The 253,621-nt window shown below is 44.1% G+C and overlaps 3 protein-coding genes across 6 annotated transcripts; 1 reads left to right on the forward strand and 2 right to left on the reverse strand.

Annotated features, from left to right (window-relative positions):
- Positions 1 to 24,024: 24,024 nt before the first annotated feature.
- MTUS1 (microtubule associated scaffold protein 1) lies at positions 24,025 to 118,428 on the forward strand (the record flags this gene model as incomplete). Of its 3 annotated transcripts, XM_081084728.1 has the most annotated exons (12): positions 24,025 to 26,156; positions 29,815 to 30,010; positions 49,386 to 49,547; positions 84,828 to 85,042; positions 93,528 to 93,594; positions 108,870 to 109,084; positions 110,074 to 110,179; positions 111,444 to 111,517; positions 111,672 to 111,767; positions 113,515 to 113,631; positions 115,320 to 115,417; positions 116,138 to 118,428. In XM_081084728.1, 12 exons carry the CDS (start codon positions 24,168 to 24,170, stop codon positions 116,349 to 116,351), a joined length of 3,549 nt encoding a protein of 1,182 aa, XP_080940854.1. In that variant the 3' UTR covers positions 116,352 to 118,428. The 3 variants fall into 3 exon arrangements, with proteins under 3 accessions (XP_080940854.1, XP_080940855.1, XP_080940856.1); XM_081084729.1 differs by lacking the exons at positions 24,025 to 26,156; positions 29,815 to 30,010; positions 49,386 to 49,547 and adding an exon at positions 72,504 to 72,950; XM_081084730.1 differs by lacking the exons at positions 24,025 to 26,156; positions 29,815 to 30,010; positions 49,386 to 49,547; positions 84,828 to 85,042 and adding an exon at positions 92,463 to 92,516 and having other exon boundaries at positions 116,138 to 118,423.
- Positions 118,429 to 119,027: 599 nt separating this feature from the next.
- On the reverse strand, positions 119,028 to 160,891 carry PDGFRL (platelet derived growth factor receptor like). The gene is made up of 6 exons (XM_081084731.1): positions 160,834 to 160,891; positions 151,389 to 151,689; positions 126,820 to 126,971; positions 122,065 to 122,358; positions 121,465 to 121,604; positions 119,028 to 119,548 (listed from the first exon to the last, which is right to left on the reverse strand). The coding sequence occupies exons 1-6, from the start codon at positions 160,886 to 160,888 to the stop codon at positions 119,360 to 119,362; spliced, it is 1,131 nt and encodes a 376-aa protein (XP_080940857.1). The 5' UTR covers positions 160,889 to 160,891; the 3' UTR covers positions 119,028 to 119,359.
- Positions 160,892 to 172,534: 11,643 nt separating this feature from the next.
- On the reverse strand, positions 172,535 to 189,106 carry SLC7A2 (solute carrier family 7 member 2; the record flags this gene model as incomplete). Of its 2 annotated transcripts, none has more annotated exons than XM_081084959.1 (11): positions 172,535 to 172,731; positions 174,158 to 174,266; positions 174,990 to 175,156; positions 176,761 to 176,966; positions 177,779 to 177,881; positions 180,065 to 180,204; positions 181,974 to 182,196; positions 183,171 to 183,304; positions 184,505 to 184,670; positions 188,094 to 188,249; positions 188,728 to 189,106. In XM_081084959.1, 11 exons carry the CDS (start codon positions 189,101 to 189,103, stop codon positions 172,535 to 172,537), a joined length of 1,977 nt encoding a protein of 658 aa, XP_080941085.1. The 2 variants fall into 2 exon arrangements, with proteins under 2 accessions (XP_080941085.1, XP_080941084.1); XM_081084958.1 differs by lacking the exon at positions 180,065 to 180,204 and adding an exon at positions 179,666 to 179,802 and having other exon boundaries at positions 188,728 to 189,103.
- Between the last annotated feature and the right edge of the window lie 64,515 nt (positions 189,107 to 253,621).

Raw genomic sequence — 253,621 nt, forward strand, 5'->3', positions numbered from 1 at the left:
CCTGAACACTGTTAACACAGCTTTTTTGCTCACAAGTCCTTCCAACATTCAAAAGCCTCAGATAGTGTTTCAGCTGTTAGATCAGCCTCACTCTACAATACTTGTTGACTTTATTAGGAAAGAGTATATATGATTTAAATTCTATTTTGATTTTTCTTTCTGAAACAGTATGAGTTGGTGTGAGGTGGGTGAGTTCCTAAGTTAGCAGTTCTCAACCTGTGGGTTGCAACCCCTTTGGGGGTCGAATGACCCTTTCACAGGGGTCGCCTAAGACCATCGAAAAACACATATATAATTACATATTGTTTTTGTGATTAATTACTATGCTTTAATTATGTTCAATTTGTAACAATGAAATTGGGGGTCACCACAACATGAGGAACTGTATTAAAGGGTCGCAGCATTAGGAAGGTTGAGAACCACTGTCCTAAGTGATCCAAAGAACTGCAGTGATGTTCTGGCCTGACCGGAATTATTTTGTGCCTGCTTCCTCTATTCCTGAAAGTGAACTAATTCCCCAGGATGTTTGGGTGCCAGTTACTAGACATACTACCTAACTTCAGGATTTAAATTTGGTCAATTCAAACTTCCTTTCCAAGGCTGTTCTCTCCTCTCAAGGGTTGTTTTCCTCCCTCCCCAGGACACCCACATCTGGGATGGTACCTGGGACCTGGAGGAGCTTTATAGCACCAGGATCTCAGGAAATGGGTGAGGTTGTCTGGTCCAGATGCTGCCTTCTGATGTTGTGGCCTCTGTGGAATCATTCCTCATGGTTGGTTTGTAGATGGCTGTGTGTGCATGTGTGTGTGTGTGTGTGTGTGTGTGTGTGTGTGTGTGTCCTGGTTGGTCTGTAGATGGCTCTGTCCAGGTGTAATCTGGTTGGTCTGTAGATGGCTCTGTCCAGGTGTAATCTGGTTGGTCTGTAGATGGCTCTGTCCAGGTGTGTCCTGGTTGGTCTGTAGGTGGCTCTGTGTGTGTGTGTGTGTGTATGTGTGTGTGCCCTGGTTGGTCTGTAGATGGCTCTGTCCAGGTGTGTCCTGGTTGGTCTGTAGGTGGCTCTGTGTGTGTGTGTGTGTATGTGTGTGTGCCCTGGTTGGTCTGTAGATGGCTCTGTCCAGGTGTGTCCTGGTTGGTCTGTAGGTGGCTGTGTGTGTGTGTGTGTGTGTGTGTGTGTGTGTGTGTCCTGGTTGGTCTGTAGATGGCTCTGTCCAGGTGTGTCCTGGTTGGCCAATAAATGGCTCTGTGTGTGTGTGTGTGTCCTGTTTGGTCTGTAGATGGCTCTGTCCAGGTGTGTCCTGGTTGGCCAATAAATGGCTCTGTGTGTGTGTGTGTGTCCTGGTTGGTCTGTAGATGGCTCTGTCCAGGTGTGTCCTGGTTGGCCAATAAATGGCTCTGTGTGTGTGTGTGTGTCCTGGTTGGTCTGTAGATGGCTCTGTCCAGGTGTGTCCTGTTTGGTCTGTAGATGGCTCTGTCCAGGTGTGTCCTGGTTTCTGTGGTCTCTGTTGTGACTTCCAGTGGAGGGATCAGGACACAGTGACTCTTGCTTGATCTGTCCTGACCTTTCTGGGCCCTGGCCCTCTCAGCACTTTTATGTGTGTCTCTCTCTGGTCCTCCTCTTTGATCTTCCTGGAGAATTGGAAACTGCCATTCATATCCCATCTGGCAGCCTCTGGCAGCCTCCCTTCTCCAGCCTCCCACCCTCCTCTCCCTGCTGCCCTTTGCACCCAGCCCAGCGGTTCCGCGTGAGGATCTGTGAAAGGAAATGGTGGAGGGGCTTGGAAACAAAGTGTCTACCATATACAGTGAAGTGGAAAAAAAAGGGGTCACAGCAGCGGAGTTCCCGTAGGCTCTGGCCGCTTTTTCTTGCGCAGTATTTGGAATTATGACCCTGGACTGTCTTGTCTTCTCAGTTGCACTGAAGGCTCTTTGAAGGCTCCCTGCAGACAGGGGCTGTCTTGTGCTCCTAGCAGCTCAGCTGGCACGTGGTAGGCGACTGAGGAATGTTTGTAGAATGAATGTGAGCTTCGGTAGTAAAAGGTCACTTTAAAGCAGAGATAAGGGAACTGGCGGGATGGTGCACGAGGTAACTGACCCCCTTCTGTAGCTACTAAGTTTCACGGGACTAGTGGTATTGTACGGGTTCCTCCTTTTGTAGTTAATTGGAGGCTGTGAATGTAATAAAAGTCACATAAGGATTATTTCTTTTTTTGAAAGTTTCTGGTGTAAAGAGAACAGTTGTAAGGAAATTGGTGAGGTTGATGTTGTTAAGTAAAATGTCCAGCGTTCATTGAATGGTGGGGAAATAGAAGTTTTCTCAGTTGTGAATGTGGATTAAATTAAACCACACAAGCCATCTTGCCTTTACTGCTAAACTGGGAGCTTAGTATCCAAGAAGAGAAATGTTATTTCATTTAACTTCTGGTTAAAATACTTTATACAGGGGGTTGAAGCCATTTGGAGGAAGGCCTGAGTGGATACTGGAATTGTTCACTTTGACGAGCTGGGCTACTGAACTCCACAGATATTTACTGAGTGAGCACAAGTGGAACATCTCTTTCCCATTTTTTTTTTTTCTAGCCAGGATCTCCAGCCAGGTTCTGTCTTTTATTGTCTTGTTACATCTGTATTTATACCAGTTGATTTTTTTAAATTGTTTTATTGCTTAAAGTATTACAAAGGGTATTACATATGTCTCCTTTTTCCCCCCACCCTTGACATCCTTCCCATTTTTAAGTGCACGTCTCCATTGCATCCATCTCGGCCTTAAACCCCGAGCCAGCCTGGCATGCTGTGGGGGCCCACAGATCTGTGAGAATGGGAGCAATGATTCCGGCCTCAGCCTGGGATTTGTTGGCCACAACTGAGCTGCAGATTCCTATGAAGGAGCCAGCATGTTCCTGAATTGTTGCTGTTGAGAGTTTATTGCTGAGGGTAATTGTTTAGAGGTGTCCGTCTGTTTTTGTTGTTAATCCTCACCTAAGGATATTTTTTTCCATTGATTTTTAGGGAGAGTGGCAGGGAGGGGGGAAGGGAAGAGAGAGAGAAAAGGGGAAGAGAGAGAGAGAGAGAGACATTGATTGGTTGCCGCCCGCCCCCCCCCCCCCCCCCGCACATGCCCAATCAGAGTGGGGATCAAATCTTCAAGCCAGGTACATGGCCTTGACCAGAAATTGAACTCCTGCAGGCAGACACTCTAACCACTTAGTAGCACTGGCCAGGCCTAGAGGTGTCTATGTTGATTGACTTTCACCCACCAGTGATTTTAAATGCTGTCATAGGCCATCGTACAATTGGGAGCCAGACTCGGGTCATTTTCATGGACCTAAAGCCTTTGCATTAAACATGTTAGCCTTAGGAATATAAAGCTAAATAAACACAGCCGAGTTTGTGAATTTCCACTTCTTCTATAGCACAATGTGCATATTCAATGTCCTTTTTTATTTAAAAAAAAATTACGTCATCGATTCCTCTGAGTCTATTAAGATTCTGAGATCCCATAGGCTCCCTCTTCTTTCACTCCCATCTGAGAAATACACAAAGTAGCCAGTTTGAGAGCAGTGAGATTCTGTTCTGGGCATGAGGGCAAGGGAGGGAGGGGACTTGCCTGGGTTTCTTGCTTTTGAGGTCCATGCTGTGTTATTTTGTTCTTTCGGCAAACTCCAACCCCCCCCCCCCCCCCTCCCGCCTGCCGACCCCCCTGCAGCCATCCTGGAGCTCCACAGGGGAAGGAGGGGAGGGTACCTGACAGGTAGAGATGTGCTTACTCACCTTCTGGGCCAGAGACTCCCGATAAACACGTGCACTGCCATGCCAGGACCAGTGAGTGAGTCTTCAGCATTCCTCGGATCCGCAGTTCTGAGTCAGCCAGCTTGTCTTCTCAAATCCTGGAACCAGTGTGTTATCCCAATGCTTTCATGAGTCTTCATTTAGTGTTACCCATAAGGATCTGGAGAGCAGATACTTTTGGCATGAAGCTTGTGGGTTCAGAAAAGATACAATTTTTAAAGTACATATTTTTTGTTGATTTCAGAGAGGGAGAGAGAGAGGGAAACTTCAGTGATAAGAGAGAATCATTGATCGGCTGCCTCCTGCAGGTCCCACACTGGGGATCGAGCCCACTACACGGGCATGTGCCCTTGACTGGAATCGAATTTGGGACCCTTCAGTCCCCAGTCCGAGGCTCTCTCCACTGAGCCAAGCCGGCTAGGCAAAGATTCTTTATGAAAGGTAAGGTGAGGATGAATGAAAGAGATCAATTTTGGTCTGCTGTGGTATCCTCGGAGGAAAGGCACCAGATGAAATGCATAAATGTACTTTCCCCTCTTATTTCTTAGATGCGCTCTCCCATGAAGTTTCAGTTGTTAAAACATTCAAACCTAGTTTGAGGTTCTCAGGCTTCATTTTAGTGATGAGATGGGAAAACCAACCAAACGTTGAAATTGAAGTGCATGTTACTATAGCTGTCTTTTATAGAAATGTAGGAGTAGGTGATGTAAGGTTTAACATCAGACATAGTTAGTGCTTCTGGTAGGCCTGTTCCAGTTTACAGATGTTATAGTATATGGTTATATTTTTAAATAGCACAAGGGGATAGTTAACATACTACACTGTCTTGCTGCACTCTTCCTTCTTTGAAAGATGACTAAAATTTTCTTTGAATACTTTTATCAATAGCGACCTCTTTCCAAGGCTGTTACATAAACCTTAATTTTTTTTAATTTATTGATTTTTAGAGAGAAAGAAAGATTGATTTGTTGTTCCACTTATTTATGCATTTGTTGGTTGCTTCTTGTATGTCCCCTGACCAGGAATCGAACCCACTGCCTTAGTATATTGGGACAACACTCTAACCAACTGAGCTACCTGGCCAGGGCTATTTTATAAATCTCAATGTTGCTGTTGGACATGATATTGTAGGAAAAAGAAATCTTACCACTGAGTTGTTTCACATTTTCTGGTACATGGATTAAAATTCTCCTAAGATTAGGAGCTCTTTCATCTTTGATTCTTTTTTTTTTTTCTAACCTGATGGAATCACAGGCAGGATCGGCTGGCACATTTGCAGTGGGAGCCTGGTGTTGGTCTGGCCAGAGGAGGGCTATGAAGGTCATGACCTGCTGTCCCTGGAGGGCATTCTCCTATGGAGCTCAGGGGCTTCTTGCTGTGTCAGCAGAGGAGAGTTGCTAATCCTACTGGGACTTGCCTGGCTTCTGAGGGTTTCTTTCCAAAGATTGCCTCATGGATGTCCAGGGCCAAGTTAGAAATCAGAGAGAGGCCACAGGCCTAAAAATAGTCCCCGTCCAGGAGGAGGGCCGCGTGGCCCAGAGCGCCTGCTGCTTCGGGCTGCCAGCAGAGGAGGCGGGGCAGCAGGGGGGCGCCGTCTGCAGGCCGGTGGGAAAGTGGGACACAGTCACTGTCCTTCCTGGTATGTGGAGGGGGATGTGAACGTTCCCGTGATTGACTGACTTAGAAACTTAAATTAAAATATATATTATATCTTTATTGATTTCAGAGAGGAAGGGAGAGGAAGAGATAGAAACATCAATGATGAGAGAGAATCATTTATCGGCTGCCTCTTGCACACCCCCAGCTGGGGATCGAGCCTGCAACCTGGGCATGTGTCCTTGATCGGGAATCGAACCCGGGACCCTTCAGTCCACAGGCCGACACACAATCCACTGAGCCAAACCAGCCAAGGCTGACTTAGAAACATTGACTCAAGTAAATATTGGCGGTGATTCTTTTTATTTTTTATTTATTATTATTGTTATTTTAATCCTCACTTGAGGATATTTGTTCCATTGATTTTTAGAGAGAGTGGGAAGGAGAGGAAGAGATAGAAAGAAACACCGACGTGAGCGAGATACATAGATTGGTTGCCTCCCACATGCCCCCGACCAGGGCCGGTAGCCTGCAACCGAGGTACATGCCCTTGACCGGCATTGAACTCAGCACGCTTCAGTCCACAGGACGACGCTCTATCCACTGAGCTAAACCTGCTAGGGCAGGTGATTCTTTTTAGGAGGCTGGGTGTAGTGGGCTATAGTTCTCGATGTTTCTAACTTGCAAGAAAATATTTTGTATTTAATGTTGGTCACAGCACGCTGGAAGAGTGGAAACAGTAACGTGCCTCGTCTCCTGTACCAGTACTGCCTGAAAACACAGAGTGGAGCATTGTTCGGAAACTTGCAGACAGCAGGTCCTTTAAACAAAGACCCATACACTTAGAATGGGAATGTATGGGAGAATTATGTGACACACATCCTAATCACGCTCTGGATATATTGAATTTTGACAAAGTGGAGTTGTGTAATCACCAACCACAATAAAAATAAATAGAATTTTTCATCATCTCAAAGTGTCCTCATGTCCCCTTCAGCCTCCCCCTCCTCTCCTCCTCACCTGGACAGACACTGGTGTGAGTCCTGTCCTCATGGTCTTGCCTTTCCAGGTGGTATGTAAATATCTCCCTAGATAGCGTGATTGCCGATTGTGTCTGGCTTCTTTCACTTCACGTGTGTGTTTGCGGTCCCTTTCTCTTGTCGTCTCAGTGATCTGCCTGTTTAATGCTGAGTGGTATTTCATTATATGGATGTACTACGATTTTAAAATTCATCCACCAGTGATGGACATTTTTGTTATTTTTCACTTGGGCAATGATTAGATTTTTCTTCCCGGTTTTAATGAATAACAAAGACAGGATGAAAATAGCATCAGTAACCCACAGCCCCCTACCCCATTCACGTCTACTGTTTTCATTTTCTCATGTTCTATTCCTGTGTATTTTATAGTGTTTCATTGGCTTACGATACTGTAAATTTCAGAGCAGTCCCCGGCTAACATTTGGATTGTTTCTAATCATCATAGTTGTAGAAAATAAGCTGAAAATCCTCTCTTTAAAGTCTTTCCTATGGTAAATTCTTAGCAATGGTTTACTTAAGACTCTTAATTAAAGGTAATGGAAATCCAAGCTACCTTGGGGGAAAAATGGATCAATGTTATTAATGCACGGAATATTTCTCAGAATTCGGCGTGAAGGAAGTTGTAGAGAATCAAGTCAGGTCGATCAATCTCCGCATTGTTTTTTGTTTCTGAGTCTCTTGGGACGTTGGTAGCAATCTTTTCTCTTCCTGTGCTGCTGGGTGCATGGAGGAAGGAGGCTAACCCCAGAGCTTGCATTTATGTGCTTTTCAGTCCCAGGGAGTTCCATGGACACACTGTGCCTAGCTAGCTGCTTCATATTCCAGATGTTGGGGAGGGAGACTCCGGCCCCATTTGAGGCAGGTGCCTATCCCAGGGCTAGCTCATCCAGTGGAGCCCATGCCAGTGAGTGAAAGGGGCTGGTCTCAGAGCGGGGGGCTGCTGTGACCTGAACTCAGGCTCAGAGGTTTTCACTTAAAGTAAGATGACATCAAACCCTTTTTTATGACTGTTGACATTGCTTTCCAAAAGGACAATGACCATTAGGTCTTTAAAGAGGAAGAGTATTATACATATTGATTTTTAAAAAATATGTATTTTTATTGATTTCAGAGAGGAAGGGAGAAGGAGAGAGAGATAGAAACACAATGATGAGAGAGAATCATTGATTGGCTGCCTCCTGCACACCCCCTACTGGGGATTGAGCCTACAATTGGTCATATGACCCGACCTTGAATAGAACCGTGACCTCCTTGTTCATAGGTTGATGCTCAACCACTGAGCCACACCAGCTGGGCTACTTTTTTATGTTTGTGTTTTAATATTAAAAATAGTTGTCTTTAGTCATATGTGGAATCTAATGAATAAAATTAACTAATAAACAAAATAGAGACAGACTCATAGAGAGCAGACTGACAGCTGTGTGTGTGTGTGGGGGGTGGTGGGGGCGTGAAGGGATTGAGCAAAAAAGAAAAAAAGAGAAAGAACCCATGGACACCGACAAGAGTGTGGTGATTGCAGCGGGGGGCGGGGTGGGGGGGGCACAGCTGGAGATGCGTATGGGGGGAGAATGGTGATGGATGTCGACTTTATTTGGGGTGGTGAACACAATGTGGTGTACAGATGATGTGTTATGGGATTGTGCACTTGAAACCTGAATAATTTTGTTAATCAGTGGCACCACAATAGATTCAATAAAAAGGGAAAAAAATATAAAAAATATGTAAGTTTGAAAAACATAGTTGTTTACCACTTCTTTATTTTATTTTATTTTAATTTATTTTATTGATTTCAGAGAGGAAGGGAGAGGGAGAGAGAGATAGAAACATCAATGATGAGAGAGAATCATTGATTGGCTGCCACTTGCACGCCCCCTACTGGGGATCAAGCCCGCAACCCAGGCATGTGCCCTTGACCGGAAGTGAACCTGGGACCTTCCAGTCTGCAGTCCAATGCTCTATCCACTGAGCCAAACCAGCTAAGGCTGTTTACCACTTTTTAGTTTCGATCCATCATCTGTGAGTGATGTTTAATGGATCGCTAAGAAAATCTGATTATAGTCAACATTCATTGAGTGCTAACATAAAGTAAGACTTCGTGCCTGAGACTTCTGCCAATACACAGATGTTTGTCAGACAGCTCTTATCCTCGGAACCATGCAATCAATTTGAGATGCATTTAACCCTGAAGAAGGAGCTTCCTATTACATGGGCCTGGAGTGGGAGTGTTCCATGTAGAGGTAGTTGCATCAACTTTTCTCTGGGAATGATAGCAACACTATTAAAGAGTGGTTTTGGGGGTCTAAGCACCTCGATTTAACTCTGAAACCCCTGCTTAGAAACCTGTTCCTAAGTTGTGGGACTGGTTGGATTTGCCCTGGTTACTATCGCAGTTTTACTCTCCTCTGAAATCATTTATCTGTTTGATGACTCATATTGGTAGAGTGAGAATTTAAATGAAGGTTTTTAACAACACAACAAGCAAACTTAAGGTATGTGTTCCCGTGTACAAGTGGGTTCTTTTCTCTGTGACTGTGGTTCCACCTGGCAGCTGTGCGGAGCCACAGTGGTTAGTGTGGTGACAAGTGCTATGGTGCAGACCTTTCCATTCATGGCTTTAGCGTATGCGATCTCAAATGCTCAGGAGGCAGCCCCAAGTTCTAAGATACGGGCTGTAACGTTTTTCTCCTATTCTATAGATTGGCGAAGTTGAGGTAGCAATGAAGTTAGACCATTAGCTCTGGCACTTCTAGTTTGTGGTGTTGCCTTCCTTTTTCTTTTTTTTTAAATTGTGGTAAAATATACATAACATAAAATTATCATTTTAACCATTTTTGAATATACAATTCAGTGGTATATAGTACATTCGCAGTGCTGTATAGGCATCACCACTATCTAGTTCCAGAGTTTTCCATCATCTCAAACAGAAACTTTGAACTCATTAAAGAAGAATTTCCCATTCATCTTTCCCACTAGCCCTGGTAACTTATTCTACTTTCCATGAATTTACCTGTTCTAGGTACTTCATGTAAGAAGAATCATACCATTTCTGTCCTTTTTTATCTGGTTTATTTCATTTAGTGTGTTTTCAAGGTTCATCTGTTTGCAGCATGTATCAGAATGTCCTTGTTGTCACTGAATCATACTCCATGGCATCTGGTGGTAGCCAGAGTCAATTAGAAAAAGTAACTTCTTCGCTTCTCTTTTCTGACTTGGAATGCTTTTTCCATTGAAGTACTACTGTAACTTGCATTCAGCTCCTTGGTCCTTATACATATACCAGAGGCCCGGTGCACAAAAATTTGTGCACTCAGGGGCGTCCCTCAGCCCGGCCTGTGCCCTCGAAGTCTGGGACCCCTCGGGAGATGACCACCTGCTGGCTTAGGCCTGCTCCCTGGGAGATTCGGGCCTAAGCTGGCAGTTAGACATCCCTCAGGCAGCCCGGGAGCCCTCAGGGGATGTCCACTTGCCAGCAGGGAGCAGGCCTAAACTGCAGTTGGACATCCTTAGCACTGCTGAGGAGGTGGGAGAGGCTCCTGTCATCACTGGCTTGTGGCTGAACAGAGCTCCCCCTGTGGGAGCGCACTGACCACCAGGTGGCAGCTCCTGCATTGAGCATCTGCCCCCTGGTGGTCAGTGTGTGTCATAGTGCCATTCCCAGTTGTTCTGCTGTTAGGGTCAATTTGCATATTACCCTTTTATTATATAGGATAGAGGCCTGGTGCATGGGTGGAGGCCAGCTGGTTTGCCCTGAAGGGTGTCCTGGATCAGGGTGGAGGACCCTACGGGGGTGCCTGGCCAGCCTTGGTAAGGGGCTGAGGGCCGTTTTCAGGCTGGCCATAGCCCCTTCAGGGTGGGGGTCCCTGCTGGGGTGCCTGGCCAGCTTGGATGAGGGGCTGATGGCCATTTTCAGGCTGGCCACGGCTGCGGGCTGGAAGCAGGTATCTGGGATTTATTTATCTTCTATAATTGAAACTTTGTAGCCTTGAGCGGAGCTCAGGGCCGCAGGGCGGGAGGGAAGCTTGGCTTCCTCCATTGCTGGGGGCAACCCAAGCCTCCTGCACACTCCAGCTCTGTGTCCGCTGCCATCTTAGTTGGGTTAATTTGCATATTTGCTCCTGATAGGCTGGTGGGTGTGGCTTGTGGGTGTAGCAGTGGTACAGTCAATTTGCATGTTTTGCTTTTATTAGATTAGATTAAGCGCTTACAAGGATGTTTGTAGGTCTTTATGAAGCTGGTAATACATCCTGGATTCAATGGGTTTCTGTTTGGGAGCCAGCCTGGGAACCTAGTCATCATTAATAGTGTGGCGCTAGGAAAATTAGTTTTGGCTTATAATACATTTTCCCGTGAACTTTGGAAGAGAACCTGCTTGTTAGGTGGGGACTGCCTGTCAGTCAGCATGGAGGTGAAGGAGGAAGTAAATGTGTGCTTTGAATGAGCAGCTGTGCATCTGAGGCCCACGTACCAATTGGGTGCTTTGAACTCGAGTTTCCACTCGGACGCACTAGCTGTTGGTACCGTGAGTGGAGCTGTGATGTCTGTAGGCTGGTGGACAGAAACGGAAGCGATGAGGGAGACGTGAGAGACCTCTTCCTGGGAAGCCCCTGCTGGGTTTAGGTGCTACATCCAGGTGCAGCGTCTTACCCTACGTTTGCCTTTGTGCACGCAGGCCACCGATGTCAACACTGGGCTTTCTGAGTTGCTTCCAGCCCCTCCAGGCAGCCTTGAGTTTCTGCAGCTAATCCTACACTCTTCCCTCGCTGCTGCACTTGGGTTTGGTGACCGGAGGCATCACAAAATGTTTTAAAAGTTTGGTTCAGAGCCATTAATTTCCAGTGATGAATAATTCATTATTTCTCTCCTTGGGATCTGATTTCTCGTCTTTCTATTTACTTTACTGTTGACTTTTATTTCTCTTGGATCCTCACTGGTGTCCCAGGGAATAAAGACTCATAATTTCTCAGCCTAAGTTAACTTTCAAATCAAGCAGAGAAAAGAGGGAAAGTTGTGTGTGGGTGTTGGTCGCACGTGCTTAGGAAGCTGAGGGCTGATTTAGTTCATAGAAGCTCTTGTCTTTGGAGGACTAATCTCTTTTCAGTTCTCTTACCTGGATGACAATAGTCTTGCTCTGTAATCTTCCCTCGGTTCCTAAGACACTGCTTCTTCAAAGACCTTGCCCGTTTAGTTTCTCCCTACCTCCTACCCCCCTGTTTCTTTGTGACAAATCACAGGTGGTTGTGCAGTTTCAGAAAACTAAAGAACGACACTCTACCTGTTTACTGAGTAATGTTCTCAGACCCTTTTACTCACTTAGTGCCTTCTGAATCACTGAGTGATACTGGGTTACGAAAAGGGTTGAACATATGGCGGTATTTAGTTTTTGGCCTAGTTTCTCCCTTGTAGAAAAATTTAATCTCTTGTGAGACCCAGTAGGGAACTGAATGTACTGGTTTCTTATCTTAATTGGCATCAGGGATTGTAGCCAGAAGTGCTTCCTTGGTATGACATCAATAGGGATGAAGTTGGACCAGATCATTTTGTTTTAGCAGATGCACATGACAGTTGTAATTATGAATCTCTTGATTTATCTCCTCTGTGGTGAGAGATTGAGACCAATAGGGATGCAGGATAATACAAGGGTAGTATTTACTCCTGTTCTCACCTGTAGCTTTGGGACACAGACTGTTTAATACGTTACATTGGGGTAGGGCATCTTTATATTTTTTTAAAAGTTTTTCTGTTCTGTAGGCCCATCTCTACTTTCTATAGGCTTTCATTTTAGTACATTTAATGTTCTTAATGTTCAAATTAGTCTGTGGTATTCCTGCCATTTAAGTTACATGCATAGTGTTCAAGAGGGTTAAAAATTGGGGTGTTATCTTAAGTGCACCATTACCTTTTGCCCCCTCATCCCCAATATTTGTATGTGGCAAGATGGTGGTGAGCCAAAGGGGCTGGAGGTAAGAGTTCCTAATCCTGGTTCTGTCTCTAAATAAAATAGTTGTATGAATTTGGAACTCATAGGGCTCCTACATTGCATGATTCTAGGAGCACCATTACCGTCACCTTTAATGTAAATGGTACCGCTGGGGTTTCTTTTCCATGAGATGTGTGTGAATGGTGACTCCTGGAGTTATACAATGGAGGCAGAACCAGAAATGAACTGTTTCTCTTTAGGCCACAGGTTTCTCACAGACAGAGCCAGTAGGTTGGATTGAATGAACTCCAATACTCTCCGCACTGGAAGATGAATCAGTCATTAGTGTTGGTCAACCCCTCTTCCATTAATGGGCCCTCTTTACAGGACAAGAGAAAAATTACTTTTGTGAACAAGAGCCATGTTTTATTTCAGGAGCAGTTTATCTGTTGTGTGTTTGACTTTGTGTGTAGACTGCCTGCATGTAAGACTTCTTGGCATGTATCTGTCTGAACTGGACCATCTGCTGTTCAAATTTGAAAGTCCCATTTATTCAGGAGCTATGTACATTGGCTATTTTATAAAGTAACAGTGTTGATGATGACACTGGTTATTCATGTTGTAAAGAGCAGATAGCTGGCCCAAGATCCTGAATAAATGATTTCCAGATCTTTTCATTTCAGTTTCTGTGAGAGAAATTTTGATCAAAAAAGGACAGCCCAGAAACATGTGTCTTTTTTTTCCATGGGCGCATAAATATATTTTTTTATAAGTACCGTGTGCTAACCGATTGCGCCACTGGAGCTCCTATATTTTTAATATTTTGGTACTTGCATAAGATTCCAAAAGTAATTATAAATATTTAGATAATAGTAGAAATGTATGAAGCAGATTTATAATGTGGATGCCCCCTTCCACCTGAGGGAGTGGTGGTGAACCATTATCATGGTATGGTACTTATCTTTCTAGAACTTTCTCTTACACATAAAATATATTACTTATTAATTTGAGAATTTCTTGAGTATGTAGAACTTCCTAAGTTTAAAGGATATGAAACTCCTCTAAGAATTTATTAGTATAGGAAATAGAAGTAAAATTGTAGATAGATTAATAAAAGAATATACCTTAAAAAATATTATACCTTAAATCGAGTTCCTGTTGTGATATAGTTGCATACTTAACATCCTTCCTTTAAAACTCCCCCCCCCCTATTTTTATTGTCCAAATCACAGGCTGTTCTGGGCCCTTTAATCCAGAAGCAGTCACCAGTCACAGTGAATGCTGATCTAATCTGACAAGCAGAAGTCCCTCTGGTTTTCAGGGATGATCTGGGCAGACCAGTAAGTTGCTTACTTTACAGAACTCTCTGTTTTTGTTTTATTTTGGGTTTTACTGTAAGTGGTGTAAAGTATGACCAAGAAACATCTGCGTACGAGTTTTCCGCCTCTGAGCCTCAGAAAAGTCTGTGATGTTTTGTTGGCAGAGACTCCAAGGGAAATTCTTTGGTTCAGGGAAAAAAGTCATTACACTCAGCCGTGTTGCTGCTGCAAGGCCGAGCTGTCTGAATAACCGTGGTCTCAGGAGAGGATTCCTTTTATGTCTGGTGTTCCGATTTCTTTTAGTCTGGCCGTGGCTTCTGCATTGCTGTCTGAGAAGACAGTCTCTTAGGTGCAACCAAAAGTGATTTTCTTTTTTTGATAAATCACTTACTTTCTTTTGCTTACTTTCATAGCTGTCGATTTTGATATTCTGAGGAATGTACGTAAGTTACCTTGATGTACTTGATTTGGACTTAAGCAAAAGCACTAGAGTTGACTAGGTTTTAGGAGTGATACTTTTGAAAATCGGCTGCTTTTAAAATCTCAAATGCTTTTCATCTCTTTACATTTTGTAATATTTATCATATTGAAGCACTCCTTCAGGATAAATTCTAGAATGTGTGAAAATGCAAGGATTACGATGAACAAATGTGAATACACTTTCACCTACTTTTTGGAGAGGAAAAGAATAAAATGTGGTGCTTTGTTTTGAGCTTAAGTTGCCAAGTACAAAAACTTTCATTAGGCAACATGTAAAAATTTAATATATTGTTACTACTGACCGTGGTCGCTTAATGGTCACATTTGCAATAGCATGGAGTGTGCAGGAAATTACTCCATATAAATTTTAGTTTACTATGTCATCTGAAATGCCTGGATCCTTGCTTTTCTTTTTGGTTATAGCTCTGAGTGCACACGTGGTGTGTGTGTGTGTGTGTGTGTGTGTGTGTGTGTGAGTGAGTGTACTTATATACTTGAACAAAGAATAAATGAATGAGGCCAGTTTCAAACTAGAACTGTTTGAATATTTATGATTTAAAATGCTCTGAGCATGTTTAACCTGCCAGTTTGGCTTTCACACTATCTTAGCAACAAGATATGAGGATTAAGGGAACACAACCTTGTTATTGCTGCTGTTTTATGATATGTTTAAAGAATATAGGCTATCCTGAAATGTACTCATTTGTAAAGGAAAAAATGTGAAACTATGTAGTAAAATTACTAAGTTTTTAGGAATGCAGTTTTAAGAATTTGTGATGTGTGGGTTTTTCCATATGGTTTTGAGGTTTTAGGAAATTCTTTAGCCAGAAAATCTTGGAATAAAAGTATATTTTTGGAATGAAGTCCAGGAATAAGAATTCTTGAATTTCAGTAGGCCAGTTAATTGGCTTTGTGTTGGTTCTTCTAGCAGAGTTTAGCGAGGCGCTGGTGTCCTTACAGGTCAGCCCAGGGCCCACCTTCATATCCCCAGAAGGCTTTAAATGGTCTTGTATGTGAGTTATCCAGGAAAGACCCACTGTGCTGTATTAGCAACAGATTAAGTTAGTTTTCAGATGCCCATCCTCATTAAAATGCAACCATAGCTTAAAAAATGTTATTTATCCATGAAGTTTAAATAAAATATAGGTTAATTATTTAATCTTCATTAGTATAAAAATAGATATTTTCCTTTGGATGATTTAAAAAGTTTTTCTGGTGTTTTAGATCAGTTTGGGATACATTTTCTGTTCTCTGCTGATAGTCTTGTAGTAACTAGGGTTGGTTTGTTTTTGTTTTGGAGGGGAGGGGCTTCTACTACTTTTAGGAAACTTGGGAATACTTGGTTATTCCTAGAAAAATATTCTAATTAGTGAAGTGCTGGGTCTTAAAGATACTTTAAATATACAAACCTCATGTGGTTTTAGGGGTGGATGGGGAACGGTGGTGATATATTTTTGTTGAGGTATTTGTTTTTGTTGTTTTACCATGGCATAAGCAAAGTTTCTCTAAAAGGGTTCATTATTGAGTAGTATCTTCACTTAAAAACTCTTAAGTTTGTATGTTTTAGAAACAAATGAGTTATTTTTCCTTAGATGATCAAACTAAACTATTTGTTTCTTTGCTTAATACATTATTTATTTTAACCCAGATCTCTTATTCATCCTCTGAACATCTCCTTTATATTTTGTTGTTTTAGCACCTAGTGCACTCAGAATTAGTATCCTTCTCCTGTTAGTTTATTTAAAACAGAGAAAATATAGTAGAACTCTTAAAATTTATGCTAAAAGCTTAATTCCTTTTTGTATTTTCCTAGTATGTGATTATTTATGCATCTTTCCTATGTACTACCTGCTGCACTTCCTCCTGAGAATGTCAATATAAGCAAAATAGTCTCTTAAAATGAAGTTTAATTCAATAGTCATGTCTCCAGCACTCACCGTGGGGCAAGCTCTCCACTGTGCTGTGCAGATGACACAGAGCTGAGGTGTGTGTGTGTGTGTGTGTACGCCGTGTGCGTGCGTGCGTGCGTGTGTGTGTGTGTGTGTGTGTGTGATTTTGTTGTTGTTACTTCTCACCAGAGGATATTTTTCCATTGATTTTTAGACAGAGTGGAAGGGAAGGGAAGAGACAGAGAGAGAGAGAGAGAGAGACATTGATCGATGTGAGAGAGAGAGAGAGACATCAATTGGTTGTTTCCTGCACTTGCTCCGACCAGGGCAGGAGGGTTGAGCCTGCAACCAATGCTCCAACCACTGAGCAAACTGGTAGGCAGGGCTGAGCCTTTGAGTTTTGCCTGGCTTCGTCTTCCTTCCCTCTCATCACCGCTGGGTCAGTTCAGATCCATCTGCACCGTTTCCTGCCGTCGGTCCTTCCTCACCGGGACATCTGCCACATTCAGCCACACCAGAGTGTTATATCCATCCTCTCAGCTTTGGCAGGCTCGCATCGGCCCCAGAATAGAAGACCAACTCTTGAGCCTACTGACTGCTGCCCTTCATACCACCCGCCGCCACTCTGTGCTTCTTAACTGTCTCCATCCACCCCAGTCCCTTCACACTTAGGAGCCGTAGTGACTGCTTCTGGCTACACTGCCTGTCCTTTTTTGGCTCTTTAACAAATAAAAGATTTTTATTGATTTCAGAGAGGAAGGGAGAGGGAGAGAGAGATAGACACATCAATGATGAGAGAGAATCATTGATTGACTTCCTTCTGTCCCCCACCCCCACCCCCCTGGGGATCGAGCCCACAACCTGGCCATATGTCCTGACTGGGAATCAAACCGTGACCTGTTGCTTCATAGGTTGATGCTCTACCACTGAACCATGCTGGCCAGATGCCTGTCCTTCCATTTCGACTTGATTTACCCCCTGACTCCCCTAAGCAATTGTAAATCTTCTCTCAGGTATGGTCTGCTCATTCCTTCAGCTCTCATAGTCCAGCCCTTATCTCATTGCTAGTCATACGTTCTGCACGACTGATTCTCATCCAGTCTGCAGCAGCCCCAGAACCTACCTGTGCCCAGCACATGATGGACACCACGTACTCGTTTCAAAGAGTATCTCAGATTGTCTTTATTTTGAGATTTTATCAGTCTGCAGTTTTGGATTGTATTACAAATTTTATTCCAAGATCCGCAAGCATAGCTGCCATTAATCACACGTGAGGGAACCATTCAAGGACTTGTATTCACTGAAGAGCAAAACCAGACTGGAAATCAGCTTGATGGACTATCTTTATGAAAAGAAACTAAAATTTTCTGTTATGTTAAAATGTTTAAAGGGATCCAGATCCCTCTTGAGGGCCTATAGGCCCACTGCTAGAATTGTCATAACTGTGACATCTATGTGCAAACTGTGAAAGGACCTTCTCTCTTAAAGATCTTTTCCCCCGAGTCTAGCAAGGCACCTTCAGAGTGAATTTGAGTTTAAAGCGGATTTCTAGAAAAATCTCCATTGAAATGTAATAGATAACCATGGAGTCTAAGCACAAACCTAGACTCTTATTAGTAAGAGCAATGCCCTGTAGCGTAGGGCATTGGGTCTGCGGTAAGTGTGGGAGAGATGGCTACTTGTCCTTCAGGCTCTATTGTCCGCTTCTATATGGTTATAGAGATTTTAGCTGGGTACAGGAGCCTGTATTGGTTTCCATTTCCCAGCATGCTGTGTAGGGAGGTATGGCCATGTGATTGAGCTGTAGCCATTGGTGTGTGGTGTTATGTGGAGGTAGCTTCCACACTTGTTGCCTCCTCACCCTTCTTCTACCCCTTAAATGAAACACAGATAGATCTGTTTTGGGCCATAGGTTGAGGTCATGCAGAGCAGAGGAATGAGAAAGGTGGAGCCTGGGTCCCTTGGGACCTTTGGGAGTGATTGGGTCAGGAGGGCAGAGCCTGTTCTAAAGGAGACCCTGAGGGATCCTGGACAACCTTTCCTGGACAACCTTTCCCATGAGACAGAACTAAACCTTTGTCTTGTTTTTTGCCACTCATCTGAGGTTTTCTGTCTCCTGTGGCTAGACTTGGAATTCCCAATACTGTAGTATGCTTTATGACTTTGGATAGGGAATGTCTAGACAAGGGAAGTCGGAATTGCCTAGAACCATGCTACTTTCTCTGGGTTGGGCAGACATTTGACTAATTATAGTCTAAGAAGATTTAAGTGTCAGATTAGTGTTAAGATTCCATTGATTATTTTTAAGGCTACTTCTAACTCTGAGAGTCCATAACTTTGAAGTGTTGAGCTCTGTTTTAATAAATTGCTATACTTCATAATTTCTAAAATACACCTATTTTCATATTATAATGTTTCTGATATTAGAATGTATTTTACAAGACAGCCTCTTAGCTTTGACATATAATAAGAGCAGAATTTGACAATTGACCTTGATGGTCCATAGGTAGCCCTGAAAGTGGCTAGAGGTAATAGCAGAAAAATGTGGAGGCATGAAGACTGGCTTAAAATGAGCAGGTTCCAGTAGCCAATCAGGATGCACGGGGCAGAGCAGCCACTGAATAATTCACTAGTCTCAGGTTCAGAAAAAGGCCACTGGCAGCTCAAGTCTGCCAGTTGGTTTGTGGAGTCTGTAGTTTCACTCTGAGCTTTTCCTAAAGCTCAGAGGAGAGCTAAGCTGTTGGGAATTTCAAAAGGAACTAGGGGGATTCATATTGAAGGAGCAAACTGGGTAGATGATGAAGATTCAAAATAATCCTTTTACATAATTCTTTAATTCTTATCATGTGCTCAGAGTTTAAGAAGACAAATAATGGCTAACACAGTAAAAGGATTATATAACAGAACAGCCCACTGTCTGTTCTCCGAGGCAACCCCATTTCCTCTCTTCATTATTTTTTTTATTTACATCCATATTTTAAACAAAATATGGGTATGTGGATACTGTCTCTGTGCCCGAGTGTGCTAGGATGCTGTTTCCCTTCTTGTGCAACTACACCCCTACTCTCCCCCACCCTTTCACTTTGTTTTCTTTGAATATCTGGCAGAAACAGCTCCGATTCTCCAAAAGCATTCTCAATTTTCCCTCCGTTCAATTTCTCAGTTGGTTAAAGCTTTTCAGTGTTTGTTAGTTCTTGTGTTTTTCCTGGAGACATCCTTACTGGCCCTCTGCCTTTCTGCTGCCATATGGGCTGCTTGCCATGCAGATGTAGGGCACAGCAGTCACTAGAATAGCCTGTTGTGCAGAACAGTCATGTTTAGGCCGCTGTTGGTTGTTATAATATGGCTATTCTAAAATATCGCAGTGACACTCAGCGGGCAGGTCATTTTCATTTATTAGGGAGGGGGAACAGGAAGAGATCTGGAGGAAGGGGACTTGTCTGTGGCTCTTGGGATGGGGGAGGGAAACAGTTTCCCATTTCTTCAGTGTCTCATCAAGGGTGCTGACTACCTGTGCACTGGGCGTACTGCATGTGGTACTCTGCGGGCATTCAGTTATCTATTAGCTGCCAAGTTTCTGATCTTGTTCTTAAAATTGCACTGATACTGATTTGTTTTTGTTAATAGAATGTGCTTTCAGTTTTATTTAAAAAAGAAAGAAAAAGGAAATGAGTTTGGTGACCAGTGAGTCTCTGCCACAGTTACTGATCATTAAAAGCACTTCACGTTTGAAGAACAATGAGATAGTGGTGACAGGCAGAAGCCTTCACTATGCCTCACCTTTTTTCCCTTTTTTCTTTCCTGAAAGCTGGGACTCGCTGATAAATGATATCGACTGAAATGGTATAATTTGGACAGAGGAGCTATAGTGTCAGGCATGCCAATGTCGGTGAAGGTGCATAATTTGATGCAATGCACTTTATACTGAATGTTGGTATAATTAATGCAAAATAAACTCTCCCCTGACTACCTTCATGCTTTGCACAGATATTTCAGGTTCTCTCACTTTTGGGTAAACGGTAGCCTGCCTTGTGGAATGTGAGCAGAAGACGTGTGTCGCTTCTAGGCAGGAATGCTAAGAGCGAGCAGTGGTTCTCAACCTTCCTAAAGCCGCGACCCTTAACACAGTTCCTCATGTTGTGGTGACCCCCAACCATAAAATTATTTTCCCTGCTACTTCATAACTGTAATTTTGCTACTGTTATGAATCGTAATGTAAATATCTGATATGCAGGATGTATTTTCATTGTTTGCGACCCACAGGTTGAGAACCGCTGGAAGCTTTGCTGTGGTCCTGTCCTAATGTCTGCTGACTGGACATTTTTGTTGCGATGAAGCCTCAGTCAACCTAGGTACCTGGTTGACCAGGAATATGAGCCAAGTTCCCTGCCAACACCCATGGAGGTGTTTATTTTATTTTTTAATTCTCACTGATGATATACTTTTCACTGATCCAGAGAGAGAGAGTAAGGGAGAGGGAGAGAGGGAAACATTGGTGTGAGAGAGAAACATCGATTGGTTGCCTCCCATACATGCCCCGACCTAGATATGTGTCCTGACCAGGAATGGAACCTGTGATCCTTCGGTGCCCTGGATGGTGCTCTTACCAATTGAGCCACCCTAGCCAGGGCTTGGGGCTGTTCATTATTGCAGCAAAACTGACCCTATCCTGAGGGGTTGATAGCAAGTGCTCATGCTATGCCCCAGTGTCTTTACCTCTGTAGAGTTTAAGATTCCAGACTCGCATGAGATTAATAATAAGAGGCAAACCTCTTTTCCATTGTTTCCAGTACTGCTGAGCATTTGAACTGTTAGTTGCTACCTATGTAGGCTTCTCCCCAGGTAAAGATACTTTTGTATTTATACCAAGATCTTCACCTCAAATAATTTTTTCCACTGCGGCTCATTCTTGAAATGAAGGACTATTTTAACTTCTGCTGTCTCTGCAAGTAGGGAGCAGAAATCTGGAGGGAATGTGATTTCTCTTGCCACTGCGCACACAACTGGGCTGCAGGTGTGGGCCGGCGGAGCGAGGGTACAGACGCTCTCGCCATCTGGGAAACATAGAGCAAGACATCACTCTCTTTGCGTGGTCGGGTGAAGAGTCATTACTGTCTGCACTCTGCCCATTAGAGGGAAGAGAGAGATTTACTTATGTAGAGGCTGTGCCTATGGCGGGGGACATGCGTTTCAGACATCTAGGGCCCCGTGTGTGACGCTGGCTGTATTTGGCATAATTCTGGGGGAGATAGCAGTATCATTGGGTGACAGTTGGGCTCTATTACGGGTTCATATGCCATCGGTTGGCTGTCTGGGGACCTAACAATTGTTTATGTGTTGTTTTGTTGTTGTTTTTTCAATAATGGAAACTGTGTCCTGGATTCCAGACTGCCAATCCATACAGGGACTTGAAGAATGCACTCATTTTCTACGAATGCAGCTGTAGGGTAGTCCCTCTTCATTTGAAGTTTTGGTTTCCGTGGTCTGTTACCTGTGCTTAACCACAGTCTGAAAATATTATATTAGAAAATTCCAGAACAAAACACAATTCACGACTTTAAAATTTTATGGCATTCTGAGTAGCATGATGAAATATTGCGCCATCCTGCTCTGCCCACCCGAGACTGAGTCATGCCTTTGTCCAGTGTCTCCACGCTGTAGACGTTTCAGTCATCGGAGAGAGACCACATTCACATAACTCTTATTATAGTGTCTTGTTATAATCATTCTGTTTTATTAGTTATTGTCGCTAACCTCTTACTGTGCCTAAATGGTTATGTATGTATGTATAGGAAAATGCATAATATGTACAGGACTTGGTGCTATTCATGGTTTCAGCATCCCTGGGGGTCTTGGAACATACCCCCCCCCCCCCCGCCCTGGATAAAGGGGAGGGAAGAGAAGGCTGGAGTTACTGCCAATTCTTAGTTCAGCTGTGCTACTTCAGCACCCAGTGTGTGCAGAGGCCACAGATGATCACAGAAACTGCCTCTTCCCCCCTCCCTGCAACCACCGCAGTTTGAAAACAAGCCAGTCCCTTAATCCTGAAATACTAATGCAAGGAAAATTACATTCTTAGAACCCAGTTCCTGGAACAGTGTTTAGTGTTTCTGAAGCCCGTCCTGCTGCACCAGGTGGGCCCCTGCCTAGGACACACCTTTGCGCCTCTCTCTCTCTCTCTCTCTCTCTCTCTCTCTCTCTCTCTCTCTCTCTGGCATTTTCAGGGGTGTGCACCTACAGCTGCTGCTCCTGCCTCTCGCTCTGCAATTACTTAAGTCTAAGAAACCTGCCTCCTGGGGAAGATTTATCCTTAATATTTAATTATCCAATCAAACCCTAATTGGAAACCATAGAGGGAGAGAGTGTGCGTGTGTGTGTGTGTGTGTGTGTGTGTGTGCGCGCACACATGTGTGTGAGGGGGGTTGACTCTTGAGACTGGAAAAACCACATGGGTTCCAGCCTACCCCACCCATCATTTCCTCCTTGTCTTCTAATGTGTGATGGAATTGTGGGTATCCCATGCAGCATAGCCCACCGGACCTATTATTAACAGTTTAGAGCTGGAAATACTCTAGTTTTCCACAAGACACACAGAAGCCTTCTGCGTGGCCACTTTAAAGCAGTAAATATTATGTTGCTCACCACTGAGCAAAGGGCCTGAGTCCACTCTGTTCCCTGAGGCTGCAGCTGTGCTCACTGGCGCCTGCTGCCCTTCTCTGCGGCCTTGCTGGTGCCTGGGTGCAACTGCCAGCGCCGTTCAAGGTCTAGCCATGTGGCCTGCACCTGGAGGCTGCCTGCTCAAAGCCTGTCCACTGCCACGGCCCAAATGGCTGTGTTTCAGGAGTGCAGCACAGGCCTGGTTTCCTTGAAGTTACCTGTGCAGTCCTCCTCCTGTGGAAACACTTACCCTGTGGACAAAGCAGTGTTCCACTCAGGTTAAAAGAATGAATGCTTTTAGGCCTAACGTCTCTTGCCCAGTCTGTGCTATTTTAACACCAACATCCCAGCTGGAAAAGTGAGCTGGATTGCAGGATTTAGGCTGCAAACCACTGATGTGAGGAAAACATTTGGCTCGTACCCTGAACCGAAGTGCCATCCACCTTGCCCCCAGGACAGAAGCCCTAGTTACCCCACGTGTGGTTTGCTCCCATAAACTTGACTCCTTGTTTATGTCTCATGGCTCATTGCCTAGGTAACATATTTACAGTTTGGAGAGGGCTCAATCAATAATATCCCCTTTCCAAGACTGCTATTCCGAGTGGCTGATTGTTAAAGTAGAGATGGTCTCCTGCAGTGGTAGGTGAATGGCTGTTGCCCGAAGCCCTGTGTGCTTCTTCGGGTTCATCAGCCACCGCAGCCTTTTCTGGGTGAGTCCTTGGGCCTCTTCAGCATCCAGGAACCGAAGGGGACATGCCTGGCTCCCCAGGGGCTGGCCTCCCGGGCCCTGCTCCAGGGCTGCGGCCAGGACACGGTCAGGATTGCTCGTTCACTCTTTTGAATATCATTCCTACCTTCTTCTCTCTCTGATTATGAACCATTTGAGAAATAAGAAAAAGAGTAAGGTGGGCAGGTTGTCATAGATGAAATTATAGATGAATTGTGATGACAGGACTTCATCTATAATGATAGGTGAATTTTAGATGAGAGCTAGTTTGAGGGACAGAGACTTTCTGACCCACTTTGTCACTGTAGTGCAGAACAGCACCTCCAGGCCAACCCCCCTTCCCCTGTGGGAACAGGGCCTGCTCCTGGGGGGCAGCGGGGAGCTTGTGCCCTATGTGGGCAGGGCTGGGACTAGGGTAGGAGAGTGAGGCACTCGCCTCAAGATATGAAAGCATTTTGAAAAGGGGTGATACTTTAGCTAATGATACCTGAATTACCCGCATCCGTAATCGTAGGTCCTAAACGTAAAAAAAACAAAGTGACGGAAATGAGTCAAGTGGTGACTTGTTCATTTTTCTAACATTTCCATGAGTTAAATATTTTATTTCTTCCAGGGAACAGCTTCAAAACATCTCAGACTAAGAAACCCTCAACTGTGCTGAGAAGAACATCGAAGATGGACAGTTTTTCCTTCCCTCTCATTGGAAAGGATTTAAAAAAGAACTAAAGTGGCAGAGGTTTTGAGTTCATCTTCAGGATGAATGAATTTAGTTCAGGAGACAAACCAGAAGACGACCTGCAGCCCTTATTTGTCAGCGACAAAAAAGGAAACACTTATGCATATCACCCCAAACCACCACCTCCGCCGAGCTGCTCAGCAGGCTGTTGGCATGCTGCCAACCCAGACGACATGGTGGTGGATTATGAGGCCAACGCTGCTGTGGACGGTGGTGAAAACGTGGCCTTAAACGCCCAGTGTGTCGAAGAACTTGATCACCAAAAGGCTCCAACTGATTTCTCTGGTCCCGCACACGCTGTAGTCACAGGGGAGCCCAGGTGCCCGTGTAGCAGCTGTCATTCCCTACGGTCCCCTCAGGGCCAGAGTGAGGAGACATCTCCGCCTTTTGTGTGGAAACCCCAAGAGGGCGACTGGAGCTGTGCAGACTGCCCAGATGCCTTGCAGCTAAACCAGACCTTTGACATGAGAGTGGATAACGCTACCCGCGCCTTTGCAGAACACCACGCCGTGGGAAAGAGCCAGTCTCTGCACGCCTCTGGGAGCCTGCAACCAACTGGCATGAGAAGTGGAAATACATCTCTATCCTGTTCCGTTCGCCCATCTTCCCATTCTGATAAGACACACGTGACAGGGACGAGTTATGATAGAGGCGTCTTTAAAAGCCCTGCGGCCACAGCCTCAGAGGCCCAGGGCACAATGTACACAGCGTTTTCTGAGGTGCTGATGCAAACTGAGGCTTTTGTTCCAGATGCTGGAAATGCCTGTCCGTATTCTTCAGGAAATGTCACCAGTGAGTACACAGATGGGCCACAGCAAAGACTAGTTGGAGAGAAAGAGGCACACGCTCTGACACCAGTTTCTGATGGCATGGATGTTCCCGGCGGGCCTGCAGTAAAGGAGTTCTTTTGTTTATCTAACGATGAACTGCATTCAGCGAGCTCATATGGGCCAACGGAAATGGGCCAAAATCTAGGAGAAACAGTGTCTGGTTGTCTTATCGATGACAAACGCCCTTGCCTGGTGCCAGCTTTTGATAACAGCACAGCCCCAGTGCTGTGCCCGGAACCCAAAGTCACCGGGGCCGAACACACACAGATTGCCCCCCATGAAGAGGACCTGGAAATCCAAAGTCATACCGTAGAACTGGTCCCAGGTAGCCCCCCTGGACATTCACTTGAACTGACTTGGGATGAAAACGATATGGTCATTAGTGCAAATGACACCGTTTGCATGTCCACGCCAATCCCCAACCCCCTGAATGCAACCTTTTTTGTTTCCCCCGTCGAGGCGACGGAGAAATGTAGCAACCTGGAGAAGGGTCACCGAGAGCTTTCTAAACCGAACCTAGGAAAGCCAACGACCAAAGCAAATACCCCGATAGGCAGCAAAGTCAGAAAGAACAAAATCATAAGTTACCCAAGACCGAACTTCAAGAATGTCAAAGCAAAAGTGATGTCGAGGCCTGCATTGCAGCCCCACGACCCTGCTTTGTCAAAGGTCACACCCAGACCTCAGCTGGCCAGTGCCTCCTCGTCCCCCTCGTCGGTGTCTTCCTCGAGACAGTTGACAGTCCTGAGCAAACCACGGAGATCCGACTTGAACGCAGACACAAAAACAGAAACCCCAATTAACAAGACGCAGAAGCAGCAGTTGAATAAACTCATCACGAGCCAGGCTGAGCGTGTTGCAACTCATTCTAAAAATGCTTCCCACAAGGTTTCAAGAACAACACCTGCCCTGAAATCGAATCGGGAAGATGTTGACAAAGCCAGTTCTTCTAATTCGGCTTGCGAGCCTGGGTCCGTGGCTTCGTTTCTCCAGAAGTGCAGGGGCCTGTTCTCGGTGACCATGGAAAGCCCGGAGTGCTTGGAAATGACGTACGTGTCCAACATCCAGAGGATTAGCCCTGAAGAGAAGGGCGAACGGGAAAATGGGGACCTTCTGGAAAAACAAGACCTAAAGAAGGACATTTTGAATGAGACCTTTGAGTATGGGTCTCTGTTTTTGGTAAGTAAGATTTTTGCCTGCTTCAGGGAGTGGTGGGGGAGACTTGGGCTATATTAGCAGCTGGTTACCCACTAATTGTCAATCACATTGCAGAGCTAGGTGTACATTTGCTTTCAGTTGTTAATACACTAGCCAGTCATCCTTTCTCTTGCCGGTGCATTTGTGAGGGTTAATTGGAAACCTGCACGTTGGGGAAAAGAAATTCCTGAAGCTTAGTATTTTGTATTGAGTATTAATGTTCCTTTGGGTATAATAGTAAGCTAGAAGAACCGGCTACTTTGCTGTTTTAGTGTAATTCGTTATTTGAAGTGACACATCTGATTGTTTTCTATCTATAGGGAAAAAAGGCTTTTTTATGAACTTTAAAGTGTACTGGACCACAGTTTAGGAAGGGCTGGGGATGCTGGCACAGTATCAACATAGAAATAGTACCTGGTCTCTTGGTGAGGAAGTAGCTCTAGGGAGTGGGGTCCTCTCCAGTGAGCAGGAGGACTCTGGACCCTGCCTCTGATCACTCATGTGACTTGGGGTCAGCCATCTTTTGAGGGCTCCCTCCTCCCTCCTCTCTCCTCCCCCCTCCCCCTGCCCCCCCCCCCCCCCCCCCCCGCAAGGTGATGACTGAGGTCTCTTGCAGCCCGAACATACTTGATTTCTGGTACATTAAATAAACCCATTTTCTTCTTATAGTAAAAAACTGTGTTTTTTCTATAGCAATTCTCAGATATTTGCGGGGAGGGGAGAGGACTTTATAGTCCCATTTTAAACAACAACAAAAAAGAATTCACATGCAGTTCAAGGATTCCGGAGTTAGACATGGTTTCAAGTTGTAGCTCCCTCATTCACTGGCAGAGGGACCTCAGGCGGTTACTTAGTCTCCACAAGGCTCCGTTTTTCCTGATGGAAAGGGAGGATACAGGTGACAGCTTATGTTGTGGGAATTTGCTCTTGGAGGAAGGCCTAGGCGCTCATCTCCTGTATGTAGAACGGGAACATTTGGGGGGTACCTGCTGCATGCTACATGGGATGGTGACTGTTGGGATGTAGAAAAGAGAGACACAGCCCCTGGCCAATTGCATAGTGTTTAGTGCAGTGGGTAATTTTTACTTATTTATTATTTATTTTTAATCCTCACCCGAGGATATTTTTCCATTGATTTTTAGAGTGAGTGGAAGAGAGAGAAATATCTGTGTGAGAGAAGCACATCGATTGGTTGCCTCCTGCACGCACCCCGACCAGGGCCCAGGCCGGGGAGGAGCCTGCAACGGAGGTGCGTGCCCTTGACCAGAATCAAACCCGGGACCCTTGGGTCCACAGGCTGATGCTCTGTCCACTGGTAATACCCAAACCAGCTAGGGCTGCAGTGGGTAATTTTAGAAGATAAACCAAAAGGGTATTAAGTACTGAGGGTATTACATATATATGGGCTGCTGTGCCGCAGGGGTCAGAATGGGGTGGTGGTGAGGGGGAGAGTAGTCATGGAAGGCTTCTTGGGGGGGATACTGTGTTAGTCGCCAGCTGGAACTTAAAGGGCAAGCATGCGTTGGAAGGGCGCTCTGGGTGTAGGGAATAGCATGCACAAAGATGAAGAAACAGGGTATCCCCATGCAGGGGACTCCAGGCAGTGAGTGTGGCGGGAGCCAGGAGTGCAGAGCCATAAGCAGTAAGCTGGAGAAGACGGCAGGGGCCAACACGTCTGAAAGGACTTGGCCTGCCTTGTTCGGAGGCTGACTGTACCTGGAAGACAGAGGGAAGCCGCTCTGAACCTAATTTGGACTCTAGAGAGACTGCCTTCGCGGTGGAGTGCAAGATGAATTGGGGGCTGGTGAGACCAGAAAGATCCTGAGGATGTGTTTTCAGTAATCCTGCCAAGGAATGATGTAGGCCTGCCCCGAGGTGGGTGCCATAGAGAAGGCCTACAAGGTCATTGGAGAAGGAAGAGGATGCCATGGAGAGTGGTTTAAGAAAGAAGCACCCACAAGAAGCTTTTATTGTTTAAGTTGGGTGTCTGGGAATGTTGTGGTGCCTATGGGAAGAGTGATGTTCTGAGATGGATGGGTGAAGTGAGTTTACTTTTAGAAACTGCTTTCTGTTCTTCTTTTGTAAAATAGAATGTGATGAACGCATCCACCTTTGTAGGGTTATGAGGATTAAATGGGTTGAGACATGCATTTCAAACTTAAAATGGTAGTTTTCATCCTGTAAGGACTCATGTGGATCAGTAAACCACAGCCACATGATCATTGGCCACATTGTTGGGTAGCGGTGCCTGGAGGATGCCAAGTGGGCAGGTGCAGATAGAAGCTAGCTCTCTGGGAAACTCCAGAGAGACTGCTCGCTTGGGCATGTGGACTTTGGACATGACAATGTATAGGAGGTTGAAACAGTGCACACAGTCATCTAGGGAGAGTACATGGTGAGAGAAGAGAATAGGACCAACTTAGGACCCTCATGTTGGCTAGCCTTGAAAGGCTTAGAACAGAGGTCCTCAAACTTTTTAAACAGGGGGCCAGTTCACTGTCCCTCAGACCATTAGAGGGCCGGACTATAGTTTTAAAAAAAAACTATGAACAAATTCCTATGCACACTGCACACATCTTATTTTGAAGTAAAAAAACAAAACAGGAACAAATACAATATTTGTATTTGCATGTGGCCCGCGGGCCATAGTTTGAGGACCCCTGGCTTAGAAGAACAGAATCCAGAGAAGGAATAACCAGACAGGTGGAAAGAAAACCAGGAAGAACCGTGTCGAGAAATTTAGGAAAGTTAAACTCATCGTCATCAGATGCCACAGAAAAGGCCTACAGGTTCATCGGTCACCTTGGGAACAGTTTCGCTGATGGGGACAGAAGGCAGATAATGATGATTTTAAGAGTAGACCATGAAGAGCTTTAATTTCTTCATGGGAAAAATGAAAATTAAATATTCATCTGGCATCTCTGCTTAACCAAATTGTTCTTTTTAAAAAGATGGATGACCAACATTTATTTCTCACCATTCTGGAGGCTGGGATGGCGTAGATGAAGGCACCGGCAGATGCAGTGTCTAGAGAGAGCCCGCTTCCCTCCTGTAGCCTCACGTGGCAGGAGGTGGCAAGAGAGCACTTAGGGGTCTCTTTTGGGCATGAATCCCATTCTTAAGGGTTCCCCCTTCAAGACTTAATCAACTTTCAAAGGCCCCACGTCCAAATACTCTCACATTGCAGATTTATGAATTCAATTTATGATTTTTTTGGGGGGGGGGTGACTGCAAACATTCAGTCTATAGCAATATGTATATGTGTATAGCTAGACATATGTGTGTATGAATACATAAAGATGCATGTATATGTGTGTGTATATGTATGTATAGAAAGATATATAATGTTGATTTTAAGGAACTGGCTTATGCCACATGATGGTGGGGGCTGACAAGTCTGAAACATGTAGAGAAGGTTGGGAGGATGGAAATGGAGAGAAGAGTTGATGTTGTCGTCTTGAGTCTGAAATCTGCAGCCTAAAAACTCAATTTTATTAACCAATATCCTCTCAATAAATTAAATTTTTTTTTTTAAAAAGACAGCGCCATAGAAACGAATTGTTTCGTTCACGTAGCTAACACCACAGGGAGTAGCGTGGGGACGGTGTGATCTGAACTCCCATTTTAATTTTCTTCGCAGGGTTCTGCTTCAAAAACTGCCACCCCCGCAGGGAGGAGTACACCCAAGCCCGAAGCCTCCAGTTTGCGGATAGCACCTGGTCCGAAAGCCAAAGTGGGCCCTTCTGCTTCCTGCTTGAGGTGCACCAGCAACAGCAGAACGCTCAGTGCCGATCGGACCTTATCTTACCAGAGGATCAGGCGCGCGGCCGGTTCTGGTGAGCCTACAGTACTGCAGCGTGCCTTCTAGCAGTGTTTGAATTATTCCCACTGAAAGTTAGGCGTGTCGGAAAGCGGAAGGGCAGGTTTTGGCTTTAGAACAGATGCGTTCTGTCATGAAGCCTTTACCTTTGTGGGCTAGCGTCGTACCAGGGAAGGTAGGAGAAGCCGGGGACATAGCCATCCATGTACAGGCTCAGCGGGGAGAGATCTATGTGTACGAAACTCACTCACAAGCCATTCAGAAGCATTCGTATAGAGATATATAGCCAGCTACCTGCTATAGATGAATTATTAAAATTTTTTTAAATGGTTACGTGCTTAATAACACTTAAGTGTTATACACTAAACTTATAATGTACCCTCACCACATGTGAAAAGATTAGCCTTTAAAAAAATTTTTACTATAAGATGTTTTAGAAATTTTCAGGGACATAAGAGCAACTAAAAAGTTAAGCTTTTCTAATAGGAACTTTTATTTCTGTTGGTTTGTATTTTAGAAGTAGTAGTTTTAAAATCATATTCGGTTTATGAAATTTGAGAGCTTCAAGAGTAGCTAGCTGTGAAGTGTCTTACTAAATTTGGCATATGCACAGATTTCTCTGAATGGAAGGCTACTCCTACAAATCAGACCAGGAGTTGCCTCTGTTGTAGGGACGGAGACAGAAAGCCATGGAAAATGCCCTGCAGGGAACACCCCTATTTTAACAGGTAGAACCTAGAGCAAATGAAAGGCATGTCAGAGAGATTTAGAGGTTTCCTTATAAAAAGAGTGACTATAATTGAATGGTGTAAAAAAAAAAAAGTGCCTCTAGCATTGTGTGTTCACACATGTGAGAACATTTTACAGAAACTAACAAACCAGCCAAAACCCAGAGCATCTCTGGACATCTCCACACCTTGGCATCTATTTTCCAATCCTGATATGAAGCAGCCTGGGTGGAATCCTGTAACGTGCACAAGGGTTTTAAGGATGACTTACTTAGAGGCAGGCCTGGCACCAGGGTGCTGAGGTTCTGAGGCACAGACCCAAGAAGAGGGATGGGTGGAGGAAGAAAAATTAGCAGCGCCTTCATCCTTTGGGAGAAAAGCAGAAGAGAAGTGACCAAAATTCGGAGAAGCACCGATCTTTATTTTGTTTTTTGTTTCTTTATTTTTGTTTTTTAAAATATATTTTTATTGATTTCAGAGAGGAAGGGAGAGGGAGAGAGAGAAACATCAATAATGAGAGAGAATCATTGGTCAGCTGCCTCCTGCACACCCCCTACTGGGGATGGAGCCTGCATCCCAGGCATGTGCCCTGACCAGAATCTAACGGAGACCTCCTGGTTCCTAGGTCACTTTGCAACCACTGAGCCACACAGGCTGGGCGTGATCCTTATTTTGGATATTGCCACGGACGGGGAGTTCAGGCATCAGTGAGATGAAAGCCTTGGTTCTTACTGTTGTTGCTGCCAGACAAGGCTCATGGAGTTTGCCGGAGGATGGGGAGACCTCTTCCTGCTTGGATGTCAGGAGCGCCTGTGGGTTGGTGGCCTGGAGGTGCCACGACATGGCAGCCTGGCTTGTGGTTAGGAGCCCTGGGTTCCAGGATCACTCTTGCACCAAAAACTGCCTGGGCAAGTCCATTACCCTCCCTGGCCTTCAGCCTTTGTATCTGTGACGTGTGAGGGTTTAAGAACGTGCGGCCCTGTCAACTTTTGTAGTCATCTTTCTAGGGGCAATGTGGAGCTCACCCAATTTTCCGAGTAGTGGCTACTGCTGGACCACACGATGCTCAAATCCCAGAAAACCTGAAGTGCGCATGCTTTTAAGAGATGTGGCCAATACCCGGGATATACAGGGGTGGGCAAAAATAGGTTTACAGTTGTGAGTATGCAAAACAGAGTTTATTCTCACATTATTATTTATTATTATTAACCTACTTTTGCCCACCTCCATGTTTTACAAGATGAGATTCTTTTATGTAGATGATTGGTCCCGTCAAAGAGTGAATCATTTTTAAGTCCCTTTACTGTATACTGTATCATGGCAATGCTGTAAAGAGAGAAAAATAGGTCTGTTTGGTTTTGATAAAAAGACGGGGAACTTTATTAAGCTTTTATTAACCTGTATAAACAAGCATGATAACTAAGTTGTACATTCAGAGTTTTCAACCTGAGTTAAACACGAAATTATATTTTACTTGGTGGTTTCCCATATATAAATGGGGAAAAAAATTTAATGTAACCAGATGCTGTATGGGTTTTCAGTGAAAGACTTGATTATGCTGTGTTATGTTTTTAAAAAGTTCACAGCAGCTCACTTGTTTGGATGCTCACAGTACATGGAGCGGTGTTTGCTGTAGGGACAGGAAACTTAATCACCGCAGAGTGAAAAGTAGAACAGAACCCAGGAGCAGAAACAATGTGCCCTCAGATCACCGAGAGCATGTTGCCATTCGCTGTACAATGACGTGTTTGTGTATTAGAAAATCGAAACCAAATGGACATCCTCTGTACTCATACAAAGTTACTGCACTGAAAGGTAAGCGGCAGGAATGTTCCAGCTGACCTGGGGTTTCAATGACTCCTTTCAGAGGACGAAGCCGAAAACCAGGCCTGGAGTTCAAATAGCCACTTTCTCGAAGCGGTAAAGTGAGTATGAGAAAGAATTGGAATTAAGCACCATGAAGCTCTTCCGTTGGGGAAAACCAGGGCATTTATACGAAAGCAGATTATAAGGGATTATAACAAAGCAAATCACAAGTGCCTGTTGCTTCTTTGGAAGTATGTGTGTGTTTTAACCACTCAAATAGGATGAGATAGTGGGGGAAACTATTTTTAATAATAATTATAATGCCAATGATAGCAGCTCACGCTTCTTAAATGCTTACCAAGTTCCAGGCTCTGTCTTAATCATCTCACCTACAAATTCATTTAATCCTCACCACAGTTTTGTGAGGCTTATCCCCATTTTACAGATGAGGAAACCATCACAGAGAAGTTAAACAATTTGTCCAAGTTATGCAGCTAGAAAGTGGCAGAGGTGGGATTCAGCTCAGGCCATGGGCTCTGCATCCATACTCTTAACCCTCACGGTGTAGCCTAAGAAACTCTGTTATGCCCGGCCGGCATGGCTCAGTGGTTGAGCATTGACCTATGAACCAGGAGGTCACAGTTTGATTCCTGGTCAGGGCACATGCCCTGGTTGCAGGCTCGATCCCCAATGTGGGGTGTGCAGGAGGCAGCTTGATCAATGATTCTCTCTCTCATTGATGTTTCTGTCTCTCTTTCCCCCTCCCTTCCTCTCTGAAATCAATAAAAATATATTTTAAGAAAACAAAAAAGAAACACCATTAGGATGGCCATGAGTTTCGGTCAATTAGAATTCTTCTGCCCAGCTGAATGGTTTAGATCCTGTGGCGTTTCTCTTTTCAGGCCTTTGGCTTAAAATCTAAATCCGTTTATCATGATGTAAATGATTTTACACGGTTATTGCACATTAATGCCACACGGTAGGCACTTCATGATCGATTCAGGCATTTTTCAGAGACACGTCTGCCAGCACTTTCAGGGGTGATCCCAGGTTGTAGATGATAAATGTGTATGTTCCTTCTGATAGACCTGCAGCTCCCCTCCCAGGGACCAGCCTGAGCCAGGCAGGACGAGGGAAATTGTACGGAATGCACTCCCTTCCCTGTGGGTCCTTTACCCTGCCCGGGAGGGCTGATGCATGCGGATGCAGCAAGCACAGAGGATGCAGCAACCACAGAGCGCCACAGGGCTGGGTGGGTGTGGAAGAGGCCCCTGTGTCCTCTAGGATTCTGGGGAAAAGAAGAATGAATGTTCAGGGACCCGCCTTATTATGCCAGAGTCTAAAGAAAGGCCTCAGGAAAGAGCTGGTCTTTAGTTTTGTTCTAGAGAAAGAGAAATAACATTTCAAAAGAATATACCTTTGTTTTAATTCAGTCTCTTGTGGGTTAATAGGATAAATTCCTCTCAAACAGGAGTACATCCCACCTGTAATGACTTGCCTGTCCTGTAGGTTTCTCTTCTTTCACACTAAGTGGTTTCCTTCTTAGCTGCTTTTCTGTATGTAAACTGATTTCTGTGTATTTAGTGTTAAAGGGAATTGAAATCGTTTCCATTTATTGTATATCATTTTAGCCTTTTCTAGGCAAGAGTTTGAGAGACAGAGAACAAGCAAAATTACGAGGAATGGATTCACATGCTCACATAAATTCATTATTAAAAACCAGGAATGATCACCTCATACTTATTCTAAATGCTAACTTTAATGTGTTGCTCCTAGATGTTTCTATATTTGTATGCAATTAAAACACTTATTTTTTAAAAAAATATATATTTTATTGATTTTTACAGAGAGGAAGGGAGAGGGATAGAGAGTTTGAAACATCGATCAGCTGCCTCCTGCACACCCCCCACTGGGGATGTGCCCGCAACCAAGGTACATGCCCTTGACCAGAATCGAACCCGGGACCCCTCAGTCCGTAGGCCGACGCTGTATCCACAGAGCCAAACCGGTCAGGGCTAAAACACTTCTTAAAGAATATATCTCAAGGTTTCTTGCCATAAAAAATAACCGTGGTGATGTGTTTTGAGTGCTAATGAGGTGCCAAGCCCTGTGCTAAGCTTTCCAAATGCATCATTTTATTTAATTCTTACCGCTCAGGAGGTGCGGATACTATGATTACCCCCTCTCTACAAATGAAGGCCTTGAGGTTTCGGAAGCTTATGTAACTTGCCCCAAGGTGCCTAGTTGTAATTGGTGGGGAAAGAGACAGACCAGGCAGTCTGTCCTGAGGTCTCTGCTCTTCACCTCAATTGTGCACATGCAGAGGGAGGGCCCTTCCACACCCTCATTCCTTTAACAAGCAGCAGCCGAGCCTGCTGTGCTGGGAGCCGCTGGAGGTGCTGGGAAGGAGGCAAATTCTTGCCCTTGCAGAGCTTGAATTCTAGTAAGGTGAGTCAGAACACCAACCAAAACGATGTTTAGTGTGTAAGGTGGTGGTAAGTGATGAGGAGAAAGACAGCAGTGACGGGCGTTAGATGTTTAAATAGGGTCGTCAAGGAAGTCCTCACTGAGCAGGTGACATTGGAGCCAACCCCCAAAGGAGGAGGAGGAGGGACACACTTGGGTGTCAGATGGAAGGACTTTGCCGGCAGAGGGAACAGCAAGTGCAAAGTCGAGGTGAGGCAGTATGGGTGGTGCTTGCGGATGCTGAGCTGAGCTGACCAGCATGTGAGGTGGGGGCTGGGGAGTGGGGAGGAGGCCTACCAAGCAGCACCCTGTAGGCACGTGGCAGACAGGCGTGTTCTCTTCCTTACTGACGTGATCACTGGAATTCTTTATGGTTTTGCAAGCATTCTTACAATTCTTCTCACTTGGCAAGTACTTCTGGGGAAGATTGCTTTATGGAGTGACTCAAACTGTGCTTACTATGTCATCACATAGTCTTATTTTTCTGCACCCATGCTCTTAACTTTCACGCTGTAGTCTTATTTTTCCATTCAAGAAACGTTTTGGGTGTCTGTTATGTGCTGGACAGTCAACTGGATTCTGAGGGTACAAACACAGTTAATGCCCTTTTAATGAGCTCACTAGTTGGAGGGTGAGGTGAAAGAGATATTTAAGCCAATCATTTGAATTCAGACTCTTCAGTCTTCAAAACCCAGCTGAACTCCTGGCCTCTGTGGTACTTTGCATTTATCATTCTCTACTGTAATTATTTTCTTACATGTCTGCCCTCTACAAAACTGTGAGCTCCATGAGGATGGAGTCCAGGTCTTAGTTATTTTTATATTTCCCAGTGCTCAGCGCAGCAGGTGTTTACAAATGTTGACGGGCTTGATCGGAGTGGAGACTTGTATAAAGTTCTGTGTGTTCACAGTAAAGGGAAGCCCAGTAACTCAGCCTCAGGGAAGACTGGAGAAGAGCCGTGACGTTCGAACTGGCCTTGGAATGTTCCTGCAGGAGTTGGCGAGGCATAAAAGGTTGCTGGCATTCCCAGGGGTGCAAATTAGATTTATGAAAGAATATGGTGTGTCTGGGGAGTCATCATGCCTTGAGCAAACCGTGTGTTGGGATAAATGATAGGTGAGCCCCAAGGGAGGTGAAGGCAGAGTGGTTCTAATAGTCTGGACACAAGCTTGTAAGAATCATACCAGTATTTGGGAATCGAAAGCAGATGAAAATATTAGAAGATGTTTTGGAGAAAGAGGGCCCGTGAGTGGTGAATCACCCTAAGTGTTTCCTCAGTTTGCTCGTTCCTGTGACCATGAAGTGAAATAGGTTTCCCCTAATAGAGTAGCAAGAAGAGGCGACCAGGAGAAGGATGGTTTAGTTTGAGTCATGTTACATTGCAGAGACTGAAGACTGCGAAGCACCTCAAAGACTGTGTTCACGTTGGAGGTTTAAGACAGTAAGACTGTGTGCAGTGGTTCCCAGCCTTCTGGCCCTTTAAATACAGTTCCTCATGCTGTGACCCAACCATAAAATTATTTTCGTTGCTACTTCATAAATGTTGCTACTCTTATGAATCGTAATGTAAATATCTGATATGCAGGATGGTCTTAGGCGACCCCTGTGACCCACAGCTTGAGAACTGCTGGTGTAGAGGGTCAGGAAGCCTCTGGGGAAAGAGCTGATGAAGATAGGAGCTGGGATGACTGACAGCCAGGCCACGGGACGGTCAGAATGTGTCCAGTGCACCGGTAAGCGAAGAAGGGAAGGCAGCAGTGTGTAGACACACTAGTGACTAGTAGATCCACTTGGAGATGAAGCAGCGGTTTTAAGAGTGAAGATTCAGAGTAGCAGCTGTGGATAATGGGCTGGGCAGGTTCTTCTTTCTCGTGTTTTGCAACATGCTTCTATGAGGTTAGGTGATTCTTTCAAGTGAATTTGTGCAAATTTTATGGATTTGCTTACTTTTGTAAGCTTCTAAAAGGAAATAAACTTAAGATGATGATCCACTTGGAATCTCAATGACCTCATTGTTCAAAGCTCGTGAACCTGGGCTTCTAATGAGCCAGGAGGCTCCTCACGTGCCTTCCTTGTTTTTGTTAGGAATTCTCCGGGCGAGTGCCAGGTGAGCTCATTCCCTACCGGGCAAAAACATGTGCTGATGAACAAACATCTGAAGACCCATGTTCATCTTCTTTGTATGGTGGCTCCAGACAGGATGCAGCCCCTCTAAATCTTAGCTGTGTTGCACCCGTAGTTGCAGGACCCATGTTCCCAGGCCTGTGACTAACGAAGTTATTTTTGCTTAATCTCCACCCGAAGCAGCAGACTCTTGTGAACACGCTTGCAGAGGCAGGTCCTGACAGTGTCGCCGTGAACGCTATGCTGCCAGCAATGGAAGGCATCATGAGAACCTGGCTTTATGGGATGCTCTTGTTTCTCTGTCAAATCACGGCCCTCTTTAGACTTGCTATGTTTTGTTGTGACTCACTTGTACTAACTGTTGTGACTTTGTCTTTTGAGTTTACTCTTGAATTTAGGCCAATGGTGATGGCAATGCAGAGTGCGGTTTCTTGCACCCTACTTCCAGAGTATTGCCTTGGAGTGTGGAATATTGAAGTCACATTTTGCAATATGTAAATGTGGGGTGTTACTGAAATGTTATGTTCTTGAAGATAATTCATTCAACAGTTTGATAGTGTATACTGTACAAGTCTTACTACAGACCCTGAGGAATCGTGAGATGGGTAAGATATGGGTCCTGCCCTCAAGATCATATCAGTAAATAGGGGAAATGACAAGTTTGTCCCTCATTACATATTTCCCTATAATACTAAAAAAAAAAAAAAAAAAAAAGCTATAGGATTTCAGAAGAAAGTAGATTCCCAATACCAAAGTTTGCTTAAATTCTTTCTTGTTATAATATAAGCAATTCTATACCATAAATAAAGGCACACCCTTACAGATGTAAGCACCAGTCTTGGTTTAGTGTTGATGCTCTCTGCTGTTTAATTTTTGCCACTGAGACCCCAGGAATAAAAATAAGAAGGATACATATGGATCTGGGTATTTTTTAGGACTTGGCTGGTGCACTGGGGAGTAGAAATGAAGGGGCAGTTGGGGTTCAGAATATAGAAAATGAAGTTTGAGGAAGTCAGTACAGATGCGTGGAAATAGGGAGGAGGGCAGGTGGGCAATTAGGACCCAGTGCATTGGTGTTCTGGCGGTCAACATAAAGAAGAAAGCGGTCCAGGTGGAGCTCAGGCTGGTCCATGGCAAGAAGGGAGCATGGCGCATTGTCCCCAGCAAGGTGAATCTTATTCTACCCCTCTTGTATCTTGGATTTAGCTAGTCAATTTGGATAGCTCATCAGGTTTCCACTGCCCTCTTTCCAGTAGGTGATTTAAAAAGTATACTAGGAGTACTTTAAGTGACTAGTAGGAAGAAGAAAAATCACCCTCGGTCTCATCTTATCATAATCTATGGCTATTCAGTGCTTTTCTTTTTGCATATTCCCATGCACACATGCTTACATATATTTAATGGGGATAAACAGTTCCTGGTATTTTTGAGTGCTCTTATCTAATAGACAGTAGGCACCTGATTAGTTGATTGAATTTACCTTTTTTCCTCAATTCTTAAATCCTTGTATATTCTTGGTAACATGATTTTAAATGGCTGTATAATATTTCATCTTGTGAACGTGCTATGATTTATTTCTTCAGACTTCTTTACACATTGGGTTGTTTCCAGTATTTTTCAGTGTATTCAACAGCTCTACCAGGAAGAACTTTGTAATAAGTAGATAAGCAGGTCAGGTAAATACCTTCCTTTTGGTAGAATCAGAGGGTTAGCATTTTAAAGCTCTTGATACAAGTCGCCAAATGAACCTTTGGAAGCAGCATGCAAGTCTGTGCTCCTGCTCTGAGCATGTGAGGATTTCCCAACACCTACATACAGATTTTGACATTTCTAACACCCTTGTCAAATATTCCCTCTTTAGGAAAAGTGTAAACTGGTATCTTATTTTAATTGGAATATGCTAGGTACTCAAATATTTATTGAATAAATGCAGATCCTATGGTCAGAGTGCTGAGGTACAGAAGTGAATATAAGATCAAAACATGCCCTTCTTGGAGGTACATTCTGGTAGGAGTGACAGACCATGTACACACAATGAAGTATATAGGATGTTTGATAGTGTAAAGTTCTAAAGAGAGATGAAAAATACTAACATCAAGAAAGGGAATGTGCTGTGTTGGGGTGTGTAGGAGAAGAGAGGAGGGAAGGGGGAGAAATGTTGGTTAGTGTGGCCAGGGAAAGGTGGCTTTTGAGTAAAGGCTCGAGGGAGCCACCCATATGAGTGTCGGGGTAAAGAGATACCAGTCTCAGAGGAAAGACCCTGAGGTGGAGTTTGACTCATGTGCACTGGGAACAGCAGGGAATGAAGGGAGGAAAAGTGAGGTAGGGGATGAGGGTGGATAAGCAGTGGAGAGCTAGAACAGCTAGAGTTTTGAAAATCATGAGGACTTGGGCTTTTAACCAAATTGACTTACATTTTCACCAGATCACTCTGATAGCTGTGTTGAGAGGACATTGAATTGGGGTGAGGACTGGATCAGTGCAATCAGAGAGGAGGTGTTGCTATAATCATGGTAGGAAATTGTGGCTTCTTTGACCAGGGTTGTGGTGTGTGTGTGTGTGTGGGTGGGTGGCGGGGGGGGGGGGCTGGTCAGGTTCTAGATACGAGTGTTGAAAGTAAGGCCAACAGAGATTTGCTAAGATGAAATTCGAGGGTGAGAGCAAAGGAGAGGAGTCAGAGATGACGACACACATTTTGGTGTGAACAGTGGGAGGATGCTGTTGCCATTTACTGAGAAGGGGGTGGATGATGGAGACATAGATGTTGGAAGGTAGATATCAGGAACTCGGTTATAGAGAAACTAAGTTGAGATGAGTAATAGATTATAGGAGTGAAGGTGTAGAGTAGAAAGTGGATATAGAAGTACACAGAAGAAATCCGGCCTTAGGGATATAAATTTGGGATCCATTAACATTTAGATGTTATTTAAAGCCACTGGGTTGGATGAAATCGCCAAGAGAGTAAATATAGAAAGAACGTATCAAAAGCACCCCTGGGGACCTCCCTGGAGTACTACAAAGTCTCCCTGGAGTACTCCCAAGCTTTAAAGGGCTAGGGAAATGAGGAAGAATTAATTACAAAGGAGTCCAAGAAGGAACAGCGGGGAAGGTAGGCAGGACGTTCATCATGAGTGGTGTTCTGGAAGCCAAGTAAGGGAAGTGTGTTTGAAGGAGAAAGAAGAAATTGACAGCATCGAATGCTGTTGACAGGGGAATGTGGTCATTAAGAACACAATTTGTCTTTTCAAAAATTTTATTGTTCAATTACAGTTGACTTTCATAGTTTCAGGTGTGCAGCATAGTGGTTAGATAATTATATGTTTTATTTTACAAAGTGATCTTGATATTTTCAGTACCTACCTGGCACCATACTTCGTTATTACAATATTGTTGACTACATTCCCCTTGACTATTCTGTAACTACCAATCTGTACTTCTTAATCCCCTCACCCTTTTCACCCAGCAACCAACCCCCCTCCCCTCTGGCAACCATCAGTCTGTTCTCTGTATCCATGAGTCTGTTTTGTTTCTGTTTTGTTTCTCCATTTATTTTGCTCTTTAGATGCCACATATAAACGAAATCATATGGTATTTGTCTTTCCATGTCTGACTTATTTCACCGAGCATAATACCCTCTCGGTTCATCCAGGCTCTCGCAAATGGGAAGATTTCATGAAGAACACAATTTGGGTTAAACCAGAAGGTTGTGTGTGTCGAGAGGCAGGCAGTTCCAGACTTGGTGATTCAATCATGTCATCTTTCTGTCCTTCCACTCCTTCTGCCTCAGCATGTTGCTTTCGTCGGTGACTTTTCAGTTAAAGTATGGTCGCTAAGAGTTCCACGTGTTAAGTGCTCCTGCTACCGTGTCCAGAGGCTGAGAGCAAAGGACGAGAGCTCCCTCCTGACATGCTCGGCTCCATATATCAGGGAGGAAAGACCTTACTCAGCACCTCATCCCCTAGTGCTCGTAGCTTGAAGTCTTATTGGCACAGGTCGGATCACATGGTCACCCCTAACTTGAAGAAAGGTGGGGGACACAAGTATTTGGCTTTTTAGACCTTTCTATAGAATGTGAGCAATGGAAATGGGGATTAGGAATGACAGTTGGGGAGTCAGGAAAGATGTTAGATACAATCAGATTAACTTAAAAGTATAATGTATTGACTATTTTTATCTACCCTTTAGCTTAGAGCTTTTGCTCACTTATATTTTGGGGCAGATGATTCTTTTTTGTTGGTTTGATCTCATCTGTTGTCCTTTGTCCTGTATTTTACTCTATGCCCTTTTATTTCGCATATGGTGGTGGTGTTTTTGTAAATTTCCCATTTTTATAGTGTCAAATGCATCTTTTCCTTTAATACTTCCTTTGTTTTTATGCTTAACAAGACCTTTACTGAAAAGGAAGACTGGTCTATACTTAATTACTATGCTTAATTTTTATGTTTTAAACCCAATTCAAATGTTTTTTTTGATAGTGAGCACTAGTAGTTAATAGTCATACACTACTTACTTTGGACCAGGGGCTGTTTTAAGCATTTAAAAAATATGAACTCATTTAACTCTCACAAGAACCTATGAAGTACCAGTATAGTTACCCCCACACCCCTCACTGGGGATCAAGCCTGAAACCCAGGCATGTGCCCTGACCAGGAATCGAACTGTGACCTCCTGGTTCATAGGTTGATGCTCAACCACGGTGGCTCTAGATTTTTGACTTTTAATCCCTATACCACACTGCTTCTCCAATTTTAACCTTTTAAAATGCAAATATCTTAATACCACAAATGTCTTCACTGATTTGAAATACCCCCCCTTATCCTTTTCTGAATTTTTATATTTCTGGGACTTATACACCAGTTTATTAATCTGTCAGTATAGTTTTATGCCAATAGTACACTTTTACTAGTTTATATTCTATAATAACTAATAGCACAAGTTCTTTCACCTAATTTTTAAACTTTTTTTTATTGTGGTAAGATATATATTACATAACACTTGCCATTTTAACCATTTTTAAGTGTACAGTGCAGTGGTATTTAAGTACATTCACATTGTTGTACAGCCATCACCACCATCCCATCTCCAAAACTTCATCTTCCCCAACTGAAACTCTGTCCGTCAAACACCGCCTCCCCATTCTCCCTTTCTTTCAGCCCCTGACAACCACAGTTCTGTTTTCTGGCTCTATGAATTTGACTACTCTGGGTACATCATATAAGAGGAATCATACAATATTTGTTCTTTTGTGTCTGGCTTATTTCACTAACCATAGTATCTTCAAGGATCTTCCATATTGTAGCATGTGTCAGAATTTCCTTTTCTTTTAAGGCTGATCAAAATTTCATTGTATGTATGTGCTTCTCCATTCATCTGTCAGTGGACACTTGGGTTGCTTGCACATTTTGGCTATTGTGAATAATCCTATGAGACATAGGTAAACAAATATCTCTTGAAGATGCTGCTTCCGGTTATTTTGGGTCTATACCCAGAGGTGGAATTGCTGGGTCATATGGTAGCTCTATTTTAATTTTTTGAGAAACCACCCTACTATTTTCCACAGCAACTGTACCATTTTACTCTTCTACCAGCAAAGCACAGAGTTCCAATTTCTCCAAATCCTCACCGACACTTGTTATTTCCTGTTTTGTTTTTATACTGGCCATCCTAATAGGTGTGAGGTGGCATCTTCTTGTGGTTTTGATTTATATTTCATTAAGAATGACTAATGACATTGAACATCTTTTCACGTGCTTGTTGGCCATTGTATACCTTCTTTGGAGAAAGGTCCATTCAAGTCTTTGGCCCATTCTTAAAATCAGATTGTTTAATTGTTGAGTTATAGTCCTTGCCATTACTTTTATGTTCCAGAAATTTTTGGCCATCCGTAACTTATTGTAGACTAATTTAAATTGTCTTAAAAAATTCTCATTACGTCTAATCTATAAATAAGAAATGCTTTTACAGAAAAAGGGAGCTTTTGTAAAAGGGCCAAATGTTGTTTTTTAAAATGTTCTAAGAAATACCTTTCTCTGGGTAATTTATGAAGATTTTCATGTGCGATTTTTATCAAATGATTCTTTTTTTGAAAAAAAATTTTGCCCAATTCCTCCTTTAAAAGCAATCACATGTAAATTTAGATTGGAATGGCATTCAATTAATATCTTAATTCAGGGAAGAATTAACATGTATTTTCACTAACACAAATCTTTTATGCTCCTCAGTTTTGTAATTTCTCATAATACTAGCACTTTTTGATGATTTATTTATAGAAATAAGATCTTTTCTAATTTTTTTCTGGTATATTGGAAAACTGTTGTATAGTATTTATTTTGTAAGCATAATATCAGGTTTATTTAAACAGTTTTTTGACAATGCTCTACCACTGAAGATAAATTTTTAACATATACGTTAGTGTTAATAAGAGAATTTGGTCCTTTTGGCTTGAGAGTAAACTTGGAGCCACAGTTTTGAGTTGGTATAAATTATTTATCCCATATATTATTGTTATTTTTTTATCCCTTCGGGCAGGCTTAGTTTAATCCAGGGGTCCTCAAACTACGGCCCGCGGGCCACATGCAAATACAAATATTGTATTTGTTCCCGTTTTGTTTTTTTACTTCAAAATAAGATATGTGCAGTGTGCATAGGAATTTGTTCATAGTCTTTTTAAAAACTATAGTCTGGCCCTCCAATGGTCTGAGGGACAGTGAACTGGCCCCCTGTTTAAAAAGTTTGAGGACCCCTGGTTTAATCTATATATATAAAAGCCTAAGCAACCGGCCGACTGACTGACCGGCTTACAGGCCAGTAGCTATGATCCACACTGACCACCAGGGGGCAGATGCTCAACACAGGAGCTGCCCAATAGCAACTTTGCAGAGTGCCCTCTTGCACTCTGGGACCCCTCGAGGGATGTCAGACTGCTGGTTTTGGCCCGATCCCCGCAGACCAGGATGAGGGACCCCACCTGTGCATGGATCTGTACATCAGGCCTCTAGTTTATAATAATAATTTCTAGTTACTGTAGATAATTACACCCAAGGTCCCTTTCTCTATAGAGTTGTGTTTAAAGAAGCCAATTTTCATTATCGCTATAAACAGATTCTCTCTTTTTCTGTTGTTGGTATTTTAACTACTTTTGTTTGTTTATTTGGCATTTTCTGGTTCTGACTCTAGTAGTTAATGGCCCTGCTACTTGCTTTCCTTATTGCTATTCATTATATTTTACATAACAATACAATAATTTGTATTTTAATATATACATATACACATATGTATTTTTTAATAGGTCGTTCATATAGTACTGACCTCGGCAGTCTCCTTTTCGCTGTCTAGTTAAAATTTGCATGGCCCAAGCCCTGGCAGTGCATTGGCCTCCTAAGCTGTCTCCTTGATTTCCCATGCTTCCCTGCAGTCAGTTCTGCACAGTGCTATCACGTGACCAAGTTCAGAAGCAAATGCTAAGAAAGCTGCAGTGCCCCTGCCTCTCCATCTTCCCTCCAGTCCCCACCGCCAGCCATTAAGGTCTGAAGTTTTTAGCCTGCAAACTGTCCTCCTCTCCAGCCCATTTCCTTTTTCTTCCCCAAGATACCTGTGCTCCTACTAAGCAATGCAAGTCACAGAACAAAATATTTTAATGTGATGCGATACAGTGTATTCTCTAGTATGTAATTTTTGTGGAAAACATTTGGTAGTGATTTCTATAGTAAGATGTCAGGCGTTCCTAGCATCCTCCCTATACATTCGTGCTTTGCCATTACATACAGTTACCATACTATGTAAGCAAGTAATACCTGTGTAACACAACTCCATATATGAATCCGTTGTCCAGATTTTTATTAAGATGATCTGTGTCTTCTAACATAGGGAATATAGTAGTCAAGTTTTTTTTTTAATTAAAACTCATGAATTTTATCAAATGTAAAAAGCAGCCAGCCATTCTTTTTAGTGCCGAATGGCCTCGTGAAAAACGTACTCGTGCTGACTTCCTTCCTGTCTCGCTGGGAGTGCAGAGATGAGGACTTGCTTTGACTGGTCGGTGTTTCTGTGGCTTTGGAAACCTCTCAGGGTAGTGTGTTTTGTGAGGAGTGTGGGACCCACCTTCTTTCCCAGGCCTTTCCTTAAAGAATGGAGGAGGGCAAACGGGGCTGAGCGATTCCGGTGCGAACCTGTGCAGGCCCTGGGAGCCTTCCCCGAGAGCATGAGTCATTTGTAAGTGTCGGAACAAAGGAGGACCATTTAGAAGTTTATTCTTTAGCTTTAATTTCTAGTCCCAGGAAACACATCATTATGGTATCATAAAGAATTTTCCATCATAGCCATAGAAAAACATCAATTTTAGGTGCTGGTTTCTTCAATTTGTTTCTTTTTCTTAGTAAAATTAAAAGAATTAAAGAATACATAAAGCTTACAGATGTGTAGGAATAAAAATAATTATAGAGTCTACTTTATATTAAGCATTTATCCATTTTAAGCTTTCTTGGTTTCGTTGTTTTGTCTCAAGCATCTTTTAAAAGGGGGGTAGGGCAGGTCAGAGGAACGATAACTGGGGAGTACGCTTGCTTCTGGTGCCAGGCTGTGTGTTGGAATCACGGTACACTGAGGAATGTATGTGAACCTCAATCCTTTGGGAACAATGCTGTGAAACATTCCTTTCTGAAAAATAAGTTGATTTTTCTAAACTTGTTGAGTCTTGATTGCATGTGGCTGCGGCCCAAGAGTTTTCATATGTAGCTTGCCCAGCCTTGTTCATTGGTTTCGATGATATGACTCATCAGAATGATTTTGCTTAAAGGGCAGCGATTTGATGAATTTATATTCTAAAAACCTGTTTTTCTATACCTCCAATATCAAGTCAAACTTGTGGCTAGCTGCAAATGTAAAAATCAAATGGACATTTGAATATCTGTTACTTGCTAATCATCATAAGGAATGTAAAGAAAAATGTCTCCTTTTATTTAGCTAATAGGCTGTAGTCTCTTAACAAAGGACAAATAAATTTGGTTAAGTGTTTAATGCTTCAGTGTAGATGATGAGATTACTAAAATTTATTTACTCTTGCCTTTAAAGGAAATTTTAATAGTTTTATTACTATCACCATTGTAATTCTATATTTATAATTATAAATGCCTGATTTAGGTATAATTGACAAAGTTGTAAGATATGTAAAGTGTACATTGTGGTGATTGTATGTATGTATACATTATGGAAGGGTTCCCACCATCAAATTAACACATCCACCTCATATATTTATCTTTTGTGTGTGTGTGTGTGTGTGAACATTGAAGTTCTGCTCTCTTAGCAGTTTTTTAAAACTTATCTTTATTGTGGAAAGTATTGCAGATGTCTCCTCCTTATTTTCCCCATTGACCCCCTCCACCCCACACTCATCCCTCCCAGGCCTTCACTGCACAATTGTCTGTGTTACATGGGCTGTGCATATATGCATATAAGTTCCCTGGTTAATCTCTTCCCCATCCAACCTTCCTTCTGAGATTCGACAATTCTCTGCTTCTATGTCTCTGGATCTATTTTGTTCATTGTTTATTTTGTTCATTAGATTCCACATATGAGTGAGATCATTTGATACTTTTCTTTCTCTTACTGGGTTATCTTGCTTAGCATAATACTCTCCAGGTCCCTCCATGCTGTCTTAAAAAGTAAGAGATCCTTTTTTGTTTTGTTTTGTTGTTTTTTTTGCAGCTGCATAGTATTCCATGGTGTAAATGTACCGTAGCTTTTTTGGTATACTCATCTACTGATGTGCACTTGGGCTGTTTCCAGCTCTTACCTATAGCAAATCTCAATTATCAACCTTAGGTGTTATCAGCCTTAGTCACCATGTTTTACATTAGCACCTCAGACATTACTCAATCGATAACTGAAAGTTTGTCCCCTTTACGCACCTCTCCCTACTTCCCATACCTAACTCTTGGCCTGAAAAAAAAAATTAATTCAACAAACATATATTAAGTCCCACTCTATGCTATCCATTTTGCTGGGCCCTGAGGGACAGAATGGAGTAAGATGCTCTTCCCATTCTCAGGGAAACTAGTCCAGAGACATAGTAAATAGACGCTGTGATAGAAGCAACATAAAGGGAGGTGTGGCCCACTGCACACACAAAGAGGTCCTGATTCTTCCCAGTGCTTCTCACACATCATGTGTATTTGAATCGCCTGGGGATCTTGTTAAAATGGAGATGGTGATTCACAGATCTGGGGTGGCGCTGCCAAGGATTTAAAAGCACCGTCTCTTGGCTTTGTATTCAGCAGACAAGATAGAGGACTAGATGGAAAGGAGGCCATTTCGTTCACAAATATGGTCTTACACAGAAGAATAGAGTGGCCCAGGGAGGTAGAAATGAGGGTGGAAGCACGGCAAAGCATAAGGGGGAAGAAGTTGGTAGGAATCAACCTGATTCAGCCTCTAAAATGAAATATTCATTGAGAGGATTGAAAATAATATCCCGTAGCTAATGGGGAAATGGAGCTTTTTAAATTGGGTCATGAGCATAGTTCTCATGTTCAGGAGGTCCATGTTATGGGCTTGGGAAGGATAGGAGGACAGGACGTGTGGTGCCTAACACAGTTGTTTAGGCAAAATATCAGGTTAGTAAGGATTGTAGGACTTGGATGGAGAGGACGAAGACTGTTTTGAAAAGAAAGGATGTTCCTAGTGAATTAGAATAGTAAAATCCTGGTGTCGAGAGAAGAGTAGGTTGGTTGCCCGTACAGAGAACAGTGCAGGGGTGAGGCTGGAGGCAGGGAGAACTTTAATTTGGGCGACTTCAAACGCCAGACCTAAGGAGAGTCAGCTCCTTTTCCTCCATTAAGATGAGATTTGGCAGGCAAACGCACAGGGACAAAGCAGTGAGCGTTACTTTTCAGACGAAGTTCTTTTCTCTCTGTTGGCACCATCAGTAATATGTGACTATCATTTTCCTCCAAGGCAGCGGTTCTCAACCTGTGGGTCGCGACCCCTTTGGCGGTCGAACGACCCTTTCACAGGGGTCGCCTAAGACCATCCTGCATATCAGATATTTACATTACGATTCATAACAGTAGCAACATTACAGTTATGGAGTAGCAACGAAAATAATTTTATGGTTGGGTCACAACAGGAGGAACTGTATTTAAAGGGCCAGGAGGTTGAGAACCACTGCTCTAAGGTCTTTTCATTTTCTTGGCATTCTTCAGGATGTGATACTTTTAGCATTGAGAGACTTGGTGCTAGAATATATGGTAATCTGGGGGAGGGAGGGGAGGTGATTCCAACGTTTTGAGGCCGGGGGGGAAAAAGGAGAACTAGACTTAAATGAGCATAAGTAGGTAGGAGGTTATCTGTCCAAATGGAATCATTCAGCAAGGAATTGGAAATGTGAGAGGCATTGGGGTTCAGGAGGAGGTTAGGGCTGCAAGTGCGCATTTGGGGTTCATTCGTACAGGGCAGGGTTAGAGTAAAGTGAATAAAATAGACTCTGCAAGAGAGATGGGTAGGAAGAAAGCCGTGAGCGAAGGCTTGAACTTGGGAAATGCCGACCTTCAGACAGCCACTGTGAGACAATGTGATTTCAAAGATGCCAGAGAATTTGAGGCATATATATTTTGTTGATAAATGGAAACAATTTGCTGCAAGAAAGAGAAGTTTGAGTGGAGATCATTTAAGTTGGCAAATCAGGAGTAAAGGTGAAAAGTTAAGAGGAAAAAAGAATACTGCTGGTAATATAGCACCACCTGGTGTTAGACATTAGGTATTTTTTAAGTGAAGTTTTTTTTTTCTTCATCAGATGCATTTATTTTCCCCTTTCTGTTTGGTTGTTCTAAATTTTTCATGTGTTTTTTGTTTTTTTGTTTTTTAATATGGAAGCCTCGTGCATGAATGGGCTAATTTGTTTATTTTTCAGTTAACAGCATGGGGGGGGGGAGCCATATCAATTTGTTTATTCTTTGATTTTAATTTTGCCAAAAGCTTCTATCTCACATGGCTCTTTCTGATCTACCACTGTGTCACAGAACACATGAGTTAATTTCATGAGGTTCCCTGGTTACAGCCAGCCTGCTTGCCTCACCATCATCTCTGCTCGTCTGCTTCTAATAAATCAGCAATACATAAGTCTAGGTGAAGACTTCACCTAAAGTTACATGATTAGGAATAGTCATTTTACGTTGTCAGTCAGTTGTTAGTGCAGGAGGTTGCGTTTATAAGCTTAAAACTTTCAAAATGAGTAGCAGTAGAAACTTTTTTCTTTTTTTCTTACCCCTCAAGGAAAACCTACATCTTTGAAAACTGCACAGCCGTCTTGGGTGAATTTGCCTCGACCGCTTCCGAAGTCCAACGCATCCCTGAAAAGCTCTGCGCTCCGTCGGACAGGCAGCCCCTCCTCCATCGCCAGCACCCACAGCGACCTGAACGCTTACAGCAGCAATTGTGAGTCGGTCATATGTCAATCATCCTTTGGGGGTTGTTGAAACGGACGTTATATGAAAAACCAGTGCCCTGCAAATCATCATTAGGCTTTTGGTCTCTGTGATTTACGAGAACATATGCTTGCTGCTTCTTCCTCTCTCAATTTTTCCCCCCTTTTTTTTGCTCTGAAAGTTTGGCAGGGAAAATGTTCTTTCAACAACATACTCTTTTGATGAATGTGCTATGAACCATTGAAATATTGGTGTTAATGGGACCTGGTATTTTTTATAATAGGGATTCTAAAGTGTGTCATTTGAAGTGATAGTGTTTTTTGGTTTGTTTAAGGAAAGAAAGCAAGCTAGGGGGCCATTGGAACCCAACTGGGAACCAGGAAAAAGAAAACTTCAGCTCCATTTATTTTGTAAAAGACCACATTTTGTGGATGTGTGCTTTAGAATCTTTGGATGCTGGATTCAGTGCAATATGACTAGTATATTAGAATTTCAAGCCTACTTTTACGTAATTTAAATTCAGGAGGATATGTTTAATGTTGCTAATGTGAATTCTGCTTTCTGTGTATAAAAAGGGTGAATTAATTGAGTGCTCCCTTTCATTCAAAAGGTGTGTTTGGTCTTGGTACTTCTTTGCTCGTTTAAATTTTCTCACAAAGTTAGTTAATTTGAACAATTTAGGAGTGCCTGGCTGTGCGCAGGCATCATGACAGATGCAATGAGAGGTACAGGTTATAAAAGAATGGCACTTCTCTAAAAGGAGATGAGAAGAAGGAAGATATGTACATGGATAACTAGAATAGCAGATGAAACCAGATGTCTGGTTGTGGGGGGAGGAGGGGCGTTCTTTAAGGAGGGATCAATTTCTTCTTTCTGGTGAGGGGTCAGGGACAAAGCAGAGTCATGGGTAGCGGAGCATATTACAGGGTTACCATACACTAGTTCATTTTTTCTCTCTCAAATAATTTCTATTGTAATTGATTATATATATAAGGTAATTCAGGCTCGGAGAGGTTGTCACCGGGCCAGGGGCACTCAGCCAGCATGTGAACAGAGTGAGGACGCGCTCGTGGAGGATGTGGCATTGAATTAATGAGCGCGTTTCCGAGAGCTCGCTTCGCAGCAGTAGCTCGTCTGGTGTTAGGAAGGAGCGGGATACCAGAACTCTAGGAACGCCGGAACGTGTTACTTACACTGGAACGGGATTCCTCTCTGCTTATTGTCTGGACTTGACGTTGTAGCATGGAATCAGAGGGGCTCGCACGGAGCAGGGAATTAGGCATTTGGAAAGGTGATTCGCACATGTGTTATGTCAAGGCCATTGCGCTTGCCACTTCCTCTGTGTGCAACGCGAATGTTAACAATCAGCAGCATCAGCAGCGTGCTCCCGGGGGACCCCGCGACGCCGGAATCTGTGACACTGGAGGCAGACGCTCTGTCGTGTCACCACCCAGCCTTTCCCATTGACAGCCATGTTGACATGGCCACCGGTTCCGTGGCGAGTCTGACACTCCTGAGGAGGGTGTACAATGCTTTTGTCCTCTCCTTTTTGTCTTGTAACAAAGGGCTTTTCCCTCCACCCACCGAGCCTGCCGAGCGGCGATGTGTCCCTGCTGCAGAGTAAGCGTCCAGATCACTGAGTCTCTTTCTCAGTGGGATTTGCTGGCTGGTCTGATCTGTTCTGTGCGGTGCCCTGCAGCTCACAGATACCGCCCCCCAATTCCAATTCACTAAGAGCAGGCATGAAGGATACGGGAGCGAACATGGCTGCAGCTTTTCCTGCCTGAGCTTGCTCTGACCCATTTAAATGACTGTACCAGGAGGATTTCGCAGTTGCACAGAAACGGATATCTCTTCCAACATCTTTATCAATTCGACACTCACCCCGCCGGCCGGCTCAGAGAGGCACTACGATGCGACGCTACTGGCACTGCTGGTGCTGGGATCCTACAGCCTTTGTGTGGCTCCTTTGTTAGCCTCGCTCACGGGGCACAGAAGTACGTCGGTGATTTCTGGTTTGATTCTTCTCTTTGTAAGCATGCTTTCAGTTTTATTCAGTACATCGATCTAGCACCTCTCGCTGTTTTTGTAACTTGTATCTTAGTTGCAGTGTTTCTCGGACATATTTTAAGTTGTCATTGATTCCGTCCAGAACCAATTTTATTGTATATTGTGTGTGTTTCCGAACTCCATATAAATCAGCAGCACCGTCGATGTTCTTGGCACACGGAATTACTTCATTTTCAAAGGTTATCTGATGGTCTCCTTTCCAGTTAAATAGCTAGCGGATTTTGGGTGTGTAGCTGATAGTTGTATGAGTATAAAAATATGTTTGTACAATTAAAATGAAAACACATCTTTATGTTACTCATTATATTTAAAAAATACTAAAGCTGTGCACTTTTTGAAGATTACCTTAAAACATAAATCATTTTGAGCTGAGGTTTTCCTATTCTGATGGTGATGGGTCATGTTGGGAAGTCAGCTACTGGCCAGTGTTTGGTTCGTATTGGGCGGAGTATTGGAACCCCTTTAAAGAACACTTCCTTGGCTTTGTCTGCTCATTTCTTTGTGATGTGACAATGTCAGTGGCATCATTTAAGAACTCCTGAGACCACAGTGCTGTTGTAAAATTAGCCTCTGGTTCTGGCTACGTTGAAATCCTATGGAAATAGCATTGCCAAGTTTTAAAGTGACTGTGTCAAGATATCTAAGATAGTAAAGCTCTGTTATTTGAGGGTTTTAGCAGGGTTGTTTTTTTAAAATATTCTTTTAAGCATAGAAAAGATTAAAGTTATGATATACAGTTTTCTTTTGGATATTAGCATAAAACATTGCATGGTAGCTTCTAGGTCAGATGTGCTCACTTATAGAGATTAAACACCTTAAGCTCTTCCAGAACCAGATAGCTGAAGTCCAGTTTTTTAAAAAAATATATATATTTTTTTGTTGATTTCAGAGAGCAAGGGAGAGGAAGAGAGAGATAGAAACATCAATGATGACAGAGAATCACTGATTGGCTGCCTCCTGCACGCCCCCTCGTGAGGATCGAGCCCACAGCCAGGCATGTGCCCTGGTTCATAGGTAGACACTCAACCACTGAGCCACGCCGGCCGGGCTAACGTCCAGTTTTTGAGATCACTGAATAAAAATAAACGATCTCTGCAGGTCTTGACAGAGGGGAAGGTTTGGGGACCACGGTGCCAAAGCAGAAGGGAGTCTTTGGAAGGTCTAATTTCACCACATTAGCCAATATGAAGTCCCAGGGCTTCTCTCTCCTTCCATTTTGGCCACAAAAAACATGTGTATTTTTGAGAGGCAGATGGTGAGAGGAAACATAAGAGACGCACACCAAAGCTATTTTCACTCTCTTGGAAAGAGGAGAACAGGAGGAGGCTGACGAAAGAAATGGAACCTTTTCCTTCACCTGCATGGCCAGCCCCGGCCCAGGCGCTGTGATGCGCAGAAAAGGTTCATTCAGCTCAGGCTCCTCTTAGTTCTCCTGTGAACTGGTGTGAGGCTGGACAGCCTTCCACTGTCTGAGCCCCAGCGTTCTCACCTGGTGAGTGGGCGGGGAGGGCCCGGCACCGGCATTTTCTTCATTACAATATGCCCCTCAGGCTCTGTGCCCTCTCGCGGTCCGGGAGCCCTCAGGGGATGTCTGGCTGAGAGTGTCTAATCTTTTTTTTTTTTAAATATATTTTATTGATTTTTTACAGAGAGGAAGGGAGAGAGATAGAGAGTTAGAAACATCAATGAGAGAGAAACATCGATCAGCTGCCTCCTGCACACTCCCTACTGGGGAAGTGCCCGCAACCCAGGTACATGCCCTTGACCGGAATCGAACCTGGGACCCTTCAGTCCGCAGGCCGACGCTCTATCCACTGAGCCAAACCGGTTATGGCAAGAGAGTGTCTAATCTTTTGGAAGGAGGTGCTTGCAGTTGCTGAAGCGAGGAAGCTGGCAGAGAGGAGGAGGGGTCTGGTTTGCCCTCAGTCGCTTCCTCATTGCAGGGTGACAAGTGGGAGGTGGCTCACGGCCAGCCCTGGTCAGTTGGAAAGAATCAGCTGAAGAAACAGTGTTGACAGTTTTTCAGGCTGCTTCCAGGTTCAGAGCACAAGTCTGTGTTTGACTAGTGATGTCTGCCAAGGGGCAGGAAGGGCTGACAGGCTGAATATGTGTGTGTGTGTGTGTGTGTGTGTGTATTCTGGTCCTATATTACAGGTATGCTTAATCCTTAATGTGTGTCTAAATGGACTATTAAGTAAGAAAACACTATTATCCCGACTGCTGTTAATTTCGTTTTTTGTTCTTTTAACGATTTTCCAGGGTGTATCTGAGACATTCTTGCTGTCACAGAGTGGAGTGGTTTTGCTTTTGGGATCTGAAAGCTTAGACTTCAGTAGTGATTTGATTTCAAGCCAGGTGAGCAGATGATCTGGCGCAGTGGGGCGTGTTAAGCGGATTCCCCCCCAAAATTCAAGAAACGAACAGAATGTTGGCTCTTGTGTGTCTACACATACTTTAACAAGCAAAACCCATACTAATTTTGGCTAGATGCTAAACGGAGCATGAAATGCAGTTTGCAAATACAAGTCTGGAGCCGTGAGAAGCCCCCGTCTCGCCCAGGAAAGCCACCGCCTCTGCCTGGGCTTCTCCGAGAATCTCTCCTCATTGTCTCCTTAGCTCTGCCATCTCTCTCCCTCTCTCCTTGCCCCTCTTCCTTCTTCCCTCCCTGCCTTCCTCCTCCCTTCCTATCCCCAATCCCCCTCCCTCCTCCCTCCCTCCATCCCTCTCCCTTTTCACTTGAACTGCATTTTGACCTTGAGGAAATGAATACTAAGGATTTCAGAGAATCTATTATCCTGGCATAATTGATACAGCTAAGACCAAGGATAGAAACAGGACAGGGGCAATTTTAAGCTGCATCCTAGGGGAGCACAGGTGGACTTTCACATAGGGATTCTACAGGCCAGCTGTCATTATGTGGTCATGGCCGGGGCCCCTGGAGCACCATGTTTAGAATTCTGAGGAGGGGTTTGGTCTCAGTGGGACTGAGCACCATGACCAGTTAGTGGGGGCCCATGACAGCTTAAGGACTGACTGTTTCCACACCTGATAGTCAGTCCCACTCATTAGACATAGAGAGGTGGAGTGATTCAGGGCAGCCAGGTAATGGCCAAGTCAGGACCGGAACTCGCTTCTTATAGACTAGAGGCCTGGTGCATGAGATTTGTGCACTCAGGGAGAGGGGGTCCCTCAGTCCCTGTGCCCTCTCACAGTCTGGGAGCCCTTAGGGGCTGTCTGAATGCCAGCTTAGGCCCGCTCCCCATGACAGACATCCTCAATGCTGCCTTGGAGGTGGGAGAGGCTCCCGCCACCACCGCCGCTGCTCTTGCCAGCCATGAGCCCGGCTTCTGACCCCTGTAGGAGAGCACTGACCACCAGGGGGCAGCTCCTGCATTGAGCGTCTGCCCCCTGGTGGTTAGTGCACGTCATAGCAACCGGTCGTTCCATCGTTCAGTCGATTTGCATATTAGCCTTTTATTATATAGGATTCCACCATTCATTGAAACCATTATGCTTCTCGTATTACATTGGAACTTTTGGTGCTGAAGGATGTATGATTTGGATATAATAACACTGGACAAGAGACAATTTAGCTATCACCCGGATACCAACTAGCTGCGGGGTAGGACCGCCAGAGGGCAGGAGAAATACTTACATGGCACCATGCCTCCTAGTGAAGTGTGTCCTTCAAGTTGAAGTTTATTAACAGTGGGCCAGCTTAAAGGAGAGTTTGGAGAGAATTGAGGGTCAGATGTGTCAGTGTTGGCCATAAAAGTATGTGCAACTCAGCACAGTTTGTCCCCCATTAGTAAAGTGGGGAAGAGGCAAGGTGGGAAGTGTGTGCAATAGATGATCTTAGAGTGTGTGTGTTTGTGTGTATCTATATATGTATGTATGTTACAGATAAGTGTAAACGTGTGTGTTTGTATCTGGATCAGAAATGTTGTCCTTGAAATGTGGATTTTGACTCTCACGTGTTAACAAAGTTGCTGATAGATCTGGACTGGATCCAGTGATCATTATAACAATGCTGAACCCGAAGAGTGGCAGTGAGCTTGTTTTCAGGGGAACACCTCCTGTTCTGTGTGACAGAGAGCCAAGCGACACGGGGATTTTTCCTCAGGAGAAATGTGTCTTGTGCTGTAGTGAGAAATCCTTTTATTGAGTTCTTTGGAAACTAAAGATCTTTGTGCTTAAAGCCTAGTAATGCAAAGTGTGAATTTAGGACCATATGAATTTATATTCAGTATGTAAACTCAGTTCAACGTTTCAAAATCTGAATAGGTGTTTTTTTGCTGCTGAATATATTTGAGAAATGTTTCAAGAGAAGTAAGACTAGGTGGGCACACAGTGCAATGTACAGATTGTATCATAGAAATCTGCACCTGAAACATACGTGATCCTATTAACCAATGTCACCCCAAAAAATTTAATTAAAAAAAAAGAAAGACTAAAATGCAGATTGTTGTAATACATGTCTAAGACTGTAATAACATCATTTATTTCCTTTCTTGGATTTTGATTTAGCAAAGGCTGAAATGCTCATTGAAACCCAGTTCCCATTTTGTATGGAAATCTATAAAATATGCTCCGGGAAACTTTGGTTGTGTTGTTTTACATTTATGAACTTATTCCCCATCCATCCTTTAAGAAGTTGTATTGAATTTTGTAGTAGTAGCCTCTTCAGTATTATCACTTACATGAGCTCCCTGTCAGCTTTTGGAAAAACCAGGTCTGTAGGTTTTGGGGGAAGGAGAGAATTGGAAAGAAGGATAGGAAATGGACAGAAACCTGACAGTAGGTGGGACGGCTCTGTGTTGATTTGACCCAACACTGCCAATGTTTCTGGGCACAGGAAGAACGAACAGATGGCTCACTGTAGAGGGACTTGACATAGATCACGAGAGAAAATAGGATGTTTCTACAGGATTCCAAGGTGACATCTGTCAGCACTGCGGTAGGGTCGGGATGGGTTAGCCCAGGGAACAGCTTCTGGCTGTTTCAAATTTATAAGATATCAGTAAACAAGGCTCACATCTAACCTTTTTCTAGAAATGTGAGGTACAAAGATTAACATTGGCAAAGACACTTGTGATGGTAAGTGTTGAATATCAGCATAGAATTGGATGCTTAGAATTGGGTATCAAAGATTATTTGGAAATGGTAAAGTAAAAATAAAAAAAAATCCCATGTGGGTTGGTGACAGGGAAATTAAGCTTGGAAACCAGGTGGTGAGTGACTGAATCTCCAGACTTTCCCTCTGGCTCAGTGAGTACGCGGTGGTAAACATGCCAGTGGTTTGAATGGTTAACAAGGGAGATGGACTAAAAGGTTAATGTTTATGGGAAGAGAGAACCATAAAACTTTTCAAGTATTTTTTGCATGGATTTTTTTTTCTTGGGTAGGAAGAGAAAGGACGGTGTGCTGTTTACTCTCTCGAATGAATATGTCTCAGGAAGAGCAAAGCATTACTGCCAAAATTCCTCTGGGAGCTAAGTTTTTGGACAGTGTCCTTTTTCAAAGGTTATTCAGTTATGGAGACTCAAAAGTGAAAGTGTGAATTTAGAGTGATCTCTAAAGATATATAAGCCCTGTGTTCATCGCAGCATTATTTACAATAGTCAAGATATAGAAGCAACCCAAGTGCCCATCAATAGACAAGTGGATACAAAAGCTGTGGTACATACGTATACAATAGATTATTACTCGGCCCTAAAAAATAATGAAATATTACCATTTGCGACAGTATGGATGGGTATAGGGGATATTTTGCTAAGTAAAATAAGTCAGACAGAAAAAGACAAACACTATATGATTTCACTCATATGTGGAATCTAATGAACAAAAACGAACCAAACAGAAACAGGCTCATAGATACAGAAAACAGACTGATGGTTGCCAGACAAGGGTGGTGGTTAGAGGGCTGGGTGAAAAAATGTGAACGGATTAAAAAGTACAAGTTGGAAGTCATCAGGATGTAAAGTTCAACATAGGCAATATAGTCCATAATGTTATAATAATTATGTGTGGTATCAGGTGGGTACTTGAATTATTAGGGAGATCGCTTTGTAAATTATGTAATTATCTAACTACTGGGCTATATACCTGCAACTAATGTAAAATAATATTGAATGAAAAAAAAATATGGAAAAAAAAAGAATCACATGACTTCAATGTGCCTCATTCCTGGTGACTTTAAGTCTAATTATTTGGTTAAGGAGGTGCTTGCCAGTTTTCTCCACTATAAAGTTGCTATTTTTCCTTTTTAATTAGCAAATGTCTTATCCTATCTAATAAAAGAGAAACATGGTAATTGGCGTATGACCGCTACCCTTCCCATTGATTAATCAGTGAGATATGCAAATTAACTGCCAGCCAAGATGGCGGCCGGCAGCCAGGCAGCTTGAAACTAACATGAGGCTTGCTTGCTTCAGTGACGGAGGACTCCAACATTCCCTGCTTGCCTTGCCGGCCTCTGAGCTGCAACTCTAAGCAACTATGTAACAAATATAGAAGCTAAACAAAACCCCAGAAACCTGCTTTCAGCGAGCCAGGATCTCAGAGCTGGAGTTGATACAGAGTTTCGATTATAGAACCTAAACAAACCAGATACCTTCTTTTAGCAGCAGAGGCCTCAGAGCTGGAGCCAGAGCTAAAGCTGGCCCAGAATAAAAAAAAGAAAGAAAAAAAGGAGCAGTTGGGAGCTTCAGTCCCAGCCTGAAAACAGCCCTCAGCCCCTCACCCAGACTGGCCGGGCACCCCAGTGGGGACCCCCACCCTGAAGGGTGTGTGACCAGCTGCAAACAGCCATCATCCCCTCATCCAGGCTGGCCAGGCACCCCAATGGGGACCCCCACCCTGATCCAGGACACCCTTCAGGGCAAACCAGCTGGCCCACCCATGCACCAGGCCTCTATCCTATATAGTAAAAGGGTAACATGCCTCCCAGGACCGGGATCAGCGGAGCCCCGAGGCCTCCAGGCACCGGGATCAGCATGACAGGGGGCAGCGCCCAAACCCCCTGATCGCCCTGCGGCTCTGTGTGTGACAGGGGGCGGGGCCACAACCTCCCTATCAGCCCTGCTCTGTTCCTGACAGGGGAAGGCGCGCCAACCCCCTGATCGGCCCTGCTCTGTGCCTGATAGGGGGGAGCTCCCCAACCCCCTGATTGCCCTGTGGCTCTGTGTGTGACAGGGTGCGGTGCCCCAACCCACCCTTCCTCCCCTACGGGCCCTGCTCTGTGTGTGACGGGGTAGAGCCATAACCTCCCCATTAGCCCTGCCCTGAGTGTGAGAGTGGCGGCGCCCCAACCCCCTGATCGGTCCTGCTCTGTGTGACAGGGGGCGGTGCCCCAACTCCCCTATTGGCCCTACTCTGTGAGTGACAGGGGGGAGCTCCTCAACCCCCTGATGGCCCTGCTCTGTGAGTGACAGGGGAGAGCTCCCCAACCCCTTGATGGGCCCTGCTCTGTGCGGGACAGGGGGCAGCGCCCCAACCCCCTGATTGGCCCTGCTCTGTGCGTGACGGGGTGGCGCCGCAACCTCCCCATCGACCCTGCCTTGAGTGTGACAGGGGGCGGTGCCCCAAACCCCCAATCGGCCCTACCCTGAGCGTGACTGAGGGTGGCATCGCAACCTCCCAATCCGCCCTGCTCTGTGCATGCCAGGGGGCGGCGCCCCAACTCCCCAATCGGCCCTGCTCTAAGCCCGACCAGGGGCTGCACCTAGGGATTAGGCCTGCCCTCTGCCATCCGGGAGCAAGCCTAAGCCCGCAGGTCGTTATCTCCCAAGGGGTCCCAGACTGCGAGAGGGCACAGGCCGGGCTGAGGGACCCCCTCCCTCCCCCCCGAGTGCACAAATTTTTGTGCACTGGGCCTCTAGGAGAGTAATATTTTGCTATCTTTAGAAATATTTGATATGTAATGTATCATGTTTTTCCTCAGAATTATACACTAATGTTAGCATCCACTGACATTCCTGGTCTGAATCAAGTATTTCTGTAACAGTTGCCAAATGATGATTTTCTGATTTCATTATTTCTTCTACACTTATCAGTTGGCATTTACATTTCTAATATTTTTATGTACATGTATGAGATATATAATCAGAAAAAATAATAAATGCTGTTAAAATGTTAAAGGAAATACCAATTTAAAAAAATTAAATTAGGCTCTACCTGCTGCTTTCTTTTGTTTTGTTTTGTTTTTAATCTTTACCCAAGGATATGTTTTTATTGATTTTTTTAGAGAGTGGAAGGTTGAGAGAGAAACATCAATTGGTTGCCTCCCACCTGTGCTCCGACCCGGGGTCGAACCTGCAACCGCTTGATGCACAGGATGACGCTCCAGCCAGCTGAGCCACTGAGCCAGGGCTCCTTTGTCTATTTTTAATTACTACGCAATAAGATTTGACATTGTTTTATATGCTTTTATCTCTACACGCTGGTACTATTTTTCAAACCTTTATTCTAATGTTTCTGATATTTATGAGATTTTAAAATGTAGATTCTCCCTGCCCCAAACGGTGCATTAAGTGATGGTAATGGTGGGTATAGTCCTAAAGTAGCCACAAAGGCCACTTCCCCATAGCACAGCAGAGGAACACAGCTTCATAGGACCTCATTATGGACCCAGCACAAGGTCAGCAAAAATAGGATGTGAAAATGCATCCTCATCTGGGATTCAGAATGCAGGAAACAAGTCCCAGTTTGCTTACTTTTTTCTTTTCCCGGCCCCCAATGCAAATACAATTCTTGAGGATGCTACAGCAGATTTGGGTTCCCTTTGTAATCCAATGGGAAGCCATAAAGATGAAGAGGAAATTCACAACTTAGGAAGAACCTGTATCAACATGCTGTGCCCACTTGTCCTATGTGACTGAAAGATATTTAGTTGTTTGATGTTCAGGGCTCCAGTTAATACTGGGCAAAAGAAGAAATAAGAGTAAGACATCTACCTGAAGCTTTGCCATGATGGTTTTAAATGTTAGTTCTGATAGAAAATCAACAAGTTACAGATTATGACTGTTGCTTTGCTCTTTGTCCCGGTATCACGGACCCTTAATATGCTAAGATTGTCTTTAGAATTCCAACAAAGAAAGAGAAGCAAAATCAGAGACTGGAGCAAAATAGAGAAGATGCTCCTTCCTGAACTCGTTGACATAGTCTACTTAGAGTAGTTGCTCACTAAATTCTTCTCTCTTACTTTCACCCTGATGTTTTCTCTTGGAAGTAAAGTAGGTCCCTTTATATTAACAGTGTAGGAGCCCCCTTTGCCTAACTAACCAGTGGACTCACCAGAGTTCCACCACAGACCAAGCAAAGTTGGTTACTATTCAAAAGTCCTTTCTTTAGCATTTCTTTTAGTGCCTGGAAAGTCTCTCTCTCTCCCCCCTTATTTTTTTTTTTTTTCATCTCAGAGAGGATTCCTGTGTGAGTGAGAGAGGAAAGGTTTACCGATAAGATAGAGGATGGTTTTTATTATTTAGGCCTGACCCTTTTATGTTTTAGCATTGGGACTTGGGCTTCTTGGTTCCAGGACAGATTTGGGTCCCCAGCTCCTAGCTGGAGCAGAGGAGGAGTGGAAAGAGATCGCATCCTGTGGCAGCCAGGGAGTGTGCACAGTATTGTTCTCGCATGATTGACACAGATGGACAGCCTACACGCTGCCTCGTCCTCGGCCACGTGGATGCTCCTCCTCGCTGCACCGTGCGTGTTCTTGTTGCACAGCATGGATGGCCACATAAATCATCTCCCGATTTTTATTGGGGATGAAAACTGAGCTGAACACTATGCATAAACTAGATGAATCTTTTATAGCCTTTTTTTTTTTTTTTAAGTCTCATCGGAGGATTTTTCCATTGATTTTAGAGAGAGTGGAAGAGAGAGGGAAGGACAGAGAGAAATATCAATGTGAGAGAAACACATAGATTGGTTACCTCCTGCAGGAGCCCTGACCAGGGCCCGGGGCCAGGGAGAAGCCTGCAACCGAGGTACGTGCCCTTGACCGGAATCTAATCTGGGCCTTGGGTCCACAGGCCAAACCAGCTAGGGCTAGATGAATCTTTTTGAAATTCCTAATATATGTTAGTAAATAACTTTCCAGAAAGGTGTTAGTCTCTCAGAGCTGTGTGAGCGTCTGTTTGCTCTGCATCTTCTCTGTGTGTGTGTGCGTGCGTGCACATGTGTGTACAGCAAGCATGTCAAACTCGTGGCCTGTGGGCCGCATGCCTTGTTTATTTGGCCCATGTTAGCCTTTGAGTTTGACATGCTTGGGGTACAGGATCATGTGGTAACTTCATGTTAATTACCTAGTGAATGTTTATCAACACTTTTGCCTTTCAACTGAATTGAAGAGAAAATAGGCAAACGTACTGGGGAAGATTCTTTAGCATGCCAGCATGTTCTCATCTGTCCCGGGCCTTACTACATTTCCGGGGCATCAATTGACTCCCTGCTGGGCTGACAGGAATCTGTGGTTTTTATTTATCATAAAGCCCCATAATCTACACCTACACCAGTAACTGAAAATTCAGAGCTCTCCAACTTTGATACTAAGACAGCTTTCAGATCATTAGAACTTCGTGATTCCACTAATAACTGTATAGGACAAGGCATTCCAGTATGTTTCCCTATTGAATTTGTGAGCTTTTGTATCTCACAGGTTGTATGCGAGTGGGAATCAATGCTTTCCATTTATAGCAGTCACACATTTTCAGATATTATCGTTTTAGCTGCCTGTTTTCATCTGAATTAAATATGGAACTAGGAAAGGCAGTCTTAATGTCTCAAGACTAGGATCGTGAACTATTAAAAAGGATATTTCTTCTGATGGGCATAGTACATAATAATCCCCAACGTATAGCTTCTCTCTCCTGGAGAGAAAAAGTATTATTAGCACTAGGCATTTTCCCTTGGCACATGGTTGGACTGACATTATGCCTGCCTTATTTCCAAAGTATATAATTGACCCTTCACAGGTTATCAGAATGGAAAATTGACTCCTGATTAAGTAAGAAAAGAAATGGACAGTATGAATTATGATGTGGTTTTATTTGGCAAAACATTTAATCCTTGGAGTTAAATGGGGTGTATGATAGGGTTCAAAATGCCTATCTCCAATTAGTAATCAATGCTATAATAATTTCAGTGAAAAAAAAAAAGATGTATTTTAAGGGTTCACCATTGCAATTTAACCTAGACTGTGGTATGAACATGTATTTTCCCAAAAATCAGAAACATGGCCTTTCCAGGTTTTCCTAGTTGGTTAGTTATTAATTATTATGACTTAAGCCTAGCTTGCATTATGATCAGCCTGCTGAGGAAAAGTCACAGTGTGTTGGTTTTTGGAAGGATAGCCTTGATGCTAAGAAGTGGTGTCCAAACAGTGGATCATGTAACCTCTTTAATAGCATATATTCTGCATAATTGAAATGACTGATCGCTAAGGTGTTTCCCTACTGTCATATTCAATGTCTACAAATCACCTTGACTTTCTTCATAGTCTGCTTGCCAATGGCCATCTTTTGGATGCTATAGAGGACATCGCCTCCACATACAAACATGTTCCTCTGAGGATTAAATTCTAAATAATTGTACCATGGCTTTAAGATATATATATTTTTAAAGCAACAAACTGGTGAAAATTAAGTTGACCAACTTCATATCCTTCTGTTTTGGTAAAATAATAATTTAATTTTAATTATGGCAGTTTGCTAAAGTTTAGCATGTAGAGTTTTAGAAATCACCATTTAATTTTTTTAAATTTGAGTTTAAATAAAATTCAGATAACTTTAGTGCTGTTTTGTCACGTTCATAAGTTACATTTAGCCTAGGCAACATAATTTAACTACTCTTTAACGTAATGTAAGTAAATCAAGACATACACATACTTGTACGCCCTTCCCTCAGGTAACCAGACTGCTTTCTAAAAGCTTCTTGCCCACCCCCTAAAAATAAATAAAAGCTTCTTTCCCACATATACCATGAATGACAACATAAAATAGTGCTGCTTTCACCGTATTCTGGTCAACATTGGGTATTATTTTTTTAAATTGTTGGCTAATGCAACCATTGAAAATTGTGTATGCTGTTGTTTTAGTTTAACCTTAAATCAGTTATTGCAGAGACAATCCTGTTATCTCATAAGACAAGAAAGAGAATGATCTTCAGAGACATTGAGTGTTGGTTTAAATCTTGGTCTTGCCACATTTTACTTTTGTGCTGACCTTGAGCTAGTTGCTAAGCCTCCCTAACTCTCAACTTCCTCACTTGGGAATGTGAAAACATTTGGGTCAACTTCCTCACTTGGGAATGTGAAAACATTTGGGGACGAATTCCCAGTATAGGAGTAATTCTGACCCCATGGAATTGTTGTGTAAAGTTCTCAGATGTGTCTTCTGTTAGGGATGGTGATGATGAGAATCCTCTCCATTCATCTTATGATCCTAGTGGCTTACTTTCAGAGTTCTTTTCCAGGAAGTTGAGTTATTTTAACTCCTGAAAGCAAGCAGGAAAACCCACTGGAAGTCAAGAACCATCTCGTGGAGTCTAGCTGTTGTAATTTATTTAAAGAGGATGATGTTATAAGTTCTAGCCAACACTGGCTCTAAATAAAACTCAGTTTATTCTTTATAAGGAAGCTGTCACACAAGCCACGCACTATTATTACCTTGCTTCTTCCACACGGTAAGACCGTCTGGGAAACCAAAGCACCAGGGCTGCATTCGTCCAGGCCCCTGATTATTTTACACAAGCTCACCAGTCCCAGGTGCCATGGTGTCTGCCCTGGGGAGCAGAAAATGCACGGCTCCTTCCAAATCCGTTTACTAACATGGCACACGGTGCGGGGCTGCTCTCCGTCCCCTTTCCCAAGGGTTGGGGAATGGATGCAAGTTGCAAACCTGCTCGGATGAGGTAACACGGGGGGGCCTGGGTTTCCCCCAGCGAGAGGAAGGACGAGGCTGTCAGTCAGGGTCGGTTTATGATTAGAACTCTCCTCTCATACTGCCGATGTGGTTATGATGTCTACTAAATTTGGTGTTTCAAATCAGGGAAAAGTAGGGATTATTTAATAAAATTCTTGTTGGTACAAAGGCCTTTTTTTTTTTTTTTTTTTGTAGGAGCTGAGTGTCTGCTTCACATACGACATAAATACAGGGTAGGGCAAAAGGAGGTTTACAGTTGTTTGGATGGAAAAGAATACAACAATTCATAAATAACAATAGAAAAATAAACTGTTTTTGCATACTCACAACTATAAACCTACCTTTCCCCCACCCTGTATATCCTAGACTGACTGAAGTTTTACCCAAAAATTGGAATGATAAGAACACTAGGAATATAGACTTGGATAGAAAAGACCTTTCCAGGAACAACTGTATCAAAGAAAAGATGAATAATTATGACAGCAAAAGTTTTAGGCAGGAGTTCTCCTCTGTCAAAAACATTACAAACGCGGTGAAGGGTGTTAGCTATAACTATACGTATTGTGATCATTTCACAGTGCTTACAAATATCGAACCATTATGTTGTACACTTGAAACTCATACAATGCTATTTGTCAATTATATTTCAAATTAAAACCATGATAAACAATATTAAAAAGCAAACGACAAAATGGGACAACAGAGGCTACAGGCTTCCTCGTAACATAGAGGCTTCGTCAAGGCCGCAAGAGAAAGGCGTCTCCACAGAAGAAAAATAGATGGAGCGGCACGAAAGAAGGAATATGGAGGGGGACGAAACGTGTGAAAAAAGTTTGCAAAATTCTAATTAAAGTAATGTGCTGCCAGTTCTTGTCTCTTGTTAGTGAGTGAGTGAGGTGCCTCAGACATACTACGAAGGGGAGTATACATTACAACAGCCTTTCCGAGGCACCTTGGTGACAAAAGCTTTCTACCCAGGAACCCCATTGATCAGAACGGATTCTAGGAAAATAGTGGACTTATTTATTGCTTTCAAAATTATTTAAGAGGGGGAAAAATTGGAAACAACCTGAGTGATAGAAATAACAGATGCTGTTTAAATGACCTTCATTGACATTTAGTAACATTTTGAAGCCATTAAATAACAATAGGGAGGATTATTTAATGCTATGAAAGATAAGTGAAATTTTTAGTTTAATAAGCTTATTAAGCTTCCATTAAGTTTAGAAACTTGTTGCAGAGCACTGTAATGTGCATGTAATTTAATTTTTATTTTTTTAAAAATCTACAATGAACACATGTTTTTAAAATTTGTTTTTAAAACAAACATTGTGCATGGGTAAGATGTCACTGCTCTTATGTTGGGAGAACAAAGAAGTAAAAGGCAATGGTGCTGGTATTGGAGAACTCACAGTCTTATGGGCGGATGGGGGCTGAAATTTTTTCTAATTGTTTTGTGTTATTTTTTAAATCGTTATTTACAATATATCTTATAGGCATTCTTCCTCCTCTTCTAGGATACTGGAAAAAAATAGGGCTTTGAGTTGAACTTTCTACAGTTGGAATAAAGATAAGAAAATAAGACCATAAAGATTATTAAGTCATAAAAGTGAAGAAAATGTAGCTATTAGCGTGCTTTTAGGGAAAGTAAGGAGATAAATGTTAGAGTTCGGGGGAAGATGGGTTGGACATAGAGGCTTGAATCTCTGATATAAATATCAATTTGCTCCAGATTCTTCGTGATCATTAACAACAGCCAAAAACATCAGACAGTATTTGTATGCACTTCTTCACATCTAAGCATCCCTGCATAGCACATGCCATAATCATGTCTAGAATCATAACATCATTGTTTTCTACAGTCAAGTCTCTAAACACACACACACACACACACACACACACACATACACACACTACTCAGACTGCAGTGGAGTCTGTGATTCTGCTTTGAATATACTGTGATATCATAACACACTGATCTGCCAAATACTTATAGCATCCCTAGAATATCTTCTTTTGTTTCTTAAGCCTTACTAAAGACTTATACAATTTTTTCTTTGTTTCTCTTTATCTGTGTCATTAACTGAGACTCAGCTTATTTCATAGGCTTTTCATAAAGCTATTATGTCACACTTTTTAAAAAGTTTCTTTTTCTGCCTCTGATGCTTGTTAAAAATAATGGGGAAACACAGAAATGTATGGCCAAGAAATTAAAAATCACGTCCACTCCAACTTCCAGAGCATTGCCAACATTTTGCTATGTTTGCTTTAATATTCTTTATTCTTTTTGTTTAAAGTTGAGATCCTACTATCCATACGATTTTAAATCTGAGTTTTGTTTTTCCACTTGACATCCTAACACAAGCTCTGCTGAACTTCCCAAAACCCAGTCCTAATTTTTATAGCAGTATCCACATTGTTTTATCTTAGGTACCCAAAGTTCCTTAGATTTTTTTCCCTTGGCGATCCTTATTATGTTCTCTTAAATCAAATTAAGACTTTGTATGATAATGAGGGTGGATAATTTCTTATCTTTAGGTACGTCTCATATTTAGTATAAGTTCAGAAACTACAGGTAGGGCACAAGTGATAAACAGCTGATCAAAAAGTAATCAAAGAATATTTTTGAGCCAATTTAAAAATCTGTGCTTCTCTAATGCCCCGAAGTAAAATATTTACAAATTGGTGTTCCTGTACAATAACTGCTTATTCAGTTACTTAAATGAGTGAATATATATGAAGTATTTGGGTGAGTGCCCAGCACATAGCAGATTGTCTTACATAACAGCTGGCTGTGAATAGATTGTCAAGGCCGCCCCTTCACGTTGGCGCACTTGTGCTAAATTGCCACCAGGGGGCAGACTATGTTTGGGGAAGGAATTGAAACCTAGTTTAAGCTGTTCTTAGTCTTTGGTATACCTTACTTGTGAGCATGTACTTTGCTGTAAAAAAAAACAAAACCAAGAACTATTTCCTCTGACTTTTTAAAAAATATTTTTTTATTGATTTTAGAGAGGAAGGGAGAGAAAGAGATAGAAACATCTATGATGAAAGAGAATCATTGATTGGCTGCCTCCTGCACTCCCCCTACTAGGGATCAAACCCATAACACAGGCATGTGCCCTTGACTGGAATTGAATCTCAGACCCTTCAGTCCACAGCCCAACGCTCTATCCACTGGGCCAAACCAGCTAGGGCCCTTCTGACTTTTAACTTTTTCTTTTCATTGGTGCTACTTCTCTTTTTAGTTATTATAACACTAGAGGCCCAGTGCACAAAATTCATGCACTCAGGGAGGGGAGTCCCTCAGCCTGGCCTGTGCCCTCTCACAATCCAGGAGCCCTGAGATTGATCACCCCAAAGAGGTAGGCCCTGCCCACCTGGCCAGGGCTCCATGATGGATTGCCCCTGCAGAGGGAAGTCCCGCCCACTCACTGCAGCCCGCAGATCGGTGGCCTGGGCCTCCCTCTTTGGGGCTGTTGTGGAGCCACCCAATTGATTGCCCCACTGGCTGGTGGCCTGGGCCTCCCTCTGCGGGGTGATCATGGGGCTTTGGCCAGGCCCCTGACCAATCGCATCACACCTGCCTTGGCTGGCCTGGCGCCAGTGGCCGTCTGGTCATTCTGCTGTTTGGTCGATTTGCATGCTTTTATTATTATAGATTATTTACTATACTCACAATGTTGTACTATACATGCCCATGACTGTTCTCTACCATTTTGTACTTCTTAACCCCTTCACATTTTCCCTACATCCTCCCAGTCTCCCTCCCACCTGGCAACTGTCAAAATTGTCTCTGTATCTGTGAGTCTGCTTGTGTGCTGCTTGTTTATTTGTTCTTTAGATTCTGCAGATAACTGAAATCTTTTGGCATTTGTCATTCTCTGTCGACTTATTTTACTCTGCACAGTACCCTCTAGGTCCATCCGTGTTGCTGCAGGTGGTAAGATTTTATTCTTTTTTATGGCTGAGTCATATTCCATTGTATGTATGCACCACTTCTTCTTTATCCATTCATCTACTGACGGAAACTTGGGTCATTTCCATATGTTGGCTATTGTAGATAATTTGCAATAAACATATGATACATGTCTTTTCAATTGAGTGTTTAGGTTTCTTCAGATAAATACCCAGAAGTGGAATTGCTGGGTCCTTGTCTCTTGTTATAGCCTTTGCTTTAAAGCAGCGGTTCTCAACCTGTGGGTCGCGACCCCTTTGGGGGTCGAGTGACCCTTTCACAGGGGTCACCTAAGACCATCAGAAAACACATATATAATTACATATTGTTTTTGTGATTAATCACTATGCTTTAATTATGTTCAATTTGTAACAATGAAATTGGGGGTCACCACAACATGAGGAACTGTATTAAAGGGTCGCAGCATTAGGAAGGTTGAGAACCACTGCTTTAAAGTCTATTTTGTCTGGTATAAGTATTGCTACCCCAGCTTTTTGTTGTTGTTGTTTGTTTCCATTTTTATGAAATATCCTTTTCCATCTCTTTACTTTCAGTCTGTGTTTGTGTCTTTTGATCTGAAGTTTCAGTCTGTGTTTGTGTCTTTTGATCTGAAGTGAATCATCTTGACCAGAAGCCCTCTTCTCTTTATTCTTGCAATTCTTTGCTCTGATGTTAAAAATGGGTTATTGGCAACATTTTCTTTCATTGATTTTGAGAGAGAGAGAGAGAGAGAGAGAGAGAGAGAGAGAGAGAGAGAGAGAGGAAGGGCAGGGAAGAGAGAGAAAGAGGGGGAGGGGAATTGTTGTTCCACTTATTTATGCATTCATTGGTTGATTCTTATCTGTGCCCTGACTGGAGAACCTGCAACTTTTGTGTATGGGGATGATGCTATAACCAACGGAGCTACACGGCCAGGTCCAGCAACGTTTACTTTTAATATACACTGAGTGGCCAGATTATTATGACCACCCCATCAGTACTTCGTTGGGCCACCTTTTGCCTTCAATACTGTGGCGATTCTTCTTGGCATTAACTCCACGAGATGTTGAAAGGTGATGCGAGGAATCTGACACCATGCCTGATGAATAGCACTGTCCAGTTCTGTGAGATTTGATGGTTGTAGAGAGCTGCCTGATGGCTTTTAACTTCGTCCCACAAATGCTCCATTGGATTGAGATCTGGTGATTGTGGGGGCCACCTAAGCAAGGCAAGGTCTCCCTCATGTTCTTGAAACCACTCCTGCACAGTACAAGCACCATGGCATGGCGCATTGTCTTGTTGGAAGAAGCCATCTCGATTGGGATACGCCATCAACATGATAGGATGAACTTGATCAGCAACGATACTTAGGTATGTTGTGCTATTCAGACGTGTTCCACACGAATTAAAGGGCCCAGATCATTCCAGGAAAACATGCCCCAAACCATAACACTGCCCCCCACCAGCTTGAAGGATTGTACTCATGCATGTGGGGTGCATGCTTTCATGCTGTTTCTGCCAAATTCTCACTCTGCCATCTGCATGATGCAAATGGAAACGTGATTCATCGGACCACATGACTTTTTTCCAATGCTCGACTGTCCAATCCTTGCGTTCCTGTGCGAATTGGAGATGTTTTATCTTGGTAACTGCAGACAGCAAAGGTGTTTGAAGAGGCCTTCAGCTTCCATATCCCATACAATGTAGTGTACGGCTGATTTGCCTACAAATGTCAGGTGGTCATAATAATCTGGCCACTCAGATTTATATATATCCCACGTTCAAAGGCTGTTAAATCGCGTTGTTTACTCATATCTTCAGGAAAAAAAAATAACTTCTACTGTCATGGTAAACCTGCTTCCCTATTTATAATGGTCCGGCCTTCTAGCAACTTCAGCACGAAATTATAGCTAATTTGCCTACAAACGTCAGGTGGTCATAATAATCTGGCTACTCGGTGTATGTGGTAGCTTAGTGTGGTACAAGTAAAAGCTTTAATTAGTAGGATGGATAGCTGACATGTTGCTAATTTTTTTTATTTGAGTGGTCTACCCGTGGTCAGCAAACCGCGGCTCGCGAGCCACATGCAGCTCTTCGGCCCCTTCAGTATGGCTTTTCCACAAAATACCACATGAGGCCACGCACGTACAGTGTGATTGAAACTTCGTGGCTCATGCGCAGAAGTCGTTATTTTGTGGAAGAGCCACACTGAAGGGGCCAAAGAGCCACATGTGGCTCGTGAGCCGCAGTTTGCCGACCACTGGTAAAAGATTTCTTTTCTAACCAGGGCATTTTGGAGTTTACTATTTCTTAACAACCCCACCCTTCCAAAAACAACAATAACCAAAAAAACCAAATTCCATATGGAGTGGTGTCATGGCTATTTTTAATGATGTTTAATATTTAACCTTATTCTTTACAATTTTAATGCTGATTGGCATCTTGGTTTTTACACATTTCTGGGGGGGGGGCGGTGGAGGAGAGGTGGTTATAGCATACTATTAATATTGAGAAACCGAGTAAAAGGCGGGTTTTATAAAATAACAATAAACTGGGAAAAATGGTAAATCAACACTTAAATATAGCTGTTTTGACTTTATGTCCATGGTTATTTGTGTTCAGTTGCCATGGTGCAGTGTGTTTCCCAGGTCCATTGTCTGTGTGTGAACAAGTTGTATCTTTCCCACAGTGAACCCTGGACAAGGGATTAGTGTGTCTCTAAAATGACAGGCTGAGTGAAGAGGGAGAAGAAATTATTCAAAATTTCCTTTCCTGCCTATCAGCTTCCCCCGTCACACCCTGAATGCTCCATACAATTCCTGAAAGAGTGCTTCCTGCACATTAAATAGCGACTCCTAGGATTATTCATAGTTAACAATCTCTACATTTATTCTGATACCAAGTCTTTTTTTAAAGAAATCTTTGGAACAAGCATAGATCATTTTTTTACACATTGTTTTCTTGTGTTTTTTTTTAGAATAAAAAAGGAGTTAGGATTTGGGGCTGTTCCAGCTTTAATATTTGCTTTATTTAAGTAGCATATTGCCGCTGCAATTTTCTTATACCCATACCTTTACCTTTTGACTTCCTTGTTGTTGTTGTTTTTTGCCATCATATTTTAATGTGCTTTCATAAACCACTATACTACAAAAATACATTGAATAAATCCCGGTAAAAAAATACAAATAACTGCCCTGGTCGGTTTGGCTCAGTGCATAGAGCGTTGGCCTACGAACTGAAAAGTCCCGTGTTTGATTCCGGTCAAGGGCACACGCCCGGGTTGTGGGCTCGATCCCCAGTGGGGGCCTTGCAGGAGGCAGCCGATCCAGGATTCTCTCTCATCATGGATGTTTCTATCTCTCTCTCCCTCTTCCTTCCTCTCTGAAATCAATAAAAATATATTTTAAAAAAATATAACCACGCCCCTCCCGCATTTCTAGCCTCAGCACCTTACTGTGAGAGGTACCTGGTTTTCTACACCTGGGATGAGTCGAGCAGTAAGTGCAGCCCTTAGAATACTGCCTGTGTGAATAACTAATTTTTTATTTTTCTGGAACTATTACCCCTGCTAGAGAAATTGCATGAACCTTTTATTGTTGGTTATGCGTGAGGTCCTCAGAACGTGATGTGAAAGTTGACACTTGAACCTCTTATCAACCAGCCATTGCTATAATAGACATTTTATTAAAAATTATAATAGGGAACATTTATTGCTTAGAGCCATTTTTTAAAAATTTTATCCAGGGTGTCAGGTTTATACATAGGTTTGCATAGAAACAATCTGCAAACATCCCCAGTGTTATCAGTGTGAATGTAATAGAAAATATTAAAAACAGGACACAGATTACTTTAATGAAATCTTAACTTTTTCCCCTCATTACTAAATAAGCAGGCGGCACTGTAAGTAGTTAATTTCCCTGAACAATCGTCCAAGTGGTTCCAGACTCTGCGGCGTTATTGGCTGTTCTGTAAAGCTCCTGAGACCACCCACTTCCCCCCCCCTTTGCCATCTCTGATGAGAACCATAACAACCCACAGGCATGTGCAGTGTGATGTAACTCACAGGCTGCTTCGCGCGGGGGCCGCCAAGAGGAGATTTTATTCCGAGGAAGAGCATTGTTTTGGCAACATCTGGGAGAGCAAAGGGAAGCCGGAAACAGTGGGACCGCTCTGGGGTTTTTTCTCTCTCTGTGTGTGTGTGTGTGTGTGTGTGTGTGTGCTGGAATGACATTTGCTATGTAGGCATGTTTTCTCGCGCTGTGTTTCTTGGCCCCGAGGAGGGCTGAGTTTGAAAGGCAGTATGTGACTATCCATCCGCGGGAGCTGTTTCCTGTGCGAACTCTTCCCACCTGCTCCGAAGACATGCTGTTGTCTCCCAAGTTCTCCTTATCCACCATCCACGTCCGCCTGACTGCCAAGGGGCTGCTGCGGAATCTGCGCCTGCCTTCGGGGTTTCGGAGGAGCTCTGTGGTTTTCCACGCAGGTTTGTCTGGCACTGACTGCTCACATGGTGCCTGGTGCATGGGGGGCACATGGATGGGCGTGCAGACGTCTGCAGACATTTCTTAATGAGACAGATGAGTGGGGAAAGGAAGCTCTTTCTTAGCAAGCACTAGCCTTAATTTGTAAAAAAAAAACCCCAAAACCCACAGAAAACAAAAAAGCAGTTTTCTGATGTTTCAACACAGGAGTAGACGGCGCTGTTACTGTTTGCAAGCAGATGTTTGCTCGGTTTGTTTATAGAAAATGGAGTTGTTGCCTTGGAGCTCCCTAGCTTTTTTCTCGGATGCCAACCAAAGCTGTGAAAATCAACACCTGTCAACTGGCATTTTACTTCCAATGATTTTGGAAATAGGATGTGGGTATATCGAGAATAATATTTTTCTTTCCCTTAAAGCCGTGGTCAGCAAACTGCGGCTCGCGAGCCACATGCGGCTCTTTGGCCCCTGGAGTGTGGCTCTTCCTAAGCCTTAGGAGTATCCTAATTAAGTTAATAACAGTGTACCTACCTATATAGTTTAAGTTTAAAAAATTTGGCTCTCAAAAGAAATTTCAGTTGTTGTACTGTTGATATTTGGCTCTGTTGACTAATGAGTTTGCCGACCACTGCCTTAAAGGATGAGATGAGATGAGAGGCTTTCTGTGGTTTTCATTATGTAATTTCTCACTGAGATTGTGATGTTTCGTAGACTACAAGATTTCCACATTATCTAAATGTTTGTCTGAATTTAAACGTCCCGATGGTTGAGGAGAGGCAGGTAACCAGTGAACCACAAATGAAGCCCTCTGAGGTTCATAGTGAGTTATTTGCAGCTGCAGAAGACTGCCTCTGATGTGTATGCTGGTAGCTGCCTTTTATTTTCCGTGCCTAAGATAGAAATCAGTGCTGTGTGTATTTCAGGCATGTGGGAGCCTGTGTGTCCCTCTGAGAGGATTCAGGAGCCTGACATCGCGGCCTCTTGTTCTAGAGCGGTGGTTCTCAACCTTCCTAATGCCGCGGCCCTTTCATACAGTTCCTCATGTTGTGGTGACCCCCAACCATAAAATTATCTTCGTTGCTACTGCATAACTGTAATTTTGCCACTGTTATGAATCGTAATGTAAATATCTGATATGCAGGATGTATTTAGGCGACCCCTGTGAAAGGGTTGTTCGGCCCCCAGAGGGGTCGCGACCCACAGGTTGAGAACCGCTGTTCTAGAGGATAATCGCAGCTATGGTAAATGAAGTTGATTTTAGGCTGTAAAAACTAGAGGGCCGTACATTGGATTTGGGCTGGTTAGTGTTAACTGTAAGGGGATTATTTGGAGGATGTAAATAGAAGCTATTTCCTTGTTTCATAAGCCGGGCAGCCCTATGCGTCTTGTTTTTCCTCTCTGTCCGTAGAGATTTTATTCAGCATTGGTTTTTAGTTCTCCCTGAGGCATCTCCCTTCTCTGTGGGATAATTCTCATTTTTCCAGCACCTCTTCCTCATGTTTCATAACTCCCCTTGACCTGCCACCTGAGTCAGCTCGCCTTTCCCTCTCCATCTGGCCTGACAGCTAGAGGCGCCCGAGGCAGGTTAGCAGGTAAGCAGTGGCTGTGTCCCTCCCAGCCTATATGCCACTGCAGTTTTTCTAGCATTAGGAAACAAAAAGAGTGCCCTGTATTTGTAATAATTTGGGTGATCTAAAGTAGCTCCAAAAGCTTCTAATTTTAACTTAAAAATAGAACTCATACTCCAAGTTAAAAAGGAAAACCTCACAGTATAGAAGGTTGTTCAGTTTTCACCCAGCCCTGCCCCCTCCAGCAGGCAGCCACTCTCAGGGGATGTCTTACAGCCCCTGGTAGTTTCTGATCACGTGGAAGCCTGGGTGGCCCTTTTACATCCTTCTTGGTTATGCTGGAATGGACGCGTACTATATACACTCATCTATAGCTTGCTTTTAAAAGTTAATATGTCTTAGATTTTCACATCCACGCCTTTATTTATCTCACTCATTCTTCTTAATGGTCACATGACATCCCATTGTTGGGCGAGCCGTGATTTATTTCATCAGTCTTCCGTTAGTGAACATTTTCGGCCGCGTGTGTATTTTTGTGAAGCAGTTAGCTTTCCAAGGCAGCTTAAGCGAAGGAGACCAGGCTTTGATCACCAGAGCTTAACTAAGAGGGCTCTTTTCGTTACATTTTATTCTCGGAACTTATAGAAACCTGTTTCGCAACCTCCATTTGATTGCAGTTTTCAGAGCTGGAGTGCACTGAGAGGGCATCTGGCTGGTCTTATTTGCCGCCAAGAAGTCGGAGGCCCAGAGAGGTGAACACAGCCTGTGGCAGAGATGGGACTAAAACCCGGGGCCTCTGTTTAAAATTTCTGGGTTACAGATTTTCCTGGCTGTGAATTTTGCTCTAATTCTGTTAGATCCAGCAGATAGTAGGGATGGAAAAAAGGGTTTTGTGCGTGGAGAGGATTTTAAAATTATGTCAAGTATTTAATTCTACTCACCCCCAGTAAGAATCTTTTGTGAGCTTTATCCATATGATATACCTTTAAGGACGGAGAAGTCTCCCAGTAGAATGGATGACGAAGACCCTGTGTCTTTTCTTCTCCGTGTGGCTGCAGGCAGTAGCAGTGTCTGTATTCTTACTAAGGGAGGTTGTGTTGGTTGCCCTAGTGGCAGTGGTGGTGACCAGGTTTCCAGGAGCCCGGGGTTTGTTGCCTTGGTTTTGCTGGTCATCACGTCAGAGACCTTGATCACATACTAGTAACCATACAGGCTACAACAGAAAGGAATCCGATGAGATGATTTCCGAAACCCCTTTAACCTGAAATTCCGAGGATTTTCTGGCTATAGGTTTAAAACTCTCTGGATGTATTACTGACACCTAAAAATTCATCGTATCGAAACGAATTCTCTCCTTCTCTCTCAAACTCAGTTAATATGCCGGATTTATTTATTTCTTTTTGTGACACCATGTTGTTCCCTTGTCCTGTCATTAAACCTGTCACCTTGGAATCCTTGCTCTTGGTCATTTGGCCGTAACTAACTGGTTGCAAAAATCTAAGACTCTGTCATAGGAAATCTCTATTTGTTTTTATCCTCTGCCACTCCTCTATCTCAGGCTTTGCTATTAGGCTGGAGCATTGGAAATTACTCTTTTTACAAGTAAAAAATATGGACAGTTTCATATCCCCTAACCTAATACTTCAGGCTATTTGAATGATTTTATATTTTTGGTTTTGGGCACCAGCCTTTCCCCTGTTTCTAAACCTTTTCACATTGCAGGATCCATTCATTCATTCATTTCATAAATAAATACTTATTAGACGTGTGTATGTGTCAGGTACAATGCTAGATGCTGCAGATAGAGCCAGGACTGTGTCACACGTGGCCCCTGTCTCCACACAGCCCACAATTTAATGGAGGGAGACAGACACAGAACATCAAGTAGTCATGACGGGGCATGGGTGAGGCGCCCGTGGGTGAGGGTGTCTTTATCCAGGTGGTCCACACTGTGGGCATGGACTGTGGAGAGAGAGGTGCCAGCGGTAAGGATGGTGTTCAGAGGGACCCAGCGGGAACAGGCTCTGTCACCGAACCCTCACATGACATTGTGTGCCGGGCGTGTCTGTGTATTGTTACTGTGTGGCACCGTCGACAAGAGTGTGTTGTTGGAGCCAGCATGTAATTTCCTCTATGAACAAGGGCCAAGAAAGAAAGAGAGAATTTCTCGGGAGTTCTGAGTGATGTCAGGGTACCGGGCATGGCTGAAGGTGTCAGCGGGAGGTAAAGGCTGGCATCGCCTGAGGCCCAGGAGTGGCTTCACTGACCACCCGAGTGCTGGCCATGGTCTCCTGCCAAAGTGCTCAGCTCAGTCTGTTTCAGAATCTTGCCTGAAGGTATCAGTTCAAATTTTATAATGAGTCAGTGAAGGGGAACGAATCTTCTAAGGAGATATAGTTCTTGCCACCAGTTGGATTAGAATTCAGGCTTTCTGTGAAGCTGGAGAGAGCGATATTAATTATTCTGAAAAGTGCCATTTTGAGGAAATGCTCTCATTGATTCAAGTGAAGTTACTTGCACTGAAAAATAGAGTTGGTTTTGCTGAGCTAGTGACCTTAAAAGCACATCGATAGCCCAGCCGGTGTGGCTTAGTGTCAACTTATGAACCAGGAGGTCACGGTTCGATTCCCAGTCAGGGCATATGCCCAGGTTGTGGGATTGATCCCCAGTAGGGGATGTGCAGGAGACAGCCAATTAATGATTCTCTCTCATCAGTGGTGTTTCTCTCTCTTCCTCTCCCTTATTTGAAATCAATTAACATATATGTAAATTAATATATATATAAATTAATAATATATAAATACATATATATTTAAAAAGCACATTGAGGATTCTTCCCCCCCCCCCTTCTTCTTCTCTAAAGTCAATGAGGACATATCCTTTGGTGAAGATTTTAAAAAGGCAATTATTATAGCAAAAAGGAGAGATGTATATGCAAATACATTGAGGAAAGGGCATGAGAACTATTAACAGAAAATATTTTCATTTACCTAAAGCTGCACTTAAGAGGACTATTTTTTTTTTTTTGTTATCCTCACCTGGGGGTAATTAAAAAAAATTGATTTTAGAAAGAGAGAGAAAGGGAGAGGGAGAGAGAGAGAGAGAAAAACATCAATCAGGTACCTCCCCTATGTCCCCAACAGGCTATGGAACCTGCACCCTAGGTATATGCCCTGATCAGGAATTGAACCCGAAACCTTTTGGTGTACAGGATGCGCCAACCAACTGAGCCACCGGCCAGAGCGAAGAGAACTATTCTGACTGACCTGATATTCTGTCAGAGTGAGGCAGAATGTGACGACATGTGCTTAATTAGAATGAAAGTCATCCAGTTATGTTCTTTTGTTTGGTATTCATTTTTGAGACTGTCAAGCAGAATTGCTTTTAGCTGCAGTTTGTTAAGACAACGAAGAAGGCGCTTGTGTCTCGCCTACAAAGCAGCTCCGACGTCGTTCAGTAGCTCAGCAACGTCAGGGTCAGCTTCCCTGCTGCTTCTCAGCACTTTCCTCATGATTGTTGCCTCATGATCTCACAATGGCTGCTCCAGGCAGGAAAAAATAGGGAAGGGGTGGTGCCAAATCACTAAAGCTTACATCTCATTGGCTAAGTCTTGTCATATGGCTGTCTCTACCCACAAGGGACTCTGGGATATTGAGTGTCTGACTTCTCCACTCTCTATAGTACATGCAGGTATGAGAGGGTTAAAGCCTTATTGTAGTTTCTGCCACAGAGGAGGCAAAACAGTGATTTCTCAAAAGCTGACTCTTAGCTGCTTATACGTAAGGGGAGTACATCATTTAATAGGCTGAATTTCGCAATAGACCTTATTGTTTTTTCCCTTTTACGACACGGAAGTTTTTTGGTAATGATTACCTATTTTGTAGTTATGTCAATTAAATACTTTCAAGTCACTTTGTTGTTTGAACATAGAGATTAATATTTTGATCCCTTAAATGAATTAATTTTCAGGTTTAAAATAATACATTGAGAGAAAATGTTCTCAACTTTAGGTGTGGTTTTTATATACTTAAAATGGGTTAAAAAAAATTAATGGTTTATCAGTAGAGCATTTGCAGTGGGTATTCTATTCCTACATTGTTAAGTTTTATACAAACTTAAACCAATAATTGATGACGTGAACAATTATTTCTTAACTATCTTGGTAAGGTCCAGGTTACTGTGGGTCACTGTTCATAGAGACCACTAGACAGTCTATTAATAGTGTGTGTTAGGAGCAATATGCAGGTCAGTGGGAAATAAAGAGCTGGTTGCTCCTCAGGAAAATGAGATGGCGGATGACTGAATTTGGAAAGTTCTGTGGAGCAGGTGAGTTTAGAATAGACTCTCTTTGGAGAACAAAGAGCAGTGTTAGCGCATGACCCACACCTTCCTCACCCTGACCCACACCTTCCCCTCTCCCTGCCCTCACATTCCCAAGCGATAATCTACTCCTCTTCGTGTTATTTCCTAGCTGGAAACGTGTGACTCACCCCGGGTTCCCTTGGTCCAGCTGGTCACTAATCCTCCTGTTTTGCCTCATGGACACATTTATGTTTTGCTGCCTGTTCTTACTGCCGCTGACCCCTGAGTGTCTCCTGCTGGGCTCCCTCCTGACCATCCCCCCTCAGAGTTTCTCCCACACGCCTCCAGCCTCCGGCTCAGCGTTGTTCTGTGCCTCCTACCAGATGAAACCCTGAATGGCACGCATGTTCTCGCCCCCATGCATGCTGCCCGCCACTTCATCTTGCTGTAACACCAGGAGCACTGGCTCCCAGGGCCTCCAGGGCCTCCTGTACCTCTCTATGCCTTTGTATTTTCTGGCCTTCTCTGTCTGCCAAGTGTGCAAATGTCTATCCTGTCTGTAGAACCCCTTCTTGACAACCCCAGATCATCTGCGCCCTCCCCAGTCTGTGTACTCATTCTGCTCTCTCATTATCAAATCATATTGCCATTGTCGATGACCTATTTCTGTCTCTGCTGCCAAGAAGTTCCTTAAAAGCAAGGGCCACTTTGTTGAGGAAGACATCAGGTAGACACTCACTGGATGGAGTGTCATTTGGGCCATCGATTCTTAACTGGGCACTCCCTCTTACCAGAACACACATTGCCCAATAATTTGCACTTCAGAGCTTTGCTTTCGTGGAATATCCCAGAGTACACACCCACCGTCTAAGGCTGAGGAAATACTGACCGGAAGGACTTGTGTAGAGATAGGTATTTCTACTAAGGTTTTAAGATATATCGGTTCAAATTAAGGTAGAGAGAAGGGAAGCGGTTGTCTCTCCAGGGTGCGGGTAGAAAGAGAATGCTCGCTCGCCCATTAGTTCATTACCTACATCTTATTCACCCACAAACATTCGTTTTCAAGGCGGTATCTCATAAAAAGCACAGACCACCTAATGACTCCCTCGCATTCAGATAGGTAGATGTGTGCGAGTCCAACAGGAAGAGATTAATACTAGGGAAAATCAATTCAGCAGAGACCCCCTTGGCGTCTTCAGGCCTCCCTGTATACTACCAACCTCTTCTACATGCCTCCCTTGCTCCCCAGGACCCCAGGGAAGGTCTGGCGACCACAGAAAACCATCATGGTAGATTCTGATAAAGATTTGGTGAGTGAATGAGTAGATCAATGAGTCTACAAGACACCAGGCAACATTATGACTACATTCTGTGTTTAGTTGTGTGTTTCATGGAAACCAAGGCGCTCTCCTGGTAGGTCTTGTCTCCAAGTCGATTTTAATATTTAGAAATCCAGGATATTCAGTAAATGGCTTGTTTGGCCTTAGGATGGATGTGGCCTCAGCAGCTAGTATGTGACGATGGTTAGTCCATGTCTCTCAAAAATGGTGTTGAGTCTTGAGATGGGGATCTATATGCTTGAGTGACTTGAGCCTGAAAAAAGTGGTTCTGTTCCTCATTGTCTGCTACTTTAAGAAGATGACAAATAAGATCATTAGGCTAGTTTTTAACTTTTATTAAATTGGAGGTTTCTGAGGAGAAAGAACCAAGATAGCAAGCAATGTTATCCTGCTATTTTTCAAGTAAATATCTTTGATGCAGGACTTTTGTTTTCCTGTTGGAGGTTTCAGTTTCATTAGAATGAATCCTGGGAAGGTTGGCTCTGGACATGATAGTGGTAATTAGATAATTACCTTGTTGAGAGACATCTGAATCTATGTAGAAGTTAGCGTTTAATTTAAAAGCTTCGGGTTAAATTGATCCTTTGAAATCAGAACATATCCTGTTAATAGGTATAATAGAATATTTTATGCCTTTAAATACAGCTTTTATTATCAAAGAGGTAATATGCTAATAAATGGAATGTAAAGGCAAAGTTTGGTTCACATTATGCTCATTTCCTATTCATAATGAATCCTGTGGGATTTAAGGGAAACTGTTGTGTTTAGTAGTATGAAATACCCTATGTTTGAGCACTGGGGCTTTGAGCATCACCGGAGACTTTTGCATCATCTCTGATCTTCAGTTGAGTCAGGAGTGAGGAGGGTGAGAAGGATGCTCAGATTGGGTCATCTGCTACCATGTGGTACAATTTTGTCCTCAGGGAGCTCAGTGTTTGGAGCGGAAGATTGAGGTCACAACTTGCTTTTCCAGCTCTAGGTAGAGTGCAGCTTGTTAGCGTATTGGCTCTTTTGTTACCATTTGAAGACATGTTCTCTTAGAAGGATAATATGTCTGTTTTCTTTTCTCCTTAAATGTAAATCTATTCTGAGTATTCACATACAATAAAACTCATGTTATTTAGAATCTTGTCTAGATCCCCCAAGGAAGAAACACAGATGGACTATGTTTTCTCCATAGCTAAGTGTTAAATAAAGATTTTAAGTGCTCAGAATTCATTTTAACCATCTTTAAAAAAAAATAATACTACTTTTTCATTTTGAATAGGTAATATTTACGATGTGGTTAAAAAGTATGAAAAATGCGTTAGAATGTCTTGTATCTGTCTTGTTCCCGTTCTCTTCTCTGGAAAAGCAAACATTGTTAGTACTTTTATGTGTATTATGCAATAGCTTTGTTATGCCTTTAAGAGAAGAAAATAAAATGTGGTCTTATATTCCCATCTTTATACAATAGGGCATATTATCTACATTGTTCCTTAGTATGCTTTTTTTCATTTACCACAAGAGTTCTTAGTTCTGCCACAGCTGTGGTGTTCCACTATATAAACGTACTGTGATTTTTAAACCAGTCCTCTACTTATGGACATTCGGGTTGTTTCTTCAACCTTTTCTTTGCCAACAAGTCTGCAGTGAAAACCGCTCTATAGATGTCATTTTTCTCCCTTGTAGGATTCATAAGTGGATAAATTCTGGCTTCCCAGCTGTGAATCCAATAGTTTGTGCTAGGGTGTGTCAGAGAAGGATTCTCACCCAGCTTTTATGTCTTCAAACATCAACTTGCGTAAATGAAATTATGCAGACAGACACGACCAGAATCGTTTTAAATGCTTGAAATGAGGTTCTCAGGTAGCATTTAGCGCTGCAGCGTGATGGACAGATCTGAGGATTTTGATCACTTCCCAAGACAGAGCAGTGTCGCGGGTTTTCAGGGCTGGACACTCAGGAGCAGATGCTGATGAATGGGCTTCCCCCGCTCTTGAAATTCCAGTTCTCAGGCCACTCAGAAAGCCTGAGGGAAAAAGAGGCTGGTGTAAGGACAGCTTGGGTTTTACTGAAGCAGCCTCGTTCCCTCCCTTACTTCTCTAGCAAATACTTTCAATACAGTTGTAAGTTAAAATTTTAAAAAAATCTTGATAATACAGTGGGGAAAAAAGTAGTTCACCAAGGAGCCAAACGTAAATACTTAACTATGGCCTGACTTTGGTATAGGAGGTAATTTGCAGGAAAATATAAAATTTGGTGCTATAAAGGTAGTCCCTGTATTCTGAACCTCAGTGCGAAAAACAATGTTTAATATGCTAACTTGCATTTAATTAAATATATTTTCTTATGAAAAACTTACTAAAACTTACCGTTGAATACTAAAATTCATCTGAAAGAGTAAGTAGATGAGAATACTAAAGAATGTTTTCTCTAAAACTGTTAATATGAAAGATTTGCCACTCAGATTTTGTAAATAATTATAACCTTACAGTTTTTAAACTTTGATATTGTGTTAAAGTATAAAAAATTATTAGCATATAAAATTGTAGAAAGAAAATCAAACATTGTTAAGGATTCCAGAAATGATGAATTTAAAAGCAATGTACAATAAGTAAATGAATATTTTAATAAGTATTGGTAGGACATACAGCAGTGATACCAACCAGGAGCATGGGCGTGGGCATCTATCTACCTATGTTGCAGTACATTCTGGGTGGTCAAAGACTTAAAAGTGTTTATTGCTGTCCCGGTTTTTTTGTTGTTGTTTTGTTTTTGGTTTTGTGTAAAATATAAAAAACACTGTATGAAATCGATGCTTATATGTAAGTTTATTGAAATGAAGAGTTCTCAGATAATGGGCTTGAATGTATTAAAGTAACATCTTATCAAGGTTAATGCATACATATTTGTTTTAGTGATGAAATATATTACATTTCCACCCCATATTCCCTTTCCAAAATGTATGGGAATAGCAGAGACTTGACTTCGGAGACCTAGGTCCGGACCTTGAATCTGTCCCATAGAAGCTGCCTGTCTACACCTGGGCAAGGCCTTCATCTCTGAATACCACCTTCCCTACCAAGGGTGACGGGGAGAATGGAAAGAGAGGAAAGTGAGACCCTCTGTGAACAGTAACACATTATGTAATTATTCTTATATGTATGGGAAAAAGAAGAGTTCTAAGAACATTTTAGGAAACGATGAAATAAAGGAATACAAAGCTCAGATACTTTGACATAATTTAAAAATATTTAGATCTTTTTTCATTAATATAGTGACTGGATAAAGTTGTTCTTCCTTCAGGACTTTCATATTACGACTGTTAACTCAGTTACTTTCTCCATCTGGGGAATTGGCAATTATTGACAGACAATGACTAATGATGACTAATAAAGAATCCTGGAGAAACACTTTCCCCCTCTTTTCTAGTAATTTGAAAACACAACAGATATTTCAGTCATTTTAGAACTGAGAATTATCAAGCATGAGTACAGATACGAGTTGTTTAACTATGGAAAGCAGCCATAGAAAATGAATGCCTTTTTTTTTTTTTTTTTCTGTTTTTGGCCATTGGTTCTTGGATCATGAATACTGAGGTTTCTTTGTTTATTTTCCTTCAAGAAATCACTGTAGTTTTCCTTTCCCTGAAAAATTAGAGAAAATAATTAGTTTATAAAATTGCCTTGGTTACCACAGAATGTGGATGCCACAGCAAATGCCTGTGAGAACAAGGAAACATGTGGGTTTTTTTTTACATTTTCTGGTAGCTTTTTATTTTTTTAGATTTAGATTTGTTTTGAGTATTTGGCCTACTTGTCTCAATAAGCTAAACAGCTTGTCTCCTGCTTTCCCAATCTGTTTGACACTTAAAGTGACTGAGACATTTGGAATGGCTCCTAAACTGAACAGGTTTTCATTTAAAATAGAGAAGAGTAATTCCCAGGGCACCCTGGCACAGAAAGTGAGTAATCACTCGTCATGGAGAGTATTATTAACATGCGCTTTAAACAGGGTATTTATAGCTATTACTACTAGTTGGAAGGGGAAAACCCAGCAAAGCTTGTATTTGATAGAAAATGAAATAGTATAGTCAAGAGTCTGGTGCTCTTAACAGTGAATTTAAAGATAAGGGACAAAATGTGAGTGGATTTTAAATGTACACGATGATTCTTTAGAGACGAGGAAGTGACTCGTCGGCGGTATAAATCTTTGTACTGACCAGGCCAGCGGCAGGGAAAGGGTGGGAAGATCATAAACAATGTGTAGGGGGAGGGAAAGGCATTTAAAGTCCAATAATTTGTGTTTTTCTTTCAGCGTATGTGACCAGAATATAGAGTCAGACTAACAGCGATAGTCAGGTTTCGGTACCAGTGTACCTAGGAAATTAGAAGCTATGAAATCAACATGATTTTGCACACAGTTTTTCTGTTTCTGGGTTGCTTCATGTAGATAACTTCTCTGCCCCATAGAGAGCTTTTAAAGTCACAATGAAAGCCATTGTCTGTGTTCATGAATTCCGAACATCTAGATATGCGATTCATTCCAGTTCTCATTCACATGCTTTCCTTATGTAAACACAACTTACATGCATTTCTGTGGCTTCTCTCGTTGTATGTGAATGCATATGGTGCTTATTCTAGAAACCACAATCATATATGTCACTGCCTCTTATTAATTCCTTTTGCAGTTGAAAGCGGCAGACAAAAGACTCCCAGGAGTTTATGCATCCAAACTCAGACGTCTCCAGATGTGCTCTCCTCTGAGAAAACACTCGAGTTGGCTCAGTATAAAACCAAATCGGAGAAGCAGGGTCGGTTTATCCTGCACCTTAAGCAGCTTGTTTCCTGCGGGAACGCCAAGTTTGAAGCATTAACCGTTGTGATTCAGCACCTACTGTCTGAGGTAAGGATATGTGCCCCCCCCCTCCACCGGCAGTCTTTTCCCCTGAAGTGGGGGACCAGGATGGCAGGGGGATGTGGGGGGAGAAGGGGAGCAGTGTTCGTGGGTTGTTTTGTGAATATCTTTCCATTGATGATTGGTAAAACCCGATATAATTCATCCAGTTATGCTTTTGCCACTCACTTGATGCCCGAGTCACTCTTCAGGAATTGGGGGGGAAACATTTCTTGTCTAGATAGTCTCGTAGACCAACAATCGATCGTGAAAAGACATTTGCCTGTGATACGCTGGTGCACCTCCAGACTATACAGTAAACCCTTGACTTTGTGACCTTGATTTAACAGACTTTGGATCGAACAGACAAAATTTCCAGCCCGCATGTCATATGTGAAAATTAATACCGTGTTAATTTTTTGAAAATGTATCTTTATTTTTGAAGTATTAGAGATGTCCTTCCTTTTTCCCCACATTGACCTGCTGCACCCTGCATCCAACTTCACCACGTTATTTTCTGTGTCCATAGGTTATGCATATGTGCATGTAAGTTCTCTGGTTAATCACTCCCTACCCACACACCCATCCTTGCCTTCCCTCTGAGATTCAACCTGTTAATTTTAAAATGCTTTTAACCAAGATTTGCTTATAATTAAATTAACAGGTTTTTTTTATTGTTATTAATTCACTGTTGTTATTACTTTTTAAATATATTTTTATTGATATCAGAGAGGAAGGGAAAGGGAGAGAGAGATAGAAACATCAGTGTTGAGAGAGAATCATCAATCAGCTGCCTCGTGCACGCCCCACACTGGGATCAAGCCCACAACCCAGGCATGTGTCCTGACCTGGAATAGAACCGTGACTGGTTCATAGGTCGATGCTCAACCACTGAGCAACACTGTCGGGCAATTCACTGTTATTTTTAAAAAACTTTAGCAAATAGGTCATATGTTGAAAAAAATACTGTAGTAATTTCACCAACGTAAGTAAATATTACATATCTACAACTATAGTGTACATACTTAACTCCAGCAGTCACCACTCGAAAACAGTGTTCCGTGAGTGATTAGCACATGATCACACCCCATCTGGAGGTAATTGGTTCTGTTGTCTCGTGGCTTGACTTTCTGCAGCAGTTTTTTTTTTTAATTTTTAATTTTTAAAAATTGATTTCAGAGAGGAAGGAAGCGGGGGATAAAGAGATAGAAACATCAATGATAAGAGAGAATCATCAATCAGCTGCCTCGTGCACACCTCCTACTAGGAATGGAGCCTGAAACCCAGGCATATGCCCTACCAGGAATCAAACCATGGCCTCCTGGCTCAACCCACCCCCCTCTCTTTATTAAGGTATTACATATGTGTCCTTACCCCCCCATTGCCCCCACACCCCACTACTCATGTCCTCAAGCCAGTTTTCACACAGGCCGGCTGAAGGTTCCCACATGGGCCAAGTTGTGCCCCAGCTATATACGTTTGTTTACTCTCCATGACTGGTGAATGTACACATTTACTAGACTTAATTCAATATAAATTTAAAAGTACCGTCTGGCCAGTGTGGCTAACTGGTTGAGCATTGACCTATGTGCTGGTTCAATTCCCAGTTAGGACACATGCCTGGGTTGCAGGTTCCATTCCCAGGCCAGTCTGGGCGAGTGCAGGAGGCAATCAGTCAATGTGTCTCTCCCACATCGATGTTTCCCTTTCTCTCTCTCTCCTTCTCCCTCCCTTCCACTCTCTCTAAAAAATCAATGGGGAAAAAATATCCTCCAGTGAGGATTAACAAAAGAAAGAAAGAAAGGAAGAGAGAGAGAGAGAGAGAGAGAGAGAGAGAAAGGAAGAGAGAGAGAGAGAAAGAAAGGAAGAGAGAGAGGGATAGGAGGGAGGGAGGGAGGGAGGGAGGAAGGAAGGAAGGAAGGAAGGAAGGAAGGAAGGAAGGAAAGAAGGAAGGAAGGAAGGAAGGAAATTGATGCTAGAGCTGTTAAGAAATTTGATGATCATCAGATGGCTAGTAAGAGGAGGATCAAGACTTGAACTCACATCTAGGACACTTTGAACTGAAAATGCCCCATGAATATCCCTATGTGCCTTTCCATCCTTTGTTCAAATGCCATTACTGGGCTACTACTGCCTTTCCCGCTAACAAACACATGTTCAGATCTTTCTTATAGTGGCATCCCATCACCACCTGCATTTAACTTACATTACATTTGGCATGTTCCTTAGGCAGACAGCCGGAGTTAAAAATGCAAATTAAACAGGTCAGGCAGTTCTGCATTCCATGCCCCTCAGGAAGCAGGGGACCAGGAGTCAGCTCTTCCTTCAGCTGTGTTCTCAGTCCCTAAACACCCGTGGGCATGAACCTTCCACACTCTGTGTGATCCTGGTACTTAAAGATACTTTCTTCCCAGCCATGGCCGCCGGTGTGGCTCAGTGGATTGGGAATCATTCTGTGCACCGAAAGGTTGCCGGTTCAATTCCTGGTCAGGGCACATGCCCGGGTAGTAGGCTCAATTCCCAGTGGAGAGGGGGTGCAGGAGGCAGCTGACTGATGTTTTGCTCTCACATTGATGTTTCTCCCTCTCTCCCCCTCTACCTTCCTTCCTCTCTCTCTCAAAACCCATTTAAAAATCTTAAAAAACAAACAAACGTACTTTCTTCCCATATGACCTGGCTCCTAAACACAAGCCAAAGACACAGTATTGGGTGTCCAGTGGGAGAAAGCAATTCCCACCTGGAGGATCACCCCACAGGACGGGCACACTGACAGATGCTTTGCCAGTCAAAGCAGGGCAAAATCTTACTGCGTTTTAGGGATACTTTACTGTGTGTGAATGTCATCGTATACCTAATGTAGGTCCTAGTGCCTATGTAATTGTGACTCCACCAAATTTCTAAAAATTCAGTCAAAACTCCCTCTTTTATGAAGACTTTCCTGATCCTTCTAGTTCTATGTCTACCTACTGTCTGGCTTCCAGGTGCACTTACATTTCTGTAGCTCTCTACCTTATAGGTAACCAGCTAGCACTTGTTTTTGCTTCTTTTTAAAAAAAAATATATTTTATTGATTTTAGAGAGGAAGGGAGAGGGAGAGAGAGAGAGAAGCATCAATGATGAGAGAGAATCATTGATTGGCTGCCTCCTGCATGCCCCCTACTGGGAGTTGAGCCCGCAACCCAGGCATGTGCCCTTGGCCAGAATCGAACCTGGGACCCTTCAGTCCGCAGGCCGACGCTCTATGCACTGAGCCAAACCAGCTAGGGCTTGTTTTTGCTTTTTAAGACAGGAAGCTCACTGGGAGCAGATCTGTGTCTAGCTCTTTCTTAGACCATCCAGCAGCCATGGTAGTGCCTTATGTTTAATAGACATACAATGTATATCCGAATGCACAAACGGATGAGTAGAGAGGAGGGAATCCAAGATGCGAGTTGAACATATGAAGTCTTAATGTGTATGTTCTTTGCTAGCTCTTTATAATCAACTGGAGGCCTGGTGCACAAATTCGTTCATGGGTGGGGTCCCTTGGCCTGGCCGGCGATGGGGGCAGATCAGGGCCCTCTCACCCAGTCTCGATTGGGCGGATTGGGGCCGGCCAGGGGGGAAGGACTGCGGGAGGTTGACTGGCCCTGGGAGGTTGGCTGGCCGTGGGAGGTTGGCTGTGGGAGCACACTGACCACCAGAAGGCAGCTCCTGCATTGAGCGTCTGCACCCTGATGGTCAGTGCATGTCATAGCTTAGGCTTTTATATGTATAGGTTAGCAAATATTTACTGATTGCCTAATGTGTGCAGGGCACTGTCATAAAACAGTTGGGAAGGAAAGACATAACCAGGGGGAAAGTGAAGCAATTTCTTCAAAAACGATTTTCTCTTAACCCTCTATTACAGAAGTGATTGATTGATTGATTGATTGATATTTCGACCTGTAAATATAGAACTTGTAGATGTAGATTGATCTGTATATGCATATATATCTTGTTATTGCTAATTTTTTCTAATTGGTTTTGGAGCTTTAGATTATGGGTAAAAATTGTTGATTATAGGGCATACTGGAACATTAACTTTATCCTTTTGTTGCAAGTCTATTTAATAACTGTAACTTTCCCACTTTAGGGGCAGACACAATTCAATACATACTGGAAGTTCTATGAAATGTTTCATGTATCTGGAAAACTAATACCACATTTTCTATTCCTCAAAAGGACACAGTAGGGTTTTAGTTCTAATTCTCGCTTTGCCCTTGCATAGTTGTACAGCATTCTGTGAAGACTGCCCCAGGGGAGAACAGGGTTGGTAGCAATCCCAATTTCTTCATAAAAGGGTCTGTGGATGAGTTTCTAGGTAAGCCTGAACAGGATCGAGGTCACCCCCCAAACCTCTCACTGATCATCCAGTGTGCCTCCAATTCTATTTTTGCAGGAGGAATCTAACATAAAGTAGCACCTAAACAATGGTGAATTTTGAGTGACACCAGCAGTCTCCTATAAGTAAAATAGTCTTGAACAAAAAATATAGTGGACACGATTGTGTGGGCACTGGGAAGGAGGTGGGGCGTTGCCCACATCTCAGCCGTCTGACGTGGCTCTTTCCTGCAAACCCCTAAGCTGCGCATGCTCTTCGACAGCCAGCAAATTCAGGCCCGCTGATGGGATGCCGGCCAGACGCTAGCTAAGTGCCTGTGGCCCAGGACGTCCTAATTAAATTGTGGTGAATCCATTTTTTTCTTGGAGCACTTCATATCTTTATGAGTATAAAAGCATTTTTCTATCTGGAGTCCCACCTCCCTCTTGGAATTCTGCATGTTATATGCTACAAAGGGAACGAAATAAACTTGTTATCTGGACTGTAATGACTTTATGATCTAAGACAGGAACACTGATATGGGAGCAGCTGAATGAAAAGAAATAGGCAATCCGTATCTTAGTGTCAAAATACATTTTGTCATCTAGAAGTAAAGGGTAAAGTGTCTTAAAGGGCAAGCTACCAGAAAGAGTTGGGCAGAAACTAACAGTATGGGACTGTTACGGTCAGGGCTCTGTGGCCAGCATTTCCCAGAGGATCATAGTTAAAGCCCTTGGATTTTCCGTTGTCCGGTACTGCTTCCCCTCCGATGAGGTCATCTGCTTTGAGACATGATAAGAGAATTGGGCCTGGACATTTCAGTTCTATCTATGTGCCAACCTTCTCGAAGGCAGGGACCATGTCTTAAATTTCTCTCATATTTTTCCCCAGCATCTGGACTGGTGTTTGGTCAGTTGATATTGAGTAATAATTTTCGAACCAACCCAGAAGGATAAATATGCTGTCTAGGCATTTGGAGAAGAGGGAAGGGTATCTGTGATTGACATGTAGCCTTCCCCAAAGGTTTGCATAAGGGCCCAGGTGAAGCAGACCAGGCATTGCCGAGTGCGTAGGTGGGACATGCATGACGAGCATGCCTTGGACAGGGGAGTCAGGAATCTAAAGAGCAGTTGCGTGATTGAGGTTCATGGAATCGGGGTGATGTTTATTTTTGTGTGTGTGTGTAAATCAGTGGAAGACTCGGGTGTTTAGATGTGCAAGGAATATGGGATGATGTGGCAGCCCTCTGACAGGTAGTGTGGAGGGATGCTTCCCACAGCCCAGGGAGGGTTGGCGAGGATCAGGACGAGGGTGGAGGTAGTTCGAATAGGAAAGAGCAATTCAAGACACACCAGGAAGGAAAAACTGACTCGGGCACACCCAGGTAGACAAAGAAGAGTCAAGATGACCTCACGGTGTTCCTGTTCCTGTTCCTGGGCTTGACAGAGGTTGGAAGGTGTCCATGGCTCTGGGCACGGAGGGCAGGAGGGTAGGGTGCGGTAGAGTTGGGAGAAATGGCAGATGCTACTGAAACTCCTTGTCCCCAAAGGCCCTTTAATCAGCAAAACCATCACCTGGTAGAGATCTGTGATAGGATGTACAAGTTTTCACAAAGTGACTCCTGGAAATTATATACCAACTTAATTTTTTATGGAAGTTTGAAAAGTGGTAGAACTTCTGGCCAGCTCTTCTTTCTGTTGGCAATCATGGCACCGTTGGAAGAAGTGAATTAGAAGCCAGTTGACTGAAAGTGTTGCAGGATTGCTTGCATCTAGTGAAGCTGTCTTCTGATTTTCTTGTCGCTTGAGTGACAAAACTTGCCGATACTTGAACTAGATTACTAAGCATACAAAACTAAAGCTTCATTAGAATGTACAAGATTAAGAGAAGTATGTAGTGTATGTATTTTTCAATTTTCTTCTAATTTTCTTCTAATTTTATTCAGGTTGGTTTTCCACAGACTTTTAATTTCTACATTAGAAAACCCATTACTTGTTGATTTTTAAAATATATATAATTGTTTTGATTTCAGAGAGGAAGGGAGAGGGAGAGAGAGAGATAGAAACACCAATGATGAGAGAGAGAATCATTGATTGGCTGCTCCTGCATGCCCCCTGGGGATTGAGCCTATAAAGTGGGCATGTGCCCTTGACCAGAATTGAACCCGGGACCCTTTAGTCCACAGACTGACACTCTGTCCACTGAGCCAAACCAGCTAGGGCTACTTGTTGATTTTTAAAACCTGGACTAACTGATCTGTGATTTCAGAACAGCTCAGTGCTGCATTTTAAAAATCAAGCATTCGGCATACCATCGAGGCCAAAATGACTCAGTGAGAAAGTGTTTCTTAAATTTCCGTCACTGTTAAATATCCAAATGACAGTGCGGGTGTGTTGGATGCTCTCAAATCAGAATTTCACACGTTTTCTTAAAACACCAGAGGACCGTATTCTAAGCATTCAAATGAAATCTTGCAGAAAACACCATTAGTTATAGAAAGGCATTTTATATTCCAAGTCACAACACACACACACACACACACACACACACACACACACACGCTTTTGTGGCTGTTCACCAAGTTCATAGGCTCGTCCACATACAGGTGTCAGAGATCAAGTTTCCCTTTCCTGTTAGTAAGTGTGATCATCTAGTGACCTCAATTAGGGGGAGCATCACAGCGCTCACAAATCTAAGAATCACTCCATTATCCACGCAGAGCAGGTCAGTCCTCCTTTCCCCTGCACCAGCTGAGATTTAAGTAAGTGCCCATCGATCAGCCTGACGTCTGGCTCTCGTTTTCCATAAATGAAGGGCTGTGGCTTTAAGTGATCGCAGGCTGCCTGTGCCAAAGGCACTCGCTGCAGCATCAGCCTGTGTGCGGAGAGGTGAGGCGCGGCGGCAGAGGCAGACGCTAACCTGCAGGACCAGAAGTAAGGCTAACCCAGGACCAAAGGCCCGCCTCCCGGCAGAGCTGCCTCCCGGTGGAGCTTCGGATGTAGACACACCGGCTGGTGGGTGGCGTGGCCACCTGTGCGCTTTGCGGGCAGTGCAGGGGGTGGGGGGATCGGAGACAGAAGCTGGAAAATGGGCTGCTCCGGCAGCAAAATGTGCCTCTATTCTCCATGTGCGGCGACAAGGGTAATTAGTATTTGTTTCTAGTGCTTTTCTGGAGGAATGTCAGGGACGGAGGCAGAGGTCTGTGGAATGAGGGGAAATGCTCAGTGACAAGTGACTCCCGGCTGCAAAGGCCGGTCTCGGGATCTCTGCAACACTGTGATCGAGATGTGGTGGGGGCTCCTCTGGGCTGCTCCGAGGGGGGCATTTTCAGGGAGCTGTGACTCCCGCCTTTTCCTCCCTCCCCCCCTGGGTTGGGGGCTCTGCCTGGTGAGGAATGGTATCTAATTGCTGTGTCTGTGTGAGCGTGTGAGCATGTGTGATGGCTGTGAGTTGCTGGTCACTGGGAAATTCTTTCTGGCGAGATTGAAAACTGCTTTGTTACTACTGAGACAGCTGCCTGCTTTTCTTCGATTCACTTCTCTAGCATCTACTCAAGAATTGTAGCGGATTCCGAATGTTATCATCTTCAGAAAACCGTGTGTCTAGCTGAGTCAAGTCAGTTTAGTTTTGTCTTTATTAAAGGGTTATTTTTTTCGCCTCCGCTTTATAACAAACTTCGTGTCTTCCTTTTAGAAGTAAAGGACTGTGACAACTTTTTTTTATGAGTATTTGCAAATACAGGACAAAGTGCGCACAGGCGCAGATGCCCGGAACATTAAATATTTATCTAGGACTGATTAGGCCTGGCTTGCCCTTGGAGGAGGAGACTGCATCACGTCTTCAGCGCAGCGCGCGTCCGCATCCGCGGCAAGGCTTTGCCCGGAGCGCGGCTCAGAGTAAACATTTCTCAGTGCCTTCCGTGGAAGTGTCATGAGGCCCTGAGAAAATACAGATATTTTTGGGGGGAACTCGGATTTCCTTCACGGAGGGACAGCTGTGTTTTCGAACAACACACGCTGTCAGCCTAAACGATTCACATCTCAGCCTCTCAGTGCCGAGTCTCGTCTTTCGGGCGATAACAAATGTGCGCCTCGCTGAAGCTGAAAGGGACCCCCCTGACAGCCGGAGTAACCTGATGTTTGTCTTCCGCAGCGGGAGGAAGCCCTGCAACAGCACAAAGCCCTATCTCAAGAGCTCCTGAGCCTCCGGGGAGAGCTGGGTAAGAGCTTTTCTTCTTGGGGAGGGTTACGGGGCGAGGGGCAGACCGGCCAGTGTGGTCTGCCCATCCGTCTGCGTTGTGGCTGGAGGTGCCCCCTCTGGCATCACCGTGCAAACACTTGCCACCGGCATTTCTTTTGAATCTTGGCGGCCTGACCTGCAGTTCACAGAATTCCTGGCACTGCTCTGATGAAGCCTAGCAGAGCTGCTGATGGCCAAAGCATTCCTCTCCCCAAAGACAGGGACAGGCGCCTTCTTGTAATCGTGAGGGTTCCTGTGCAATCATTCCGTCATATTATTTCCCGAACCACTTTTCCCACTGAAGGGTGGTGAGACCGTCCCCTCATAAAAGGGATTGCGGCACGCTTCCTGGGGAATGGGTGTGGGGGGTGAGTGTAAAGTGTCTGGAGAAGGCTCGTTTCTGTGCTGATCTTCCTATTTGATGGGGCTGATGGTGAATCAGGACCCAGTTCCACGGGCAGCCATGTGCCTCTGAGGTCTGGCGCGCTCGCCACCCAGGTCCGCTGTTCCAGGCCGGCCTCTGTTTCAGTTCGGGTCCCTCCTGGGAGAGTCCTCAGGGTTGGGGTGCGTGCAGCAGACAGTACTGCCTTCCCCTACCCCAGCCACCGGGTGGGAGTGAGCTGCTGCCTCTGGGTCCCCCGTGTGCTGTGGGCACCTCAGCCCCAGAGAATCCGCTTTCGCTGTAGCTTCAGCCAGGCCTGGGGATGTTCACTGAAAGGCGAATTCCTTGCCCTTTGCAGTTTTCTGCGTATGCTGACGTCGCCACACAAAGTGTGTGTAGGTGTATGTACAAATAATGCAAAGGCAGCAGCCAGAGACAAAACTGTGTTCACCCAGTTCTAGGAGAAACTGCTCATTTTGCTTGGGGTGAGACCAGAGTTGAAACACCGTCAGCCTAATGTGCTGGACTCGGACACTCCGTTCTCCCCAGGCGAAGCCCAAATGGCCCGTAGCGTGGGCTCAAGGCCTCTCTGTGCGCCTCTTCCCTCTTCACTTCTCCCTGCGCGGCAGCGCCAAGCTCCTGATTCTGATAGCTGGCGGGGCGCCCTCGCTCCCGCCCTCATTCCGGGCTGTGGAAATGAAGGGCTCTGTATGGGAAAGTCATGTCTAGGCAGATGCCACTTCAGGACCCCAAAGACTTGAGAGTTCTTGGGGAACAGATCCCAAAAAGCACAGCTGAGAACCAGCTCCCTGAGACTTCAGGCTCTCGCCCTGGGACTTAACGAGGCTTCTGCGCTTCTGATCACCCACATGACCAGCCTAAGGTGCTCTTCGCTGGGCCTTGGGTAATGTAACGGCTGTAGAGGCAGATCCGGCCAGAGGCCCTTTTTGTGTGTTTCACTCACCGTAACCCAGTGCGGGGGAGATGAGCCTTCCTGCTGGCTCATGTTTCAGCATCTCCCAAGACAAGACGGGAGATGAACACTGCTCTCATTCACTCGGCTTGAATGGGGCACCCTCTCTAGTGGAGAGCATAGTTAATGATTTGAATGGGGACCCAGGTACTCAGCCCGACAGGAAGTGGCCCTCACCCTCGGCACCCGCTCTCAGCTTTCTGCCTGTGATAAGAGAGCGTGCTCTGGTGTCCTCTCCTGCTGTTATCAGTGTCGGGATGCAGCGGTTGGCCCGTCCGTCCGTATCATTCGGTCACCCGAGGCCAGACTTGGAGAATGTCACTGGGGCTATCGAATCAGGTTGAACTGCTCAGGTAACAGTGTGAAGCATTTGGGGACAGGGGTTCTGATTCTGCGAGGAGGCAGAATAGAAGCCTTCAGCTGGTTCTTCTGAGGAAGCAGGCAGGAAGGATCTCTCAAAGCTGCCGGTTTGAGTGTTTGTAGCGTGAACTGAGAAAGAAACAGGTTCCCACGGTGAAGTTGAAAGCTCAGTCTTAAAATTGGAGGCAGTTGTGAAAAGTGGTGAGACGGTCCAGGTTCAACTCTTTGGTAGCCGGGAGGCCTGGGGCAAGTCACAGGACATGTCTCCTGTCCTGTTTCATCCCCTGTGAAAGGCCTGTCCCAATTGCCTGCCTCAAGGGTGGTCATGAGGATTACATGTGGTAACACGTTGTAAAATATTTAGCACCAAGTCCTAACGGCTAGTAGACATGTAGTTGGTGTTAAGATGTATGCAGTTTGCAGCTGGGTAGTAATGAGCCACATTTGCTGTTGTGTGACATCATAGACTGCACTGGAGAAAGGAATGTTACTTAGGCAAAGTATTAATAGAGACCCCCCAGGACAAGCTGTTTGTCTTTCACACTCAAAGGGAAGTGGGCCCTAACCAGTTTGGCTCAGTGGATAGAGCATTGGCCTGCGGACTCGAGGGTCCCCGGTTCGATTCTAGCTAGGAGCATGTACCTTGGTTGTGGGCACATCCCAGTGGGGGGTGTGCAGGAGGCAGCTGATCGATGTTTCTAACTCTCTATCCCTCTCCCTTCCTCTCTGTAAAAAAAAAAAAAAAACCAATAAAAATATATTTTAAAAAAAAGGTGGTGGTGGTGGTGGGGGGTGAGTGGGACGTGATCGATCCCTGTCTGATACAGTAGACGTGCTTGGGGTGTGGTTTTTGTCCATTCATTTGTTAGTTTTTTTGAATGCAGTTTCCTCACTGGTGATGTGAAGCAAATGTGTACTTTGCTGGCTTTTTGGGGAGCTTGAGTGAAATGGTGACATATATGCAGTTGCTGGGGTCCAACCCCAGCGGGTCCAGGGACCCCAGCATGCAGTAACTGGCATAGTGCCAGGTCCATCATGGGAACTCAAGAAGAGAGAGCCGCCCCTGTCGCCATCATCTAAGCATTCACCTTTTCCCTCCAAAATAAAGGACGGGCCATTGGTGTGTCTCTCTCACTGGGTAATTTTTGTTTACCTTCTCTGCAAAAACTGAGGTAAGGTTCCCACACGCCAAGCACTGCAAAGAACAGGGAACAGCTCATAAACTCAGGAGCGCTGCAGCCCAAATGGAGTCTGCGCTACTGCCCTTCGGAGCCTACCTCGTCCGCTCTGTTGACTGACGTTCCCATTGTCCTCTCACTCGCCACCCTGACAAGTGGCCTGGGCTGCCCGGCTAACCCAGCTTGCTCAACCCTGCAGCCTGCACACTGCTGCTGTCTGTGCCGAATCCTCATCCAGGAATAGCTTTCCCTTTGCTCCTTCCAAACCCCCCTCTCGACCACCTTAGAACACAACCATGAGGCTTCCTTCGCTCCAGTGAGCCCTCGATCCTTCCACGCATGCGTTTACTATGTCTTGTATCTTCCCATTGTCTTCAGATGGTAACTCCTTAATTGCAGAGACTCTTTCCTGTTCCCTCTGGAAAAATATATAATCTGCTTTTCGTTTTTATGGGTGCCTAATCAATATTTATGGGCGTTTGAGGCTTTAGAGTTCCTTTTTATTTAAAAACAATGTATGAAAATTAAAATCTTGAAGTGAGAGGAAAATCGCCATAGCTCCACTATCCTGGCATACTTTTATTTTCGTATATTCTTCTTTTTTTAATTAAATCTTTATTGTTCAGATTATTACAGTTGTTCCTCCCCCCTCCCCCCCTAGCTCCCTTCCACCCGGTTCCCACCCCACCCTCTACCCTTACCACCACCACCCCCACTGTCGTCATCCATAGGTGTACAATTTTTGTCCAGTCTCTTCCCGCACCCCCCACACCGCTTTCCCCTCAAGAATTGTCAGTCTACTCCCTTTCTATACCCCTGATTCTATTAATATTCACCAGTTTATTCTGTTCATCAGATTTTTTTATTCACTTGATTTTTAGATTCACTTGTTGATAGATGTGTATTTGTTGTTCATAATTTTTATCTTTACCTTTTTCTTCTTCTTCCTCTTCTTAAAGAATACCTTTCAGCATTTCATATAATGCTGGTTTGGTGGTGATGAACTCCTTTAGCTTTTTCTTACTGTGAAGCTCTTCATCTGACCTTCAATTCTGAATGATAGCTTTGCTGGGTAAAGTAATCTTGGTTGTAGGTTCTTGCTGTTCATCACTTTGAATATTTCTTGCCACTCCCTTCTGGCCTGCATAGTTTCTGTTGAGAAATCAGCTGACAATCATATGGGTACTCCCTTGTAGGTAACTGACCGTTTTTCTCTTGCTGCTTTTAAGATTCTCTCTTTGTCCTTTGCTCTTGGCATTTTAATTATGATGTGTCTTGGTGTGGTCCTCTTTGGATTCCTTTTGTTTGGGGTTCTCTGCGCTTCCTGGACCTGTAAGTCTATTTCTTTCATCAGGTAGGGGAAGTTTTCTGTCATTACTTCTTCAAATAGCTTTTCAATATCTTGCTCTCTCTTTTCTTCTGGCACCCCCATAATTCGGATGTTGGTACACTTGAAGTTCTCCCAGAGGCTCCTTACACTATCTTCATATTTTTGGATTCTTTTTTCTTTTTGCTTTTCCAGTTGGGTGTTTTTTGCTTCTTCGCATTTCAAATCTTTGACTTGATTCTTGCGATCCTCTAGTCTGCTGTTGGATCTCTGTATAATATTCTTTATTTCAGTCAGTGTATGCTTAATTTCTAGTTGGTCCTTTATCACAACCTCGAGGGTCTCACTAGATTTATCAGGGGTCTCACTAAATTTATCGGCGGTTTCTAGAAGATTCTTGAAAAACCTTATAACCATGGTTTTGAACTATATATCCAGTAGTTTGCTTTCCTCCATTTCTGTCATTTGTGACCTCTTTCTTTGTCTCCACATTTTGCCTGCTTCCCTGTGTTGATAGAGTGGCTTTCTGTGCTAGGTATCCTATAGGGCCCAGTGGCCCAGCCTCCCCAGTTACCTGAGGTGGACACTCTTGGTGCACCCCCTTGTGGGCTTTGTGAACAGTCTTGTTGTAGTTAAGCCTTGATTGTTGTTGGTATCTCTGGGAGGAATTGACTTCCAGGTCAATTGGCTGTGAGAATCAGCTGTGTCTATGATGAGAGAACTTCTGTGCTGGAGACACCCTTATGGGACAAGAATTGCTTCAGTGGGGCTTTGGTGCTCACTGAGTCTGCCCCCTGAGTGTGTCCCTTATGGATCTGAGAAGTTGTAATCTGGATGGTCCCACTCTGACCACTGGGTACACTGGCTCTTGGATCTCTAAGGAGGTGCTAATTTAGCCTCTGCCTGAGACTACCCAGCAGGAGCTAAGGAGAGATCTGCAGATTTCTTTTCTTTTTTGGGGGTTTGGAGGTGCCTAGATGAGGCCCAGCTGTGAAGCAGTGCAAGCTGCTGTGGGGCCTTGGGCCTTATTTTGGATGTTTTGGGTCTCTCTGACCCAGCTGCAGTTAGGTAATTTTAGATTGCAAAGGGCCAGGCCATTCATATGCCAAAGCCTCTGCGCACAGCTTGGGTGGGGTGGGGTCTCAGGGAATCAACAGGGTGGAGCAAACAGCTATGGCTGATCCTCAGTCCTACCCTAAGAGGCCCCAGGTCTCAGTGTCCTGGTAATCGCTGCAAGCACCTCTGAGAGAAAGCCGCCTCGAGTTCCGACCAATGCCAGACAGTCCAGTTTCTCCCCGTATGAGTCTGTGTCCCCAGAGACTCACCCGGAACTGGAGTTCAGGGCCGTCCAGAGCTTGTGACTCCCTCCCGATTGAAAAAGACAACTGCGTCCTCAGTTGCCAGCCTTTCCCCGTGCACCTCCGTACCTCTGCACTTTACTTCCGCAGCTCCTCTGAGTCTCAGTGTGCTTTTCTTTTTGCTTCTAGTTGTAGAATTTCCACTCAGCCAGCCTTCCTGTGGTTCTGGATGATGTCCATTTTGTCTTTTAGTTGTAGTTTTGAAGTGGTTATGCGAGGCAGCAATTTCAGGTGTTTACCTATGCCACCATCTTGGTTTCTCGGCGTATATTCTTCTTTATTTATATGAATAGATACAAGTTTGTACTCTGATCTTGTATTAGGTATAATTTACACACAATGGAATGCTTATTGTTTCATCAGTTTTGACAAACACATACCCTCATAGAACCTCCCCCTTTATCAAGGCACAGAATATTTCTCACATCCCAGAAACGCCTGCCCCACTCCCCAGGGCTGCTTTCAGTAGCCCCCTCTTCCAAAAGAAACAAACAGGGACCTGATTTTTATCACCATAGGTTACTAGTAACTTTGTCTATTGTAGAATTTCATATAAGTGGAAACATAGTTTGTTCTTTTTGTGTCTGGCTTCTTCCACACAGCATGACGTTTCTGTGGTCCGTCCATGTTATTTTGCAAACACTGATCTTTTCATCTTCTAGCAAGCACTTTTCCATATCACCTCCTGTCTTCACTGAGGCCATGCTTAATGACGATGGGCAAGTCTGTTCAGTGGGTGTAGCACACACAGTGTTGTAGTGGAGAGAGGATCTCATTGTCAGCTGTGTCCCCATCCACCCCATGGCTTCCACTGCAACCTGGAGGGTGATGACTACACATTTATTTTCCTAGTCCTCTTGTCCTGAGCAGCAGGTGTGTTTTCCCTGGTGAAGATCTGCCTCCAGGAGAGCCAGTCCTGTGTCCTCACACCTCCCAGACTTCCCTGCCCCTTGCACCCTGAACACTCTCTGCAGTGTCTTCTCATTCAAACCTCAAGGTCTATGCATCATCCTCCACAGTGGCATTACTGTTCACTCACCAGCCATGCCAAAGGCTGAGGTCAGGCTCCTTGTCCTGCGTCCTCCACCTGCTACCAGGCTGTGTTCTCAGCGTCGCTTGGCATTCTGGCCGCTGCTGCTCTAACTTAAGCACCATCATTTCTGACCTGCAATATATTACACTGCTCACCTAACAGGTCACCTTGTCTCCGGGCTTGCTTCTCTCCTCTCCACACGCTACTGGGACTATCCTTACAGTAAATCTCACATGTGTCCTCTACTGTTTTTGACAGAAATGACTCCATTTTTTGGCTTTGGGAAAAAATCCAGACGTAATCAAAGCCACCACATAAGATTGGACTGTAACCTTCAGTCCAACTTGATGATATCTGCACGCTCATTTCCCTTTGTTCCCATTGTCTTTCCCCTGCCAGGCCCCCGCCACAGGTTTATTCAAACCTATTCTGCACGTCTTTGGCACAGGTTATCCCCGCGCTGTCTGAAATGCTCTCTCCCCTTTTCACTAACTTGCTATTTTTTGCCTCTCAAATGCCTCCTCATTTTTCAAATCCTACCTAAAATATCTCGTCTTCAATTGAGTTTCACCCAGATCTTTCAAGCAAGTTGATTAATTGTGCCTTCTACTATACCCTTCAAGTTGCTCTTATATATGTATTTATAGGCCTCCTCTCACAGTCGAGAACCGTGAGCTGTTCAAGGGCAAGGTCAGGATGCCTTCCTCTTTGTGGCTCTATAGCTGATACTCTAGTGAAGGGATGATTTTACTCAAGAAGGACTGGAGCTAGGGAGAGCTGGTTTCACCCTTATAATATGCTAGTGCTCGTTGGCTTTTGTGCACAAATGTTTTCCTATGCACTGTTTGAAAATAATGTGTCTGTTTTTAGGAATGAATCATAAAGTCAGGTGAGCTGTTATTTTCTTAGAAACATTTTACTTTATGTCAGACAGTCCCAGGTAATCAGATCATTTTGAAAGTGTCAACCCCTGAAATAGGTTACAGTTCATTTTGATGGGCTATATCCACAGCAAACATACGGCCTGTGATGGGGGATTGATTTGTCATTCTTACTCCTAGTAGAGTCATGGTGGTGTCACAGAGAGCCATAATTATGATATTTGGGGGTTCCTATTTTTTTTTTATTAATGTTAACCATTGGAAACACATTTTCCATCTAAATGAATGCAAAAATGGACTTATGTATTTCAAAATTATTTCTGCCATAAGAAATAATAGCTCACTTGTATCTTTTTATGCATTTGTCCTGATTGTATTTAATGATACAAATAAAATTTTAACCCCTAATCCACTAAAAATTCTTGGAATTACATTAATAATGATATAGGATGCTAGTTAATTTTGCCCTCTTTATGTAAAAATGATGAGGTGAGTGAGGCATTAACATTTATTGAGTGCCTACTCTTTCCTAACATCAGCTCTAAGTCTACTGGTTTGCATTTTTAAAATATATATATATATATATATATATATTTTTATTGATTTTAGAGAGGAAGGGCAATGGGGGGCGAGAGATAGAAACATTAATGATGAGAAAGAATCACCAATTGGCTGCCTCCTGCATGCCCCCTACTGGGGATTGAGCCCGCAACCCCAGCATGTGCCTTAGACCGGAATCAAACCCGGGACCCTTCAGTCCTCAGGCTGACGTTCTATCCACTGATCCAAACCAGCCAAGGCTGCATTTTATTTATTTTTTATTTATTTATTTTTAAAAAAGAAATGAAATTGCGGCTTAAAATTTAAGTAACTTTCCTAAGGTCCGTAAATTAGAGAGCAAAGCACTGGGTAAGACCCCAGAAGGACCGACTGCCAAACTCCTGTTCATCGCAGCCGGGAACGCATGTGACAGTATTTTAAACGTTGGGAAATCATTTTAGATTCACATTAGCTTGCACTGATAACGACCTTTGGGATCCTTTTATCTGAGTGAAGAGTTCAAGAAGTCTTGTTAGATTAAAATATGCCTCGTTATTACCCACTAGGAAAAGCTAACGTGGCTTTGCCCAAAGTGGCAAACAGTTTATCTAATGCCCGCCTAGCGGGTGTCTGAACGTGGCTACTTCACACCTTGGGGATGTGGCTTTTCGTCCTCTGCTCAGTTGTGGTCTAACAAGGCTGTGTCCTTAAAGTAGCTTTAAAACTCGTCACAGTTAAGTCACTCTTTGGTTACAGGACTCCAGAAGTGCTTTTTGAAATGGGCTCTGATGAAATATCTACTAATATAATGAAAATCAGTTGTACATAAAAATAAATCTTTATCCCACTGAAATGATTGAAGATGGAGTTGATACCACCTCAAACGTAGCGCATTCTTTTTTAAAAACGTATCTTTATTGTTGCAAGTATTACAGATGTCTTCCCTACTTCCCCTTCTCCCCCCCCACCCCCCATTGACACCCTCCACCCCACTCCTGTCCCCTCCCCAAACCTTCCCAGTAAGCTCATTCTTTTCCTATCTGTGTGTCTCTATCCTAAACGTAGACTTGGGCTGGTTGTGTGTATAGGTAAGAGGCCGCATTCTCTCGCCTTGCATGTTACCAAGGGGATCTGTTTTGAAAGTCCATTGAGTCTTCTTTCCTTGTCCTAACTTGTCCTTGTCCAGTTTTGACATGTTCAGTTTTTTTCCTAATTTCATGTCATCTCTCTGAACAGTGGTTCTCAAACTTCATTGCGTGCTAAAAATAGACCTGGTGAAGATGCAGGGTCCTGGTCCTGACGTCAGGAGGTTTGGTGGAGTCAGGCATCTGCTTTTAATGCTCATGCAGGTGACCCTGACGCGGATGCTCCCTGGACTATACCTGGCACCACGCCCGCTGTCCAGAACGTTGTTTCTTTTATGACGAAAAGTGCATACGACTCAAGGAAGCACCTAAGAGAGTAAACAATACCAAATGGCTTTAACTGAACTGAGTCCGTTCTTGTACAGGGCTTTCCAAAGTTTATGCATTTCAGCAACATTTACCTGCCCTTTTGAACCTTGAACCCTAAAAATGAATCATCAGGGAGAAGGAAAGGCCGAATAGTACCTGGCTCAAAATCACCTTTTTATTAACGTTGCATTTAGTCTTTTGGTGGAAATGTGATTTGCTTGAAGTTTGGACTAATTTTTCTCAGGCCTGAGGCTGAGAGCGTTGTGTCAGTTATTGAGTCAGACTTTTGCCTCCAGTGCACTTTCATCCTAAAGGTTTTCATTGGTCCATGGAATGTGTGTTGGTGTGGTTAGGAGAGCATCTGTTTTGCTGGCCGGTGAGTAAGCTGAAAAGCAGCAGAGCCTTTTATTGGAAGAGAACCTGAGGCTCCGAGGATGCCCAGCCGGCACCTGTGTTCTAAGATGGGCTGATTGGGCCAGATCATCATCTCAGGTAGAGGAAGAATTTGCCAGGACTAGTCAGTGTGGGGAAAGAAAAGATCATTTCTACCTGCCTTATCTAGTCATCTTTCTAGCTCTCGCCAGAGCAGCGGTTCTCAGCCTGTGGGTCGCGACCCCTTTGGCGGTTGAACAACCCTTTCACAGGGGTCACCTAAGACCATCCTGCATATCAGATATTTACATTACGATTCATAACAGTAGCAACATTACAGTTATGAAGTAGCAACGAAAATAATTTTATGGTTGGGGGTCACCACAACATGAGGAACTGTATTAAAGGGTCGCGGCATTAGGAAGGTTGAGAACCACTGCAGAGAATTAAGCCCTAATACCCTGAGGTGTCCATTGTATGTAGGAACTCACTTTTCTCTTCCTCATCTCAGGCTGGGCAAGGAGCCACTCAGATAAGGTTCCAGCTCTGTGGGGTAGAACCTGCATTGGAAAAGGCTGAGCGGATTGAGCTGTAGACCCCATCCAGACTCTTCAGTTCCATCTCCAGTGAAATAAGATTTTATATAATACCGATTGTATTAACTCAACATATATCCTTTCTTCTCTAACTTTGGGCTCAGTTTGTTCTTTTTCTAGTTCCTTAAGGCATAGAAGTGGAGTTTTTATTTGCGTCTGTATTGCTGTGAACTTCCCTCTTAGAAATGTTTTGCTGCATCCCATAAGTTCTGGCCTGTTGTATTTCCATTTTCATGGGTCTCAAGAAACTTTCTCACTTCCCCTTTAATTTCTCTTTTGACCCATTGGTTGTTCAGGAGAGTGTTAATTTCCATGTGTTCATGAGTTTTCCAGTTTCCCTCTTGTTGTTCATTTCTAGTTTCATGCCATGTGGTCAGAAAAGATACTTGGTCTGATTTCATTCTTCTTGAATTTGCCATGAATAGTTTTTTGACCTGACATATGGTCTAGCCTAGAAAGTCTTCCGTGTGTCCTCAGGAATGTGTGTTCTGCTGCTGTTGGATAGCGTGTCCTGTCTATGTCCGTTAGGTCCATTTGGTCCATTTGGTCTGTAGTGCTGTTCAAATCTGCTGTCTCCTTGTTGATTCTCTGTCTCAATGACCTTCCATTGCTGAGAATGGGGTATTAAAGTCCCCAGCTATTATCCTATCACTGTTTATTTTTTTCTTTTAGCTCTGTTAGTTATGATAGTACTTGTAGTAATAAATGTGAGGGTACTTTGTAAAGTATGAGCTGAGTTGAAGAAGGTTAGGCTGTATTATTTATGGGAGAATTAATTTGGTAGTGCAGGCTTTTTGTGAAAGTACATTTCTGATAAGTTATGATTAATGGAAGGCTTTGAAATCACTTTGTGTCAATTCATATAATTCCCTAAGGCAATCAGGAAGCCATTTGTAACTAGTTTTGAAATTTAGTAAAAAAACCTTTCTCTACCACAGGCCTGCAAATTTCTAGGTCACATAAAAAAGTGGTACCTCTTGGAAAGTGCAATGTGGGGCTCTTAGGAGTAAATGATTGTTCCACAGACAGTTTGTGAAGGCTCACTCTATAAAATACAATGTCGTCTATTTCACTTTATCTTCACCAAACTATAAGCTCTGAGCAGGTGATATTTATGCCTACCTTGTGTATCAGGAAATTGATATGAAGAAAGTTGGGAATGACTGTTGTAGGATAGTCTGGGTCCCTACCCTTTTGTTGTTCTTCTGTAGGCTACTGTCTCTCCACAAAATAACAATTTACTTTTAAAAAATGGCTTCTTGGTTACCTTGTTCATTTATATTACTATCTCCAATTTTAAACAGATTAAACTTCCTTTTAAGAGAGGAACCAACATAATCACTTGCCCTGGAAGTATGTCATGACTGGATTTCCCTTCATAGAATAATAATATGAAATAGTCACGCTCCTATGGTAGTAGGTTGAGTCCCCATTCGTACTTCTAGGGCAGGGGGACAGGGGAAGTAAGATAACTGTTATGCAAGATGTTAACACTTGGGGATGCTAGGAACTCTCTCTACTCTCTTTGTACCTTTTTGTACAAATCTGAAATTATTCTACAATTAAAAGTTAAAAAAAAACACCAAACTATGTTTATCTGAAGAAGTGTATACTATTGAAGAAAACAGCAGAGGTGGCCAGAACTAAAAGCAGGTGCCTGATATCCTAGGTGGCCAGAGAGAGATTGAGAAAGAGTCCCAAAGCGGGCAAGCAGAGCTGGAGACCGGCATCTCATTTCCCTCGGAGATGGTGCAGAGAAGGGGATCTCTGCTCAGAGAAGCACTGGTATCCACAGCAGGCCTGCTGGAAGCATCTAGAAAAAGCACGTGCATACAGTTGGGGAGTGAAGTCATCTTATTTTCTAGTTGGTCTTTTCTTTCACAATCTCTTATATGGCATCACAAACATTTGCAGGCTCTTCCCTGTGGCCTCCCCAATTTTCTTTTTCCTTTTATATTTTATGTCCAATGTAGATAAAAAAAAAAATCACCTAAAAGTTGGGAACATCATATTGCATAGAATGCCAAGAAAAAGAGTGGCAGAAAGGGAAGATTTGATGGATGTGTGTGTGAGTGTATTTATCTTCTTTGAATGCTAGACAAGCAGTGCTTCTTTTTAACTGTCAGATGCTGCCATGGAAATCCACGCATGTCTTTGAGGGCTCTCCAAACACATGTGAATTGGTGACCTTTAGCAAGGCTATTAATAAGAACATCTGTTACATACATACGATTTCGTGCGCTGGGCCTCTAGTTAATAACATCTATTACATACATACTCTGGTTAGGCACTAGGCCTGGTGCTTCACATGTATTATCTTATTTAATTCTGCAGGGAAGGCACTAACATTTTATCTCCATTTAAAATGAGGAAATGCAGACTTAGAAAGCGTAAGTAAGTTTCTCAAATCACATAGCAGGTAAATGGTGTGGCTGAGATGTGAACCTAAGAATTCTACCTCTTTTCTATTAAGACATGTATTTGCATTCTTGAGAATTAAAATATTTGTGGTTATCTCATGATGAAGCATGCTACGGAGACATAAAAATTAAGAAATTTCAGTATTATTTCAAAAGAATATTAAAATTTAGGACCATGGTTGTCTAATGGTTTTCTCTACACGTAGCACATTTATCAGTTACCAAAGGGAAATTAGTCTCTTCAAAATGGAAATAATAGAAATCCGACCTCCCCCTCTTAGGAAAGCCGCCAGGACTAAGTATGGCTCCATTTCCTCTCCTTGGGGATGACTGCTAAAGGACCTGGGATACGTCCAATTCTATTTCCCAGAGATTATATTTGACTCTGACATTGGGCATTTTCTAGATGACACCCAAAGAGTTAGTGGAAAAAGATAAGTATGAAGCATTTCACCACTTCTTCTGAAATATCTGCTCCTTGCTCGGTTATCGATGTTTTAAACTGTCAGGGAGTGTCCCTACTTTTTTCCTGTTTTTTGTCGTTGGCCCCGAATTCCCAGGCCCGGTTTCTCCCAGGGTGAAATGTTGACTTCTAATCGGCAACACTGCTCATGTTTTAGGGCTAATCTTGTAAATGAGGGGGCGTCTGTTTTTCTTATTGAAAACTGTATTCCTCGTTTCAAGGCAGATTGCTGGCGATGGCTTTTCCAGTCTGTGCACGAAAGTCGTCATCCTTCTGCTCTTCTGCAGGCAGTGGGCTTTCGGGGCCCTTAATCAGACTTACTTTTAAAAATCACCTCATGGAATGATGTTTTAAAAATGAGGACAAAGGACTACTTTGTTACTGTGTGGATTTTGTATTTATCCAATAACTTCTAGATAAGTATCGCCTAACAGTGTGGGAAGACTCCTGGCTTCTTAGTCTAAATTCTGAAACATTGCGTGTTTGATGGGGGCTTTGCTGGGTGTCTGACTAGTTGGCTGAAAGCGAGTGGGACTGGAGAAGAAGCCAGGAAGGGGCAGGACTGAGAATGGGAGTCGGCAAGCGGGGGGACATGAGCAATATCTCCTTAACTGTAGGAAGTGCGAGGACAAGGCCATGCCTACCATCTGGGGTGACAGGGACGCTGGGAGTGCCCTGAGAACTTCCAGTGCATGTGTCCTTTAAAAAGGTCTTTCTCGAGCCTTTATGCCGAATAAATGTTTCCCCAGGAGCCCAGGCCAGTGAATTAGAAATAAAGCCCTTTGTGTGAGTGATCACTCAGCCCAGCTGTTCTCCACACAGCACAGCAGCGGCGGGTAAACAGGGCAAAGGTCCGCGCACAGCTGTGGGCTGACGTCACCATCTGGGGCTGCGCCTGTGCACTGGGCTGTGTACTAGAGCAGCAAATCACCCGCTCCCCATCTGGCCCAGCTTCTCCCCCCCTCTCCCCTCCCATCTGTCTGTCTGTCTGTCTGTCTGTCTATCTGTCTATCTATCTGTCCTCCCCCACTGGCAGTGGCGAGCTTCCGCCTAGAAGCTCTTCTGCTTTCTAGTTCTGATATGAGCATTTGGATGGGCTAAACTATCATTTTCTCTACCCTAAAACCATCATTTTCCTTCCATAACTCCATATCTTACAAAAAGAGGGTTTAAGGATTAATTTAACACATTCACCAGTCCCCATTTTCTGTTATCCCACTTATCTGTATTTACCATCAGTGAAGGAAGGCTGGAAAAGTCCAAAGTCAAACTTTCTGAGAAATGAGATCTTCCAGGCTTATATAGTGAGTGGGAGTATGTATTTGTGCGTGAGTTCTGCAATGTACTGTTGGTAATTCTGTTGGTAATTCTGGTGAAGAGTAGGATGTTCTGATTTTAAGTTATGTTTATCAAATTACTTTGCCTTTTTAAAACAATTAACCTTTCAGTATATTATTATTATTGTCATATTACGTTATATAGCTTTTAAAATGTGTTTTTTTTTCCTAAAGTTTGTATGCTCTGGTGATTTGTTTTCAATATAGTCTAATATTTTGTTGTTTATTGCTGTATTTTTTAAATAAATTGAAATCAGTTCAAATGAAGTACAAGCTAAATCCATTTGTTCTTCTCTCTGGTCTTCCCTGCCCCTTCTGTGTCTTAGCTTCTCCCTACTTGGCTGCCCTCAGAGACACCTGGCCAATCAGAGCCTCCTCTCCTTATGGGCCCTGCACTGATTGGTCACCACGGAAAAGGGTGATCTTCACTGGGAACCTGGCTCTTCTTCACTGTTTAATTCTGTACTATTAGGTTTGAAATCTGGTCACCGAAGAACTGAGATATCCCAGCTGTGTGTGAATGTTATGAATTTAGGACACTGAATAAGTCAAATGTCATCTTTCTCTTTTTTCATCTCCAGTCACTGCTTCGACCACCTGTGAGAAATTAGAAAAAGCCAGGAATGAGTTGCAAGCAGCTTATGAAGGATTTGTCCAGAAGCTGAACCAGCAGCACCAGACGGATCTCACCGAGCTAGAGAATCGGCTCAAAGAGTTCTACACCGAGGAGTGTGAGAAGCTCCAGAACATTTACATCGAAGAAGCAGAGAAGTACAAAACTCAGCTGCAGGAGCAGGTCTGGGCGTTAGGGACCAGGGTGTCCTTGGCTCTTTACTTGAATTTTGTTTGTTTGATGATCTACTTCCTTTATGAACTTCTCTTTGTTGAACATCCTTTTTATTTATTTAAAAATGTGAAAAGGGTGGGGTTTTTTAAAATATATTTTTATTGATTTCAGAGAGGAAGGGAGAGGGAGAGAGAGAGAGAAACATCAATGATGAGAGAGAATCATTGATTGGCTGCCTCCTGCACGCCCCCTACTGGGGATTGAGCCCGTGACCCAGGCATGTGCCCTTAACAGGAATTGAACCTGGGACCCTTCGGTCCACAGACTGACGCTCTATCCACTGAGCCAAACCAGCTAGGGCAAAAAGGGTTTTTAAATTAATATTTTTCTTATGATGAAAGCAATGTACATGTGTTGAGCAAAAGGGAAGGAAAAGGATAAAATTAAAAACAACCCTTTATCTTATTACCTAGAAATAATCCCTTTGTGACCATTCTGTTGTTGTGCTGCTAAATTTTGGGTTGAATTTCTTTATTTTTTATAAAATGGCCCTTGTTTAATAACCCATAATTTTCACCTATTAGTATATTAAAAGCTGCTCTTTAATTTCCTTGTTCCCTTTTTAAATGTTTAACATTTAGCAAATATTGAGAGTACCTACTATACGCCATGTGCTAGGGACTGAGGATATAGAGGCCACCATGGCAGGGGTGGAGCCACTGTGTCCTGTCACCGGGACACACCCCCTCATTCCTTGTGATGGATTCGCCATGTCCGTCAGTGCGCCCTGGCGAGCTGTGTGTCTGATCCTGAGTGGGATGGAGTGAAGGCCTGGGAGTGGCAAATTCAAATGGGGTTGGTCTTGACATGCGTTAGGTAGGCCTTCAACTTGAGGTCAAGTTTCTGTGTCAAGATTCCTACTGTTACTACTTACTGTTCAACTTAGGACTTCTGATTCTACTGGTAAACTGTTGTTTTGTTGTGTTTTTTTCTTAAAGTTTGACAACTTAAGTGCTGCCCATGAAACCTCGAAGCTGGAAATTGAAGCTAGCCACTCAGACGAAGTGGAATTACTGAAGAAGGCCTATGAAACCTCCCTTTCAGGCAAGAATGCTTGTTTTCAGTTTAAATAGAATAAGATCTAATGGAACGGCATGATACGTTTTAAAGCGGACATGATTCATCACTTCCTCCTCCAGAGAATGCAGTTTGGGGTGTTTTGGCTTCTTTTTGTATTGCTCATTGTTAGTCATGTCCTTTCCCCTAAGGGTGCAAATAATAGTTTGTTATAAATGACAGCATTTTAGGAAGTAGGCAGGCTTTTAAAGAACGTAAAGGCCTTTTAGGAAAGTCGTATTTGACCACCTTAAGTTCTGGGACATGGAGGTGTGAGTTCATATCCTGGCTGTGGTACGGGGTCCATGCTGAGAACTCTTGCTCACCAGCACACCTACACACCGACACCACTGTGAAAAGGGAGATGGCTCTTGTTGAATGAAGAATCTTTATTATGTCACCACGATTGGGAGGGTTCAAGTGGAAGGAAAAGAATAAGAAGCTGTTTCTTTCAGAACATGTTGGCCCTGTAGCCCAAGTTGTTACACTGAACTCAGTGTATCCTACAGAGCAGCGTGCGGATGGGTGGTAAGGACAGGCTGTGTGACCTTCAGCGAAGGCCTTTTTCATCAGGAAGTACAGCCGGCCGGTGTGGCTCACTGGCTGAGCATTGACCCCTGAACCTGGAGGTCACAGTTCCATTCCCAGGCAGGGCACACGCTCGGGTTGCAGTCTCGACTCCCAGTAGGGGGCGTGCAAGAGGCAGCCGATCAGCGATTCTCTCGCATCATCGATGTTTCTCTCTCTCCCCCCCCTTCCTCTCTCTGAAGTCAATACAAACATTTTAAAAATTTAGAAAACAGAGTAGTTGTGTGAAGTCCCAGATGGTAACATGTAAAAGTGACCGGCCCGGGGAAGACATTTAGTAAACATTGTTTTCCTTCCTTCCTTCCTCCTAGAAATGGGTTTAAGTTTAGATTTCTGTTTGGTTCATGACATGCAAATGGAGAACACAGGAGCTCCAGGGCCGGGGGCTGCAGGCCAGGGTTCGAGGCCAGTCCCCGAGAGTCTGCTCTGTGTCCCCTACGCGCTCCCGGCCCCTGTGGGCCTCAGTGACCGCAGTAATAAACAGGACTATGTGCCTTTCTCGCCTCACAGGGCTGATCCGAGAACAGGTTAACTTATATGAAAGCATCGCACAAATGTGAGGCAGCAGCCATACTGCTTTGTCACCAACTCTTAAGAATATGTGCTTAACAACTACAGAACACAGTGACCTCACAGGACATTAAAATATACCACTTCTTTCCAGAAATCAAGAAGAGCCATGAATTAGAAAAGAAATCACTTGAGGATTTGCTTTCTGAGAAGCAGGAATCCCTAGAGGTGGGTACATCTCAATACAAAAAATAATAATAATAATAGTAGTAGTTCCTGAGCTTTGGGGTGTGTGGGTTTGGGTATGTTTCTGTGCACATTCTGCTGTGTTTCTGGTGTTGGCGTGCCGACTCATGTCCACATTTCATTACTTGTGTTTTAGAAACAAATCACTGACCTGAAGAGTGAAAATGAGGCTTTAAATGAAAAGCTGAAATCTGAAGAACAAAAAAGACTCTCAAGAGAGAAAGCGAATTTAGTAAGTCGCGCGATCCTGCATCACTACTGAGTTCTTCTCTTTAGCCGCCTTTTCAAGTCGAGTTATGTTCAGCAGCAGAGAGACAGCAGCGTCTGGAGCCCTCTCAGCTCTTGAGCTGTGCTGTTTAAACTGTGCCGAACGGCTTCTGTGTTTAGGGGTGTGTTTTTAAAACCTTAAACACTGGCATGCCGATGAAGCCCAGTAGACAGGGTGTCCTCCCCAAATGTGTACGTCGTGTTTATTAAAATACATTTCATTTTCATTTAACAGCTACCAGCTGTTAAAGGCTGTATACATTTGGGGGGGATACCCTATATATTGCAAGTGGTCTAAGCTAATACCTACAGGAAGACAAGAAAAGTATCAGTTTAGGGGCAGGCGTTTGTTTGAAGTCTTCACTTTTTTTTTTAACCGACTGCTATATTGAGATATAATTTATATACCTTATAAAATGTGCAATTCGGTGGTTTTTAGTATATTCACAGAGTTGTGTGTTGGTCCCCAGTATCTAATTCCAGAACATTTGTATCAGCCCTAAAAAACCTAGTACTCATTAGCAGTCAGACCCCCCCCCCCAAAGCCCCAGGGGGTCACCAGTCTACTTGCTGTCTGTGTGGCTTTGCCTCTTCATTTAAGCGGAATTGTGCCTGTGGCCTCCTGCGTCTGGCTTCCTCCACGGAGCGTCCGTTCTCGGCGTCCGTGCCTGTTACAGCAGGTGTAGGGACCTCATGCCTCTTCTTGGCCGAACAGTGTTTCATTGTATGATTGCTCCTCCCTTTTGAAAAGTACAAAACTTTTCTCTCTTGTAAGCTCAACTTGCTCTTGTAGCTTGTACCCTCACTCCCCTGCCTCACTCCTTTTTTTGGAGAAAAAAAAGTTTACCGCTTCTGTTTTGAGAGCCACTGTCCATAGCCTGCTGCCCTGAGGCTGGAAGCAGAGCTCAGGAAGTCCCTGGCGGGGGGTGGAGGGGGGTGTCTCCCACTGTCCATTTGTGTCATACGTTTTGGACAGTTAACTTGAATGTCTGTAGGTAAAGGAGTCGGGGCATCTCCCCTGGAGTTGGGCTCTAAGAAGGCGTCTCCCCTTACGTGGCGTTCATTTGATAGACTTCGGGTAGTACTGTGCTCTCTGCCGAGTCGGTGTTGGGGTGTCACAAAATAAGATGACAGGGAGTCACGCCTGCCCTAGGACGGCCAGGCCAGCGCAGTCCCATCACACTAAAAACCCAAAAGGCATAGTGCGGTACCACCATCCCTGTGGTTTTCCAGAGAGCCCTACGTATGCACGTCTTTCCATTCCTGGGCAGGTGCTGACCTTGGTGAGAGAGAACTGTTGTTCCCCCGCCCTTCCGCCCACTACCAACCTGCCCCCCCCCCCCAAACACCAGTGGTGGGCTTGGAGACACCCCGTTTCTGGTCAGAATTCTGTTTTCTATTGTTAAGCAATAGTTTTGCTCCTGCTTCCGATAAAACACTTGGTGCTGCCAATATCTTCTCCACGTTCAGTTGCTGATAAGTGCGTGAAATGCTTGTTTTCAGATATGAAACGTTTTATGTCATCCTTATAACCGGCGACTGTGAGGTTAACGTTATCCTAACCACTGCTTTCACCTTTTTTCTTTGAAACCACGGTAAGGAGGCAGAAGCTTCCTGCCACTTTGTCTAAGTCCTGTCTAATCAGAGATGCTTATTTATTTTTTTATTAAGAATGTGGGATTGCATTTCATGACCTGCTGTGTCTTTCCCAGAAAAACCCTCAGATCATGTACCTGGAGCAGGAGCTGGAGAGCCTGAAGGCCGTGCTGGAGATCAAGAACGAGAAGCTGCACCAGCAGGACGTGAAGCTGATGAAGATGGAGAAGCTGGTACGTTTCCGTCGGCGTCTCCCCCGAGGGCCTGGTGTCTGGGAGGCGGGAACCCGGCTGTGACCTCGAACCGGGGGCTGTTGCCACTGCTCCTGAAGCTGTTTGGAAATACAGCACAGGCAAAAGAGGTTCCGTTTCCCTTTCTGTGCTTGCTCCAGGCTGGCCATTGCTGCCTTCGGCAACACTTCCCCCTTCCTCCCCCCAACCCAGGGAACAGGTCAAGCAGCAGGGGGTCCTTGGGAAACCCACACCTACCGAACCGGCTCCCCTTCCAGGGGTCTGTGTATCTTGCCCTGCGTGGGAGGAGTTTTCAAATCATGTCAAATCAGAACTTTGATGTTTCTCCTACTCTGGGCAGGTTTCGGGTGCCCCAGAGAGCTAGACATGGGAATTAGTCACAGGGGAGCAGTTGAATCTGGCTACCGAAGTTCTTCGTCGAGCTTCTTGTGAATTCGAATGGGCTGAAAACTGTGCTTTAGTAAAATGAACCCAGTGGGATAAATAGCACGCACTATGGATGCTGTGAGTGGAATTTCGTTTGTGGCTCTCGGACAGAGAACTGATGTTCTGAGGCCCCCTTTTTCTGACATTCTAGTCTCGTTTTGTAGGACATTACTTCCTTTGACTGGTCTGGAGCATTTTCTGGATAATATGATATGTTACAAACAATAGGATCCCACACTCAGAGCCACAAAGTAGAGTAGTCGTACGGTACAATGACAGGGACTTAGAATTAACTGTGATAGAGCCGGGATGTCATCTCCTAAGCAAGTAATACAATCTTACCTTTAGAAAGCGCTCTGGGAGGTCATCAGCTCCCCAGCATGTTAAATGTCTTCTGGGATGTTATCCTTTAACCTCCCAGCCGATCAATGTGTCTTCCTTGAAAGTGTAGCCTGGGCAGGCCAGCAAGGAGGCCAAATGTGCCTTCACCTGAACTGGGGTGGGGCGGGTGGGGGGGGAGGCTCTCTGTGCTGGCGTTTCTCTCACTGGACGCTCGTTTTGTAAATTGCTGCTTTGTGGGGCCGCTGAGAGGTAAATGGATGCTGAAGAGGAAACCGTGTTTAAGGCCCCATCAAATCAAACACCACCCAGAGCGGTGACCTGCTGCTGGCCTTAGAGTTTTCATCAAACGTGGGAACGTATTTTTTGCAAGACGGACCATAAGAAGGGCTGGTGCCCTTGATAAATGCAGGCCTATGTCCGGCTGCTGCTTTTGTTTTACCACCTTGAACCCAAGAGGCACGGGCCCATGGTTGCCCAGGTCAGGACCCCAGTTCTCGGAGGGGTTGGGAGGAACCTCTAAAACGGCGTGACACAGACTAACTCAGTCACCTCCTTGTGTTCGTTGTTCAAGTGGTTCTTGAAATCTGACAACGCATTAAAAAAACAACAACAACAACAAAACCCCCTAGATCAAGCATGTCAAACTCGGGGCCGGTGGGCCGCGTGCCTCATTTATAACTCCCGCCAGCCGGGAGTTTGACATGCTTGACCTAGATGCTCTGCTTTGCTGCTGCAGATTCTGTTTTTTAATGTGTCTGTGGATAGGCATTTCACTGTACAATTAGACTTGCCTCAGTTGGCTCTCTCCAGCGTGTGCTGGTGCCAGGAACGTGCCGTAGGAAACGAGAGCTCTGTTTCCCTGTTTTTGATGTCTAACCGTTGGCATGCTTGTTCGCCCCCAGGAGGACAACAACACAGCGCTGGTCGACAAACTGAAGCGATGTCAGCAGGAGAACGAGGAGTTAAAAGCTCGGATAGACAAACACATTGCGATTTCAAGGTAAAGAGAAAACAGTCCAATTTTTCCCATCTCCTCCTCCTCCGTTTAGTGTCAGTGGACCTCACACCCGCCCGGGCGCCTCCTGGGAGCGGGATTGCAGAGGGTGGTAGAGCAGGTGCTGGTGTCTCCCTGGGAAGCATGATGGTGGCACTTCATGGCCTGGGCGCTGAGACCTAAGCAGGCCAGCCTCCCCCAGAGCCCCTGGCTTAGTGGCGCTGAGATGCCTTCAGAGAAAGAGCATCACAGGACCCAATGGGGAACCGCCCCACACAGGACAATCACGTGACATTCGGATGATCTGTGGGAGCGTCATGGAGCCTCCTGTGACATTGGCCCCAAAGAGCAGCTTTCTCTTTGGCTCCCACTTCCTGGGTTTCTTAGGCAGCCAATACCCATGCCCAGTAGCCCTAGGCAGGACTGCCTTTTATTATTTCAAAGGGATCATTTTTCTGGACTCTCAAATTCAAAAAGGCAAGAACATTTTTTTTCAAGTACATTTTTTAGACATTCAGATCCATGCCTGGCTGGGTGTGGCTCAGTGGTCATGGTTCGAGTCCTGGTCAGGGCACATGCCTGGGTTGCAAGCTGATCCCCTGTAGGGGGCGTGCAGGAGGCAGCTGATCAATGACTCTCATCACTGATGTTTCTTTCTCTCCTCCTTCCTCTCTGAAATCAATAAAAATAAAGACCCATGTGGTTTCTGGCTTTTTTGTCTTGAAGGCAACTGTCCAATGAGCAGGCCACCCTGCAGGAGTGGCTGGAGAAGGAGTCGAAAGTCAACAAGCGCCTGTCCATGGAGAACGAGGAGCTGCTTTGGAAGCTGCACAACGGGGACCTGTGCGGCTCTGACAGGTCCCCCACGTCCCCCGCCATCCCCTTCCAGTCGCCGCGCAATTCCGGCTCCTTCCCCAGCCCCAGCGTGTCGCCCAGATGACGCTTCTGCCTGCGGGAGACTGTCTGAGAGCACCGTCACAGGTCCGCAGGGCTGACCCTCACCATGGTCCAGGGATCAAGAGCCACGTGGGCCGACGTGTCGTTACCGCCCTAGAACTGGAAAGTCTTGACCCCCTGCATCGGCTCCTTGGGAGACCGGAGCTCAGGAGGAACACGTGGCTCTCTGGCCGAGGGACTCCTCCCCAAAGGATTTCGGAATCGATCTGCACGGACATTTGCACAAAGCACTTAAAGAACATTGCCTTTTCCACGTAAGCATAAGGGGAAAAACTCTCAGGGGCCTCTTAAGATAAAGATTTATAACCTTTATAATGTTCTTCGCCACAGGCACCTTCTTGTGATTTTTATTTGGGGGACGTGTGAATAAAAGGGATGTAGCGAGTGTCCTGTGTCTGATGCTGCCTCCTTTGCTGTGTACTGCAAGTCAAAAGCTGCGTATTTCTGGGTCCGTACTAATCAGCTAAGTCAGTGTATGCATCTCTGCAAAAAGCCATAGAAGGAAGAGCAATCGTTGCTTGAATGATCACGCTCTCTGCCGCCCACTCCGCTCCGCCCTTTGACACAGGGCGGGGTGGGGAGTGACAGGAAGCGTTCCGACTGGTCCATGTCTGTGCAGTGTCTGCATCCTTTGGAAGTTTCTTGGCATTCTTTCAGTGTTCAGCCATGTCGGTCAAAACTAACAAGTTTGTGTGTTTTTTTTCTGTAGACTTTTAACGTTCCCATGTGAACCTAACATTTTACTACGATCCATTTTCTCAGGCTACGAGCAAATGTAAAACCCAAATTTTTCTAAAATTCTGTAAAAAGAAAAGGGGCGGCAGCAGTGGATTGCTCCTGCCTTACGTTTACCGTGACCTAAGCTGTCCTCACTGATGTCAACTATTGTCTTCTCCCCTGATCCTCACCTCCTCCCTTTCCTTCCTTCCCCCAGCCAGAGCCCCAAAGGCAACCCTCCTACCTCCTTCCTATTGTTCTCTGGGACAAGGATAGTGGCATATGCTTTTCCAGAGCCAGCTCATCCTCAAGGTGCTCACACCACGCTCCAAATAAGCCACAGCCTGGACCTGAGAGTACAAGTTTTGGGAAACCCTAGAAGGAATATAGAACGAGAGAGTCATTGGCTCGTGTTTATCAATGAACAGGAGTACCTTGATGAACCCAACGATGCAGCATTTCATAGAAGATAACGCCAAGTTCCCATGTACCCTTTGAGGAACCCTTCTGTCTTTGGGGAGGTAGAATGGCCAGCTTCCGAGTAGAAAATGTGGCTTTTCCTACTCGTAGGCCTCTCCTCCAGGTTGCATTTCAGTTTCTCTTCCAAACTTCACTTATTACCTCCCCCAGTTCTCACACTTGGGGGGAGGTGGGAGGAAGCACTGTGGCTTCCCCCGCCCCGCCGCCTACCCCTGCATGTGTCAACATGGCGATGTCAGTACTTACTAATCTGCATTGCTGACATTTGATGGCTGTACAGATAGCCCCATGATGAGAACAGGTTCAGGATACTAGAGGGGGGTCTTTGAGTCATCGTTACATGTACATTACATAGCAAATTAGTATTCATGATGCATGGTGTTTTCTTTTTAATTATTAGTGATTGTGTCTGAAGTCTAGGCTTCACTAGTGTATTGTGGATGTTACCTTCCGTGTGTGCTTCTGATAAACGGGAATAGGCCCGCTGCCACCTTCCGAGATCTCTCTCTGCTTACCCTTTCCAGCTGTGCTCAGTGTCATTAGCCGAAGTTGGATTTGCCACCCGTGCCCGCGCATGGTAAATCTCGTGCTGATCCCTGCTCTCCTCCACACCCTTTAGGTGTCTGGGGAAATCAATCTTACACAGTTAGTATAAAGTGTCTTCAGAGACAACTGGAGGGAAGGTAAGAAACAACATGGAGAACTTGAAGATTGTTTTCAAACCAAATGTTTCATGTAGGATGTACAATGTCCGCACGTCATACCGTATACGGATGTGTAAAAACTGTAATTGTGCTCAGTTTGTAATGATGCAAAGTGTATTTTTACCTTGATTAAATAAACAATGCTGGAATATTTAATATAAGAAGTGCAACCTGTGACATACTTCACTCTCCCAGGGGCTACCCAGCTTACAGCCCTTCTCACAGCCCAGGCGTTGACGCTGTGCCTCCTCCTCAGCCATTTGTGGTTCCAATGCAACCACAAAACAGGCCATGAGCTGAAATTTGGCTCACAGAGCTAAGCTTAGAATGAAGCTTCTCTTTTCTAAATTCAAAGCCATGTGTTTTGGAGGAATAACTTTTGACTGGTTTTAACAATTTCCGCTCTTTAAGGTAAGAAAACTATGGTCTAAAGATTTTTTTTGGTCTAAATGAAGTTGAATTTTCCTTGATCTGCATACCTATTTTATATTGAAAATTAAACTTTTAAACACACATGCTGTAAACCTTTCTGAATGTACTAATCTAGAACTAGTTACTTCTGAGTGCAGCCTTTTTTTTTTTTTTAATAAAAAGCAAGTTTCTATGATTTTTTTTGGATACTTTCATATCATAGTTCATATATAGTTACTACATTTTTAGATGCTCATGTATTGCGATTAAAATCAAATGGAAATTAAGGTTAACCCAAACATCACTATCAACGAGTCCTTCTGCCAACCTAAAACACAAGCACTTAGGCCAGTTTTAAATTTATTTTACAAAAAGTTGATCATTTAATAGAGATGATTATATAAAGTTGTTCACATATATGCTCTCTAAGTATAAAATCCAGAAGCGCATATACGTAGGTAAGCAATCAGAAGACATGCTTTCTGTCCGAGGAGTTAACACGTCTATTCTTAGACCGGGCGACTTCCTGTGTGTTTGGATGTCTGGGTCTTACCCACGAGGCGGGACTGGGGTTTGGCGCTGGACATCAGCCTCTGGCAAAGCACGAGTCACAGGACGCCCTAGCTGGTGGTGTGCGCACGTGGGCCTCCTGTCAGTCCGTTGCACTTCGTTTTCCAAGTCAGGAAAACTCAACAGCGGTAGCGACTGTGGTCTGTCCTTGGAGATTCTGGGCCGTGCAAATGTAATATCCCGCGTCAATGGTCTCAAAGTCTTCCACCGTCAGGACGCTCTGGGAGAGCCTGGTGGTGTGGCCCAGGCCCCTGTGGACCAGCCTCCAGGTGTCCTGGATCGTCACGGGCCTTTCATCCTGTGTAACGACACCCGCAGGGATGAAGCAAGGAGGACACGCGGCTATAAACAGGCCCCAGCCACTCAACACGGAGCCATGCTCAGAAAATACCGGTCTGCGAGGCCCATGGGTGCTTCCGCACTGTGTAATCCTTTTCAGCGGCATGTTTTCCAAAGCACAGTCTGGGATGTCATTACGCTGTTCGACTCTCTCTGCCCTTTTCTTTAGTAAATTTTTAAAAAATACATTGCATTTATTTCAGAAAGGAGGGGAAAAAGGGAGAGATACGTAGAAACATCAATGATGAGAGAGACTCATGGATCAGCTGCCTCCTGCACACCCCATTCTGGGGATTGAGCCCACAACCAGGGCATGTGCCCTGACCGGGAATCGAACCATGACTTCCTGTTTCATAGATGGACACTCAACCATGCCAGCTGGGCTCTTTAGTAAATTTCTACTGAATATGAGATTGATTCTTTTGGAACTCCAAGGAGGTACACCTGGTGTTACTCAAAAAGACGTAGAAAAAATTTTCCACACTTCTCTACATTGCCCACGTTCACCTTCTCACTCACTGGTTCTTATTTACAGAATTTCTGGTCACAAAGAGCCCAGAGCACGCCCCATGCAAGTGAATAAAAGCTCCCAATTGTTCAGATTTGGAAGAAAGAGAAGGATGATAAGTCAAATGTGGGAGAAAAGTTCTACCAGGGATGGATAATGTGACGCCCTAAATGACGTAACTCCCTATTCCAGAAAGTCAGGCGGTCACCTTTGAGAGGCTTCATCCAAATCCAGTGATAAGAACGTAGTATTTTCTGGATTAGCTTAACAACTGTAATACAGTGTAACTCCGTTAATCCCCCTTCTGCTCGTAAAATAATAATTAGCAATGCAAAGGAAATCTCTATTGAAAACCATTCATGTTTTCTAATTGTGACAACTGTGTAAAAGCAAGTAAGGTACCAGAGGCCGGAAAATACCATTCTCCAGGGAGAGTTATTTTCCACCAATCACAGCCCATAGAGCCAGAAGAGTATTGGCTACTGAGTACATCTCAAGAGGCCAAATCTCTTCTGGCAACAAAGGGATCGTTCCATGTTGGTAGCAGAGCTGTTTCTATTAGTGAACAGAGCACGCACAGAGGCTAAATAATAAGCTGGAGTTGCTTTTATGGGAAATCTATTTTAAAAAGATCTCTGGCCTCACAGCACCTTTTGGACGGGGCCTGTCCACTCAGAGCTCCTCGCCATGGGCACAGCTTGTGTGCCAGACAGAAAGGCACCAGAAGGAGGTTAGATTGGCCTCTAATGGACTCAGAATTCAGACTGAAGGTTGAGGTTGGGGTGGAGAAAGAGGGAGGCCCCTCCTGTCCCTTTCAAGCCCCTGTTCCTTCTTATTTAAGGATTATGAAGATCAGCCCAGCTGGCATGGCTCAGTGGTTGGGCATCAACCTATGAACCAGGAGGTCACGGTTCAATTCCTGGCCAGATTGAATGGGCTCGATCCCCCATGTGGGTTGTGCAGGAGGCAGCCAATCAATGATTCTCATCATTGATGTTTCTATCTCTCTTTCCCTCTCCTCAAAAATTGATAAAAAAAATATATTTAAAAAGAATTATGAAGATAAATCACATACGAAGAGGGTACACTGAGTGAATTGCCTGATGGGACCCAGTCACCTTTTCTATTAAAAAAAGCCATTTGTAAATATACTGAAACATCTTAGAACAGCGGTCGCCAACTGGTGGTCCGTGAGGTCCGAAAGGTTGGCGACCGCTGTCTCAGAGGACAACCAGCAAGCCCTGGCACCTCCCTTAGTCCCACACATTTCTTGCACCTCGTACGTTAAGGTTTTTATCAGTGGCAGGTGGGGGAGAGAGAGACAAACCTAAACTTGAACAACTGGCTGAGTGAGGGTAAGGTCTTACCTTCTGGCCTGGGTAGATCCACCTGAACTCCACCTCGACGTCAGGCTCCCCGAGGACAGTGCAGAGGACACTGATGTCGTCCCCACTGTTCACTCTGTTTGAAGATGCCAGGATGGTTGTGGATGGAGGGCCGCTGGGAACTGGCATTAAGCAGGAGACAGGGAAAGTGAGATGGAATTCATGAGTGCAACACTGAAGACAAACCTACAGGCACACTCTTTTCTTTGGACGGATGGGTCACATTTCCGCCTCGCCCAGTGAGCACCAGGCCGCCTCCACCCCACCACTTTCGGATTCTTCGAAGCCTCCTCTTTCTCTACCTTGGTGGTCCGAATGGGGTCAGCACCCAGAACTCCCCAGGCCCAGCCATTTCCCTTGTGATTAGGGGAGGAGGCTAACCCGCCAGGGGTTCATCTGAAGGTCATGGTCACAGACAAGGAAGCACTAGTAGAACATTCTAGAAAGAGTGGTGCAATAAAGGAGCCATTAAGAACAGCATTCTGTGCCTCCTAATTTCCATCCACACTCAGGAACAGCAGTGCCTGCTACTGACCAGCTGGAAGCCACTGAAATCTAGGCACTGGTAGGAAACACCCTTACCTTCTGCGTAGAGGAGTTGATACTTGACAGAGATCTGGGACTTGCCCCCGGCCTCCGCCTTGCAGTAGACCACCCCCTGGTGGTCAGAATGAGGTTGCAGGTATACAAAGCCTCTCTTCATGTCATAAATAATGTCTGTTCCATTGGCCGGGATTTCCTTGGCCGGGAACTCCCTGTGGAGTGTGACTTTGGCTGACAGGACGGTCACTCGACAAGGAACCACAGCCTGTCTGTCCGGGTTCAGGTAGACAACATCAAAGTAACTGGGAGAAGGTACAAAGAGTTCTCCTTTCTCTGCAAAGCAAAAGACACGGGCTTACTTGTTCTGGAGGAACAAGGTAAAGAACACTTTATGGATTCGCGACTCCAGGGCACAAAAATGAGAGGAGACTGACAATATACTCAGAATACTGAGTCCTTATGAGTAGAAAAGCTATTTTTAAATAATTTTCCCCTTTCTGAAGAAGTATGCTATTATTTCCCATCTCCTTAAGGGAAATAAAATAGGTCTTAGTTCAAGCCCAACTCAGGCCCATGGGTTACTCCCTGAGGAAGCAGGGGAGGAGACTGACGTCCATACGACCAGAGCAGCCTTAAGACCTGGAAACAATCCACTGTGTCTCTGGAGAAATTAGCCGCATGACCTGCTCAGGAAGTACTGTTGCAGGCGGATCCCAGCACAGCAGAGCTCCCCCGAGAATCCAGCCCAGTGCACCTCATTCCTGCCAAGGCCCACGGAGAGGGAATGGAGAAGAGACAGATGAGGAACCTGCTACCGCTAACCTCAGGCTCTGAGCTCAGCTTGGCTGCCTCAGGGCTGGGGACCTCCAGCCAGTTTCTTATACCCCTGTTCCCTCTGAAGTTTTAAGCACAAAAAAATGGCATTTTTATCTTACAGAATTGAGAAGAAAATGCCATTTTTATCTTATAGAAATGAGGAGAAAATGGCATTTTTCTTACAGAAATGAGGACTGGTATGCCCGCCTTTCCTTAGTACAGAGGAATCCGAGTTGAGGTTTATTTTTTGTTTGTTTTCCGCATGGCACATTAAATCTTTTGTTTTCTATACTATGAGAGGATATTATCGTAATTAAGAGACGTCATTTAACTTAATTACACCCCAACACTTGTTCAATTGTTTCCCATGTTTTTCCTGCAATGCTCCTGAAACAACCAATTATTCTTGGCTCTCTCCTCCACTACCCTTCTCTGTGCGACAGTCCATGTGATGTGTTAGGTCAGGGACAGAATTTCTGGATATATCATCACATGTCTTCATGAGCCAAGACTTCTTTGCAATGGGTGCAACTTAACTAACATGGAGGTCCTTCTCCCTGGCTCTGGCTGAGGTCAAGGAAGAGTACGCCGTGGCTCAGAGAGTCCCTGTCTTTTCTAGGCTTTATGTCAGCCTGGGTGGCTCATGCCACTTCATGAGAAACTGGCTTTCAGGCTCAGGCAAGGGGCACCTAACAGTCCTGTGTTCACAAAGAGCAAATCTGCGTGGCCTTGGATATGTCATTCCCAATTGTAAAGAGAAGAATCCAGAGTGGACAGAACTCAAGATATCTTTTTGGCCAAAACAGTGAAGGTGTTTATGACTGTAAGGTTTAGAAGCACCTTCTGTTTTAAGGTTTTGTAGAGAAAACTGAACCAGTGAGCAAAGCCAGTATGATAACAATCAGAATTCCACAACACAAAAATGTGGTCTTACTTGGACATGCTTTGAAAAGAAGTGACCACACCGGTTGCTTTAACAAACAGAAAAAAATTTTCACTTATAATCAGTACATTCCATCTACCCAAAAAAGTATGTTAAAGTTCAAAGAATTGTAGATGACATATGCCCCTTGCAAATATGTTTGCATCTACTTGAGCAGATAAAAAAAAAAATTACTTTAAGAAAACTAAACACATGAAAATTTAGATTTCCAAAATAATTAGTTCGTAGGCTATAAGCTAAAATCCAAATGATTACAACTCCATAAAATGCCCCTTAATGTGGTTTTACTGCATGTGAAGACCGCAGCCCAAGCCCTTTGCCACGAGAAAGGCCTATTGTCAGTCATGTTCTCCTTCTTGATCTGGTGGCAGTTCTGTGTGACTTGAGGGTAATTTATTTGAGCTGTATAGCTATGATGTGTGTACTTTTCTTTGTTATACTTCAATAAAAAGTTAGAGAGGGGGGAAAAAAACGCATGAGTGCCTCCTGGATAAGATTAAATATAATATGTGACAGTCGCACAAATTCACACAAAAATTGCACAAATTACCAACAATCAAAAGGAAGCTTCACAGTGTTTGCAATCGAGCTCCAGGGAACACGCGAACAGAATGAATGCCAGACGTTTCTCTGTGTGGGCAGAGGGGAAGCATATGTTCTGAAGGGAGCCAGCGCCAGCAGCAGAACACTCAGCTCTCATCACAGCCCATCCTGGTTTTGCAGACTCACCCAGGCCTGAGAAGACAAACTGCTAAACCCTATACTAAAAATCCAACTGGACTCTTCACTTGTGTTGAGGAATGAGAAAATGCTACAACACATTGGTCACCCCCCCCCCGCCCCCCACACACACACACACACTTGATTGATTTCAGAGAGGAAGGGAGACGGGGAGAGAGAGAGAGAGAAACATCAATGATGAGAGAGAATCATTGATTGGCTGCCTCCTGCACGCCTCCCTACAGGGGATTGAGCCCACAAGCTGGGCATGTGCCCTGACCAGGAATCGAACTGTGACCTCCTGGTTTATAGGTCGATGCTCAACATAATATTTATGTTGAAATAAAAATTAGTTTGGGGGTGTTCCTTTGATTCACAAAGGGGCTTCCCTGAATTGAGGGAGAAGACCTGCCTCTAAAACTCAGAGAGAGCCCAGGACCCTAATAGGACATTTTGCTCAAGGGAGGTCTTCAGTTCGAAAACCAATGTTTTGGGAAGACACAACAGGGCTAACTGTGACAGAAAAGTCTTCATTCTGTCATTTGAAATAGGCTATCAGTCCTCATCCAAATAACAGGCCCTGATTAGTCCCAGCTGCCTTTTCCACTGTGGCTTCCCAGGGCGGTAAAACACTAAGGCACGTGGGCCTTCTGCGTAGCACATTCCAGAATGAGGATCAGAAGGGATTACCTGTGAACAACTGCGAGCAGTTCTCCTAACAACACCAGTTATGCTAGCTAGTGCCTGTCTGTCTGCCCATCAGTCCATCACCTGGTCTTCAAAACGGGCCAGGGCAGTAAGAACACTGGATCCTGGGTCAGAAAAGCAGGGCTGGACTCTACTCTGCCGCTGTGAGCCATGAAGCACTGAGCAGGTCACCTCGCCCTCTGAGTCTCAGCGTCAGCGTCATTATTTCTCAGACAGAGATAACAAACCAGTTTCTACTCAGTTCCCGGGGGCATTTGGAAGTGAAATGAGATCCGCGGGCCTCCAGGGCCGTGAGAGGCGCTGGCCAGAGAGGCGCTCTCTGCACGGGAAGGGGTTATATGTGAGGTTTTGTTGAAGCACTCATTAATGGCCAGGGCATCAGGTCATTTGAGTCATAGGCCTAAATCACGAAGGTCTGAAAGGCAGATGGATTCAGGAAGTGGACAAATCTCCTGAAAGTGCCTGCCTACGACACTAAGAAAGAATTCTGGCCCAGCCAGCATGGCTCAGTGGTTGAGCGTCCACCTATGAACTAGGAGGTCACGGTTCGATTCCTGGTCAGGGCACAAGCCCGGGTTGCAGGCTCGATCCCCAGTGTGGGGCGGGCAGGAGGCAGTCGATCAATGATCCTCACTGATGTTTCTATCTCTCTCTCCCTCTTCCTTCCTCTCTGAAATCAATTTTTTAAAAAAGGGAAGAAGTCTGACTTCACCAGGGGGTGGCCTCTGTCAGGCCCTGAAAGCCCTGACCACTGGGCCCTGGAGAACGCCATCCCCCCCTCCAAGAGGGAGGGGGCTGCAACCTCCTCTGCAATGCCTTTTCTCTGAGTGCAATTCCACCGGCAAAGCCATACCTAGCACTACAGGGGAGGAGAGTTCATTCTGACCTGCGCCTTCTCAGGCACCTCGCTCAGGCTCAGGGACTGGGGCTGGAGACTCAAGGACCACCACCTCTGGGAACCCAGCCCCTCAACCCTCAGCTCTCAGCACCCACGAGAACAAATACAAGGAGGCCTTTGGCCAGGCCTCCTAGGACTGCGGAGGTTCCGGAAAGACCATCACAGATATGAGAGCACGTGACTCAAAGTCCACAGCCGGGCCTTCTGCAATGATGGAGCTGTTCTCTGTCACGTGTCGACTAGGACAGCCACCGGCCGCCACACGTGGCAATGGAGCCCTTGAAACATGTAAGGGCCACGGAGAAACCGAGTTTTAAATTTTGTTTACTTTTAATTCCCACTTAAATGTAAATAGCCCCAGGTGTCCAGTGGCTACCATATTGGACAATGTAGGTACAAACTCTGGAGTCAGACTGTCCTGGGTTCAAATTCTGATAACAGGCATTCCTTGTAGTGTGACCTTAAGGACTTACTTAATCTCTAAGCCTCAACTTTTCCGCTGGGAAAAAGAAGTGGAAATGATGTTAGTACTCACCCTGAAGGGCTGGTGAGAGACTTACCTGAACTAATGGATGGAAAGCATTGAGCCCAGGGCCTGACAGACAGCAGGGGCTCTGACTGTCATTATGGATATTCAGCACACAGTGGAACCGTTACCCTGGGCAAGTCCAGTCACTGGAAGAGTCCACTGAGGCAGCAAACCTTTTACCTGTAAAAAAGATGTAGGTGGAGCCGGTTTTGGTCACGTCCTTCGTGCAGATGTAGCCGGTGCAGAGCTGCCCCCAGCAGCTGAACTCGCCGGTGTCGGCCGCGGTGGAGTTGACCAGGGTCAGCTGGCCGTAGCGCTCGTGCTGCTTCACACTGTCAACAGAAGCAAAGCCGGTCACACACCGGGGCCTTCGCCCTCTGCTCCCCTATTCTCACACATAAATGCACACGCCCAGGCCTTCGCCCTCTGCTCCCCTGTTCTCACACATAAATGCACACGCCCAGGCCTTCGCCCTCTGCTCCCCTGTTCTCACATATAAATGCACACACCCGGGCCTTCGCCCTCTGCTCCCCTGTTCTCACATATAAATGCTCACACCCGGGCCTTCGCCCTCTGCTCCCCGATTCTCACATATAAATGCACACACCCGGGCCTTCGCCCTCTGCTCCCCTGTTCTCACATATAAATGCACACACCCAGGCCTTCACTCTCTGCTCCTCTGTTCTCACACATGAATGCCCAGTGGGTCGGGGCAGAGTGCCCTCTCTCTGATGGCACAAACTAAAAAAAGTGTGTTTGGGGGAGGTGTGTGGGGCAGGGGGGCGGGGGGGAGACAGAGACAGGAACCTTCTCTAAAGAGAATTAAAAAACAACAGTTATGGCCTGGGCCGGTGTTTCCCAGTGGTTACAGTGTCAGCCCTCGTACCAAAGGGTCGCGGGTTCAATTCCCAGTCAAGGGCACGTCACTGGATTGCAGGTTTGATCCCTGACAACCAATTGATGTGTCTCTCTCACATCGATGTTCCTCTCTCCCCCCTCCCATGCACTCTCTCTAAAAAGCAATGGAAACAATAACCTCAAGTGAGGATTTTTAAAAAAAGATAGTTATGTTTTCTAAAGGGAGGCAATTCTCTTCCATCTCAGAGCTGGGGTTTCCTTAAGTAAAACCACAGGTCCTCTGCAACGCAGGCATGGAAACTCGGCCAGAAAGCCTGGGCCGTGTTCTGCTTTCAGCTTCTGTTTTTAATGACTTCATTGCAGCAACAGCCGACATAAAGGAAATAACCCAGCATTATCAGTGTGCACAATCTCTTTCATCAGCAAGAACAAGTCTCTGAATAAAGCTTGGAATCTTCAGGATGCTGCATTATTGTATTAAAAATGAAAACTTTGCATAATTCTCTCAAGATTATGCTAAGTGAAATAAATCAGACAGAAAAGGACAAAAAAAACCACCTATGATTTTATTCATAGGTGGAATATGAAACAAAAAGTAAAATAAGGGGAAGGAGGGGTGGGAGGGAAGAGATCAATCAAAGAACTTCTATGCACATATGCATAACCCATGGACTCAGACAATAGCGGGTGAAGGCCTGGGGAGGGATGGGAGTGGGGAGGAGGAGGGGTCAATGGGGAAAAGAGGGGGACATCTGTGACACTTTAAACAATAAAAATAATTTAAAAATAAAATAAACAGTAAAATAAGAACTCACAAAATAAATAAAAACAAACTCATAGATACAGACAACAGAATGGTGGTGACCAGAGGAGGGAGAGGGAAGGGGAAGGGCCAAGTGAGTAAAGGGGGTCAGATATAGGGGAACAGAAGGAAACTAGACTTTGGGCGTTGAGCACACAAATATCAAATTATAATCTCGTACACCTGAAAATTATATAATGTTATTAACCAATATTACTCTGATAAACTTAATAATAAAAAATAAAAATAAGTAAAACCACACACAAAATAAAAAATGTATTCCAGTCAAGATGGAAGAGTAGGTAAATGCTATGTACCCTTCCTCCCACAACCACATCAAAATTACAACTAAATGATGGAACAACCATCACTGAGACCCACCTGAAGACCAGCTGAGCAGAAGTCCTATAACTAAGGATGGAAAGAAAAAGGCATGATGAGGCCACTTCTGGGTATTTATCCAAAGAAATACAGAACACTACTTCGGAAAGATACGTGCACCCCTATGTTCACTGCAGTTTTATCTACAGTAGCCAAGCTGTGGAAACAACCTAAGTGTCCATCGATAGATGAGGGGATAAAGAAAAAGTGGTACATATATACAATGGAATGTTACTGGGCCATAAAAAAGAATAAAATGTTGCCATGTCCAACAACATGGATGAGTCTAGAGCAGTGGTTCTCAAACCTTCCTAATGCCACGACCCTTTAATACAGTTCCTCATGTTGTGGTGACCCCACAAAGATAAAATTATTTTCGTTGCTACTTCGTAACTGTAATTTTGCTACTGTTATGAATTGTAATGTAAATATCTGATATGCAGAATGCAGTCATTGTTACAAATTGAACATAATTAAAGCATAGAGATTAATCACAAAAACAATATGTAATTATATATGTGTTTTCCAATGGTCTTAGGGGACCCCTGTGAAAGGGTCATTCGACCCCCAAAGGGGTCGCGACCCACAGGTTGAGAACCGATGGTCTAGAGGGTATTATACTAAGTGAAATAAATAAGACAGAGAAAGACACATAACATATGATTTCACTTACATGGGAAATCTGCAAAATAAATAAACAAATAGGCTAAGAAGTAATTACCAGTTACAAAAATAGTCACAGGGATGTGAAGTACAGCTTAGGAAATATAGTCAATAATATCCTATCTAATAAAAGACAAAAAGGGTAATTAACCGTACTTCCGCTATGCTTCCCATTGGCTAATCAGGGCAATATGCAAATTAACTGCCAACAAAGATGGCGGCCGGCAGCCACGCAGCTGAAGCAAGCAGGAGGCTTGCTTGCTCCAGTGATGGAGGAAGCCAAGGTTCCCGGCCTGCCGCGGCCCGGCTCTGAGCCCGAAAGCAACAATGTTTCAATTATAGAAGCTAAACAAACCCCAGATACCTGCTTTCAGCCGGCTGCGGCCTCAGAGCTGGGAGCGCCAGTGACGGCAACAATGTTTCAATTACAGAAGGTAAATAAATCCCAGAATAAAAATTAAGACAGAAAGGAGAGGCTGGGAGCTTCAGTCACTGGCCAGCCTGAAAACGGCCCTCGGCCCCTCACCCAGACTGGCCAGGCACCCCAGTGGGGACCCCCCACCCTGAAGGGGGTGTGGCCAGCCTGAAAACAGCCATCATCCCCTCATCCAGGCTGGCCAGGCACCCCAGTGGGGACCCTCACCCTGAAGGGGGTGTGACCAGCTGCAAACAGCCATCAGCCCCTCACTCAGGCTGGCCAGGCACCCAAGTGGGACCCCCACCCTGATCCGGGACACCCTTCAAGGCAAACCAGCTGGCCCCCACCCGTTCACCAGGCCTCTATCCTATATAGTAAAAGGGTAATATGCAAACTGACCCTAACAGCAGAAAGACTGGGAATGACTGGTCACTATGACACACACTGACCACCAGGGGGTAGACGCTCAATGCAGGAGCTTCCCTCTGTTGATCAGTGAGCTCTCACATGGAGGACCTCTGCTCAGCCACAAGCCAGGCTGATGGCTAACAGTACAGTGGTGGTGGTGGTAGCCTCTCCTGCCTCCTCAGCAGCGCTAAGGATGTCTGACTGCAGCTTAGGTCTGCTCCCCGCTGGCAAGTGGACATCCCCGAGGGCTTCTGGGCTGCCAGAGGGATGTCTGATTGCCATCTTAGGCCCAATCCCCCAGGGAGCAGGCCCAAGCCAGCAGGTGGTCAACCCCCAAGGGGTCCCAGACTGCAAGAGGGCACAGGCCGGGCTGAGGGACTCCCCCCTCACCCCAAGTGCACAATTTTTTGTGCACCAGGCCTCTAGTAATAATATAATATGCATGGTTTCAGATGAGTACTAGACTTATTGGGGGAATCATTTCGTAAGTGATATAAATGCCTACTCACTATATTGTACAGCTGAAACTACTATAATATTGTGTGTCAATGGCAATTGAAAAATTTAAAAACAATTTTAAAAGAAAAGGGACATTAGGTAATAAGAGAAAGCTGAATAAACTATGAACTTTACTTAATGTTGTTTCGATATTGTTCATTAATAGTGTTATATGTGCCATACTAATATAAGATGTTACTAATAGGGGAACTGGGCATAGGGTATTCAGGAATTCTCTATACTACCTCTGCAGAGTAATCCTGTAAATCAAAAATAGTTCTAAAATAAAATATTTATTATAAGAAAATGAAAAAACCCACCACTTTTCTTTAGGACAAAATGCATTAGTTGCTCAGATGCCGAGCCCCAGCTGTGCAGCCCACCTCTGGTAAAAGTATTCAGAGCCGCCGAAACCGGTTTGACTTAGTGGATGGAGCGTCGGCCTGCGGACTGAAAGGTCCCGGGTTCGATTCCGGTCAAGGGCATGTACCTGGGTTGCACGCACATCCCCAGTAGGAGATGTGCAGGAGGCGGCTGATCGATGTTTCTCTCTCATCGACGTTTCTAACTCTCTATCTCTCTCCCTTTCTCTCTGTAAAAAATCAATAAAATATATTTTTAAAAAAAAAGTATTCAGAGCCTTTGGGAATTCGCACCTCTCCTTTGCCTCACCCTATTATTTCTACTTTTATCTCCTCATGTTTTACCTCTTGTATTTTTATCTTGTCCCTGTGAACATATTTGCAAACCCCTCCAGTTCCATTTTGAAATGAGGAGAGTCATAAATAAATATGTATTACTACAAAACACCAGTATTAGCCAGTTGTCAATGTGAGGCATTGTGTCAGGAACCCAGATGTGTCATTCTGGGACAGATGTTCCCCTGGGGCTGAGCCTGTGCAGATGCCAAAAGAAATGGTTTTAATCTGAGGATGTATCTCAAATATCCAAAAGTTTCATCCCCAGGAGCGCCACATCCCTTTCGGATGCAGTCGAGATTCTCCGGTTGTGTGTAGCAGCCACATCAGTATAGTCACCCTTTAAATTTAGCTCACGGCAAAATGTCTGGCCGGCTGGCCTTAAACACAGCCGGTCTGGCTCACCGCTCAAGAGCTGTGCCCACCAGCTCTGCCAAGAGGTGCCTCTGCACTCCCACTCGGTCGACTGCCTCCTTTCAACTGGACGGAAATCTCTCCTTCAGGAAGCTTCTCATTAGAATCGACTCCCAGAGACCTCCCCGCTTTTTCCTAGTGATGTAACTGGTTTCTTGTTCTCTCCCCCCAGGCATCCCTGGCTTCCTGTTATTTACAAAGGATGGTGACAACGTTGCGGGCAGGGACTGTGCCATACTTGGTTTATATTTCCTAAGCAATACATCTGTGCAGAGTACACAGTAAGGATTCCCTAGAGACGAGTGGACTGGAATTGAATCGATCCGAGGCTTGGAACTGGAAAGAACCTGGAAAAGCAGACATCCAGCTCCCAGTACTGCTGGAGAGGAAACTGAGTCGGAGCGGAAGTGACTTCCCTGAGACCCACAGCTGGTGAGCACGGAGTCGATGGCTTTAGTCAATTAGGCCTGTAATAAATACTCACTCGTTAGATAAGAAAACGCACAGATGCCAAAGCCGGTTTGGCTCAGCGGATAGAGCGTCGGCCTGCGGACTGAAAGGTCCCAGGTTCGATTCCGGTCAAGGGCATGTACCTGGGTTGCAGGCACTTCCCCAGTGGGGGATGTGCAGGAGGCACCTGATCGATGTTTCTCTCTCATCAATGTTTCTAACTCTCTATCTCTCTCCCTTCCTCTCTGTAAAAAATCAATAAAATATATTTAAAAAAAAAAAAAAAAAAGAAAACGCACAGAAAGCACTGCATGCCATGCCTGGTTCACGGTATTACCCTAATTATAGCCTCATTACCTATAACTGCAGATTAGTAGCAGCTATTATGCATACTACTACAACAATGACACACACACACAACATTGGGCATAGTTAGCACTACAAACAAAAACCAGTGGACCACAAGGATATTATAATCCAGTTAGCAATTATAACTAATATACATGAAAAAATTCAGAGAATAAGCAAGAACAACAGGAATTCTGAAAAGGGATTCACCACTGTGGGCTGAAGAAGTCGAGGCCAGCTCTGGGAGGAGGTAAGACGAGCTGGACTTTTAACAGCGGGGGTGAGAGGCAGCGGACAGCAAGGAGGCTGAGAAGCAGTGAGCTCACTTGCTCAGGAAAACTCCAGCCCCATGAGGAGTGGGAGGGACCTCTGTTCATTGCCATAGCCCCAGTGCATGGTGGGTAGAAGGCGCTCAATGACTGGGGGAGTCAATCCACTAACTGTGGAAGGAGACAGAGGGAGGGGGTTGGGAGTCACGGGACATAAGGTTGAGAACAGCAAGAAGGGCGCACGATTCACTCACCAGGCAGGAAGGGCCACGTTCGTTTGGGAGATGGGCGGTGATGGGCCCACCTTAGCCAGGTCACCAGTGAAGAGAACAGGAGTCGGGAGGCAGGAGGAAGAGGAGAGGCTGAGAGGTCTGTTACCATGATACTCGGCAAATGCTGGGGCCCGGCTGGGTGCTGGCAGCGGCAGTGAAGCAAATGTAAGAAATGTTTTCTTGGGGAAAATTTTTGACAGATATAGTAAGCAAGGTGGAAGAAAGAGAGATATCAATAATGATCACTTACTTTGTATTTCTATTGAAAAGAATGTTGTGTTTTATAAAAAATATGTTTTTATTGATTTTAGAGAGAGAGGAAGGGAGAGAGATAGAGAGAGAAACATCGATGAGAGAGAAACATTGATTAGCTGCCTCCTGCACGCCCTCCCACCGGGGATCGAGCCTGCATGTGCCCTGACTGAGAATTGAACCAGTGACCTCTTGGTTCATGGGTCGATGCTCAACCACTGAACCACACTGGCTGGAAAGAATGGGGTTTTAACTGCCTGAAATGCGATAGTTGAGAAGAGAAAGGAGATTGGGGGTAGGTAAAATAATAGTGGGGATTTGGGATTTGGGATCAAATGTGGGTCATTTAAGTGCGGATGTCCTATAGGCAGATGGAAATTCAGGCCTGGCACAGAGGAGAAAAACAGCACTGGATTTATATTCGGCACATCATTTATAACAGAAGTAAAAGTGGAAACTAAAGGAATGAACGAAGTCAACAAGAAAAAGCAACAAGACAAGATGGGAATAGGTTGAGGACAAAATCTGGAGCCAAATTAGTGGGCCAGAAGAAAAAGAAGGGGTAGATAGAGGAGAGAGAAAAGACCAGGAAAGAAAGAAGAACTGGATAAGGGAACCATCAGGGAGAAACATTCATGCAATTAATTCTCAAAAGCATCAGGTGTCTAAAGAGGGATTGGTGACACACATACACACTTACACACACACACACACACACACACACACACTTCCTTTAGCAGAATGAAAGTATTTGGCAACCACCAAATGAGCAATTGCAGTTGTGAGGACGGAGCTAGAGTTCAGCAGATAAAAAAATGGAACGGTGGCAAGAAAGAGAAGGTGGAGGTCTTCCCAAGTAGGCCAGAATTTCTTGACCACATTCCCTGCGGAGTTCAAAAGCAGGGTACGAAATCAGCAAGTGATCAATACATTTATTTGGCACTTTGGCCAGCATTTGCTAGCACTGTAGTGATAAAAAGTATAGGATGCCATTCCTACGGGAAAGGAACTGGGCACATAAGAATTTAGCATCGGGAATAAGCCTACCGCCACCATGAAGTCTGCATGCTGTATCTTTAGCAGGATTGGGGGTGGAAGGAAGGAAATGCACTGGAAAACATTTCTGGATTTTTCCCACCCCCTCTCAGAGGCAAACAATATAAAACAGGAAACAAATTATTTAGCAGGATTACAGTCTAAATGCCTGGATTTAAGTGTTCATTTCTACTAATGGCCTCACACAGTGCAGGGGGCAGGCTGCCCACGGGGTTGGAGTATGACCTCCAGCTGCCGAGGGAAGAGTCTGCACCATGAAGTGGAGACAAGGATTCAGAGAGCCCTGCCGAGCGCTGCGCAGAGATCCTCCACCCAAAGACCCTTCCCTTCTCTTGTAACCACGCAACACACCTCAGGGATGGAAGACGTGGAGGATGTGGAGTTGAGCGGAGCAAAAAGAGGTGCTGCAACAAAGTGGCCCCAAAAAAGTATAATTAGGAAAAGCAGAATTTGCATTCATTGGATGTGGCTCTGAAGGTGCCAGCGCATCAGCTCACCTGAGGCCTTTTCCTCCCCCGCTAGCACTTTCCGACCTGGCCCACAGCGAGCCCAGTGATGCACGAGTCCAGGTCTCCAAGAGCGTTTGTTCAAACTTAGGGCCATGTGTGCGTGTGCGGCTCTTCCAATGGGCTCCCCTGGCCTTTACAGAGTCCGAGGCCTGAAGCTTCCTGCACACTGCCCAGCACACTCTCTTCTGAAGGGGACCTGTCTCATGGGATAGACAGAGGCTGGGCTGACAGCTCCCAAAGTGAGGGACCACTGGGCATGTCTCCTGGACAGTGACTAGGTGAGGAGGGTGGGGTCCACGCTCCTGTCCTCCTACAAGCCACGGGCAGGAGGTGAGCCCTGGATGACAAGATATTCAGTCATTGGTCCCCAAAATGCTTAACGTGCAAATGAAATGGCAGGTTCTGGAACAGAGAGGGAGGGACACAGTGATGTCTAAAGAGCTTCCTGCTCGCAAGTTCCCCTGTACAAGTGCCATGGGAATCCCAAGCAAGGCAACCAGGAGAAGCTGAGAGCCCTGGGAGAAGAGATGGATTTCAACTTGCACACAATATGGGGCACGCATTCCAAGGGAAGATCCCCCGAAAGGAGACAAAAGGCAGGTTCCATGAGCAGCAAAGGGAGTTTAGAACACGGGTGGGCAGAGCCCTGTGGTGAGAGGCAGTGGTCATGTGAGGCATAAGATCATGGACTTTTGGAGCCACACTGATAGGATTCAGATCCCATCACCAGCCCCACCATGACCATCAGACTCCTTAGCTAGAGCTCACCCCTCCCACAGGCTGGCCACACCCCCTCTTCTGCTTGCAGTAACAACAGCAATCTCGGCTAACCCTCACAGAATGCTGGGCCCTGCACTAAGCTCTTCAGATCAGTTCAAGACTTAGAGCTGTGCGTGGTCAGAGTAAAGGCTCAATACATTTCAGATAGCGTTATTCTGAGGGTCCTCTTTCGTTCTCAGAATGACCTTAGGACGGAGGTACAGTTCCCACTTTTGCCAAGAGAGACACTGAAACTTAGAGAAGTGCCTTGTCCAAAGTCTCCCAACTGTAAGAACTATGTGAACTTCTAGCATCACATAGACACAGGTTACGAATATGACTGGAAAGGGCATTGAAATGAAACGGGCTGAAGGAATTGTGACTGAGAGAGGGGGCCCCTAACTAGCTTGCAAGTCCTGTTAAATATGATCACACACACAAAACATGGAAGATCTGATTATGTTAGTGCAGTAGGATTCACAATACCTCGTTTTCTATTTAAATGGACAATTAACCAAAAGAAATAAGGCCAATAAACATTTAGTAAGTAATGGAAGGAAGGCAACAGGGCACGAAACCAACCAGTTACTAAGCATTTACTGTATAACTGAAAATACCCCAGGAATGCATTATTTTTTCTTAATCCGAGGAGATGACGATGAGGAAACTACTGATAATAACTAAAACCTACGTAGTGCTTAGCACGTGTTCACACAATAGCTCTGAGAGGTAGGTACTATTGTTATCCCCATGTTACAGGTGAGCAAACTTGAGGTGAGGCAACTTTGCCCAAGTGTTGGAGCCACAGGAGAAGCTGAAGGTCTGTATAAATAACTCCATCATTCCAGACATTCCGCCTTGGAGACTCATGCCTCCATGGGCATAAAACAGAGATAAAGAGTAAAGTAAAAGACGTAATCAAATATCTTCCTTATTCAGCAGTCATTTCACATTTATACATTATTTAGCTTCTACCACATGCAAGGAACTGCGCCAAGCATCAAAGGAGACTCGTGCATATCTGCTTCTCTGTGTTTCAAATGTTTGTACAGGGCCTGTGTTTACTCTGAGCCTCCTTTAAGAATGTGTCACAAATATTTGCTCCATGACATGCTGGGAATGCAGCCATGTCCACAGAGCACCCACCCTGGGAAACAGACAGCTGGGTAAAGCGTAGCAAAGCTCCACAGTTTATGATTTTTAAAAAAAGATGAAAAGAAAAATGTGTAAGAAACAACTATGCAAAATGAGAAACTTCAAAGTGAATACAGTTTCAATATCAGAAATTAAGCTAAACTATCCCTCCCCCCCCCCCCCATCCTAGAGGACTATCCAAGGACTTGCTCAAACCCTTACAATATAACCACAGCATTTCTATTCCAAGAACCAGTTATGTTAATGTCTGTGAAATGGGACTCAGGTCTGTTCTACTGGAAGTGACTTACAGCAGATCCTTCTGTGTTATTTAAAAAGAAGTCATAATGGGCATGCTTCACTCTTTCACAGGGTAATGGCCCTCCAGCTCCTGTCCCTGACACTGACCCCAGACTCCAACCACTGGGAGGTTCTCCTTCTCTCCTCACCCCACCCCGTCCACCCTGCTGAAGTCATCCTTTCTTGTTGCCTCTCTTGCCAACCCATCTGGCTTCTGTACAAGGGAAAAGGGACTCCTCCTCCTCCAGAGATTTCCCAGATTCTGAGAAACTGAGGCGTGGCTACCCCTTTGACACCATAAGCCAAGCCAGGCCTGATAAACCAGAGATGAACCCAACAGAAAATCCCACTGGGGTTCCTAGAATAAAGGCCTTAAGACATGCCTGCCTGTGGCCCAACAATATTTCCCTCTGTGGGAATTAATCATTGCTATCTGGATGTTTACTTGCAGCAATGACTGTGACAGTAAAAAAAAAAAAAATCAGTTACATGTACTATGGGATTACAGTTATAACACAGAATAATGTTCATGATACACTACGTAAAAATTAATCATGAAGGAGTCTGTACATTGTACTTTAAGAAATCTGAAGGTGAGTTTTATATTGTGTTGTCCTTTTTTGCATGTGGATTCCAAAGGCAGGACAAGCAGGAATTCCTTGGAATGTCGAAAAAAGCCAGTATAGCCCGGCCAGCATGGCTCAGTGGTTGAGCGTCAACCTATGAACCAGGAGGTCACTGTTCAATTTCTGGTCAGGGCATATGCCTGGGTTGCGGGCTCAATCTCCAGTGTGGGACATGCAGGAGGCAGCTGATCAATGATTCTCTCTCATCACTGATGTTTCTATCTCTCTCCCTCTCCCTTCCTCTAGGAAATCAATAATATATATACTGGCATATATATACATATCAGAATATATAGATATATAGATATACATTATTTTGCTCTGATTAATAAAAAGACTGCCAGTGGGAATGTAACAATCAGAAATACAACGTGACTGTTCCCACACCTGCTGTGCTTCCCATGCACAGGTGGCCACCAGGCTATGCCGCCCCCTCCCTGGCGCATCACCTTCCTCCCAGGCTCCTGAATCCCGGGCAGCCTCCCCTCTCACCTGCTTCCCCCTCTGGATCTCCCTGTTTCTTCGATGGAGTCATAGCTCCACCTTTCTCCCAGGCTCAATCTTGACATCAACATTGACTCTCTATCTCTGTCCCAGTCTTTACACGTTATCAGCCAACAATCTGATCCTTCTCAAAAAACATCTCCTCTATCCCCTTCACATGCCCTAGAAAAGGTCGCAGATACTTCACCCAAAGCCATTTTGCTATTGCCTCCGGCTTTACAATGTGAGTAGCTCCCAGTGCACACAGAATTGAAAGCATCCTTCTCTGCCTAGAGTGCAAGGCTCCCAACTCCTGCGCAGTAGGCTCTTCTCTTCATCCAACCGAAGTCGGCTCGTTTCCACCCCAGCCCTCCAGCCCCCTGTTTCCCTCTCAAAGGCTCTCTACTTTTTCCATCTGGCCTATTCCTGGTTGTTCTTCAGAGTTCTGTCCTTAGGGAGAGCTTTTCCGTCCAGTGGCATTTGGAAAACAGGGGTTAAGAGCCTTCATTCAAGAGTCTGATTTCCTTGATTCAAATCCTGTCTCTACACTACTGGTTTGGTGACCATTATTAACACATTATTTAATCTTATCATGCTCAGTTTCCTCATCTGAGACAGGAAGACAATAATAGTCCCTACCTTCCAGGGTTGTTATGAGAATAAAATCTATATATATATAAAAGCCCAAGCGACCATTACCACGGAACAACCAGAAAAACCGGAACGACTGGTCGCTATGACGTGCACTGACCCCTAGGGGGCAGACGCTCACACAGGAACTGCCCCCTGGTGGTCAGTGCACTCCTACAGCCAACCTCCCACAGCCAGCCAACCTCCCGTGGTCCCCCCCTTCCCTTCCTGCATCCAGTGGGCCCCATCCAGTGGCCGGCAGGCCCCCAGGGAGTGGGCGAGATGGCCCCAATAGGCCCTGATCGCCGGGCTGGCCTAGGGACCCCACCTGTGCATGAATTTCGTGCACCAGGCCTCTAGTTAGTTAATAACTGCATAAGATCCTAGAAGGACGCTGGCACAGAAAAAGCGCTGAAATGTTAGGTGCTATTGGGGTATGAGATCTAAGCTTCTCACACCCAGCACTTAATGTCTTTATCACAAATCCTAGAGATCTATCACCTGTCTATCTATCTGCTGTTTGGTGTGACCTTTTCAACTCCCTGTTATATATGTCTCTGGTAAAATTATTCCTTTCCAAGAAGGAACCATGTCTTATGCTTGCCTGCATTACCCATGGCCTTCTGCATGGCATAAGGCTATGCAGACAGCAGCTAGAGGTGACTGTGAGCAGAACAAAACAGAATTCAGTGGGTGAAACTGAGCTGAATAATTTGTCCAAGAGCTCTCACTCCTTGGCCCCCGTGTCATCTAAGCGAAGGAACTACAAATGCCAGTAATCATTTTGGAACTAGAAGGTACTTTAGAGACCACCTGGTTGGATCCCTCCTGTGACAGAAGTGGCTCCCCCAGGGTCACAGAGCCAGCTCACGGGTGATGCTAAGATACAGCTTGGTGGATGTAGAGAAACGCACAGAAATAAGGAAATCATTGTTGTCAATGTAATTTTTAAAAAGTCATCTCTCACACTTGGCAACCATATGATTCTGATGCATGGGGGTTCTTTATATTAAACACTCCCTTACATTTCTGGCAATTCTAACCTTACTAGGTAGAATAAGCCCATTAACACAGCTCACAAGAAATACAGACACCCACCTTCCCCTCCCCCAGTGTTCACAGCTACACTGGGGGAGAACAGGCCTTGGCAGAGGAGTGACAGAGGACAATGGAGCAAGCCACCACCACCCTCTTAGGGAAACAAGCGGTGGGTTACCAATGGGCTGGCACACGGCCAGTGAGTGCATTGTGGCCAAGTTACAACAGTGAATGCAGGGGCCGTGGGCGGGGCCCCACTCGCACCTGGCACCATGCATTCACAACGGAGCGCGATCCCCCGAACCTCCCATCTTGCCAACAGTCTCAAGGTGCCCACAAATACGAATGCTACTTGGATGGGCAGCCTTCTGCACAAACATCAGACACCTGAAGAAAGAGACTGCTTTCTTGAGACTGGAGGGGGCTTGAAAATTAGGTTCAAATCTAGGCTACTTTTATGAAAAGCTGTACAAACTGGAGAACACCCCTGAGACCTGTGGGTCTAACCCAATCATCTGTAAAATGCAGGGTCCAGGCCAGATCAGAGGGTCCCCACGCGGACTGCGTCTGGCAATCTCTTGGGGAACAATTATGCCGTCTCCTTGGCTCTCCTTTCCATATCTCATCATCTGATCTCCAGGGCCCGTCTCCTACGATTAGATAATCAATCACTCAATGAACCAGCCGTCTCTCCAGCCCATGCTGACAGCAGCCTTCTCTCTTCCCGTTGGCCCCCCCAGCGCACTCGCACTTGACCACAGCTGTCCATTGTTGCTCTGTAATTGTATCTGGCGTGTGTGACATTTGTTCCAAAGCCACTGGTAGGCAGGACCACGTCTGGTTTTTTCACAGTTACCTTTCTGACCCAATAGACTGTCTTTCTACATAAATTAGACTAACAGCCACTCTAGCTGGCATGCACTCTGCTGAACCCCTTTAATCTATTCATCTCTGAGTGCCTGTTAATTTCAACTTGTGACACACTTGCCATGGTCACCCCTCCTGCTCTTATATGGACAGCTGCTGTTCCCTGCCTCGTCCCCCGGGATGCCCACCTGCTGATGCCATAGCTCACGCCATTCCATGAGCCACCTATGAAATATATGCACGTTCCCTTTTGTTGATTTTGGTTGGTACACAAGGTCCCATGCCCTGCCTTGTCCCAGCTACTAAGTCAAGTTCATAAAGAAGAGCAAGGTTGTTAGAGAAGTGGAAGCACTGACCTCCCCTCCCAGGCAAGTGAGGTACTAGGCTGAACCTGGGGGCTGAGAAGTAGGATGGGGTTGGGAGGAGTGCTTTAGGCAATAGGACAAAGTCAAGATCAAGACCAAAAGGCTATCTGAACAAAACATCTGAAAAGTGACGCGCAGGTGACAAAGCAGAGTGAACAGTGTTGACGGGGGGCAGGGAGAATGGCAGGTGACACCTGAAGTCCTGGGCAGATTCCCGAGGGCAGTGACGTCTCACTCACCCACACGCAGCCACCCCATGGGCTGCATGTTGCTATTCAGGCAGCTGAACCCAGATTGGAGGCAAAGCTCTGGCATCTCAGTGTTGCTGTTTTTTATAATGTGCCATTTTATGCGTGACATACTAATAGACATAACATTTTCCATTTTGTAGCTTATTCTTTATTCCTGTGTGTGCTTTTTCACTTCCTCCCCTGACATAACTTTCAAAATTGTTTTATTTGCATTTTGCATATTTAAGTCCTTGGCAAAAAGAATGATCATGCCACAATAACACCCATTTTCATATTTGCACATTAAATCCCAGACCTCACCCACATATATACTTTGTGTGTGGTGGTTGGAGTGTACAACAGAATGATTCTGCCTCAGCCATAAGAAAAAATAAGACCTTGACATGTGTGACAACAGCAATGGACTTCAAAGGCATGATGCTAAGTGCAATAAATCAGAGCGAGAGAGAGATAAATACTATATGGTCTCACTTATATGTGGAATCTAAAAGAGAAAAACAAAAACACCAAGGTTATAAATACAGGGAACAGTTTGGTAGTGCCAGAGGGAGGGGTGTTGGGTGTGCACAACAGGTGGAGGGAGTGAAAAGATAAACCGTTTGGTTATAAAATAAATAAGTTCTGGGAATGTAATGTATGGTGTGGTGACGATAGTACTGTAGTGCATGTTTGAAAGTTGCTAAGAGAGTAGGTCTTAAAATTTCTCATCATGAGAAAAAAAGTTGTAGCTATGTGAGGTGACAGGTGTTAAATAGATTTAATGTGGTTGTCATTTTGCAATATATACAAATATTGAATCATTACCTAATGTGTACCTGAAATTAACATAATGGCATATGTCAATTATACCTCAATTAAAAAATAAAAAAAATTCCTAAAGAACTGGCTGTTTTCTTGTGAGTGGCCGCCCTTGGGCACAGTATTGTGAATAAAAATAGCGCATCTTTGTTGACATGGCTTACCACGTGTGCCAGCGCTTCCCTTGCATGACCTCATCTGTCCTGACAGCAGCACCACGGGGCTGGGTGCATTACTGCCTCCCCCACCCAGCCCTGAGCGGAACTGAGCCAAGTTAAAATTAAAAGCTTTTGGAGCTACTTTAGATCACACAAATTATTACAAATACAGGGCACCCTTTTGTTTTTAACTAACCCTCACCCTACCCTGAACACTGCCAGGAGGTCTGGCACATGGGAGAGGGCTCGCATCCTGCCGCCCCCACGTGGCCATCTCCGGAACTGCGGGAGGACCTGCTGCTGGTGCCACAGCGTCTGGGCACAGAGAGCTCTCCCTTCCGGGCAGGATAAGTTACTTATTTTTAATTCCACTGTTTTCTGGGGTAGAAATCCATCTGAAGGTAAGTATCAGTTTGGTGGCTGCTTTGGATTTCCCAACGCAAATTGGACTCCAACGGCACCTCCAGGGAAGGAGGAAGACAAAGGGAGAGGGCTTTCATGGAAACTCACTGTCTTCGTTTGTTCTGCTCAGAAAATAAAGTAAAATGAGCTTTGACAGGAGGTGAGCTTGAATTAAAGTCACCTGTACAACAGTGTGAACATATTGCCACCGAACTGTACACTTAAAAATGGTTAAAATGGCTAATTATATATGTATACATATATACTATATATATGTGTGTGCGTATATATATATGTATATATGTGTCTGTGTGTGTATACACACACACACACACACACACACACACACGTATATATTTGAGCAAAATAAAATAAATTGGAAAGAAAAAGACATCTTCCTTAGTATAATACCAGAGCATGATCGATAATATTTACCAAAGTCTGTATAGGTTCTTGCTCAACAGAGGGAGTCTGTTGATCAACACTTCTTAATAGCTTTCTCTTTTTCTTTTAACATGGTCCCAGACCACACTCCGCCGGGTGCTGGGGCGCAGGGTTGGACTGGCCTGGCGCCCGCTGTCTGCCTCCTCGCCCACCCGCCCTTTGTGTTGTCTGTGGGTGGAGAAAGCTGGTGCCAACGGTGGCCGAGTGGAAACCCAGGCGCCCTCCCTCCTCTCCAGAAGCTGGTTATTGCTTTCAGGGGGACCAGCCCTCCAAGACCTCCTGCCCCACCCACTCTGAACGCACAGTTCTTGACTGAAAAACGCTAACCTCCCCCAGACACCACAGGAACCTCCTGGAAGACAACGCCTGCACCCAGACTTGTAGGTGCAGAGCTGGGGTTCTTGACTACCACATGTCACCCCAGCTTGTTTTTCCATCTGTGACGTTGCTCACTAACAACCTCGTTTAAATCTCCAACGTCTCCCTCTTCGCACTCAACAGCGATTTACAGGGAAGCCGTCGTCCGGGCCACTAACTCTAAGTGTCTTCTGATTTCCCCCCTAGACGCTGCATGGCGCCGAGACTCTTCTGCTGTGTGTAAGCTCAGGATGTGTGTAAGCTCAGCTATGATGAGACTGAAGAAACAAAATGTTTCCGGAGAAGATGGAAATGAATTGTGTTGATCGCCCAGTAGAGGTTGATCAGATGGTCCAGTATATTCTTATATTAATGTTTTTTTATATTATCAACAAAATAAGAACATTAAAAAATTTTTTGTAAAGAAACTTGGGTCCAAGAATATGTCTACAGACCCCAGCGTGCAGAAATCAGGGATGGAACACATGAAGAGAGATGGGTGCACCTGAGACAGAGAAGGGGCGCTGTCTCGCTCGTAAAGGCTGTGAGAAGTCATAGCCCTCACACTGTGGTGTATATCCCTTTGTGCTTTCTATGTTTGTCTACACATAAAGGCTTCAAGTCAGTGACTCATAATTGACCTTGGCTTCACTTTAAATTCCTCATCATGGTTGACAAGGCCTCCCATGGTTTGACTCTGGCTTATCTCCAACATCATCTCTACTTCGTCATCTCTTCCTCCTCCACAACCTTGAGCACCTCCCTCACACACCCTCAATGCTCCAGCTCTAGGCAGTTCCTCATGCAGTTCCCTCCTTCTGGAATTTTCTTACATTTCTTCTCCCATCCCTTTTTTAAAAAAATATATTTTTAATGATTTCAGAGAGAGAGAGAGAGAGAGAGAGAGAGAGAGAGAGAGAGAGAGAAACATCAATGATCGGCTGCCTCCTGCACACTCCTACTGGGGTTTGAGGCCACAACCTGGGCATGTGCCCTGACTGGGAATCGAACTGTGACCTCCCGGTTCATGGACTGACACTCAACCACTGAGCCATGCCAGCTGGGTTCCCATCCCCTTCTTTAGATGGTTAACGCTCTATCTTCAGACATTAGCCAAGTTTTCTCCTCCCTGACCCTGTACTTTTGCTAGCAAGGCACTCACACAGCTATGTATCAACATTGCTTATTAAATAGTCTCTCTTCCCCAAGAATAAAAGCTCTGTAGCTATGGAGGTCATGTCTGTCTTGCTCTCTATCGTATCTCCAGCATCCACATAGCACAGGACTGTGACTGCTGTAGATGCTAAAATAAACACTTGTTGGTAAAGAAGAACAACATAAAATAAGGGAGGGCGGAAGATGGAAGCCAAATGGGAGAACAGAAAGGGGATGAGGCAGAGGAGTCAGTAAGCAGTCAATGAATGGCAACATACATACAATCAATACTAATAACTATTACCAGAAAAGTATCCTCACTCTTTTCTGATCTCAGAAGAGAATGGAGAACCCTACCCAGTTAGGCTCAGTGGACAGATCATCAGCCTGCGGACTGAAGGGGGCCTGCAGGAGGCAGCCAATCAATGATTCGTTCTCATCATTGATGTTTCTCTCTCTCTGCCTCTCCCTTCCTCTCTGAAATCAATTTAAAAAAAATATTTTTTTAAAAGAAGAGAATGGAGATCTGTGTGATTAAGATATACTGAGTCTGGAATAAAAAAAAAATCTGTATCAATTTCTACTTTGGCCATTGAGGAACCAACTAAGCCAGTCAAAGGGCCAGTGCTCTGGGCAGACTAGCAGTACTCAGGGTACATAACCTGACACATGCCCACGCTGTTTTTAATTTGTTTGTTGGGAAGTTGAATTCTATGCTGCTTAAAATATAACTCTAAACTGTGACCACTGAGTGAGCTCAAAGGCTGAAAGAACCATAAACACAAGTGTACAATTATTTTACCCAATCTGCCCTCATTGGTAATGCTTTTTTACTGGCGAAAGGAAGACAGTTGAACACTGCCATCTGGTGGTCATCTAATGACACGGGTTTGCCAAGGCAAAAGAAAGCATCACAGAATGAGGCTGGAGAACCAGAAGGCACGCGTGATCACCTCCAGGGTGGGGATCACTGACAGCCTTCCCTAAGAGCTCCCCTTTCTCAACAGCCCACAGTAATATTTTAACACCTAGTGTCCAAACACATCTGAAATCAATGTGAAACGTCAGCCACTTTCAACCCACCACCCTGGAAAAGAATTATATTTCTGTTTTGAAGCCTAACTGTAGAAATCAGATTTGTTAGTCTCGTACCCAAGGAACAACAACAACAAAGTAGACAACACATCTATCTTGTGCTACCGTCTAGCTGCTACCTTCATTCAGCCAAGCGTGTTCTCTGGTCTACAGTCTGCCACTAGCCACACTCGGAGCACCTGAGCAGGAGGGCACAGTTTAGGACTCATGCTGCCCCTCACCAGTCTGTCTCTCTGGACCAGCCGTCTATCCCCTATGATTCTCAGTGCCCCCCATTTGTTAGAAAGAGGGGCATAAGCCTGACAAGCACTAAGTCCCTTTCATCTCTAAAGTTCGGAGACACAAGACTCATGATCACAGGGCCCTGACTTAAGACCAACTCTAGGCTCAGGGGCCCAGCACCATGCTCTCCCTGAAACACCAGTGGAGAAGCTGCAGCGTGCTGGGTGCTGGGGAAGCGCCAATGCATAAACAGACGCCTCTGCCAAGCTTCTGGCCTACAGAAGGACACCAGCATCAGCGAGGGAGGACATGGTAACGGCACCACCGGCGACCGGTGCGCAGTGAGGATGTGTAACGGGGGCCGGTGGAAGTGAGGTCCGAGAGCAAGGAGCTCTCGCTAAGGCTGTGGCGGGCCGGGATCTGCAGGTGAGAGCAGTAATCCCCGTGTGTTGAAATGAAATGGGGCAGAAGGCAAAGGCAGGGGCCGGACTATGCATGGCCTTGTAGGCCATGCCAGGAGTTTGAACTTTATTCTGAGGGCAGCAGAACTCCTCCACTGAAGGGTTTGAGGCTGGAAAGTGACAGGACCAGATGCGCTCTGTGGAAGATCTGAGTGCTCCGTGGAGGACGGAGATCAGGTCAGGGCTTGGGTGCAGGGAGGCAGTCATGTGACTATTACTGTAAGTGAGAGACTCGGGTTTTTGCTACTGTGGTGGAAAGAAGTGGGGAGATTCAAGAAAGAGTTAAACAGTAGCACCATGAGGGCCTGGGGCAGGGGTGGGCAAACTTTTTGACTCGAGGGCCACAATGGGTTCTTAAACTGGACCGGAGGGCCGGAACAAAAGCATGGATGGAGTGTTTGTGTGAACTAATATAAATTCAAAGTAAACATCATTACATAAAAGGGTACGTACGGTCTTTTTTTTTTTTTGGTTTTACTCATTTCAAACGGGCCGGATCCAGCCCACGGGCCGTAGTTTGCCCACGGCTGGCCTGGGGGCTGATTGGAAGTAAAGGGAACTGTCCAAGATGATTCCAAGGTGAATCCCAGGCCGCTGGTCAAGGACAACTGGGTGGAATTAGTGCCAGTCATCAGCTAAAGGCCACAGGAGGACCAGGTGTGCAGAAGACCAAGAGCTCAGTGTTAGGTGGTTTCATTTAGAGAACGGCTCCTGGAAGGTCCAGGCGGATGAGCAGGCAGTTGGAGAGTTCAATCTAGAGCCTAGAAGAAACATGTAGTCTAATATATGGCAGAGGAAGGGCATCTGGCAGCAGGCAGTGAGGAGAGAAGAAGGCACAGACCAACATTTAACAACGGGAACAGCAGAGGATGTGAAGCCGGGGGAAGGATACAGAGAGGAGAGGCCGGAGAGGCAGAAAGAAAACCAGAAGAACACGGCGTTGTGCAAGCCAAGAGGAGAGGGCTCCCGTCTGCGGATGGACCGACTGGAGCAGCCATAGGGAACTGAAAAGTGAACTCTGGATTTAGTGACCTTGACCTTGGTGATAAACGCATGTGGAGCAGGGGCAGGCGCCAGGTGCAGCAGTTGAAGAGTGGCTAGGAGAGGGAAATAAGAAGATGATAGTAGAGAAAGACTCCTTCAAGAGGTCTGGCTGTGAAGGTAAGAAGAGAGAGAGGAAGGAGGCTGGAGGGTAGTGGGGACTGAGCTGGGGTTTCCTACTATGGAGAAGATTTATGGGGAGAATCCCCTTGAGAAGGGAAGGGAGATGAGCCAGACAGCGAGGCAGTACCTGATGTCTTGAGGCTCCTGAGAAAGATTGTAAGGACAAGATCCAGAGCACAGATGATACTTTGTCCTGGGTCGAGTGGACAAACTCTTTCTCCACTAAAGCTGTGAGAGCAGGGAAGAAAGAGATGCAATAAGGAAGGTGAGGCAATTCTAGGGGCCCAATTTCTCAGTAAATTAGGTGGTCGTTTAATTAGCTGAGAGTGAGAGCGATGGGGAGCAGAGATTTAAGAAGAGTAAAACAGTGAGTTCCCTAGAGAAATGTCTTCTGCTTTGTCAGGCACAAGTGAGGTGACCAGGAACCAACAGCACCCGTCCGACCAGCCACCTGGTTTCCTTAGCAGCGCTCTGTATCCATGTGCCACCAGAGGAAGCAGGTAAACAGGTTCGTTTGGGGCTGGACATTTCCAAATGGGAGGGAAGGAAAACGGGGTAAAGTCACTTACCTAAGACGTGTTCAAGAGTTTAGGGTAGAAAGAGGGAGAGAAGTGAAGACAGGGGTCAGGATGGGTAAAGAGGGTCAACTGACTAATGAATGGCTCCAGGAGGCCAAGCAACAATAGACTCCGAGATAACAGGGATGGATCCAGGTGGCACAGCGCCCTGGATATAAACGCATTCGCACATTCCAGTAAACAGGGTCAGTAAATGTAGTCATCTGTAAACGCTGAATGAATGAAGGCCTGTGTGACTAGGAACTGACTTCCGACAGGGTCAAAAACCCCTGAGGAAACCAGGAAACGCTTTCCTGAGTTCTGGTATGTGCCGGGCACTGTTCCAGGTGCTAGGAATCTGACCAGGAACCAAGCAGATGTGGTATTTGCCCTCATGGGGTGTACGCTCTCATTTTTTTCTTTTTATATATATTTTTTATTGATTTCAGAAAGGAAGGGAGAGGGAGAGATAGAAACATCAATGATGAGAGAGAATCACTGATCTGCTGCCTCTTGCATACCTCCTACTGGGGATCAAGCCTGCAACCCAGGCAGGTGCCCTTGACCGGAATCGAACTCGAGACCCTTCAGTTCCCAGGCCGACACTCTATCCACGGAGCCAAACTGGCTAGAGAGGGGCTGACACTTTCAGGGGGAAGATGGACACAGGTCCCAGATGACAAAGAATTGATCAATTAAGGGAAAGTGGGAGAGAAGTGTACACACTTTCTTGGATCCTCTAGCTGTGCATAATGTGAGTGCTGGTCAGAATGAAATGTCCCAAAAGGTCTTTTGGATCCCTGTGCTTGAGAAATACAAGCATTGCCTAGTAACCATTAGTCATAATTTACTGAACACTTACCATGGGCCAGGCAGCACCTACCATAAGTACTATTATCTCCAGATGAGGAATCAGGGTTCCAAGGAAATTACTGATCAAAGACCACTCTGCTGGTTAGTGGTAAAGACAGGATGGCAATCTGGCTGTGCATCAGCCTGACCTCTCTGGTCCATAACACACTCCCTCTTCTGGTCAGAGGATCCCATTTGGACAAATATGGCAGCATGTGAACTTCGTTCCAGAAAGCTACCAAAATGGCTCAAAACCACTGAGGAGAGCCTCCAACCCCAAAGCTGTGAGAACGACGGAAAGAACTCATTCCACGGGAAAGGAAAACACCGAATGAATGCTTCTCTTCTACCCAAAGGCCCCGTGTTCCGGGAAAGATGTCAAGAGTCGATTTGTTGAATCTCTGGTGTCAAATAAATCGTGATTTTTTTTTTGGTTGTTGTTTGATAGAGAGTTATGACTAGGTGTTTTTCACATTTTCCACATTTTTTTTGTGGAGTCCTTGGGGGCCCACATCTGTCTTTACTTTCTTATAAAGCCCTAACTGTGCTTTGAATGAATGCTACTTAATGTTCAGTCGAAATTGGCTTCTTCAGCTACTGGATATTTCTTTTCCATTCAGATTCATGTTCACTTTACTTTGAGTCCTTAAGCTATTTTCAAACATATTTTGGCTAACATAACTTTGAAGCTACTCCTATTAAGTCTTTAAGGGCCAAGTCATCTAGGTTTAAGAACTTTGTGTAAGTCAAAGACTAAATGTTCGGAGTAATTTCAAATGACTCCATCTGTGTGTTTTTTTTTAAGTGTGTAAATCTTGCCTTTGGTAAATTAAGACACTTAAAAAGTTTGTGGGAATAAATAGTTCCAGATTTGTTCTAAGGGGACGGACAAACAGGGACACACACACACACACACACACACACACACACACACACACTCACCACGTGTTTATTTCAAGTGTGGAGATCAAAATGGGAAAAACTATTTCATTCTTTCACCCTCCACTCCTCCAACCAAATATCCCTTAAGAAAAACCCTACACTATTATGCACCATGAAGCCAGAAGAGTAACTTCAGAATAAAATGTAAAAGAGCTCTTAATGCCAGACGTTAGATAAAGAGATATTACTTATACATATATTTTAATTTATATATTCTCCAAGGTGTATATATGTGAGAAAGAGGGAGGAAAGATTGTCATTCCATCATTCAACAGATAAAGCTAAAGGCTAAGCACTTAGCTAAGTCCCAGTGAGAAACACAGATTAGAAAACTAAAGAAGAAGAAGCAGGTATGAGGAGAAAGAGTTCTCAGAAGAGGAGGCCAGGGAGGAGCCATGGGAATAAACGTAGGGAGGCCTGACACAGGCTGCCCAGAGAAAGCGACCCTGAGGCTGAAGTTGGCCGGTGAACAGGGGCTGAGAGTGGGCACAGCCAAGTTTTAAGGCCCCGAGCACTTGAAGCATTTGATGATGTCCCAGGAGCCCAGCCAGCGAAAGCAAAGGCACGAATCGAGAGGCGAGAGGTGACTGGTGAGAGACTGCGGAGAGCAGGCAGGGTCTCAGCAGTCATGTGAGGGTGTCAGACTCCATCCCCAGTGGAAACCCGCCCAGTGATGAGTAGGGGAGGGACAGGACCAGATGAGCACTTTTTAAACATCACTTTAGCTGCAGCAAGGAGTTGGGGGAGGACACACCAGGGCTTGGTGGGGAGGGATGACACCCGCTGGGACTGGGGCAGTGACACCAGAGATGGAAAGAGGACAGGTTTATGGCTCTGAGGAAGCTGAACTGGCTGAACGCGGTGGTTGACTGGATGTGGGGAGTGATGAGAGAGGACAAGGCAAGGATGCCCCCCAGGTTTCTGGCAGAGCAGCTGAGTGGATGGGGGTGTCCTTGCGGGAGATGCAGACCGGAGGTGGGGTTTGTGCAGACATATGACTCCGTGTTGAACATGCAGTCAACTTGCTCTTAGAAATGTCCTGTTAGCTCATTTCTGTGTTCATTATGATTGAAAAAAAAGTACCATACAGCATCGGATCCATTATTTTTTTACAATATGCATTCTTAAATACCTCGATGCATCACAGTTCCAATTATTTGTCTTATGGCTTCCTATAAAATGCCATTGTTTTAACCACCATTCATAGGATTTGCAATAATTTTTTTGTAACTGGTCAAAGAAATAAATTCAATGTCTTTTGCCCATTGAGCATCCATTTTTATAAGCTGGTAGAGTGAAATGGCCAATGTCAGAGACAATACAATATTTACTGAGGGGACAAAACAAACCCTTGACCCAGTGTACGTAAAATAAAAGATACCCGCATGCTCACCTGAGGCGGAAGTCCTTGAAGGCGTCCAGGTAGGCGGGGTAGCTCCACCCGATTTTATTCCCTTTACACCGGAGCTCCAGGGTCTGTCCCGCCGCCAGGCTCAGGGTGGCAGCGGGCTTCTGGAAGCGCCCTTTCTCCGTCATCTGCACCATGATAGACTGATTCTTTGGCGCTGAGTCATCGGCCGCGTCCCTGTCCTTCGTCTTGGGAATCTTGGGCTTCACCTTTTTGTTGGTGGGCTTGATTCTGTTCTCTCCTGGCTCCTTCGGACGCTTGTTCTTGGGAGGGTGTTGGCCGGTAACTAGTACAAATGTGAGCAGAGAACAATGGGCTGTAGGAGTAACACACCCAGAGCATTTAACACTAAGACAGATCACTTTCAGGTGCCTCCTACATGCCCCTTACTGGGGATTGAGCCCGCAACCCGGGCATTTGCCCGTGACCAGAATCGAACTGTGACCTCCTGGTTCAACCACTGAGCCACACCGGCCAGGCCAGATCACTTTTTAATACCCCACTCCTCATATATCAACACTGTTTTCAGCAATTATCACTATTTTCTTGGTTCATTCTTTAGTTTTTAAGACAATGAATGACCGAAAGGGAATCTACTAGTATTTCTCTAAGGGGTCACATGGAATGGCAGGACGGGAGCCACTCACAGGGCCTGGTGCCTGCCTTTGTAATCGCAGGGCGTTCATTGTTCAGTTTGAATCTATTGTTTAAATGTTGTCTCCAGTGAGTGGAGACACAATCGGTACCACAAGCTCACTCAGAAGATTTTGGACCTTTAGGAATTTTACCCAAGACAAGCGGGGACAGTGCGTCTTCGTGTGCCAGGGGCTGCCAATGTCCATACAGAACACAAGGCTTAGTAAGAAACGAGTTACTGATCCCGTGCTCCCGAAATCCCAGCTGTCCCCCAGCTCGGCAGCCACGCGCCTGGTGCCCCTGGCAGGATGAGAAGGAGACTGTGCAGTCAGCTCGTCTGCCTGCATGAGCTCAAAGACTCACAGAATCACAGGGTCCACACTGTGGGACCCCGAGAGGTCGCTGAGGTCAAGTTCTCAGGCTGTGGATTAAAAAGTGAAGGCGGCCCTGGGAAGTTACATAAATTGCTCAGCGCTGGTCCTGGCAGAAAGTGAGAGCAGAACTCAGGTCTTCTGAACCTCATTCCAAGTGCTCACTCACTCTACGTAGATAAACATCCTGTATTATTTTGACCAGATAACCACAGGAACCATGGCTGACTGAGGGAATCACAAGGCATTTGTTTAAAAGAAGTAGAATAAATCGGGAGAAAATCCTTTTTTCCTTTTAGATGGATGTATTTATCCAGTATGACCTTGGTGTACAAAAGGCTTGGAGTGCTCCAAAGGACAGAGACGTTGAAATTGGGATCAAGAGATGCAAAAAGACAGGTGTTATAAGTTCTTATGCCAGCGGCCCAGGCAGGTGACAAAACAAGGTGAGTCAGCCTCGCCAGCGTGGCTTAGTGGTTGAGGGTCAACCTATGAACCAGGAGGTCACAGTTCAATTCCCGGTTAGGGCACATGCACCACTTGTCTGACTTGTAAGTTATCAGATCCTGTGGCTATCCCACTCAGGAGCATTTGATGACCTAATTATGAATAATATGCATCCAAACATGTGCTATTATCCCTGCAAAGTAATTTAACCTTTTGACCAAACAGGCCCACCTGTGAATCTAACTATAGCTGGTACCGCTGGCTGCCCATGGAATTGGTCAATGGTTTACGGTGATAACACTAAGTTAAAGGGGTCAGGTGAGTGACCCTACAGATACCCAGACAGTCCTAGGACTGAGGGACTCCCAAATGCCATGTCTACTTTATAAAAAATACCACTCTTCAGCCAAACTATGTATTTCCCAAAGACCTAAAACATATAAGAATTTATATTGTAGGTAAATAAAAGTAAAAGTACATTACCACTGCGTTTTTTTGAGACTACTGTATTTTATAGAGAAATAGGTGGTAAAATTTAAAAACAAAACACCACACCATTAAATATCATTACTGACTTAAGGTCCTGGCTACCACCTACTAGCTGTGTGATCCTGGGATGTAACTTAGCCTCTCTCTGCCTCAGATTCCTCATCTGTAAATTGAGAACTATCTATAATAATAAAAGGGTAATATGCTAATTAGACTGGACGTCATTTCGGATGTCCTTCCTGACGAAGGTGGGGCCCGAGGGAAGCCAGCCCAGGTCTCCCTGGGTCCTGGGTGCTGGAGGGAACCTGGTGCCGGCAGCCGGGTGAAGGAAGGCCTACTCTTGCACAAATTTCGTGCACCAGGCCTCTAGTATGGTAATAATGATGATCTCATGGATTGGTGGGGGGGATAAATGAGTTACTATTTTAAATCCTGGGAGCAGTGTCTGACCCCAGTAGGGGCCAGTTAAGTGCTCCTTGTTTTGTAACCTCATGATAATGTCCCATGGTGACCTCCATGATAAACAGGTGATGGAGACAAAGGAGCTCTTATTCTTCCTGGTTTACAGGTGCAAAAAACTGAGACCACAGAGGCCAAGTCACTCACCCAGGTCACCAAGAAGGTGGTGACAAACCAGACCCTTTGGCTCCAGGTCTAGAGTCTCCTCGGGTTCATGCCCTTGCCTGTCAGTTCACATAGAGATGGACATACTGCAGCAGTTTCCCTCCATTGGCACAAACCTCACGCGCAGCCCCATTGTCTACACCAGTGATGGCGAACCTATGTGACACGCGTGTCAGAGGTGACACGCGAACTCATTTTTTTGGTTGATTTTTCTTTGTTAAATGGCATTTAAATATATAAAATAAATATCAAAAATATAATCTTTGTTTTACTGTGGTTGCAAAGATCAAAAAATGTCTATATGTGACCCGGCACCAGAGTTAAGTTAGGGTTTCTCAAAAGGCTGACACGCCGAGCTCAAAAGGTTCGCCATCCCTGGTCTAAGGGGCTTCTTTGTCTCTGTGCCCTGGGCTTTGACAATGAGCTCCAAGTCAAACAAAACTTGATGCCAGGGATGAGAGCACACCCTTCCTGGAAAGGCCGGAGATGCTTTCCCAAGGCATACATTAGACTCCCCAAGCGCGGAGACGCCGGGCAAAACCCCGTCTCCAGAATGAATGAATAAATGCTACAACGCAGGAAAGCGGACTGGGATTCTTCCGCATGAACGGAGGATTGCAATTAACCCTTGTTCGACAAACTGACTGTTATCTCTTTAATCCTCTAGGACTGTGCTGGAGGAGACAGTATACATTCATCAGGAGAATCCCTGGCCTCGATGCAGATGAGGGCTGCATGTGAAGAGTCATTAACATCAAAGACCTGTAGCGGTTTGGTGCTTTCTCGCCACAGGCAGTGAAGGGGAAGGTCTGCCCTGAGAGCAGCGTCCAAACCAGCACACTGCGAACTGACGGACGTGCTGAGCAGCTCGGGGGTTATATACACTGAGGGCCGAGGGCCATGCCTCACTCTCATGCTTCCGTTCCTAGTGAAACACCCACAGGAACGCTGAGACTTCCAAGACCAGCGCTGAGCCGACGGGAAAGCATTGACACGCAATATAAAGAGGGGGGGGGGGGGATGAGAGCCTGTCCTTCCCTACTCTCTTCTAGAATCCCTCCTCCAAATTACGCCCCCTACCATTTCCCAAAGTACCATTTTCTTAACATAGCAATTTCTAGGAATCACATACTTCTGTTCCAAGGTAAAGACCTTTGAAGCCTTTTTCAGAATATCCATTAGAACAAGGTTGATCGCTGTTCTTTTTCTTTTTTTCTTTTTTTAATGGAGGTAATGGACATATAGCATTATGTCCGTTTCAGGCATAACGCATATGCTTCGCTAGTTGTGCACACATACTGGAAGATGATCACTCTCTAGTTGAAACAGCTTGATTTGCTTGGCTTCCAGAACATGGCACGGCCGGGTGTTCCTCCTCCTTCACTGACAGCTCCTCAGTGTGCGTGGCAGCCCTTCCTCCTCTTCCGTCCCTAGCTGATCTGAGTCCCAGGGGCCTTGTCCTTGCAGCTCCTCTCTCCATCGCTAAGGACACTCCATCTCTGAGTGGCCTCACACGGCCCCCTTGGCGTTAGCAGCACTCACGTGCTGAGAGCTGCCTTGTTCCTGTCCTCACGTTGCCTCTAAACTCCAGGTCTGAGCCGCTGACTCAGCACGGCGCTTGGAAAGCTGGCCCCGCAGCTCGAGCTGATCATGTCCACGCTGAGCCCCGGATGCCGCTCAGATCCTCTGTCCCAGTGCCCCCTGATCAGTAACAGCAAGTCTATTCACCAGTTGCTCAGGACAAAAACCTCAGAGTCACGGATGATTATTTTCTTTCTCTCCGGCGCTGTGTCCACTCCAGCAGCAAATACGCAGGGAGAGGACGCCTTGCCTTCAAAATAGACCCTGAAGCCGTCTCTTCTCCCTCCATCTACTGTGACCAGCCTGGACCAAGCCACTTCTCACCTAGACCATTAAACTGGTCCAGGCTCCTGGCTTCCACCCAAGCACTTCAACATGTGAAAACATAAACCAGAGACGGGCACGCCTCTGCCAAAGATTCACCTTGATGTTCATCTACTTTAGAGTCAAGCCCCGCGTCTTCCTGAGCCCTGCAAGGTTTTGCCATGTCCTGTCTCAGACCTCATGGTGCTTGAGCCACACTGGCCACTGGGAAGCTGCTGGGCCTGCCTCCTTCCTCACATCTGCAGCATTTGCTTCCTCCTCTAGGCAGGCCTCTGCCTCTCCTCTCCCAGTCACACTCTCACCTCATCCGTAGCCCTCTCCATTCACTTACCCTGTGTTTCGGGGGAATTGTGTTCCTGAAATGACACGCTGAAGTCCAAATCTCTGGTGCTGTGAATGAGACCTTATTTGAAAACTAGTGGCCCAGTGCATGAAATTCGAGCACGGGGCAGGGGGGTTATCCCTCAGCTCAGCCTGCACCCTCTCCAATCTAAGACCCCTTGGGGGATGTCTGACTGCCGGTTTAGGCCCGATCCCACAGGATCCACAGAGATCGGGCCTAAACCAGCAGTCAGACATCCCTCTCACAATCCGGGACTGCTGGCTCCTAACCACTCACCTGCCTGCCTGCCCAATCACCCCTAACCACTCTCTGGCTACCAGTCTGCTTGCCCCCAACTGCCCCCCCCTCCCCCCCGTCGGTCTGCTCTCCCCCAACTGCCCTCCCCTCCTGGCCTGATCGCCCCTAATCACCTCTGCCTTGGGCCTGCCACCATGCCTTTGTCCAGAAGGACATCTGGAAGGTCTCCTGGTCTACTTAGCATATTACCCTTTTATTAGTATAGATAGGATCTTTGCAGATATAATTGAGTTATGATTAGCTCATTAGGGTGAACTCTAATCCAATATGCTGGTGTCCTTATAAAACACACACACACACACACACACACACACAGGTGACCAGAAACATACAGGTTGAAGATGACCAAGTGACCACAGAGGTAGACATTGGAGTGATCCAGCTAAAAGCCAAGGAGTGCCGGCCACCTGCAGAAGCTGGACAAGCTGGACTATGCAGAGTGTCAGAGGGAGCATGGCCCTGCCGACCCTTCATTTCAGACTTCTAACCTCCAGCACTGGGAGGGAATGAGCTTCTGCTGTCTTTTTTTTTTTTTTTTAATATATTTTATTGATTTTTTACAGAGAGGAAGGGAGAGAGATAGAGAGTTAGAAACATCGATGAGAGAGAAACATCGATCAGCTGCCTCCTGCACATCTCCCACTGGGGATGCGCCCGCAACCCTGGTACATGCCCTTGACTGGAATCGAACCCGGGACCCTTCAGTCTGCAGGCCGACGCTCCATCCACTGAGCCAAACCGGTTTCGGCGAGCTTCTGTTGTCTTAAGCCACCTGGTTTGTGGCGCTTCGTGACAGAGGCCCTAGGAAATCTAGGCACCCTGATTATTGGTTCTTCATGCCACTTGTCACTTCCTGAAATTAATCTTTACTTGTTTATTTTCCATCTCTCCTCTCCATTAGATCATGAGCACACAAAGTAAGGGTTTACAACTTCGTGAAGGGAAAGCCTTCATTGCCCAGGACTTCTCTCCCTCTTCTGGCCGGCACCCCAGTCTCTCTCTTGCCCTCAAATTTCTCTTTTCTGGTTTAAAAATCAGAGATTATTGTGTGTGTCAAATATATAGGCCAAATCCTAAAGGTTTCAAAACACTTACCAACAATGAAAATTTTTACAATTCTTTTCTCATTGTGAGAATTTCTGGCCCTGGCCGGGTGGCTCAGTTGATTGGATGGAGCGTTGTCCCATCCACCAAAAGGTTGGGGATTCAATTCTCGGTCAGGGCACATATCTAGGTTGTGGGTTTGATCCCCAGTCAGGGTGTGTACGGGAGGCAACCAATTGATGTTTCTCTCACATCTATGTTTTTTCTTTCTCCTTCTCTTTCCCTCCCTTTATCGCTAAAACTACGTCTTCGGTGAGGATTAAAAAAAAAAATTCTGAACTAATTTTTACCCTCTTTTTCCAAGGAATAAATTGAGACACAAAAATGATGGTGCGGATAGAGAATCGTCATTAATGTTTCTCTCCTTACAGAGATCTGGCTGCATGGCCCCCTATCAAAATGAATCTCTGTAGTCCTCCCAGAAAGAGAACTTTTCACAGGATCCTAAATGAACCCATGTGAGACCGAGGTTCAAATCAGCATTGATCAAGATCAACGAAACAGCAGTCACAAACCAATTACGCTTCATCGTTTGCCCCTGACATCTGATAAAATATGTAGATGATCAAAAGTTGGTAAGTACCAGTGACTTTATACTTCTTAATGTAAAAATAGCAGCGCCAATCAATAAAGACAGCGGCAGGTGCTCCATTCAAAAGCTGGCAATCAGGTGCTGCGAGCATGGCAACCAAGTGGGATCTCGGGCTGTTTAGTAACTATTTTCACGACATACTGTCATGATACAAGAGTAATACGTGCCATTTCAGAACTGGAGGAGAAATAACATTACTTCATGAGGAGAAATAACATCACTCCTAAAACTCTAAAGCAGTGGTTCTCAACCTTGGCTGCACATTAGAATCACCTGGGAATCTTTTTAAAATCCTGATTTCTGGGCCTCATCCTCCGGAAATTCTGTTTCTTTGTTACTAATGTTGTGGCCCCACCCTATAACAAAGACACAGAATTTCTGGAGGAGGAGGCCCAGAAATCAGGATTTTAAAAAGATTCCCAGGTGATTCTAATGTGCAGCCACGGTTGAGAACCGCTGCTCTAAAGCATTCTAGAATTAGGAAGGCACACGTAGTTGGGTTAGAGCAGCTATATACCCAATCCAGTGGTTCTCAACCTTCCTAATGCCGCCACCCTTTAATACAGTTCCTCATGTTGTGGTGACCCCCAACCATAAAATTATTTTCGTTGCTACTTCATAACTGTAAGTTTGCTACTGTTGTGAATCGTCATGTAAATATCTGATAGGCAGGATGTATGTTCAGGGGTCGCGACCCACAGGTTGAGAACCGCTGCTAGCCGCTCACAGGGAAGCCTTTTCCTATCAGACAGGCGGCCTCTCCCAGGAGTGATCAGAAACATGGAAAGGCAGTGGGATACGGTGAGTCATGGCCTTGTGTCTGGGCTTGGCCATGCCCCACATCCCAACCTGCCAATCAGAGCCTGGCACTCTGGCCCGTTCCCAGGCCCAGCCAGCCACACCATAACTCAAACCAGAAAAAGCATCCTGCATAGGTTTAGGGAAACTGTTACATAATTTAACGAGGCAGGTTTACTTTTCTCATTATGTGCTCAATATTTTATTGGTAGTCTATGCTCTATATTTTAAAGTAGATACTTTATAAAAACAAAGACAGTGGCTATTGTCAGGCCTAAAATGTATCAATTATTTCTTATAAAGGATTTTGTTTGTGTTCAACTTTCTCTGATGGTCTCACACGTGTCCATTGCGTGTATGAATGACATTTGACTACAATAATGCTAATTGATTCAGGCAGTTTGCAGTCGTTCCCATGGTCTGGGCACACGTGGAGCGGAAAAACCTCTGGCGCTGTTTCCTGAGCCTCAGGCAGGCATCTTGGGTGAACTGTATAATCAAGTGAGTGGGTTATTTGAGTCTGACCATATCCTGCCCTTATTCAAAAAATAATACCAAACACTGCATTTCCCTCACGTTAGCGATCACATAAGGACCGGCCAGGAGCAGTTTCGCATTTTACAGCGTGAGCTCACGCCAGCTCCTCTCTGGGCAAACAGTACCTGTTGCTTCCCGGAGTAGAAAAACTCCCTACGTTTTACTCAGCAAGACTCCAGGCTTAAGGATCCTCGTGCTCAGCTTCAAGTCCCACAACCATCTTGGACTCTGCAAACGAGGATGTGGGATTTTTTGGCAAACGCGCCTAGTTTCATGGGAAAGAAAGGAACTGGTCAGGGCTGAGTGGTGGGTGAAAGGCGAGCCAGGTTGCGCTGGCTCCAGCGTGAGGTTGCATAACGACAAAAGCTGCTTTTCAACCAAAACTGAGCAAAGGCTGTGGCTGAGGCTGAGCAATTCCAAGGGAGGGTTCAAGATGCCAGGATGGACCCAGACGCACAATGGACTGCACAAATAACACCCAATAACTCGCGGAGCCAGCGAGGCAATTACATGCTGACGGTACTGTGGATACAGACACCGACATCAACAACGCATTCACATGCACACACACGCATCAAAATGAAGCCTGACCCTGTGGTTGTGAGTCTTTCAAACAGGGTGGGCCCAGGACAGGCTCGCATTGGAAAAAGTGCGGAGGCGCAGAACGCGTTTTCACCTTCCCCATCCACTCCGATACGAGGTGGAATGAACAGCTGTGGGATTTGGATTCGTTTTGAGGTTTAACCCATAGACTTGTTTGCTGTAGGCTTAGGCAGGTCTTGCAGGACTCGAGCCCGAGGTGGCAGAGGACACAGACCCAGGGCTGCGCCTGGGAGGAGGAGGACACTCGGAGTTTTGCAAAAGCACCAGCCACTGCCTAGCTCAGGGGGCCCCCGCCCTCGGAGCAGAGGTCCCGGAGCTGATGCGAGGCTCGGAGGTGGAAGCTGTCCGCATGGGGTGCCACCTCCCAGACGACACGTTGACACTGGGCCGGCCCAGGCGCTGGCCGGGATGCTGGGCTGGCCCGCCGAGGGCTGTCCGGGAGCGCGGGGCTTTCCTGGGGACCGAGGGTCGGGTGGCTGCCGCCGGCCCAGGGGCTCCCAGGGGAGCGGGGAGAGGGAGGGAGGGAGGGAGACCCTGCGGGGAGGGGCAGGTGCACGCGGCCGGGAGCGGCGCCAGGGCCGAGCCGCCGACGGCCGGGGGTTGGGAAGAGCCGGCGGGAGGACGAGGGTGGGGATCCCCGCGAGTCGGGGTTCAGACCGTTCACCGCCGCTCCGGGTCACTCACCATCCTCCAGCGCTGCGTGCACGAGCAGGAGACCCAGCAGCAGCCACACCTTCATCTTCAGGGCAGAGGGTCGGGGCCGAGGCGCTGGGGACCGCGCGTCCGAGGCGCGCACAGCTCGGGGCGCGGGCAGGGGCGCGGCGGCGGGCGAGGGGCGCCGCCTCGGGGCGGGAGCCGGCGGGTCGGGGCGGGCGCCTGGGACGCCGCCGCTGGAGGATTCGGTTTCATGAGGAGGAACACAGTTTGGGGGGAAAAGTCTTGGGATGTTTGAAACTCCGCCGGTGAGCTCGCCTGCCCCCTGGCGGAGCGGCGAGGCGCAGCGCGTGTGCCCGCGCGGGAGGACGGCTCGGGGCGCGCAGCCTGCGCTCCGCCAGGTCGGCGTCCCGGCCTCCCCTCCTCCAGGAAGGCCGAGCTCTGCGGTGCCAACGGGGCCGCCTGCAGCCAGAACTGTCCCCCCGCCACTCAGGCGGGCCGGGAAGCTTTGTAAAAAGTGCCCCTAAAGCAGTGGTTCTCAACCTTGGCTGCACATTAGAATCACCTGGGAATCTTTTTAAAATCCTGATTTCTGGGCCTCATCCTCCGGAAATTCTGTTTCTTTGTTACTAATGTTGTGGCCCCACCCCATAACAAAGAAACAGAATTTCCGGAGGATGAAGCCCAGAAATCAGGATTTTAAAAAGATTCCCAGGTGATTCTAATGTGCAGCCAAGGTTGAGAACCACTGCCTTAAATAGTATTTCCTTCCCGGAGGCCTATCACCTGTGCCCACAAGCAAGCCCATCACCCTCAGCTGTGCCTGCGGATGTGCAAGCTCACAGGTCAGAGGCACAGATCAGGGCTGCCCTGCCCCCAACACACACACACCACACACACCACACCACACACACACACGCACACACCTCACACCCTCCCCTTACACACACAACACACACCCTCCCCCTATACACACACCACACACACACCACACACACCTCACACCCTCCCCTTACACACACCACACACCCTCCCCCTATACACACACCACACACACACACCACACACACCACACCACACACACTACACCACACCACACACACACACACACACACACTACACCACACCACACACACTACACACACACGCACACACCTCACACCCTCCCCTTACACACACAACACACACACACCACACATCACACACCTCACACCCTCCCCTTACACACACAACACACACACACCACACACACTACACCACACACACGCACACACCTCACACCCTCCCCTTACACACACAACACACACCCTCCCCCTATACACACACCACACACACACCACACATCACACACACACTACACCACACCACACACACCTCACACCCTCCCCTTACACACACCACACACCCTCCCCCTATACACACACCACACACACACACCACACACACCTCACACCCTCCCCTTACACACACCACATACCCTCCCCCTATACACACACCACACACACACATCACACATCACACACACCACACTCACATACACATACCCCACACCCTCCCCCTCCACACACCACACACACACACCACACACCATCCTTCCTAGTCAAGGCCAGCACTCTGGGTGGCTTCTAAATGTAGACTCTACTTTCTTCCAGGAAGCTCCTCAGTTCTAGCAAATTCTTCCCCCCAGACCCTTTTGTGTGCTCATCATGAGGCATCCTGAGAGGTGATTAAGATGGGAAGAAAAAAAGCATTGCAAACTAAAATATAATTACGTGCTAAATTGTGCAGTACAAGCTATGAATATTGGAGTAGTTCAGCGAGGTGAGTGCAGGTTGGAGGAGGAGGAGGAACCGGAGAGGGGGAGGCCTTGAATCTGGAGAGCAGAGGGGCAGGGGGAGGGCGCCGAGGGCATGCTCTCTGGTGTTTGGCCAAGGTCAGGGGGGCTAAGGGGCGTGGCAAGAAAGAACTGCCCAACCACGCTCACTGCTCACTGGCCAGATTGGAGGAGCGTGGCAGTTAAGTGGGACAATGAGACTGAACCAACAGACTGGGGCTGGGGACGGGAGCTGTGGCGGGTGGAGGATCTAGGCCCCCACGTGCCTGAGCAGGGACTATCCCAGGTGTCTGAGCTTGCAGGCTCCTCAGGGAAAGCAGCCCGCAGGTGTGGGCCAGCCGGTGCCTTCCCCCAGGTGGGAAGCAGGGCCTGGCGTCCAGCTGGTCCTCTTAAACCTTACAACTCACAGCAAGCAGATTAGGAATAACAGGAAGGGGACAGCCCCCTCCGCACCCAGGGGAGGAAGTGCTGCAGCGAATGACAACTCGTGCTTAGTGGCCACTTCACGCCGGAGGAACCAGGAATCCTACCTTCCACAGTCAGCTCTGGGCCTCCCTTGGCCGCTGGGCCAGTGGGAGGATGGAAGTCCCAGGGTCAGGCCCTGCCTCTGCCCCGACCTCTCCACAACTCCCACCTCTCCCTGAGCGCCCCAGATGCGCACTGTGTGCTCCTCACCATGGGTATAACGGTTGAGATGCCACTCCTCCTTCTGAGGCCTGCACATGGCCTGGAGGCAAGCATGGAAATGACGGCGATGTGCTGTGTCACATCGTGGGCAGCATTCTGGGCGAAGAACTCCGGGAGCACACGCAGGGGTGACTCCGTCTGCCTGGGCTGCTCCCCACGGAGATCCCTCCCCACTCTGACCTCGTGAAGTCAGGCAACTGTCCCTCTGAGTCCGACCAGGGCATCACCACGCCTCACATTGGCCAGGTCCTGCCCGGTCCGTCTGCTGACTGCACAGCCAGTCTGGGCCTATTTGCCAGCACCCCGGGCCTCGCTGCGCAGGCTCCAGCTGCTCTCTTTCCTGACCGGGTTGTGGCCAGAGCCCCCTAAATATACTTTCAAATTGGGTAAGTAGTGCCCTAACCCGTTTGGCTCAGTGGATAGAGTGTCAGCCTGCGGACTGAAGGGTCCCAGGTTCAGTTCTGGTCAAGGGCATGTACCTTGATTGCGGGCACACACCCAGTAGGAGATGTGCAGGAGGCAGCTGGTCGATGTTTCTAGCTCTCTATCCCTCTCCCTTCCTCTCTGTGAAAAATCAATAAAAAATATTTTTTTAAAAAATTGGGTAAGTAGTATACAGAAAAAAAATGTGGAATTTTACTTCTATACCACGTACATGTTAGCTAAATGTAGGTACCTAAACTATCCTAGGTCTGTGCTATGGGCTGAATTGGGCTCTCCTTACCCCCCCACCCCCCCAATTTTTTAAAAATGATGACACCCTAACCTCCAGTACTTCAGAATGTGACCACATTTGGAGCTAGGGTCTAAGGAGGTAATTAAGTTAGAATTAGGTTATTGGACTGGGCACGAACCCAGTTCTTGCAAGTAAGAAGGGGAAGTGTACACACAGACACAGGTGCAGAGGGAAGCTCATGTGAAGATTCAGGGGGAACCTGACCGTCTACAGGCCCAGGAGAGAGGCCCCAAAAGACACCACCCTGCTGACATCTTACTCTCTGACTTACAGCCTCCGGGACTGTGAGGATGCATCTCTGTGGTTCAGGCCAGGCAGCCTGTAGCCATCACTCTGGCAGCCCTTCGGAACAGTGACCGTCGGCCAGGAGGGGAGCAAGGGTTACAAGAAACACGGGGCTTTCCAAGGCTTGTTATCCTTGAATGAGACGACTTCACGATGACTCTGAATCAGGAAAATAAAACTGCCAAGCTTGTATTTTTTATAGGTTTGATTTCACTGTAAAAACCCATGTGCTTTGTCTCCGGGGTGAGAAGGAATTTTATTATTAGAATCTCAGTTTATGTGGATCTTTCCCATTCTTTCTCCAACCATTGCTATAAAATTGGCCAATTAAAACAAGCCTTGACTTACAGGTCAAAGTCAAATCCAACTTGAAGCCTGAATTGCCAAGGCATGATTCACTTTTGTATGTTTGCATCTTTTTTTATTACATTTATTGGGGTGACATTGGTAAATAAAATGATATACATTTTATTATGTTCTTGAAACTGAAACACTGACTTCAATTGGCATTAAAATTATGTTTAAAATGATATAGATTTCAATATACAATTCTGTGACATATCATCTGTGTGTTACATTGTGTATTTACTACCCCAGATGAAATCTTTTATTACCATATATTTTACCCCTTGACCTTTTACAACCTCCCACCCTCCTCCTCTCTGGTAACCACCATACTGTTGTCCATATAGTTTTTAGTTAATGTCTTGGGTTTTTAGATAAATGACCATATTACCTGCAAATCCATGTTGCCTTTCCTTATGAGCTGCTGTCTGTCTGCTCCCTCCACCTCACTCTTACGCTAATTAGCTTTTAGTGTTTATAATCCACTCACCCCTGACCTCAGGACACACAGGGTGGCTCAGGCTTGGCACCAATCGAGTTCCAAGCCTCCCTGAATCATCAGCTACTTCCTGATGTGGGAGTAGAGGAGGCTGAAAAAACAGAAACAGCCTTTTAAAAACTGTCCAGCCAGGCCGGAGTGGCTCAGTGGTTGAGCATTGACCTGTGAACCAGGAGATCACGGTTCGATTCCCCGTCAGGGCACATGCCCGGGTTGTGGGCTTGATCCTCAGTAGGGGGGCGTGCAGAAGGCAGACGATCCATGATTCTCTCTCATCATTGATGTTTCTCTCTCTCTCTCCCTCTCCCTTCCTCTCTGAACTCAACTTAAAAAATATATTTAAAAATAAAAATAAAGTAAAATAAAAACAGTGTCCAGGGAAGCACTGCACAGCATCCTCTGAGCGACTGTGCACCACCTTCCTCTGAGAGCTCAGCCAGCAGCCCCAGGCACTGACTTAGCAAATGCAGAGTTGGAGAGGAGAGGAGAGTGGTGGAGGGAGGAACAGAAATCAGCAAATGGAAGAGAGACGTGAACGCGGTCCAGGGTTGGGAGCAGAGATAGCACACTGTAGTGATGTATCGGCTGTCCATTAGTCACAGCTCTAATGCCTCGGGGAAGAGGGACAACTCTAAGCCAAAATGCAAATGACGGAAAACCTCCATCCTCCCCTTTCTTTGATGTTTCTTTACTCACTGGTCCTTCCTTCCTCCTTTAACTATCTGTGCCCATTTGCTTTACCTGTTTATTTGCTTTTTAAATGCTCACTTTTTGAAAAGCATCTTCTATTGGTCATTTGCAACTTAATGCCAATTGAAGTCAGTGTTTCAGTTTCAAGAACATTGGACTTTCGGTCTGATTTCTATCCTCCGTCTTTGCATGAAGACGTGTCAGGCATCCGTGAGCAGGTTGGGGAAGATAATGGAGACCTGGAGACCCAGCCATTGGGATCACAACACCATTGGGATCATAGCAGGGCTGTAGTGCCTGTGGATTAAGGAACCCGGAGCCCAGAAATGAGCTTGTTCCCTATGGCGGAGATAGCAGCCCAGCCTGGGTTGTATCCTACTCCTGGTAGTGTCGTCTGTCCTGTGTTTTCCTCTTCATGCTGACTATTCCCATCTTAGTAGAGAGTCTCGAGGATTCTTAACCCAGGATCTGTGACATCTGTAATGGCTGGTACCTCCAAGTATTTCAGAGTTGGCTATGAATCGGTTACTAGAAAGTTTTAGGTAAGTAAATCAGCACGGAGCTGAGTTTATTTCTAGTTTCCCCATACGTTGACCCTCCTTTGAGATAATGTGATAATGGGTGAGTTTTGGATGTCTCTGAGAATTTTTTTTTTTTTTTGAGATATTTTATGGGATGAATGAAATGAATCCTCTGTCCACACAGACAGGTGGGTACTAGTCAGCACAATCAGCATTCCGTGGGCCTTGAGCCCTTGGCCTGTGGCCTTCTTTAAAGAACGCTAAGGAGAAGGAGTCCTGTTTCGGGGAGTTCCTGGCTGGCCCCACAGCCCAGACACAGCTCCTGGGGCATCCCTTTTTTTTTTTTTTCTCACATGATCCCATGGTACCAAAGCAGAGGTGGTACAACAAAACCTAGTCACAGTCCTCATCAAGCCAAATATTAGATAAAGGAGGTTTTCAGCTCCTCCTTGGCAAATACCTTGCTGTTTCAGCTTGGTTGTCAATGCTGGCTTAATTTATCTTGAAGTTTTTAAATCAACATGGCGTTCCCTCCAACCTATTAGAATGAATAGCAATTCAGTATATACGCAAAGACATGTCAAAATTAAACAAGCTAATTTAAGAGATTTTCGAGATAACTTGAGCCACTGCCAGAAAGCCCTTTGACTCCTCCCTCCAAGAGGGTAACTAGGGTTGAAGTCGGTAAGTATTCATTCACTACACTGTAAAAATTTGCTTAGTTATAGAGAACTGATCGCCGATTAAAGGCTATGATTTGGTCAGGGAAACATAGAGGAGCTTCTCACACACAAAAGCAATGTCAGGGAGATTGGTTCATTAAAGGGCAGTGGTGGGTCTCGAGTGGTCCTGGAGTGGTATGCTTCAGGAGCAACTATCTTTTCTGGAAGGTGCCATGAGGATTGAGCATATGTAAAGGCATTTCTTTTATCTGATAGGACTTGGTTAGTCACACAATAAGCCCTTGGTTTCCCACTGAGTAGTATTAACAATGTCATTATTTCAACTTAGATTGTATTATATTTCTGAGTTTTAAAGATTCCCAAATTTTTTTTAAAAAAGGATTTTTTTGCCCTGGCTGGTTTGGCTCAGTGGATGAGGCATCAGCCTGCGGACTGAAGGATCCTGGTTTGGTTCCAGTCAGGGGCACATGCCCAGATTGCAGGCTTGATCCCCATCAGGAGGCAGCCAATTGATGTTTCTCTCTCATTACTGATGTTTCTCTCTCTCTGTCCCTCTCCCTTCCTCTCTGAAATCAATACATATATGTGTGTGTGTGTGTGTGTGTGTGTGTGTGTGTGTATATATATATATATATATATATATATATATATATGATGCATTTTAAATTAGGTAAGTGTGAAATGTAGACTTCGGTTTGTGTGATACACATGCGTACAACATTATTACAAGATGTATTAAAATTTATTTAAAAAATACATGGTCACATTAGAAAGCCTATTTTACAGTGGTAAAGCAGCAACAGTTTTCATTTATTACAAATTCTAAAAAATAATCCAACTTCATAAGTAAAAAGGAACGCTGATTATCATTAAAAACATTTAACTTTAAAATTACCTACTCAACAAACACATCTTTACATTCTCACAAATCTGATGTATCTGTTGGTTTTTACAGACGCAGAATTTCTGTAGGGTTTGGGGCCCTATCTACAGTTTCTATTGAGTACAATGGTAACAAGATAAAGCAATAGAACAACTGGGCACCCCTGGTGGGCACAAAGATGAAGAGCCTGTTAACCAGGCATGGGCCAGAGGCACCACCCTGTTGGTCATACAAGGTGCTTCATCAACCGAACCTTGGCCCATGCAGTTCCACCCAAGGCTGTCAGTGGCAGTCCAGGGATTGCAGTAAGCCACGCCCTATGGTGCCAGTTCCAGGAAGCAGCCATCCCTCCCGTGAGACACAGAGGTTCCTTCGTCCTGATCATTTACCTTGATGCACTCGTGGGGTATTTGGAACTGATATTGTGGACCGCAAACTACCTTACTTTCATGTGAAGTCTTTTACTTCATATCCTCCCCTGACATGCCAAGACCCCACCCAACAAGTAGCTATGGACGCCCATACTTTGCAGGCTGCATGATCCTGGAACCAGCCCAGGGTCCTGGTTTATGATCCCCACGGGGCCCCAGTGGTCAGTGACGGCTCTTTAAGGCCAGAGATTGTGGCCGTGGCCCCAGCCATAGTGAATAAAAGCAAAGTAGAATGCTCCCAGCAAATAGGGTTGCCAACTGGGTTGAGCCACAGCCAGCCCATGCATTTGAAATCAGTAAGACTATACTGTGTACATATATAAACAATAATGAATGTTACAAAAACCAACAACCAAACCAACAACCACAACAGTAACAGAGAAGGCCTCTTAAAACCCAGAACACAGAAAGCCATTTAAAAATGTTTAAACATAATTATACGAGGGGGGAAAAAAAAACACAAAAACCCAACCCAGCTGAACAACAAAGGCAAGCAACCTTACTTCCAAATCTACATTAAAAAGTGACCTGTGCTGGCGTCATGCACTACCTGCACTTGGGTACATTTCCCCTGGATGGGTTAGGGCATGTTACAGAAGGAAAGTAGAAAATATATGGAGAAGGAAGGCACTATTGTATTTTGGCACTAGTAAAATCAAATCCACACTAATCTTGTTAATTTTCATACTCCATGATGTGCAATCCAATCCTTTAAAATTCTGTGGAAACTGTATCGCTGGTGTTACCTTGAAGCACATCAGGAGAAATCAGGCAGAGAACGCTGTGAGCAACCGCACAGGGAAGGGAGAGGTGGGACCGGGCACAACTTTATCACGTGGTTTGTAATCTCGGAATCTGGCCCCGATTTAAGAGGAAAGAAGATAAGGCCGACCTGCTCCCTGCGGCATTCTCAGCAGTGGAGGGTGAGCCCTGTCCCTTATTCTCCTTGCTAAGCATTCAAATACGTGGAGGAAACAACTTGATGAATATAGATTCGAATTCAATATATTGTAACAACTACCTGCAAACTCCCAGGACTTCAATAATATTTTGGCTAATATTTAAAATCTCTTTTTTCCCCAGGAAAATGAAGAGGCTCTTGTCTTTTGAAGGAAGACAATTCTGAAATGAGTATGTTACATCAACTATGGCTGGTAATAGTCAAGTTATATATATATAATCTCAACATTAGTTTTCTTATAATGTACATACCCCAAATGATGTTCTGGACTTAGTTTATCCTGATATTTGTCTCTGGGGAAAATGTGACTATGCAATGATCTACATTTCAGTATACATCAAAAGCTCTAATATAAGTTTTCTCATAAATAATTTTTAAACTTGAATCTGCATAGCCACCTTGTTAAATGTAGGGTAGGAATGACCTTTACATGGCCATTCACAAGCCACCTTCTCTTTTAAAAGAGTATACAAATATTTTCAGTGAAGAAGTTTCTCACTAAAAATATCAACAGAACATATTTACTAGTGCAAAAAAAAAAGAAAAAGAAAGAAAGAAAGAAAGAAAGAAAGAAAGAAAGAAAGAAAGAAAGAGGAAAGTAATGTAAGTTGTTTTTAGGCACTCCCAGTTAAGAGGATGTGTATATGTACTTTTTAATTTCTGGAGAGGATTTCACATAAGTGCGATTAATGACTAGTGAAATCCACAAGACACACTTTGGTGATCCTAAGAAAGGAAAAACAACATTTTGTTCAAAAGGTGATAGTGCAAGTGGAGGAACAGGGAGGTGGTACCAGCACTGGCAGTGCCAGCTTTTCCTAGATGTACCAGGACAGAGATGCAGAAAAGGTACCACGGAGACAAGTAAACAGAAGCACCCTAATGTGCCTACCCTCCTCCATTTCAGACTAGAAAGCACCTGTTACAATGAACTAGAGTTTAGTGATTTCGTCTTAGAAACATTATAAATATCGCTTTCTTAAGAATCTATCTATAGAAAATATCATCTATATAAAATCACTGTGCATTTCAAAATACTTTAAAACCTAAACATTGTATATAAGCATACCCATCAATACAAAACATTATATTTTCTCTACATCAGTTGGGTGTTTTTTTTTTTTATCCACACAATGGTATTCTTTCCAAAGCCCATCATAAACCCAACTGACTTTTACACTCACATTTGAAATACGCAGACATACATATACATATATATATAATATATACACACTCGCACATACAGACACATGTTTGAGTCTTCAAAGGAAAAAAAACACAGTCACTGACAAAGCATCTCTACATAGACATTTGTGTTTGCAAAGTGTTTCAATGTGGAAAAGTAATTTTTAACTGAATTCTGCTCGTAAATGAACATGTGGGGCATAACAGGTTTAGCTGCCTATCACATTCTAAACAGATTTCTTGATTTTGTTACAACAAAAGAGTTAAATATTCATATAAGAAGTACCTCACTTTCTCTGTGTGAAGGGCCAATTCTAGATTGATGATGGGGTACAAGGGGTCCTCACGGCTCCGATAGGAAAGGTCTCCGAGCATCACTACAGTCCGTACAAGTCTCCTCTACCACCTGCCTCTCCAGGGAAACACGCAGCTTGGAAGAGAATTCTCAGCCGCAGATTTTGCCATGAACACCCGGGAATTGTGGAATGTCAGTACTGAGTTCTATGTCAGGGACGCCAGGAGTCTAGCAGCCCAGAACCCAGGCTTTCTACCCGTTGGTTTGATATTTAACCACAACAAAGTCTTGGTTAGACAATTCGATCACGACTGGCTTTTTAATGGCATCAATACAATAACTGATCTCTTAGAAGGGCTGCCAGAAACGTTTTCCTTGTTTCTGGATGAGGCTGGCCAACTTGTCTCAGCGCTTGTCCCGGGAATGCAACCCAGCCATACAGGTACTGAGCCTTTGCTCTCATCTGGTCGACCATTTAATGATTTGTAAGAAAAACAACTCATGAGAAGCAAATCACACTGCAGATAAACAGTCTATTATCAGAGAACCCTACAAAGTAAAATATGGTATTTAGAGAATCTTACAAAAAAACAAATTTACTCATAGAAAGGTTACTGTCTTCTATAGCTTTAATTTGGTTAATTTTTTAACTTAAAGTTTTAAACAATCATGTATTTAGCCAAAATATTTTATTGGCCAACCACTGATAGAATACTGGAGCTTGTATGAATAGCTTTAGTGTGACCATTTAAAAATAAATGAAATTAAAAGTGCTAAAGTACTATGGGGTGGGGGACGAAAAACATCCCTAAATGTTTCCAAAAGGAACAGCCAAATCAGACCTGAACGCCTTGAATTGAGCCAAATGCTCTCTAATATCTGAATAGGCACTTCAAAATTACAACAGAGGAATTTCCCTTCTTTCATCCCTTCATCTTTTCCTCTTTTGCTTGTAGTAAAGATAGAATTTGCTACTGTAGCCCTCATCTCCAGGACAAGACAAAATAATGGTAGAAAGAGAGGAGTGAATTCTTTGTCTGATTAGTTTTTAAATAATGGGAAAAAGTATGAACCATTCCACCAGCTGTGTGATCTGGGAGACGCTATCGGCTTATTTTAAGGGACTTTTAGAACAAGGACGGAATTAACAGTAATTTGTAACTTGGCATTTGTAAGTTATAGAAAAGGCTCATGTCTTACCCCCGCCTCTTACTCCTAACCAATGACAGACTCCCAGATGAGGAACTGCATCTGTGGCCTGTTCTAAGTTGACATTAATGAAATCTAACAAGGAAAAGCAACAGTCATTTCCCTGACAATACCACGCACATACAAAATGCTCTTTGATTCAGTGATTACCTCCATTTCAGTATGTGTACCATGTGACCCCAAATCATGACAAACACTGGAAAAGTGGAAAGCAATAGCAGTAAAACACCAACAAGTTCTACCAACACAGACACAGATGTACACACAGACACACATGCACACACACTGGGAGATAGCATTAGGAGAGAGCTCAGGTTCCCCAGGTGTAATCCACCACCTGAGGAGGTGCTGTCCAGGGGAGTATAAATTAGGGTGAACTATGTCTGCAGCAAACCCGTGACAAGTTAGCATGGTGATGACATCCTGCCGGTTTGCTCAGTGTAGGATACATACATTAAGACTATGACCTGTTCGGCTCCTACAAGCGTTAGCATTCGCTCGTCTTTTCATTGAGTATGAAAGGTAAACTGAGGTTTCTTTGGTGATGGTCATTTGCTTGAATGGCAGCTTTTTCTTTGGTTGCTGCGTTAATGTTGTCTGAATACGAGTCTTCATCATCATCTTCATCTCTTGAATTCCCCTCCAGGCTGTGTCGAATGCCGTAAGTGAAGTAAATCAGGAAACCTTTCAGAGAACAAAATATCAGTGTTTTAGGTGCGTCAGAAAACGACTGTTGGAACATGGACAATTTAACACAAACTCAATAGGGCCTTTGCCTTCTCTTTCTGTGTCGCCAGGAGAGGCCAAATTCTGTGTCCAAAGCAAGTGTTAACAGCCGTGCTGCCGGGGATTAGAAGAAAATGTTTTAAGGATCCTCAAAATATAGTTTCTTACTTTCCTATATGGACATTTTGCTGGGCTTTCATGTTGTTGTTTTTAAGGGTTGAGAGTTTTGGGTTGATGTGAAATTCATTATAATTTTCCGCTTTAGCATTATGGGAAGTAGGCTACCAATTTGCATTTTGGCATGTCCAATGATCAGGAATGATTCTATTTCCTCTCCTGTCCTCAGCGGTCTAAAGATCCAGCCCTCCCTGTCCTCAGATAAAGGTACTACCATCACCATTTTATGGAAACTGAGGCACAAAACTAGGTCACCCAGATAATCAATGGCAGAGCTGGATTCAAATCTAGAGAATCTGCCTCTGTAATTCATGCCTGCATCCAAGACCAAGTGTATGAGTGTGGGTGTGGGGGGATGGGCAAAACGGACTGAGGTTCATTCTCCCATCAACTCAAGTGGGATTGGTGGCTGGCACTGAAAATAAGTTAATTTACAGCCAAAACAAACACATACATACATACACCAAAGTGAGTTACATTCATTCTTATTGAGCCAATGGGAGGACTGCCAAAAAGCATAAACCCAAACTCCTCGGGCCACCAGAACCAATGCAAATTTACCTCTCATTTCTCACTACTTCAGCTCACATTTTGAAGGTGGTCGGTGCTCAGTGTTTGAGTTACAACAAACATAAACTCGTAATTTCTACTTCAATCTTCACATAGGAAATTGAAGAAGTCAAAATGAAAAGCAAAGCGGTACAGATATAAATAAGCTTACTTGTGTTATTTAATGTTAAATCCCCTACAAGGCTCTAATAATAAGAAATGTAGATATCAGAAAAAATATTTACACACACACAATACATATATATACATGTGTGTGTGTGTATGTATTGCTATTAGCTCATTCAAAATGTCTCCAAAAATCCGCTGGCTCACTTTGGGATCAGAGTCTTTGGCTGCCATTTGTAAATTAGGTAGATTCTTTGACATTTTGGGGCTTCATTTTTCTTATCTATCAAGTTGGAGGAAATAGAGCCTCTGGGTTCTACAGGGTTACTTGGAGACTTGAATTTTTAAAAGGCATCTGAAAACCTGTGGAAAAGCTAACACTCAGATGTTCTAAAAATTGGGAAAGGAAGAAATTGGGGGGGCGGGGGGACTTTATTTCCAGGAAGGGGGAAGCGAGGCATTACTTCAATCACAGTGCAGAAATCAGAGAGAGAGAGCCAGGCTGAGGAAGCCAGAATATTCAAAGACCTACCAAGCGCCATCCAAATGCTAAATCTGATCCAAGTCTCCGCACTCAGCTGGACCATCAAGTAAATGTTCACCAGGATGCTGAACGCTGGCAGAAATGGTAAGCATGGGACCTAAGGGGGGAAACAGCTTCTTAAGTACACTCTGATTTTTGGAAGCACGTTCCGACGTGGTGGTAACCATTTGGCACAGTACACACTTTTGTTCTAAGTTTACAGTTTTACGAAAAGGACAACCCGAATAAAAAAGCACTCTTCTGAAGAACACTAGGGGCGCATCCCAGGTTACACTGTTTCCTGCGGCCCAGCAACAGAGGATGGGTCCAGCCCGCGAACACCGGCACCATCGCCGAGATGCAACTGGCTTTAAGGCGTAGTTCAGTTTGGGGTTGCGGGCTTCCCTGGGACATCAACAGGACACGCCTCTGTAACTGATACACACAGCATCTCGGGGGACACTCCCAGCTGAAACCTGCTCTTGGTTCCAATGGGACAGGATCATCTCATGTGCAGTGGAAGGGTTTCTGGAGGGAATGACCTTCCTGACAGGGCCCTGACTTTCTAAAACAAGATATTCTAATTACTCCTTTGACACTGTAGATTACTGGACAAGAAGTCTGTTTACTATTACGTATAATGTTGTGAGCGGAGCACCCTCAAGTTTTCGAGAATGGCAGCAACACAGCCAACGGAGGCAGAATACTTGGGGCAAAAAGGAACACCTCAAAGAATTGGGACACTCCTGTTCATTGGGTAACTTCATCGGAAGTGCTTTGTTTTGTTTTTCAAAAGAAACAACTCAGAAAAACTGGCGTCCAAGGGAGAATGCGCACATACCATGAAGGATACTTTATGCTGATTCTGGGGCTGCCTCCAGATGGTGAGGACGATGGCAATGCAGAGGACAAGAAACAGCACCAGGAGGGACAGGCTCCACGCTTCCCGCCTGGCGATGGCCTGGACTCCGTACGTGGTCAGAATACTCAGGCCCAACACGAGGAAGGCTGCAAAGGAGATGCGTATGCGCAACAAAATCAGCACCCACACTTCTCTCAGATGCCTTGGTTCACACCGTGCATTTTGATAAGATATCGAGTTCTTTACATAGCTACTTGGCCAAATACTCAGGCTCTTCCTTTTCCTTGTGGGCAGCAAGGGCGGATTTCACTGACTGAAGCAACGCCACTTGCTTACTCGCGACTGTCTCCTCCTCAGAAAGTCAACCTCCCGCCAGCACGGCCTCCTGCTTTTCCAGCCCAGGTGCCACCTCGTCTGCTACCGTCTCAGACTCTACCACGTGGACTGATGGGCCATTGTCAGGGGTGGATACTGCCCTTTGTCCAAATGGGAAATGGCAAGTCTGCCCACTTTCAGCTGTTGTAAACACTAACCGCTAATGTAAACAAATACAGTATGACCTGCATCTTTTCTCCCTATTTCAGAGAGGGACATCGCCCCCACTGACCCTGTCTCTGACCATCAAGTCTGCATTAGGGGCCCCTCCGAGGTGCTCTCAGCGAAACCTGTACCTCCCCTAGCTTGCCACCAACAGTCCTGTGTTGTAAAGCCCGGTGAGTGCACCCATCTCTCTTGATATCCCAAATGCCCAGCAGAGTTCTGGACACATAGATGATGCTCAACAAATGTCGCTGAAAATAGGAAAGATTATGTAACTGGGGATAAGCAGACTGGCTTTTCTATACTGCCTCCCAGTCTCCTGGGTCCCAGTTCTGTGATTGGCAGGTGTACCTGGCCAAATGCTTTCACACAGGAAGCTCCCTAACAGCTAATGAAACGTACCAATTTTCTCCTAACCCTCTCACCTTATGAATTTCTTCCTGTCTGCTTCATCTACCAAAATATGAGAAATTTATCCTGCTACTATAAAGATGATCTCTCACCTGGCTGGGATGGCTCAGTATTTGAGCATCAACCTGTGAACCAGGAAGCCATGGTTCAATTCCCCATCAGGGCATATGCCTGGGTTGTGGGCTTGATCCCCAATAGGAGGCATGCAGAAGCTGATCAATGATTCTCTCTCATCATTGATGTTTCTCTCTCTCTCTCCCTCTCCCTTCCTCTCTGAAATCAATAAAATATACACAAAAAATAAAAATATAAAAGAATGATCTCAAGTCTAGTGACCCACTGGATCAGCGGTTCTCAACCTGTGGGTTGCGACCCCTTTGGGGGTCGAATGACCCTTTCACAGGGGTCGCCTAAGAACATCGGAAAACACATATATAATTACATATTGTTTTTGTGATTAATCACTATGCTTTAATTATGTTCAATTTGTAACAATGAAAATACATCCTGCATATCAGATATTTACATGACGATTCATAACAGTAGCAAAATTACAGTTATGAAGTAGCCACGAACATAATTTTATGGTTGGGGGTCACCACAACTTGAGGAACTGTATTAAAGGGCCACGGCATTAGGAAGGTTGAGAACCACTGCACTAGATGGACATTTCAGGGCTCCAGGAAGCTGCTAATCAGGTCTAGAGTAACAGGAGGCCCTGTGTCCTCTCTCACATGCCACCTGCTCCATCTACACACTCCTGCTGGGCCTTCTAATGCACACAGTGGGGAGGACTTACCCAGGAATCCCACCAGGAAGCTCACGAGAGAAGCCGACTGCTTTGTGGGCAGAGCCGAGGGGCTGAAGAGGGTCTGCAGGCTGAAACCGGGTCCCTGCAGCATGGTGACCTGGGACGCGCTTTCCGAGTCCGCCCCGGCGCACGACTCCAGAGCTTCTTTCTCAGGAGAGTATCTGGGCTGCTCGTACGACAGGCTGGGCTGGTACCTGTCCCCAGATAAACGTGGCTGTCTTGATTCTCAAAGAGACACTCGGTCCCAATGAAACAAGCTCCTGGGACTCTCAGCGAGACATGGGACAGTGCCATAGCTGGGGCAGCCCCTGAGCGTGCAGTCAGAACACAGTCCCACTCAGTATGACATCTGCAGCTACTCTGAGTTTCCTTTGATGGCCATTGAATTAGAAAGTTATATATTAGATGCAGGAGAGACTTAGTTTCAAATGAGGCAACTGTGATAACAGGATGATTATTATGAAAATATCTATGCCCCAAGGAGACGTTCACAAAAACAGCACAGGAACTCTGGTTAAGTATCAGCGAAGTATAGTATTTTTAAGTGTCTTTATACATTACTAGAGGCCCGGTGGGGGCCCTCGGCCTGGCCAATGATGGGGGTGGCAGGAGGTTGGCCTTCAGGCTGGGGAGAGGGGCCATGGGAGGTTGGCTGTGGGAGCGCACTGACCACCAGGGGGCAACCCCTGCATTAAGCGTCTGCCCCCCTGGTGGTCAGTGTGCGTTATAGTGACCAGTCGACCAGTTTGTTCAGTTGTTTGGTCACTTAGGCTTTTATATATATATAGATGGAAACCTGCCGTTCACATAGAATTGGGCCAACCCAACTCTTGCTAATTATCAATTGTATCTGATTCTTGGCTAAGGACCAATACTTTATATTGATGTCTGTATGCCCATAGCCTCTCACTCTGAGACTGCTAACTCCTAGGAAGCAGGGGTGGTGAGCTCTCACTTCCTTTATTTCCACACCCTCCAGAACCTTCTCACGGCAAGGACGGCTCACCTGAGGATAAGGACGCAGGCTGCGACCAGAGAGTAGGCCAGGAGAGTGCCGATGGACATCATGTCCACGAGTGCCTTCAGGTCAAAAAGAAACGCCATCACCGCTATGGAGGAACAAAAAGGATGGTGAAGGGAACGGCCTAGGATAAAATTCCGTAAAGCTGATAACTGACTCACATTTTGGTTGTTGTTTTAGTACCAATGAAAAGCCAAACAAAGCATATAAATTATATTTCTCACAATTAATAGGATGTTTTTTTGGATCATATAAACTGCTAACAAAACTTCAAAAGCCCTCAGTTATCGGATTGATAACTACTACTTTGATTATTAAAAACCATCTACTTTGATTACTTTAAAAAATATTGGCCTCAATGTGTTGGTAAGAATCACAGCTAGCCAAAATAAGATGGCCAAGACAGAAGGACATAATTAAGAAGGACAGATCCCTACAAGCAATCTGATCTAATTAAAAATCAAGCACAGTAAGATGGGAGTATGAAATAAAAATATTGAAAAAAAGCCTCTTGTTAAAATTATCTCCTTTTAATTATTAATTTTAATATCTTGTTATACTGCCAAATTAAATTCTTCCTGAAGAAGAATAAATTTTTTAAAATTCTGAATATACAGTATATCTATAATATATAAAATTCTGAAAATAACTGGACAAAGTTCTGCTGGAAAAAAGTTTTCATGGAGTTAATAAAATATGTGATCCTTTGCCATGATTTTGAACTAAAATATCATAAGGCACCGTTTAATAATAAAATAGGCTGCAGATTATCTAGTACAACTTTCATTTATGGTGCAGAGATCAGAAGTGACTCAACCTTCCAATGTTTCCTAATGAAGTGCCAAATCCATGAGAAAATATATACAAAGTGAAGCTGTTTAGACAAATACTTTCTGTCTCTGAAAAAACAAACAAAAAACACCAACCCATTTCACACAAAATTAAACATGAGCATTCCCTACCCTAATTTCCCAACAATTTAGAGCCTCAACAAAATTATCATTTTTGGTTTGGATTTCTACAACACCAAGACAGTTTATCATTTTATCCAGAAAGCTTGCTACACTCTCTCTCTTGCTTCTTGTAATAGGACCTTTAAGGCCATTGTCTTGATCTGTAGAATATCTAAAAATTACTGCAATAAAATCTGGCAAAGGCTTTTGACATGGATATCATGATATGCCAAAAAGTAAGCTTCTGGGGTTCTTGCACATGATTTGGGTACCAAAACGGTTGAAAGGAGAAACGGATTCCTCATGGGGTTTAGTGACCAAGAGAACAGGGCTGCCCCAGGAAGTGGGTCGGTCATCTGCCATTCTAACAGCAGTGACTACCACAGCCAGTACCAATCAGCTTGGACATTCCTTATGCTTCATTAAGAATGGGTGAGCTTCAGCTTTTCAAAAAACCCTATGTTCCTTTACCAATATTCAGCTTAAATCCTGGACAAACAAGGAAATACTACATAATTATTTTTACTAGTAATCAATATGTCCAAAATTAAGTAATCGTTCTTTAATTAAAATTCGGTGTGTCAGCAATACAATTTTATGTGCTGATCAATCTGAAAAGCATTTAATACCTGATATATAGTGAACAACCATTAGAACCCTTTGCACATTTGTTAGAAGCCCCAAAGGTTAAAGAAATAAAATGGAAAAAAAAAAAATCCCAAAGGGTCGATTACGAATGAATTTCAGGAAACCTCTGCCACCACGATTTTCCGATGTCTTCCCAATGCCCATACTATCATTTCTCAGTGATTTTGTTCATAACTTACATGCACAGCAAGCAGACCCTCCTTGTAAGTCCATGCATGCGCACAAAACGTTCAAGTCCAACATGGAAGAAGCCTATGTTTGGAAAGCTTACCAGAAATGACCCCTGCGGTCAGTGTGGCAGCAACTGGTGACTGCCTCTTACTCAGTTTGGCAAGAAATCTAAAGAGTAAGCCATCCCGGGCCATGGCAAACAGAATTCGGGGTAAAGGAAACATAGAGCCCAGAAGACTAGAACAGAAAAATTCATAATCCATGTGAGTTATTACAAGCATTTTTCTAGACAGGTAGATACAAAGTACAGACTGGACACACTAAAGTGCAGAACCAACCTATGCCAAAAAAATCCAATATAGGAAACATTTGCAAACAAGTTATTGATCTTCATGTGAATCAAAACAGAAAACCACCTAAGTTTTCATACTTTTTCAGAATCCTTGATGAAAAAAGACCCTCCCACCCCTTTTCTTAATAAAAGTTAACTCTCTCTCACCTGCCACCGCACCCGATGATAAAGTAGCAATTATTGGTGTCTTCGTTTTGGAATTGATTTGAGCTAGACATTTGAAAAGCAACCCATCCTCCGCCATAGCATAGATTACACGAGGCATTGGGAAAATGCATCCAAGAAGACTGAATAAAAAGCAAACACATGCAGTATGGCAAACACATTCATGCACGATTATATCCCAGATCTCAAATTAAGCAATTGTATAAAACGCAGCGCACAGCTATGATTATGAAGTCTTGTTATTCTTAAAATTATGATTGGGCCTTTAAAAATATTGCCAATGTTTACCACTGTGCACTTATTATTCTGTTGCAGATATCTGCACAGCACAATGATCAGACTAACAATAATGCAATAATTTGTGCATGCCCATGATTACTGAATTAAAACTAAAAATTAAGACTTAACAAGAAAAACAAAGCAATCATATCATTAAGACATTTTTAATGGCAATAACTCAGGAAATAAAATTCCTAAATTGACATGTCATTTTAAAAAGAGATTAAGTAATTTGATTCATAGAATAGCCCCTTCATTTACTGAATAATTATATATTTATCTTACCATTATTTTTCCTCATATAGCCTGATCTTTGATCAAATTAGTAATAATTCCCAGGATTACAAGATAATCAAGACTGTAAAATTAGTGCATAGATATAGCCATGATTAAAAGTTTAAGAAAACTTTAGATACTTCAGAAAAACCTGTATGTTTACTGGCTACACCATTCCATATATGGCTTGGTTGTGAAAAAGAACCATTTAAGAGAAAATGAATAAAATGTTTTCTTTTAAAAAATCCATCTTCTTTATTTTTAATAAAGCTGGGTTGAAGTTGGCCACAGTGAATCTGGGTCCGTCTCTTCTAAGACTGGTTGGCAAGATATCATCACAGTTCAGATTTTTGAAACTATTTGAAATTATTCAGAATAAACCTTATTGTTAGCAGATGGCTAAGAAACCAATGAGAGTAATTTCTAATTGCTACTTCATATTATCTTGAATAGAAAATAAAATAGATTTGAGGGGGAAAAGGCTAGGCTGATAAATTACATGAAATATTTCTTCATTCAATATCAAACTTTAATTATTTTTACTTTAAAAAATTAGTAATCAGGCAGAGATAAATTTTCTCTGTGTAAGAATGCTTTACTACACAGCACAGTATAAAACTAGAATGAAGTATCTTATGACCACAATTTAAAATATGAGTAGTCAGGAAACCTGGGAAATGAATCCAGAAGTGTTAAAACAAGCGGCTACTGAAAATCCAAACACTTGAGAGTCAACTACCCTTTCATTTTCGCATAGATATTACACAAATTTCCACCATGAATTTGAGAAGGGTCATTTCTTTCTCCAGACCAAGTCCATCCACTTTGATCAATGCTACGTGGAAGAGTCTCAGTGTTTCCCAATAAAAAGCACATTACATTTAACAATGCCACAGCGTACGGCTTCCACGCCCATGGACTTGAGGTTACTTTAAAAGACAATATCAAGTCTGCACCTAGGGTTTCAATTGTCTGGGCCAGCATGGAAACATACTAGTATAAGCACCCTAAAGTTTGATAATACACACATATATGAATACGTGTGACACATATGTATATGCATGTGGATGCCTATCTCAATCCTGTATTGTATTTTTGCTGAAGCTTGGACCAGCATTATCTTGAGAAACTGACTCTTGACTGATGGGGGAAAAAGACTTTATCCTTAAGATAAAGATAGCAGTTCTGGGCAAACTATTCAGAGAATACATAGCTGCATAATCTGTTCCTGAAATCAGGATTATTTGAGAAATACACAAAAGGAATTCTTAAACATGGACTACACTTTGCAGAAACCCAAACAGCCCCTGCCCCGGCCGGGGGCAATGCAATGTACCTTGCAGACAGCGCACAGAGGGAGCCCGCAGCCACGACGTATTTGGCGGGACCCCATCCGACGTACTCAAATGCTACAGGAAGGGGGCTCTTTTCATCGAGGAGGTAGTAAGGCATCATGAGTGTTAAGGCTGCAGAGACCCCAAAATAGGCCATGAAGCAAACAAGCAGAGAAGTCACAATTCCGATAGGAATAGCTTTCTGAGGGTTCCGGACCTCTTCACCTAAGGAAACATAAAAGGTTCGAGCGTTGAATAAAACACGAATAGGTAAGCCATGCATTTTCCTCCTCCTCCATGGTCATTCTACTCTGCTTTTATCCCTTCCGTGTTCTTAGCCTATTCTACACGAAATTCTCTCTCCTCTTGAGGATACTCGGCTATCACATAAAAGTCCAATTCCAGAAAGAAAAAACTGGGTATACCAGCACTATTAAATGGTTAGTGGTAGGTAGGCAGTCTGAATCCATTTTGAAACGATTCACCCACAGAGATTAAACGCCTGTCCCGTCATTCTGTAGGCCCTTAAATATGAAGGCCTCAGATAAACTTCTACCCAATCCACCTACTTTATAGTAAACTCTAGTTTCAATAGAAAATAGAACACTTTGGGTCCTCTGATAAGACTTGGCATTTGAAGCATCCAAAGCACGATAGATGATAAGCCAGGCAAAAAATATGAACCCAGAGTAGACACTTGGAGAGTGATTCTGGCCTGGTGATATCCTTGTATAAGATAAAGAGGACAGAATGATCACAATATATTGTCCTAATAGAGAAGAGATCATTTAAGAGTGTGATTATCATTGGTTACTCACTGTGATAGCACATCCAGTTAGAAGGTTGAGGATAGGAATTATGACTAACATCTATAAAGAATTGGACAGCTTGCAAAATGTTTTTATATGTATTCTCTCAAAGGATATATGTATCTTAGGTAACCTGCATAACATCTGAGGGGCAGGCACCACTCTCCCAATTTTACCAACATGGACACCAAGACTCAGGTTGTTTCACACAGTTTCTTTTTGTCACATACAGCAGGTGTCACAACTGGGTCTGGAACCCAGTCCAAATCCCATTCTCTTTCCTGGACCCTCTGCTGCCACCCATGGATACTCATGTGGTACAAAGAGCCCCTCGCCCTTCTACCTAGAGCCCCCTCGCCCTTCTACCTAGAGCCAGGACTCTGCTCTTACCAGTTGTTGCAATGCAGTCAAATCCCACAAAGGCATAAAAGCAGGTTGCAGCCCCGGCCAACGTTCCCGCAATGCCGTACGGCATGAAGCCACCGGCCCCGTAGAGACTTGTTCCATTTTCAGAGGGTGGCTCTCTAAGGGGGAGAACAAACGTCGCAAAGTCATTTTCATAGGACACTGCTTCTGGTGATGTGTCTGAACCGGCCTCCTCAGGAGGCTGTGTGCTCATCAGCTCTGAAGCTGATACACTAAGAGCAAACCCTGATTCTCTGACTCTGTCCTAGAGAACACAGCGGTACCCCCAACAACAGCATCCTCTCGGGGGTACCAACACGGACCTTGGTCAGAGGCTGACTGACAGCAGGAGCCGAGGCCCAGACCCGTCTGGCTGGAACTCACAGCCAGGCAGGACCTTGAGTACTGATCTGAAATAAAGTCAGGACACTTCCTCTGCTTATGGACAGTTGGGCAGCAGTGAAAAATTCACTACAAAGACATCTGAAAAGGTGACATAGAATTCTCTCGGCTTGATTAACAATACTAAAGTTGAACATGTCCTTGCATGTTAAAAACTGTATAAAACCAGAGGATATGATTTTTTTTGCTTCATCAGAGCGACTACTAACAACTCATGTAAAGAAACACAGGTAGATATACCTCACTCCATATAATCGATACTTTTGTAATCTTATTTTACATGCACAAGTGAGAATTATGATTAAATACACCTCAGAATAAAACCTTTTCTATATTATTATTCACTTCATTTTTGAGAATATCTAGTTTAAGGTGAAATGCAAGGACAAGTCTGCTTATGCAACTAATCACATTCTCCAAAAAACAAGGCCTGAAATTCACTACAAGGCTGGAAAGATGCAAGGACACCGAATGGTGGTCCCAACAGGCAAACTAAAGGATGAAGGATGAATGATTCAAAAATACTCCTTGTTCTGCAGAGGTAGCAAACCTTTGGGAGAAAATAAAAGCATTCTCCCAGGGGTTAGAGTCTCCCTTTCCCTCCCCTCACCCTGGAGCAGAGCGTGAGAACCAGCAGCTGCATGGCTTCCCCAGCGGCTCAATGGTGAGCACACCTCTGCATTCATGTCTGAGGGCAGGGCGGGCAGGGGCGGGGGTGGGGGTGGGGGTGAGGAGTGAGCAGGAGGAAGAGTCTTGGAATAGAACAGACCCTCAGAAAGGTCTCCAGAGCAAAAAGCTTCTAGAACCATTATTCTAGAAAAAAAGTAACATAAATAAGACACACGTGAGTAAATTAAAGAAAACAACAACACCCAAGAAAAAGAGAACAAGAGGAGGAAAAACCCCCAATATTTTACCTGGCAGTTGCTGATATATTCTTGAGAAATTCTTCACTAATCTTCCAGTTGGCCACGTTTCCTTTCACAAACCCAGCAATCATAACAAAGAGAAGGACCAGGATGTTGACAGCTGTGAAGATTTTGTTCACCCAAGCAGACTCTTTTACCCCGAAAGATAGAAGACCTATGGGAAAAGAAAGGGCGTGTTAAGTCTGACCTAAGCTCTAGGAGAGGCACCGGCTTTTTGAGGCAGTTCCCGGCGTTAGGATGTTGTTCGCCAGCATTCACATATTTAAGTCATATTCATCCCTTTCTGTTGTGAGTTCTTCCTCGCTGGCCTAACAAGACACAGTATCTCTGAATTCAACCAACCAGAAGGCAGATGTGCTCACAGCTACGAGACACCACACCCGCCTAGAAACAGACAAATCTCATCACCTTGGCTATTACTACCAATGGGCAGCTAGAGGTAAAGTAACGTAGTTTTCATGAAATGCTGTTCTAAAGCCATTTCAAGGTTAATTAAGCTGCAAAATTTTGAAGGTAAAAGCTCAATCATATGTCTGCCTCATATTTACTACACACATAAACAAAAACAATTTTTTAATTGTCATGTCCAAAAGATAGTTAGGTCGATTCTCATTTTTACAGTTTTATTTCATATTCTGACTGTAAAAGTAATCAATTTCCTATCCAAGTAATTCAAAGACACAGACAACATATAAAGGAAGTAAAATCAAGTGTAATCTCCTGTCCAGAATTTTGTGCACGCGCGCGCGCACGCGCACACACACACACACACACACACACATCCATGTCAACAAATACATTTTTAAAAATATTTTTTCATTGATTTCAGAGAGGAAGGGAGAGGGAGAAAGAGAGAGAATCATCAATGATGAGAGAGAATCATTGACTGGCTGCCTCCTCCACACCCCACACTGGGGATTGAGCCTACAACCCAGGCATATGCCCTTGACTGGAATCAAACCTGGGACCCTTCAGTTCACAGGCCGACACTCTACCCACTGAGCCAAATCAGCTAGGGAAACAAATACATTTCTAATGGCCACATACTCTCCCTCTATATGGAGACACTGCACTTTAATCACTTATTTAGAGACAACCAGGCCACTTTAGTTTCTTGCTACTATAAACAGTATTGACATAAATATCTCTTGACACTTTCTAATTATTTCTTGACAATAATTTTCTAAAAGTTAATACTGTATCAAGGCCATGTACTTTTATACAAGGCTTTTGGTTCATATTATCAAAATATTCTCCATAATGTTTGGCCCTCTTTAAATTACCCATTTTTTTTTCTGTTAGGCTATTCTTATTCATATTGATTTTTAAGATGTATTTATATAACAATAACGCTATAACCTCTCTGTCTATCATGTATTACCTCGTTTTTCCCAGTTTATCATTTGCTTTTAACATTAATGTTTTAGAATATAAAGTTTTCCTTTTTAGTTTCTACCTTTAGATTTTCCCTACTATTAATCCCCAAAGCATTGACCTTTGTATTCTAGTATTTTTGTGATTATATTTATATCTTTAATCCACCTTATATAGATATGAATAAGTATAATCAAATAAAATTTATTTTTCACTTTTGAGGAAATTATTGAGGTGAAAGGATTAGGCCCTATGTTTACTTGCTTCTTTCTCATCGACACACCCCTCATCTAGTAAGCACAACTCTACAAGTAGAGATGAGAGAAGCCAAATTTCATTCCTCTTCCTTTAGAATTCCAAGAATTTACACTAATATAACTACATTAACAACATAAAGGAAAACTGTGTAGTCAGTAGAACTATGACTCTGTAACTCCCTGTCAGCTCAGGAACCACTATACACCTAGGAAATATACATGATGCTCCATGCCACTATATACACTGGAAAGTAGCAAAGCCACTGTCATGCCCTAGAAAAGTTCCCCAATACCCCACGTGCCCTCTCTATTCTGAGATCCCCATCTCCAGCCAGTAGATTAGAGAGCAATAAATATCTCATCCAAATATTGCATAAACTTTCCTTGGGCCCTTAAGAAGTAACAGCTTCAGATGCCAAGATATTTGGTATCACACTATGAATAAAGATTTGTAATAGGGGGTTTTGATCTTCAAAGATTCTAAGAACAATGTTCGCTTGTAAGTTTAGCCTCTATTTAAAGTTAAGACACGACAGTCAAGAACTCCACAAAAGAGGCAAGCCAAGGCCTGTGTCTTGCTGTGGAATTTAGTGATCCTAACTGTGTCATAGCTACATGCTTCTCATTGTTTAGAGATTACAGCTGACTACTTTAAGTTCATTGAAACCACCCCTAAATAAAATATGATCTAACTAATTCATGTTACCTAGGCTGTTCAGAAACCAAAACAAAATCTATCACCTGTTGAAAAACAATTAATGTGATTTTTCTTGATATTAGAGCAAAATGCCAAATATTTTAGAACTATAATTGTTGTTCATACCCCTAGCCCTATCCCTTTACAACACATTTCATTAACAATCAACTTTTAAAGGGTAAAGTTATTTTAAAGACTATATAACTTTACAAGTAAACATTCATTATAGAATGTGTGTAACCAAGGAAGAACAGAGTTAGAGAGAAGGTTGGCTAGGACAGCAAGGGGCAGATTACTAGTGTATATCAAGTAGTAAGTGGAAAAAAGGTGCATTTTATTCTTAGTGCAATCCTTGATGGGTTTTAGCAGGAATGCAGGCAGGGATTACAATCAAAATAGAAAATGTTCAAATAGTTAAAAACAAGCAAACATAAGGGGACAGCAGGGATTAACTATGCCTACAAAGCAAAAGCGCCTTCCATCTAAGTGCTTACTAGGTACCAAGCAGGAAGCCTGTACAAGAGAAACACTGGTATCTATGGATGAGCAAACTGAATCATGGAAAAATGAAGTCACTCAATGTTCGAAAGACTCTAAGTGGTAGAGTAGAAGGAGAAACCTGGCTTCTCTGACCCTATTCCCTGTGCCCTTCTAAACCACTATGCCACAGTGCTGGTGAAAACAATCCTGGTACCAAGTATGTTTGCCCATATGATGTCTACACCAAAAAATAATAGGAAAAGAACAAAAAAATCAAAACAAACAAACAAAAACACCGCCGAAAAGAACCCACCAGATGCCTACAATATATAGAGAATGGCATGAATGGAAAGACAGTTTCTTTTAGAAATAGTATGCTTGTAAATATCCTCAATTGTATATAACAAGATGAAATAATGCCAAATATTATACATTCTTCCTTACTGAAACTTCATTGCCATTTCTGCAACTCTCCAATGAGTATTATAAGTTTGATGGGCCTCCTGCTATTATTTAGTGCATTCCAAGTGCCATGAACATGAAAGTGCTATTTCTAACACTCGACACAATTCAGATGTCTTTTTGAAGCATGCCTATCACCTAAGATAACATGGGATTCTAGCCAGGCCCACAGACCTCCAATGATAATCTAAGTGTAGAAATATGCTGCCTGGTCTGGGGAACGCAGGCCCCAATTTCAGTGGTAATCTACTTTCCTGGGACAATTAGTCTAGCTCAATGTAGGGAGGAGTGTCACTGGTTTTCTTACCTGATAGAAGCAATATGAGGAAGACAGCGAAGAAGTCCGGATACTCTGCAAGGCCGGTATAATTGATATTGAAGTACGTCCTGAAAAACTGGCCAATCTGTTTGTTCAGAAGTTCATCAAAGGTGCCACTCCAAGCTCTTGCAACACTTGATGTACCTTCCCAAAACACAGGAAATTCAGAGAATACATGGTCACGGGGCAAAAATGACCATGACATCAATTGCTACTCTATTCTAGGAGACACATGGGTTAGTTAGTTCAGATTGACTTGACCATTTTCATCCCACATACAATTATTTCATAATATTATAATCATAACCTAGTAATCAAATGCTCAATCCATCACCTGCGGAATCAGGTAACTTTATTTGCACTAAAGAGCTATATTTTTGAAAAGAGGTTTGTAAATCCACTAAGCAGCGTATTCAGAGATGAGGCAGAATTGCCCAGCTGTGCAGTGAGAAGGAGAGACATTGTAAAAATGAGAAAAAGGAGGCACGCGAGGATCATGTGATTCTCACACTCCAGACCATGGTCATTAACCAACGCAGACCTACAAGGGAGCCCCAAGGCCTGGGACTAGGGAGTGCTATGCTACCACGCCACACAATTAGCTGGAGTTTGGGAAACCTACCTATCACATAGGATAAAATGAGGTTCCAGCCGGTGATGAAGGCCCACAGCTCGCCAACGGTAACATACGTGTACAGATAGGCAGACCCCGTCTTGGGAACTCGGGCCCCAAATTCAGCGTAGCAGAGGCCGGCCATCACCGAAGCCAGGGCGGCGATGAGGAAGGACAGGACGATACTGGGGCCTGAATCCGACTTGGCCACCTCCCCAGCCAGGACGTAAACCCCAGCACCGAGGGTACTTCCAACCCCCAGGGCAATGAGGTCCATGGTGGATAAGCAACGGCTTAATTTGGAATCTTCTAGGCCGTCCATGACGACGATTTTTCTCCTGATCAGACATCGGGCAAAAGACAGCGCTGCTCTGCAGGGGATCATGGTGAAAAGGTCAACCTGAGGGAGAGAGAGGAGGGAGGGCGTTTAGAGGCTGGTCTGGCATCCTCATCCCTCCAATCCGAGGCCTAGCGTCTCAGCTCAATTATGGCGCCTGGATTTTTGCTGTTGTTCACTAGTTGCGAGAGGTGTGGCCGAGAGCAGTCAGGAGGGCTTCATGAGCCAAAGCGGGGGATTTCTCAGAGTTCACTTAGATATGCCCTTTTATAAGGGGCTGAGACAAGGGCTTATTTGGGGTGCAAAGGAGTAGGAGCCTGGAGTGATTAAAAAAGATTTGCCATTTTTGTTGCTACAATTTTTAAAGATATGCTGATAAATCTGTTTTCCGTAAGTTGGTTAACTGGTCTTCACTACAAGGAAGGGGTGAAGGACCCCATCTTTTTGGTCCTCTTTTTCTTTTTTTTTCTTCAGTCATTCATTCAACTCATGTTATGTAGGTGTTACTGTCTGCCAGGAATTGTGCTAAGAGTAAGTCTAGAATGGATGGCACATAGATATAGTCTCCAGCTTTAGAAGCCTTGCAGGCCAGCTATGGGAAAGGCAGGTAAATTCACCATCATTATGTATTCCACAGCTTTAGCAAATGTGTGTTTTCAGGATATGAACATGCATTTCAAATATGTGTTTTAGCTTCTCTGTTTTCATTTCATTCTGTCCCACTTTGTCTTTTCTGTGGAGTCATTTGAACCTTTTAGAAGAAAAAGATTTCCCCCAAAACATGCTTGGATTTTTCTAACTAAAACTGCTAGCCTACTATGCTTTAAGTATGAATTTGTAGTGAAATACACATGCTTATTTATAGTTACTTGAGATTTCTAAATACATATACTAACCCAAAGTCCGTATCAAGTTTTATGTGTTCTTCTGAAATGCAATGAATAAAGTAGATAACAAGTCTCATTCTGCAACCACCCCCCCACCCCCACTCCAAACAGGCCCCAAAAACTTAGCACTGAAAAAAAATATTAGGTTATAAAACAAAAATTGGATTTGGGTAAGAAAAAAAAATGCACCTATTACAGCAAAAAAGGCTAAAGCAAACTATACCAAAATATTAACATTAGTGATCTTTGGGTGGTGGGCTAAGTTTTATTCCTGTGTACTTCATATAATATTCATTATATTCCTAATGTGTATTTCTAATTCATCTCCAATGAATATGTACAATTTATGTGCAAAAGAAGTACAAAAATCAAAATCTACATGGCCTTGTCTACCGAGACATAGGCATTTCCTTGTCAGCAGACTAGGAAATAACTAAGGAATAGGGAATAGAATAGTATATGCAGCTTATTGGTGCATAAAATCAACTGTATTATTTTTTTGGAAGTTCAAATTCAAGTTTGCCAGTTGTACTGAACTAGAGGTTGAGTGCCATCCCCTTCAATCTCATGACATTCATTATCAATAACCTTAACTCATGAGGTCACAACTTGGAATCTTCTCCAAAGAACTTAGGAGGTTTCTTTTAAATATTTTTATTGATTTCAGAGAGGAAGGGAGAGGGAGAAATAAGAGGTTTCTTATCCTAGAAAATAACCCTATAAACAGTTCTCAACCTTAATCTCTGTTTAAAATAGCTCTATTATTAAAAAATATTTTATTTAAAAATAATAAATAAAAAAGATAAATTTTCTATACTAAATCTAAACGACTAGTTGCTCATAACAGATGTTTGTCTGGGATGTGAATAATCTAATTTCACAATAAACCTAGTAGATAAAGCTAGCTTGCTAAACATTATTCACATATCATTGCAAACGCAAGTCCTTGATATTGAAAGCAGCTCAAAGAATACAGAGAAAAATCCTAAAGAAAAACAAAGATGAGTGAAAAGTTCCTTACAGCAACAATAAAGTTTGCACATCAGTATTTTCCACAAAACCTGACAGAATGCCAAGCATGGCACTTCACAAATACTTGGTGGAGAATTTGGAAATACAGATGAATGCCATCTCCAATGTTGTCAATATTCTGGCTTCCAAAGTCAAAAGGTATCAATACTTCTATCAATCAAATGTGTATTAATTTCTACAACTAACCCTTGACAAGCTATTTCTCATATAATACATACAGAAGATGAGGTAGGAAAGTGTACTGCTTAAAAAAGAATCAAGAAGTGAAATGCACTGCCTGGCCAGCGTGGCTCAGTGGTTGAGCATCAACCTATGAACCAGGAGGTCACAGTTCAATTCTTGATCAGGGCACATGCCGGGGTCGTGAGTTCAGTCCCCAGTAGGGGGTGTACAGGAGGCAGCCAATCAATGATTCTCTCTCATAATTGATGTTTCTATCTCTCTCTTTTCTCTCCCTTCCTCTCTGAAATCAATAAATATATATATATATTTAAAAAGTAAAACACTGAAGTTAAATAGAGGTCAACTGAGGTGTGTGTGTGGGGAGGGGAGGAAGCTGGGGGGAACTGAGGTATTACTAAATGTTGACCTTCTCTAACATTTAAATGTTTTTATTCAAGATTTAGGGACAACTACCAATTTTTAAAAAGCTCAGAAATGAAAATTTACTGAATTTCGTAATGATTTAAGATCATGTGAAAGCTGCACATGTGATATACAACATTAGCAAACAGCTGATATTAAAAATGATGGATACATGTTTGTCTTTAGATAAAACAGAGTTGACAAAACACTTAACCTCAATTTTTAGGAAAAGACACAAATTCTATAATGGTTAACTATTTAAGCAAAGGATCTGAAATAAAGAAGGGGCAATTAAGAAATTTTGGGATGTGATAGGATTGTGGGTAAGTTTTCTTTTTTAAAAAATCCTTTTTTTCTGGTACTATTGTCATACTGTTCTTTGTGAAATTTCTTTTACACCCCCCTTTTACACACACAAAATAAACAGTATAAAAAAATGAAAGGGAATAAGCAAGCCAACCAATAAGCAAACCTTTGAAAATGTCAAAAATAGTGAAAACTTTTATTGTCAACAGTTACCCAAAATGAATACGTTACCGTCATCTCATCAATATAAAAGTGAATTTAATTCACTCTACAGTACACAGGAAGCAGGGCTGTTCTTTACAGAAATGTGCCACTCTAATCAGATCGGACCTGATTGCTGGAAAGTATTTTGGGCCATTTTCCATGTTGCCCTCAGAAAATAAGATAAAGTTGCATTTGCTAAGCTTCCGTTAGCTTTTCAGTACCAGAAAAGCATATGTCAAGAACTCTTCCTAGAACCGACAGGTTACGCAGTGCTCTCTGCAAACACTCTCAGCTATGCACAGCTGATAAAATACTGATGGCAAAAAGCCCTGCCACAATATCAATTTTGTAGAAATATAATGGGACAGAGAAACGCAATGTAAAACATCCTGAGTCAATCTGATGTATCATTGTTAACCAAACATTTGTGAAGTCCTAGCAGGTGCAACAGACACCGTTTAGTCAATAAAGAAAAAGGAATCCTGTGCTTTTGTTTTTTGTGGAGACGGACTGATAGATGAACGTACTATGGCAACAGAAGAATGAAAAAAAACAGGGTTTCTGTGTTGAATTTGAGTGATACAATTTGACACTGACATATTTTAAAAGTTGAGTAACTCTTCCTTTAAAACGTTTTTAAAAGATACGCTCCTTGTGTGCAATGGTGATGACCTTATTCTCACTTTTACAAGGTTCTTTCATTGCTGAAGGAAATTCCACTCATACTTAGCCTTTGACTCAGGTCTGCACCCTCTGCCCATTGACTGTCTCATCCACAACACACCATGTAGGGAGAAGACGCAGGGCTTTTAAAGACAGTGCTATTGGCCTGGAGAGTACAGACTTTGTTTTTCCAAAGGCTCTGTCAGCTACTGCTACTGTGACCAAGGACTGGTATTTAATAGGGAACCTACATGCATGCAGAGGTCTCCGTTAACATTCATACCCATGGCCTTCCCCTTCGAATGTAAAACTCGAATCAACATTCCTATGAGGTCACAAGTGGCTGGTGATGTGTACCTTTCTTCCATAAATAATAACTTTACTTATTGCTAAGACAGTGGTCTTTCTATTGAGAAGAAAAATCTGCAAATATTCAGCCTAAATCTGGAAACGTAATTAGCCAAGGGCAGGCTGGAGGGATCTGTAATAGACTCTGCAGTACAAACATCTCCGAATGATTCAAACGACCCTGATGATACAGGCGGGTCTTCCACAGACCCCACCGTAAGTAAACAGTTTCAAGAAACCTAACTCCTTGCTCGAGCCCCTTTTAATTCCTGCCCCAAAGCTCAATTCCTTCCTCAGCACCTCCTTCTCAACCTTCTTCAATCCAGGCTGTAAATGTGACAGCACAGAATTGCAGGTCAAGTAAACCCCTAGCCCTGGTGATATGACACCACCACAGAGCAGATTTCCTTTCCGCTGACCACAGGAATCTTTCCAAATCTGCAAATTGCAGTCAAACGTCAGTCCTGGATTTTTACTCTGGTTCAGGAGCCTGATGAGGCATTTAGTGGCATAGAAATGAATCTTTCCTCTCCTCCGCTAAGTCAGGCTGAATTTTCAAACTTAATTCTCAGTATCACAGGTCCTGTCAACAAATCTTACAGGAGAAAGAGCTGTGGCAAGCGGTGGGGCAGGCAGGCACTCCAGCAAATCCTCAACAAATTAGCTCATCCTAATTATAACCAAATTTCCCTTCCTCGTTTGAGTTGCTAGTATCATAGGGAGACATCTGCACTTTCTGTTTTTGGACCGACAGGGAAAAGAAATTAAACCACATAGAACTTGGATCTTGGTTGCATTGTGTGTGTGTGTGTGTGTGTGTGTGTGTGTGTGTGTATTCTTTAAACTAGACCTTATGGTTTGGCAATCTGCAAAATCACCATCAACTACATTTCTACAACTTTAAAGTTCAAAAACATTTTCAAATTTTTATTATATGCTAAATAATTTAATAGAAGGGAGAAGAAAATATGGGCATAATATCATGGGATTGGTGACATTTCTCTCATTTTGATTTACATTTAAGAGTTTAATTTCTCAAAAAATACACCAAAAGTATAATTCAGGATAAAAGATCATCTGAAATGGTAACTGTTCTCTCTGGTTCATAAAAAATCAAACCAAACAACCACAAACCTTTGCATTCAAACCTAAAATGTTTTTTGGGTTTTTTTTTTGGAAAACAAAGATACTTTTTCATATACATTTCATTTATATTTGGTTCAAAACTTTTCTTTTCTCCAAATCGAACTGTCTGTATGATATCTTCCTCCAAATTTCTTCCAGATAGGTAAGTGCAAATATAGAAATAGGTAAAAATTAATGGCACATGGAGGCCACTGAAAGGTCATGACATTGTAGGAATAACCTTTACATTTTCTCTCCTTTTATATCAAAATAGAGGCTGGTGCACGAAATTCGTGCACAGGTGGGATCTCTAGGCCTGGCTGGCGATCAGGGCCAATCGGGGCCAGGCCAATCGGGGCCAGGCCGATCAGGACCAGGCCGATCAGGACCAGGCCGATCAGGACCAGGCCGAAGAGGAGGTGCTGGTTGCTGAGCCAGGCACAAAAGGAACAGATTCCGAACTCCAATGCTGCCACCGTTGGTGCCCCGCCACTGCATGGTTCCCCCCATCCCCCACTCCTCCTTCCCTCACTGCCATGCTGCCACGGCAGTGGGTGGGCAGCGGGCAGATCGGGGCCTGCCGGCCGGTGAGGAGAAACAGGGCACAGGAGGTTGGCCACCAGACCTGAGGAGGGAGCTGGCCCTTGGCCCCCCTAGGAATGGGGCGTCGTCCGCTGCCACCCACCCCTGGCTCCCCATCCCAGTCTGGGGCCTGCCAGCCCAGGGGAGAGACGGTGGGAGGTTGGCTGGCCGGGGGAGGTTGACTGTAAAAGCACACTGACCACCAGGGGGCAGCTCCTGCATTGAGTGTCTGCCCCCTGGTGGTCAGTGCATGTCATAGAAACCGGTCATTCCAGTCACTTAGGCTTTTATATAGATTGTCACTCCCAGGAAGTTAAGCTATTTCAAAGCTTCTGACAGGAATCCAGACATAAACAAGCAACTTTCCTAAGGACATCCGGCAAACGAACAGCTGATAGAGAATTTTGGAAAGTTTGTAAAGGCAGCTTCAAAATGGGGATCTACTTAGTTTCAGGGAAGGCAAAAATAAAGGCATAGGCATACCTAGCTGTCTCATCCAAATAGATGCAGAATAATAAAAAAAAATTGTCCAACTTTTGTTGTTAGGGTTGGAGAAGAGCAGAAGTTAAAAAAAAAAAAAGTGCAGAAAAGAAACAGAACCCTCAGCACCTCGGTGACAGGAGTATCTGGCCAGTCTGCACCCAGTTTCCTCAGCCAAGGACCCTGGTGGTACGCTTCGCATCAGGCAGCCGCCTGGCCCTTTAGGTCTTAGCAATCTTTGGTTAATAAGTCACCCCACATGCCAGAGGGTACAATCTGTCCCTCGCCCCAACCAGCTACTGAAGGAAGTGTCCTCTGTGAGCCCCTGTCACCAGGTAAAGACGTGTGCCATCCCAAACATCAGGAGGTACCCTTTCTAAAGACTCCACACCCGTCACTACTTAAATGCTATACTATTAAAATGACTAACGTTTGTTGAGTGTTTCTCATGCGTCAGGGGCTGGGGAGAGCTAGAGGTAAGTGGGGGTCAGCAGAGCTTCTAGAATATAATCCAAATGGCCATGTCAAGCTCTTTGAACTTCCAGAAAACAGTCACATCGGGCACGTTTTTATGCCACAAGATATTCTAGACGAGTGGGCTTCCTAGATCACTGAAGTTTAATTCGAGGTTTCTCTGATTGTTGTGGATCAAATCTTGCTGTGCTCACAGGTGTGGGAACTGCTCATCTTACAAGAAAGTGATTCACTTGGTGTTACATCTCAAGAAACTGCATAAAAAGGCAAACATAACTGTTCTAAAAAAAAAAAAAAAAAAAAAACAAGCAAAAAATACTCCCTATCGCCTTCATTCTAATTTTAATTCACCAGCATACAAATTAGAGCCAACTCAAGGGCACCAATGAAATCCAGGTGACCTGGGAGATCCCAGGCCCCTGTTGAATTATAGCCATCCTCAGGAAGTTTTTTTTTGTTTGTTTTTTGTTTTTTAAACTTATTTCTGGATTAGTAGCTGGATTCCATTAAAAATGCTACAAGTATGTTCATGGACGAGGAGGCATGTTAAAGTCCAAGAAAGCTCTTTTTGTCCAAGAGCAAAGAATTGAGAAATGCTTTTGAGCACTGGTTTCCTCTAATCATGCTTTTTCCATTAGAGCCGAAGTACTGCCTCAATTTACTACCTCACACCCCTCCTCAAAGGAACCTGGTTTCATTCATTGCTAAGATTAAACCACTTCTGTTTCAACGCTAGGCAAAGTTCCTCCGTCAAACTGTGGCAGGGAAGGAATGCGACAAGAATTCACATTCCCTCTAAGTCCAAGTTCAAGAAATTTAGATGGATCACATACCAAGTATACTTATGCTTTATGGTTCTGCAGAAAAGACATTTCTATAAAAGACTATATATTCAATTTTGAAAAGCATGTTCTGATTTGTTACTTCTTAAAATACAGAAACAATGTGTTGCCAGAACTTGCATCATTAGCATCTTGGCAGTTTGTGGAAACACTGCTATTGGCTGAGAGAGATTTGAAAGTTCCTGTTGGCGTCCAGCGAGTCTGAATAAAACATTCCTATTGTGCGCGCAGAGAAAGCAACGAAAACAGTGCCCGTTCCTCACCACCACCACGCAGAGACACTAAATGTTAGGTTTAGGCGATGCGAACTAAGAATTTTAAAGATTAAAGTAACTTGTAATGACGAGGTCCCTAAAACTGAGGTCTGACATTCTTGTCCCATGTGTGTTCTATTTTTGTAATATTATTAGAAAAGTTAAGAAAGATTCTGATCTCCAACTTTTAAGTTGGAGAAACTGCATATAGGGCATATCAATTACTTAGTGAATTGTCAATTTCTCTAAAAGATCAAGCTTTAGAAATTTTAAAAAGGAAAAGTGAAATGCTTCTCCAAGAGCTGCTTCGTCTGACCTTCAGAATAGTCAGCGCTCAGACGCGGAGGGAGAAATACGGAATCTTGGGCTCTGACTCCATTGGGTCCAGGACACAGCACTACTTCCCACCCCTAACTTGAAGTGATGCCTGGGGCAGGAAGCAAGCATTTGAATCCAGGCTGTGCAGCGATTTGTAAACGAATTCTTTGAGTCAAACAGTCGAGTGTCCTTGATCTTAAATCATGCTTGTGAATGTTTACAAACATCAGCAAACGCCCCAATAACAGAAGTAGGGAACACGCAGAACGAGTTGGGTTTTGGATCTTTTTACTTACATGGGGATCCAATCCGCCTCCTGCCAGCAGCCACCGCTCGAACACTTCGCCTGGTTTCAGGACCACCCCTCTGGCCTCTGGCCTCGGCCTCCCTTCCTCGCTGTCTGTTTTGCTGTCATCCACGTGAATGCCGCAGTCCAGTTACCCACCTACCTCCCCTGCAACACGCCCCTTCTTGAACCCACGCGAGTAACGGGGTTGGTGGATCTGGTGTTGCCTGCTCCCCGGCCTTTTGAGCTCCTGCGGGCACAGCAGAAAGGGGCTTGCTTGCCTTCTCTGTCAACTCCTGACTCCTTTGACTCCAAGAAGAAAAAACACACCACCCACTCAGAAACAGCAACACCAAGAAGCCTGGCTGATTAATGCAATGGAGCTTCGGAAGGAAGGAAAGCGGGCAGCCCAGGATCCACCTGGCCCAGAGAAGGAGGCAGAGAGGAAAGGGGGCGGGTTTTGCGAAGTGCTGGTGTGGAATATGAACTGGATCTCCTTCAAGAGAGACAAGGAAATGCTGGAATCCTTTTTGTTATTATTTTTAAATCATTTTTAATATATTTTTATTGATTTCAGAGAGGAAGGGAGAGGGAGAGAGAGAGGGAAACATCAACGATGAGAGAGAATCATTGATCGGCTGCCTCCTGCACGCTCCTTACTGGGGATGGAGCCCGCAACCCCGGCATGTGTCCTTGCCCGGAATCAAACCGCAGGCTGTCTGCTCTATCCACTGAGCCAAACTGGCTAGGGCTTGAAATCCTTTTTAAATATACTCCTGGCAGCTGGCCGGTTTTCTGGGTCTTGAGGCACGTGGGGAGGATTAACACTTTCCCAGACACTGTGTGTCTCCGGCTTCCCCGCCTCCCAGGAAGGTAAAGCTGCTTAGCTGGTGTAAGACAGAATGTACACATTTACATACCACCACTTCTCAGTAGGATTTATGTGGCTTAACGTACATGACTGGCAACTGATCCCTGGAAACGAGGCGGCTAGAACCAGGCCATCAAGGGCGGCTGGAAGGACATTAGGGAAAGGAAAGAGACAGTTGTACCCATGACGTGAGATGAAGATACTTCCTGCGAATACCTCGGCCTCAGAAGAGCGCCTGCCTGGCTGTGATGCTGCAGAGATGTGTTAATTGCGACATCGCTGACATCCAATATTGCATCACAAAGACTTCTCAGTGAATTCCATTATTTAATAACCCCCCGGTGACATTTCATGTTAAAGCCTTTTGAATGCTCTTGATGTTTAAGTATAAAGGGCATGTTAATGCATTTTAGAAATCTTAACATCATACACGAAACCCTGGTGGGTACACCTCGTGGAGGAAGTTCCCCACCCTGCCTTCGCTGCAGAATTCCTTTCTTCTCTGACAGGTGGCCGTCCCCATGGGCAAGGGCAGCCCGCATTCTCGAGGCATCCTCCGCTCTCGTGTAGCTCCCACTGCCATAAGCCCTTCCCCTGCCCGAAGCCCCCCTATGACGCCTGCCCATTGGCCTCATTCTGCCCTAAGAGCAAAGGTGGAAAAGTCCTCTCATTCGAATAACCCAAATGGCTATCATCCCACAACTTCTTTCCTCTCCGAGAAATACATTAATTCAAAGTACGAGGAGCACATTTTGAAAAACCCTAACGTTAAATGACACTCCCAACAAGCCAAAGCATTTCAGATGTGGTCACGCAAGCACAGAGTCTAATTTGCTTATTTGCTTCCTCCAATTTTGTATACTCCTATTTATTCTTTTTGCCTTTTAAAAATATATTTTTATTGATTTTAGAGAGGGAGGGAGAGGGAGAGAGAGATAGAAACATCAATAATGAAAGAAAATCATTGATCGGCTGCCTCCTGCATGCCCCTACTGGGGATCGAGCCCACAAAGTAGGCATGTGCCCTTGACCGGAATAGAACACGGGACCCTTCAGTCCGCAGGCTGATGCTCTGTCCACTGAGCCAAACCGACTAGGGCTGTGTTATTTTTAACAGATGCCACAAACCACCTCAGCACAGTGCACAGAGCTGTGCTGGCCCGCTCCTGGCTCTCCTCCGCCCATCTTCTGCCTCCTGCTCACGCCCTCCAGATACACCATTTCCTTTGAACTTGCTCTGAACTCGAAGCCTCTTACTGCCTCCAGACTCTCTGCATAGTTGCTCCTTCTTCCTGGAAAGTTACCCCTCCTCCTTGCCTAGAGAGCTCCCAGCATCCTCCACACCCCTCCTCCCTGCCACTTGTTCTCACAGCACTCCGCTTTCTTGTCTCATATTCTAGAGCTTGTTTGTTTAATCCTTTATGGCACTGTTTTCTTTAATAGGATCAGAGTCAAATGCCTTGATGAACATGTTTCAGATGAACTGCCTTCCTGTAAAAGATATGGGGAAGCACCTATCAGCAAACAGGTTCTTGGTCTGGTTATCAAATGAAGATGAGGTGATTAGGGTGAGCCCTAATCCCATAGGGCTGGTGTCCTCATAAGACGAGGAAAAGGCCTTATCAGATGAAGACAGACACGGGAGAAGGCTGTGTGACATCAGAGCAGATGGTGGAGGGATGCAGCTGCAAGCCAAGGACACCAAAGCTCCACAGCTACCACCAAAAGCTCCAAGGGCCCAGGAGGGATTCTTGCCCAGGGTTTCAGAGGGAGGCTGGCCCTGCTGATACCTTGATTCTAGACTTCGGGTTCCCAAAACTGTGGGTCAGTATGTCTTTTCATTCTAAGCCACCCAGTTTGTGGTACTTTTTCATGGCAACCCTAGGAAATGCATACACGCCTTTAGACTAACAGCTTCTTGCAAGCGAGGTCTGTATTTTACTCACTTGTTGCATTCCCAATGTACTGAGAGTGATTAAAATATACATAGGAGTGAAGTAAACATTTGGTCAGTGAATGGATGGTTCATACTTAGTTTATACTTCACTAAAACGCCCAGGCGTCTTTTTTTTCTCCCAAAGATGTTTACATACACTGGTCTTCTTTTTTTTTTTTTTTAAATATATTTTATTGATCTTTTACAGAGAGGAAGAGAAAGAGACAGAGAGCTAGAAACATCGATGAGAGAGAAACATCAATCAGCTGCCTCCTGCACATCCCCCAGTGGGGAAGTGCCCGCAACCCAGGTACATGCCCCCGACCGGAACCGAACCCGGGACCTTTCAGTCCGCAGGCCCACGCTCTATCCACTGAGCCAAACCAGTTTTGGCTACACTGGTCTTCTTGATTCCATTTTGTTTCACTGATTATTTTGAAACCTAAATCCAGAATTTTAAGCTTCACATTATTTGGGATTATGTGTAATACAAGTCCATCAACCAGTCAATGTATTTAGCACCCTCCCTATCCTTATTCCATTGCCAATGTAATAAGCATGTCTTCTATCTCAATCCCAGTAAATAAATGATAAACATGCCTACACACCACAGGGCCAAGGACAGAGTACCATGGCAGGCCACCAAGACTGTCTCTCCAAGCTGGTATCGACCCGTTAATCAACACTCTGGGCATCTCATGCAACCAACTGGAAACCCACATATCTCTCCAACTTGTCCCAAGGTTATCCTCACACATGCTATCAAATGCTTTGCCAGAATCCTAACACGTTATGTTTAAACTTCCCAAATCTATCAATCTAATAACGATGGAAAAAGATGGAGTGGAGTTTGCTAGGCATAACTTCTTCTTGCTGAACTCATGCCTTTTGGGAATCGGTCACTTCTTTTCCAACTACATTCTGATGGGCTAGTGTTTTGCCGGTGAACCATGTACAGCTCCCTGATCAGCGGTTCCTATGATCTCCATGGGCTTCCTTCCTTTCTTCTGCTTCCTGCCTGTACCTCAGGGCACCTCCAGGACGACCTCCATGGTGGTTACTCCAGACTCAGATCTACAACTTAATGTTGTGAGACAGAATTCATTCGGGCCTGAGACTGTGAACTGGTGTAAAAGCAGCTGCAGTTCTCTCACCAATTTGGGCTTCAGGTCCCCTTTCTGTTGTGTTGTGTCACCTGGTGAGACAGCCACCTTCTAGTAATGACAAAAGCAAACGAGGGAGTGAGCCTCTCTGCCTTCCCTCGGCCACCTGTGGCTGTCACACCGGGTTCCCCCTTTTCTCTCTCCTCCCTGACTAAGTTTCATAAAGATTCAACTCAAACACCCCTTTACTGTTTTCACAGATTCGTACCACTTCCTTTCCTCCCCCATCCTTTAAGTCTGACCCCTCCAGTGAACTCCCGTGGTAGCCATCTGCCCATCTTGTTCCTCACACCCAGCATTCCACCAGGATTTTGACTGTATTTGTCTTTACTTCTTTCCCAATGGCACCGTTACGTGTAGTCCATGGAGTTATATCTATATTTTCTGTAAACATTTAGAAGTCTGCTCTTTAAAAATCAAGGGTACACAGACTGAATCTGCCAGCTGGTTAGTGCAGAATATTCTAGGGGATGAGCAAATGATTTCCTTGTTGCCAAGAGACAAACATCCTATGAATATTACCAAAGGGTATAACTTGTGCAAATTCTTTGAGCCCCCTAAACTCTCCTTACCCAGCCTCCGTATTGCATTCATCTTACATCAACAAAGATCATGTTTGTTTAACAGCCTTTCACAGGAGGGTTTCAACAACCCACCCACCCCTGCGGGAACATCCTTGTTTGCAGGCTGCAAAACAGCGTTTCATCATCTGTGGCTCCGGCACCATGGACTTGGGCCTGACCTCTGAGCGTGAGCTCACAGGCACCGAATCACTAACGAAGCACGCACAATTCTACCATGATAACGGGAAGGAAAATAGCTCATTGTCCCATTAAAACCCCCTCCTTCCAGATTAAACCTGTGCCTCCCTCAGGACTAGCCACTCCTACAGTGCTCATCTCTGCACCTGCAGCTGTGTCGGGTCCTTTTCTAGGGCATCTCTTTAAAAAAGTGTTTTTATTGATTTGAGAGGGAGAGGGAAAGAGAGGGAGAGGAAAGAGAGGGAGAAAGAGAAACATCCATGAGAGAGAGAAACATCAATCTGAGAGAGAAAAACATCCATCTGCTGCCTCCTACACACTCCCTACTAGGGATTGAGCCCACAACCCAGGCATGTGCCCCATGACCAGGAATCGAACCAGCGACCCCTCAGTGCACGGGAGGGCGCTCAACCAACTAAGCCACACTGGCCAGGGCTAGGACATCTTTCTGGGAATGTAAAGATAATTCATTGAGGAATCAGGAGAAAATGCAACAGATACTAATTCCAGCTATGATTTGGGACCACTTTCTTGTTTCATATTCTAGAGATTGTTTATTTGATTTTTTTTGTGTGTGAAGATTTCTAAACACTTCCTTTTTCTTCAAACAGAGAAATACTTACAACCAAAATATCCTTTCTAGTTCGGCAGATCAAGAGCCCAGCACATATAAGCTACCCAGGGAAAGGTATTATTCTCCTTAAAAAGTCAAGGCAAACTTCTCTGGTTGGCTGAAAGCACACGTTTAATAACACAAATGTAGCAAAATTACAGGGAAAACATGTGGGAAATGGCTCCATGTTAGATTACCACTTTATCTGGACACAGGAAGAGAGACTAGCTCTGAGTCATCCTTGACTGTTGCCTGATCAATCATTTCTGGTAATTTCTCCACCTCTGAAAGTCAAAGTGCATCAGCACACACACCAGAGCACAGAGAACAAATCCCATGTGCCAAGAACTTGTCCCCAATGGCATACTGTGGCTCTGTACAGTGGGGCCTTGACCAAGCCCGAGCTCGTTAACTCACATTACTCTGTTACCTCAATGCAAAAAATCGGCCGAGAGACAGCTGGTATCTCAAAACTGTATTCTCCCCTGCTACCAACAAGCTAGAAAAAAAATCAGCCTTAGATGCGAAAGTCACACTATGTATATAAATACCTCAGCCATTATTTTACTCAGTACTGAGATTGGGGAATTGAAGGGGGAAGGAGAATAAATTGCTTTTCGTTTGCCCCTTTACAATGGGGCAACAAACAATTATTCTCCTCTTGCTGGCATCAAAAAGAAATAAACACCTTTAGAAAGCTCTGATGAGAATCAGGTGTGGTAACATTACCACCCACATTCATTGGCTCCTAGAGTTGGTGGTAACAGCAGACTCCGGCGTGGAAAGGGCGTGGGGTCTTAGAGGCAGGTAGAGTTTACCTCTCAGCGCCCTTTCTCACGGCTAACATGAAGATGTTCTCAGAAGGTGGTTATGAAGGTCAAAGGAGAAAATGTATGTGAAGTGCCCACGACAGAGCAGGCCCTCAGTGGATGGCAGTGGCTGTTAATCTGTTACTAGAACTCCCACAGACACATCCTTCCAGATTAAACCCGTGCCTCCCTCAGGACTGGCCACTCCTACAGTGCTCACATCTACGCGTTTCACATTCATGTCTTGGAACACCAAAAATAATCCATGTATAGAAGCCACTCACTTTTTATGTAAAGGATTTGTAGATACACAGAAATAAAGATTTAGAATAAAATGGATTGCCAGTCCCATACTCTCATTTTTAATATATTTTAACATATTTTTATTGATTTCAGAGTGAAAGGGAGAGGAAGAGAGAGGCAGAAACATCAATGATGAGAGGCTGTGCAGCTGCTATAGTCATTAGTGTACAGTCTCAATGATATTCTCTAACCTCAGTTCAAAGAACTTCCCAAATACAATTTCTCGAGCATGCCCACTGGGAGTCCTCTCCCTAAGGAAGTTCCTGGACAGAAAACTTTCAACTGGGAAACAAAAGCATTAAGAAACTTGCCTTCACATGTGGGCTTGATTTCTTCCTTGTGCAACTGGCTGCATGCTGACACCAAGAAAGGCTTGGGTTCTCTTCAAGACTTGGCCTGGGGTTTTCCTCCTTAGCCAAGTAGATTCAAGCACCCACGCTAATGAGAGACCTGCTGCCAGGGGCTGGAAAGGGGCCACAGCCCAGGGCGGACAAAGCAGAGGCAGAGGCAGAAGAAGAGCCCAGGAAGCCCCATCCTCAGTGGAGGCTGACCGAAGGCCCAGAGCTGGAGGACCAGGACTCAGAGACAGGCTACGCGCAGTTACCCTGGGAAGAGAAAATGGCAGCAGGAATATAAAAGAAGAGAGAGACTGCCACGGACATGGCTTACAGAGAATGCAATCACCAGTTTAACATTTAAGGGGAGTTCTGGAAAGTTCCTAGAATGAGACATGTTCGTAAAATGTACACAAATATACACTCACCACAATGGCTTTGACTGCTGCTGCCACTCCTGAGAACGAGCATTAATCAAGGGCATTTTATGGATTAACCCAACTAAATTGCCCAACAACCCTAGGAGGCAGGTACGACTACAATCTCTGGTATACAGATCAGAAAACCAAAGCTTTGCGAGGTTAAATGCTACCTAATATATATCAAAGTCAGGATCCAAACTCAAGTCTGTCTGACTCTCCATAATAAGATACAATATAGGCAGTAGGCTTTTAGGAGCAATGTCATAAAGTCTCATAATTAAAAAAAAACAAAACACCCACATCTCCCCCTCCCCTGCAAATGGCCCATTTCTGTTATAGCCACTGACGGTTTTGATTGGTGTGCACCATCTAAAGAGACCCACACCAAGTTCACATTTCTTTCAGAGCTCAGAGTCCCACAGTGAGCACAGGACTGAGGAAATGGAGTGCTCTGAGGAGCAAAGGGTTAACCAACCAGATCCCAGAAAGCAAAGCACAGACAGTTTTCTGCCAGTAAATAGTCCAGTTATGAAGTACAGACCCTAAACGGAGATGAAATTCTATCCAGAGCATGCCTTAAGGAACAGCTTGGTTACAAGCCAGTGTTACTAATGATGACGTCATCCAGCTCAATATAGCATGCTGAAGAGCTACAGGATACTGCTCCTTTAGTTTTGAATTTGGGGTGGGGGTGGGAGGGGAGGGAGGGAGGGAGGGAGGGAGGGAGGGAGGGAGGAAAAGAGGGAGGGAAAGAAAAAGGAAAAGAAAATGGAATGAGAAAATAAAAAGAAGTAATTGGGACCCTTCATTGGTTTACTGTTATGTTTTGGGCACTGGATAGACCTTATTTTATTTAATTTTCACAACCACTTCAGCAGAAATGGCCCATTTTCAGATGATGAAACTGATGTTCAGAGATGCTAAGTAACTCGCTCAAGATCTCAGAGCTAGATTTGAACCCAAGGTTGTGAGACTCCGAAGTCCATGCCCTTTCTTCTGTGCCACACAGCCTAGAAGCAAGGACACATGCAGAATTATGGCTCTTGGCAGCCAAACACCAACTGATGAAAGATCATTGGAAGGTCATTATCCAGATGTTACCAAAAAATTTTTTGGGAGACTTTGGAATTTTTGAACCTCATCTCCAATAGAGTTTAACCTTTCTAATTCATAAACCATTACTACCTTAAGACTGAAAGTATAATCGTTATTAAAATATAAGCAATGGAGAAAAAAATGTAAGGATCAATAAAAGTAACTAGATAAGCATCATAACTTATGTCTGTATTAAAATTCTAACATACTGGGGGCTGGGAGGAGGGGAGTAAAGGAGGGGAGGGACTGGGAGATATCTGTACTACTGTCAACAATAAAAATATATTTAAATAAAAAATAAAATTCTAACATATATTAAAACTCACTTCTTTTAGCTACCGAAACCTGCAATAATTTAATATAAGAAAGCTTTAACATAAAAGCTGAAGACTTTTGCTGCTTTTACTAAAACACAAGGTTTTCTGAAACACTGTATTTATTTTACAGTTTGTCTGATTCATTCCTTATCCATCTCTTGGGTTCTCAAATAGCTAGTATTCTTAATTCTCCCCATATTTCGGAATTCAAAACATATTTCAGAACAAATGAAGCCTTGTGGCCCTGCAAATCACATCTTTCATGTTTTAGTTTTGCTTAGATTTTATTTCAAATGGCCTCTGGTAATATCAGAGACCTTCCCCTTCTATTACCCCAAATTTTTCTATGGCCTCGTTTTGTGCCTGCAAATAATTTGGTATAATTCAATTGAAGTCAACAGTATTTTCTTAATCCACAGATGGAATCTGTTTGGAGGAATGAAAAGGGGAAACCAGCAGAGATAACAGATATATATTTGCTACATCCTTTGAAGTTTGCCTAGTGAATTCCCACATGAACTCCTTCATATCACAGAGTCTGCTAGTCCAAGTCTTTAGTTCCTTGGATGTTGGTTGTGGGGCAGGGGAGTGAGCCCCAATATAAGCCCTCCGACCATAAGCTTCAAGAGGGCAGGGATTTCGTTTGACTGCTTTGTCACAAGTCCCTACAGAGCACCTGTCACTCAGAGCGCTCAAATATTTCTGAATGGATGTTTGGCGGTGGCCACCATCCTTTTCTAAAATGCTAACCAAGTATGGACAGTAAAGAGTGGCCAGAAGAGGGTGAGGGGCCTGGAAACCACGTCAACTTGAAGAAGAATTAAAGAAATTGCAGGCATTTGGGCAGAATAAGCAGGGATGGAGCAGGAGCCCAGAGAGAACCCTGCTGGGAGTCTGCCAATAAGCTCTGAGAGTGACCAGCCACGTGCCGGGCAAGTCACTGGGGTCTCTGTCTTCTCATCTTTAAAACAGAACTGCTGTAAGGAATAAGTGGACAAGAAAGTGTCTGGCAAATACCAAAGAGCGTTAGAAACACAAGTTGCTATTATTTCTACATTTTGCTTCTTTCGATCTTGGCTGGGGGAGTCTTGGGGGAGAGATGATCATTTCTTTAAAAAATGTGAATGGCAATGTGTAAGAAGAGGACTCTATCCATATTACACGAGAAGACAACTCCAAATAAAATAAATGTAAAAAGGGTATGACATTGACCCAACAACATGCAGACCTCCCTAATCAAGAGTGTTCCTCCCTATACGAAGCTGCCACTTCCTAAGGGTGTCAGGTCTTCATTGTTTTAAACAGAGAACATGCATTTCAGAATGATTCAGAAATTTCTACGACCAGGTTTAGTTAGATAGGTATTAGCTAAGGCATCTGCCAACTGAGATTCTATGACTTAATGGTACGATTTCTTTTTGTTGTAGCCGAAAAACTAACTTTTTCATGATTCCCTGTGTATGTATACACAAAGTCAGATAACAGGTAGCTTACACTGAAGTCCATATTGCCCAAACCTTCACCCAACTCAACATCCTCTTTCCAAAGAGCAGCAGTCACGTAAGTTCACAGTGACTAGAACACAAAAAACCCACAGGTATGTCCTCATAATATTGATGACTTTGGAAAAGGGTCAAGGGCCATTACATCATTACATATCCACCATTCAGATGAAGTAAATACTGATTTGGTAAATCTCTCTTAAGTTTAAAAGTTCACCTGATGCAACAAGTCTATTTCAGTGTAGACAACAAAAATTCCTCTTTCCCTCCCCTTTTCCCTATACTCATGGGTGGAATATTTCATTCCGAATAGCAGGTACAAGTAACACCTTCAGTAACAGCTCTACCAGTGCCCCTATCCATCACACATAAAAATGCTTTCCTACAAGACCGGAAAGAGAAGCTCCGTCCCTCTCCCACGTAGCCCAGACAATGAAAAAGTAAGCAGTGGGAATAGTCAGACCACACACGATGAGGAGATTTGTATCTTCCTCATTTCAATTCATCAGTTTCCACCACCGTCATCCTCATTACTGTTATGCTTCCAGCACTTAACATAGCTGAAGCTTATTTGATCCTTTTCACAAGACAACATTTGGGCTGCATGAAAGGATACTGAAGGCACTAGTTAATGAGTATGGGATCTAAGAAGCAGGAAAAGAACCGTCTACAGAGCAGAGCAGAACTGAGCTCTGTTCTCATTCAGAGTGGCTTTAAGAGAAAAGGGAAATCTGGGAATCTTACAATTTTAAGTTATTCCAAAATTGGATAGCCGCGAGGAGTCAACTCCCATCGACAGCTGCAAACATTACCCCGTCTCTTCCTCTCAGTGTACTTTTAAGAAGGAAAAATATACGTGCTATGGCTGTGTAGACCAGTGTGCTCTGACATATTTAAACAGATCTAGAATAAAAATACAGGTTTTCTGGGCTGCATTCTCATTCCACATCTACTCCGTTCACACCATGAGGGACTCTGCTGGGTTCTTTGTTAATGTTTTATCAGTCTCTCCTGCCAACTTCCAGTGTATGTTTTGGGGCACATGGTGTTTTTAAAATGGACTGCTCTCTGGTTCCCCACAGTTCCCCACCATTCCTTACTATTTTGCACTGAGAAAAAGCCATGTTGTTTGTTATTCTGTTCTGGGTACAGAGACACCAATAAGTCTGACCTGGAATATAAGATCCAAGAGCTCAATGAACGTGTCCTTTTTCATTTGTGTCTGTATCTACGTGCCCAGGAAAGTTCTGCACGTGGGTGCGGGGGGCATTCCATAACTACTCAGTGGCCAAAGGCTTTAAAAGGAAGAAAAACTAAATTATGAACTTTAACATTTATCTTTGGGCCATTGAGCCAAAGATTTCATTGCATGAAGAATGGCAAATAATGCTGTGAAATCACTGGTTGTGTATGTCACCATTTGTCAAGAAGTGGTTTGTGAAGGGACCAACTCTCTAAAGTCTGTTTTTCAGCATCTCCGTTGTAAATGGGACATTTTTCAATGGGCAGGCTTGTTGTTTAGGCTTCGTAAAGCCCCCAAAGTTTAGTGCCTTGAAACAGTAAGTCCTTATAAAATGGTCATTATCCTTTAAAAAAGCTGAACTAAATCATGTTCTGTCAGAAGATGTTTTTTAAATGTGATAGTTTATTATTATTTTAAAAGATATTTTTATTGATTTCAGAGAGAGGAAGGAAGAGGGAAAGAGAGACAGAAACATCAGTGATGAGAGAGAATCACCGATCATTGATCAGCTGCCTCCTGCATGCCCCCTACTGGGGATTGGGCCCACAACCCAGGAATTTGCCTGACCTGGAATACAATTATGACCTCTTGGTTCATAGGTCAATGCTCAACCACTGAGCCACACCGTCCGGGCAATAGTTCTTTTATTCTATCTGTATAATAAAAGCCTAAGCGACAGTTAAGGTGGAACGACCAGAACGACCAGTCGCTATGATGCACACTGATCACCAGGGGGCAGACGCTCAATGCAGGAGCTGGCCCGTGGTGGTCAGTGCACTCCCACAGGGGGAGCACCACTCAGCCAGAAGCTGGGCTCATGGCTGACAAGCGCAGCGGTGGTGGCAGGAGCCTCTCTCACCTCCGCGGCAGCGCTACGGAGCAGCAAGCCAAGTGGTAGGGAGCAGCGAGCAGGCGGATGGTAAGGAGCTAGGGATCCAGGACTGCGAGAGGGTGCAGGCCAGGCTGAGGGACGCCCCCCCATCCCAGTGCATGATTTTTGTGCACTGGGCCTCTAGTACAGACATAATGACTAATGCGTTAGAAACAGATACTACCTGAATACCAGTACACAACTAATTCGCTGAATCCATCTTGTGAACACTTTTTACAGTAACGAATGTAATAACTGATATAGCAGGATCTCCTAGAGCAGTAAATATACTACTCTAATTCAAATTATGAACCGAGCATTTCCTAGCTCCACGTAAAAGTCACCTGGAAAAGCCCTGACTAAAAGTGATGGCCAAGAGAGGCTGACGTCTCAAGAAAACACCACATGGGCCCTTTCTTAGAGGAACGACAGGGTGCAGCTAACGCGATGCTAGAAATGATGGGGAAGCAGATTTGTCTAAAAAGTTACAGACGCTCACTCCCTGTAGCCACGGTTTGCTTTTGTGCTCTGGAAACCTTGCCAATTATCCTGCAGTCCGCAGTCAGAGGCAGAATTGCGGGGAAGGGAGTGTAGGAAGAGAATAGGGGGAGGAGGAAAGCGGAGATACCACCGAGCAGATGCTGACGTGCGGTTTCCCACACACTGGCGCGCTCCCCAATGCCTCTGCCAAGCGCAGGCAGCGATGTTCTTCAAGGCTGACCTTATCCAGAGGAAAATACAACCTACGTGCCAAGGACAGCGGATAGTTAAGGGAGACACCCCGAGCGCGCTCCACAAACCAGCTCAGCCTCGACAGCTGCGCCTCTGGGGAGCCAGGCTCAGGTGTAACTGGATAGTTCGTGCATTCGCACTTCCAAGTAAAAGAAAAATGAGAGGGAGGAGGGGGGAACCAGAGGGGGGAGGAGGGGGAGGAGGAGAAGGAAAAGGGGGGAGCGGGGAGGAAGAGGAAGAGGAGGAGGAGGAGGAGGAGGAGGAGGAGGAGGAGGAGGAGGAGGAGGAGGAGGAGGAGGAGAAGAAGCATCTGGAGCCAGCTGTACATGCTCTCTCAATATAAGCTGAACTATCTTAAACAGCCACCAGCTGCCACTGCCCCGCCTACAGAGCAGGGTCTCCAACATCTGTGAGTAGCAGCACACCAGGTGTGGTCAGAAGAGGTGTCAGAGGCCGTTGGGGGGAAACCCTGGGGAGTAACACATGAGAATGGGCTGCTTGCCACTTCTCTCCTAGAGCAGGAAAGGAGCTTAGGGACCTGCTGCTCTGAGCCCTCCTTTCCAAGGCACTGAAATAGAACTGGAAAGAAATCAACACTTAATATTGGGGATTGAGACGTTAAGGAGAAAATGCTGCGTGTTGGCTACAGTTAGAAATGTTCTCGACATTGCACTGCCTCTAACTCTGAAAATACTCGCGTTCCTGTTTGACTTTTCTGCAGGCATGTCTGCGCAGGTAGCAGCTCCAGCTCACGCTCACGTCACACACGCCTATGGGGAATGGGTCGTCGCAGTTCTGCTTGAAAAGAAACACAGGCGGCTTCTGAGCCAAGAATCCCCGACTTAAAGCCGTCGGTGCTGCCCCTAAAGATGCGGGAAATTCAACTCAGGAAATAACTGCTGTAGAAGTTCCGTTGAGGTGAACACTAGAGAAAGATTACTCTCTCCTGCAACATGATTCTACATGCATCACTTTCTTGGAGAGAGAGAGAGAGAGAGGAGAGAGAGAGAGAGAGAGAGAGAGAGAGAGAGAGAGAGAGAGAGAGAAGGGGAGGGAGAGAGAAAGGAAGGAGGGAGGGAGGGAGGGAAGATTTCTTGCATTCTCTATTCCCTGTTTACTTCACTTGATAGAAATTACACTTAGTTCAATCAACTGAGCCCCTTTCTTCCACTTCTTGAAAACGGCTTGAATTCTGATTTACGTCTACAAAGTCAGAAGTGAAATGATAAAGGTCAGCATTGCTGGTGCCCCTGGTCTAAGAAGTAAAGCACTGAGTGATATGGGATGAAGTGCAGGGCCATTCTTAAAACAGAGGAGTCTTTCACCGGAACTCGCAATGACCACTGTGCCCACCACTCCAGCTGGCGCCTGCACTCCGCACTCCACCTCAGCAGCACCATCCTGCCTACCTTACGCCCCTCCACCCCTCACCACCGCGCACAACAGCCAACCGCAACTGTGAACAGGCCGGTGACCATCGGCCAACAGAAAGTCGATTATAGAGAGCAGCTACACTACATACTTTCAAAACGGGGATTAGAGAAACAACGTGAGTTCTCAATGCTTTCCACGGGCTCAAAGTCAATTTATACTATTTCCGGTAGTTCGATGAATTAAATGGTGCCTTCAGTTTTCAAAGTCACTGGAAAAACTGATCAGTTTTAGAAGGGGTCGAGGGATGCAACACACCCAGCGTCAGCAATGCAGGACAAGAAATAGGTCAGTACTTTAACGTTTAAGGTGACAACACCAGGTTGCTTGTCCTTCACAATCTCTGGTAGGCTGCAGCAAAACAAGATCAGAAAAATGTAAATATGCTACTCGTTATGCAGAAAGGGCATCTGGTCCATCTCAGAGAGATAAACTGCACTATCAACAGAAATTTTATGCAAAGTCTGCTCTTTTTTTTTGTTTAGTTCACTGAACTAAGTGCGAACCATCTGTTACCGATGATTATCAGGAAAAATAAAAATGCAAACAGCCTTTTAAAGAAGACAGCACAGCAGCATTCCCAACACAGCCTACTTGTTTCAAGCACCACATCTGAGGTTTAAATCTAATGGCTTCGTGTGGCTTAGAACCTGTAGGCAGAGTCTTCATTTTTAGGTTAAGATGACAGCTTTCTTTTTGGTTTGGTTTTTCTGGTCAGAGCATGCCTTTTAAAAAAGTTAGACATCATAAGAATGCCACTATCCTAAAATGTCTTATTCAAATGTTAATTTCCAAGAGGGTTTTAAAAATCTAACAACTTTGAAGTTAAAATTTTGCTTTGATGCCCGTTTATAAAACGCCTGCCACGGAAGTAGTGGATTATAGTGACTATGCTAGGCTTCCACAAAAGCAGAATGGCCAGGGGTGAACTCAGTGCTCCTGTCAAGTCAAAATGCTTGAAATCAAGTCTTCAACTCTGGCCCCAGCTGTCTGACCTTGTAAGATCTGTTTCTTTATCTATAAAAAGAGAGCTCTGAAATGTCCTTCTCAGAAGCCCGCTTCCCTTCCAAATCTAAGCACTGTGCTTGGCATATGCATCGTTCCAGGAACTCGGTAACTATCCCGGCCAGAGAAGCTGGAGAGGAACCCTTCAAAGACTTCAGAAATTGGCCCACAAGACAGGTTTCCATCCCCTGTCAAGGTCAGAGTACAGGCTACAAAACCAACGACCTCAACAGTGCCGCCATGTTCACGGCGGTGCTGACCTGATTCGTGTATTGCCATCATGAAAATGAAAAAGCAACTTCGTTTTCAAGGTGAAATTCTCAGTTTCAGGGAGAGTTTAAGACAGGGTCAGCCCAGGATATGCTGCCAAAGCTCCAAGAGTACAAATGTTACCAACACCCACGAGGGTTTCTCAGCGGCATGCGAATGTGTTCTGTGCTGTTTCCTTGATGAACACAGCACACACAAGTCCTACTCCACCTCCACAGCCGCAGTGCCACAAATGTAATGCATTTTCAAGAGGGCTTTTTTGCAACAAAGCATTACAAATCTTAACCACGTGTAAGGCAAGTTTTGCAAAAGATAAGAAATTCAATGGGGAATTCAACTTTTAAACTGCTCGCTTTGCCTCGCTGTTATTCACTGGGCACATTATTAAGTGAGCATGGCCCGTAAGAAAGAAAAGCTTGAGGTTAGTTTATACTTTAAAAACTGACCAGGCTCTGCACTGATGCTTACCTTGCTCTTTAAAACATATAACCTCTTCAGTTCTACTACACAGTAAGTTTATAAAAAACTGGACATTTCTACAAGAAGATCCACATCAGACTGATACTGAGCTATAAGGTTGGATTTCAGATGTCATTCTAAAGACGCTCCAATTTTAGGTAAGAAAAGAGGACATTGCTATTCTTATCCATTCTTTTTCTTCCTTCCCTTTTATGTATATACTAGAGGCCCGATGCACAAAATTCGTGCAAGAGTAGGCCTTCCTTCCCCTGGCTGCCAGCACCAGCTTCCCTCTGGCACCCGAGACCAGGGCTTCCTTCCGCAAGGACATCCAGTCTAATTAGCATATTACGTGTTTATTATTATAGATTTGCAACGACTCAATTAGAATGATCTCGGCTACACTTAGAATCAAACTTATTTCCTGGCCCGTTGGTAGGCACAGAAATCTGTGAATCTGAGAATTTGGAAGAAAGAAGGGTGGTGATGCCAGAGACAATTAAAGTCCAGAGTGTTCCTCTGAGGCCAGGGAACTACTCCCAACACAGCACAAAGGAGAATGGTCTTCATTGTGTCATGGTCACAGCTCTTTAACTTGGGCCCCCCAGAGCCACGCCTATTTCTGAGCCAGTTCTCAGCTTCTCCTTGGAGGCCATGAGCGGTCTGACATCAGCAAGAGAAAAGGAGAAATGGCCAAGAAGGCCTCATGCTGCCCCAAAGGGTTTTCTCCTCAGATACTTTCCCCAGGAGGTGAAATGGCTTCTGAATTACAACGTTCTCATCCTGGGTTCCTGAAACTCACGTGCCCACCCGTTGGAATTCAGAGAGTTTGACGTCCCAAAAATCTTACCCAAATTATTGGGGCAGGAGCGTCTTACATGCAAATGTACAGGTCTTCTTCCTTCCACTGAAGTATAAATCAGAACGGAGAGGCTATTAGACTAAAAGAGGAAGAGCTCCCTCTATGTATGTCAAAGAACTATAAGTACCATTCGTTCAAATTTAGTTGATGAAAACTGTATGAAACGCAGCATAAGAAAAGACAGCAAGTCAATGTAATCTCTTTTCAACCTGAATCTGTTAATGTGCTTTACCTTTCCTCTCTAAGGTCTTTCAGAATAGTTTGAATAGGCAGTTAAATGTCACAATTTTCTAGAAGCTCAGGGTAGTAAGCAATGAGCAATTCTGCCCAGTTATGAGTAAGTATTGTTGCTCTCCAAAATGCTCAGCCAGAACTGAAGTCCAAGATACCCAAGCTTTACCAAAGAGCGACTATTGGAGGAAAAAGCAGTGATAGAAACCGTATAGTGATGACAGGACCTAAACTGACTGACCATTTGGTTTCTGTTGGGAACACATCACATATGTGACAAAGAGAAAACTCTAGGATAGATTGCCCTCGCCTCCTGATCCCTTCAGCTCTTTGCGTCACTCAACGGCAGCTTTATCGCACTCTCCCCACTGTGTGTGCACTTGTTAACTCCTTCACTGGGTGGTCAACACCCGGAGAAGAGGGGCCAAGTTATTCATTCTTTGCTTCTCTATGGGCCATAGCTAGATCTGGGCCATAGCGATATACAGCACTTATTCATCCAAAATGGATCAACTAACTGCTGATCATGGAAGACTCCAAATAGCATGCCTCATAGGATATTCTTAGAATCAAAGTGACAAAGTCCTATTCCCTATTCCAAGGGAATCCCAATGTACCAAACAGTATTTGTTAATCTGGATGCTCACACAATTGCTAAATGCTATCAATTTTGCATATTAGTTTCACAGAAGTCAAATCCAGTTCTTCCACCAAATTGATACCTTCTTTCAGACACCAGACAGCATGAATGCGGAAAGGAAGGGTTATGACACAGGCACTGGGAAAATGCACTTTATGTGTGATACGGGGATGATGTCCCACCTCCAGCACTCAAATATATTTCAAGTTCTGGAGAATGTAGTGTGATTTTTAAAAGCACACATTGAATTGCATGTGGAAAATCTGCCCCGAGTTCACATTAAGACAGTAAAGCAATGAGGCTGAACATGTAAAGGGTCCTCATTTAGTTCAATATGCTCTAACTGTGAATTCCACTAGTGACCATCACCATGACCTTCACCATCACCATTTACCACGAGGCCAGCTGGATACCCCGAGCCAAGGAAAGAAAAGACCCTAACAGAACAACCTTTATTTCCTAATCATGATTAACTTACCAACTCACATAACAGCTTTGTGCCCACACAGAAGAATAAATAAAAGTGAGCTTTCAGGTTTATTACTTGCCTTTTTTAAATGAATAAGCATCTTTTTAAAAAAAAAACAAAAATGATGATCACGGAAGACTCCATGATCCATAGATCCAAAGATCTTAAAATCTGACAAAAAAAAAAAAAGATGGGCAATAATAAAATGAGAGCATCTTAACTAAATTGCAGTATTGTTCAGGCTTCTGGTGACATCAAGCTCTACCCAGTGGGCTCACTGGGTCTCCACTGGAAGAAAGTGGGCTTTGACCACATGAACAGCATTCCATTGGTTATGATTGTATGAAGACTTAGGGAGCCCAGAGGAAGCCAGAGTGGGTTAAGGAAAGAGAAGAATTTTCCCCACAACTGTGGGGAAAACTAGCCAGAAACAAAAGGGACATAAGAATTCTTTGTTGTGTATTGTTCACAAAATATGCGAAAAATGACTACAAAACAGTCAGGGCTCTTTTTTCCCCACAATTCCTGGAAGAAAGGTTATGAAATGTTCTTACATCATCGGCCCACTGCCCAATCCCAGATGAGGCTCAGGTTGTAGAGAGCAGTGTGAGCGTGAACGTGCAGCGCGGGAATGGGTGTGCGGTGGGGGTTCTAGTTTTTAACTTGGTTTCTTTTTTGCAGTGGGGTAGGGAGGAGGCATACAATTAAATACATGACACTGGCAGCACTAAATCATCATATAGGACACTCCAGCTTGATGATGCGATCTTGGATGCAAGAAACCCCAAGATTTTCAACAATATATCCTGACCATGCACACCCAAAAAAACAGAGAACCATGGACTCCCCGGAGGAGACAGATCCAAAGTAAACCTTGAAATAAGAACAGGCAGGGGAGGGCGGGTGGGTGGGAAGAGACCAACCAAAGAACTTATATACATATATGCATAACTCATGGACACAGACAAAAGGGTGGTGAAGGCCTAGGGTGGGGGGTGGGGGCGGGCTAGGAGAGATCAATGGGGGAGAAAGAGGATATATGAAATACTTTCACAATAAAGATTTCAAAAATCCTATATAATAAGAGGCTAATATGCAAATCGCAAGAATGGCAGAACAATTGGTTGCTATGATGCACACTGACCACCAGGGGGCAGATGCTCAACGCAGGAGCTGCCCCCTGGTGGTCAGTGGGAGCACCACTCAGCCAGAAGCCCTGAGCCGGGCTCACAGCTGGCAGAGTAGTGGCGGTGGCGGGAGCCTCTCCCACCTCTGCAGCAACACTAAGGATGTCCGACTGCTGGCTTAGGCTCACTCTCCATGGGGAGTGGGCCTAAGCTGTCAGTCGGACATCCCCCGAGGGCTCCTGGACTGCGAGAGGGTGCAGGCTGGGCTGAGAGACACCCTGCTTCCCAGTGCACAAATTTCGAGCACCAGGCCTCTAGCATATATATAATCATGAGCCCTCCTAAAAGAATAATAAAAAAAGAACAGAATATATGGAACACAGCCTTTTAAATAGAAACCACATTAACTAACATCTTAAAGTCAATACTAATTGTACTTACCAATGAGGAAGTTAACTAGTGGCAGTGGAGGCCATTCTCAGAAATATTTAAAGTCAAAAAGAGTCCCAGAATCACTGACAATCCTTCTGAAATAATGGCCAGAAAGGCAATTAAAGGAAAATAAGAGAAGCATCAGGACAAATCTGTGACTACCATTTAAACAGAAACACCAAGCCATGTGAGCTTTTGATGATGGACTACTAAGTGGCATCATCTTCATCTAGTCACGTGCTTCTTAGCGATGTTTCGGTCAGCGACGGGCTGCATGTACCACCGTGGTCCCGTGAGACTGTAATGGAGCTGAAAGAGTCCTCTCACCTAGTGACGGTGCAGCCATCATGCAGTCATAGCACAACCCATCTCTCACGTGTTTGTGGTGGGGCTGGCACTGTGCTGAATTATGTGCAGTACATAATACTTGATAGTGGTGATAAACGACTGTGTTATCGGGTTATATATTTCCTATATTATACTTTTACCATTGTTTTAGGATGTACTCTTTCTACTTACAAAAAATTGTTTGCTGCCAACAGTATACCTTGCTACACTGGCAGCAGCCTCCCACTTCTTGTGTCTGCCGTGTCCCTGGGTTGCATCATTTTCTCTGAGTTAATCTCGTGTTGTTTTGTACAGTAACATGCTGTACAGGCTTGCAGCCTAGGAGTGATACACTATACCATGTGAGTTAGGTGCGCAGTAGGCTGTGCCATCCAGGAGTGGGTAAGTGCACTCTGTGAGGTTCACACAACAGTGAAATCACCTAACATCGCACCTCTCAAAACGTATTTCAATCACTGTCATGTATGGCTGCCTTAGAGAGTGTGTTCTTACTTCTTTTCTGATATAGATGATACGAAGTCATTTGTTTATAGGTGTTGTTACTCTATACAACAAAATAAAAAAACTTCCCTTAAAATCCCTCAATGGAGGGTTTACAGAATGTAAAAATAGGTGCAGAATCCCTCGAAAGCTGGAGCTACACATTACTTTTGGTGGTTCGGTGTCTGGTACAGAGTAGGGGCTCACTAATTTTCAGAGAAGAAATACATATTTGAAGACAGACACAACATCCTTTCTCGAATTATTGAAATCAGTGGCATTCACTCAACAATAAAAACATACGGAGCATGTATTATGTGCCACACACTGTGTTAGACAATAGCATGAAAAGTTATTAAAACAGATGACAATGAAAAAAACAATGTCATTAGTTTTTTTTAATCAAGGCTATAAACTATGTGGTTTTGAATATTCAGATTAAAGGTGTAGAAATGAGTTGACCACTTAGATTTTCAAAAACCACTAGACAAGTGGCATCTCATAATTGAAATCTGAAGGCTAACTGAGATTTTTACTACAGGCATGCCTCATAAATATTACACATTTGATTTCAGACCGCTGCAATAAAAAGACTATTGCAATAAAGTGAGTCTTGATGTTTTTGCTGGTGGAGGGTCTTGCCTTCCATTTGTAGAAAACACAACATCTGTACAGCCCAATAAAGTGATACAGTGAGATGAGGTATGCCTGTATGCAGTTGGATGACAAAACATTCAAATGAGGCACATAGCACTAAACATGTGAATAGGCAGAAACATGTTCCCTTGCAAGCGTTGCTCATTTTCTAAATGCCTGACACCCAGCAAGTAGTCTATAAGAAGCCGGTGCTTAAAAATCAACGTGTGTGTATCCTGTTTGGGGAAACAGACCGCAGCATCGGGGTGTTTTCAGGGTTCTGTTCTGAAAGTTGGCCGCTGAAGGTGGTTCTGAACACTTCGAACAGTACATACCTTTCTGAATAGGTAGATATGCAGCAGCAGGCGGAGATAAAACAGCAGGGAAGACAGAAACGAGGCTAAATAGAGACGTCCCCAAAGGAAAACTCAAAGGGAAAGCTCCTGTGAAAAAGTGGGCTGAAAAGAGACGCAGTAGCCACGGACGAGGCTCCCGGTCTGGCCAGAAGAGCCGGGAGGCGCAGTGATAACGTCAGCCAGAAGCACCAGCAGAGGACAAACCCCGGGCCATCCAGCAAGGGGCCCAGGCACGCCTGCCCTGCAAGGGTGAGCAGGTTCGTCGTGGAAAGCGAGAACCATGAGCTTCACACTTCTTCAGGCACGTATGTTAAAGACAGAACTAGAGGAGAATACAAGGTGAAACACTCCACAGTATTCTGGATTTTTTTTTCTAGTCCAACAGCCACCAGGTCTCCCCTCCCAGCCTCCCTTCTCCTTTGCTAAGTCCAGCGATAATGATTAGATACTTTGCAATCAAAAGGGCTGTGCTGACGTGGGATGAGGCCAAGGAGGCTGCAAGCGGAGTCCTTGCAGATACCACCCAGATTTCACTCTGGTCTCCAAGGGCGTGACAAATCCTAAGAGATTAAAATGATTTAAGAGACACGGCATTCCCTAACCAAGGCACAGTGGAAACCAAGTGAGGGGCGAGGGAGAAAATGTGAAAATCCTAACAAGTGTGGCCTCCCAGAGTAGACCACTAGCAACTTTGTAGTAAAAGGAGAAATTAAAAGCGCCTATGATCTTCTGCAGTGAGAAGTCATTTATTTCATGTTAAGCTTTAGTGCAATTAAAAGGGGGTAAAAAGGATTTAATATTACAAAAGGGAAAAAGCAACCATAAGAGAGTATATGATGGATATTCTTACCCTTTATATTCCCTAGAAAAAGACCACAAACACAAATGTTTGCAATTTGCTGAGGAGATCATTATTATTAATCCTGAGGAGGGGGGCGGGGGGGGGGGCCATTGAAGTTGGGGCAAGAATGAGAAAGTACCAACAGAGGCACATTCACTCTAACTTCATATGCCAGGTCCCCAGCCACCATTCAGAGAGCTCTTTTGGAATAACATCTGATCCTATTCCCTCGTTAAAAGGAGTGTTTCTGTACAAATGAGTAGAGAAATCTTAGGATCAGTCCTGAAAGTCTTGTCACCTAAACGCTGGGTAGGCAGTTCTGCATAAATACTTGCAAGTTTGAACATTTTTTTCCTTCTGGGATCTAGGTACTGTGTCCATTTAGATGACCTGCGAGCTATTTCTTGTCAATATCTCTAAGACACAATCTCTGCGGACATTACTCCATGGATTGGGCGTCGCATCAATAAAAGTTGTCAAGTTCCCAGGTGGAAGGCTATTGAGGCTGATGATCCCCGTCATTCCAGAAGGATCAGGAATGGCATTTGGAGTTCAAGGTTGAAAACTGCATGAAATAGGCTTAAAAAGTCGCGCCCATCTCCAAGGGGTCTAAGATGGCACCCTCTTACTTTAAAACACCCCGAGCACCACCGCGGGCCACTTTACCTGTGCAGCCAGTCCAGGGCAGGTCTAGGAGGCGAAAACTCCAAGCGATGTTTTATATGTAAATCAAGAACCCCCAGCGAGCGGAAGGCGACTTCAGGGACTCCCCGGCGGGGTGCAGAAAGGGGGGGGGGCGGTCTGCCCTCTCGGAGAGGGGCTCCCGGGGACCCTCTGGACAAGAGTGGCTAACGGGCTCCCCCGGAGCGGCCGTGCCAGGTCGTCTCCCAGCTCCCGCTGCCCACGCCCTTCGCGGACCCCGATGCCTCGGGGCTAGACGGGGAGACGCGCAGCCCTAAGGATGGGGGTTCGCGGCGGCAGCCCCATCCCGCACCCTGGACCTCCAGTCTCAGCGCGGCTGGAGCGCGCACTCCGGGCAGCTGCGCGCAGCTGGACGCAGCCCTCGGCGCCCCCGCCCCAGCCCTTCCGCTCGGCCGGGGCGCCCCCGGCCCCCCCATCGCCTGCGGCCCCTCCGCGAGGCCGGAGGGAGACTTGGCAACTTACTGGGCAGCGCTCGGGCCGCGCCTGCAGCGGGTGGAGGGTGCGCGGCTGGAGCGGGTCGGGTCCGCGGCTCGGGGACTGGAGACCAACCGACGCGGGACGGGTCCACGCACAGAGCAGCGCGGCCGCAGGGCTGCAGAAAGCGGGCTGGGCACGTGGGCGCCCTGCTCAGTAGCCACGCGGGAGGCGGGGCGCGGGGCTGGGCGGCACCGCCCCCTCCACCCACCCCCACTGCCCCCGCCTCCGCCCTGCGCTCCCCACCCCCACCCCGCCTGGCCCGCGCCCGGACCTCCCGGCGGCGCGGGCCAATCCCCGCGGTGGGCGGCCCCTCGGGCGACGGGCCTGGGCAGCTGGGCCTGCGGGGCGGGGAGCGGCGAGTCCCCGAATTCTCGCTTTCCCGGGATGACCCCACCTCAGGGGCCTTTCCGAGCAGCGCTCTTCCCAGTGGGGTTTTTGTGCTGCGTTTACTTTTCATTTTCAGAAGATTTTGTAAGTACGGATAGAAAGATGATAAAATAGAATCGTGATCATGATAAGTAGATGCCCGATGAGTGTGTTTTGTCGAGTAGTACTGCTTTAGCAATAAACACCATGAAAGCTTATAAACATGTGCGGTTGCTATTTTTGAAAACTCCAATAATGGGACTAGGGTAGTCCTGACCATTGGGGCCCCGCTGTAAGAAAATGACGTTTGCTATTTCCAAGAGAGCAAGAGACGTTACACAGTGGAGGTTCTCGTGCTGTGGGCTGCTGTTTGCTTCAGGAGTCTCTGATGACATGAAAGTCACAATGTGCAACTATGTTAATTTTCATCCGAAAGGAGGCAAAACACTGAAACGAACAGTGAATGTGTGTTATTTTTTGTTGGAAAGTTCTACCTTATTTTGTTTGAAAATGCGGTAAACTTCTTTTTATGGATATACTAGTAATATTATTAACGTTGGCAAAGCGCCAAAATCATACTGATGCATCACACACACACACACATATATTTAATATTTTTATTGATTTTTAAAGAGAGAGAGGAAAGGAGAGAGAAACATGAATCTGGCTGCCTTCGGCACGCCCCCTCCCAGGGATTGCTCCTGCAACCCTGGGCATGTGCCCTGATGGGGAATCAAACCGGTAACCTTCAGGTGTACAGGATGATGCTCAACCAAATGAGCCACACCAGCCAGGGCACATTACAGGTATATTTTTAATATCGTATTCTAAATCATTCTTAACTCCTTTAAGACATGTGTTCCCAACAGAACCTAATGAAAGGTTTGAGGCTTCGCTCCTGACAATGCTACTTGCACAAACTTTCAGTGAGTGTTTCTGAAGCTCATGCACATGGAGAAGCCGTCATCCACCACGTTAAAGAACTGGAAGTCGAAATAGCACCATGGCTACAAGGGCATTATTATCTATTCCAGCGAGTGTCCTAAGGAATAGAGCCTCTGTCAATACGAACTTATTTTTACAGCATAAAACGGATTCCTTGTGCAAATACTCATTAATGACGACAAGCACATTAATACTATTGAGTCTGACGCCAGATTCACTCACTCCCACAACGGTTAGGAAGCGTTGCACAAGAGTGCGAACACTCCCCACCACTCAGCAAACGTTGTCTCATTCCTAAGGGTGAAGGGATCCGATCTAAAATGTTTCACCTGTGTTTTTCAAATAGCAGTTGCTGTTATTAAGGTTAAGAGATTAGATTCCCTCACATCTTTTTACTTAACCACCCTGACGGGACAGTTTGTGATTAGGCCGCAACACAATGGTTGGGGATAAACTATTTGACATTTAGAAACTGGCAATGTAGTCAGAATACCAATCTGTGAGTTTATCTAGCAATCTGCCCATCGGAATTGGGTACTTCTGAAACAAACACACATTGTGTTCCTGTGTGGTGAATCATAAAAGCTACTTCATCGCTAAGCAAAAATGAGTAAGTCCTTCCTCACAAGCTCCATGGTTGATGAGTATCTTGACTTGCTAGTCTTGGACCTACATATTCCTTTTCCTGTTTGAAACTATTGACTAGCGGAACCCCTCATCGGATTCTTAGTTATTTCTCAGCTTTTAAAACGTCTCGATGTAGGAAGAATGGCATGTCCACAGATCTATGTGAGTCTCTAAAACAGATGATGGCAGCTGAGGGAAATTAGAATAGACTATTTAGAGACAAAATACAGTATTTGAAATGCATTAAGCTATTTTGACTTCATCTTCACCCACATTTCCTTTTGCACTACTCTACTCCAGCTGCTTAGAATGGAGTTAGAAACTTCTTCCTATCTGAGTAATGCTCTCAACCCCCTTTTTTCCACCTCCCCTTCTCTGGAATACCTCAATCTCTACTTCTTCTTCTTTTTTTGAGAGAGAGAGAGAGAGAGGAAGCGAGAGAGAGAGATTTGTTATTCCACGTATTTACGCATTCATTGGTTGATTCTTGTATGTGCCCTGACTGGGGATCGAACCTGAAACCTGGGCATATGGAGCCAACGCTTTAACCAGCGGAGCTACCTGCCCAGTGATCCCTTTTTGCTGTCATCTGTCAAGATTCTGGAATCCTTAGGCATGAAACAGAAATTCCAACTTAGTCATTTCAGCAGGAGTAATTTAGGTTGTCATCCTCCAAAGATTTGAGACGCACTTATGTTTGTCTGAACTCCTAAGGAAATTCCAGGGAATTTCAAAACACTTTCGTAGCTGAATAAATGGAATACCCTGTACTCCTACACTTACCAAATAAATACAACCCCAAGTAAAGCCCACGTTCACAAATAAGGGATTGACTTTAACTTGCAAGACTGAATGAGTTGATTCTTACTAGTTCTAATTCTGACTCCATAATCCCCAAGCTATTTCAGCAAAGATGAAGCTGAAATCCCCCAACTTTTCCCCCCTAGATTGTTGGATACTGGATACTGATGCTTGCGTTATTACTGAGTAGGCTTGAAAGAGAAAAAGGATTGGAGTTCGGGCCCCTAGAGTTTCAAGGGCTTTTAGGCCACCGCTGTTCTCCACTCCCTTTCAAAAATATGTGAAATTTAAAGGCAACTTTCCACTGGACACATTTCATATTTGCCCATCCTTTAAGGTAAGCAATAAAATATTGAAAAAGTGGTTGGAAAAATACAATAAGACCTTATAATGATAAATGATCTTTTCTATGCCTTCCCCCCCAACCCCCACTTGTCTTTTAACTAAGACCAAATAATGGTTTTGCAATGGTTTTCAGTCCTGAACCCTATGAAATCCCCCGCACCCTTCACTTGGCTTGTCTCTAGTTTTCTTTACCTTGGCCATTAATCAAGCATCACCCAGAGCTCCACCCACCCTTGCTAGTCTCTATTGTCTTCTGCCAGGATTCCTGCTGGGCCTGTATCTGCTCCAAATACTCGGCTTCTCAATCCAAACATCTTCCATCCGTCTGTTGCTCTAAGGACTGGAGACTGGGGGGCTTAGAAAGAGAGTGCAGCTCATGGAATTCCTTCTTTTTTCTCATTCAGCCCGGACAAAAGTTCTAACTGCCCTACAGATGGCTTCCTAAAAGGCCAGTGGACTTTTCTCAGTTCTCATCTGCCTCCAACTTTCTCCTGCTTTCTGTCCATTTCCATCTTGCAATTGTCTCCTCACCCCTCCAGGGTTCCCCTGATCTCTTTGCTTTCTTCCTACCATCCTGGTAACTTTAAAAATATATATACGTTTATTGATTTCAGAGAGGAAGGGGGAGAGAGATTGAAACATCAATGATGAAAGGGAATCACTGATCAGCTGCCTCCTGCATGCCCCCTCCTACTGGGAATCGAGCCTGCAACCCAGGCATGTGCCCTTGACCGGAATCGAACCTGGGAGCCTTCAGTCCACAGGCCAATGCTCTATCCACTGAGTCAAACCAGCCAGGGCCTGATAACTTTTTGTCCTGCTTGTCAACTAGGGAACTCATAAATTTAAATTCTTGAATCTTTCTTATCTCCATTCACCGTCACGACCTCAGTTGTTACCCATTTCTAAGGCTCACTCTACTTAGTAGTAGCCATCCCCAAGGCTGCTTTGCCAGGCTTCCTTGGTCATCCTTGCTCCACATTGCGACTGTTGCCAGCACCTGAAATTATATGGTTGAAAACAAATCCACCTCTTTCTTCGACTGGTATCTCTCTCCCACTTCCTTACTATTCTCCTGGGGCTCCAGGTACCTTAGGGTGCTGTTTGCTCCTTTCTCTCTTTTATTTGTTTACATTCCATCAGTCACAGAGTTCTGCCACTCCTCCTCCTTCTATTCTTTAGCACAGAAACAATCCTTCCTCTTGATTTCTATGAATTTACCTCCCTAACCTCTAGCCCAGTGGTCGGCAAACCACGGCTCGCGAGCCATATGCGGCTCTTTGGCCCCTTGAGTGTGGCTCTTCCACAAAATACCACGTGCTGGCGCGCACATACAGTGCGACTGAAACTTCGTTGCCCATGTGCAGAAGTCGGTTTTCAGCCTGGGCGAGTCTATTTAGAAGAAGTGGGGGGGGGGGGTGGACATATAGAGAGGATGAACGAAAGGAGATAGACGAAACAAGTATACAAGACGAGTGTGGATGGGAGAGTTGGAAGGGGTCTACCTCAGCGAATGTACCTCAATCAGATTGAGGACGTTTTTAGCAAAGGCCAGTTTAGGAGTACCCTAATTAAGTTAACAATGTACCTACCTATATAGTTTAAGTTTAAAAAATTTGGCTCTCAAAAGAAATTTCAATTGTTGTACTATTGATATTTGGCTCTGTTGACTAATGAGTTTGCCGACCACTGCTCTAGCCTCATCATGTTGACAACTTATTGCAGTCTTCTAAACAACTCATGGTATCTTCTCATTGATTGTAGAAACTAAACCGCTTCTACGGTGTAAATTCTCCATCAACTGCCTTAATACATCTTCTCAACTTATCTTTTAGACCTGAGCTGTCCAATATGGTAGCCACTAGCTACATGAGGCTCCTGAGCACTTGATTTGGGTCTAGTCCAAATTGTGAAGTGCTGGAGTGAAATACACCCTGAATTCAAAGACTTGGTACAATTGAAGTTAAGTGAAAATGTCTCATTAATAATCTTTTTATAGTGATTCCTTGTTGAAATAATGTTTGGGATAGATTGGGCTAATTATTCTCAGCCATTTCTTTTGACTTCTTTTCAGAGAGACTGCTAGAAAAGTTTAAATGGCATGGGTGGTTCACCTTCTATTTCTATTAGACAGTGCTCCTTTAGACAATTGATATGACTGTTGTGGACTGGGCACACTGCATCAGATCAGAGGCATTTTTTAAAATAAAAGACTGGTCCAGCCTCAGCCACCCCTCCACAACCCAGCTGGGGAGATAAGACGTTACAAGTCAATTATTGATACAACCAGAGGGCAGATACTAAATGGCTGAAGATTAGCCCTGCGGAAGCTTAAAGGAGAGATGTTCACAGATGCCTTTTCCGAGAAGTGGAATTTTCAAAGACCCTTGAAAAACAAATAGCATTTCCTTTTTGCAGCTGTGGAAGGAGAAGAACGGCATTCTGGGTCAGAGGAGGCGGGAAAGCACCCAGCCGGCTTGGGGTAACATGTGTAGACCAATTGGTCTGGGGTGAGGGCCATGCCCTGGCAGGCTCTAGGGCAGTGATGGCGAACCTTTTGAGCTCGGCGTGTCAGCATTTTGAAAAACCCTAACTGAACTCTGGTGCCGTGTCACATATAGAAATTTTTTTATATTTGCAGCCATATTAAAACAAAGACTTATATTTTTGATATTTATTTTATATATTTAAATGCCATTTAACAAAGAAAAATCAACCAAAAAAATGAGTTCGCGTGTCACCTCTGACACGCGTGTCATAGGTTCGCCATCACTGCTCTAGGGTCTACCCATCTCCTGTCCTCTCCGCACCCAGTCACCTCCAGGGGACTTCTTCCTGCTTTTCATCAGTCTCTGCCCCCTTGCCTTCTTCCAGACTGTACCATGCTCAGGGCCTGAAGCTACAAAACAAAGGCACAGGCATGGTGCCAGCCAGATCTCTGCCCTGCCTCTGACCCAGCCTCCAGGGAACGTGCTCCAAATGTACGCTCCCGGACAATGGCACTGCCTGGTGTCTCACCAAGGAAACGTTTGTAAACCTTTGAATGAAGAGTCCAACCCACACCAAGAACAGAACGCCGTGTTTATTTAGCTTGCCACCAGCCTAGGTTGACCAACTTTTCTGATTTTCCCAGGACCATCCCTGTTTGAGCACGAAAAGTCCCAGATCCTAGGAAACCATGAGGTCACAGGGAAACGGAACGATTGGCTCACCTTCCTTACTCACATCCTAGGCTCTGACTGTTTTCATTTCTAGTCACTGGCCTCCTGCTAATTTCATTTCTATGACAAAGCAACAGGGACCGTGTAATTACACTGAAAAGGACCGTGGTTGCTTTCTCTGGCCACCACGGTGCTGATTGGACAACTTTTTTTTTCTTAGCCTCAGTTTTGAGATGTCCTAGGGGATCACACTTTTTGACATTAAATCCATTCATCTTCCATCTATAAAAATGTCACTGGATACTGTAAAGAGGAAGCGTACATACCCTCAGTAAAGTAAAGAAGGAATAGGGGACTACAAAGTGGGACTAGAAGAAGTCCTCCCTAAAAGTAAACTTATCTCTTCATCGGAATCAAAGCTCCCTGTAGCTTCCTTTTGAGACCGCCCCCTGTCCCCGCTGAATACATGCTCCTCTTGTAAGTCCCACTCTTGTTCTCCAGGGCTGTCAGCTAAGAGGCAGCATCAAAATGAAGTGACGCTTGGCTGGTGTGGCTCAGTGGTTGAGCATCGACCTATGAACCAAGAGGTTGTTTTGATTCTGCCCGGGGTTGTGGGCTTGGGTCAGCAGGAGGCAGCTGATCATTGATTATCTCTCATCACTGATGTTTCTAGCTCTCTCTCCCTCTCCTTTCCTTTTAGCACAAGTCTTAAAGAATATTAAAATGTGCATTCCCACTCAGCAGTAACTTCTGGCACAGTGCTGTGAATTCCAAGTTGCAAAACTTGGGTGGCAAAATACTCACGTGGAAAGTGTTTCTGTCTGGCACCTTCAGACAGGAACAAAAGTTAAATTCTTTGAGATGAAACAAGGGAAAGTAAATTCACTGCTGGGGCAGAGGGGAGGGGAGACGGAAGGAGAGGTGTTTTCTTGCTCATCATGACTTTGATGTCTTTAACTGTCTGGCTTAGGCTCCCAAGATCCAGTCCTTAGAAAGCTCTCCGAGTCATTGTGTGTCTAAGGGCCTCCGGGAGGAGTGCCTCGGAGGGTGTATCTTACACGCTCTCACCTGTGTTAGTTTTATATCTGTTGGCCCAGAATGATGCCTCTCAGCAAGCAGGCAGCCTGTCCCCCTGTTGTGTCCTAGACAGAAAGGTGGAGTCCGAGTTCAGGCTGAGCAGTCTGGTCCAACTCGCTTCTACCGAGCACGTCAGTGCTGGCGACCCCGTCCCGGTGAGAACCCCGGGGGCTCCCTCCGTCTACAGGGGAGTTGGAGCTGCTGGCTCTTGTGTGGCTTGTTCTCTGGTCTCAGCCATCAACCCAGACCGCACTGCTCAGGGCAGCGGCTACTTGCCCTTCGGTGCACTCAGTGAACTGTAGGGAGTTTTTATAGCCAGGCGAACCCTGAGTCAGGTCCTGGACCCATCCGGAAGGCACCCCAGTTCTGCTGGCGTTTTCATTTTGATCTCCCCTGAAGTTTAATCCCCAGGCGGGAATCATGAAATAAAAAGATGATGTGCAGTAAAACGCACAAATTAATCCATTTAGTTATATTGGTAAAGCAAAAAAGTCATCAGTTGCATGTTTTTCCAGGTGGGATGATAATACTTTGACTTCTCCAAAAGGTCCAGAGGAGCTACACATGCAAGCAAAAATAAGCACAAGCGCCCTGAGCAAGTCAAGCCACCGAGTAAGGCTGTGCGTCCGTTCATACCTTCCTCAGTCTAAAATTCTGCTCCAAGTACAATTTATAGTTGAAAACCTCACTCTTCATTCTCAGGCTATAGAGGTACATCAAGTAATAGAGCATTGTCGTTCATGTTACACGGAAACAAATCAACTGGGGTTTTAAGAAACAGATTGTTTTAAACCAGTTTGGTTCAACAGTGGCTCCACATTCGATGCTACCTCCATGGATCAACAGCAGTGAAGCCACCGAGTGGCCCGCCCAAAGGTACTTCACGCTGGTCCTGCTGCTTCCCCTTCTGCAGGCCCTGTGTCCACCTCTTCTGGCATTCGTACAGCTCAGGGATCCTTAGTGCAAACAGTAGAAGAGGAGAGAGAACTCTTGAAATGACAACATTTTGATTTTAAACTCTCACTCTTTTTATGTAGGTATGTGATAATTTTTAAAAGTATATAAAATTGTTTTGCATGTGTCACTACATGCTTCTAAGAATGGGTCTCAGGAAAATCCACTGGGACGCAATCTCAGCTTCCTGCGAGGCCAGGCAGGTTACACCAAATTTTGAATTTAGTTGGGCATCAGACAATAGTAAGGTAGGGAGAGGGAGGCTGTGAAGTTGAGAAAGTGCTCAAATACAAAAATTTAAAAACCCTGAGCCAGATAGGCAGTGCAAAAACACAAGCTGAATTGGGTCGCAGGGCTGCAAATTTTCACCATCTGTTGTATAGGTCACTCATAGAATTATGCCATCAATTAAAATCATTTATTAAAATTATTTTAAACCCCCTATGATACAGGCTTAGTAGACATTTAAATATTCTGTACTATTCTAGCATGGTATTCCCTCTAAGGTACTGTTATGTCTATTGTTTTTTTAAACAAATACATAATTCAGTATACATGTGTTTCAAAAAGTTACATATTTCCCATGAGAAACCCTACTTGTTTGCGTGGGAACTTGGGCAAAAGAGGTTATTGGCAATAAGATTGTGCATGACCATCAGACTAGCAGAGTAATCTTTTCAACTGAGTGCCTGGTCTAATCCTCCTGTATGAATTATGTGAATAAAATCTTTGAAGCATTGTTGAGGAGGTAATCTTAGTGAAATCAAACTTGACAGTGCCCCTTTATCTAGTTCCAATGTGATTAGACTCTGCAGCGCACATAGAATCATAAAGAAAACTGGTTGAAACTACGACTCAGTGAGTGCGTTAGATAAAGCAACCCGGGACAGTAAAGACCGCATTGAATAAAAGTAGCTTCAACAGCCACAGCGTAACATTTCCATTTTTATTGCAGGGGGTGGGGGGAGTGTTCAGTTTGGCTGAATGTTTCATATCATTTTATATTTAAGGTTTGCCAGTAATATTGAAGGGAGTAGACATTCATTTCACAACTGTGTGTCGTAGACCCATAGGTCTGGCGGATTGTGCCTTGCCTGAGCCCAGAAGGGGCCATTTGTGTGGATGACAAAACTGCTGCCATACGATCCAGCAGTTCTACTTCTGAGTATTTACCCAAAGAAAACAAAAACATTATTTTGAAAGATTATGCACCCTTATGTTCATTGCAGCATTACTAGTGATACCCAAGTCATTGAAGTAACCTAGATGTCCATCAACAGATGAGTGGATAAGGAAGATGGATATAGATACCATTGGATGCATATACATATATTGAGCAATAAAAAAGAATGAAATCTTGCAACTTATGACAACATGGGTGGTCCTAAAGGATATCATGCTAAGTGAAATAAGTTAGAAATAAAAAAGTCAAATACCGTGTGATCTCACTTATATGTGGAATCTAAAGAAATAAAATAAATGAATAAAGAAAACAAAACAGAAATAGACCCAAAGATATAGAGAACAAGCCATTACCAAAGGAGAGGGGTTGGGGGATGGGAATAAAAATAGAGTAAATGAAACACTCCTTAGTTTTTCCTCCTAAGTAAACAAATAAAAAACCAGGATGTGGGCCTGTGGAAATACATATGTAAGTGTAAGTGCTAATTTTATAATTTTTCATAATAAGGTCCTAAAGTTACATGTAGGTATTGAGGAAAAAGTGAAGAGTGGGAACATATGAAATTGAGTCACTTTACAAGCTGCTAAAATTATCAACCTTGTGAAGGTTGAGGCATGAGGAAACGATGCTATTTTTGTTCTAACTGGCCTGGGAACTTAAACTTTTTAACTTTCTAGTCTCGCATCAATTCCTGGATATACATCAATTCATTGTGCGGCAATTTCTAGACACACACTAGACTTCCAGATAATCCTCTGATTACCCCTGAAGGACTCACATGTCCAGGCCATCTCATCCATTATCCCCACTGATGGGCCATCTGACTCATAGCCATCTTGGACCAATCCTGGGACTAAGGATGCAGGACCGATTATTCTCAAGAACATGATTTTTACTATAAAAACTTTTAACTTTTCTTTCTTCTTCAGAACACTTCTGGGTTTTTGCTTAGTTGTGTTTCAAGACCCCTGAATGAGTCTTTATCACTTATTCTAGCCAAAGCTCTTAGATTCTTTTTGAGTTGCTTGACAGTATCAAAAGGTGTTTAAATATAAATAAATAGCAATAAATGAGCAATAAATAAGTTACCTAAAGGTTCTCTGAATATTAATAATATTGTAATGTTAAGTATTATTCCAATTTTTAAAATATTTTAATTTTGGAGAGATTATTAAGGGATCTATTTCCCCAATGAGGATATATTACTTTCAAATTTACTGATCCTGTCAGTATTACTTTGGTAACTCTTTCTTTGGTTGAATTAAAGTTATTCTGAATACATTGCCAGGACCCTGGCAGTACCGGGAACAAAGGGTTGGACTCATGAGAGCAGCTCAATATGAAGTCACCAGCTGGTTGGAAGCTATGAGCAGCTCTTGAAAGGGGCTACCAATGACTGAGAAAGGCCTCTCTTCAACCACATAGACCGAGACATGAGCTAGAACAGCAGTTGAAGTCACCTACGGAAAAGGACTGCAACCTTGCAGCGTTCAGGAATGAGATGCCTGCTCATCCTGCAGATTCTCCGAGGGTAAAGGTGCCAGTCACCTCAAGCCTCTCTCTGCTCCACAGGCTGTCGGGTCCATGTTGGGGTGAAGACAGGGGACTGGCTTTGTATTAGATATGAGTTTAAGTTTGAAAATCAACTGGACTAGGAATTATAGCCAAGATAGAGTCATAGGGTCGAATTTATATTCTCTCCTGAAACTACCAAAAATAAACAAATAAACCAGACAAAATATATGAAACAATGTTTTTCAAGGCCTGCAAACAAGCACATGAAAAGAAGCTCAGCATCTTTAGTCATTAGGTTAGTACAAATTAAAAACAAAATGGGATATCATTTCACTCCTATTAGAATGACTAAGATTAAAAAGATTGACTATATCGTGTGTTGGCAAGGAGGAACTGCTTGGAGGAACTGCTTTTGTTGGGATTGTACGACTACTTTGGCAGTTTCTTAAAACATTAAGCATACCCCTACCATATTTCCCACCATCTCGCTCCTAGGTATGTATCCAAAAGAAACAAAAGCATACACCCATACAAAAACCTGTAGGCAACTTTTCATAGCAGTTTTATTTGTCATAACCCAAACTGGAAACAACTCAAATGTCCATCCACAGGTGGAGGTACACATTGTGCTGTAACCATATAATTGAATGCACTGCAACAAGGAAAAGAAAGTAACTATTGACACATGCAACAACATGGATAAATCTCAAAATATTTATGGTGGGTGAAAGAAGCCAGACACACAAAAATGGCTGCATGTTATATAGGGAAGGAGGAAGTGGGAAGGGGTGGGAGTGAGGGACTCAGGGCAAGAGGAAACTTTGGGGAGTGATGGATGTGCTCATTATCTTGATTACAGTGATAGTTTCATGGATGTTTATGTGTCAGAACTTCCCCAATTACACACTTTAAACATGTGCAGTTCAGTGTATGCCAATTATACCTCAATGAAGCTGATAAAGAAATGAAGAATTGGACGATGGCTACAAGGACTGAAATGGGACCGGTCTAATAATCAAAGCTCTTAAAAAATTAGAGAATTGAATTGAGAAAAAATTTCATTATTCAGGCAGAAATGAGGTAGGTTAACAAATACAGCGACTTGAGGTTTTGCAATATATTAGTTACAAAACCAGCCATTCACTAGTAGTCATCAAATGCTACACAGCCAACCCAAGAGCCTCATATCCTATAAAATCTTGATAACCCCATGTTAGTTCTGCTAGTGCATTTCTAAGGTCTCTTGGTCAATGCATCATGTGCTCGGGCTTCAGAATTAACCTCATTTCTCTTTCCTCTGAGTTCTAGATAATGAAGATGTAGATACAGAAGTTGGGATCAAACAGCTCTGATTTACTGTAACTGAATTGATGAATACAGCTTGGCCCTAAGGTCCTAATCTTCCCTCGTGATTTGAACTTAGCCTACCAACATCTGGACAGCTGTGTTTCCTCCCTGCCTCTTTTTCCCACCCCTCCCCACCCCCAAGGCAGGGACAATCATAGGAGATTCACATCAAGAAGCAGGTGCAGAGGAAGAGAGAGACTCTATCTGCTCAGGTACTAAACATGTCACTAGGATAAGCTATTTGAGAAAATGAGTTTATTATCATTGCAAAGCATCAAGCTGATCAAGATTAGAAGGCATATTTTAAAATCACCCAGTATCCTCTGTAAATAAACCAGTGGATAGCATCCAGGCATTATTTATTTTTTTAATTTGCTGCACACATTCCTAGTATCAACACAAATCTCAGTACATTTTTTTTTCAGTTGGTACCTAGTTTATAAAATGGTTTTTAGTTGCAATGTATCTTCTTCTATAGCCAAGTTGTGAAGCACATTTTCCTTAAGTGTATGTCAGGAACTCCACATCAGTTGTTTAAGTAGAAAGTACATATGATAGATATGAAGAAATGCAGAGTTGCTCTTCCATTTTGAAACGCATCGATGCAAAATTGTTGCATCCTTTGCTCATTTGATTTAGGTGTATTCAACTGTATGTGCAGAAAGAAAGTGAGAGAGACCTAGAGAGACACTGAGAGAGAATAGTAAAGCTCCACCTGCTCTTCTATTTAGTGTGTTTATGCCCCAAGTTCAGCATGAGAATCTGTTCTTCATTCCTCAGTTCTCAGATCCCACACCTCTCTCATCTCACGGCACCAAGTATGACCCTGTGGTTTAAAGGTATACATATAGGGAGGGTGTCCCCAAAAGTGTGCACACACACTTTGAATAATTATAAAGGCAGTGTGTAATAAAATACATTTCATTGTCAGAGTTGAGCTATCAGCTGTTAACGTGTGTATACATTTGGGGGAGGGCAGACACTCTATATTTCGTACATCATGGTCCATAACTCATCTAGTGTCAACCAGAGAAGTACTGATCTGTTCCAACACTGGAAGAAAACCCAATCCTGTTTTAATAAGTAAGACAGAGTTTGTCTCTCATGTGGTGGCTGTTGGCCTCCCAACCCCATGATCCTGAGCTTTTCGAGGGGGATGTTTTCCTGTGCCTTCCCTGCTATCTATTTAACCCAACCCCTGGATAAGACACGGGGCCTTTGTAATATGTGCCCATTCACCGGTGTCATTTAGTAAAATGAGTTTGGGAGGAGCTAATTCTGTTTTCTCTTTGGGCATAATATTTGCCTGTGACTTTGTAGTTGCATTGCCAAGCTTGTTGACATATCTGTGTTATTTTTTTCTCTTTAAGGAGTACAATCTTGAATATCTTTGTATTTTGTTCTCTTCTCCATGTTTAGCAATGATGCTAATTAATTTTATGCCAGAAGGTATCATTTTGTGCTTGTTCTGTAAATAGGTTCACCCGAGGGGGTCATTGCACTTGTTCTGTTCACGATGAGAGCTTCGATGGCTTCCTGCCATTCTTTGACAATGTTTCATAATAAAGAGTGTCCTGGGGACGAGGGTGACAGGATCCTCAGTCTAATGAAAAAGTTTTCAGGTATTCTTCACTATCTTTCTTACTTACTTCTGTATTTTAGCTGCTTATATAAAAATCATCCTTCAGATTCATTTGTCCTAACACACACTGGTTGATATCCTAGATTCATACTGGTGTGTGGTGCTCTCTATTGACACTTATAACTTGAAATTAGATCTTTAAATATAATTTTATTATTAAATAAATCGTTCTTGGGCAGTCAATCCATTTTCATGATTGGTGATAAAACGGAAATGTAATCATCAAAGAGAGAGAAAACTCAGCACACTTTTCTGTGGCCCATACTTTCCCACTGAATTTCACTGGTGATAAACAACTGAAATCCTCAACATTTTCAACAGCCTTCCAAGAATGTGCCTCTGTGATGGGATAATTGGCTTGGATTAGATAATTTACTAAGGTTATTTTTATGCTATGGCTCTGCTATTACTTCCAAAAACTGAGGCAAGCGATCGCCTCTGGTGTCACAGGACGTGCAGAGCCTGGGACTCGTGTTCTTGCTGTGCAGTCATCCTGTCCATCGGTAATCCATGCTGTTGTCATAGAGAAATTGAAAGCTAGCACTGAAGTGGGTTTCTGGCATGAACTAGTGCAGCTATTTCACTCTGAACAGAAGGAAATTGAGACCCGGGTTATTTGAATGTCTTCCCTCAAGACTAGTTAGTGGTAGAGCTAAGGATAAACACAGACTGGAGGTCATGATTTTTCCACTATTCCTCTCAAAGCAAGTCCCATGACATCGCCTGTATGTAATGGAGGAAAGATCTCTGGAATCTCCCCAGTCAACTGGATGCTGGACTCCGGGGAAGAATGTAAAAATCAGGAGAGATCCCTCACCAACGCATCACTGCTTGTGTAATGAAGGTGACAGGTGTCCAGTGGGTCAAGGCTGAAGCAGTTGGCAGGAGCACAGCATCTGCCTCGAACATGCTTCACCGCTGGACAAATATAGGATTTCAGGACTTAGGACAACTTGTTCTATAACCTTGTGATTTCAAACAGAGACGTGAGTGGAGATGTAGGTAGAGAGGCAAACAAGACAATGACTGGCACTTGTCAAAGAGCCTTATCAGGGGAGAGATCAACCAAAGGACTTATATGCAAGCATATAGGCCTAATGGACACAGACAACAGCAGGTGAGGGCGTGAGTGGGGGAAGTAGGGGGTAACATAGGGATGAGGACACATATGTAATAACTTAATCAATTAAAAATTTAAAAAAGCCTTGTCAACAAGATGAAATGTGTCCCAAGCCTGCACAATTAAAAGGTCAAGCACGTGGGGTGCGTTACTAGAAATGTCAAGCTTCCTAACATGGCTTTATCCATCTCTAATTCACTGCTTCATTTTTTCCTGAGAGATTGAAAAGGCATCTTCTTGATGGTTAGGAGAACATAGGTTATGTCTGTATGGTTATGAGGTTAAAAGAGAATGTGATACAAAAAGCCAAGCTCTAAACAAAACTTAGGGGAGATAAGGTAAGGCTAAACTGTTTGATCCTGCGTCCCCGCTGGCTGCCCTATGATTAGTGATATCAGGGGGGTGTGTGCGGGGGTGTGGCTGAGAGCTGCAATCATTGCTTTCTTTCTGGTGTTGACGCAGGTGTCAAAAAAACAGTCGACAAGCTTCATAGGTTGGGCAATTTTTGTGATAACTTAGTTCAAGTTTCTGCTCTTAGGCAAATGCCTACGTGAAAAGCAGACTGTCAGGGTCCACTAGCTGGAATGCTCAGAGATTCATCAGGTTTGTTCCTGGTACTGTACACCCTGCATCCCCGCGGACGGCCAGGATGGGTGGTGCAGGGTGATACATTCTTTCTTATTCAGACATCCTCCATTCAGACACGTTCCCTGCTTTATACTGTTAGCTAGAGCTTGAGGTGACACTGAAAACAAGTGTTGAGCTAATATAAAATAATGTTGTTGGGGAAATATATAAGGGGCTAAACAACTTTCCTTAAATTAAATCTTAATAGTGGTACCCTGACTTTATGAGTGCAAAGGGGACCACTATGACACCCGTGTAGGGGTTTGAATATAAAAATTATGTTTGATCTGTTGTGTCCACAGAGTGAGCTGTAAACATAATTTCAAGAACATTGTGTTTTTACGCTGCCCTTGGAAAAAAGTAAATCTTTTGAGAAAAAACAGAGGATGCATATATAAGCAATTTTTTTCCTTTTGAAAACAAATAACATTTTACTTAATAAAAAGGAAATGCTAATTTCTGAAGGACAGATAATTTTGTCTGTCATTTAATAAAAATTAAACTTTAAAATAAAGGAAATGATGAGTTATTGGGTCTTTGAGCTTTTAAAAAATAAGTGTGAGGCCTTATAATGCTTTAAAAATTATCTCTTTAATTTTATTATTTTTAAAATATATTTTTATTTATTTCAGAGAGGAAGGGAGGGGAAGAGAGATAGAAACATCAATGATGAGAGAGAACCATTGATGGGCTATCTCTTGCACACCCCCCACTGGGGATTGAGCCCACAATCTGGGTATGTTAGATTCCTGACCGGGAAGCGAACCCACAACCCTTCAGTCCACAGGCCGAAGTTCTATCCACTGAACCAAACCAGCTAGTGCTATTTTATTTTTAATCACAGTTCACATTTAATATTATTTTGTATTAGTTTCAGGTGTACAGCACAGTGGCTAGACAATCATGTACTTTATAAAGTGTTCCCCGATAGTCCCAGTACCCACCTGGCACCATACTTGGTTATTACAGTATTATTGACTGTATTCCCTGTGCTGTATTTTACACCGCCATGACTATTGTGTAACTACCAAGCCCTTCACTTTTTTCACCCAGTCCCTCCCCTCTGGCAACCATCAGTCTGTCTCTGTATCTATGAATCTGTCTCTGTTTTGTTTGTTCATTTATTTTGTTCATTAGATTCCACATATAAATGAAGTCATATGGTATTTGTCTTTCTCTGACTGACTTATTAATGCTTTAAAAATTTTCTTAATGTAATTGCATTGATCATCATCCAGTTCAGAGAGAAATATGGGGCTTTTTAAGCGCCATACAAGCAGATAAAACCGACACAGCCCACTTCCCAAGTGTTTTCAATAGGAAATCATCAAATTAATGTATAGAAAAAATTCGGATATGAAACTCTACAGTTGACCTAGGGATAATATGCAAGATCCACGTTCTTGAACCTCTTTCTTTCAAACACAATTGTTGATTTCATATAAATAAAACTTTATTTTCCTCTTCATTTATACCCCAAAAGGAAACAGATATGGTCAACTTTACCTCCACTTAAATTAGTAAGTATGAACACAGGATGTTTTGTTTTAGTTTTATGTATTCAATAAAAAATTATAAACAATGCAAAGGTCATCCATAAAGCCTGAGGTTATTAAATAAGGGGTATCCTCAAATGAGACATTAAAATAGGGAAAAGTAAAATTCATCCCTGTGCCAAGTTCTTACTACAATTCACTAGGATACAAATGAAAGGAATGTCATTGGGTTTGGTTGAAAGAAAAACTGTACCAAGTTTTCCCAGAACACATCTGACCACCACTGTTCCACTTGATTGTTAAGCTCACACGGATTACAGAGCAAATGAAATCCATATGCTTCAGATTCACTTACACTCAACTCATCAAAGTGTAGTTGCAGGAGCCTCTTGAAGTCTGAGTAGTTTCTAAACCACATGTATCCTTAAGAAATAAACTAAAAGAAAGAACTGGATTGTACTTAACTCTATAATTATTTTTAAACTATCCAAGGAATCTCACTGAACAGGTGCGGCTTAATACATATTAGTATGCAATCTCTTTGACATGGGCAAGCAGTACAAAAGGTTGAGCCAAATAAATCTTCACTCTTCCTTCTGCCCATTGCCTTTGGGCTTCCATTGTTTTTCGAGGGAAGCAGAAGGAATTTGGCTGGCAAAGAGAAATCTGTTCTTTCCTCAAGGAACATGATGTATTCGATTACTTTTCTCTCTAATTCTTCATGCAAAGATAACACTTGGTAGCTCTGGAATTAGGTACTTCTCATTCCTGGTTGTTTGACTCTTATTTAGTGAATTTTGGTCTGGGTTGGGTTATTGTTGATAATTACTTCAAGGGTTAGCTGCATGAAGACAGAAACTGTGCTCTTCAGCCTTGCACTCCCACATCGGCACAACACTTGGCACAAAAGACTCTTAGTTTAAAAAATCAACATGGCTGGTCTGGTCCAGGTGCCTGGCACCCGCCCCCTTGTTTCTATTCCTCAACACAGTACAAGTGGCCCTACAGTCAATTTACTTTAAGTAGAAATGCTTGGGGATAACGGAGATATTAAACCTAACATTGGGTTTTGCAGGAGATTTAAAATATTTTAAGTGTTCAGATCATTGGAGTATCAAAAATTCTTCCAAATGGGATCCAGGAGAGTTACCAAAAACATCCACTGGACATTTTTACTGTGGCATCAGTAACATTCTATGCCAGCCTGGGAGAAGTTTCTCCCTCAAAGGCATGCTTCTAGGACTAGGGACTTCTCTATCACTTCTTCTTTTTTAAAAAAATAAATGTTTTTTATTGATTTTTGGAGAGAGAGAAAGGGAGAGAGAGAGAGATATAGAAACATGGATAAGGGAGAAACATCAACATTGATCGGCTGCCTCCTGCATGCCCCCTGCTGGGGATGAGCCCACAACCCCAGGCATTCCTGGCCCTGACCAGGAATCAAACCTATGACCTCTAGGTGCACAGGTCAATGCTCAACTACTGTGCAACACTGGCTGGGTTCTCTCCTACTTCTTTATCCACCTGATGGTGGCTGGGATTCAGCCCCAACTCAGCCAGCAGTATGTGGACCATTCGGGCAAGGACTTCATCAAATATCTATTTACTGGTTGGTCTGTTTTTCTCCATTAAGCTTATTTCATAGGTGACCCCACAATTACTTTCCAGACCCTTCTAAAGGGGATCTATCATTAAATCCTTTCCTCTCAGCAGGGGTTAAGGTGGTGGTGAGATGTAGAAAAAAACAAAGTACTGCCCGGCTAGTGTGGCTCAGTGGTTGAGCATCAACCTATGAACCAGGAGGTCACGGTTTGATTCCTAGTCAGGGCACATGCCCAGGTTGCAGGCTCCATCCCCAGTGTGGGCGTGCAGAATGCAGTCGATCAATCAATGATTCTCTCTCATCATTGATGTTTCTCCCTCTCTCTCCCTCTCTCTTCCCCTCTGAAATCAATAAAAATAAAAAATAAAATGATTAAAAAAACAACAACAACACACACACACGAAGTATTTAAGGTCAGATAGACCTGGGTTCCAAAATGAACCGTATAACCTTGGGTCAACCTGTCTGAAGTTTAATTTGGTTATTTCAAATGCAATTATACAGCTCACTTGAGAAAACATACATAGTTCCTGACACATAATTGATTCTCATAAATATTAACTTTATCCTCCCTACTCAACAGCCTGAAGAATGTCATATCTACCTGTACCACCACATTTGTTATTTATTTCAGAGGTACCAACTCTGAGCTAGGCTGTCCATTAGGTAACTTGGACCCAGGAGTGAAGAAAGGGACATGACCACATTCCCTCGGGATTTCAGGTCTAATAGGAGAGTGACATTAAACAATCACACACATGAACATGTATTTATGAAGTACAACATACTATGAGGGAAGAGTGGAATACTGTAAGCCCCGTTACTAACAGACACCCATCTCCTGGTCCTCTGGTTTATTTCCAGGCAAATACTGGGATTCATTACCCAATGAATTATCATGGTCTCCGCTGCAGTCACATGTGATACTTCCAAATCATATTTGTCTTTTAAAAAATATGTTTATTGATTTCAGAGAGGAAAGGAGAGGGAGAAAGAGATAGAAACACCAATGATGAGAGATAATCACTGATCAGCTGCCTCCTGCATGTCCCCTACTGGGGATCAAGCATGCAACCTGGGAATGTACCCTGACCAGGAATCGAACTGTGACCTCCTGGATCATAGGTCAACACTCAACCACTGAGCCACACCGGTTGGCCTCAAAACATATTTGAATTTTATGAAGTGGGGAGATATCAATACTTGTGTTTATCAGACATATAAGAATAGGAATGTCTATTCAGTTTTCCACAGTGGCCATAGCATTTCACATTCCCAACAGTGGGCAAGACTGCTTTTCAATTCTGTTGACAGTGACTTAGATTTCAGAAACAATGTAATGAGTGATGATCAGGGGCCCAGACCAACTCACATGGCATAGATTAGCCATAGCATGGCAGAGTCATGATTGTTAATAGCGCTAAGCTGAGTCTGGGCTGTGTGAAATAGAAAGTAGAAGGCAGAGAACATCTTCCCCCTGGTACAGGCTGGTCTCAGATCACATTTAAAAGCATGACCTGGTACCCGCTCTACCCCTCCCACCAAGCACCCAGAGCCAAGGCATTATCCAAAAGCTATGCACTTGAACTGGCTCAATGGTCTAGAAATTGGGAGGGTGGGAAATTTTGTTTATTTTAAGTTAAAAAGTAAAATTATATTTTAAAAGCATGGAAACTAGAGAGAAGCAAAAGTCCCAAATTTTCATCATATTGACATGTCATCTACACTAATAAAAGAGAAACATGCAAATTGGTGTCACTCTGCTACACCCACCAGCCAATCAGAGTGACTATGCAAATTAACCCAACAAAGATGGCAGTTAATTTGCATATGCAGGTGCACAGCAAACACTGAAGGCCCTGGCCTGAGAGAAGACTGAAGATTGAAGACTGAAGAGGCGGAGAAGCCAAGCCTTGCTGTAGCCAGAGGGGAGAAGCCTAGATTTGGGGCTTGGCTTCTCCACTGTGGCCAGACCAAAGGCCTAGGTCCCAGATGGCGGAGGAAAACGGGTGCTGGCAGCCAGGGGAAGGAAGGCCTATTGTGCGAGTCTTCGTGCAAAGGGCTTCTAGTTCTTATGTTTCCATATCCTCCTTTTTTTGCATAAATAGAGTGCATACACTCTGACAGCCTGATTTTGTTGTTTTTTTAAGTTATATGCATTTTTTCCTTTTGCTACTTTGTATTTTTAACCATCACCCTTTGTAGTTGTTGTTGTTAATTTTCACCCGAGGATATTTTTCCACTGCTATTTAGAGAGAGTGGAAGGGAGGGGAAGAGACACAGAGAGAAACATCAATGTGAGAGAGACACGTCAATTGGTTGCCTCCTTTATGCGCCCCAACCAGGGCCATGGATGAAGCTTGCAACCAAGATATGTGCCCTTGATCAGAATCAAACCTGGAACTCTTCAGTCAGCAGGCTGATGCTGTATCCACTGAGCCAAAACAGCTGGGGCTAACCATCACATTTAATGACAGCTGGCATTTTGCTGGACAGACACACATCTTGATGTCATTAACCCTTCTACTTGTATTGAAAAATCAGATTGCATCCAAAATGTTTGTTTCTAAAAATAATACCATGAAAAATTTCCTCTTGATGTTTATTTTCTTACTGAGGATGATCCTTAGAGTTCCTAAAAGGGAGACCTTCAGGTAAAAGACTTGGAAAATATGTGGGCCAAGTTGTTTTCCAAAAACACTCTTTATACATTCTCAATACAAGTCCTCTGTTGGACATGTGATTTGCAAACATTTTCTTCCCATTGGTAATTTTTGTTTTTCATTTTTAACAGGGTCTTTCACAGAGGAGACGTTTTAATTTTGATAAGGTCCAACTTGTCACTTTTCCTCTTATCAATTATACATTTATTATCAAGTCTAGAACTCTTTGTCTAGTCTTTACTCCCAAAGACAGTACCCTACTTTTTTCCTAGAAGTTTTGTAGTTTTATGCCTTACGTTTAATTCCATGATGCATATTGACTTAAATTTTGTATAAGGTGTGAGGTTTAGGTTATAGTTTTTGTTTTGTTGATTCTTGCCTATGGATGTCCAACTGCTCCTATACCATTTACTAGTATTTCCTTCATTGAGTTGCTTTTGCTCTTTTTTCAAAAATAAATTGAATCCATATTTGTGTGGATCTATTTCTGGGTTTCTGTTCTGTTCCACTGATCTATGTGTCTGTGCCTTGGCCAGTACCACAGTCTTGGTTACTGTAACTATGTAGAAAGCCTAAATTTGGGGCACAGTGATTCCTCCCAATGTATTCTTCTGTCTCAAAATTGTTTGGGTTATTCTAAGGCTTTCCCCTCACTCCTTAAATTTTAGAATAGATTGTCTATGTCTACAAAAGATTTTGCTGAGATTTTGGCAGGAATTGTGTTAAATGTATAGGTCAATTTAGAAAGACTTGACATTTTATTATGTCGAGTTTTTCATCTATGAACACAGTATGTCTCTCCAAGTATTAAAATATTTTTTTCATTTCTTTAATCAACATTTTGTCATTTTCAATACCTCGATCTAGTACCTGTTTTGTTAGATTTATACCTAAGTATTTCATTTTCTTTAGAATTGTAAACAGTATTGAATTTTTTAGTTTGGTTTCATTTGTTGTCAATATCATATAGAAATTTAATCTTGTGTGTTGATTTGTATCATGTGACCCTACTGAACTCACTTTTAGGTTCTAGGGTCTTTTTGTACATTCCTAGATATTTTCTATGTAGACAATCCCATTGTGTGCAAATAGAGACATTGATGTGATCACAAGACTTTTTCTTTTTAGCCATTATATAGATCGATTTTTTAATATTGAACCAACTTTGTACAACCTAGAATTAATTCTTCTTAGTCATTGTGTATTATTATTTTCATACATTTTGGGTTAGTAACATTTTGTTGAAAATGTTTACATCTAAGTTTGTGGGAACTATCGGTCTGCAGTGTGTGTGTGTGTGTGTGTTGTCTTTGTCTGGTTTTGGGATCAGGGTAATAATGACTTTGTAACAGGAATTGAGAACTATTCCCTGACCTTTATTTTAAAATTGCATAAAATTGGTGTTAATTATTTGAAGGTTTGGTAAGATTTACCAATGAAAACATCTGGGCCTGGATACTTCTTTCTCAAGTTGTCTATTTCCTCTTGTCTGAATCTTGGTAGTTTGTGGGCTACAGAGAAGGAGGGAAGGAAAAAGAATTTAGGAAAGGCAGTATTACCATGGTGGTGGGCAAACTAGGCCTGGACGTCTGCCCAAGCTAAACACTCCCTAACAGAGACCACTTGTTACTTTTCTCATTCATAGAACTTCCAAACTCACACTTTTGAAAGGACCCATTTTGGTTTACCTGTTTGCTTATTTTTTCCCCCAATAACTCACCACCACTTTAGCTGCATTACCCACCCAAGTACTCATGCGCAGACACTGGACGGTGACGGAATACCCAAGCATCTGCCACAGGATGAGCTGAGGCGGAGCAAACCAAAGGCCTTAGAAACAAACAAACGCCTTACAAACCAACTCTAAAAACCATGCTATTTATTTTCAGCTTGAAAATATCGACTGCAAAAAGAAAATTTTAAAAAGGCTGAACTTCAATTCTCAGAGAAACTGATCCAAGTGTTAACGAAACTGTTGTTGATTAGTGTTGATTATGGGGAGGAGCAGGTCCATCCCATTTCCTCCTTTCAGCAGCCTCAGAGCAGCGTGGCCAAGAGGTCCTTAGCACCACGCCCTTGGAAGCCAGGCTGGAGGCTTTCCCAATGTCTCCAGCCTCTATGGCACCCTCCTTCCATAAACAGAGTTTACTCACTCAGCCCTTTGGCTTTTTCATCAGATAGTTGGCGAGGTTGCTAGTTGCTGCTCACAAAGAATTCTGTCTTTTCGAAAAGCAGAATTGTTAACTTAGAATGTGGTCTTTTCATGGTGTGTTTTCATGTTTATCGCTTAACAAATATTCACAGCATGGGTAACCCCCTCCAGAAATGGATCTGAACATTCACGAGGAATCGATTTTGTTAAGTCGGCTGGAAGAACACAAAATCTGGAAATGTCAACCAAATCTCCAGGCCTGGCTACGAGTGGTCATTAGACCATCACATAATCATGGCTTGTCACAAATTCCAGCCAGGAACATCGAAAAGTTGTTCTGAGTCATATTACAACCATCTAACCATGCCCAGTTCTTGGCCAGAATACCTTTAAGAATAGAATCTAACTTTCATAAGTCATCATAATGGAGAGTGTTTTGTTTTTGTTTTTAATATATTTTCATTTATTTTAGAGAAGAAAGGAGAGGGTGAGAAAGATAGAAATATCAAGGATGAGAGAGAATCATTGATCAGCTGCCTCCTGCATGGCTGCCACTGGAGATCGAATCCGTAACCCAGGCATGTGCCCTGATTGGGAATCGAACTGTGATTCTTGGTTCATAGGTTGACACTCAACCACTGAGCCATGCTTGTTGGGCTGTTTTGTTTTTTACTTCTTGAAGAATAAGACCCTGATGAGTATTCTAACACCCAAAAGCTGCATGTTATAGATATTTGGTCATCATTTAAAAATTACCAGACTTCTTAAAGCACATATTTTATTCACATTTCTACTGTGTGTTATTTTTAAGTGATATTTAAGAAATAAGAATAATTAAATAAGAGGTCCACTTGTAACATTTTTATTCAGACAATCTCTGTCCTTCCCTGGACAGATTATTTTGGTATTGTTTAAAAAATGAAAGTGAAAATATTGAGGCATATGTTCTTCAATTTTACAAATAAATTTTCTTATCAAATAAACTTATGATGTAAAGTGTTAAAAATATGTAGGGGTGATGACATGAAAATGCTGACTTCATCTCATCTATAACCTTGCAGAGTATGACAATTTGGAGGAGACATTGTGGATGAAAACCCCGTAATTACAGCTGCTTAGGCCTAAAACTGCAAGGAAATGCTCCCCATTTCTTCTTCCGTGAAAGCAGGTAGCTTGTTCCAGGTTACCACTCTTCCCTGCATTGGACCTTCCTGAACATTTTCCAAGTCCTCCGTCCACATCACTATGCCTTTCTGTTCCACTCTGAGAAGCTGTGAGATCTGGACTGGAAAGATGCCTCCTGTGTCTCCAGGGGAGAGAGCACCCTTAGAACAGAGGTTTTACCTTCCCTCAAATCAGTGCTCCCCTCACTTCTCTGAGGGTCAGCATGACCAAGGCACTTTTAAAAATACTAATTGCAGCCCTGGCTGCTTTGGCTCAGTGGATAAGGCACTGGCCTGCAGACTGAAGGGTCCTGGGTTCAAATCCAGTCAAGTGCACATGGCCGGGTTGTGGGTGGATCCTCAGTGGGGTGCATGCAGGTGGGGGGCATGTGGGAGGCAGCCGATCAATGATTCTCTCTCATCATTGATGTTTCTATCTCTCCCTCTCCCTCCCTCTCTGACATTGATAAAAATATATTTAAAAAGAAATACCAATCACAGTCAGTCAACAGGCTCTGGTGGGACCCAAAGATTCCTCATTTTCATAAGTTACCAGGGCATTGTTATCATCAAGGCAGTTCGGGAAATGTTGAATGAAAGTAGGTTTTTGCACTGTGCTTCAAGGACCACCTTTAAAGAAGCAGGGCCTCTGAAGGAGGCTGTGGAGATTGTACTCTGCCCAGCCAAGTGGCAGGAGCCAGGGATGAAATGCCGCCAGCCTGGGCATCTGGGCAGTGCTGGCTGGCAGGACTGTATGGGACCTGCGCAAGGAGAGCTGCTTAAATTGGTCCACTCAGCGGAGGAGGCACCTTCTTCTAACTGGCACCACAGTTTAGTTCTGTGTCTTGGCTACTGTTGCATTTCACAAGGCAAATGAGACACAGGAAAAGGGCAAAATTGAGTCACCACAAAACTTGACCACCTTTACCCAATTCTCCCCCCCCCCCCCCCGCATTCAGCCTCCCCCACCCCATTGCTTGTAACCACAAATCCAATCTCTTTTTTTTTTAATGCGTTTGGTTGTTTTTTTAATTCCTAAGATAAGTGAGATCATCCAGTTTTTGTCTTTCTCTGTCTCCCTTATTTCACTTCCCATAAAGCCCTCTAGGTCCATCTGCAGTTAACACTGCTGTATGTTATATTTGTAAGTTGCTAAAAGGGTAGATCCTAAAAGTTTCATAACAAAGAAAAAAGTTTTTGGTAACTCTATGAGGTGACTGATGTCACTTCAACATATTGCGGTAATCATTTCACAATATATGTATGTCATTATTCCATATACCTTAATCTGATAAGGTGTTGTATGTGAATTATCTATACTAATAATAGAGGACTATGCAAATTAGTCAGGATGCCCTCACACAACGACTGAACAGCAGGTTGCGTGGGCGACCAGGCCGGCAGGGGGGGCAGCGAGGGGTGACCAAAGGACCAAACAGCAGGCTGCATGGGGCAACCAGGCTGGTGGGGGGGCAGTGAGGGGTGACCAGGTCAGCAGAGGGGGACTGTGAGGGGCAACCAGGCCAATGGGTGGGGGGCAGTTGGGGGCAACCAGGCCGGCAGGTAGAAGCCATTAGGGGCGATCAGGCAGGTACGCAGGTGAGTGGTTAGGAACCAGTGGTCCTGGATTGTGAGAGGGATGTCCAACTGCCGGGGATTGGGCCTAAACCGGCAGTCAGACATCCCCTGAGGGGTCCTGGATTGGAGAGGGTGCAGGCTGCACTGAGGGGACCCCCCGCCCCCGTGTGCATGAACTTTGTGCATGGGGCCACTAGTACAGCTGTGGGCAAACTATGGCCCATGGGCCGGATCCGGCCTGTTTGAAATGAATAAAACTATTGAAAAAAAAAGACCGTACCCTTTTATGTAATGATGTTTACTTTGAATTTATATTAGTTCACACAAACACTCCATCCATGCTTTTGTTCCGGCCCTCCGGTCCAGTTTAAGAACCCATTCTGGCCCTCGAGTCAAAAAGTTTGCCCACCCCTGCTCTAGTATCACAATAAAACTGAAAAACAAAAAAAAAAAAAAAACACTTAGGTAACTTCACTTCATCTTTGCCTGTAAACCTTACATAGTGATTTAAACACTGCTTCCCTTTTCTGAGAATATTTTCTAATTGTAGAATTTCCTTTTGAAACAATATCTGAACTTTTCTCCTGAGCCCTGCCCCCCAAAGCCGTAAGTTTACCTACTGCGACAGTGAGGGATGGCTTTCCTACTCTCAGACCCCTCCTCTGTACTACCCGCTACCGCTGCTACTTCCGCTGGTGGTAAGCCGCTCCTCCCACCCCAGAGTGCAGGTGATACTTTTACACATGTCTGGAGAGGAGGACATTTCACTCATGAAAGGGGATGGTCTTTAACGTGGTTCTTCTCAACCTCCCATAACAAGAGTCATAAAGACTACATAACGAGATAAAAAAAATAACTGACAGTATTTAAAAATAGCTCTCCAAGGGGTAAGAGAACCTTGATTGTTGGGAAATCTTTGATTGGGACACAAAAAATATAGTTGCTGTCAGCAGATTCTTCCTTGAACTATTATCTTGCCGCCAAGATTGGATCAGGCTATGACTTGTTATTAGTCAATGATCATGATTAAAAAATGACAATGTCTGAAAAGAAAAAAATTACACATTTTATTTAATAAATATTATTTACACTGGTAAGCTACACTGGTTTTCTTCCATAATAAAGTGAGGTTTCAGTCTTCTAAAGTAATTCTTTTTCCCCTGGAATTTGCCCCCCAGAAAACTGGGTTATGGGTGGAAGGTGGCTGATTTCCCTATAATTTAACTGGGCTTGAGTCACATTGCTGACTCTGCTGAACAGTGCCAAGCACTGTGTGACACTGATGTCCAGAAAGAGTGGCTCACTGATGCACTGTCAGTGGCCCTGGGTACAGAAATCAGTGAGTGGGAACCAGTTTAGATTTAAAGTGCATCTCCTCTTGGAGCCGAACCACCTGACCGAGGACACGTTTCCACCCGTGGTTAACTTCCCAGAGGAAGAGAAGGCCACGTCCAGTCACCGTATGTCACCGTCATCAAAGGAAGGGGACAAAGTCATGCAAATTGCCAAGTGCTGTTCCAGTCCAGGCATCGTGGTCCTAAAGGCTTGCCTTTCCTTGTATGTAAAGCTCCCCAGAGAATAGTGCCCATAGAAAAAAACACTTTCTCTTTTATTTGCAAGACCCATCTATATCTATGTCTATGTCTATATCTATATCTATATCTATATCTATATCTATATATCTATGTCTATGTCTATGTCTATATCTATATCTATATCTATATCTATCTTTCTATGTCTCTATCTCTATATCTATATATCTATGTCTATCTCTATCTATATCTATGGGAATATATATTTGGAAAATATTTCATTGCTATTCCACATTGGGGCGATTTTGGTTAGGGGATGGGGAGCAGCAGAAGGCTGGGGATCCATGTGGAATTTACAGAGTCTGGCTCCTGGTGTTCTCACTCGGGAGATAAAGCACATCTAATCATAAAATCAATTCCCCAGAGAGCTGGATTCATAGCAACATAATATTTGAAAACTAGGACTTACATTTTTGGAAACTTTAGAGGGTAATCTGGTGCTTTTGTTGGTTTAAGGAGACAGTGAGGACATAGATGGGAGGGTTTTGGTTAAGAGTGTTGCCAGCGCGCCCCCCCCCCCCTTTAAGGCTAAAGACATATCACCTCAAATCTTTGGGCGGGGGCAGGGGAGGAATGAAATAATGGCAAGTGTCAGGGTTCAGCTAACAATTCAAAGATTATAATAAGCTCAAAAACATCTGGAATCTACCAAGCTGGCCTGGCTGGGTGTCAAGAAAGGCTCTCATGAGATTTTTTGGTTACTTCCTGCTCTGACCAGGAATGTATATAGAAGTATCTTTTCCCAGTAAATACCACCCCTTTTGTTTCCAGGTGAAATGGAAAGTATAGGTTAAGATTGAGATGCAAAATGAGAGAACATGCTTCACATGTTATTATTTGATGATTATTTCCATAGCTTCTATTGTAGGACTTAGTAGTCAATAAGAGCTATTTGTTTAAAATGTAATTTTAATAGATCTGTCTCTTCATAGTTGTACATATATAGAAATGTGTATACATATACACACAAATATATATATATATATACATATATATATATATATATATATATATATATATACACACACACACACAATACAGAGATACACACATATATGTTTGTTTATGAAAAATAAGGAAAAGGGGTCCAGAGGTAGGGATATACAAGTGTTATAATCTCTTTGGAGTTGAGGGGGGGGATGGGGTAGCACTATATATGGGGAGACATGACTTTACCTTTTGTGAAAATCTATAGGAAATTATCAGGCAAATTTTAAAGACTGTATTTTAAATATCTAAAAAAAAGCAACAACTGGCTTACTGGAGGAAAAATAGATAAGAATAACATTGAGAATGCTTGTGTTTCTCTCTAGGGAACAACCACGTGGTGCCATAATAAACGGCAAATACTAATATTTTCAGTGTTCAGGGAAAGCTGGAAACTTGCACCAGAAGTTTCAAAGCCTAGCTTCTGAGCCCTGAGCCTTTGCCAATACACAACATTTATTTCTGGCTCCATGCGTGTTTACAGAGTTTGCTTAGATCAAGTTTTACATAGCCTTTGATTTTTATCCAAAAGTTTTGTTCAACACTCCTCATGAGTTCCCCTTCCAGATAGGGCAGTGGCCTTTCCTTCGGGGCTGAAACGTGTACACCCACGTGGCTCATTTTCAATACACCTACAAACTGGGGATAGGTAGCAAGAGAGAGAACACATGGGACCCACGATGGGGCCTCATGCCACGGCAGCCGTGACTCATCAGTAAAGCAGTCCCAGTTCCCAGAGTAAATAATTTCCACTTCATCACTGGATGGGAAGATGAGAGCTGACTTAAAAAAAATCAAATTTAAAATTTTTGACATTTATACTTGCCAATATTTTAGCAATATATATGAATGTTTTTCTCTATCCTTCTTTGTTCCTAAAATACTTGGAGAGAGACCCTACAAGTGAAGGAAAGCTCTGCAGGGCCATGTGGGAGGATAAGAGATTCCAAAACCTTGGTTATGAAGCCAAATCATATCTAGCGAATAAAGGACAAAGAAAGTTCTTAGGAAACGCAAAAATATATCAAACTTTTATTTTCAATTGGCTCAATCCAGTGACTAATTTTTTTGTAGGGTGAAGTCTTAATGACCCAATACTCCTTCATCTTAATGAACAGTAGGTTGTGGTTAACAGTTTATCCAATAAAACTATCAAAGAAACTTTAAAACAAGCAGCCATGCTGGTTGAGTTTACTATCCAAAGAGTGTGGGGCTTGGAATCATTATTCAAATAATGATATCAATGTAGGTGAGAAACTGATCTGAGGACACGTCACCAATCTACCGGAGGTGAGGAGAGCTGCACCAGCTTCCGGCTGACCATTCAATCATCAGCTCTCATCTTTTCCTGGGGCAAGTGCTAAGCTAGGCAGTGGGCATGGAAAAATTAAGAGTTGAAACTGAGTCACTCATGGTTCGGCGAGAGTCTGAACATATAACAGATTATTGTAACGCCCCTTGACAAGTGCCACGACAGAGGTGTCAACAGGGAGCTCTGGGAAAACACAGGGGTCAGAAGACAGCACTTGCCTCAGACTAATGAGGAAGGCTCCGTAGATGAGGTGGCCTTTGAATCGGGTCTTGGAGGAAGAGAAGATAATGTTCCTGATGAGGAAGGAGCTGGTCATTCCAGGCAAGGGGAACTGCTTGTGCCAAGACATGGAGTCCTGTAACCACCTGATCTTTTAGACAAGCTTAATGCCACCGAGTGCCGTGAGCTCGCAGGGGAGGACTGTTCTCCTGCATTACCCTCATCTGCTCATTTATTGAATGAAGTGAGACTGAATGATGTCTAACTTTCAAATTTCTATGATCTTATGAAAGGGGAAAAAAATCTGTTCTTAGTTGGAAGAAAATAGCTCTTTGGGGTGAACAAGGGTGTGGGATTGTTTCCATAAAAGTGAAGATTTGCAGCTGCCTCATACAAGCTACATTAACAGTAAAAATATAAAAAATAAGACGAGACCTTTTTTTCTATTCATTGTATGCTTTGACATGTGGCTATGGTGCTATTTGGGGGTGGGGTGGGGGGGAGATGATAATTTTTCCTCCAATCACAAATTCGCTTCTTTTCATTTTGTTTTATTTGACTCCCTCAGCAAATGAAAAGTGTTCCTTCTGATCTTAGACATGAAGTGTATATTTCAAAATCAGGCAATTATTTCCAAGAAACAATTTCATGCCATTTACAGATAGACACATAGGCAGGAAACTTAGCTTCCAAGTTCAGGGTGGGACTGCTTTATAAAAAGATTCTTTGCAAACTTCAGAAACCAAACTGAACCTCAAGTTACTGAATGAAAGAAATGACCTATACATCTGATATGCTGCTAATGAATGAAAGAGAAATAAAGAGAAAATTATTTCCCACATAGCACATAATCTCAGTTAAAATGTAGAAGTTGAAAAAATTATGTGGTTTATAAAAGACAAAAACATTTGGGATTTTTATAAAACGCATCATTGAACTTTAACTATGAGCAATCATATTCATGGAAAAAATAAATCCATTCATTATTTAAATAGTTTAACTTTAACTCAAAAACATCAAGACTGTAGCTAAACTTTAAATTTAAACTCCAAGACAGTTACTTTTCCAAATTATATTTCTTTATATTTTCAAAAGTAGCTAAAGAAAAAATAGAACAGAGCAGTTATCTGTTCTTTTAAAACTTACATTTTAGTTAATTTCTTTTATTTTAGTCTCCAAAGTCCTAGAGAGAATTTGAGACACTTTGCTTCTTTGAGATCAATAATTGAAATCTACCAATTGCTCTGACATGAATATCTTTACTCCAACACCCTTGTACTCTACCTTTTTTTTTTTTTTTTGAAGTTTCCCTTGCACTCCATCTTTAATGGAAAAACAGGCTTTTAGATAGAAAATCTTTGATTTTCCCTGTTCTCATGTCTTTCATAGCAGCCTTTTCAATACCTTTATCCACCAAAAGTGTAGTCACACTTTAAGATGGAATTCAAACCATCGCTCATGTAAAATACCCACTTGACCATTTATCTTTGAGTAATTTTTTCTGCTCAGAAAATCTCCACTATCCCTCTATCAGTAAGTGATTGCATGCTCGCTCTTTCCTTATTATTCTGAACTCTTGTGTTGTTGACTCTCAGTATGAGCAGGTGTTTATGCCTCGTTTCCTCAACAAGGTCATTGCTCCTTGAGGACAGAGACCTTTTCTTCTTGGAGCCTCCATGGAGTTTAGTTCAGTAAATATTTGGGGATTTGAATAATTGGCCAATTCAACAAACATTTACCAGGCAGCTACCCTGTGAAATGAACTAAGATAGACCCTGAGTCTTTTCCAGGTTTGTTATGAAGGCTGGGCATAAACCCACAGTCAGTTACATGTAAAATTTTTCAGCCCTTATTGATGAGTTGATTATTTCTATAAATTAATAATTTGAACATTTTTATTTGGCCAAAAGAAGAAGAGGGAAGAGGAGACACTGAAATATTGGTTGAGCTTAAAAAAAAAATAACC

Source organism: Myotis nattereri (genome assembly GCF_964212035.1).
Source record: "Myotis nattereri genome assembly, chromosome: 2".
Taxonomy (NCBI): Eukaryota; Metazoa; Chordata; class Mammalia; order Chiroptera; family Vespertilionidae; genus Myotis; species Myotis nattereri.

What these genes read in the sequence shown, in the direction of transcription:
- PDGFRL (XM_081084731.1), bottom strand. Translation starts at nt 160,888, where the DNA reads ATGAAGGTGTGGCTGCTGCTGGGTCTCCTGCTCGTGCACGCAGCGCTG. An exon ending in GCACGCAGCGCTGGAGGATG is followed by an intron (nt 151,690 to 160,833) that starts GTGAGTGACCCG and finishes CATTTGTACTAG; the next exon opens with TTACCGGCCAACACCCTCCC. An exon ending in TTCAAGGACTTCCGCCTCAG is followed by an intron (nt 126,972 to 151,388) that starts GTGAGCATGCGG and finishes TTCTGTTGACAG; the next exon opens with TGTGAAGCAGCACGAGCGCT.